At 40.8% G+C, this 288,358-nt stretch overlaps 4 protein-coding genes across 21 annotated transcripts; 3 read left to right on the forward strand and 1 right to left on the reverse strand.

The window, feature by feature from the left end:
- The first annotated feature begins 618 nt into the window (after positions 1-618).
- Positions 619-22,381, forward strand: PTGR1 (prostaglandin reductase 1). 5 transcript variants are annotated; one of them, XM_026002758.2, is made up of 11 exons: positions 619-876; positions 3,443-3,523; positions 4,794-4,909; positions 6,445-6,490; positions 7,518-7,574; positions 8,147-8,314; positions 10,984-11,101; positions 11,814-11,969; positions 14,238-14,346; positions 17,814-17,932; positions 22,172-22,381. In XM_026002758.2, exons 3-11 carry the CDS (start codon positions 4,804-4,806, stop codon positions 22,280-22,282), a joined length of 990 nt encoding a protein of 329 aa, XP_025858543.2. In that variant the 5' UTR covers positions 619-876; positions 3,443-3,523; positions 4,794-4,803; the 3' UTR covers positions 22,283-22,381. The 5 variants fall into 5 exon arrangements, with proteins under 5 accessions (XP_025858543.2, XP_025858545.2, XP_025858547.2 ...); XM_026002759.2 differs by lacking the exon at positions 619-876 and adding an exon at positions 916-1,004; XM_026002760.2 differs by lacking the exon at positions 3,443-3,523 and having other exon boundaries at positions 625-876.
- Positions 22,382-33,762: 11,381 nt separating this feature from the next.
- ZNF483 (zinc finger protein 483) lies at positions 33,763-48,190 on the reverse strand. Its single transcript, XM_026002757.2, has 6 exons — positions 48,072-48,190; positions 45,906-46,450; positions 44,120-44,208; positions 42,891-43,017; positions 42,424-42,519; positions 33,763-39,017 (listed from the first exon to the last, which is right to left on the reverse strand). Exons 2-6 carry the CDS (start codon positions 46,291-46,293, stop codon positions 37,465-37,467), a joined length of 2,253 nt encoding a protein of 750 aa, XP_025858542.1. The 5' UTR covers positions 46,294-46,450; positions 48,072-48,190; the 3' UTR covers positions 33,763-37,464.
- A 15,839-nt stretch (positions 48,191-64,029) lies between these two features.
- On the forward strand, positions 64,030-165,225 carry ECPAS (Ecm29 proteasome adaptor and scaffold). Of its 14 annotated transcripts, none has more exons than XM_072727679.1 (50): positions 64,123-64,227; positions 72,560-72,663; positions 89,110-89,240; positions 94,854-94,970; positions 96,429-96,547; positions 98,206-98,355; positions 102,003-102,171; positions 104,815-104,954; positions 108,080-108,161; positions 110,558-110,677; positions 113,423-113,508; positions 113,758-113,836; positions 115,843-115,892; positions 116,862-116,928; positions 117,023-117,145; positions 119,321-119,424; positions 119,837-119,960; positions 121,422-121,502; positions 122,978-123,203; positions 123,637-123,728; positions 125,551-125,685; positions 126,842-127,004; positions 127,453-127,625; positions 128,978-129,079; positions 132,828-132,951; positions 133,608-133,753; positions 134,173-134,227; positions 135,291-135,405; positions 136,322-136,390; positions 138,847-138,964; positions 139,457-139,624; positions 142,057-142,136; positions 142,746-142,851; positions 143,806-143,853; positions 144,711-144,832; positions 148,021-148,171; positions 149,875-149,940; positions 151,818-151,907; positions 152,980-153,046; positions 153,626-153,717; positions 153,799-153,865; positions 154,521-154,712; positions 155,271-155,479; positions 156,315-156,358; positions 156,453-156,645; positions 158,104-158,242; positions 160,652-160,757; positions 160,982-161,070; positions 163,314-163,385; positions 164,942-165,225. In XM_072727679.1, the coding sequence occupies exons 2-50, from the start codon at positions 72,642-72,644 to the stop codon at positions 165,079-165,081; spliced, it is 5,523 nt and encodes a 1,840-aa protein (XP_072583780.1). In that variant the 5' UTR covers positions 64,123-64,227; positions 72,560-72,641; the 3' UTR covers positions 165,082-165,225. The 14 variants fall into 14 exon arrangements, with proteins under 14 accessions (XP_072583794.1, XP_072583780.1, XP_072583789.1 ...); XM_072727688.1 differs by having other exon boundaries at positions 64,157-64,227; positions 98,271-98,355; XM_072727682.1 differs by lacking the exon at positions 64,123-64,227 and adding an exon at positions 64,315-64,382.
- An 18,643-nt stretch (positions 165,226-183,868) lies between these two features.
- Positions 183,869-184,819, forward strand: OR2K2 (olfactory receptor family 2 subfamily K member 2). Its single transcript, XM_026002706.2, has one exon. The coding sequence runs from the start codon at positions 183,869-183,871 to the stop codon at positions 184,817-184,819; it is 951 nt and encodes a 316-aa protein (XP_025858491.2).
- Positions 184,820-288,358: the final 103,539 nt, after the last annotated feature.

Here is a 288,358-nt window from a genome sequence, read left to right on the forward strand (position 1 = left end):
TCTGTAACTTGCAAAACAACAACAACAAATTTTCTAAATAATACAGGTAGGTGCAAGGGTACAAATATGAATAAAGTCGGATCTCATCCCTTGGGGGGGGGGCATACATTCATTTGCACTGATCGGAGGAGCAAAAAGTGAATACGACAATGACAAGTTCTGGTGTTGGCTTTAGGTAACAGAAACGCACAGAGATTAATGGCAGGAATGTAAATTGCTGCTATATTTTTGGAAAACAATGTGGTAATATCCTAGGCTTATTAGCCCCAGGCTCGAATGGAGCTCAGCGCAAAGTCTGCTTGAGGTTCTTTCTCTCCCTCCCCTGCCCTTCATCTCTCTCTCTCTCTCTCTCTCTCTAACAAATTAATAAAAAGTGGAAAGCTCCGCACTGTGACCCTGTGTCTCCTCCCCGCCTGAGCAGGGAAGTCTTGGCTGGTTCTCCCGCACAGCAGCTTTGCCCCGGGGTCCCAGTTAGGAGGCTGGTGCAGGTACAGCTCCACCGGGTGGGGCTCCGGTGGAGGCCTGTGCTCTGGGGCGCACCCCCTCCACACACACACACACACACACACACACACACACACACACACCCGCGATCTACCCGCGGGGAGGAGCAGCACCGCCCCCGGGAAGCCCCACCCCCGGGGCCGCCACAAGTCCAGGGGGTGGGCGCCGGGCTGCAGAGCCCCGACCTCCTGCGGGTCTCGGGACGCGGAGCTGCGGACTCCGGGGTGCACGGCCCCGCCCCGCTATTCTTCTCGCTGAGTTTCCAGAGCTGCGGACCGTTCGCGCGTCGCTCCCCCGCTGCTCCCGCCTAGTAACTGGCGAGTCCTGCGCTGCGAGCAGAGTGGGAGCGAGGCCCTGCGTGCTCCCCGAGAGGTGAGACGCGCCCGCACGGACGGACGGACGGACGGACGGACGGACCGACGGGGCCTGCCTGCGAGCCGGGGGCGGCGGCGGCCCGGAACCTCGGCGCCTGCGGAGCGGGGACGCGAGGAAGGAGGAGGGTGGGGTCGGAATTCGGTTAGCGGGCGCGATGGGGGCAGGGCGGGGGGAGGGCACGGGGGGTGCGGGGCGGGGGGAGGGCACGGGTGGGTGCAAGGCAGGGGGCCCGGGGGGCATGGACGGGTGCGGGGTGGGGGGTCCCGGGGGACAGGCACGGACGGGGGCGGGGTGGGGGGTCCCGGGGGACGGGCACGGATGGGTGCGGGGCGGGGGGGTCCCAGGGGGTGGGCACGGACGGGTGCGGGCGGGGGGGAGGGCACGGGTGGGTGCAAGGCAGGGGGCCCGGGGGGGCATGGACGCGTGCGGGGTGGGGGGCCCCGGGGGACGGGCACGGATGGGTGCGGGGCGGGGGGTCCCGGGGGGTGGGCACGGACGGGTGCGGGGCGGGGGGGAGGGCACGGGTGGGTGCAAGGCAGGGGGCCCGGGGGGGCATGGACGGGTGCGGGGTGGGGGGTCCCGGGGGACAGGCACGGACGGGGGCGGGGTGGGGGGTCCCGGGGGACGGGCACGGATGGGTGCGGGGCGGGGGGGTCCCAGGGGGTGGGCACGGACGGGTGCGGGCGGGGGGGAGGGCACGGGTGGGTGCAAGGCAGGGGGCCCGGGGGGGCATGGACGCGTGCGGGGTGGGGGGCCCCGGGGGACGGGCACGGATGGGTGCGGGGCGGGGGGTCCCGGGGGGTGGGCACGGACGGGTGCGGGGCGGGGGGGAGGGCACGGGTGGGTGCAAGGCAGGGGGCCCGGGGGGGCATGGACGGGTGCGGGGTGGGGGGGTCCCGGGAGTGGGCACGGACGGGTGCGGGGCGGGGGGGAGGGCACGGGTGGGTGTAAGGCAGGGGCCCGGGGGGGCATGGACGCGTGCAGGGTGGGGGGTCCCGGGGGACGGGCACGGATGGGTGCGGGGCGGGGGCGTCCCGGGGGGTGGGCACGGATGGGTGCGGGGCGGGGGGGAGGGCACGGGTGGGTGCAAGGCAGGGGGCCCGGGGGGGCATGGACGGGTGCGGGGTGGGGGGGTCCCGGGAGTGGGCACGGACGGGTGCGGGGCGGGGGGGAGGGCACGGGTGGGTGTAAGGCAGGGGCCCGGGGGGGCATGGACGCGTGCAGGGTGGGGGGTCCCGGGGGACGGGCACGGATGGGTGCGGGGCGGGGGCGTCCCGGGGGGTGGGCACGGATGGGTGCGGGGTGGGGGGGGCCCGGGGGACGGGCACGGAGGGGGGCGGGGTGGGGGGGGGCCCGGGGGGCGGGCACGGACGGGTGCGGGGGTGGTCCCGGGGGCCCTGCGCCCCGACCCCTTGGGCTGGCGGGTGGGACTCTCCCCGAACTTCGTCCGCCCCGGGGGCTCCCGGACCCGCCGCGAGGCCACCCGTCCCCAGGGGCTGCCTCTGCGGGAAAGGAGGCAAGTGGAAGAGCCGGGCTGCGGCTCCCCCCCCCGCGACCGCCCCGGCCCCCACGGGGGTCGCGCCTCGGTGCGTGTCGGGCCCAAAGACACAACCAAGCCAACGAATAGGAAAAGGAAGGGTTTCACTTGCAAGAGCAAAGGAGCACAGCAGGGCTACTTCGCCAAGTCGTGTCACCCCGAAAAACAAAGTAGGGGAGGTTCTAAGCCAAGGGTGCCTGCGTATTCATGCGGGGACTGGGCGAAAAAGAAAGTTCCGGGGACGCCCAGGGAGCTCAGGTGGCCTAGGGCGTGACCCCGGGGTCTCGGGATCGAGTCCCGCGTCGGGCTCCCTGCAGGGGCCCTGCTTCTCCCTCGGCCTGTGTCTCTGCCTCTTGCTCTCTCTGTTTCTCATGAATAAATAAATAAAATCTTAGAGGAAAAAAAGAAAGAAAGAAAGAAAGAAAGAAAGAAAGAAAGAAAGAAAGAAAGAAAGAAAGAAAGGGAAGGAAGGAAAGAAAGAAAGAAAAGGAAGGAAAGAAAGAAAGAAAAGGAAGGAAGGAAAGAAAGAAAGAGAAGGAAGGAAAGAAAGAAAGAAAAGGAAGGAAAGAAAGAAAGAAAGAAAGAAAAGGAAGGAAGGAAAGAAAGAAAGAAAAGGAAGGAAGGAAAGAAAGAAAGAAAGAAAGAAAGAAAAGGAAGGAAGGAAGGAAAGAAAGAAAAAGAAAGAAAGAAAGAAAGAAAGAAAAGAAAAGGAAAGAAAAGAAAAGAAAAGAAAAGAAAAGAAAAGAAAAGAAAAGAAAAGAAAAGAAGAAAGAAAAGAAAAGAAAGTTCCGTGTGGGGCGGGGGCGAAGGCGCCCGAGGTGGGCGGAGCCCGGGTCCTGGTTGCTGGAGGCCTCGGGCGGCCCGGGGTCACCCTCCGACTCCGCGAGCGGCGGCGATCAGCCTTCGCTTTGACACAGCGAGGTTGGGGAGCAAAGGGGTCTGATCACCGATTCGTGGCCTCTGATTTGCTTGGGCTGTGCCCAGGCCAGGTAAAGGCGTGAGTTCTTGCATTCCCTTTCTTTCCAGAAAATCCTGAACGACGGAGGTTTCTTGCATTCCTTGGTAAATCTAACTCCTCCTAGGAAGCTCTTGCGGCGGAGGGCGAGGGTACGTAGAGTCAGCAGGGCAAGGTGCCAAGAATAGCCGAAGGCCTAGAATGAACTTCTCTCCTGTGGCGGGAAAGCTGTGTCGGGTTCCCTTTTCCGGGGACCCCCCCTCCCTCTTTGCAGCTTACACTGCCAGCGAGCGCAGGCCTGGGGGGTGGGGGGCGCAGGTGCTGCGGGGCAGGTGGGTCCCAGCAAAGTGTCCTGCTCGCCCAGCTCAGGGCGGCCTGAATCATCTCTTTTGGTTTCCTGCGGAGGCAAGTTTAAACCCTGGATTTCCCTTTTGGTGCCAAAGTAAACTCGCCCCCGAGCGGAGCAGCAGCGCCCCGCGGTGGTGTTCGGGAGGATCAGACTGTCTGCGGGCCTTAGAAACTTGCTCCATCCATCTCACCGGGGAGCATGGACCTCTCTTAGGTTCTTTGTGTTTGAGTCTCAGGATTCGTTTTATGTGAAGTGAGGAACAGAACATTCGCACACCAGGTAGTTGTCCAGGGCCCTCGTGAAACCCAATAGGTGACTGGAAAGAATTTCTTTTTCTTTCTTTCTTTCTTTCTTTCTTTCTTTCTTTCTTTCTTTCTTTCTTTCATTTATTCATGAGAGACACACAAAGAGAGAGAGAGAGGCAGAGACACAGGCAGATGGAGAAGCAGGCTCCCTGTGGAGAGCCTGATGTGGGTGGGACCTGACCCCAGGACCCTGGGATCCCACCTGAGCCAAAGACAGAGGCTCAACCACTGAGCCATCAGGCATCCCGGCTGGGAAGAATTTCTGTGTTGGTTAACATTTTTCCTTGGAAATTTCTGGGGAAGCCTCGGTTTCCTCATTTGTACCCTGGCAATGATAAGAATGCCTATCTTAAAGGGAGTTTATGAAGATAAAATGAGATGATGAGTGTGAAGTGCTTAGCACAGGAATAGAAATGCAACAAATACTTAATAAATGTGGTTGGTGTTAAGTGATAATGAAGAGAAGTAGATGATGAGTAGACCCTGCCATCTGGCTTCAAGGCGGTGGCTAGGAAGTCCTAATAATCCAGTCACATCAGGCAGCCCAAGTGACTCAGCGGTTTAGCACCGCCTTCTGCCCGGGACATGATCCTGGAGACCCGGGATCGAGTCCCACGTCGGGCTCCTTGCATGGAGACTGCATCTCCCTTTGCCTCTCTCTCTCTCTCTCTCTCTCTCTCCCCTCTGTGTCTCTCATGAATAAATAAAATCTTTTAAAAAAAATGCAGTCACATCATGGCAGTTGACTACATGCTTACTGTGTTCCAGGAACTTCAAGATGGTTCATGCTAAGAGCTGGACTCTGAAGAAGCACTTTGAAGGCAGCCCTACTCATAGTAACTTTGAGTTAAAGACGGTTGAACTCCCGTCCTTAAAAAATGGAGGTAAGTCATAAGATTTGAGCTGGAAAAGACTTTCAGTTAGCCTTTGCTGCATAACAAACTACCTCAAAATTTAGTGACATCAGGATATCTAATCTCAGGATGGACCTCACTTCTCTGTCTGGTGGTTGGCAAGCTTTATGCAGAGGTGTGGGCCTCAGTCCTGCTGGTTTCTAGTAGGCTGTGAGCTCTTTGTCTTCACAGTGTTGGCAAGTACCTTTCAAGCCTCTCCTTATACCATGTTCACTAATACGCGAAGTACGTTGCACAGCCAAGTCCCGATTCAAGGAGTGACACATAGACTTCTTGATGGGAGGAGTGGCGAGGAGGCCCCACACACCGATTGGAGCAATTTTGCACTCTATCACAGAGACTTTTCAAGGTTTTCTGGGTGAAGCCTTGAGGTCATGTGGGAGGATCCCTCTGATTTCCTTCATCATTGAAAAGGTACATTGTTCATGACTTTGAGCAGACCTTGGGGAGGATTTCCTCTTGGTCCTGGCAAGCCTGATGATTGGGTGAGCGAGTGGGGTAAGCAGGGCCTAGCAGCCATGTGCAGAGCTCAGACTTACCCTGTGCACAGACAGGAGAGAAAAACTCTCCTCCTTCATTGAGGAGTCTCCCATCCCATTGGGGGAAGTGGAAGGACAAGGCAAAGGGGAGAGAAACAGTAGCACACTCTGTAACGAGTTTGGAGATTAGCCTTGTAGAGAGACAGCAAGGGGTGTTTGCAGGCAGGTAGGCAGGCTTTGAGGAAGGCACACACAATCAAATAGCACGCCAAAGTTCAGTCCTATCTAAGTTGGGATAGATGGGCAGGACTCAGATTCAGAATTCCAGAGAATGTGCATGAGGGTCACTCCAGCAAAATATATATTCTTTAATCCTAATGGGGGCTGTCAGTGAAACCTCATAGGAGCGCTGCAACCTAGTGCAAATGATAATGCAGAGAAGTTCATGGTGACTAGACCCTGCCGTCTGGCTTCAAGGCCGAGGCTAGGAAGTCATAATAATCCAGTCACGTCATGGCAGTTGACTACATGCTTACTGTGTAAGCATGCAGGTTCCTTAACCTAAGCCTGAATAAAACAAAACTATAATAGCTGGGAATCTCCTGGAAAATAACCCATGTAAAGCATGGAGTGAGTGCTAAGTAAATAATAGGATGATGATAATGATCTGGGCTGGCACCCTCTCGTCTCTTCAACAGCAAGCACAGATGGAAGAAGGGCAACCCTGCAGCGGAAGGATGATCTGTGTTTATTTAGAATGTCAAAGTCAAGGAAGGCATCAAGCCTTGAGTCTCTCTCTCTTTTTTTTTTAAGATTTTATGTATTTATTCATGAGAGACACACACACAGAGAGGCAGAGACACAGGCAGAGGGAGAAGCAGGCTCCCCACAAGGAGCCTCATGTGGGACTTGATCCCAGGACCCCAGGATCACGACCCGAACCAAAGGCAGACGCTCAACCACTGAGCCACCCAGGTGCCCTGAGCCTTGAGTTGCTAATTGCCTGTGGAATGCTTTATTTTACAGAGGTCCTGCTGGAAGCTTTGTTCCTTACCGTGGATCCTTACATGAGGTATGATTTTCCTTCTAAAAATTCATGTGTTGTGTTTTGGACCCTGTTTTGAAATAGTCCATCTTTTAAAATATCCAACTGATTGTCATTTCCCCTTGTTGTCCCAGTATGATTCAACGATAAGATTCATGGATGCTCATCTTTGCCAGCAAAAAGATGTCTTTTTGGGATTTTATGGAGGCTCATCACATAGGCTTGGTTGGTTAAATCATTGACCATTGGCAACTGAGTAAGCCTCCAGCCCTTCCCTACTTCCCAGAGGTCTGGGGAGGGGGCAGTGAGAATTACAGCCCCTCTAATCCGGAGTTCGAGTTGGCTTCTGGCAACCAGCCCCCCTCCTTAGGTGCTTCGCAAAAGTCACCTCGTTAACATAAAAAAAGATAACTTTCTCAACCTCATCACTTAGGAAATCCCAGGAGTTTTAGGAGCTTTCTGCCAAAAATAGGATATAGACAGACTATATTAATTCTTACTCTAAATCACAGTATCTCCAGGATCACGCCCTGGGCTGAAGGCGACGCTAAACTGCTGAGCCACCCAGGCTGCCCTGGGTTATGTTTTAAAAGTTATTGGTAGAAACTCATCCATAGTGGAGCATGATGGTAAGATTCTCATGTTCCTTTCACTGGAAAATGCTCAAAATGCCTCTTTGGGGTCACAGAGCAGAACTACCACTAACAGCTCTCCTCCTGCATTTCACCAGGTTTTATTGCCTTCACGTCTCAGCACACACTTTCTTGTTGATTTTTCATGTGGCCTGAATTCAAGATGGTTTTGTCCAGATGCTCTTTTATTTTTTTAAAGAGAGAGAGAATACACGCACGAGTGGGGGATGGGGAGGGGGCAGAGGGAGAAGGAGAGAATCCAAAGCAGGCTCCACGGTCAGCATGGAGCCCCAGGCCATGCTCGATCTCACGACCCCCAGATCCTGACCCCAGCCAGAATCAAGTGGGACACGCAACCGTCTAAACCACCCAGCCGCCCCTCCCCAGATGCTCTTATGTATTAAGAACTTTTTTTTTTTCAGAGTGGCGGCCAAAAGATTGAAGGAGGGTGATATGATGATGGGGCAACAAGTGGCCAGGTATTTGTGTGTCTCCGTGCTTGAAAAATATGTCTGTCCTCTATCTTGCTGGGGTCTCTGTCTATGACTCCTACAGTTTCTTTCTTTCTTTTTTTCTTTTTTAAAGATTTTATTTGGACAGCCCAGGTGGCTCAGTGGTTGAGCGTCTGCCTTCGGCCCAGGGCATGATCCTGGAGACCCGGGATGGAGTCCTGCGTCGGGCTCCCTGCTTGGAGCCTGCTTCTCCCTCTGCCTGTATCTCTGCCTCTCTCTCTGTGTCTCTCATGAATAAATAAATAAAATCTTTAAAAATTTTTATTTATTTATTTATTCATGAGAGACACAGAGAGACACAGGCAGAGGGAGAAGCAAGATTCCCATGGGGAGTCCGATACAGGACTCGATCCCAGGACTCTGGGATCACGCCCTGAACTGAAGGCAGATGCTCAACCACTGAGCCACCCAGGCGTCCCAGACCCCTATAGTTTCTTCAGCCCATGGGGTTCACTTCAGTCCCTTTTAGGAACACCAGCCATGTAGCATCACATCCCTTGAAAGAGGTTTCCCATGTCTTAATGTGCTTTATCTTTCAGAGTCGTGGAAAGTAAAAACTCAGCCTTCCCAGCAGGAACTGTGGTAGTGGCTTTTTCAGGCTGGACATCGCACTCTATTTCTGATGGGAAAGATCTGGAAAAGCTGCCTGCAGAGTGGCCAGACACGGTACCAGTGTCTTTGGCTTTGGGAACAATTGGCATGACAGGGTGAGTTTCATGGGTGTATATTTCATTTGTTTAAATACCTGACATTCTGGTTTTCCAAAATAGCTTGTCCAGAATATGGTCAACAGGAAGAGACTTGAGTCATTCTAGGCTCAGGGACTGGTTAGAGTAGATGATAGGACCAAGAAGGGAAGAGGATGGGCTAGAGTTAGCCTTGGACTGAAGGAAAGAGAAGGAAAATGAGGCTAGAGACCCCCTAGTCCAGAGAGCAGCAGTGAGGAGCAGCATGGGGCATGATCCTTCTCTAGCAGCTGGCAAATGGTAACACAGTGGAACCAACAACTCCTGTCCCTGGAAGCATCTTGGCTTCATTCTTCACTCATCTCTGCCTCCATTTCAGAGTTTAAAGAGGGGAAAGGAACTCATTCTAGCTTGGCTTTTCTATACTGTCTCATTCCCCACCTTTCCTTACGCACATCTGAATTTCCTGAGGTATAAAGGGATCCGAAGTTTAAATGACAGAAATGAATCATAAATATGGTTTTGAACAGTCACTTAGCTTGACACAGACTTGAACTACTCAGGAGTTCCTTAGCCTTATCCCTCAAGAAGACTCCTGATCAGTTCATCCTGTCGCAGCTGCACTTAGGACCTCAAGTTTCCTCTTATGGCCTGGAGAAGCAAGGTCAATTGAATTCTTTTTGTTGGAGTTTCCCCCCCAAAAAAACTTTTTTAGCCTGGAATTCATGAATTTCTTTCTTTAAGTTGTATGATCTTTTCCTTCCTTCTTCCCTCTCTCACTGTTTCCCTCATTCCCTCCCTCCCTCCCTTCTTTTTCAACCTTCAGAGGACTTCTAAAGAATGAAATGGAAGTTCATACCCCAAACGATCAGCCTCTAGCCAAACCAGTCCCTGACACCCCAAATTCATATTGCACTCGGAATATGATTTCCTCAGAACTGCTGTGGCCAAGAGACAATATTGTGAGATTGGAGGATGCTCAATAGCTTCTTACTTTAATAAGAGGGTCTTCAACAGAATTATAGTGGTTCTGGGTCCTGCCTGCCTGCCTTGTACCCTCCACTAGTGAGCTCTTCCTCCCACCGTATTATCCCACCCGTCTTTCTCTCTAAAATGAGCCAGGTGGAGGAATGCAGGGGTGAAGGGAGACATGAGGAAACCTTGAAGCCAGTCTCCCATGACTTCGTTGGGGAGAGAGTAATCTGTAAAGTAGTAGGAGGTTTGAATCCTAAAACAGAGCATAATTTATTCGTTTGCGTGTGCGTCTCATTCACCTGTTCCAAGCCCCTGAGGACTGCACTTTTACTCCAAACAATCACCTTTATTCCGGCGGTTCTCACTGATGGGGGAGGAGGAGTTATGCCTTGTTTCTCACCTCCTATGACACACCGCCCATTTCTTGAGCATGCCTGCCACTGTGGACGACTTACCAGTGGGATGGGTCAACGCCTCAAGAACACTGGAACTTCTGCTGTAGACTATAAAAGAAATTGAACTCTGAAACCTAGGGTGTCTTATAGCTGTCGGGGTTCCAGAGATTTAACATTCCCCCCGAAGGTTACATTATTTCCTTCATTGGACCCCTGTTTTCTCCGTGAAGCTGGAGGGGTTCATGTGTTTTGCTCTCCAACAAAGCAATTTTGTTATTTAAATCTCCCTCAGGGATCCCTGGATGGCTCAGCAGTTAAGCGCCTGCCTTTGGTCCAGGGTGTGATCCTGAGTCCCGGTTCGAATCCCACGTCGGGCTTCCGGCAGGGAGCCTGCTCCTCCCTCTGCTTGTGTCTCTGCCTCTCTCTCTCTCTGTCTCTCATGAATAAATAAATAAAATCTAAAAATAATAATAATAATAAGTCGTCTCCCTCAGACCAAAGTGTGCCTTTACTTTTTCCTCTAAGATTTCTTTACTGTTGACTTTTCCACCTTACCTCCTTTCCATTTTTAGAAGGATGTGATGTTTCGGAAAGGCCTTGTGTATCCTAGGTCAGTGTGTCTAATTAAAAGCTGGTTTTAGAATGTTCTAGGACAGAGATTGGGGTTGGGAGGGTGGTCATGGGTGGAATGTCACAATCAGAAATGCACCTTCTCCTTTTCGTCTGAGGTTATGCAAACTTGCCAGGCACCGTCTGGCTTCAGCATTCATTAAGCCGATGGTTCTCAGTTGCTTACATTCATAAGAATCACCTCGTCATATAACGTTCAGGTCTTCATGTCCCAGTATTTCTGAATCAGTGGGTCTGAGGTGGGGCCTGGGAATTTAAATTTTAATAAAACTCCAAGTGATTCTGAGGCAGGTGGTGCTCCACCCAACTTTCAAAAAACACTGTGGGAATATTAGCTTTGGGGTCCTCAGAAGAAGTGCACATTTCTGTGCCTTTCACTGCCTCACCTTCAATGTTCAACTCTAATGGGTCCCCAGACATACTCAAAAGCAGATATATAGTTTCTGTCTCATATAGAAATAATTTTACATGAACTTGTCTGAAATTTTGCAAGTGGCTTGGCAATCGCCATAGTGGATATAGATTTCACTGGCTCAGACTCGGGGTGCTAAGACATAACTTAACATTTTTCTACTACTCATCCTATCTCAAGGCTGCACCTTGGCTTGTGTAGTAAAACAGAGCCTCAGTTAATGAGTTATAGGGGAAAGCAACAAATCTATCCACGTATCTTTAATTCTCTTCCCTCAGACTAACAGCCTACTTTGGCCTCCTTGACATCTGTGGTGTGAAGGGTGGAGAAACAGTGATGGTTAATGCAGCAGCAGGGGCAGTGGGCTCTGTGGTGGGGCAGATTGCTAAGCTCAAGGTAAGTGTCTTCTTCTGGTACCAAACATTGACTCAATACCCAGGGTGTGCACTGAGAATACAACAGTGAGCACAGCAGACCTTCCCTAGTGTCAGGGAGTTTAGTTTGGTGGGTCTTGTTTAGAAGTCAGAGATACATTGACAATATAAGAGAGATTTCTGAAGAGTCACTCTCATTGTACCAATACAGTCTCTAGACTCATCCTGAAAGTGATTTTCGGAATGCTCTCTAGTTCCTCTGATTAGACAGGATCAAGTCCAGTACTTTAGCCCAAATCGAATAATAAGGGGACAGTCACTGGGAGAGCTGACAAGAGGGCTGAGATTCCCAGAGCTGGAGCCAAATTATAGTCTAAAGGACCACTGTCCCTAAAGATAGCATGGAAGTCACTGCAAGAGAAGCCCCAAAATAAACAAGAGAGTCAAATAAATAGATTGTCAAGCCAACAAGTTAAAACGAACAGCAAAGCACATAACCGTAGCCTGGGATCTATTGGTTGGTCAGAGGCGAGCTGAAGCTACAGTTGGGTATAAGCTGATTCAGGGACTAATTTCACCTAAGAGCCTATTGGCCCATTAGGATATCTTCATAGATGTGGCTCAGCTCATAGAAGGGTGTTCCTGGGGAAGCTGACCATACTAGACTGGGAAGGGGGGAGGTTGGTCCATGCTTTTGGCTTATAAATGGTTTCCATTTTTTTCTCCCCATTTAGGGCTGCAAAGTTGTTGGAGCAGCAGGGTCTGACGAAAAGGTTGCCTACCTTAAAAAGCTTGGATATGATGTTGCCTTTAACTACAAAACCATAAAGTCTTTGGAAGAAACTTTGAAAAAAGCCTCTCCTGATGGTTATGATTGTTACTTTGATAATGTGAGTGCAAATTGGGCTTAATATCTTATTTACTAATAAAGTACTATACAACAGAATATACTTCTAGAGTTTCCACCTAAAATATATGAAGAAAGTATGGGTGTCTTTAAAAAAAAAAAACAGCTTTATTGAGATATAACTCGCCCATTTTTAAAGTGTTGAATTTAGTGGTTTTTTTAGTATATTCATAGAATTATACAACCATCACCTTAATTTTAGGATATTTTCATTATCCCCCCCCAAAAAATCCTGTACTCATTATAGTGACTCCTCATTTCCCCCAAAGAGTGGTCTTTTGTGACTGGCTTCTTACAGTATACTGTAGCATGTTTTCAGGTTCATCCGTGTGGTAATGTGTATCAGTGCTTCATTCCTTTTTGTGGCCAAGATATATTCCATTGTATGGATATATTACGTTTTATTTATCCATCCATGAATTGATGAGCATCTGAGTAATTTTCACTTTTTGGCTATTATACATAATGTTGCTATGAGCATGCACGATCAAGTTTTTGTGTGATTTCATTTTTCTTGGGTATAAACCTATAAGTGGAATTGTTGGGTCACGTGGTAACTCCATATTTAACATTTTGAGGAACTGACAAAAATTTTTGCAAAATGGCTGCACTATTTTACATTCTCACCAGCAATATATGATGGTTCCAATGTCCCTACATCCTCACCAACACTTACTATCTCTCATTTTTATTGTGGCTATCCTCGTAGGTTTGAGGTAGTATTTCACTGTGGTTTTGATCTTTATTTCCCTAATTGTTCATGATATTGGACATCTTTTTGTGTGCTTATGGCCATTTGTATATTTTTTGAGAAATGTCTTCAAATCTTTTGCCCATTTTTTCAATTGGCTTATTGAGTTTTAAGAGTTTTTCGTAAAGATTCTGAGAAGTCCCTTATCACATATACTCAATTCTCAATATTCCTGGTAGTTTTTTTTTTTTTTATCAAGTCACCACAAACCCAGAGCCATTGCTTCTAGGGGAAGTATGTACATATACATACATGTTTCACCTTGATTACAATCTTAAATCCTAAAAACAACTCTTCCTACAGCTTCTATTTTCTTCATTTTTCAAAAGAGAAAGGAGTTCAGAAGTGGAAAGAAGCTTGCCTGAGGCTTACCCAGAAACCCATTCTTCCGGAGTTGGGATTCACACCCCATCCAACCAGCCCCAGAGCTGGAGCTTTTTGAACTACTCTGCACTGCCCCCTATTGCCTTCCCTCCCTGGTAATCCCTCGGGAGAGCTGAAAAAAGAAAACAGAGCCTTGGCCTTTCTTTGACCTTAGCTGGGAACTTTGTGTCTCTTTCACTGCCTCTAGGCATGTCTCCAAATGGACAGGCAAGCTTGTGTTGATTTTGGGGTTATAAATAAATGTTAGCAAGTAAGTAGTCCCATTCTCAAATATGGAATACACTAATAAGGAGGATTGACTCTATATGGTTTGCAATTCTTCTGTTCTGTGAGTTGCCTTTCACTTTTTTTCTTTTCTTTCATTTTCTAGATAGTGAAAGAAAAGTATCCTTTGAAGCACAAAAGCTTTAAATTTTAATGAAGCCCAATTTTTTTCTCCTGTTGTTGCCTAGGCTTTTGGTGTCCTGTCTAAGAAGGCCTTGCCTTATCCAAGGTCACAAAGATTTACTCCTATGTTTTCTTCTAAGAGTTGTATGGTTTTAACTCTTAAACGTAGGCCCATGATGCATTTTAAGTTAATTTTTGTGTATTGTGTAAGAAGGGGTCCAATTTCATTCTTTTCCATATCCAGTTATTCTGCACCATTTGTTGAAAGACTATTTTTTCCTCTTATTGCATTGTTTTGGCACTCTTGTCAAAAATCAATTGACCATAAAGTAACAGTTTATTTCTGGACTCTCAACTCAGTTCTACGGATCTATATTTCTGTTCCCACACTTTCTTAATACAGCTTTGTAGTAAGTTTTGAAATTGGAAAATGTGAGTCTTCCAACTTTGTTCTTGATGTGGCTTTTGAGTATTTATTCCATGCTTTTAGGTAGGAGCAATGAGATTATTGAATTGATCAGAGTATGTTCCACCGTCAAAGAGAAATCCCAGCCTCTCCTATCTTTTTCCAACTGCAATTTTCTGCACTGCTGTGCTAATTCAATTAGGTGTTTTTTTACTTCTAAAATAAATTTGTGAAATGATGGTTGTGACTTACTGATACTTCTGAATCTTCTAGTGCTTAGATTACTTAAAGTCAGTGATTTTTTTTTCTTCCTCTCTGTTTAGGTAGGTGGAGAGTTTTCAAACATTGTTATTCCCCAGATGAAGAAATTTGGAAGAATTGCTATTTGTGGGGCCATCTCGACATATAATAGTACTCGCCCACTTCCCCCAGGTAATGAGCTCATGCACATGATCACAGATGTAGAAAGACTAGACAAGGAGAAGATTTATAGACATGGCATAGGCCAGTGACTTCCTGATAATTCTTGATGAAATCGTCTTTTTTTTTTTTTAATATATATATTTTTTTATTTTTATTTATTTATGATAGTCACAGAGAGAGAGAGAGAGAGAGAGAGGCAGAGACACAGGCAGAGGGAGAGGCAGGCTCCGTGCACCGGGAGCCCGACGTGGGATTCGATCCCGGATCTCCGGGATCGCGCCCTGGGCCAAAGGCAGGCGCTAAACCGCTGCGCCACCCAGGGATCCCGAAATCGTCTTTATTAAACTAAAAATATGTAGTTTCATATATTTGTACTAAATAGCTTATATTACATTTTTTGATATATAAAAATAACAATCTGAAAACAGACAAATGTTGATAATTTTAAAAGTTTTCGTTTTTTACCTGTTGTTTTGGGTAAAGTTGTAAAAAGACAGTCATGATCTGATGTAGAAACAGAACACCTTGGTCTGGCTGGTGCAATATTAGGGTTCTTTAAGATATTGGAGACAGGGCAGCCCAGGTGGCTCAGCGGTTTAGCGCTGCCTTTAGACTGCCCTCTCCTCTCACCCATCTCCACAGAGGTCCAAAAGCAGTGTCAGCTAAAGAGCTATATTCCTTGAGTCCTAATTCTCTGAGAGATGTTGTACAGGCCTCTTATTATATGGATGGGAGATGAATGGCCAAGAGGACCAGGGGCTCTTTAAGTCCTATTCACCAGAGTCTCAAAGTCAGGTCTTCTAAACTCTTCATACTGAGTCCTTCTCTATTACTACAATTTTTTAAAAGATTTTTATTTTATTTTATTTGAGAGAGAGAGAGGGAGGGAGGGAGGGAGGGAGGGAGCTGGTGTGGGAAGGGGGAGGGCAGTGGCCAGGCTAGAGAATCTCCAGCAGACTCCATGCCAAGTGCATGGGGCCCAATCCCACGACCCTGAGATCAAGACCTGAGTGGAAACCAAGAGTGGGTCATTCAATCCACTGAGGCACCCAGGCACCCCTCCACAATTCTGTGCTGTTGGTGAGATTACAGATTTACCTGTGGTCCAAAAAAAGGAGGAAAACAGAGCAAAAAGGAATTTTGGAGCGTGTCATCGGGATCTGGGATGATAACCATAAATAAATTGGGTATTCGTTCTGTGATAGGCTTCACTCATGCGAATGAAACCCTACAGCCCTGCTAGTTAACGACCCACAACTGCATTCAGACAAGTGAGCAAGAGTGGAAGGAGCTGGGAAAGGACAGCTTGTAGATTCCCTCTTGGTTGTGAAAAATCAAAGACACTACCTTCTCTAAGAAGAAGACTCCAGGTGCAGTTGGCAGTCTTATTGTTAGGGACTTTTTTTTCCCCTATATTTTTCTAACTGATGCTAAGCTAGAATCATGGGAAATCTGCTGCCTGCCCACTTGAGCAAAGCTCCAGGATGCATTTTCTTGACCATAGTCCAATTAGGTACAGCCAAATATTTTGGGTCCAGTAACTTGATCTAGTCTTTTTAGCAATTAGAGTTTGGAAGTTCAGCTGCTCAGATAGGTCTTTGGGGCATCAGCTGGCCTTGTCCATCCGTTTTAGATGAGATCCTGCGCTGCCTCTGATCTCCAGAAATTCTAACATATTACATTGTTAGGATAGCCCAGGGGGTAATTAATTATTTCCCTGGCTTTAATGCCACATTAAAAGGCCACATTCTTTTTTTCTCTTTGATTGATGGGTTTTAGCTTTTTTTAAGATTTAAATTCAGTTAATTAGCATATAGTGTATTATTAGTTTCAGAGGTGGAGTTCAGTGATTCATCGTCTTATATAACACCCAGGGCTCATTCCATCATGTGCCCTCCTTAAAGCTCATCACCCAGCCCATCCACCCAGCCCCCTCCTCCCCAGCACCCCTCAATGTGTTTCCTATGATTAAGAGTCTCTCGTGGTTTGTCTCTCTCTCTCTCTCTGATTTTGTCTTGTTTTACTTTTTCCCTCCCTTCCTCTCTGCTAAAATGTCACATTCTCCTTGCTCCTTGCTCCTTGCTTCCAATAAAGAAACTATATTCCCATCAGGATGGGTAAGCCCAGAAATAGTATTTCATCCTCTTCCAAGATGAGGAATTGAGGCTTCCAGTCCTTAACCCCAGAAAAAGTACAGTTGGCGTGGATCTTCTGAAGAAGCACTCCTTCTGCAAGAGCAACCTAGCATTTGGACATGCCGCTCTCTTGTGTCACCCTCACGTCTCACTCACAGGGTAGCCTGGTGCTTCTTCCAGGCTGGTGGTTCCCAAAGTGTGCGCCCAGGACCAGCAACGTCACCATCTCCTGAAAACTTGTTAGAAATACAGATTCTTGGGATCTACTCCATATCCACAATCAGAAATTTCGGGGGAGGGCTAGAGACCTCTTTCCAGAAGCCCTCTGTGTGATTCCCACGCACACTACGTTGTGAGCCTCCTTTTGCTCTACTCTTGGTATCTCAGAACGGCAAGGGCACGGGTGGTTAGAAATACTGAGCCCCTTCACCTCTTCTTTCTTGGCTCTTAGGCCATGGTGGACACTAGATTTTTTTTTATATCTGCTTTGAGAAGAGAACAGGAGATAGGTCTATGCCACAGGACAACAGTAAGCCACTGAGCATCGGGAATATCAGGGTATTTAGGCTTGAGTCACACATTTTCACAGGTTCTCCTTTGGGGCCTCCTTCTGTCCTGCAGAACTGTTTGGGAAGTTTTCGGTGGGCCTTGCTCCTGGCATGTGAAGGCTGGACGTTCCCCGGCCACCTTCCCTGTGTAAGGACTCTGAGGGTGTGTCAGTCACGAATTAGCTCAGCTTTACGGGCTCTACAACAACACAGATTTATTGTCATATAGTTCTGGAGATCAAAAGTCTAAAATGGTCAGCAGGGCTGAATTCTTTCTGAGGGCTCAGGAGGAGAAGCTGTTTCCTTGCCTTTTCCAGCTTCCAGAGGTTGCCTTTATTTCCTGGGTCATGGTCCCTTCCTCCATCTTCAAAGCCAGCAACACAGAATCTTCCAGTGTCTCTCTCTCTCTCTTTCACTCTGATCTGTGTTTCCATCATCCGTATTTTTTCCTACTTCTGACTTTTCTGCATCCCTTACAAGGACCCTTGTGATTATATTGGGCTCCTCTGGATAATACAAAATCGTCTCTTCATCTACAGGCTCTTGACTTGATCATACCTGCAAAGTCCCTTTTGCCATGTAAGGAAAGGCATTCACAGGTTCTGGGAGCGAAGATACGGCCGTCCTTGGGGACCATTACTTTGCCTACCACAGAGGCCCCTGTGTCTGATCCACGGGGATCAGAAAAGAGTGGAGAAATCTAGGAGAACAGTGACGTGATTTGTACTGCTTGTGTTTTCACCAGGGCCACCTTCCTGGACCCTGTCATCTAAATGTGTCCTCCTGTTCACAGGCCCACCCCCGGAGAATATTATCTATCAGCAGCTCCGCATGGAAGGGTTCCTCGTTACTCGCTGGCAAGGAGATGTCCGCCAGAAGGCTCTGAAAGACTTGCTGACATGGGTCATAGAGGTAACGGGCTCCAGAGACACTGTCTTGGTTGTACACTAGATCTCATTCCCTTTCTTTCTTTTTTTTTCTCTCTCTCTCATTCCCTTTCTACACGATAGGTTCCATCTCCACCGCAGACACAAGTCTCTCGGTTTCCCCCTTTATTTTTTTTCTAAGATTATTTTTTTTAAAGATTTTATTTATTTATTCATGAGAGACACGCTCAGAGAGAGAGAGGCAGAGACACAGGCAGAGGGAGAAGCAGGCTCCATGCAGGGAGCCCGACGTGGGACTCAATCCCGGGACCCTAGGATCAGGCCCTGGGCTGAAGGCAGCGCTAAACCACTGAGCCACCCGAGCTTCCTGGTTTCCCCCTTTAGAACAAAATCCCAGAGTGTTGTTCACACTCACTGTCTGCAGTTCCTCTCTTTCCATTCTTTCTTAAACCCACATAATCAGGCTTTTACACTCTTGCCATTCAACCAAAATTGCTTTTGTCAACATTGACAGTGTCCTCACACTGTGAACTGCAGCGGTCAGTTCTTAGCATCACTTGGCTGTGGGGAGTGCTTGACAGAGGTGATCCTGCTCTCCTTGGGCACTTTTCTTCCCCTGGCTCTTGGTTTTCCTCACAGATTCGTCCTCCCCAGAGGACCTCCTCCTCTGTTAGCTTCTTTTTTTCTCTCCATATTAATAGTAGAGTGTCCCAAGGGCTGGGACTGGGCTTCTTTTCTTCTCCACCCACAGTCTGCCCATCCCTTACTTAGCTCAGCCAGGCTCTTGGCTTTAAATATCATCAGTGTGCTGACAGCTTCTAAATGTCTGTCTCCAGCCTGGATCTCTCCCCTGGGCTCTCAGCCGCTCAACAGCTGCACTTGAATGTGTAAGACACATCTTCCACTTAATACGTCAAAAACTAAATATGTCTTGATCTTTCCTGCCAGAGCCATTCCATATACAGACCTCACCATCTCAGTTACGGCAATTCTATCCTCCTAGTTGCTCAATCCAAAAACCTTGAAATCATCTTTGATTCTTTTCTTTCTCTCATGCCCACATCTCATCTGTTGGGAAATTCTGGGTGGCTCAACCTTCAAGCTACCCGCAGGATCTGACCAGCTCTCCCACGTCCCCTGCTGCCGCCCTGGCCCAGGCCACCATCTGCTCTGGCCTGGATGTTACAAGAGCCTCTGTCCGACCTCCCGATTCTGCCCCAGCAGCTGCCAGGGTGATCTTTTAAAGCATAAATCAAGCCCTGTCATTCTTAGGCTCCAAACCCTGCAAAGTGCTCCATTTCACTTAGAATCAAACCTACAGGGCTGTACAGGATGTGACCTCCGTTACCTCTCTGATTTCATTTCTTAGTGTTCACCCCCTCGCTTGCTCTGCCCAACCCCTCCCCACTGCCCTCTGTCCCTCTAACTGCTTCCCTAATTTGATCATTTCCCTCAGGTCATTGCTAAAAACTACCTTCTTAATGAGGCAACTTTTAAAATGGTCCGATTTTATTTTATTTATTTTTTTTAAAGATTTTACCTATTTATTCATGAGAGACACAGAGAGAGAGAGAGAGGCAGAGACACAGGCAGAGGGAGAAGCAGGCTCCATGCAGAGAGCCTGACGTGGGACTCAATCCTGGGTCCGCAGGATCAGGCCCTGGGCTGAAGGCAGGCACTAAGCACTGAGCCACCCGGGCTGAAAAATGGCCCTATTTTATTTATTTATTTATTTATTTATTTATTTATTTATTTATTTATTTATCTACCTATCTATTTGTTTGTTTATTTATGGCCCTATTTTAAATTGAAATCCTCTCTCATTTTTTTTTTTAAGATTTAAAGTTTTATTTTTTTGAGAGCACGCGCACATGAGTGTGTGTGCGTTTGAGTGTGCGTGCATGCGAGCCGGGGTGGGGGGTGGGGAGAGGCAGAGGGGGAGGGACAAGCAGACTCCCGCTCAGGCAAGAGCCAGCCCATTGAGGGGCAGGATCCCAGGATCCTAAGATCACAACCCCAAGATCATGACCTGAGTGGAAACCAAGAGTCAGATGCTTAACCAGCTGCCCCCCCCTCCCCAGGCATCCCTGCAATCTCCCTTCATTCTTGATCCTCCTTAGCTTACTTTTACCCTTAGCCATTATCATCTTTTAGCATGACGCATACTATAATTCACTTACATTTATTGCCCATCTCCCTCTTGTGAGAATGTAACCTCCACGAAAGCAGTAACATTCGTGCATTTTGTTTTCTTTCTTTCTTTCTTTCTTTCTTTTTTTTTTTTTTTTAAGATTTTATTCATTTACTCACGAGAGACACAGAGAGAGAGAGGCAGAGACACAGGCAGAGGGAGAAGCAGGCTCCACGCAGGGAGCCTGAAGTGGGACTCGATCCCAGGACTCCAGGATCACACCCTGGGCCAAAGGCAGGTGCTAAACCGCTGAGCCACCCAGGGAATCTCCCTCGTGCATTTTGTTTTCTGACGTACTGCAGCATCCAGAATAGTGTCTGGTTCAGTGTCAACACTAGACGAATATTGTTGAATAAATGTTGGAGGGGCATATCTTTGTGCCGCAGCTCGTCCAGGTCCAAGATCGGTGTCTTCTTGTAGCCATGGCTTCAGAGCCACAGGAAGAGGCCCATCCCCTTGTCCTGTGCTGTGATATACTCTCCCAGAACTCTGAATAACCAAGGGGCATTATTCTAGTTTTAGAGGGGAAAGGTGGTATTACACCTCTAAACTCCTGGCTGTGTCATCGTTTCCCAATTCACAGAAATAGATTGCTCCCCGGGGAAGCCGCTGGAGATTGGTGTTTTTCCCAGGCTAACGCTTGGAGTGCTGAGCTGGGCTCTTTCCAGGAAGCTGAGAAGAGCTGAATGATTTTTAAGTCCCCAGTGTGGAGCCTCTTTGTCCCTCTTGGTGAAATCTGATCTAGCCCTCCCATGATCACAGCTGACACAAGAAGCCACCACGCTGGTGTTCCTAATGCCTCCTTCTAACAGAGTGGGCCAACGGTAGTTTTGTTTTCAGTAACTAGTGACTTGGCCTAATTTCTCTCCCATCTACTTATTTTTTTTTCTCATCTCTTCCCCTTCTGAAAAATATACTTTTCTTTTAGAACAGTTTTAAGGAAAAAAATCACAAAATTAGTACAAAGACTTTCCATATGCCCTGTGTTCTGTACCTTAATCTACTGTATTATTAACGCTCTACTTTTAACTTTTAAACTTTCGGTTATAGCTTTTAACTCCTTTCAGGTTCTTTGCCTCCTTTATTTTACTTTTTTAAAGATTTTATTTATTTATATATTCATGAGAGACACAGAGAGAGGCAGAGACACACAGGCAGAGGGAGAAGCAGGCTCCATGCAGGGAGCCCCATGCGGGACTCCGTCCTGGGACCCAAGGATCATGACCTGAAGCAAAGGCAGATGCTCAACCACTGAGCCACCCAAGTGCCCCTCTTTGCCCCTTTAGAACAGGAACGAACTGGCGCTTTCTAGTCAAGAGTTCAAATCCCTGCCCTCCATACGTATTAATTAGTGGAGTAACCCCAGGCCAATAGCGCCTCCATAAATCCATCACGAGGGGTAGGCCATCACTGGAATACATTAGGAAAGTAAATGATATCGGCTAACTCCAGTCTCCACATAAGATCCCTTAGAAACAAAACAAAAACCCTTGAAAACATAAATTAGTCCCACTTAGTAGACTGTCTTGTAGTAGAAAGGAAAATGAAAAACCGTCACTAAATGAACCCTTCCCTCCCACACTCCAAAGTGAATGTTCAACATATATTGAAAGAATCTGGGCTTGACGGGAGGACAGATTATTAGACTGCCATGGTATTTACATTTGCTGAACAGGCTCTTCCTCTTCAGGGGTCAAAGAGGTAAGGATGCTACGTCCTGAAGCTATTGGAAGAATTAAAGCAGATAATCCCCTGGAATGGGGCCCCTTTCTCCATCTTCCACATCTTCTGAGATCACTGCATTACTAAGTTTTTCCATATAATTTACTTAGAAATTGCTTAATCATTTCCTGGGACATTCTTATTATACTGTGACCTAACGCCTATTATTAAATTGTTCGGTGTACTCTGTGGATCACGCCCCCAGACTGACTCTAAGGTCACGGAGGACAGGGCCTCCATCTGAGATTTCCAACCTGCCTGTGGTGTAACCCAGTAAGTGTGTTGCTATGATGGGAAGAGTGTATCAGAATATGAAATAAATCTGTGATATTTGTTGTTGTTTTGATACAGGGTAAAGTCCAGTACCACGAATACGTCATTGAAGGATTTGAAAACATGCCGGCTGCATTTATGGGAATGCTGAAAGGAGATAATTTGGGAAAAACAATAGTGAAAGCATGAAAAAAATGACACATGGAATCTAGAAATCATTTGGATGATGACTTAATTTCTTTCTAACCATTTAATAAAAAATGTATACTACCTTCATTATCTAAGAAATAGTCATTGTAATGAGTTTGATCTACCTTATGAAACACATTTAAGTGGAATGTAATTAGAACAGGTGAAAATTACGTAGTGAGCAACAACCAGTCACCTCACCCCCTGCTACGCTCCTTCTGGGTTATGGTACAAAATAATGGTTTAGAGTCAAAAGTTAACTGCTTCTGTGACTTTAGAGTTCTGATTTTTTTTTCTCTGATCTGTAAAGTGAGGATAGTAACATCTGCTCTATATACGTATTATAATTTACTCCAAATACCAGCATGGGTGTGCCTGGGGGGCTGCCATTAAGTGTCCAACTCTTGACTCCCACTCAGGTCATGATCTCAGGGTTGTAGGATGAAGCCCCATGTCAGGATCCATGCTCAGCAGGGAGTCTGCTTGAGGATTCTCTCTCCCTCTGCCCTTTCCACCTCACTGCACAAGCTCTCAAAGAAAATAATAATAAAATAAAATAAATGGGCAGCCCTGGTGGCCCAGTGGTTTGGTGCCGCCTTTAGCCCGGGGTGTGATCCTGGAGACCTGGGATCGAGTCCCACGTTGGGCTCCCTGCATGGGGCCTGCTTCTCCCTCTGCCTCTCTATCTTTCTCTCTCTCTCTGTCATGAATAAATAAATAAAATTAAAAAATAGGTTTTAAAAAATAAAAAATAAAATAAATAATAATTCCTCAAGACAAAACAAAACACCAGCATAATGCCTGGCCTGTATTAGGTACACAGTATTAGCCACCTCCCTGCAGAAATCACTGAATTTGAAGCCATCAGGTTACCACCCTATTGCTTATTACATGAGAAGAAATAAACATTGTTAATGTGTGGGGGTCTCAGGGCAGCCCACACTGCTCCTCCGCAGTGGAGTCTAACATGACAGACCAAGGAAGGGACACAAAAGCTACAAAAAGGTAGCACATGGGATTATAAGCCTATAAAAATGTGTGAGACTTATTATTTATTCATGAGAGAGGCAGAGACACAGGTAGAGAAGCAGGCTCCCTTGGGGAGCCCAATGTGGGACTTGATCCCAGGACCCCGGATCATGCCCTGAGCCTAAGGCAGAAGCTCAACCACTGAGCCACTCAGGAGCCTCTCCCACAAACACTAAAACATTACTGAGGAACACAAAAGACTTGGCACATTTGGGAGGGTACCATGCTTTTGGACAGGAAGATTCAGAATTTTAGCTGTCAATTCCATTGATCATTTCTGCCTCCAAATAGAGCAGGGGTTAAGTCAGACTACAGTGAAAAAATGGGAGAAGTATGTGAGTATGTGAGTGTGTGTGTGTGTGTGTGTGTGTGTGTGTGTGTGAGAGAGAGAGAGAGAGAGAGAGAGAACCCTCTGGAAGGATGTAATAAACTACTGATAATACGATTTGTCTCCAGGGTAAAGAACTGGGAAGTGCCTGAAGGGCAAGGATAAGAAAGACACTTTATACTATATGACTTTTTGTACCTTTTGAATTCTAAACATTACAAATTATTTATCTGCTATTAAAAAATACAATTAAAAAAATAAAAGCTCCTGCCCTCCTGAATCCCCATTCCATATGGGGAAAGTAAAACATGTGTGAGATAAAACTCAGGCAAGTGTGAGGGTGCCCCCACCCAAGATGTGTGCCTCTGGTGTTTTTGTTTGTTTTTATTTATTTATTCATGAGAGACACAGAGAGAGAGAGGCAGAGAGACAGGCTCCCTGCAGCAAACCTGATGTGGGACTCGATCCCAGGACCCTGGGATCACAGCCTGAGCCAAAGGTAGATGCTCAACCACTGAGCCACCCAGGTGCCCCTGTATGATTCTATTTATGTGCAATGTCCAGAACAAACAGGCAAATTTAGACATAGTAGATTAGTGGTTGGATGGATGGGGCAGGGAGGAGTAGGAAGTGAGGGCTACAAGGTATGGAATTTATTTTGGGGGAGAGAAAAATATTCTTGAAATATAGTGGTGATAGTTGCACATCTTTGTGACTATGCAAAAACCACTAAATTGTACAATTGAAATAAATGAAATTTTGCAGCATTATTCATGATAGCCAAGGTATGAAAACAACCTAAGCGTCCATCAGTGGATGAACAGATAAAGAAAACACACACAAATATCTTTCAGCCTTAGGAAAGGAAATTGCCATTTGCACATTGGATGAAACAAGAACATTATGCTAAGTGAAATAAGTCAGTTAGAAAAAGACAAATACTGTGTGGTGTGGTATCATTTATATGTGGAATCTAAAAAGAAAGAAAAAAGTCAAATTCATAGAAACAGAGTAGAAAACTAGTTGCCAGGGATTGGGGGTGGGGAAAATAGGGAGAGGTTGATAAAAGGATACAAACTCAGTTATAAGATAAGTAAGTTGAGGGGGACGCCTGGGTGGCTCAGTGGTTGAGCATCTGCCTTTGGCTCAGGTGGTGATCCCAGGGTCCTGGGATCGAGTCCCGCATCATTAGGCCCTCCACAGGGAGCCTGCTTCTCCCTCTGCCTATGTCTCTGCCTCACTCTGTGTCTCTCATGAATAAATAAATAAAATCCTTAAAAAAAAAGGTTCTGAGGACCCAGTGTATAACATGATGAATATAGTTGATAACACCGTATTGTATAATTAAAGTTTGCTAGTAGAACTTAAATGTTCCCATCAAAAAAAGGTAAGTATGTAAAGTTTAGGATGTGTGAGTTAACTCTATGGAGGGGGGAATCATTTCACAATGTATGTCGAATCATCACTTTGTATGCTTTATTTTTTATTTTTTTTTAATTTATGATAGTCACACACAGAGAGAGAGGCAGAGACACAGGCAGAGGGAGAAGCAGGCTCCATGCACCGGGAGCCCAATGTGGGATTCGATCCCGAGTCTCCGGGATCTCCGGGATCACGCCCTGCGCCAAAGGCAGGCGCTAAACCACTGCGCCACCCAGGGATCCCACTATGTATGCTTTAAATGTCTTACAATGTTGTCGATTTTACCTCTATAAAGCTGAAAAAAAAGAGGTGAAATTTTGTGATGTGAATTATATCTCAGTAAATCTGTTATAAAAAATTAAGAAATACATGTAACCCCAAAGAACATTGTATGAAGGCACCTATCATTTAAAGGAACTTTTATTGACAGCACAGGGGGAAAAAGGCACAACTGCTTTCCTTCAAAGGGTACCGAGGACACCTACAAAGATTTGGGAGGTGGAGGCATCAGATACTCTGCAAGTGGGGAAAAAATTGCGGAGCTAAAAAGACAGCGCTTGAAAATATGTGTAAAGAGCAGTTTGGCCCACAATGGCACTCCTACCCTTCCCTCCATTACCCCCCACAGAAAACTGAAATAGTCTTTCACCAAGTGGAACCTGAGAGGTTAACTTGGGTCCCCTTGCCCTGGAGGAAGGCGGAAATGAGGGGTCAGGCTGAAAACAGGTTAAGTGGAAGTCTGTATAAGGTGGGGTGAACTCCAACTCCCATCGTGCCATGACGCTTTCTTCCACCTCGTCCACGACAGCCACATGTATAGCCCCTGGCAGATGAGCTCCCTCTCTGAAAAACTACAGATCCTTCTGGAGAAATTACACTGCTCCAAGGATAAATGACACTGACTCTGGGGTCCTCAAAATGAAAACTCAGTGAACACCCAATCATCCTGTGAAGCCCACAAGTTAACCTGCTGCTCCCATGTTCTCAGGCTTCTAACCCAGAGACCCTGGACTTCCAGGTGGAAACACTGATCAACAGACTTTGGATTGTCTCCCTTAGGAATAGAAGGTACGTGGGGTGGAGGGGAGGGGGTGGTGGAAGGAAAGGACAGAGTGATTACAAGTTGTGGCTGGAGCAATCCATGCTCACAATGAGGGGGAACTCAATTCTGGCCAGTGGAAGAAGAGAGAAGGGATTTCTAAGCCACATTCCCAGTTTCTTGGTTAGAGCATTCTTAGCACCATAATCATCTTTTCACAGTGCCTCTAGGCACAGTTAGCTAAGAAATACCTAATTGTCCCATTTGCTAAATAGGCCCAAACGATAGGAGTTGGGGCTTTGCCCATTAGCAATAGCTGTGTTTTCCTAAATTTAAAATGTCCTAGGAAAACTCTCACGAGTTCTCTACAGTAACCTGGGACACGTTGGCACCCAGTGGGGACCCACGGTTCTAAGCTGTTTCCAGGTTAGTGTTTAAGTAAAATTTACATTGTAAAATGCTTTCGTTTCTTCTTTCTTTGCCTCTGAGGCCTCCAGATGGCATACCTACAAAAATGTTGGAATGCAACAAAATGCAGGAATGCAACAAAATGCAGGAAGCCAGTCTGGGAAATTAACTGTTACTCAGTTAAGCCCCCTTTGATCTGCTGGGCTCCCTGGCTAGCAGCACTGCTTACTCTGACTCTGTGTTGTCCAATGTGGCAGCTACATAAGGCTGCTGAGAACCGCAGGCATGAAGGGTGCCACATTTTGAGATTTAAAAAACAGAAGCAGAGTCAACATTTTCCCATTCAACACAACTTTATTGTTTTCATAGAACTACAATTCACTTTAAACTGTTGCATCGCATAGGATGTTGCTGTACTGTAATGCTTGTACAGGAACGTGCATTAGTTCTAGTATTACAGATAAACACTTCACCAATCTAGGCAGTATCAACAGATTGATTTGGTTCAGATGATTTTCTTCTATGCACTGAGATAACATCACGATGTGTTTACTTGGATATTTTATGTGGTTAGCACAAGTTCAAGTATACCAAGGTAGACAGCACAAGTTACAGTGATACCTATGCAAATCATAATCATCAACTGAGATGCTATTTTAATTATAATTATTTTCTAGATTAAAAAAATACGGGAAAATATCTAAATTTTAAACGAAGGCATATTACTGAGGCAGAATTCAGTTCACTACAGAAGCCAGTACTACAACTAGTACAATCAAGAGAAAAGGGGGCGGGGGTAGAGTGCACATTCGATGATGAATGGCGATTGCAACTTACTGCAGGCACAGCAAAATGAAAAAGCTGTTTGTTGTATACAAAAGTGTTCAATACTGTAGACAATATTTAAGACAACAGCTAGTATTTGTCATTTTCAGCAACAATCTAGTTAGTTCGATAAGTATTCTAACAGTCAAAAAAACCCAACAAAACGGTCACATGAAATGAGCAATTTCCATCAAAAAAAAAATTTAACAGCATTGTTGAGCTTGTAAATTTGGCCAACTCTACAATACTTGAATTCTTGAACACACACATAACAAAGAATCTTAGGCGGAGAGATGATGAAATTATCATTTTAGTTATGGTAATTTCGTTAGAAAATTATAAGACTTGAAGACATTTACAAAAATCGAACTTTTCAATTAACCCTCTAAACAATGTTGTTCATAGAATACAAGAAGTTTCTAATACTAATAAAGATTAATTGACTCACAAATTGAAAAGTTGCAAGTATTTACTTTTAGATGAGTCACATAATATAAGACAGCTCCCATTGAAAATTTTGGTACATTCTGTTTCAAAGAACATCCAAATTTACGAAGAAATGTCAATTCATTGCCTAAAAACTCAAACTCATGACAGGTGTTTTTGACATTTTCTCATCTGTTGGAAGAATTTCAGCTAGACATAGAAAAATTAGTTTCTATGATGAGACTCCAACTATGTTGTCAAAAGACCAAAAGTACTGGAATTTTAAAGCAAGAGAATGATGTTTCCCTCATTCTTTTGTTCCACTGTCTGGTAACTATTGAAAATATTTGTGTTCGGTTTTCTAAAGCAGACTCTAGAAAGAGTCATGAATACAGATGTTAAAATTCTTCAGTATGTATGTGCAAATGCTATAAAATATTCATTGCCAGGTTAGGGAACTGGTGAAGATAATATTTTTTAGTGATCTTGTGTTTTTATTAATGTTCCTTGGTTGAGTTATAAAAGAATTTTTACAAATATTCCCTGTACTAGAAATTCCAATTCAAAAAAAGAAAGAAAGAAAGAAAGAAATTCCAATTCAAGGTTTTCTTAAAATAAAGGAATGCCTGCCATATATTCAAAAACCAAAGACAAAAAGTGGCAGAGCAAGAATTCTCCTTAACATACACTGCATATGAATATGCTAATTTTGAAGCTCCTTAGAACAGGAAAAACTTGTACCTACTTAGGTGAAATACTTTAGTTAAAACTGAAATATTTCATGATACAAATAAAAAATGACAATTGTACACACTTTTCTAACATTGGGTCAATATACAAATTTTAAATGTAATCAGCAGCATCTTACATAAGTTAGCTGCAAAAAACAAAACAAGACAAATGAAAGGACTGGTTTGTTGATATGGATAAATTTAGTTTTGTTTCCATTTTATGCACTACTTTATGCCAAATTTGCTGTTAATAATACTGAGGTGACATAGGAGTTAGTGAATTTACTTGAACAAACAGTTTTCAAAATGATATGCTTTTGCTTCAAAATCAATTCTTCTAATAAGAAAGATGAACTGTTTTGTCAATGTGGATGCAAGTATCGGAGTAAAGTAATTCCTTTGATATTTGGTCCAGTTACTGGAAAACTTTAAGCATATTTAGAATAACAAGATATGTTTGGAAGAACCATGTGAACCTACTTTTAAACACTAAGTTTTATAAATCTAACTATGGATCAAGTAATTCAGTGTATGAACTGCTACAACTTTTATAAAATACACACTGGGTTTTGAAGACAATGCAAAATGTAACATAAAATGCCTCACCAATAATTCTTACACTGGTTAAAATATGTTGAAATAATATTTTGTCTCTCTTGGGTAAAACAAAATGTATTGTTAACTTCATCTGCTTTGCTTTTTAAAAGTAGCTGCTAGAAAATCTGAAATTACGTATGTGGCTCACAGTATGCTCCTTGGATAGTGCTGCAGTAATGAAAACACCTTCCAGTCAGCTTTTTAGAGCCGTGTTCTTAAAAGTGAAGAAAGATTGCCAGAAATTTGAGGAAAGCCTCCAATGTGAAAGAGAGAAAACAGGTGAAAAACAACTCAAAGGAAAGACAGATAATGCAGGGAGCAGAAAAACACAGAAAGACACTGTTTTAGCATCCTCAGAGTGGGGAAAAAAATCACCCATGAAATAAAAGAGATTATAAAAAGAGAACAGAGAATCAGAAAATACACTTAGAATTACTGTGACAACAACAATAAAAACATTTAGTAGTAGAGTCAGGGGATAAAACTGAAAAAATTTTCCAGAAAGCAAGATAAATTCCAAAGACGTGGAGGAAGTGATGTCAGGGAAGATGGGGGAGTAAGTAGCGCCAGGATCCATCTCTCCAGCTAGACAACAGCTGTACTGGAAGCAGGTGTCTATCTAGAGATTACTCTGGAGTCAGAGTTCTAGATCCCAGCGAAGACCCTGACTGATCGGCGGTAGACGTCAGCCTCCAGGCCGCCAGGAGCCACCCAGCCTCTACTGGCGCCCAGATGGAGCCCACGGCCCTAGTCTACTTGCTGGAGCATAGAGTAGGAATTAAAGCCTTTGCCTCGGGATCCCCGGGTGGCTCAGTGGTTTAGCGCCACCTTCAGCCCAGGGCTTGATCCTGGAGACCCGGGATCGAGTCCCACGTCGGGGTCCCTGCGGGGAGCCTGCTTCTCCCTCTGCCTGGGTCTCTGCCTCTCTCTGTGTGTCTTTCATGAATGAAATCTTTAAAAATAAATAAAATAAAATAAAACCTTTGCCTCTAAGCGCTGGAGTTCTGGGTTCTGACTGGCTGCTTCGGATCTTGAAGGAAGAGCAGACACAGAAGGCAGCCGCCACTCTTCCCACCCCCACCGGCTGAAGTAGCTTCCAGAGGATTTAAGGGACAGCACCTGGTTTTTCTGGACATTGAAAAAATAATAATAAAAATTCACGTATGGGAGAATTTAGAAAACCACGGCCTCTGCCCAGGGAAATCGAGCTGGAAAAATCTAAGCATTCGCCACAGACTGCTCCCCAGCAGAGACACCCTAAAAATCAACAAGACCATAAACTCTGAGTAGAGGGAAAGCCTCATCTCCAGAGCTACCAAACTAGAAGATTCAAATGTCAAGTTTTCAATGAAAAAAAAATCACAAGGCGTAGGAAGAAACAGAAAAGTTAAGGCCCAGCCAGAGGAATAAAACCAACCAAGCGAGAACGCAGCTTGGGAAGCCCAGGGGGTCGCACCTGCCCAACAAAACCTTCAAACCGAGGGTCTTGAAGAGGCTTCGAGAGCGAAAGGAAGCTTCTGGTGAGGCGGGCGGATCAAGCGAGAAAACGAAGATACTTGGAAGCAGGGAAAACCAGGGACCACGCGCCCGGTAATCGCCGCTGCAGAGCGGCTGCTCTTGCTGGCGCCGCCCCACAGACACTACGGCGCGTCTCGAGCCCCGACGACCACCGGCCCCAGGAGAGCCCGACGGGTGCGCGCGGAGGCACCGGAGCTCTCCAGCCGGGAACCACGACCTTAGAACCCGAGCGGGTGCGGCGGGCAGATCCCACGCATGTTCTCAGCCTGGAAAATACTTCGCTTAGGGACTTGCGACTTCCTGCGCGGCAGACGGACTGGAGGGGGGGGCGCCCCGCGAGGGCCCGGGTTTGGGGGAGGCTTCCTTGGGGCAGGCCTTTGGGGACGTCCACGCCGCCCCCTGAAGGAGACCCCTCGGCGCGCCGCACGGCGGACTACAGGTTTCTGACGGCGAATTTTCAAGACCTTCGAATGTTTCATCAAGCGGCTCCTCCACGTCAGAGGAACAACTCGGAGGAAGACACGGAACAAAAACAACGGAAGCAGAGGTCTCTCAGGTAGCGCCCCTCTCAGGTAGCGGGGGCACACACGCACCCACGCATGCGCGCTCACAGGTAGTGTCTCAGCGAGCGCCCCTCTCAGGTAGCGCGTACACACATGCTCGCACACGCGCTCACAGGTAGCGTCTCTCTCAGGCAGCACATGCACACACGCACACGCGCTCACAGGTAGCGTCTCTCTCAGGCAGCACATGCACACACGCACGCGTGCTCACAGGTAGCGCGTGCTCACACGCACGCACATGCGCTCACAGGTGGCGTCCCTCTCAGGTAGCGCCCCTCTCAGGTAGCGGGTGCACACACGCACCCACGCATGCGCGCTCACAGGTCGTGTCTCAGCGTCCCTCTCCGGTAGCGCGTACACATGCTCGCACACGCGCTCACAGGTAGCGTCCCTCTCAGCAGCACATGCACACACGCACACGCGCTCACAGGTAGCGTCCCTCTCACGTAGCGCGTGCACACACGCACGCGTGCTCGCAGGTAGCTCGTGCACACACAACCGCCCGCGGCTCTCCGCCGCCCGGGGGACCTGACCTGCGGCGGGAAGGCGGGCAGCGGACCCCTACCCCCAGGCTTCAGGCCGTGCCTGGGCGCTCCACGAGGTTTCCCCTCCCGGCAGCACCGACCAGGCCCGGGGCGGGGGACTAGCTGCCATCCCCCCGGGACTCGCACCGCCCGCCCTGCCTGCGCTTCTACAGCGTGGCCCGCCGTCCCGGTCTCTGGGGCACGCACCACTAAGCGTTAACGTGGCGGGGGGTGGGGGGGGGCATTTGCAAAAATGGAGCGAGGCAGATCTGCTGTCCTTGTGCTTCACAGATACTGTGCGTGTGGTGTTTTTTTTTTTTTTTTCCAAACGCACAAGTTGAAGGTTTGTGGCAACCTTGTGTTGGGCAAGTCCGCTGGCATCATTTTCCCCAACAGCATCTGCTCCCTTTGTGGGTCACGTTCTGGGAATTCTCACAGGATTTCAAGCTTTTCAGCCTCCACTCCACCTGCTACGGTGTCCTGTGATCCGGGAGCCCTGACGCTACGACTAGCGCTTTGGGGCACCACCAAGCACACTGCGGAAGACAGCGAGCCTAACCGATAAATGGGCACGTCCTGACTCTCCACCGACACCCCCAGCCCGCCTCCAGGGTCGCTCTGGATCCTCGGGCGTCCTTATTCCCTGAGAAACAACAATACTGAAACGAGGCCAGTTCCTAACCCGACAATGGCCCCCCCAGTGTTCAAGTGAAAGGAAGAGTCACACGCCTCACTTAAATCCAAAACCCAAATCGACCCGTCTTAGGAAGGCAGGTCAAAAGCTGACGGGCCAGAGGCTAGGAGTCAGCCAAGTCGTGAACGCAGAACGAAACGTTTCCGAAGGAAATTAAAAGTGCTGCTCCAATGAACACACGAATGCTAGGAAAGCAAGACACCCCTGCTGGTGACAGGGAGAGAGTCTGGAGAGAAGATCAAACCGATCATTAAAGTCCCTTTAAGCCAAAGCCTAATCCAGAGTGAGGCCCTAACTCTCCTGAATTCTGTGAAGGCGGAGAGACGTGAGGAAGCTGTGAAGAAAAATTCGAAGATCGCAGGGGTTGGTTCGTTGAAATTGAAGGAAAGAAGGCGCCTTCCTAACATAAAACACTAAAGCAACCAGTGCTGATGTAGAAGCTGCAAGTTACCCACCCAGCGGATCTAGTTACTTAACGAAGGTGGCTGCACCAAACAACAGATTTTCAGTGTAGACAGAAGAGCCTTCTAAGAAAACGTCATCTAGGACTTTCCTCACCAGAGAGACGCCAGCGCCTGGCCTCAAAGGAAAGGCTGTCTTGCTGGGGACTAATGCGCTTGGTGACTTTAAATTGCAACCAAAGCTAACTTACCACTCTGAAAACCCCCGGGCCCTCAAGGCTTGTGCCAAATCTCTGCTCGTGCTCTACACACGGAGCAAAACCTGGATGACAACACATCTGTTTACAACATGGTTTTTACTAAATTTCGTGAGCCTGCTATGGAGACCTACTGCTCCAAAAAAAAAAAAAAAAAAAATTCCTTTCAAAATATTACTGCTCACAGTAATTTACCTGGTCACCCAAGGGCTCTGATGAAGATGAACAAGACTGGTTTTCGTCACTGGTATCCACTCTGCAGCCCCTGCATCAAGGACTGATTTCAACTTCTACGTCTTCTAAGAAATACATTTCGTAAGACTATTGCTGCCATATTGTTGTCTACGGGATCTTGGGAAAGTAAGCGGAAAACCTTCTGGAAAACCCTCCATTCTAGATGCCAGTAACATCTGTGAAGAAGTGAAAACAGGGACTCTTGCTGTTTTACACCACTAAGAGTAGCTGAGATGGTGGAAATAACCCAAATGTCTGCTGATGGATGAACGAACGAATCATGGTGTACGCATACAATGGATACTACTCAGCCTTAAAAAAGGAATGAAATCCTGACTTTTGCTACAACATGAACCTTAAAAACATTCTGCTAAGTGAAAGAAGCCAGACGCAAAAAGGACAAATATATTCAATGATTCCATTCATATGAGGTACCTAGAATATTCAAGTTCAGAGAAAGAGAAAGAATAGTCGTCTCCAGGGGTGGGGGGCAGGACAGCATGAGGGCTTAGTGTTTAATGAGTTTTAGTTTGGGATGACAGAAAGTTCTGGAGATACACAGTAGGGATGATCACACAACATGAATATACTTCAGGCCACAGAGCTGGAATCCCAAAAGAGTTAAAATGTACATTTTTTGTATGTTTTACCACATTAAAAATGAATTCATAAATAAGTAAAATAAAAGTAGATTCACTGACAGGAGAAGCTTTATCTTGTCCTGTGACCTGAAAGAAGTTTCTTCAGTAGAAACTCATTAAGAAGAAACATTTTTAAAAGCAAAGTCTTCATTTTAAAGTAGAATGTGCTAGAGGGCTGACTTTAACACCTGTCAATGTACATACACGGCATTAAGTCAAATACTGGTTAATACAAACAATTCTGTAAGGGATCAAAAGAAGTTTAGAATCTCTTGATGATCTGATAGGATATAAAAAATGAATTTAAGTATTAGGTGATGGCCCACATCAAATATCCTTTTGGCAAGCATACATAAGCAGTTATTGAGCTTTTGATAAATATCGTGAAGCCGGGTTTGAGGATGCTCTCCTGTGGCTAGTACTTAGAGTTTACTGGAGAAAGGACTTTTACATAGAATAAAAAAAATACGACACGAAAAGATTCTCCACATTATTAGCCATCAGGGAAATGCAAATTAAAACCAGAAAGAGATACCATTTCAACCCTTGGGACACTAACAAGAAAGACAATATAACAAGGGCTGGTAAGGATGCAGAGAAACTGGACTCAGGGCTTTAGTACCCTTTTCATTTAGAAATCATTTAGACTCTGCCAATGAAATTCTCAAGAAATAATCCTCTAATGTCTGCACACTGTATTCCTCTGAGGTCTAATTTCACAAAGAAAACTGAACTGAAAAGTCACTCTGTAGGATTTTTTAATGTTCTTTTCCTGAATTTTACTTATTATCAATGGAGTCTCTTTAGATTTCAAGATATGTATTTCCCAGATTGTAGGGGATCATACAGCGCTGTTCAGAATGAAAAACGATGTACTCACTTGGAAAACAATTTGGCAATTTCTTAAAAAGTTAAACAAAAACTTACCATAAGAGCCAGGCACTCAGGCGTCTACCTAAGAAAAATGAAGATGTGTCTACAGAAAGACATACACGTCAATGTTCAAAGCAGCATTATTTTTAACAGCCAAAAACTGTAAACAACCCAAATGTCCTTCAACTGGTGAACGGACAAAATATGGTGTACCCCTAAAATAGGGTATCATTTAATAATAAAAATAAAGGACTGATTTGCTACAACACGCATTTAGAAAATACATAAATGAAAAACAAAAGACCACATATGATCCCATTTGTATAAAACGTCCAGAAACGGCAACTCTACAGAAACAAGAGTGTAAACTGGTGAGTGGTTGCCTGAGACTAGGTGTGGGAATGGGGATCTTACTGAGGTGGTAAAATGTTCCGAAAATGGATTATGATGATGACTGTATAACTCAGTGGATCTGCCAACACTCACTGAATTGTACACTTGAAATGACTTTTATAGGTAATTTACACCCAGATAAACTTGTTAAGGAAAACCCCTATGTTCCAGATACCCAACTGATACTGATATAAAACATCCTCTTATGAATGCTGGAGGACGTAATCAGTAAACATCATGGAACATGCCTCAAGAATTTTACACATTTCTCTCTATAAATTGTATCTTTTTGGAAAAAAAAAACCCACCAGGGTTTATATCTCCTCAGAAAAAAACACAGACCAGGATGAATGATTCTCATAAGCCACATTCCTTTCATGGCTAGAATGTCTCTGGTTGGTCCGTTTAGCAGTAACTACGCAGATCTGTTTACCACACAGCAGTGTCTGAACCACAAGCTTTTGGATGGGGGGTGAGGGTTAGGGAGTTGGGGTATTGGGAAGAAACCAAAAGCATTATCATCGCAAAAATATACCCATTAAATCACAGCAAATATTGCTGAGTCTCCGATCAGCATTAAGGATCTCTTCCCTTCCATAAGCCCCAAGTTCTCTGTTTTCCTTCTCATTTATCTAGGAGCTCCCTCAAGTTTCAACTTTGGGAACTTTTTGGTACCATATTGTATGGTGCCTCCAGAACCCAAAGACTTGAGACCTAAACCTGACTCAGGGTTTTCATTCCTTTTTTCAGTCAGAGTAAGTATTCACACCCCACCAATGGGATTCAGAAGAAATAATCCACAAATATCTGCTCACTCTCCTTTTCAGGTCTACTTTCACAACAAAACATTTAACTGACAAAGTAATTTTGTAGGATTTGTACAGTCTTCTGATTTTTATTATCAATGGAGTCTCCTTAGACCTTAGACTGCGTACTCTCCAGATGGCAGGGGATCATAGTATCAGGTTTCCGAAATGGGGCAAGTCAGGTCCTATAAATTAGAGAACTAGGCCAGTAGAAGAGTAGATTAGATTCCCTGTGTAAAGGTAGCAGCTGCTAACCCAAACCAGCTGACTACTCCACTAAAAATATGGGCCAGGGGTGTCAGCCCTTACAATTTTTCAAGGCAAGCCTTTTTTTTTATTTGGTATGAAATCTCCTAATTTTTAAATAGTGACAACTAGTTACACACACACACACACACACACACACACACACACACACACACACACCCCTTACCATGCAGACCAACCAACACATATCCAACTGCCCAGTCTTAACTTGTGAGCTTTGTCACCATACACGTTTCCACTCTGATTACGGGGGAGCTGTGCTTGGGATACGCAAACTCTTAAAAAAATAGAATTCTATTTTGTAAAAGATAATCCATCCAGAATAGCTCTGCTTTCAGCACCCGTTTCCTCCCCCACAACCCCCCTCCCCAGCCCCCAACCTACTTTCCCAGGACTGGTACCCTCATGGCTGAGATGGCCCTAATGTGTGTCCTCTAGATTCCTAATCCCCTCAGTCACAGCCCAGAGGGAAAAATAGGTTGGGGGACTTTGTCCAGTGAGAACATTCCCTGAAGACACACTCGTGTGAGCTCCTCCGACTCCTTCCTGTTGATATTCTGGGATTCCAGCATCAGGCATTCAGAGTATACTGCATTCTCACTAAGCTAGAAGTCCAGAATCTTAAATGAGTACTTTCCTACTAGAGAAACTTGAAACTTCCAATGAACCAAACGTGTTTAGCTTATTCCCACAGCTTCAGAGGGGATCAGAGGTAAACTTAGAAATCGTGAGCCCCACCCCCTTCATTCCACAAGTAAAGAAACTCAAATTTAGAAACATCAAATGATGTGCCCAAGGTTATATAGTGAGTTGGCTGGCAGACTGGGGACAGAACCCAGAACCCAGGTTATGACTCGAGCCCAGTTCTTGCTAGAAGCAAGGATTATATGAAGGCCGCTTCTCCGGAAGTAGAGGTTCTTGGGTGGGTCCCGTGAGCCTCCTCTTGCTTTTTAAATTTGCATTTGGCCTTTCAGAATCATTGCACATCTCATCCTGCTTTCTTCACTTTCCACATGACTTTACCAACCTTAATTATGATCTGCTGAAGAGTGGTGAATGGCAGAAAGTGTTTTTCGCCAGCTGCCAACCCATCAAAGTTGTAGCTACTAATCGACGCTGTGGTAGTTTCCACCCCAGGGTTTTAATAAGGGACCATTTGATGAGATTCCACCCCACCCCACCCCCCACCTTCCTGTATTTCAAGAATTACTCTCCAGAGTGAAATCCCCGATGTCTGATGAGGCCTGAGTTACTCTTAAATGTCTTTTCACATTCATTACATTCATACTCTCTCCTCCCAGTATGGATTTTGAGGTGTTCTACAAGGATCGAGCTCCGGCTGAAGCTTGCTCCACAGTAGCTACATTCATAGGGCTTCTCTCCGGTGTGAATACGGTGGTGCTCATTAAGCGATGAACTCTGACTGAAAGATTTCCCGCATTCTTTACATTTGTAAGGTTTTACGCCAGTATGAATTCTCTGATGCCGACTGAGGAGTGAGTGGGTAGGGAAGGCTTTCTCACACTGGTTACACTTGTAGGGCTTTTCTCCCGAATGAAGTCTCTGGTGATAAATGACGGATGTAAAATGGCTAAAGGTCATCCCGCAGTCGTTACACAAGTAGGGTTTTTCTCCAGTGTGGATCCTCTGATGTCGAGTAAGGCAAGAATTCTGTCTGAAGGCTTTTCCACACTCCCCACATTTATAGGGTTTCTCTCCAGTATGAATCCTCTGGTGTTTGGAAAGGGACGAGCTGTGACTGAAGGATTTCCCACAGTTGTTACATGTGTAGGGTTTTTCTCCAGTATGAATTCGCTGATGTTGGATAAGAGATGAACTGTCACTGAAGGGTCTCCCACATTCTTTACATTTATAGGGTTTTTCTCCAGTATGAACTCTCTGGTGTTTGATGAGGTGGGCACTCAGGGTGAAAGCTTTTCCACAGTCATCACATTTGTAGGGTTTCTCTCCACTATGAGTTCTGTGATGTGGCGTGAGGGATGAACTGTCACTGAAAGCTTTTCCACACTCATTGCACATGTAGGGTTTCTCCCCTGTGTGAATTCTCCGGTGTTTGGTCAGTGAGGCACTATAGCCGAAGGCTTTTCCGCATTTACTGCATTTATGGGTTTTCTCTCCTATCTCAGCTCCCTCATCTTTATCTGAGGTTGTTTCTCGATTTAAAATTTTCCAACATTTTTCACACATAGAGGACTTTTTTTTCTTAAAGGATGAGCTGTGTGTAAAGGCTATCCCACAGTTAGTGCACTTCCGGGCCTTCCCCGCAAAATGTACTTTCTGATGTTTCTGATGTTTCTGATGTTCAGTGAGGGATGAAGAGTGACCTAAGACTTTCCTGCCTTCATTACATTTCCGTGGCTTTTCTCCAGTGTGTTCTTTCCGGTTCAGAATAAGGTCTGAGTGAAAACTAAAGGGCTTCTTGCCTTCATTATACCTCCGAGATTTCTTCTTTAAGTAGACTCTCAGATGTTTAATTATGTCCGAGGTTTGCCTGAAATTACTTCCAAAGGGGCTCTTTTCTGGGTCAAATTCCTCACCCTTACTGCCTCTCCCATGAGATTTCTTTTGTGTGACTGCGAGTTGTGAATATTCCTTACTACCACGCTTCCGGGACTCTCCCATTGAGCCATAATTACCACTCATTAGGCATCTTTCTATTATTTTATCTAAAGTTGATTCATCCAGAAGAACATCTTGATTTCGAAAGGATTCCTTCAATTCACCTGTAGGTTCACACTCTAAAAGAAACAACAAATAGAATGTGTTCTGTTTGCAATAAAGGAAGCTGTCCTATTTGGGACTCAGACAGGAAGAGAGATAGCAAGGACTATGAATTATATGAATATGGCTTGGGTGGTTTTCAGAATCTTATGAAACAGAGAAAGAAAAAGTAACAGAGAGAAACGAGGTATAGTGGTTAAGAAAAATATTGGGGAGAGGCGCCTGGGTGGCTCAGTGGTTGAGTGTCTGCCTTTGGCTCAGGTTGTAATCCTGGGGTCAAATCCCACATTAGGCTTCTTGTGGGAAGCCTGCTTCTCTCTCTCTGCCTATGTCTCTGCCTCTGTGTCTCTTATTAATAATAATCTTTAAAAAAAAGAAAAATATGGGGGAAAACGAAAAGTTAATGCCTTACAGTTAGATTAAAATGCAAGTTCTGGGGATCCCTGGGTGGCTCAGCGGTTTCGCACCTGCCTTTGGCCCAGAGCGCGATCCTGGAGTCCCGGGATCGAGTCCCACGTCAGGCTCCTGGCATGGAGCCTGCTTCTCCCTCTGCCTGTGTCTCTGCCTCTCTCTCTCTCTCTCTATGTCTATCATAAATAAATAAAAATAAATCTTAAAAAAAAAAAGTTTAAAAAAAAAAATAAAAAAAAATAAAATGCAAGTTCTCACCTTCCTTTCAAATTTCTGCAATAGGTTCATTATTGCTCTCTCTAGATCCAATCTATTCTCTTTCCAAATAAAAATGACAGTGCAAATGTTTACTGAATCCAGGCCCCATATCAAGCACTGTATTTGTATTTTCCCTTAATCTTCCTAACAACCCTATAAAGTAGGTCCTGATATCATCCCTGTTTTGTGGATGTGACAACTAGGCACACAGAGTGTAAATAGCTTGTCCAAAGTCACATGTATTGTAAGCGACAGAGCCAGATTTTAATCTAGTCTGACAACAAAGCCCCTACTTTTGATCGCTATACCACACTGCTTTTCAAAGCAGCCGAACAGCACCAAGTTTACAGAAGATGTTCATCACCTTACAGACCTACAGCATTGCATACACTAGACTTTCAAAGGTTACCACCGTCTGGCCCTATCAACCTTATGGATACACTCTATTCAAGCATCCGTTCACTGTCCCTACCACACTACAGTGTTTTTAATCCTATTCTTTCAGTGTCTGCTCTACCTCAAATGCAATCCCATAGCACCTTCACAAACACAAATACCTAGGGCCTCGGGTTCAAATCCTAGCCTTCTCTACTACCATACTCTATTTACACTCTTCTCAGAACTCTGAACTCACTTAACAACCACGTCGTTCATCTTGGCTCTTCATCATGAGATCACACCATCACTGTCACAAAACTATTTTTTAAAGAGTTAACTATGAAACCCAAAATTCAATTCCCCAGAAATTAACCATTATTAAAAATTCGGTGCATTTTTAAAATATTTATTTGAGAAAGAACACGCGCATGCAGGTGTGAGCAGAGGGGAGGGGCAGACGGAGAAGGTGAGAGAACCTCAAGCAGACTTCAAGATGAGTGTGGAGCCCAATGAAGGGCTCAATCTCCTGACCTCGAGATCATGACCTCAGTACAGCTGCTTTAAGTGTGTATTTCATTGTTGACCAGTGACTTAGAACTTTTATTTCAAGATTACAGCAATTTTAGTTTTGTCAGTTATTTTTGTCAGCTATCTGCTCAAGGTCTTCACCCATTTTTTTAATAGACTGCGCTCCTTACCGTTTGCTTAAGTATTTTATAAATTATAGCTACCGATTCTGCTTTGTCTGTCAAGAGCTTCTTCTCCAGTCTGCTGTAAATAATTCTGTATTTATTTATTTATTTTAAAGATTTACTTATTTTTTAAGATTTTATTTATGTATTCATGAGAGACACGAAGAGAGAGGCAGAGACACAGGCAGAAGGAGAAGTAGGCTCCTTGTAGGGAGCCCGATGTGGGACTTGATACCAGGACCCTGGGTCACAACCTGAGCCTAACGAAGGCAGGTGCTCAACTGCTGAGCCACCCAGACGTCCCTGTGAATAACTTTTTAAACAAGTTGTACATCTACATGATGCTTCAAGGAAAGAGGGGCACATATTTATACTGAAAACAGCCAACAGGTTGACTTTGGTTAAGATGGAATAAATATATATATATATTTTTTTTTAAATTTTTATTTATTATTTATGATAGTCACACAGAGAGAGAGAGAGAGGCAGAGACACAGGCAGAGGGAGAAGCAGGCTCCATGCACCGGGAGCCCGACGTGGGATTCGATCCTGGGTCTCCAGGATCGCGCCCTGGGCCAAAGGCAGGCGCCAAACCGCTGCGCCACCCAGGGATCCCGGTTAAGATGGAATAAAGTGAAGTGAAATTAGGGATTTTTTTTTTCTTTAAAATTAAAAAAATAGTAAGGTATTGATATATAAGCAATAATTTATTTTTTAAACAAATTTTAATATGCTTATTGTTAAATTTTAAGATAAAAGATGAAGAAAAAATATAATCCTTCAAAGATAACCAGGGTTAACATGAATGTTCTTGAGACATTAAAAAAACAATCTCTATGTATATTGAGATATATACATGTATATATAAGTTGTTTTCCTTTTAACAAAAATTAGATCACACTCTCCATGCTGTCTGCTGGACGAATTCCCACTTATCCTTCAAGATTCAACTTACGTGTTAATTAAGCCATCACTCCTGCATTTCCCACTGCCCCTCATACAGGTGTTAGTATAGCACACATCCCATAACACCTTGTGTTTTGGTATCTGTATGCTGGCGTCCACAGAAACGCGCTTCTCTGATCTCCAGCTCTGGGGTGCTCATGTAACGGCCCCAGGGGCTGCTCTCTGATGCCCACCCCAGCATTCACGCCAAGGCCACTTTCCCACAGGCTGCTCCCAGTCAATGGCAAGTAGAGTAGGAACCCTTGGGCAGGCCCATTTCTGTGAGACACAGGACTCGTGATGGGCCACTCCTCATGGGCCACTCCGGCTGGGGAACTTTTCTTTGGCCTTGCCAAAATTTTCTTAAACTGCGCATCAGTCTAAGATGCTTCCTCCCCAACCTTCCTTCCTTCCCTATCTCATTCACAGGTGTGTTATACCCACATTATGCTCTGAGAGCCCTCCCCATTTTCATTCATGGCAAGTCTCCCCCAGAAGTCCCTGGCAGAGCTAATCATGCCTTGGCATCTACTTCTCAGAGGAGAAAACTAGTAGAGTAGTAAACTAGTAGAGGAGTAAACTAATGGTCTCTCCACTAAAATGAATATTCCAGGAAGCAAGGGGGTATATCCTAATCACCTTCCTGTTTTAGCATCTAGCCCACGCGGCATTTCAAAAGCTTCTCATAAACAATTTGGTGAAGCAACTATTTTAATTTGTCTGCTTTTCACCAACTCACCTGATCTGGAGCCTTTTGAAACTTCTTTTTCCAGCAGCCACGGCAGTTCAACCCACTTAAACTGGGAAATCAAATCTAATTTGGAAACTGGAAAGCCTGCTCAGAGAAAAGAATAAAAAATAACTGTTTCTGCATAGGGCAAAGGTGGTCCAGCATTCACACACAGCCTCCGGCTCCCCAAGAGAAGATGCTATCAAATATTGACATCAATCCTGGTATATGAGGAGGAACTGGGGAAGGTGTGCCCTGGATGACAGCACAGTGATACTCAACACTTCCAGCTCAATGAAGCAGAAACTCTTTTTTGGAAAAAACACTGCAGAAAAGTACATTTTCAGAACCCACTTTTAGGATTAGTCGTATTATCCCTGCATGCCTGGTCAATACAGTTAATAGCACTCATCTTTCAGTAATAGTGGATGAAAAGATACACAGTTTATAATTAGATCATTAAGAGACAGCTTTACCCAGAAACTCTAGGTTCTTCAAGTTCTCCAGGAGCACTTCCTTATAGAGCTCCTTCTGAAAAGGCTCCAGCCTCCTCCACTCTCCTCTGGAAAAGTTCACTGCCACATCCTTGAATGTCACAGATTCCTAACAGACACAAGAAATACAGTCTTTCAGCACTGGATTAACATCCACAGGTTCCAGGGATTAGGAACTGGACATATTTTGGGAAGCTAGTATCAGTCTACTAAAGAGGTATGAATTACTATCGTGAACAAGATTTTCTTTTTCGGGGCACCTAGGTGGCTCAGTCCGTTAAAAGCGTCTGTTTTTGGCTCAGGTCATGATCCCAGGGTTCTGGAACTGAGCCCTGGGTTGGGCTCCCTGCTCAGTGGGGTGCCTGCTTATCCTTCCCCTTTGCCCCCTATGCATGCATATGCACACTAATAAATAAAATCTTTAAAAAAAAGAATTTTGGGGGACTCCTGGGTGGCTCAGTGGTTGAGCACTTGCCTTCGGCCTGGGGAGTGATCCCAGGGTCCCTGGAGAGAGTCCCACATGGGGCTCCCTGTGGGGAGCCTGTTTCTCCCTCTGCCTGTGTCTCTGCTTCTGTGTATCTCATGAATAAATAAATAAAATCTTTAAAAAAAAATAAAAATTTTTTTTCTGATTTGTAATTCATCGATTACAAATTATTCTTTGATTTGTAACCAGCCCCTTTTCTCAACTACTGTGAGTTTTAGTAGTTGTTCAGTTGATTCTCAGAGGTTTTCCAAACAGACCATTTATCTGCAAATAACACACATCTGTCTCTTACATACCAATACTTACCTCATTTCCTTCTTATCTTACTGCATTGGCTAGAATATTCAAAAGCTCATCAACTGCAGCATGATTAGACATCTTTATCTTTACAGGCATTGTGAGAGCTGCTTTTTATTTTTCCAATACCGTTCAGCTAGGGATTTTTTTATTATATTAAGGAAATATAATTCTATTCTCACTTGACTAATTTTATCAAGAATAACTGTAGAATTTTAATAAATTTTTTGTTTTTCTTAGAATCAGACGTATGACAAATTCTGGTAAGTGAAGTAAAACACCATCTGAAGAATGAGCTCAAAGAATGTGAAGAATGTGAAGGAAACTGTCTTCATTATTCTGGTATCTTTATACCACTCCGTAGGAGCTCAGTAGGAGCTCAGTTAAGTATTCGCTTAAGAATGAAAACCAGTGAAAGGAAGCTTACCGGGGACTCAGTTCTCGGAAGGACAGAAACTATTTTATTTTCTTCAGGGTTCTCCTCTTGGGAAATAACAGACTCTTGAGAGACTGGATCTGGGAAGGGGAAAAGAACACTCTAGTCTTTCAGATGCATTCCTCAGACTAGAAATTCTTATACATGTCTCTCTGGAGAAAAAGTACAGAAGAAACAAAAATTTTTTCCCACTCTTTCTAAAACTGAGATAGATTAAAATAAATAAATAAAATAAATAAATAAAACTGAGATAAAAGCCACAGATACACTTTTTTAAAAATCCAAGCTTCTCCCCTGCTCCATAAAATACCCTTTCAATTCCTAAGCTCACCATAAGTGATTTCATTCAATCCACACACCTACAGTTTTAATGTGTTTAATTTACAGGATGGTTTTTAAAATATTCAAAGGATGTACTAAGGTAAAACAGCATATTTGCTTTATGAATTCATTTGTTTTCTTCATAGGCCTAGCATAATGCCTTGCAGAGAACTGCTTATTGAATGGAAGCACCAAGCTGGTCTCAGGAATAGACTTCTCTTCTGAGGTCACCAGCAATTGCCTAAAGACAGAAATGAGGAATCTGAACATACCAAAAAAATGACATACCCTGAGATGTCAACAGCTCTTCTTCCAATAATAATAAAGTGCTTTTTAAATCATCCTTTACTGTCTTATGAAAAGAATTCTAGGCAAGCTTCTTGATTAGACAACCAACAGAAATTAAGAAGCAAAATTATGTAATCAGAGAGAAAGAAGGGACGCTTTTAAGGAAACTGTTCTTACCGAATGCTAAAGCAATCAATTCATGAACTTCTTTATTGCAAAGCCTTCCACAGAGAGGCTCTAATTTTGGAGAAGCACCATGTTGCAAGGACAGACAAGTCAGAGAAGTCAGGAAACCCAAATGTTGAACATACCGATTAGCTTTGTGACCACAATTTAACTCTGCGGAGGTAAATGCATTTCCCCACCTTGGAACTTCTTGCAGAATACAAACTGTCCCACATATGTATTGAGAACTTTATGGTAACTCACACGCTACACACATTTGGAACATCTATAGCATATTAGAGGGAGTTTAACAAAGTTGACCACATGCCCCTAAAGGGCTATCAACCCTACAAATCTTTTTATCAATATTTTTCAATGATATGTTACAACTCAGTTTATATCCTATACATTTGTATATGTATAATAATGTAATTTAAAAAATACAAGTGAAAAAAATTCAAGTGAACTATTCCTCCTCTAATGCTGTGGAACTGCACTATTCAATAGGGTAGCCGATCACCACATATGGCTATTTAAGATTCAATTTCTTATTTGCCCTAGTCACAAAGTGCAAAATAGTGCAGAACCATTTCCATCATCACAAATATGGGCACCCCAACCTAGAAACTTGCTCCTGCCCACTGGAGGCAGAAGTTGAGGCCTGGAGTGGTTGATATGCTTGCGACTCCAAATAATTTCAGATGATCTCCTTCTATGTTCTAAGAATCCCTCTTACTCAAGGCAGAAAGGAAAGAAATTAGGATTATACCTTATCATGTTTAACCCTCACAAGAAACTAAGCAGATTGGAACCCCATTTCACCAGGTTAAAAAAAAAAAAAAAAGGTTCTGAGATTACACAGTAAGAGGCAGGGCTGATCCTATGCCATTCCCAACCCCAAACTCAGACTCATTTTCAGCAATCAACTGCTTTCTTTGGGGGAGTTTCCTTTCACACCTTGAGGCGATCTCTCCCTCTTAGTCCTGCCATCTATAAATCTCACCTTCCTTCTCTTCAAGCATTTGGGTCAAATCCTCTATTAGGGTCACCACCTCCTCACTATTCTCAGGATGTTGGGACTTTACCCAAATCCTGATCTCCCCAGGCAAAATGGTCAGGAACTGCTCAAACACCAAAAGCTCTAGAATCTGTTCTTTCGTGTGGATGTCTGGTCTCAGCCACTGAATGCAGAGATCCCAGAGCTGATTTAGGGCTTTTCTGGGTCCAGCCACTTCTGAGTAACAGAACCACCTGAATCTCTGTCTGAAAGTCTCTGGGTCAGTACTGTCTCCTCTCGGGATAGCTTCTTGATCCCCAGGAGTTTCCATCCCTAGGACCTTATTTGGTTCACTTGAGACCAGAGTCTGAGGATCTGGAGAGATGGTGGTCATCTTATTCAAGGGTACTACAGCTTGCAGTGTGTATCAGCAGCAGGAATCCAATCCCTGTAGACTCTAGTTGAATACCAGGACAGTCCACCAATAGGCACTAGAGACAGCAAAATATCAAAGGCTCCAAGCATTCATTCAGCTTCTGGTTTTGCAGAAACTGTCAAAAAAAAAAAATAGGAGATGTTAGGTAAATAAAACAAATTATTACTCCTAAAAACATTGTTGTTGTTTGGTTCAGATATGTATCAACATACCCAGAGGCCTAGAACAACCCTGCCCAACCTCTACATTAAAAGGAATAATTTTCTTTTGTAGGTGAAAAGCTGAGGAGTTATTTATGAGTAACTAAAGATACCCTCCAAGAAAAATTTCTCCAGACTAAATACTCCTCATAAGCAAAAGGCATGAGAAAAGGGTCACTGCTCCAAGAGAATCCAGTCCCAAATTTATTCAACTGCTCCTGACATACCACAGTGAAGAGCCACACATTTCCCACCCAGGTGCCCAACTCAGAAGCCTGATTTCATATTTGCCCCCTCAAATTTCTCACATAATCAATAACCAAGTTCTGGCAGTTTTATTTCCTAAGAACCTGTCCATTCACTTCATCCACCTAAGCACAGGTTTCTTCGATCCAGTCTCACACTGCAGCCTAAGGATTCTTTCTAATATGCAAAACTGGGTCCTATCACTCCCCATCAGTCCCAAGGTAAAATTCAAATGCAAAGGCCATGCTGGATGATCTAGAGACCCTGCTCAGAGGAACCTCACCCCTTGAGCTCTAGCTGCCTCTGAGGGATGCCACAGTCATAAAGAAGTCTCTCTCCAATCCCACACACCCTCCACCCCCTTCCATCCTCTGCACTGAGCGGTTCCCTCTCCTTGGAACCTGAGATCTTCCCCTCTCCTACCAAACTCTCCCTCATCTTTCAAAACTTGACTCCTTTCAACCGTCACCTCTTGTACAAAGCTTCCTCTGATCCCCCAGTGCTCTTCTGCACAGAGCCTATGCTGTGTTACACGCGTTCTTCCACTCTGCAAATAACTGAACATCAGGACACTGTGGGCACACGCGGGGGCCGATGAGGCAGGGTCCCCACCCGCAGACGGCACGCAGGAAGGGACCGTACAACCTGAGATGTGCTACAATGCGGCAGGTGAAAGCACACTCTCCACCTCCTGCAACTATTATACCCGTAACTGCCCACCTCCCAGCAGCACACAGCCCGGCACACATGCATGCATGACGTCACTTATTCCTTCGCCAAATGTTAGGCGCCCACCACGTACCTGGCGCCGCGCTGAGCACCTGGGGCTGCGCGGGGACCGAGACCTGCTCTCGGTCTCCAGGGAGCCTACCAGGGAGGCTCCGCGGAAAATGTGACGCAGGTGGAGATGCTCAAGGGAGGGGGGCGCCGAAGACGTTTTGGTTATCACGCCCGGAGAGGAGGGGGCGACTGTACCTACCCAGTGGGGGCAGCCGGGGATGCTGCTCAACACCCTGCACTCACCGCGGGGCTCCCCCCACCTGCACCCACATCAAGGCATTTTCCCGCCCAAAACGTCCGCGGACCCAACTCGCCGGACCGTAGGCGCAGGGAGGGGATGGAGAAAAGCTCCGTCATCCAGGACCCTGCCCACCTCCCCGCCGAGGCTGCGGCCCCGGGTGCACGGTGAGCTCGCCCGGCTCCCTGCGCGCCCGCCCGCCCCCCGGGTGCGCCCCGGGGCCGCGCGACCTGGCCGAGGCCCCCACACCAGGGGCCCGGGACGACCGCTACCTGCATCCGCACCCGCAGTCAGGACCAACGCCACCGCAATGAGCTTCTAGAAACTGGTCCTGCAGGAGCTGCGCGCGCAAGCCGGCGGGGGGGGGGGGGCGGGGAGGGGGCACTGCGCCTGCGCAAGGGCGCGGAACTACGACTCCCGGAATGCGCTCGTCCCGCTCGGCGAGAGTCCTGTGTTCTCCATAGGCTCCCACCTGGCGGGCTGCGCATGGTCAGTGGGGAAGGGCGGTGGGCTCGGCCGCAGAATTCTTGCTGCGCCAGAGGCCTAGAGGCCCGGAGCCGGCTCAGGTTCTCAGATGTGCGATGCTGGGTTTCCTTGGTAACCTCAAACCATCCCCCTCCCCCCTCTCCCTGCCCTTCCCTGAAATCCAGCCTGGAAAACCCCACTGCAGAAGACCAGGGATGCGTTCTATGCGAGCCATAACGAACGCCGCCGCTTTGAATTTGAACACAGACTAAATTTGTGACTTTTACACCTGCCACCATGGTCCAAGACCCCATCCTGCCTCCCCTGGATGCAATATTGCAATAGCCTATTGAATGCACTTTTTTCTTTTATTTTTTTACACTGCCAACTGGAGAGACGGTTAAAAACGTAAAGACAAATTATGTCCGTCTTTTGCTTAAAACCCTGCAAAGGCTTCCCATTCCCCTCAGAGAAAAACCCGAATTTAAACAGTGGCAAAGCTTGATAGAATCTGGTCATCCGCAACCTGCCTCGCATCTTCCTGGACCTAACTGATCCAGTCACAATGGTCTGTTTGCTCTCCTTCTCCTTCCAACCTCCCGGCATTTCTGGCTACATGCTCCTCCCCGGGTAGCCATATGGCTCACTCTCCCTGCCTTCCGGATCTTCTCCATGAAGCTCTCCCACCACACTGCTTAAATTGGAACTGCACCCCTCTCTACTCCTGTTTCCCTTTCTAACACAATTTTCTTGTTTACTACTTACTGTCTTATCTTGTTTTTTTTTTTTTTTTTTTTTTTTTTTTTGTCTGTCTTGATCACTAGAATACTGATTCCATAAGAGTAAGGATCTTTATCTGGTTTGTTCCATGACAAACAATCTCCAGGCCTTAGAACAGTACCTGGTGCATAGTAGAGCTCAGTAGATTTGTTGAATTTATGAATGGACGCTTGCCTGGATTCCTGGGGGCATAGCAAAAAGGGCTGAAAAACTCCAGAAGGATTGTTTGGAGGGTACTAATAACTAGATGACTTTTGGAGAGTTGGTGTTGGGAGAGAAAAACATTCTAGGAGCACCTGGGTGGCTAAGTGGTGAAGTGTCTGCCTTTGGCTCAGGTCGTGATCCTGGGGTCCTGGGACTGAATCCCGCATCAGGTTCCCCGCACAGAGCCTGCTTCTCCCTCTGCCTCTGTCTCTCTCTATGTCTCTCATGAATAAATAAATAAAATCTTAAAAAGAAAAAAGAAAAACATTCTAGATGGAAAGACCACAGTGAGTCAAGGCTCTGAGACTTAAAAAAAATTTTTTTTCAAAGATTTTATTTATTTTTTCATGAGAGACACAGAAAGAGAGGCAGAGACACAGGTAGAGGGAGAAGCAGACTCCGTGCAGGGAGCCTGATGTGGGACTCAATCCCAGGAATCTAGGATCACACCCTGAGCCAAAGGCAGACAGACGCTCAACTGCTGAGCCACCCAGGCATCCCAAGGCCCTGAGACTTTAAAAGGACAGAGCAAGCTCAACCAGATGAACCACTGGGTTCATTTCACAGGCAGGAGGTAGGCTGAAGAAACTGCCCACAGTCAAGAAGAAGCCATCCCAGTCCCAGGTCTGAGTACATATGCTTCTCCTCTACCCACCTCTCCTTGTCAGGCTGAAAATTAGACATCAAGGAGAAGCTGGATAAAACAGAGAGACATGAAATAAAATTGACTCATAGCTTTAACAGGGCAAGTCAGAGAAACTTTAAGTAGTGACTCTCAAACTGTATGTGCCTTGGAATCACATGGCATTCTTCATTTGAATACGAATGTGGGACTTTCCCCTCCAAAGCCCATGGTGGGTGATCCTTGGACTACACTTTGAGAAACATTAACACTAGTTGACTCCTAACTCTGGGAAACGAACTAGGGGTGGTGGAAGGGGAGGAGGAGAGGGGTGGGGGTGAATGGGTGACGGGCACTGAGGGGGGCACTCAACGGAATGAGCACTGGGTGTTACTCTATATGTTGGCAAGTTGAACACCAATAAAAAATAAATTTATTATTAAAAAAAAACACTAGTTGAAATATTCCGTGAGCGGTATGCTATATACGAATAAATCTCCAGAGGAAAAAATGACTCCTTCTTGTAACTGGTAACCAAACTGTAACTTTTGATTAAATGCAACCATCATGGTAAAAAGAGTGGTGCGTTATTATACAGCAGTAAAGAAAAACCACAAATTAGTTTCACTTGTAAGCAATCTGGTGGGATTTCTAGTCAAGATAAGCATGCTAAGGAATACTTAATCAAATAAGTGGGCTTTTTGTTTGTTTTTTAGCTGTTTTGGCTTCAGGATGGAGAAGAGATTAGAAAGGTAAGGTAGGAGGCAAAAAGACTAGTCTTGATAGGAAGTTGTGCAATAATCCAGGTGGGATGATGAAGGTGGTCTAAATGATGATGAGCTAAAAAAGATTCAAGACATAGTAGTAGTAGGATTTGGTGACTTACTGTAAATATTGGTGGGTGAGAACAAAGAAATGATCAAAATTATGCACTCTATGGCAGATTATATTTTGTAAAGATGGCTGTACTGGTATATGTCCCATCTAGATATATATTATTGATATCCTTCCAATGAAAGGAGATAACTGTTTCTTTCCCTTCAGTCCTGAGTACTGAAACAGCTGACAAGATAACTGCCTTCCCATTGTCTGTTCTTTCACATTTATTCACTTTTATTAAACATCTGAGGATACAAATGAATTGAATATGGTATGGGAATTTAATGCAATTGGACACTAACAATCAAGACAAAAAGTGACTCACAATGGATTACTTAATGCCTATTGTCTCATAAAAGACAGCATAGAAGTTTCCGTGAGATTCAAACATTTTCCTAGTACCAAATTTCTAGGAAAAGCTATTCCTTGGATACAGGAAACTGGAAAACATAGTAACTTCTTCAAATCGAGTTTATTTTTTAGAAATGTAAAAAAAAAAAGTTATTAATGACATAAGATAGCTCAGTGAGCCTGAGTAAAATCTTAAGGCAGAGCTCTACCTCTGCAGGCTAGTGGAGCTAACAGCTAAAGCAAACAAGGCATTGGGGAGGGTAGAAGAAACTGACCGTACCTTCAAAATTCTGAGGAGTCCTTATTTCCAACCTAGAATTCTATCCCAGGCATCCTGGGTATTTCAGGTGGAGATTGGAGACATTTTGAGACATACAAGTCCCCAACATTCATCTCTCAGGAAGCTCCTAGATGAGAGATCAGCAGACCATGGTCCTTAGTCCAAATCAGCCCACTGTTTTTGTAAATAAAGTTTTATTGGAACATGATCATGCTCCTTTGTTTCTGTAGTATTCATGACTGCTCTCGTGATACAATGGCAGAGTTGAGTAGTTGTGACAGAAACTGTGTGGCCCACAAAGCCTAAACTGTATACTAGCTAGCCCTTATAGAAAAGGTTTGCTGACGAGGTACATAATGGAGTAGGGAGGGGAGATGATAATGCAATCAGGGGTACTTTAGAAAGGTAGAAGAGGGTGCCTGGGTGCCTAACAGTTAAGTGAGCATCTGACTGGGTCCGGGGTTATGATCGGGGGGGGGGGGGGTGTCCACGCTCAGGCTCTTTCTTGAGCTCCACGCTGGGCAGAGGGTCTGTCCTTCCTCTGCCCTTCCCTCTGCCCTTCCCCTTCATGCTCATGTGTACTCTCTCAAATAAATAAACTCTTAAAAAAAAAAAAAAGGTAGAAGAAAAATGAGGCAAGGGTGACAAGAGAGGATGGAGTTGCAAGAAATGTTTGATGTTTGAGAGATGTCAGGGAGCCTAAGCTGTCTTGAAAAACCACTAAATATAATATAATATGGGGGTGTGCAAAATGAGTGAAGATGGGGAAAAGGTACAAACTTCCAGTGACAAGATAATAATGTCCTAGGGAAATAATGTACAGCACGGTGACTCTAGTTAACAAAATCTTACGGTTTAGAAGTTGCTAAGAGAGATGATTTTTAAAAATCTCATCACAAGAAAACTCTTAAACTATGTGTGGTGATGGATATTAATTACATTTATTGTAGTGATCATTTAATAATACATACATATGGTAAATTGTGTTGTACACCTAGAAGGAATACAATGTCATATGTCAATTGTAGTTAATTTTTAAATTTTAAAAATACATTTGTATGTTTTAAGTTCTATAAATTACATTTTTTGTTTATAATAAAATATACAAGATATAAAAATATATGCGTAAAGCATATATGTATATATTTTTAAAATTACATTAAAACATAGAGAAATCGGGATCTCTGGGTGGCTCAGCGGTTTAGTGCCACCTTCAGCCCAGGGCGTGATCCTGGAGTCCCGGGATCGAGTCCCACAACAGGCTCCCTGCATGAAGCCTGCTTCTCCTTCTGCCTGTGTCTCTGCCTCTCTCTCTCTCTCTCTCTCTCTCTCTCTCTCTGACTCTCATGAATAAATAAGAAAAATCTTTAAAAAAAATAGAGAAATCATGATACACTTTCAGAGTAACAGTGATGATCTTTATCAAGGTAAAGTGAAGAAGCTAGAAGCTAGAATACAAAGGATTAAAGATCGAGTACTTCTTTTTTACCAAAAGATGGCTTAAAGAAAGTAGATTGGGGCACCTAGGTGGCTCAGTGGTTGAGCATTTGCCTTTGGCTCAAGGTGTGATCCTGGGGTCCTGGGATCAAGTCCTGCATCAGGCTCCCTGGGGGGAGCCTGCTTCTCCCTCCAGCTACGTCTCTGCCTCTTTTCTGTGTCTCTCATGAATAAATAAATAATAAAATCTTTAAAAAAGAAACAAAAGAAAGAAGATTTTTAAAAAAGATTTTATTTATTCATGAGAGACACAGAGAGAGGCACAGGCACAGGCAGAGGGAGAAGCAGGCTCCATGCGAGGAGCCTGAATGCAGGACTCGAACTGGGAGCTCCAGGATCATGCCCTGGGCCGAAGGCAGGTGCTAAACCAGTGAGTCACCTGGGCATCCCAAGAAAGTGGATTAAGCCAAGGTATAGAGAGGAAGTGGCAGAGTGGAGCCATTTTAAGGAAAATGAATATTTGCTATTTAGACTAGTGGGAAGTGCTTGCTCTTGTTTGTCTAACTATTCAAGGTTCCCATTCCCCTTCTATTAATAGTCCCAAATCCCCACCAACGTGGACAAGTGATCCAAACCAGATCAATCAACTTTCCCATCCCAGGATTTTAAACTTGACACTGTTGGAGAAATCAGACTTCGTTTGTATTTGGATCAGTTATTTGAGAGGTGACTTTAATTCTTATAGGTCTGGGAGAAAGTCATTGAAAATACTCCTGATTTGGGATCCCTGGGTGGCGCAGCGGTTTGGCGCCTGCCTTTGACCCACGGCCCGATCATGGAGACCCGGGATTGAATCCCACGTCGGGCTCCCGGTGCATGGAGCCTGCTTCTCCCTCTGCCTGTGCTCTGCCTCTCTCTCTCTCTGTGTGTGACTATCATAAATAAAATAAAAAATAAAAAAAAAGTAATAAAAACCAAAATACTCCTGATTTGACAGAAGGACCCACGCAGTGTGTGTAGTACACCTAAGACCAGTGAATTCACTTATAGCATGAATGAGATAATTCAATTACATAAGCATAGTGTCGTGTTCCTTATTAAACATTAAAGAAGCTATAACCATAATAACAAGATATAAAACACATTTAAATTTGAATTTTTAAAAAAATCTTATTTTTAAGTAATCTCTACACCCCACATGGGGCTCAAACCTACAACCCCGATATCAAAAGTCTCATGTTCTACCAACTGAGAATAGCCAGGCTCCCCTAGATTTGAATTTTTTTATAAAGATTTTATTTTATTTTATTTTATTTTATTTTATTTTATTTTATTTTATTTTTATAAAGATTTTATTTATTTATTCTTGAGAGACAGAGTGAGAGAGAGAGGCAGAGACACAGGCAGAGGGAGAAGCAGGCTCCATGCAGGGAGCCTGACATGGGACTTGATCCCGGATCTCCAGGATCCCACTCTGGGCTGAAGGCAGTGCCAAACCGCTGAGCCACTGGGGCTGCCCTAGATTTGAAATTTAAACGTGATCTTTGCCATTTATGAGTTGGTCTCTTATTTATTGTGCTCCTTTTGTCATCAGAATGTAAATTTTTAAAAATCAACTCTTTTTCTTGTTGAGAAATGTTAGACCAACAGAATACTTTGGGTTCCCGAAGAATTAGAGTCAAGGGTTGTCCACCTTTCATCTATTAGCATTTGCACCTATGGTTTCTTTTATTTTTAATCAAGTTCACTTAAAGGGGGCAGCCCAGGTAGCTCAACGGTTTAGCGCCGCCTTCAGCCCAGGGCCTGATCCTGGAGACCCAGGATCGAGTCCCACATCGGGCTGCCTGCATGGAGCCTGCTTCTCCCTCTACCTGTGTCTCTGCTTCTGTGTGTGTGTGTGTGTGTGTGTGTGTGTGTGTGTGTGTGTCTCATGAATAAATAAATAAAATCTTAAAAAAAAAAAGTTCAGGGGATCCCTGGGTGGCACAGCGGTTTGGTGCCTGCCTTTGGCCCAGGGTGCGATCCTGGAGACCCGGGATCGAATCCCACGTCAGGCTCCCGGTGCATGGAGCCTGCTTCTCCCTCCTCCTGTGTCTCTGCCTCTCTCTCTCTCTCTCTCTCTCTCTCTCTCTGTGACTATCATAAATTTAAAATAATAATAATAATAAATAAAAACCTTAAAAAAAAAGTTCACTTAACGGTTTGGGGTTTATAATTCTTATTCCACAACATCCAGAAATGAAAGGCTGTGTTGTTGCTGGATCATCTGGGTGTAATTCCCTGAGGGACGATCCTCCAGTTCCTGTGGCAGAGATCCTAGTTGTACCTACTTCTTACCCTTTTGAAGTCTAGTTCTTTCATTTTTCTTTGTTTCTGTGAACTACTTCAGTCCTCCTCTTCAAATATTGTTGTATTTAGACGAGTGGTTTCTCTGCTGGGAACCAGAAAACCCGTAACTGATACTCAGTGACAATCTGCAGATAGTGAGTAAAACTGAGAATGGTGGGCTACCATTCTCTGTTTTGGTCAACTGGATGCTGGTTCCACACACTCTGAGGGGTATGGGAGGTAGTTTGAGAGCGAAAATACATTCAGTTGGAGGTGTATCAACTATGAAGCACATGTAGGACATTTAGGTGGAAATGTCCAAGAGAACTTAACCAGAGAGAGAAATTAGTTATTTAGTAATTGAAGATGAATGAGTGGGGAATGCAAAGAAAGAGCACGTAGAGTGACAAGTGGTCTGGGACTAAAAGCCAATGAAGCGCTGACTTCAAAGGGTTGGCAGAGAATGAGAAGACAGTAAAGGTAACTGATAAGTAGAAAAGAATCAGGAGAAAATTGTGTAGGGAAGACCTGGTAGAGGAGTTTTGAAAGGGAGAATGGAGTCCGTAGTTCAAATGAGATCAAGAGGAAAGCATCCATCAGAGTGTGCTGTTGATTGATCTTCATGTGATTGGTTTCAGGGGAGTCCAGTGGGTTGAGGAAAGAGTAAAGGTGTGGCTTGAATATGAGAATGGAAAGAGAAGGATAGGGTAGGTTTTATATATATATAATATATAATATATTATATTATTATATATTATATATTATATATTATATATAATAATATAGTATAATATAATAATAATATATAATAATATAATAATAAAATAAATAATAATATAATATAATAATATAATAATAAATAATATAATAATATTATATTATATTATATATAATATAATATAATAATATATAATAAAAATATATTTTAAGAGAGACTAGGGATAGAATAGGATAAGAACAAAACACTCAAGATGCCCTATCCTGAAGCTAGGGACCTCTGGGAGTAGTGAAGGATTTCTTAGGATACAAAGAAACTAAAGAACTCTTAGGTAGTGTTAAGAGAACCAATCCCTAGGTCACATACATTCTTCCTTTATTTTATTTACTTATTTATTTATTTTTGAGAGAGAGAATTTTTTTTTTTTTGAGAGAAAGAATCTTAAGGAGGTTGCATGCTCAGCACAAAGCCTGACAATGTGGGGCTTGATCTTAAGACCCTGAGATCACAACCTCAGTCAAATTCAAGAGTCTATTTTTTTTTTTTAAAGATTTTATTTATTTACTCATGAGAGACACACACAGAGGCAGAGATATAGGCAAAGGGAGAAGCAGGCTCCCTGCAGGGGGCCTGATATGGGACTAAATTCCAGGACCCTGGGATCATGACCTGAGCTGAAGGCAGACACTCAACCAGTGAGCTGCCCAGGTGTCCCAAGAGTCCAAGCTTAATGGACTAAGCCACCCAGGTGCCCCCATTCTTCCTTTAAATTGCTTTGCCTAAGAACACTCTAGGTTCAAGGTGTCCATGGGACGCCTGGCTGGCTCAGTCAGTAGAGCGTGCGACTCTTGATCTCCGGGTTGTGAGTTTGAGCCTCACGTTGGGTGTAGAGGTTACTTAAAAATAAAACCTTAAAAAAAGAAATAAAGTCAAGGTGTCCTATCTCACAATGGCCCTTCTCTCACCTTACATAAGCAAGCCACACCTCTTAGCCACCTCAAGTCTAACTATGGTTGATTACCCTCAGGGGAGAACTTCAAGTGACTTTGAAGGGACAATGTGATATACCAAATTAGATAACAAGGAAGTGAATAACAACACCTGGATCTCTCTCTCTCTCTCTCTTTTTTTTTCCCATAAAGCCCCTGTCTCTTTCATTAAGAGATATATTTATTTCAACTCTCTCAAAAGTTGTAACAAAAATATGCTAATAACTAATAATTGAAACCTTTAAAAAAGTTGTAATATACTTATGTTGTTCTGATAAGTTGGCACTACTGCTAATTATGATTCATCATAATAATTTTTTAAAAGCCCACAGAAAACATTTAAATATTTTAATTTACATATATATTTTTGTTGAAGAAAAGATTGATAAAATGAACAATAAGGCTTTCAAGTTTAAAACTATATTGCAAAAAATAAAAAATAAAAAAATAAAACCATATTGTATTATTTTATTTTTTATTTATTTATTTTTTTTCATATTGTATTATTTTAAATTATTGAGGGGGAAGTAAAACCGACATACAAATTCGAGGAGAAAATGCAATTATATGAAATTTTTGATTTTTAAAGAAATTGTTCATGTATTTATATATATTTTTAAAGATTTATTTATTCATGAAAGACACAGAGAGAGAGAGGCAGAGACACAGGCAGAGGGAGAAGCAGGCTCTATACAGGGAGCCTGACGTGGGACTTGATCCCGGGTCTCCAGGATCAGGCCCTGGGCTGAAGGCAGTGCTAAACCGCTGAGTCACCTAGGCTGCCTCTATTTTTTTTTTTTTAATTTTTATTTATTTATGATAGTCACAGAGAGATAGAGAGAGAGGCAGAGACACAGGCAGAGGGAGAAGCAGGCTCCATGCACCGGGAGCCCGACGTGGGATTCGATCCCGGGTCTCCAGGATCGCGCCCTGGGCCAAAGGCAGGCGCCAAACCGCTGCGCCACCCAGGGATCCCTGCCTCTATTTTTAAATAGATGATAGTAGGCATCAAATCAATATCTCATTTAAAAAATCTTACTTAGGGGGCAGCCCCGGTGGCTCAGCAGTGCAGCGCCGCCTTCAGCCCAGAGTGTGATCCTGGAGACCCAGGATCGAGTCCCACATCGGGCTCCCTGCATGGAGCCTGCTTTTCCCTCTGCCTGTGTCTCTGCCTCTCTCTCTTTCTGTATCTCTCATGAATAAATAAATAAAATATTTAAAAGAAATTTTACTTATATATGCATGTTTTTAAAATTTTTACTTAAATTCTTTTTTTTTTTTTTAAAGATTTTGTTTATTCATGGAACACACAGAATGAGACAGAGACATAAGCAGAGGGAGAAGCAGTCTCCCCACAGGCAACCCGATGTGGGACTTTATCCCTGGACTCAGGGATCAGGACCTGAGTCAAAGGCAGACCCCAACCACTGAGTCACCCAAGTGTCCCAAATTTTTTACTTAAATTCAATTTCGTTAACATATACTGTATTATTAGTTTCAGGGATAGAATTTAGTGCCATATATATAAAGAAGTAACAGAAGGGTTTTCATTTTATTTTATTGTTATTATATATTTTTTTACAAATTTATTTATTTATTTTAGAGAGAGAGAGAGCATGAGCTGGAGGGGTGGGTGGAGGGGGAGGGACAGAGAATCTTAGGCCGACTCCACGCTGAGCAGGGAGCCTGACTTGGTGGCTTGATCTCATGACCCTGAAAACACAATCTGAGCAAAACCAAGAGTTGGATCCTTAACTGACTGTGCCACCAGGTTTCTCAGTTTTTATTTTATTTTTTAATTTTTATTTATTTATGATAGTCACAGACAGAGAGAGAGAGGCAGAGACATAGGCAGAGGGAGAAGCAGGCTCCATGCACCGGAAGCCTGACATGGGATTCGATCCCAGGTCTCCAGGATCACGCCCTGGGCCAAAGGCAGGCGCCAAACCGCTGTGCCACCCAGGAATCCCTCAGTTTTTATTTTAAAATGCTAATGTTTATGATAGAATTTATTGTCAAAATTTCCCTCTTTCAATTATTTATTTATTTATTTATTTATTTATTTATTTATTTATTTATTTATTTAAAGGATTTTATTTATTTACTTATTCATGAGAGACTCAGAGAGAAAGAGGCAGAGACATAGAGGGAGAAGCAGGCTCCTCGCAAGGAGCCTGTTGTGGGACTCGATCGCTGGACTGGGATCACACCCTGAGCTGAAGGGAGATGCTCAAACGCTGAGCCACCCAGGGGTCCCCCTCTTTCAATTATTTATAAGGGAAAATTTTAGATGCCAATCTAAAAATGTGTGAATGGATTACATTGGTTTTCAAAAATTTGGGTGGTGGTGGTGGGAAGAATGTAAACCAAAAACTCTGAAGCCGCTGTCTAAAGGAAATCAGAGGAGATATCTCTTCTGGTATAGAGGTAGATTTCATCCAGAGAGGAAATCCTGCCTTATCCTCTAAGGTGCAGGCCAGTGTATTGTATTGGACCAGGTCAGCTTTCTGCCTTTTCCCAATGATATTTGGGAGGGAAAAATAAAGTGACTGATAGGTTTTGCCAAAAGTTGGGAATTGATTGGCACTGTCTTTAAGACAGAAACCGAGGAAGGAAAGGCTTGATTTCATTGCCATCTTTGGGGTTCAGGCTAAGAACAGAGCACGTGGTACTTAGAGGAAACACAGACCAGAAGGCAGTGGACATGTTCCAGGGGATGAGGACAATCCAAATGTACTCTAAGTCTACAGGAATTAGGGAGTAAAAGAGTGGAAGGATTGTATATGGTGGTTAGAGACTGATATTTCCGGGTTTGATTTTTAGAAGTGGAATATTTTGAGTCATGACACGGTTTTATGTGTAGTGAAACATGTTTTTAATTAATAACTTAGTGAAAAGAGCAGAGATGAAGACCATGAGTGCTGTGGACTCTGTTGGCACCCGGGATCCAGTTCCTGACTTCTTCAGCAACCACAATGAGTACTGTATGAGACTTATTTCTGTAGAATTTGGCTTGTCTGTAGCTCCTTGGGAATGGATAATTGAATCATTTGGGATAGTTGGATTTTCTAGATAGTTTAGAATTAGTCCTTTTAGGCATCTAACATTGCCTATTAGAGGGATGCCGGGGTGGCTCAGTCAGTTAAGAGCCGGATTCTTGATTTTGGCTCAGGTTGTGATCTCAGAGTTCTGGTCCCAGTGTTGTGGGGTCTAGCCCCCTGACGGGTTCCATGCTGGACGTGGAGCCAGCTTAAGATTTGTTTTCTCTCCCTCTGACCCTCCCCTGCTGCTCTCTCTCTCTAAAAATAAAATAAAATAAATAAAATAGTTATCATTTTGAGTTAAAAGCTTGATAAAATATTTTGTATTTCCTTGATTTTTGATGCTGATATAGTAAACATAATCATACTGTGTTTTCTTTTTCTCTTAAAAGATTTAAAAAATCTATTTATTTGAAAGACAAAGAGCACTAACAGGGGGAAGAACAGAGGGAGGGGGAGAAGTGGACTCCCCTCTAGGTAGGGAGCCCAATGTGGGGCTCGATCTCAGGACCCCCAGGATCATGACCTGAGCCAAAGGCAAATGCTTAACTGACTGAGCCACCCAGGCGTCCTTGTGCTATTTCTTGATGTCAGGATTATCACCATGGACATCAGTCATTCAAATGAAATGACTTCAGGGACTCTGGGGTGGGTAGTGCTTTTTGTACTTTATAAATAACCCTAGAATGTTTTGCTGTTTGAGTTCTTACAGCTTCTTTTCCTAGTGTTTCTACTTCTTCCTTCGTTTTTAGGGTGTCCATTAGCTCTTCTGTCATCCAAGCACCTGCCCAGGAGAGTGCTCTCTAATATTTGCTTCTAATTTGCTTTTACTGTGGAAACAAGACTACTTTGTTAGAACTGTACATACATTTAGTGTGATTAGGGCCTATGAGATGGGAAAGGGGACTTTGAAAGAGTAAAAGATGTAAGTTTTTAGTTCTTAGATTTTGTGATACATTATTTTGGCTTCTCGGTGGCCTCTTTTTTGTCCCCTGTTCATCCCTGCCCACGATTTCTTCTTGTCTGTTTTCGGAAATTGAAGTAAATTCTAGATAGAAAGTATCTCCAGGGGCAGCCCCAGTGGCTCAGGAGTTTAGCGCCACCGGCCTTCAGCCTGGGGTGGGATCCTGGAGACCCGGGATCAAGTCCCGCATCAGGTTCCCTGCATGGAGCCTGCTTCTCCCTCTGCGTGTGTCTCTGCCTCTCGCTCTCTCCATGTCTCTCATAAATAAATAAATAAAATATTAAAAAAAGAAGAAAGTATCTCCAGGCCACTATTAAAAACCAAATTGTCTAGTAAGACTATAAAGCTATTTAGTGGGAAAATAAACTACAAGTAGTTTGAAGGAAGAAGCAAGTATAAAAAAACATTAGAGCTTTAAACCTTAGTGATTAGAGGCAGCACTGGAAACTGCTATAAGCTGCTGTATATGGTGAGATGTGAAAGACATCTTTAAAAAAAAAAAAAGCCTTTATTGGGACATCTGGGTGGCTCAGCGGTTGAGCATCTGCCTTTGACTCAGAGTGTGATCCTGGAGTCCTGGGATCGAGTCCCGCATAGGGCTTTCTGCATGGAGCCTGCTTCTTCCTCTGCCTATATCTCTGTGTCTCTCATGAATAAATAAAATCTTAAAAAATTATTTATTTATTTGAGAGAGACAGCATACGCAGGAGGGGCAGAGGGAGAGAGAGAGAACCTCAAGCAGACTCCGTGCTGAGTGCAGAGCCTCAGCAAGCTCACGATGTGGGGCTTGATCCCAGGACCCTGAAATCAGGAACTGAGCCGAAACCAAGATTGGGCCCTTAACTGACTGCACCACCCAGGTACCCCTAAAGGCTTCTTTTTTTTTAACCTAACAATACCACCTCTACCTATTTCTCTCTGTATATGCAGTATGTAACTCGGTTGATATGAGTTTACAGTAGCATTTACTTCTGCTAGTAGAAAAAATTGTTGATAACCTAAATGTTCATTAGTAGGGAAATGATTAAATAAACTTCGTCATGTGCTTACCATGCAGCCATTTGAAAGAATGAGGTAGTTTTGTACATATAGATCATAGTGGTGAAGAATGATCCACACTGTTTTGGTTTAAATCCCCGCTCCACTGCTTTCTAGTTTGTGGCATTTTAGATTTTTTTCCCTCCATGCTCTGGTGTCATAGAAATCCCTACTTTGGGGAGCCTGGGTGGCTCAGTGATTGAGCATCTGCCTTTGGCTCAGGTCAATGTGTCGGGGTCCTGGCATAGAGTCATGGATTGGGCTCCCTGTGGGGAGCCTGTTTCTTTCTCTGCCGATGTCTCTGCCTTTCCGTGTCTCTCATGAATAAATAAATAAAATCTTTTAAAAAAAGGAAATCCCTGCTTTATAAGATTGTTGTGAGGACTAAATGAATTCCTCCATATAGGACACTTTAAACGCGGCCTGGCACAATTAGTATTAGCTGTTATTATCATTACTGGTACGGAAAAACACCTCTGATATATTGTTTGGTGAAAAGATAGTTACATAATAATATGTGTAGTAGGATTCCATTTTTGTTAAAGCAAACACAAATCTGTGCATACCCATATATCCATGATTTGCATATGTATGGACTCTGAAATTTCTAGTAGGATGAATTTAAGAGATGCTAACTAGTCTTGTCTGGAAGTTAATATTGCCTAACAAACTTTTTTTTTTTTTAATAAACTTATATTCTCTCTGCATTTTTTTTTGGTAGCTTTAGAAGGATCTATTTGAGGTTGTGGGAAGTCAAGGCTTCCTCAAACCAATCCTTGGTGCAGCTACCTTATAAATTCACAGTCAGGAAAGGGTGGATGCACCAAATTGTTAACAGGATTATTTCCAGGGAGTAAGATGAGGGGATGGTGGTCAGGGAGGAGGGGGACAACCTTTACTTTTATACACTTCTGTACTGTAGTCTTTGCAAATAGTTTGTCATGCACTGACTTTATGTCAATATCAAACTAGAGTCAAAATATCCTCAAAATAGGAATTGGTTGACCTAATGTGGTACGAGGTCATTAATAAAAAGACTGGCGGTGTAGACCTTTTTGAATTAATGGGGGAGAACGTTTGTAGGGGAAAACAAGGATACAGAACTTTATTGTAGGAGCCTCTCTCCATCCTAGTCACTTCTGGGGGAGGGTGGGTGGGTGTAGATATGTGTGCGGACAAGGCCTCAGAGAATACACACTCAGCAGGACCTGTCCACCACATTTGTCTCTGGGGAGTGGGGTGGTGAGAGTGGAAGGCCTTTCGCTTTTAATTCTGCGGTATCCTGAATCATTCGAAAAATTTCCCAAAAATCACGTATAACTTCCATATTAAAGCAATAAAGGAAAATGCAAGTGCCTCGCCCGTCAAGTTACATCTGGAATAACAATATATTCATTTTGTGAGACATTAACCGGGGCTTTACCGAGCTCTTTTAGGAATAAATGCAATTTCAATCCATGTAGGGCCTTGATTTCTTGCTCTTATACCAAAAAACAAAAACAAAAAAAACAAAAAACAACAGAAAAAACGAAAAAGGCATCTGATCTATCTAATTTGTTGTGACGGTGCCATCCCTTAAAAGTACAGCATGATGCAACCCCTTAATTTGAATCCCATTTTGCAAGGGCTTCTCAGGGACGCGACCTCATGGACACACTTAAGGCGTAAAGTTAAATCGGTACCTTGAAAACGAATCGGTCGGGGTGACCGGAAAGAGCGTGGGCACTACGATAAAAATAATGATAATAATAAAAAAGCCCATAGAAGCATACATACATGCGTATATATATCCAAACATATTGAAATTCGAGGGCATATACATAAATGTGCATATATACTCGAATTTGGACTTTAGGTCTCTGGGTTCCCGCGACTTTCCGGGAGGGCTTCGGGGCTCTCCGCGCCCGGCAGGCCCGCTCGGGCGAGCGCGGGGACCAGGCTGGGCCGCGGCCGCCAGCGAGGCCGGGAGCCGGGCCGCCGGGTCGCGGCGTCGGGCGCGCGGGGCCGAGAAGTTCGCGGGAGGCGCAGGGCGGGGCTTCCTCCCGCCGCCCGCGAGCGCGGCTCGACTTCTCCGAGTCCACGTCTCTTCCTCCGGACAGGCGTGTTCCCTCAGGTCGGCGGCGGCCGACGTGACACGGGCCTCGGGCCCCGCCTGGACACCGCGCCCGGCTCGGGGCAGCGCGCGCCGGCCGGCCGGGCCCTCCGGGGCGATCGCCCGGCCCCGCCCGCCCCCGCCCCCCCCGGGCCGCCCGCCGCCCGCCGCCTCGCCTCCCGCGCCCACCTCGCGGCGCCGCGCGCAGCATCCCCGGCATGGAGACCGGCTCGGACTCAGGTCAGAGGCCCGCGCGTCCCTGTGGCCGCACGGCCGCCGCAGGCTGCTCCGGCGCGGCGCGGCGCGGCGGGGCGGGGAGGCCAGGCCGGGCCGCCCGCGCAGGCCGCCGCGTGCCGGGTCCGCGCGGGGAGCGCTCGCGGGGCGGGCGGCGGCAGGTGGGCAGGACGAGCCGCGAGCGAGCGAGCGCGGGCGGGCGGGCGCGCGAGGGGCCCGGCGGGGGGGCCGCTGGGAGGATGGCTCAGCTCTTTCTAAATATAAAAGCGGCGTGAGTTGGGCGAGCGCGGCGCGGAGCCGCAGAGCCGCCGCGCGGGCCGGGCGCCCCGGGACTCGGCCGACAGACGGCGGCGGCGGCCCCGCAGAGGCGCGCGGCGGTGGGAGCGCCCGGGCCGCGGGCTCGCGGGGGACCGCGGGAGCGCCGCGCGCGGCGAGGGGGACGCAGGCGGCGGCGGCGGCGGCGGCGGGCGGGCCTCGTGGGCGCCGCGCGACCGGAGGCGGCTCCCGGCCCCTGCCGCACCGCGAGCGGCGAGCCCCCCGCGCCGCCCGTCCGCGCCCTCCCGCTCGGCCCCTCCCTCCCTCCCTGGCGCAACATGGCTGCGGCCGCCGCCTCCGCCTCCCAGGACGAGCTGAGTAAGTGCCACCGGCAGCCGCGGCCGCGAGTCGGAGCCGGCGCCGCGCAGGGGCCCGGGGCGGCGGCCGGGGCCGGGCGGGCGGGCGGCGGCGGCGGCGGCGGGCGGGGGGCTGAGGCGCTCGGGCCTGGCGGGCGGGGCGCCGGCGCCTGTAGGCCTCAGGTTTGCACCGTCACGTTGCGAAATTGAAACCGGAGCCCCGGGCGGAGCCACCTCTGGCCGCGATCCGCCCCGGGCCGGCGGCGGGGGCCCCGTGGCGCTCGGGTGGCGGCCGGGCCGGGGGCCTCCCCCCTCCCCCCCGAGGGTGACGGGCTGCGCCGGCCCGTCCCGCCGACCCCGCGGTGGCCCCGGGTCCCGACCGTGTGAGGGGCGGGCGGGGGGGGGCAGTTCTGGAAACGGAGCTCTGGGGGCAGGGGAGAAGGTGACCCCCCGGAACCGAGCGGAAAGGTCAAGCCCAGGCGGTGACCCTCAGGTGGAGGAGGAAGGGCGGGAGGGCCGGGCGCGGGTCGCCGAGCCAGGCGGGGCGGGGGGGGGGCTGACAGCGCCCGCGCACCCTCGCCCGTCCGCGCCGCAGCCTTTCGGGGGACAGCGGTGGGCGCCCCGAGTGCCCGGCCGCCGCGCCCGCCGCCCCGGTTCACCTCGATGCTTTGTGGGAAGTGTAGTTCCGGGGCGCCGCAGGCCCGCGCTGGGGTCCTGGAGAAATGGGATTTTTGTGTAGGACGTGTGGGATGACTTCTGATCGCGTCTGGGTGGTTAGACGCCCATGCTCAGCTTAAAGCTTTTGTTTGCTTGTTTCCTCAGGGGCTGCCCTTCGGTTCTCCACAAAACACCTCCCTCAAAAAAAAAAACAAAACAAAACAAAAAAACAACAAAAAAAACGGTGTTAGAGACGATGGGAGTTTGTAAGTGGAACGAAGCAGGGGTGAGGTGTCGCAAGCCTTGTGAAGTTGTTGTTGGTGTAATCCCTCCCGAATTTCCATACGAAAGTAGTTTTAAACGTAGTAAAATTTCTGCTTTACTTTGGTGTTTGGCAGTTTGAAGCTGCTTTTATGTATCTGTGATCTCACTCTTGCGCCCTCGTAACCTTGTAAGGCAGGTAGGTAGGTAGGAATTATCCTTGTTTTAAAGAGGAGGCGGGTTTAGAGAGGTGAAGCTCCTCGCTGCTTCGACATAAAACTGGTGTGGCAAGAGTAGTGTTTGCTCATTTTGGAGCTGAAATAAACAGTGTGACCCTGGGCGGGATGGAGAGTCTGAGTGGACGCCGGGCCCATGGTGTGTTGAGAGAGAGAGACCTGGTGTGAGGGCCCCAGAGTTGATTGCTTCTCTGTCAGGCCCAAGCTGGAGCACCCTACCAGGCCTTCTGGGGAGATCCGTTCCCTCATTTGTTGCATTTTTTTTGGTTACTGTAAAATACACATAACATGACTTACTCTCATAGCCATTTTTAAGTGTATATGGTTCAGTGGTGGTAAGTACCTGTTGTGCAACCACCACCACCACCACCACCACCACCACCCATTTCCAGAACTCTTCATCTTGCACAAGTGGAACTCTATACCCATTAAACCTGAACTCCCTCTCCCAGCCCCCTCCCCCTCCAGCACTTGGCAACCACCATCCTGCTCTATGATTTTGACTGTTCTAGGTATCTCATAGAAGTGGAATCATACCTGGTTTGTCTTTCTGTGACTGCCTTATTTTACTTGGCCTAATGCTTTCAGAGTTCATCCGTGTTGTAGCATGCGACAGTATTTTCTTTGTTTTTAAGGCTGAATGATATTCCATTGTGTGTCTATATCGCATTTTCTCATCCATTTGTCTGTTGATGGACACTTGGGTTGTTTGCACATCTTACCTGTTGTGAGTAATGCTGCTATGAACATGGGTGTACAAGTATCTCTTGCTTCCAGTCCTTTTGGGTATATATGCAGAAGTGGGATTGTGTAGTCATATGGTAATTCTGTTTTTAATTTTTTGGGAGACCACCATACTGTTTTCCACAGTGGCTATATGGTTTTGTGTTCCTGCCAACAGTACACAAGGGTTCCAGTTTTTCCACGTTCTCACCAACACTGGTTCTTTTCTGTATTTTTGAAAGTAGCCATCGCAATGGGTTTGAGGTGGTCTGTTTAAATTGTTGTACTGTATGATACCTGAATTCTTGTAGTGCCACTAAGCACTTTAAAGTCTGAATTACCAGTTGGAATGGTGAAAAAAACTAGAGGAAAATTGGATATCATTAATCATTTTTTTAAAAGATTTTATTATGTATTTATTAGAGCATGAGCACAGGGAGGGGCTGAGGGAGAAGCAGACTCCCCGCTGAGCATGGCGCCAGGCTAACAGGGGCTCCATCCTAGCACCCCAGGATCATGACCTGAGCCCAAGACAGATGATTAACTGAGCCACCCAGGCATCCCAAATTGGGTATCGTTCTAAAGTGGCTGACGTATTTGTGTATATGCAGCCTGTACATCAGGTACCTGGTAAAGTGCTGGTAGTACTTATGGTAATACTTTATTTTTATTTTTTTATTTTTTAAGATTTATTTATTTATTCATGAGAGAGAGACAGAGAGAGAGAGGCAGAGACACAGGCAGAGGGAGAAGCAGGCTCCATGCAGGGAGCCTGACGCGGGACTCGATCCCGGGACTCCAGGATCGCGCCCTGGGCCAAAGGCAGGTGCTAAACCACTGAGCCACCCAGGGATCCCTGGTAATACTTCAGTAGTACTTCTGGAACATACGGCTTCAGCAGCTACTGAAAAAGTTAGGAACAAGTAATTCCAATCCTTGCTTTTCCATTGTTTTGGTTGGTCAAGTCATCAATCATCGACCACAAATATCTCTTGACTTGGTTTCTGTGTTTCTTCAGAAGAGATTAAATGCTTGGCAGCTGATACCTTAGAGTAATTTAACTTGAAATCACCTACATAAGTACTGGCTAAGAAGTTTCAAAGAAGCCACTTTTAGTTTTAGAATGGCTATAATAAAAGGAGAGATGGCTGATAAAAAAATGCTTTATAAAAAAATTTTTTTTTGCTTTATAAAAATTTTTAAAAAAGAAGCCAAGAATCTGAATATTTGCTGGCTATTGCTTTTCACAAGTAGTGGTAATAAAAACAAACTACTGGATGCCAGCATTGTTTTTTTCCCTAATATGTATATATTTTAAAATATTTTATTTATTTATTCATGAGAGAGACACAGAGGCAGAGACATAGGCAGAGGGAGAAGCAGGCTCCATGTGGGGAGCCCGATGCGGGACTCGATCCCAGGAACTGGGGATCATGCCCTGAGCCAAACGCAGACGCACAACTGCTGAGCCACCCAGGGGTCCCATTCCCTAATATTTTTTTGTAAAAATCTTCAAAAATACAGAAAAGTTGAAAGTGATTATTCATATGCCCATTACTTAGATCCTGCATTTGATATTTTACCAGCTTTATCACATATCTGTCCATCTTTCAACCCATCTTTTACAATTTTATTTTATTTTTTAATTAAAAAAAAACTAGTAAAATATACATATTGAAACTCCTCGTCTTAATGATTTTTTAATCATGGTTCAGTGGCACTAAGTACTCAAAACCCATCCTTTTTTGATGCATTTCAAAGTAAATTGGAGACTTCTGTAAATGTTCCCCTCGCTATTTCAGGACTAGCATTAAGTGTTTTGCATATATTTTATTTGTCAAAGTAATCCTAAGAGGTAGGTAAAATTATGTTTGCCGTTTTATGGAATGGAAAAGACTTTTTTGGTGGCCAAGGTCCTGCAGCAAGTGAGTGGTGGAGTCAGATCCCAGGTGTCTCAGACTCTGGCGTGCACTCAGCCAGGCTTTGGGCTGTTACCTCTGAGTACCAAAGTCAAGGGGTTCGTGCTCATGGAAAGATCTAGTCAGAGAGGCTGCTGACTTCTTAACTAGATGTTACCTTAGTCCAGCTATTTGATTGCTGTCTAACATGCTGTGAGGTGCAAAAGAAACACCATAGTCCAGCAACAGAATTGTAATACTGCTGAGAGGAAAGAGGAAGCATATGTGTAAACAAATATGTAGGACCAAAGTGTGTGATTATGTAACAGAGGTAATGCTAAAATAATATTATCTGTGGTTCCCACATTTGCTGTTTAGGGATGTATAGCTGGTAACACTGGGTTTCTGTCGATTTCAGATCTTTGTATTTGAGGGGATACACATGCCATACATTTAAGTTAAATCTGCAGTTGCTGTCACTGGTGTGTGCCACCCCGCCTTGTGGGAGCCCCGAGGGGCAGAGCCGTTAGGTTTCTCTTGTATTTCATTTTTTATTGGTTGACTGATTGATTAGTATCGTCGACACAGGGAAGTTGCCAGAAGGTAAGCAGGAAAGTCTTGGGGTGGGATTTTTTAGAATTTGTTATCCTTTCACAAATCTCATGTAATTGTCGCTTTGGGTCAGGTGATTTATAAAGCTAATGTTTCTTGAAAGCTGTCTGTGTGTTCTAGTCACTCAGGACGTGTTACTGACCAAATCCTTACAACGCCCCAGTGAGTGTGGTACTCTCACTGTCTCGGCGGTGGAACTTTCTTGATGTTACGGAGTTAGGGCTTGAATTCAGATTCTCTGATTCCACGGTCGATGTTAATATTAATGCTGTTGTATTACTATCTCTGAAAGAGAAAATGTACAGTTTATAACAAGAGCAGCATGTCCCCCCCCCCCCATGTCTTACTGGCCTCCAGAAGAAATCTCCTGTAGTGTACAGAAAGTGGCAGTATTCTGCTATTCATCGAATAGAAGTAGAATTAGATTTTTGGGTGAGATGCCACATTAGAGACCAGTTAGTTCCGTCAAAGATAATTCTGAAATCTGGGTTTGTAAGTTGCTTAAGCTCATAAGTCTGTAGTTTTCTTCCTTTATATTTAGGGTGCTATAACTGTTTGGAATGGAATGGAATTCAGTGCAGGGCATGTGGGCTAGTTTTTCTTCTAATATTATCCTCTGCCAGTTCATGGAAAAGTTGACATTGTGGTTATGTTTCAGCAGTGGACAGGGAGATTTCTGACAGAGGGAAGGAAGCATTTGAGACTTTTCACCTGGTCAGCTGTTCAGTGGTTTCATATTCTGGGCTTTATAATTATAAGGCATCCTTAGCATCTGATCTTTATTGGGATAGAGACAAGCCAGGAAGGAGTACGGCCTGTAATCTTCAAGCACATTGACACTGTTCAGTTTGACATAACCATGGGGAACTTCACTTGTAAAAGTTGGCCAGAACATCAACATGTCAAATACCTTCTGAGAGACTCTCTGCCAGTGCCAGGAAGCCGAGCGGCTCCTCTGGAGGGTGAGATGTGGGAAGCGGTGTAGGTGAACGTGATTCTGCGGCCTACTGAAATAGCCCCAGAGACAGCTACCCGTGCAGCTGAGCCGATCTTTGTAGGAAGGCTAAATCAAGCATGTACCGTTCAAATTTTGGTTACTTAGTCAAAACGGAAAGTTAAAATGGGAAATAATATTTCTGCTTTTTATCAACTTCTAATTCTTCACTTTTACCCCATTCTGTTTTGAATTATGCTTTCAATAAACTGAAATATTTAATAAAGGCCAGTGTCAGTGAGAATAGTTGGCACTGGGGCACTCGACCTTGTTCGGAAGATAGATGTTAAAATTACTGGCACCGCCAGTGTACTCAGATGGTCTGATCCACGTTTCTGGTCTCTGGTTTCAGGCCTGGCCAGTCTCTGCCTTGATGCTTGCTGTCTTATATGGCTTATTTCCCTACACACTTTCCAAAAGTTGAGTGACTAACTTTTGATCCCATCCTCACAGGGCTTATAATTCACAGTAGATACAGGTTTCTACACAAATAGGAAGAACTAATATGAAACATAATAATGAAAAATGCCTCCCACTGTTCTTTGGACATTTCAAGTGAGAATAGCTTGAGCTAAGATATAGAGGTTGGAAAGTATCCTGCATTTTAAGGGTAAATTTCAGTCTGATATGCTGGAATAAGGGTGCTATGGCTGTGAGAAATATTGGGAAAGGAGATAAAATTTGGAGTTTGATACTTGACCCTTTCTGCCTTTTATGTTCTATTTATAATTTGGGATCTTTAGCAAATTATTTTACATTTCTAGGTCTTGGTTTCTTTCTCATAAAATTAGGATAATACAAAATATTCAGTGTTGTTATGATTAGTGTATGTGAAAAAGCACTGTATAAACAATTAAGCTCTATGTAAGTTATTATTATTATGTAGTTGGGGGGTGCAGTAGGAGATGAAGCTGGGAAGATAGGTTGGGACCAACTTGTGTGGGAATGCCAACACAACCAGTTTGGACTTTGTTCTGTAGACAGAAGAGGACCATCAAAGGCTTTTAAGCTGGAGTGTAACATGAGTAGATCTGTTTTATGAGGATAACAGGTGGCAGTGGTGTAACACTGATTGTGTGGATCCAGAGACCAAGAGCAGCAATACTAATTGGGAGGCCAAGTGAAAGAAACCTAGGGTCTGAAGTGGGACAGTGGAAGTGGATTTGTCAAGGAGGTGATGATATAACTTAGAGTCCCTAAAATAGGCAGAAATTATTGGCCAAGTAGATGAGTGTTGTTCAAGAGAGGGAGGAGTTAAGAGATGATCCCAGGAATCTCACTGAGAGGTTAGTCGGGGGGTAGGAGGGTGGTGGTGGTGGTGGTGGTGGTGGTGGTAGTAGTGGTAGTAGTGGTGGTGGTGGTAGAGAGTGTAGTCTCTAGACAGATTTAGGGAGGTGGAAGTAGAGTGAAAACAGGTTTATGTTCAACAAATAAATTGTTGAGTGAGTGAGTTGAATTATTGAGGCACCCAAGTTGTGTTGTTTAGGGAGACTGGAATAGTAGCTGCAATGTCCTGTGGAGTCAGAAATGGTTTTGAATCCTGGTCCTGCTGCTTTTTGGTTAATATCCTTGAATGAGGGACCTAACTTCTGGGCTTTGGTTTTCTCTTCTGTTAAGTGGGATAATAACCAAACCTATTTCACAGAGTTGTTATAAGAGTGGGAAGAGATAATGCATATTAAAAACTTGGCATAATGCTAGATGTGTGGCTTTCTGGGTGTGGGAACTTGTTCTGAAACTTGGGAGAGCGTGGGGGTGATGGTAGAGTCAGGGGAATGGGCAGATCGTTCAGGGGACAGCTGTCTGGGGGCTGTGCATATGTGGGGTGAGAAGAAGACCAAGAAGAATCAGGGAAGGTCAGGAGTGTTGAGAGAGGACACAGGTTCCCAGGGTTATGAATGTTAACCATTTGCGTTCTCAGTTGTAATGTACGATAACATGTACCCACCTACTAATACTCTTATTAAAACTGTTATGTAATTATGCTTCCTCCTAATTTTCATGTAAGGCTTTGTATGTTTATGATTTATATGTATATGTACACATATACATATATGATAAAATCTATGTTGTATTGGTATTTCAGTTTTTTAGTCCTTGGTGAATAATTTTAAAGTATTAGCCTGTTACTTCTATATAGTAAATTTTATTTGTGGGCATACTCCTTACTCTTTCTCCAATATGATAATCACTCTAATTTTTTCCTCCTCATTCTGAATTTGCAAAAAGCAGGGCATCAAATTAGAGCTTAGCATAGAAATGAAAAGTGCTTTTTTTGATTTCTTAATGGTAGCAATGAGTATAAATCTTTTAATTGTTTTTTTTTCCTGGTGTTCTAAATAATAGATTCTTTATACAATTGCATATGTACGAGTGGATGAACCTACCATTGGTGATCCAGAGGATTTTTGTCAAGACTGGATAAACCATGTATCACATTGATTGTAGAGGTTAGTAGTTCCTTAGTTCCTTAGGATGTGTGCATTTTTTTTGTAGTAGCATTTAAAAATGCATAGGTTATCAAGTAGCAAGTGATTTTCAACCAAGATCTTCATGGGTTTTTCTCCTTTTCTAGCTATCCCAAGAGAGTTAGTGAAGTGCATGTTAGTGTATATATTCCTGAAGCCTCTATTCTCTGTCTTTGCATAAACATAATTCTAAAAAATTAGCAAGAGAGAGAAAAAGATAAAACTTGAAGACATTACTTACCAGTGTGCACAAGGAAAAGACTGCGAGTGTTAGTTTACAAGTAGTATTATTGTTTGCTACAACCACAAAAAAAGATTTTACATGCTCCAGGAATGTCATCTTGGAGTTGTTTTATTTGTAAAAATTAAAAAAAAAAAGCATTGAAAGAGGCATCATCATAGTAATTGGGTATTCCTCATTTTGCCTTTTTGACATGTACTATGATAGAAAAGCCACTAAATTCTACTTCATTCTGGGGCTGAATAAGACTGGTGTTAGTGTCATTCTTGGGTGATATTGGATGGTCCTTTGATTGAAACTCTGTAAATTCAGATCGCAATTCTCTGATACCATGAACTCAATATCCAGTGAGTACCTGGGATGTTGTGGCTTCAATCCAAAGGTGCATCTGTTGCTTTCTTCTAATTTAATTATTGCTTTCCCCTTCCCCCAGTGCATTCTGTTTTTCAGTGCGTATATTGCTGATGATGGTGTGATTGCTTAACTCAGGTGGAATTTTGAGGGATAGAATGAATGGAATATTTTATAAATCAAAGCTCAACTTTAGCATAAACTTTGGTTTATTTTTACTATCTCGCATATCTTCATTCCATTATAGAGAAATGGAAAACTGGGAGGTTGGAGGAATTGTTTAGAAGAGAAATGAGAACATTGTTTATTTGCTCCTAGATTCTTTCTCAGTGCTTTTGGGCCTGTGACAGATGTGTTAATGAAATTTTGATATACTGATGGCAAGCAGGTCAAACCACAAATGCTGGAATTTAAATAGTGAGTTAAATAAAGAATTTTCTAGAGGTTACACATTGAAATGAGCATTGTCCTAAGTAATTAGCTGCTTTGAGCGCATCTTAACTATCACACGTTTGACTTTTATGCAGTGTGAACTCTTGCATAGTATGTATTGTCTCCTCTAAGCTGGCTTTCATAAGCTGAACTAATCTTTCTGCTCATCAGTTTATTAACACTGATTTCTAACTGGCACCTGCCAGCTGCTGTCTCTGGGGGAAAGGGCTTCCTTGGGAGGTGGGAGTGTTTGTGGCACTCAGTGCATCTGGAGTCTGGCACTTATTCATTATATCTAGGGTACAGATGAGGCCTTTCTGTCTCACCACTTTGCCCAGCCCTGCCAAGCTAACCCTATGACTTCTCCCTTTCCTCCCTGCTTGTGCGTGCGTGTGTGTGTGTGTGTGTGTGTGTGTGTGTGGAAGGGGGCAGTGGGGTGTGTGTGTGAGCAGGAGAGAGAGGGTAGTCTTGCTTGGGGCTAGGCTGGGTTGGGAGAGGGCTTAAAGTAGCCTGACCTCATATCCAGGTGGCTAGGACTTTGGAAGTGGCAGGAGAAGAAACACTCCTTTCCTCCTCCCTGCTCAGAGTCAAGAGCGCATCCTGGTGCAGAGGTTTCCATATTGGAGTATCTGCCTGGGTCCTGGGGGTAAGATGGTGAGCTAGAGGACAGGAAGTTGGTCTGTCTGGTTGCCTTAATTTTGGGAGTAAGGGGTACCAGCAGCGACTGTGTCAGCAAGAGCCTCCTGCTCCAAATCTCATTTCTTGCAGAGGTTCTTATCTGTCTCCCCTCTGGGCAGCCCTGGCTGGGGGGAGGCAGCTCCTGCAGAGCCATGATGGAATGGATCCTCTCCTCACCCCTGGCCTATGTTGATGTTTACTACTGGACTTGCTGACTTTATTTATTTATTTATTTATTTATTTATGATTTTATTTATTTATTTGAGAGAGAGAGCGAGGGAGCACCAGAGCACAAGCTGTGGGAGGGGCAGAAGGAAAGGGACAAGCAGACTCCCCACTGAGGGAGCTGGTGCTGCTTGATCCTATGATCCTGCAGCCATGACCTGAGCTGAAGGCAGACACTTAACAGAGTCACCCAGGTACTCCTTGATGTTCTCTTTTTGAGTATGTTTGTACTTAATACTTTATTTTTTTAAGGTGGGGAGTGGGAGCAAACATCTGTTTAAAAACCTGGGAATAGAGATCAAAATTGAAAGCATCAATTCCTGAAGAAGTATCTTGCTGGCCTCATTTGGATTTTTGTTAGGTATTAGACTGGCATTTAATGAATCTAAATGGCATATAGAACTCAAAAGATAATGTGGACTTTACTTTAACATTGGTTAGTATCTGGTTAGATTGATAGTTCACAGGATTGATCTACCAGGAAGGATTATTATGTATAAAATCTAGATGGTGGGCAGTCCAGGTCGCTCAGTGGTTTAGCGCTGCCTTTGGCCCAGGGTGTGATCCTAGGGACTTGGGATTGAGTCCCATGTCGGGCTCCCTGTGTGGAGCCTGCTTCTCCCTCTGCCTGTGTCTCTGCCTCTCTCTCTCTCTCTCTCTCTCTCTCTCTCTCTGTGTCTCTCATGAATAAATAAATAAAATCTTAAAAAAAAAGTCTAGATGGCAGCGAGGCCTTCCTTACTCTTTGTAGTTTCAGCCTCACACTCCTAATCACAGAGATAGTCAAAGTCCAGAGGTGGTCATCTCTCCATCACTCTCCCTCCCCCATCACATCTTGTTTTTGTGAATTTCCTAGAATTTAGTTTATGCTTTTCTTAGGTGTTAGGTTCCCATTTCTGAAAATGATATTTTGGTGCCACTCATGTCAGTTTGGACATGAAAACCCACTTGTTTCACTGGTTTAAATACGTACACACTCCACTTTCAAGCGTTTCAGTAATTTAGTTAACTCTGGAAGATGTGAGTCATGAGGAAGGGCTTGGTATAGAGTGTTTGACTTTCTATTCTTTCACTGGTCTATCCTCTTTCTCCATCTTTTTGTTTTCTCCTCTGCACTTTGTAGTAACCACTGTATCCCTTCTGATTTGAAGCAGACTGGTTCTGCCACACAATCAGACCTTCTAGAATTCCTCCCACTTTTTTTTTTTTAACCCTAAGTATTTGTCACAGTAATAAAATACATGTTGTAGACCCTTTTCCAAGAGATTCTGATGTCAGGTATTATAAATTGTTGCCAGGCCCCTCCTTTCCCTTGCTATAGATGTTAAGTGTATAAACTTCTAAGTAACTTTTCTAATACAGGAAATTAATATTTCATATATTCAACAGGTACTTGAGCAACTACTCTCTGCATGGGACTGAATTAAGTGCTGGGATACCAAGAGACTTAAGTCACAGTTTCTCAACCAAGAGGTCTTTTAGAAGGATGGAGTGTACAAGTGGGTAGTTAGGTGGAATCAGATTGAGATCACACCTCAGAGAATTGCTTTGGTCTAGGAAGAGAAGATCGGGCAGTTACATAATGTGTAGCAAAACACAGTGAGTGCCAGGAGAGATGCAGAAGAGGTCTATGGGAGTTTGTAAGGCCCAGATGGGATGTGTAAGTGTGCCGCAGGTAATATCTGAGCTGGATCTTGGGTGGGAGGACTTGGCTGTGTGGAGATGGAGAGGTAGGAGAGCTTGGGAGAGTATTCCCTGTTGGGATACTTGGCTGACTAAATAATTGAGCAGGGAAAACATGGCATGCTTAAGTGATTACAGTTTGGATCACTGTTGCCGGAGTAATGGGGGGCCTTGGTTGAGAAGATTCCTTTGGGGCTAGATTGGTCCATACTTAGGAAGGACTCTTTCTCTGATCTCATAATTCACCCTAGGCATGTGCTAGCTGCTTATGTTTTTTTTTAATGTACTTTTATAGAGGTCCTTCTTTTTTTATCCCCTTTGGCCAAGACCGTCTGTTTGTATTTGGACCCACTTGTAAGCCGGCTTAAGCAAAAACAGGGCACTTATTTTGGGGAGTTTTATGGAAGCAGGAGGGGCCTTAAAGAACTAGAAATCATCCAGTTTTTCTAGCTGTTCTCTTTGCTTTTGTGCCCATTCTTTCTTCAGGCCAGCTTCTTCTGATTTTGTGTTCCCTAGAGTAGGCTAAAGATGACCATGTCCTATCCACTGGCTTTATTCTTCTGGGTCCGGGCACTCAGGGGGGCTTGACTTTCTGGTCCCACTTCTGAATTGCTGAGGAAGGTATGAATTGAGTCAGGACCCATCCTGACCCATTGACTGTGGCCAGGGTACAGAGTCATGTTGTATGTTGTTGTCCAGCAAGCCTTCATATCATTGCCACTCCCTTTCTCTGCTTCCACAGTACTGCAATTTAGCATGCTGGAAGGAGAGCATTGGGTTTGGGGTTGAACTGGCCTGGAGTTTGAACCCTAGCCCTGACACTTTCTACCTTGTAGTCTTGATCAACATTCTTGTTTGTTTGTTTGTTTGTTTTTCATTCTTAATTCTAGGTCTGTTTCTTCATCTGTAAGTTGGAGCTAATATTACCCGACTTCCATAAATACTATTTTTGAAGGAGGTACTGCATTCTAATGTGTTCTTGGCTCAACTTAAAATTAGTCTTACTAGCTTGGTGACCTTTGGCAAATCAGATCTCTGGCCTGTTTTTCATCTATAAATGCAGACAGTTAGTTGCCCCCTTGATGTGTTTTGAGGCTCAAAAGACCATATGAAACTGCTTTATGACTATAGTGTGTATGTATGTATGAATCAGAAGAAAGTAAATACCATGAGGGAGAGTATTTCCTTGTGATGTTATTCCATTCTAGTTTAGTGTATTTCTATGGTAACTTGACAGATCTTTCTCAAAATATCTTGCAGCTTTAGATTATTAATTGATTTATGATGCAGTGGGTCGGTCTAGGTATTTTCAGCTTTCCATTTCAGTCTCAGCTTCCACTTAAGCTCTAACCTGATTTGCAATTTACAATTTATAATTTAAAATATTCAGAAAAAATAATGTTCTTTGTAGAAAACTTAAGCAGCCTTAAAAACTTTCCTAAACCTGTTACCCTGAAATAACTGTTTTCTCTCTCTCTCTTTTTTTAAAAGAATTGTTTATTTATTTATGATAGACAGAGTGAGAGAGAGAGAGAGAGAGAGAGGCAGGCAGAGTGTGTCACAGGCAGAGGGAGAAGCAGGCTCCATGCAGGGAGACCGATGTGGGACTCGATCCTGGGACTCCAGGATTGTGCTCTGGGCCAAAGGCAGGTGCTAAACCGCTGAGCCACCCAGGGATCCCCTATTTTCTCTTTTTAATTAAAACAAGTAATTCATGCTCATGAAGCAAATTAGTAATGACCTAAAATTAAACAAGCCAAAAAATAATCCTCTGAAAATCTACCACACGGAGATAACCAGTACCTTAAATTTAGTGACTTTTCCTTTTTTTTTTTTTTTTTTGATGGTATATCTTTGCATTGCATGCTTTGTAAGGAATGTTTTTTTTTTCTTTTTTGTAAGGAATGTTTTTATGTTCAAGTTGTTATGAAAAGATGATACATCTGATGAAATGGATATATTGCTTTTTTTCTTTCTTTCTTTCTTTCTTTCTTTCTTTCTTTCTTTCTTTCTTTCTTTCTTTCTTTCTTTCTTTCTAACTTTTCTGTAGAAGTGATGATGTGAGTGAAAAACCAGAGTTTGCTTTTTCTAATACTGTGAAAAAATAGCCTTTCCTCCGTAATTACCTCAGAAGTCAAAGTTGTATTTTCTTGGAGTGATCTGAAGGATGAGTGATTTATGTGGACAGTTTTATTTGTCAGGAATAGTTACATGTTTTCAGAAATATCAGTGGTTAATGGATAACGCTGAAGTGAGTGAAGTCCTTGAACCTTTACTGGTTATTTCTTCCTTGTGAGGGGTAGAGGAAAGGAAGGTCCCTTCTTTGTCTTTACATAGAGAAATTAAAGACAGGTGAATAATATGAATTATAGAAATACTTAATGGAAGTAAATGAATATATTTATTTTTAGTAGGATTTTTTTCCTATGTAAATATAATAGTTGACATAGTTAAACGGGAAATTTCTTTTTGTTTTGGGGATTGAAGAATTTCAGTGTTTTGATATATTTTTTTGAGACCTAAGTTTTGTTTTTTTTTAAGATTTATTTATTTTAGAGAGTGCGTGCACACAGGAGTGGGGAGGGTACAGAAGGAGAGGGGGAGAGAGAGAATCTTAAGCAGACTCCATGCCCAGTGCAGAGCCCAATGCAGGGCTCATCTCATGATTCTGAGATCATGATCTGAGCTGAAATCAAGAGTTGGATGTTCAACAAACTGAGCCACCAGGTGCCCCTGAGACTAAGGTTTTTTTTTTTTTTTTTTTAAGACTTTGCTTTTTTTTTTTTTTTAATATTTATTTATTTATGAGAGAGAGAGAGAGAGAGAAAGAGGCAGAGACACAGGAGGAGGGAGAAGCAGGCTCCATGCTCTGAGCCCAACATGGGACTCGATCCCAGGACTCCAGGATCACGTCCTGGGCCAAAGGCAGGCCTAAACCGCTGAGCCACCCAGTGATCCCCAGACTATCTTTTTTAAGAGCGGTTTTAGATTTACAACAAAATTGAGACGGCACAGAGATTTCCCATGTAATCCTCTGCTTCACTCCCGCAACTCCCTACCACTGCACGGAATCCCCCATCTAACATCACTCACCAGCATGGAACCTTTTTTAACTGAGGATAAAATACACTGACATATAATCACCTGAAGTCCATAGGTTTTTTTTTTTTTTTTTTTTTTAAGATTTTATTTATTTTATCATGAGAGACACAGAGAGGCAGAGACAGAGACAGAGGGAGAAGCAGGCTCCCTGCGGGAAGCCCAATGCAGGACTTGATCCCAGGACCCCGGGATCACGCCCTGAGCTGCCGAAGGTGGATGCTCAACTGCTGAGCCAACAGTAGTCCCTGAAATCCATAGTTTATATTACAATTCACTCTTGGTGTTCTATATTGTATGGGTTTGGACTTATACCCATCTTTATAATATACAGAGTATTTTCACTGGCCTGGAAATCCTGTGTTCTCCTCTTTGTTCATCCCTCCTTCCCCATTCCTTTCTGGCAACCACTGATCTTTTTACTGTCTCCACAGTTACGCCTTCTCTAGAATATTACACATTTGGAATCAGACGGTATGTAGCCTTTTCAGATTGGCCTCTCTCACTTTTGCCTTTAAGGTTCCTTCATGTCTTTCTATGACTTGAAAGCTCATTTCTATTTGGCACTGAAAAATATTCTGTTGTTTGTATGTGCCAGTTTATTTATCCGCTCACCTACTGAAGGGTATCTTGGTTGCTTCCAAGAATTGGCAATTATGAATAAAGTTGCTCTAAACATCCCTGTCCAGGTCCTGGTGTGGACATAAGTTTTCAGCTCCTTTGGGTAAATACCAAGAAGTGCAATTGCTGGATCATATGGTGAAACTTTTTAGTTTTGTAAGGGACCTCCAAACTGTCTTCCAAAGACTATGCCATTTTGCATCCCCACCAGTAATATTCTTATTTTTGTTCTTCCATATTCTTTAAGGCTCCTCTTCAGCTATAAAATTCTGTGATTTAAATTTATTTCTTTATCCTTGAAACATAACTTCTTTCAAAATTTTTTTTGTAAAAAAAAGAAATGTATTTTTACTGAAGAATATTTGAAAAGTACAAGAAAGTATAAAGAAGAAAAATTACTGCTATATTTTCTTCCTCCTTTTATATAGTTGTATCATAAAACAAAATTAGTATGGTGTATATATTCTTTTTTAAAATAATGAAATCTTTCAAGTATGAAGAAAATATAGAGATTAATCTTAGAAACACTTCTGTATGTCCCACCCATCTTTGTAAAATCTTTATTTTTTTTGCTCTTAGCAAAAAACTTTTTTCTTAAAAGAAATATATATTAGAGATATATATACCGTTCAAGCCCCCTGTGCTACCCCTTACAAATGTTTTTTTCATTCTCTTTTTTTTTCTTCTCTCCCCTTTTACTTCTTCCTTCCTTCCTTCTAGCTCAGAGGTTGTCATTTCTGTGTTGTATGTATATTCTATACGACATATTTACATTGCATTTAAAAACTTCACATAGGGAATCCCTGGGTGGCTCAGCAGTTTAGCACCTGCCTTTGGCCCAGGGCGCGATCCTGGAGACCCGGGATCGAATCCCACATCGGGCTCCCCGTGCGTGGAGCCTGCTTCTCCCTCTGCCTGTGTCTCTGCCTCTCTCTCTGTCTCTCATGAATGAATAAATAAAATCTTAAAAAAAAAAAATAAAAGAGTTTGTTATTTATTTTTTGATGAGAGACACAGAAAGAGAGGCAGAGACCCAGGCAGAGGGAGAAGCAGGCTCCCTGCAGGGACTCGACCCCAGGACCCCAGGATCACGCCCTGAGCCTCAGGCAGACGCTCAGCCACTGAGCCACCTAGGTGTCCCGTTGACTGACATTTAGGTTGTTTCCATGATTTTGCTTTTTGCTATGATCAGTTTCTTACAGGTGTTCTTGTGCTGCTTGTCATTCCCTAGGAGAGTTTTTCTCCAGGACAAGGTTACATGAAACGTGGTCTGAGGACGGGAGAATTATTTTTTGCAAATTGGGGGAACTGTGAAAGAATCATTGTTAATTTAACTTTTCTTACCCTAGTAAGACTTTTTCAACGAAGGAAGAGTGTTCCTTATCTTTTTCTGACTGGTGCTAGTTTGCAGCTGGGTTACTTTGAACAGCACTGCTTTTAGGGTATGTTACCCTGGAGTAGCATTGCTTCAGATTTGTTTTCAGAGATTGTATGGGTTTGCACTCCATCAGCAGTGAACTCAGGTAATCTCTTGGTTTGTTTCCAGTCTTTGCCAACAATTGGTAGTTAGATTTGCAAAGTTTTTCTGATGTGAAAGGTGCAATATTGTAGCTTATCGTGTTAATTTTGCATACTCTTGACCAGTGTGATTGAGCATCTTTTTATGTGTTATTTACTATATGAGTCTCATCTTTGAATTGCTTGCTTCTGGCCTTTTTAATTAAAATTTTGGATTAATTAATCAAGAAAAACTTGATTTGCAGAAATGTTTAAAGTATCCTGTGTTCAAGTCTTTCAATAAAAGCATTATTGCTATTTATAACTTTTTATTTTATGGTGTGTTTTATGATATTTTTAACTCTTAACCCATTAGTCTTTTATGTTTTGTGCTTGAGTTTTAATTTTCCTTTCTCAGTTTTATTTTAAAATCTTTAAAATTCTGCTTTTTACATATGTCATTAACCTACTTGCAAGGGATTTTTAGGTATTTCTTTTCTATGTGGGGTAATAAATTTTTTTTCCAGTTTTGACTAGTTCGTTTTTTCTTTCCCTAGTTCTTCTGACCTCATACTCAGTTTTTCTTCCTATTTTTTGTACACTATCATTTCCTTTTTTGAATTCTTCTTCCTTTATCCTTAAATGCTGTTGTCTTGAGCAGTCTGTCTCTGGCCTTCTGTTACTTTCTTTCAGCATACGACTAGCATATACAAGTGCTGCAAACCTGTGCCACATCCTTGCCTCTTCCTTCTTCACTCTGTAATCTGTGACCACCAAGCTCTGACACAGTGAGGTTTCAGTAAATACCTGAATGAGTACATGAGTGACCCAGCTAGGGAAGTTACTGCTTCACAGTGGAAGTAGGAGGGTACCTGGCCTTGCAGGAGGAGAGAATTTAGATGAACAGGGAGGAGGTGGAAGGATGAGTTGCAACTTGACACATTTGGTGTTAGCTCTGGATTTGTCTTAGCTGTCCCTTGAATGAGACAAAGTCACGTGATCTTTTGGTGATGCTCTCAAACAGGGCTCCTGTGTGTGATGTTGTATGGGTAGCATAGTGCCCTATGATTGTTGCGGACAGTTGCGTAGGGTAGGCAAGGTTTCTTAGACTGAAGGTCAGAAGGCTCCGTTCTAGTTCTTGCACTGCTGCTAATTACCTCTTTGAACTTAGGCGGGTCCCTGAAATGCACTGTTTTTTATGTTGAACAGTCTTTCAGTCCTTTCCAGCTGTGAGTTCAGTAGAAGTCTTTGTAGTACAGGTTTCAAAAATTATTTTCTTGGGTAGTAGGTTCATGGGTGTTTATAATAATTCATGAAACTGCACACTTATATTTTGTGCACTTTTGGAAATGTTTTATTTCAGAATGAAAAAGACTTATTTTATTTTATTTTATTTTTTTGAAAAAGATTTTTAAAACCCACAAGACTGGGTTTCTTACATCTACATGGCACACCCCCTTCCATTCCCTGAAATTCCAACTAGATTAAAGACTTGAATGCAGAAAGCAAAATCATAAGAGCAAGAAGAAAGAGAAATCTATAGATCAGTAGATAATGACAGGGATCTCCAGGGCCCACCCCCAGGTTCAGTGATTTGTTAGGAGAATTTACAGGACTCAACATATATTTGTACTCATGTCCAAGATTTATTATCACGAAAGGATAAAGAGCAAAATCAGCAAAGGGAAAAGGCACATGGAGCAAAGTCCAGAGGAAACCAGGTACAAGCTTCCAAAAGTCTTCTCCCAGTGGAGTCACACAGAGCATGCTTAATTCCTCTAGCAATGAGCTCTGACAACATGTGTGACATCTTGTCTACCAGAGATGCTCATTAGAGACTCTGCTGAGGGCTTTCAATCAGTGCCGGTCATGTTGGCATCTTCTGTATAACATGCGCCAAAATTCCAGGTTCTGAGAAGGAAAGCAGGTGTTCAGCATAAACCATATTATTGGACGAAGGGCTCAGGCACAGTGCCACTATTACCAGTTCTGAGAGTGGGGGGGATCTCTCCTGAAATCCATCTCCATATGCCAGCCAACGGCCAGCCTGACAGGCAGACATTTCTAAGGATAGCAGTCTCAGGCCTGCTATGTTAATAACTCTTTTCTGTAGAATATACTGTTTTTTTGTTTTGTTTTGTTTTTTGTTTTGTTTTTGTAATCTTAGAGTAAGAAAGGCATTTTTAAGCATGACTAGAAGCTCTGAAGCCATAAAAGGAAGGAAGGGTAAATTTATATTTTAAAAACTTAATATGAAAAGAAAGTGCTGTAGTCACAAGGCATACTAGGAAAAAAGTATTTATGATGTGTGGGAGAAGAGAGGCAGATATTTTTCCCCAATATTTAAAAACTCTTACAAGTCAGCAATTCAAAAGAATAATGAGTAATTTGCTGAAGAAGATATTTCAAAGAACCAATAAATATTTGAGAAAGTACTTTACCTCAGTGATAGGTATAAAGTAAGACAACAGTGTGATCCCTTTTCATCTATCATATTCAGCTAAGATTGATTGCTTACAATCTTTATAAAATTGATTACTCAGAGTAGGAGTGGGTATGGGGAAATTGCTACTTACATACACTGCTGGTGGTATGAATTAGCACAGACTTTTCTTTTTTAATTAAGTTTTTAATTTTAACTCCAGTATAGTTAACATACGGTATTATACTGATTTCAGGTATACAGTATAGTGATTCAGCACTCTGTACATTATTCAGTAGCAGAGACTTTTTGAGGTATTTTTCCAAAATCTGTTAAACTTGATGACACAACTACCCTTTGACTCAGCAGTTCCATTTCTAGGGTTTTAACTTACAGAAACCCATGTAAGTGCACGGGTGCATGGATAAGAATGTTCTTTGAAGCATTGTTTGTGGTACTATAAAACTAGTAATAACAGGAATAGAGGATTAGGATAGACAAAGTTTCCAGGTAGCCATTAACGATTGGATTTTTATTTAGTACTATGGGAATATATTTAAGATTTTATATGTACCCAGACATTTTAGTGTTCTTTATTTGGTATTTAAAACCTGACCTGAATGGATATGTGGTTCTTTATAATCTTTGATTGTCCCACTTAGTGTGAGTGTCCATATGTTTTATTACAGAAATAGGAATGTATTTGATTACAGGTACTACTCTAGAACCAATTGGATGGATAGGGTTATTTGAAATACACAGTATATACACCATGTTATCATTCTAAAATTTAAAACATTCTGAGACATATATTGCTCCAAAGGTTTCCGATAAAGGATTTGTGTTCAAAGGAAAAAAGAAAGGCAAACTGTAAAATACTCTATGTCATATTCCAGTTTTTAGGTTAAAATAATGTTAGTTTTATGAACAGGAAATCATAGCTCAGAATATATTCTCCACATATAACAGTAATTGTCTGAGGTTATTGCAATGTCTTTTTTCGTAAGTGAAAATAACTTGATAAGAGTTTATATACGATAAAGGTCAGAATTGTAGAGAGGATGAAACTTGCTTCTGACTCTGAAGTAGTGTTTGTCATCACAACAGTATCTGGAGGATCTCACTTCCTACAACTAAAAACGGAGTCTGTGTGAAAGATGAATTTGAGTGTTGGATTTTTTTTTTGAATTTTCAGAACTTTTGGATACAGTCCTTTTTCTGACTATACACTTTTGGGGTCCTAGGCCTAAGTTGCCTTGTCACTTTGATGAGGTTGTTTCCTGGGTTGGGTAAGGGCATAGAGTTCAGATTTAGATTATTTTTTAAAAAGATTTTATTTATTTATTCATGAGAGACACACACAGAGAGAGGCAGAGACACACAGGCAGAGGGAGAAGTAGGTTTCCTGCAGGGAGCCCAACACGGGCCCCGACCCCAGGATCCCAAGATCATGTGCTGAGCTAAAGGCAGACACTCAACTGCTGAGCCGCCCAGGCGTCCCAGATTCTTTTTTTTAAGATTTTATTTATTATTTCGAGAGAGAGCAAGAGCTTAAGTGGGGGTGGGGTGGGGGAGGCAGAGGGAGAAACAGACTCCCCACTGAGGAGGGAGGCAGTTTAGGGCTCAATCCCAGAACCCATGAGCTCATGACCTGAGTTGAAGGCAGCCACTTAACTGACTGAGCCACCCAGGCGCCCCAGAGTTGAGATTCTTTCTGTGCCTCTAAAAAACAAGATTCAGGGACTATACTTGGCTAAATCTTTACTTTTTATTTTGTTAGCTTTGACAGGTTGATAAATTTAGCACTTGATTATATCAGCACTTATTTACATTTCTTTTCATAAAGCTTGAACATGATTAATTACCTTTTATTTAAAATATGATGTGTATCTTAAGATGGCATTAGAGTGTTACACTGATCCTCAAAAAGTGTAGCAAGCTTGAACTCTTCCTCAGGTACAATTGATTTGTTTTGGAGGGACCCCACCTGATGTTTGGTGCCCTTTTGGCATTCCCATATTCCCATCATAAATAATTTTATTGGATTTAGAATGCTACATTTTCTTTTCTAGAGAGTGAGAAAGTTTAGCACTATACTGGGGATACATGGGAAGAAACCGAATGGTTGTATGAAAAATGAAAGAGACATGCTTCACTTGGTTTTTTAAGCCTTTAGTACAAACTCTAGGTCAGTTTGTTATGAAGAATTTAACTTTCTGCTGTCTTCCACAGAACAATTCTTCCGTAGTTTCTTTTCTTTCCCCTAAAGATTTTATTATTTTTTATTTGAGAGAGAATGAGCAGTGGGGAGGGGTAGAGGGAGAGAGAAAGAGAGAGGGAGAGAGAAGTGGACTCCCACTGAGCAGGAAGCCCAATGCAGAGTTCAATCCCAGGACCCAGAGATCAGGACCTGAGCCCAAGGCCAGTGCTTAACCAACTGAGCCACCCAGGCGCTCCCTTCCATAGTGTCTGTAGCTAAAATCCTTGGGCAGTTTTTACTGCCGAAGATCTGTGAGGCACTAGGGCAGAGCCTCCTGTAACTGGCACAGATATTGTGGATTGATTTCTTAGCGACCACGTAGAATCATCTGGTCTGCTAATCTCACAGCCATCTTGCCTGCCTTTCCTCTTCCTCCTTCTTTTCTTCATTATTGATTTTAAAAGCTAAACTTTATTTGGATTTCACCACTTTTTCCCATTAACGTCCTCTTTTTGTTCCAGAATCCAACCCAGGGCACCATGCTACGGTTAGTTGTCCGGTTTCCCCCATCTCTTCTGGTCTGTGACAGTTTCTTAGCCTTTCCTTGTTTTTAATGATCTTGAAAGTCTTTTTATTTTTATTTTTTTAAAAATTTATTTATGATAGTCACAGAGAGAGAGAGAGAGGCAGAGACACAGGCGGAGGGAGAAGCAGGCTCCATGCACCGGGAGCCTGATGTGGGATTCGATCCCGGGTCTCCAGGATCGCGCCCTGGGCCAAAGGCAGGCGCCAAACCGCTGCGCCACCCAGGGATCCCCTGATCTTGAAAGTCTTGAACGGTACTGGCCGAGTATCCTGTAGAAGGTCTTCCAATTTGGATTTTTCTAGTTGTTTTACTGATAATTAGATAGGGGGTGTGGGGCTTTATGAAAAAACACCATAGAGGTGCAGTGCCCTTCTTGTCACATCCTATCAGGGATCGTGATATCCATGTGACATCAGTCATGGTGTTAGCTTTGATCACCTGGTTAAGAAATAGTATTTATCAAATGTCTCCAATGTAGGGTTAACATTTTCCTCTTTTTATCTTTGGAGGCAAGTCACTAAATCTAGTCTACTTTCTCTAAGAGGGTGGAGGTAGAAATGAAGCTGTACCTCCAGGAGGGGGAGGTATCTACATATATTATTTGAAATTCTTTTATAAGAGAATGTTTTTCCCCAGGGAATTTAATCATTTAATCACTTATTTACATCAGCATGGATTCATGTAGATATATTGTATACTTTGGGTTATAATTCAATTCTGCGTTATTTATTTTCTCCTTCAGATTATTCTGGTCTTGTCCATGTTGGGACTCTTTCAGGTGGCTCCTGTAGACCTTTGACATGTTCCAGGCCCCATTTTCTTTTAGCATTACCAGATCCTTCAGATTCATCTTGCTTATTTTCACTGCCCCAGCTCCAGAATCAGTCATTTTTTTCAAGTCAGTACCATTGGAAAGTGGTATTTCAAAACCAAGATTTGGGTGCAGGGTGTGCTTGTTGCTACCAGAATGTCTTGCCTCTATGTTCTTGCAGTGTGTGTGTGTTTGTGTGTGTGTGTGTTTGTGTGTGTGTGTGTGTGTATGTGCGCGTGTGCCTGTGTGTGTCTTTAAAAAATTATGGAAAATTTCAAGTATATACAGAAGTATAAATTCTTTGTATCTAACATGCAGCTTGAATATTTATCCATTGGTGGCCAATCTTAGTTTCATTTATACGGCCTCTTCCCATTCCTCACCCTTCTGCACCTGATTATTATTTTTTATGAGGACCGACATGAGTCTCCTTATTTACTTATATTAAAAAAATAAAAATTGTACATATTTAAGGTGTACAGTGTGATGATTTGATGTACATGTACATGTGGGATTATTACTGTAGTCAAGCTAATTAACATATCTTCTCACATAGTTACCTTTTGTATATGTGGTGAGAACATCCAAAATTTACTCTCTTAGCTAATTTCTAGTACACTTTTGGTTATTTCAAGTAAATCCCAGGAACCGAATTATTTCACCTTTAGATATTTCAGTCTTGATCTCTGAAAAATAAAGACTCTCTTAAATAAAATTTTAAATTGAGGTATAACTGGATAGAAAGTATGAAAGTGTAGAGCTTGATGAATTTTTATCAAGATATATATCTCTGTAACCATCACCCAGAACAAGATACAGGTCTTATCTAGCCCCCTAGAAGTCTTCTTAATCACCTGTGATAATCACCTTTAAAAACAAACATAAACCACAATACCATTATTATACCTAAAAAATTAACAGTAATTCCTTAAAAGAAAAGGCCCAGTTGTTTGCAATTGGTAGGTTCCCCTGTCACTACCCCTCCCGTCCCTCATAATGTCCTGGTTACTTGTTTTGTACTTTGTCACAGTCTGGGTTTTACAGAGAACATCATGGTGGTGGTGGTGAACGTGTTTCTCTCATAGTGGCTTTCTTGGTTGAGACTGGTCTCTCACATTTTGCTTAGGTAATCCCAGTATGGTTAGTGGGCAGTGGTTCTGTCTTTGGAGAAACTTCTTCAGTAGGATGGCCTCACCAAGTATATATTGTCCCTGGTGTCTGATTAAAGTTCTCCTTCCTCTGCTATCTAGATCTAGATTTCTTCCAAAACTTTGTATTCTTTTCAGTATACAAATCCTTTGGAAGAAAGAAATAACTATATGTAGGAGAGAATTTTGATATTTTTGGCTTTCTTTTCCTCTCTTCTAGGGGCTAATTGACCAGGACAGTTGTAAGAAAGTATAGTTAGCTAGTAAACCTTTTTAGTGTTATTACCTAGTGTGTCAGAGTCATCTGCCTACAGGGCTAGTTGTGGTTAATCATGACAGATCTGCAGTACAGAAAAAGGATTATGCTATAAAAATACTTAGTTTTGGTTGTGTTTGATTTGTTAAGTTCTTCTTTTTTTCTTCTTATATTATAGATCAGCTTGAACGGGTCTTTTTACGACTTGGCCATGCTGAAACAGATGAACAGTTACAGAATATTATATCTAAATTCCTTCCTCCTGTTTTGCTCAAGCTGTCCAGCACCCAAGAAGGAGTACGCAAAAAGGTAAGCATGTTGGGACAGTTGAGGGAATTAAATGGTGAGAGTAAATGGATATATATTATGAAGTGAGTTTTCTCTTCTCATTATTGAAATCTAGGTTTATGATCTCATTATGGCCTTTCAAAATGGAGAGTAAGTCTGGGACCAGCTTACATGATTTAAAAGTAGCTTTTGTATGCTTATCACAGCTGCATTTAGTACCAACTGTACACTTGGCATCAGTGCCAGATGATATAATTGAGGTAATTATTCTGAATATGTGGAGGCTTGATCAAAAATCCATGCCCTTGATTCCAGTGTGAAAGTCAGGTGGTAATGGGGCAAAATTATTCTTTAGCATTAGATGACTGTGAATACAACCTTCATTAAAATTAAGCAAAATATATATATTTTTAAAGCAAGATATTGTACAGCTCTTGTCTTAGGATTCTGTAAAGTACTGTCACCAAAAGTTAGATAACTGTCACATCAAGATCGATCCTCCTTTTTCCTTTTTCCTTTTTCCTTTTTCCTTTTTCCTTTTTCCTTTCCTTTCCTTTCCTTTCCTTTCCTTTCCTTTCCTTTCCTTTCCTTTCCTTTCCTTCTTTTCCTTTCCTCCTTTCCTTTCCTTTCCTTTCCTTTCCTTTCCTTTCCTTTCCTTTCCTTTCCTTTCCTTTCCTTTCCTTTCCTTTTTCCTTTCCTTTCCTTTCCTTTCCTTTCCTTTCCTTTCCTTTCCTTTCCTTTCCTTTCCTTTCCTTTTTCCTTTCCTTTCCTTTTTCCTTTCCTTTCCCTTTTCCCTTTCCCTTTCCCTTTCCCTTTCCCTTTCCCTTTCCCCTCCCCTTCCCCCCCTTCCCCTTCCCCTCCCCTTTCCCTCCCCTTTCCCTCCCCTTTCCCTCCCCTTTCCTTCCCCTTTCCTTCCCCTTCCCCTTCCCTTTCCCTTCCCTTCCCCTTCCCTTTCCCTTCCCTTCCCCTTCCCTTTCTTTTTTGTGTATTTGAGAGAGAGAGAGCACCAAGTAGAGAGGAAGGACAGAGAGAGAGAGGGACAAGCAGACTCCCTGCTGAGCAGGGAGGGTTCTATCCCAGGACTCTGGGATCCCGAAGGCACATGCTTAACTGACTGAGCCACTCAGGCGCCCCAGGATCTTTCCTCTCCCTTTCCTTTTCTTTGGATTTTATTTTTAAGTAATTTTTACAACCACTCTGGGGCTCGAACTTAGAATCCTGACAAGAGTTGTGTGCTTTGCCAACTGAGCCAGCTAGGCACTCCTCAAGATTTTCTTTTTAATCTAAATGTTCTACAGGGAACATTTGTCCCCTTCATTTTTAAAATCGTTCATTAGTCTTCTGGTGTATTTATACTAGACCTTCAGGTCTTAGAGCTGTCATCATGTTTCATCCCTTGGGCCACCCTGATTGGTTGACAATGGCTCCTTGGAGGTCTGCCCTGAGAGGGATTCTGAAGCCCAATTTGGGTTCATTGGACAAAAAACATCCTTAAGAATGTCTGTTATGTTTGCAGGAAGAGACAGGACATTCTTGTCCGGTATTTGACATGCCGGGTTGTTAACACTGCCTTGCTGAATACATATGTATTTGATCTTGTCACTGTCCTATTTAAAACTCTTCTGTGGCCTTCCATTACCCTCAGGAGAGCAAGGTATAATAAAGAGCCATGTTGGTTTCTGGTTACTTATTTAGCTTCTTCAGTCTCATCACTCGTTTGGCAAATACTAAATGCTTTCTACTGTATTCCAGGTGTTAGGGACAGTGCTTTCTACTGTATTCCAGGTGTTAGGGACAGTGTTTTCTACTGTATTTGCCAGGTGTTAGGGATATGCTGGTGAATGAAAGAAACATCTAGTTGGGAAGACTGGTATTAAAGAAATCAGGCAAATAGTATCCAGATATAAATTGTAATAAATGCCAAGATAGAAAACAATTCTATGAAAGAATATATTTGAGGACTTGCTTTAAACTGAATGTGGGGCATAAGGAAGGCCTCTGTGGTGTGTAGGAAGTAGCCAGACAGAGACATGCAGAGACCATAGAAGACACAGAAGGCCCCATGCAGATGTTTTGAGTTGGAACAGCTGGTGACGCCTTCACGGAGCTGAAGGGCAGACGTGCACTCAGTGATAGGAGTGATAGGTCAGACATTGGGCAGAAGAAATAGGGATTCCAGTGGGCAGCTATTTGAAAACTCACATGTAAATAATTTCAAGATGTGAAATTTTGTGAGTGATGAAAATTTGCATTGATTTTCAGTTGTGTAATGTTGGGTTCCTAACTATTAATGTCATGATGTTCATTAGACTTAACCAAGATATCCCTCAAGGTAGCTGGTGATTTGTGGATAAATTGAGTGAAAGAAATAAAAGTTTCAGATTTCTCATGACATATCATTAGAGTACATTTGCTGTTTCAAGGAAAATGAGGTTTGTTATGTATAATTCTACCTTATAGCCAACTTTAAATTTAGGCTGTCATTAGAATAGCTAAAAATTAAAGACTGACCATACCAAGTACTAACAAGGTTGGACTGGAACTCTCACAGACTGCTGGTTAGGAGTGTAAATTAGCATAACCACTTTGGAAAACTTCTTGGAAATACTCTAAAGTGTATCATATGCATACTCCATGACGAAGCACATCCAGTCCTGAGTTTATATAAAACAAATACTGTATATGTGTGCACTAAAAGCCTACCTAAGAATGTTCATAGCAGCATTATTGGTAATAGCCCAAACTGGAAATAATCTCATGTCTATCAGTAGGAGAGTGGATAAATTGTGGTATTTTCTTACTAGAGCAGTGAAAGTGAACTGCCAGCTATGAGCAACAACATGGATGAATCTCAGTTATGTTGAGGAAAATGTTCAGATATAAGTTACAAAAATTTAAACATGGTGTTCGAAGTCAGGATAGTAGTTACTTTGGCAAAGAAATATAGTGAGTTGGGGGGGGGCATGAGGTGCAGGGCTTTTGTGGTTCTAGTGTATTTACTTTATGAAAATTTATTGAGCCATACACTGAATTGTGCACTTTAGCTATGTGTTATACTTTCAATTCAAAAAGCGTATTAATGAATAAATGAATATAAATGCATGAGTATTAAGAACTGATATGGACAAGATACTATATACCCAAGGCTAGTGATTCTGTAGTTTACTGATAGGTTAATAGTTTCCTAGTTGTCCATGGAGGAGGTTGGTTCAGTTGAAAAAAAATTTTTTTTATTTATTTTATTTATTTATGAGAGACATAGAGATAGAGGCAGAGACACAGGCAGAGGGAGAAGCAGGCTCCATGCAGGGAGCCTGACATGGCACTTGATCCTAGGACACTCCAGGATCATGCACTGGGCTGAAGGGAGGCGTTCAACTGCTGAACCACCCAGGCATCCCAAGTTGAAAAAATTTTTTTATATTTATGGGTTTATAGAGGGTTTCAGAAGGTGGATAACCAAACTTAGGAAATTAATATTTAATATAATATTGTTCGAAGAAAACTAAGTTACTCATTTATTTAAAGTAAAAAAAAAGATTAAAAAAAGTGTATGACTATGAGCATGATTGTCTTATTAATAATGATTTCCCATTGAGTCCTTCTAGGACTCAGCCTCGATTAGATAGATTATCAGAAGAGGACTGTTTCCTTGAGCCTCGTTCTTCCTCATTCTTTCCCTGTCAGTCAGCTGGATCTTAGGTCTGGACAGTGAGGAAGTTGAGATGAAAATATGTGTGTAAGTTTTAATGCAAGTTTCTAGGTCTCTGTAAGGTATCAGTGGTTCCGAGAACGTCTAATGGTGACAGACAGACACTTCAGATGAATTGAACTCAACTATCAGTGTTGGAAAGGTTTAAAGGATGGGCTCTGATGTCAGATCTTGGCTATGCTACCTAGTGGCTCAGTGTCCTCGGACAGGTTACTTCAGTTCTCTGGGCCTCTGTTTCCTTACCTATGAAATGGGAATGCTGTTCTACCTCTCTGGTTGTTGTGAGAATCAGATAGGAAATACAGAATGCTATGCAGAAGTGTGTTCTGCACAGAAACTGTTGATAAATGTCAGCAATTTCATTATGATTCATTAAACAGACAGATTATAGATTTGTTATTCTTAAAATTCACATTTCATTATTGTTCTAGGTTCATTTGAACTTCTGTTGTCAGAAATTGTCTTACAACTTACTATCTTTATTTTTTAAAGATTTATTTATTTATTTATTTATTTTAGAGAGACCGAGAGACCTTGAGCATACATGTGAGTGGGGAGGAGGGGCAAAGGGAATGGGATGAGAGGAGTCCTGGCTGAGGGCAGAGCCCCACATGGGGCTTAATCCCATGGCCCTGAGATCATGACCTGAGCAGAAATCAAGAGTTGGACGCTTAACCAGCTGAGCCACCTGGGCGCCCCACTACAACTCTCTTTAGTACTTCCTTTGAGGGTAGAGTGTACATTTCGGAAATGATGGAAAATAGTGTAGACCTGGCCCTCCAGAGCAGATACCTCAAATCTGAGACTTTCTCAGGTGAGGCTTTCTACAAATGTTATTTTTCAGTGCTCCATTTCTTCTCTTTGAGCAAGATAATCTCACTCTTAGAGTAAGAGCGGGGCCATCTGACATAAGCCTCTGGATTTTGCTTTCCACCCACAGGAATTACTGACTTGCAGATCTCTCTTTCTGTTCTCTCTTCCCACTTGAAAGACAGGAAGCTTGTTATTACTTAAAGCTCTTTAGTAGAATCAGATGATCTTCAGCATAAAGTAAAACTTCTCTAGCATTTTACCTGCGTCCTTTTGTAACCTGGGCGCTGCTGTTATCTCTTATCACTCTGCGTGTCAGTCACATGCAGTGTGTCACATTAGAACTCATTCCTTCTTGTAACCGATTCTCTGCTTGGAAATTCATCTGGTTGTCAGGATTTAGTGTTCCTGTCACTTCCTAAGTCCTCCTTGATCTGGCAGTCTTTCTGTTCTGGAAACCCACAGAGTCTTGTATGTTTCCCTTTTTGTTGCGTTCACAGTGTACCTTAGCCTGTTTGGGCTGCTGTAACAGAAGGCCACAGACTGGGTGACTTAAACAGCACTTGATTTCTCGTAGTTTCGGAGGCTGGGAGTCCAAGGTCAGGGTGCCAGCACGTTGCATTCCTAGTGGGGGGACCTTCCTGGTTGCTAGAGGGGGGCCTTCTTGCTGCTTTCTCACAAGAGGAAGAGAGACAGGACTCTGATCCTGTCATCCCCTTACTAGGACATCAATCTCATCATGGGGGGTCTACTCCCATGATGTTAGCCAAAGCTAAGTACCTCCTAAAGCCATCAAACTGGAGGTTAGGGCTTCAACAGATGAGTTTTGGGGAGACACAAACATTCCACCTGTGGCCCCGGTGTGCTGCAGTTGTTTATTCACAGGGGCTCTGGGGGCTGTGCCTCAGTATAAGCTCATACAGGATCCTGGCTTTGGGGAACACAGCATTTTGGAGTAAGACCCTGATTTTTTAAATTCCCTTTCTGGGATGTCACATTTATGTCCTTGAAAAGCACAAAGTAGCCGCTTCTTATCACATTAAGTCACAGTTGAGAAATGAATTTGTTTTAAAGGTATCAATAATTTCAGTGCATATCTTTTTGTATCTTAGGTAATGGAACTGCTGGTCCATCTGAATAAGCGTATAAAAAGCCGCCCTAAGATACAGCTCCCGGTAGAGACACTACTGGTTCAATACCAGGACCCTGCTGCAGTTTCCTTTGTCACAGTGAGTGTTCTTTTGGACTACTTTCTGACTTACAGTGAATTTTCTCTCCTAACATTTATTAGATGTCATCAATACATGGGCAAGTTTAGGATTTCACTTTAGACTAATTCTAAATGAAACATGAGAGGTTTTTCTTCAAATGACACACTGTTTTTCCACTGAAGTGGTAGGAGCAGGATATAAGGCATGGACGTTTCTGCTGGCCAAAGGAAGGTTGGTGAAATGACTTGTCAGGTATGGAGATATACAAAGGAGTGATTTGATTCTTAGTCAAAGGTTGTATGAGGAGAGAGAAGAAAGGGTTGTGCAGCTTAGGCATGGATAAGCAATAATAGAAGAAGGAAAAGAAAGGGTAAGTGGCAAGGATAGGAAGCTGAATTTTAAAATCTGTTAAAATTTCTATCTGTTTCTCATATATTTAGAAAGATATCCTTTTTAAAAGTGAAGTAGACTGAGGCTGGTAAATGTTCCCATTGAATTGTCGTGTTCATGAAAAGTAAATGTATAAAGATGTTGATGCCGTGTGAAGTCAGATGATCTTTTTGTGGCCCTAGCATTGAGGCTGAATCTATCGAGTTCTATCTGACATCTGGATTCCAAACCTTTGGAGCCACCTACTGGTCCAGACATCTCTCTTTGCCTACTCTGGACATAAAGCTTCATTACAGATGTTCCTTTCTTCAAGCAAATAGAAACATTGTGTGTCAGTAAAACTGCCAAATAGAATGTCTTCCAAAGAATAACCTTATGAAGGCTGTTCTAAAGTGAAGAGCCCTTCAGAAAAGCAAATCTTTATCGTATGCATAGATCCAGATATACATTTATGAGTTTGCTTAAAATGCAGTGTTCATATGGATTCTAGGGATACAAACATACCTACAGCACTCAGTTTCCCTTGGTTCATCATCCATTGTTCAGTTATCAGTGAGGAACCAGAGTGCTGCCTTGTACCAAGGTGGCTGTAGTGACTGACCAGTTGGGAAACAGCGGCCAAGGCTTTCACAGGGGGTCTCCCCTTTGCTTGGAAGGATTAATGCAACATGCCGGGAGCTCTGGTGCTAACATGTGGTATATAGGTGCAGATAGGCCAAATGCTTACTTTTTCTTCTCAGTGAAAATTGCGTATTTGCATGCTTTATCCTCCCCCCAACTTTGAGGCATAATTGACAAAATTGTATGTATTTAAAATGAAAAAACATGATGCTTGATACATGTGTGAGTGGTTTAGATTAGGTCGTGCTCCCTTACATGAGCACATCTTAAAGCAAGCGTTTTTAGTAAGTAGGGCTAGCATTCTTCCTGAGATGTAATAGTTGATCAAGCTGTAATAAACATGTGATAAGCATACGGAGAGAGGTGATTTCTTTGCTATAACTCCCTGAGTTATCAACCTTGTGTTTTCATTGAAATCCTAGAGCATTTCCTTCACACTCACTTGCTTTTCTCTCATTGCATTAGAATTTTACGATAATTTATGTTAAGATGGGCTATCCTCGCCTACCAGTGGAAAAACAATGTGAACTGGCCCCTACGCTTCTTACTGCCATGGAAGGGAAGCCTCAGCCACAGCAGGATAGGTATGGTTTCCTCAGTTATCTTATCTCCCACCTGCATGAGTCAACAGCTACCTTTCATAGAGTCACACATTTGGTTTTACTTGGGCCAGTGTGAAGGCTTGAGCTCTTTCAGCTGACAAATGATTGAATTTTTTTTTTTTTTAAAGATTTTATTTATCTATTCATGAGAGAGAGAGAGAGAGAGAGAGGCAGAGACACAGGCAGAGGGAGAAGCAGGCTCCATGCAGGGAGCCTGACGTGGGACTGGATCCCGGGTCTCCAGGATCACACCCTGGGCTGAAGGTGGCGCTAAACCACTGAGCCACCCAGGCTGCCCTGATTGAATTTTTTGTGTTACCTCAACATTACTGTTTTGGTAATTATCAAATTTATTGATGTGAGCATATTGAAAAGTATGCGGAACTAACAACATGTTTCTCAGTCTAGATGCATTTATTTTGCCAATTATTTTGAAGAAGCTAATTTCATGTGATTGCACAAATTAGTTATAAAGTGCTTTTCATCAAAACATTTCTATCTTGGAGTATATGAAGTTTTAGAGCAGTTTTCTTAAAGGAACAGATCACTTGTTTCTATTAATATGGGAATTGGAGGGGTGAAAAGATTTGCATAACACTCTTAGTTTCAGATTTGGCTCTAAGTACTGTAGTGTAGCTTGGTCAGCATCATCAGGAAGAGCACAGAAACTGGAGGCAAAGTGGAGTTAAATGATGGTTTACTTTGCCTTTTAGAGCACATGTATTTTTAAAAGAGAGACTGTAATACGGATATTTACAAATAAAATTAATAAACAGTACAAGCACTCTTTGAAGTTTTCATGTGTAATGAAAGAAAGAATTTCTGTTATATAAGTTCACACGTTGGAAATTTTCATATTCTAAATTTTTTTTTTTTTTTAAATTTTTTATTTATTTATGATAGTCACAGAGAGAGAGAGAGAGGCAGAGACACAGGCAGAGGGAGAAGCAGGCTCCATGCACCGGGAGCCTGATGTGGGATTCGATCCCGGGTCTCCAGGATCGCGCCCTGGGCCAAAGGCAGGCGCCAAACCGCTGCGCCACCCAGGGATCCCCCATATTCAAAATAGTACCATGATCGGTTTTTAATTTCTTTAGATTTAGAATAACTTTTTTTTTTTTAATTTTTATTTATTTATGATAGTCACACACAGAGAGAGAGAGAGGCAGAGGGAGAAGCAGGCTCCGTGCACCAGGAGCCCGACGTGGGACTCGATCCCGGGTCCAGGATCACGCCCTGGGCCAAAGGCTGGTGCCAAACCGCTGCGCCACCCAGGGATCCCTAGAATAACTTTTTAAATTAACTGTAGAAAAGAAAAAATTTATTGAAGGAACATATTATAAGTTGAACTATACCTAAAGTTTAATAGAAAATCTCTTTTGGTAACTTTAGATACTAACACTGAGGGCATATTATAAACATTTTTTCCCAGTGTTTTTGGTGATGACCCAGATTGGTAAAATGGCAAAGAAACAAAGCTAGGCCAGCTCCTAAATTAGGACTTTGTAAGTTGGTGGTTTTGAAAGTGCAGGGCCCTTACACTTGCCACTTTTTGTTAGTGATTTTTGTTTTGTCTGTTATGTGCATGTATAAAAGACTTATTTTTAAAGTAGTTGCAATAAATGTAATTGTTTTTTCAGCTTAATGCATCTTTTAATACCAACCCTTTTTCACATGAAATACCCTGTTGAATCATCAAAATCAGCTTCTCCGTTTAATCTTGCTGAGAAACCAAAGACTGTGCAGCTGCTTTTGGACTTCATGCTAGATGTCCTTCTGATGCCTTATGGGTAGGTTAAAAAAGAAAAACATAGCAACCTTGTTATTGACTGCTTTCACTGTGTAGGGTTAAGTACTATTTTAAATGGTTCAGCTTTCACTTGAAAATGTCTGTGTCTCAGGTTTTCATTTTTTTTTAAATTTTATTTATTTATTTATTTATTCATGATAGTCACACAGAGAGAGGGGGGCAGAGACATGGGCAGAGGGAGAAGCAGGCTTCATATAGGGAGCCTGACGTGGGATTTGATCCCGGGTCTCCAGGATCGTGCCCTGGGCCAAAGGCAGGCGCCAAACTGCTGCGCCACCCAGGGATCCCAGGTTTTCATTTTTGCTGTAGCCCTCACCTCTTCTAAACCCCAGCCTCACCACTTGTTGACCTTATAGGTGTGGAGCTGCTTTAGGATTTCAGACTCAACCTGTCCCAGCTAAATCAGTGTTTCCCCTTAAAAAAAGTTCCTTTTCTTTAATTGCTGTCAGTGCTGCGATGGTTCTCTTAGCCTCGTTGGTGTGCAGTTAAAAAACGCCTCCAGCCCTCCTTTTTCTTGTTGCTAATACCAGCCCCCTGATACCCCCTCCCTGCTAACTGACTCGTCCCAGAACCACTCTCATCACTGCCCATTGCGGGCTAGCTTCATTTCTGCTCAGCTCTCTTCATGACTTTCTCACCAGCTGCTTTTCTCTAAAACTCTATTCCTGCCAAAGGGATCCCTGACTTTATTTTTTATTTTTGTAAAGATGATTTATTTGAGAGAGAGAGAGCCTACTCATGCTTGAGTGGGAGAGAGGGGTAGAGGGAGAGGGACAGACTCCTCTAGGGGGTGGGGCTCTATCTCATGACCCTGAGATTAGGACTTGAGCAGAAATTGCTAGGGATCCCTGATTTTTAAAACACACATCTTACCAGATCATACCTTTAAAATCCTTGGGGTATTATTTTCCAGTCGTTATATACATGCATGCAGTTCATGTATTCTCCTGTGTCCTTGCCTTTCATGTTTTTTTTTTTTTCTTTTTTTTTTTTTTAAATTTTTATTCATTTATGAGAGTCACACAGAGAGAGAGAGAGAGAGAGAGAGAGGCAGAGACACAGGCAGAGGGAGAAGCAGGCTCCATGCACCGGGAGCCTGACGTGGGATTCGATCCCGGGTCTCCAGGATCGCGCCCTGGGCCAAAGGCAGGCGCCAAACCGCTGCGCCACCCCGGGATCCCCCTTTCATGTTTTAAGAGAATACAGTTCTCTGCTTAGAATGCCCATCAGAAAAGAAGGGAAGAAAGAAAGAAAACAACAGCCAGAACAACCACTTTGTAAAAGCATCTCAGACTAGCTTAGAGGTGTCAGGTGTGTGTGTCTCTGTCATAAATTTCCTGTCCTGGGCAGAGGATGCTATATTCCGGGTCCTTTTTACACTAACCATACATCTGTATTGCCATGTTTTTTTGTTTTTTTTTGTTTTTTTAAGATTTTACTTATTTATGAGAGACAGAGAGGGAGAGAGAGAGAGAGAGAGAGAGAGAGAGAAAGGGGGAGAAAGGGAGAGAGGCAGAGACACAGGCAAAGGGAAAAGCAGGCTCCATGCAGAAGCTGGACGTGGGACTCGATCCTGGGACTCTAAGATCACACCCCGGGCTGAAGGCAGGTGCTAAACCACTGAGCCACCCAGGAATCCCCTCGTGTTGTGTTTGTATCGTATTGCTGACAAGTCCATCTTCCCTAATATACTTGGGGACTCCTTGAAGTCAGAGCTCTGGTCCCTTCAGTGGCCCAGGTTGTGATCTGCTTCTAGGCTACTGATTTTCTAGGTTGTTTTGCTTGAAGAGATATTTATCTAAAATGCTGCTTTCATTATGTTTCTTCCCTAGTCATAAGTGTACTATGTACTATAAGCTTAGCGTGTGGAGCCTCATATCCTCTGTACCCCCATCCAGACACAGGAGGGCTCATGCTGTATAATTTCTTTCCTTTCTGGTTTGCTCCCCTTATACCTCTAGTGTGGTGGCTTTATTTTCCAGACCTTAAAACACTTCCACTACCTCTACCTGTTCACTTTTAGTACGTGTCATATCATTTCTTATTTCTTGGTAATTTGTTTGTCATGTGATAACATGTGAAAGCTGTCATATGTATTGCTATTATCCCAACCTGCTCCAGATGGCAGAGATTCAATCTTACCCTTCCTGGTATTCTTCTGTCTCGTGCTTAGAATGGTATTTTGCATAATGTTAGCTGTTCAGTAATTACTGATTCATTTACTTACTGCCACCAGTCTTGGTTTAACTGAGAAATAAATGAAAACCTCCTTTTTATAGTTGTTAAATCAGGAGGCAGCCAGAATTGGCAGGTGATGATGGCTTTGGTAAATAAACTTTGAAATCCAAATTTAACTTAGGCACACAATGTCCTCAATCCAGTTTTTCTTAACAAATCCAAATTTAACTTAGGCATATAATGTATTCAATCCAGTTTTTCTTACAGTGGGAATTTGCCTTGTTTTTATAAAAATATTAAAATGATTCCTTAACACGTTTTTTTAAAAATAGACTTAGGATTGAATGGATATAGCATATAAGTAATGTGGAATAATTTACTATACTATCAGGATCTAATAAGTGTTTTAATTTTTATTATAGCAGATACTTCATTTTAACATCCAGTCTGATAATTCATCAGCATAGAAATTTATTAGGGTTTGAAGGGACTTGAATTAAAATTTTTTTCAAAGTTTTCCTTTTGTAGATGAGAAATACCAGTTTAACTGAATCAAAACAAATTTACCAGAAATCTTATTTTTAATCCATAGAAGCCAAAAATGAAAATAGAATGGTAAATTAATAAACAAGTGGCTGCAAAGGGCTTTGAGCATACAGTGGGAAAATCTAATTGTTATGGCTTTTCCTCTTCTAGTACTTTTGAATTTTTTTTCCTTTTGGGGGCATTTTGTGCTTGTGTAGTAAGTGGTTTGGAGGTTTCAGTGGATTTTCTAATGCAGGGATAGAAGGAGAACTAAAGGTGAATTGCAACTTAACAGAAATGGGAATGACTAAAAATGTTCTGTGCTTCAGGTACAGAATAATGCTTGTTTTTTTTTTTTTTTAAATCCTTCTTATCATCAACTAACCTTTCTCTGTATCTGTCAACCCAAAACTCAAAATGCAGTAGGTCCATAGTAGCTCTTGAAAAGTTGTTTATAAATTGAAAGCAAAATATATTTTTTTAAAAGATTGTATTTATTTATTCATGAGGGACACACACAGAGAAGCAGAGACACAGGCAGAGGGAGAAGCAGGCTCCATGCAGGGAGCCCGATGTGGGACTCAATCCTGGGTCTCCAGGATCACACCCTGGGCCGAAGGCAGGTGCTAAACTGCTGAGCCACCCAGGGATTCCCGAAAGCAAAATATTTATATTCATTGTTGGTAACTGTAATAGTTCATTTGTAACCAAGTTGAACAGATGGACTGTTATGGTTAATTTGCCAAAGGTGTAAATACCTTTTTTTAGATACCTTCAGAATTTTTCTTTATGGTGAAATTTTAATTTCAGGTATTCTAGAAAAATTCTCTGGGGGAAAAGTATACGATTGAATATATTAAATGTGCATGTACATGTTTATGTAGGTGTTTTAATAAGGAGATTAAATGTCTCTTTCCTTTTCAGATATGTGTTAAATGAATCCCAGAGTCGCCAAAATTCATCTTCAGGACAGGGTTCTTCTTCAAATAGTGGGGGAGGTTCTGGAATACCACAACCTCCCCCAGGAATGAGTTTTTATGCAGCTAAGCGAGTTATTGGTGATAACCCGTGGACACCTGAACAATTGGAACAGGTATCACTTCTTGTTCATAATGGAACTTCACCCCACATGCTCGCCCCTAGGAGGTCCATGGAAGCATGTGTAACATAATTCCCATGCCTTCAGTCTCTCTAAAGAAACATCTTGGCAAGGACTGATGACCTAATGTGCTCTCTTCATTGTGTCAGTTATTTGGTACAGCCCCAGAGAAAGGGAGGAGTGGGAAGTGCTCTTTAGTTTATCCACCATTACGTACATAGTTCAAGGGTGAAATACAGCTCACTTAGAAACTGAGTATGTTTAACTTCTTTCATTTTAGCTTTTAATTATGGGTTTAATAGTCACCCGGGCTATTTTGGTACAGTTAAAATGCAGTTTATCTTAGATGGTTCAGCTTTTTAGGACTGTGTATTTTATGTAAAGTGAAGAACTCCTATACTCACATGTGACAATATGGGAGAAAAGCATGATTCCCTTTTCTCTTTCTTCCTGGGAATTGAAAAATTGGCATTAAGCATTGTATTCTGAATTTAAACAGGACACAGATGTTCTCTGAGCAGCTTTTATAAAAGACTGGTGCTCTCCAGAGAAGTTGCCTCAGTGTGTCTGTGTCACCAGGCACCTCAGGGAAGAACAGATGAGCTCAGTATGTAATTATTTTGGAATTCAAGCAACGTGGGTCAGTCTTCCAGTCCTCCCTTTCTCTCTCCGTGGCAGTCTAAATGATTGGATATTTTTTCTTTTTGGGAATGTAAGTGACTGCTGATCAAAAAAAGTGTTCCCCAGGAGAGGGAAAAGGCAGGTGGGGCATTGCAGCCACTCACAGATTTACAGAATGATTTGTTCAGTGAGGGTTATGCTTGATTAGATTTATATTTTATAGATTTTTTTTTTCTCCCTCCTCAAACCATGATATAAGTAAGAAAGGTAAATGGTAGTAGCAGCTTCTCTTTATTAGGTTTGAGCTATGTGACCGGTACTATGCTGAGCACGTGGAATACAATTGTCTTGTTTAATCCTTAAAACAACCTAAACCCAGCTGAGATAAGAGAAATCGTTTCATTTTGTAAAAGGAACTGAGGTTTTGAGATGTATCACCATCTCACTTCAAGTGCTAGGCTTTGAATTTAGGTCTCCTGAGGACTAAAGCTCTACGTGCTAGAGAATAATTGTTAATACGAAATTATAGTCTTGTGTTGGTAATTATTTGCTAATTTTCAAGGGCCTATCCGTGTTTTTTGTCAGTTTCATAATCTAGTGTGGAAATGAACTATTTAGTTTCAAGGATGGAATAAAATAGTTTTTATTTAAATAAAATGGTTTTTATTTTTTTCTCATGACAAAATGATAATATAAAGATTCAAGTAGTACAGAACACCACAAAGAGAATGAAAAATGACCTGGAATCCTGCCACCCTAGTGTGTCATTCTACAGCCTACTGTGTGTGTGTGTCTGTGTGTGTGTGTGTGTGTGTATATATATATATGCAAGTACAGTTTTACATGATACATTTTAATGCATTTTTATGTATTGTACACTTTATATATTGTACATTGTACACTTACATACATTTACATATAATACAGTATTTGTGGTTTACTTTTTTCATTTAACAATATATAAGGTTTTTTAAAAAAATCATCTTTTTAAATGTTTTATATAAAATTATGTGTAAACCACATAAGATTTTAACTTGTCTCTTGATGGACATTAGCATCAGAAAACAGTTTTCTGTTTTCTTTGCACTTTTTTTTTGTTTATATCTTTATGTAGTTAATGTCCATAACTGTATTTCTGTGGCTTCAGTAAGTGTTTGTCTTTTCTATTGTAGCTCTTGCGACAAGTAAGTTGTGTTGACAAGGGGAGGATAGACAAGCATTTTATGATCTGTTTATATACCTTTTTAAATTGCATCCGTTGTCATTTAATAATTATAAATTCAATCTTGACTCATATACATAAGAACTATTATGTAATTGATTTTTAAAGATAAAGGTAGTTTTAAGATCTATTTGCCCTAGAGTTCTTTGTTGTGAATTCATAGTGCCTTCACATCCCGTGAAGTTCTAATTAGAATCCCTCTTCAGTCTGTGTTTCATTTCAGTTGGATTGAATACTGTTTGGTTAAAGTTTCACTTGCCTTGACTGGAGTGTGTCTAACATCCTGTTGTTTTCAGTCTATAAGAATGTTGAGGACAGAATGAACATGTTAACAATAGGGTGAACCTCTGTGGAATGTGGTTTAGTTTTTTTTGAACTGTCTGAACAGTCCACGAACTACTCTGTTCATAATGTACCACACTCCTACCTTTAGGCTCCAAATTTGGACTTCATTTCAAGGCTTTATCATTCCAGAGAGACTGTAACCTAAGTAGGAAGGCTGGGTGTCATAATGGTCTTTGAGTTGGAGAGACTTGGCTTTGAATCTTGTTTTCATCACTTACTATGTGTCTGAGTCTCTTAAGCCTTGCCTCAGTTTCCTTGTAAGAAGAATGAGTATAATCTTACTTATGTCATAGACTGTGAGGGTTAAATGAAATCATGAATGTACATTACATACAGTTCCTGGCACATTTAAGCCTAAACAGGAGCTGCTCCTGTTGCTACTGTTAATGTTTGGTTGGTGGTATTTGTTTCTTTGATTACAGTTTTTCCCTCCCTTCGTTTATCTGCAGTGCAAACTGGGGATAGTGAAATTCATAGAAGCTGAACAGGTGCCTGAACTCGAAGCTGTTCTCCACCTGGTGATTGCTTCTAGTGACACACGCCACAGTGTAGCGACAGCAGCGGACCTAGAATTGAAAAGCAAGCAAAGGTAAACTACATCCCTTTTCACCTTTAAAAAATAAAAAGAGGCTATATTTCTAGATGCTCACTTGACACATATTTATCCTTTCAGGATTTTCTGTAATGAGACATTCAATTTCTGAGATTATGAAATGTACCTAATTTGTAATAAAGACAGTTTGCTTATTAGGAGCAGGATTCTGTGTTAGACAAAGAAGAAAAGCTGTTTGGAGAAGCAGTTTTAAACTTGAATGGATTAGAACTATTACCATAAGAAGTGAGACCTTTGTCAGCGAGGTAAATGGACTTAAAGAACTAATGTTAAGAAGAATGCCCAAACCCAGAGATGGTTCATTTTTTATTCTCCCTCTTAGTTAAAACGTTTAAGATTGTTTTTAATAAAGGATATGTAGGTTTCAAGACTAATATGGTAAAAATCAGGTCCCATGAAAAGAGGTGCTGAATAATCTTATGTCACACAGGAGGAAAATACAAATTCTAATAGGCTCAGAGAAAATATTTTGTGCGAGCAATAAAATCAATACAAAATAAAACACTGGTGTACCAATTTGTACCTATTGGTAAATAAAATTGTGTAACAGTTGAAACTCCATTTAAGTTTCTATTGAAACTGCTATTTTTGTAGTCTGTTGATTGGCATTATAAACCGAAATAATTTTTGGAAGGCACTTTGCAGTATGTAATGAATCACAAAAATATTTATAATCTTTTATGTAAATCTTCTGGGAATTTATCCTAAGACAGTCGTTCAAAAGAAGAAAAAGGTTTTATATAGAAACATGTTATAGATTTACTCATTATACCATTTCCTGTAATTTTAAGAAAAATGGAAAAAAATTCAAATTTCCACTATTATATGGAAATGGTAGTAAATTAACTATGTGTCTCTATATGGGATATTATATATCTGCCAAAATAATTATGAAAGTTATAAAGCAACATGTAAATTATCCCCAAGTAATGGCAAATGAACACATCAGAATATAAAATAATATGTGTATTGATTTAAAACATGAGATGTGTGAAGCCTGAGAAACAGCATGAGAAGTTGAAGTTACCTGGTTGAAAAAAATCCCAATTATGGAATAGTTATGTTCTTCATTTGTTTTAATGCTTAATATAGTAACATGCTGAGAGGCAGTGGAGTGCATATATTGCATTTTTCCTCTTCAAAGAAACCAATAAAGGGGGTGGAACAAAGTAAGGAAGTTAAGTTCGTTGTGTCTTTGGTTGTGTGGTTACATGTCAGTAAGCAGACAGCACATGTGGTGGCAGCTGGGAGTGGTGTACCCCTGTAGGTCAGGTGAGGCAGCCTAGAGGAAGACTGCGTTGTTTTGGAATTAATTCTGGTCATGCCCCTCGCTGGTGGAGTTTGGAAGACTCTTGTAATCTGCCAGGGCTTACACTCTGTGGAATAAGGACTAGAATGTACTTTAACATTTCCCTCAGGTCTAAAATTCCTTCATGCTGCTTATCACTGCATCCTCCTGGTATCCCTTTCAAAGAATTTATGTGGATTTGGAGTATCAAAAAAACTTTCTTTAAAACTTCTCATTGTGTTTGAGCTGGCCCCACTCTTTACACCATGTAGTGCATTGGTTTGTTGGAAATGTAAATATGGTGCAGCAGTATTCCAAATCGTTTTGATTTTGTCTGTTAAAACAAGTGTACATTTTTTTCATATATAAAGAGTGTAACATTGTTAAGAGGTAAAGAGTAAGTTGAGAACAACATGTAGATATTTTCCGCTTTTGTTAAAAGAAAAATCCTGAAGTCTCTTTTCAAGTGATGCTTCTCTTTATTGATCTACTTACCTGCTATACCATCCACCTATTTTACATGCATAAGAAAGAAGACTAGGAAAAGATACACCAAAGTTTGTGGTTACTGAAAAGGAATAGAGAAGGGGGTATGGTACAGATTATAAATTTCTATACATTTCTGAATTTACACAACAAACATGTAATCAAAAAAACTAGAAAGCTAGCAAGAGGAAAAGTAGAAGACAGTGAAAATTATCCTTATTAGTTTTTAGTTGTTTTTACTATTAAGTTTTCCTTTGTTTTACTGAAATGTGTATATGTTGTCAATAATCTCTACACCCGGCATATTTATAGAAGAGAAACAAAGATAGAGCTTGAGGATTAGTTAGTAGCAGTCATCTGAGAAAAGTGAGTAATAACTAAAATAGAATCATGGAATGAACATCTTTGAGAATAGTGGAATTGTGGATATCTGAGGAAGAGGCAGATTGTTAAACTATGAAAGGAAGATGGATTAGAAACACTGTCAAAGCAGCATCATAAATTGTGTTTGCACAGATAGAGCATAGCTTGAAGCAGAACCAATGTCAAAAGGCAGAAGATAGGATGGTGAAATCTCACTGATTGAGTGAAATGCAGGATTGCTGTGTTGCTAGGTTTATAAAATGACTGGGAGGGGCCGCTGGAGAGAGAGGCTGGGTGCCAGTCATCAGTCAGTGCTGTATTCTGATTTACCTGACAGTGGGGCCCAAGTAGGAGCAAGTCTCAGTGACTAATGGCATCATGCCTGCTGTGTAGAATTAGGTGATAAAGCTGCAAATCTGTGTTGGCAGATAAGGAAGAGAGGGAGGCTGGGGATCATAGTGACACAATGTAAGAGAAATGGGATGTGCTACCAGCTTCTTAGGGCTGTGACTTTAATGGATAAATTTTTTTTTTTTTTTTGGTCACTTTCTTTATCACTGTTGAATTTCCAACTAGTTAAACAGAAGAATGATGCTTGCCTCAGTTCTCTCTGAACAAGTGTACTGTAGCTCTGCCCTGTCAGAGCTGCTCCAAGGCATTGGCGTTGAGAGTGAATTATAATCCAGGTTTTTTGTGTGGTGGCAAGTTAGGGCATAGATGTAATGATCTATTGAATCAGGGTGGGATAAGTGACTTCCTGTATTTCTGTTTAAAAACTAACTTTGATCTAACTTATAACTTAATGCCTTTCCTTCTCTTCTACAATGTCAGTTGCCCAGTTCATTTGTGTATTTCTTCTAACATTTTCCTTTGGTAACAAATATTGGGGCTGTGTATTTATTTGAAATCATTGAAGTGAGACAGAAAAAATAATTTTAACAAGCTGTGTTGAAACCTTCTGTAGCTTGATTGACTGGAATAATCCTGCCATCATTAATAAGATGTACAAAGTATACCTTGGAGATATACCACTGAAGACAAAAGAGGTAGGTTGTTTTGGTTTATTCTCACATCATCATAAAAAGCATTTGGTTGACATGAGCTCCATATATTTGAACTTTTTCTCCTAGTTATTTTGGCTTAAACTGAACCTATCCTGTAGGAAATACTAATTTTAAGCCATGTAAGTCTGGGTGGATTAAAATTTCTTGGTAACTTAGTTAATTTGAGCTAATGGTTTTAATTTCTGTGCTTAAAAAATGATGGTACGCTGTCTAGATTAGGGATCCACATACTTTATCTGTCGGTTTTTGAGGCTTTGCTGCCCCTGTGGTTCTGAGGCAGCAACTATTCAACTCTGTTCTCACATGAAAGCAGCCATAGGCAACAGCAGCACATGAAGGTGCATGGCTGTATGCCAGTATGACTTCATGATTACTGAAATTTGAATTTCATGTGATATTCACATATAATGAAATATTATTTTTTTGATTTAAAAAAAATCATTTGAAAACATAAACACTATTCTTAACTCATAGGCTTTATCAAGACAGATGGTGGGCTAGATTTGGCCCATTGGCTCCAGTCTGTTGACCTCTGGTCTAAAATCTAGGACAGTAGATGGGTTCTTCTGAAGCCTCCAAGTAAGGTGTTTGCTTAATAAGCTAAGTTCTGTTTAGTTCACTGTATTTGAAAGTGTTCTCAAGTCCAAATGCAGACATACAAGGACTAATTAGTTTGCTTGCTTGCTTTTTAAACTATAAATAGTTGTTTTAAAAATCATAATTCCCCCTCCCCCATCATACTGTTTTCCAATTAGATTGAATGTGATGTGGTAGAAAGAACAATGAATTGGGAATTGGGAGCCTCCCTCTGGATCCTAGTCCTGAATGGCTGCACATAAATGTACTGGGGAGGAGAGAGTTGGTTAATCACAGAGCTTTTCTTGGCCTCATATTCTTCATGGAGAAAACCAAAGGGTTTTGATTAGATCAGTGGTTCCTAGAATGTAGTCTATGCACCCTTGTTGGGTCATAGGGAGATTTTTTTTTTTAACTGTATTGATATTTGCATTGATGTGCACAAACAGTGATGGGTGTAACTGCTGGGGTCCTAGCACAAACCAAAACTGTGTCACTAAATAGTACTAGTAGTTATTGTGTTTTTTAAACTGTCAGCACTCATGTAAAAAATTAAAAGAGAGAGATGAAAGCTCAGCTTAAGAATATCTTTGATGAGGCACTTGAGTGGCTGACTCTTGGTTTCTGCTCAGGGTCATGAGATCGAGCCCCCATCAGGCTGTGTGCTCAGCATGGAGTCTGCTTCAGATTCTCTTTCCCTTTCCTGCTTGTGCTTGTTCTCTGTCTCACTCTTCTCTCTCTGAAGTAAATCTTAAAAGAGAATATATCTTTGATGAAGCACTAAAATTATCTTACCTGTAGACAGGGAAACTGTAGATATTGAGATGGTATTTGGCAGACATGTTCTCTAAAATGAAGAAATGAGGTTCCAAGAAAAACAATTCACGTGGTTTATTGGCAATGGTAAAAGTTGGACTTTCAAGCAAAAATTAGAATTTAGGGAAACTTGTATCCATCAAAATGAGCCTGACATTTTGTCAGTACCTACAATTTTTCTGATGAGATTGGTGGTAATAATAACATGGGATTTTAACAAATGTTTTGTAATGAAATGCTTAACTCAATGAGCCAGTATTTTCCAAATGACCAGTGATGTTACAGAAGCATTACAAGGGTAAGGGGACTATTCAGTGGGCAGGATAGATCATTGGAATTTAGTATAACACAGTATGCAAAAGTTCTGTGATAGTTTCAAATCCAAATTGTAACTAACCATAAAGAAACTATCATTTATTAAGTTTTGGTGTAGGATCAAAGAATATCTACAATTACCTGAAAAGTTAAAATCATCCCCACTTTTCCAACTACCTGTCTTTATGAAACTGGGTTTTATTTTTTTTGGCTCCCACTCAGTGCTAGTTTTTTTAAATGTAATTTAACCAAACAACGTGCCACAACAGAATGAATGCAAAAGAAGATAAAAGATTCCAACTCTCTTGTATTAAGGGAGACAATTAAGATATTTATAGAAAATATGAAATAGTGCCACTCAGTACAGTTTTTTGTTTCGGAAATTGTAGTTAATTTTCTTAAGAATATGTTATTTACAAAATTATATAATGGATTTATTAATATAATCTTAAGTGAATATTTAAAAAATTTCTCAGCTGTAATTTCTAATATAGCAAATATTGATAGGTGTTCTAGTATAAGCAAAAAGCTCTTTGGAGTATTTCTTAGTTTTTAAGAAGGAATCTTGAAACAAAAGTTTGAAAGACCACTGATTTAGATGACCTCTCAAGAATGTTTCAGTGCACAGTAATTTTGAACTGCTAAGTTATAATTAAACATATTTTTAACAGGGAGCAGTTCTGAAACCAGAGCTGAAGAGGGACCCCGTCAGTACAAGGGTTAAGTTAAAGATTGTCCCCCATCTCCTTCGTTCTAGACAAGCTGCAGAAACGTTCCCAGCTAACATTCAGGTAATTCATTCTTTCCAAAGAGACATGGCCTGTTTACAACTTTTGTGTCTGTTTAATTACAGAAAGAACTGCATTAATGGATATTCAGGAGGTATGTTGATGTATGTAGCAAGATTAATGAGATTCCAGATTTTTTTTCTATCTCCAGTTTAGCTGCAGATGTGGTTAAAGATTTTTTTATTATAGAATATATACTATATATAGTTAACATTTGACTTAAATGTGATGACTGTCCTTTCAAACTAGTGCTTTGCTGGGTGGCTTTTCTCCAGAAATGTTTTTCTTAAGCAACCAAGTTTCTGGGTGGGTCCGTTAAGTGGAAAATGTGTCCGCCTTAACTGAACCTCTATGCGATGGCAGTGGCCAGATTCTCTTGATTCTGCTTTAATGTCTTCACCTCCCTATATCTCTCATGCTGTTGATACATGAGACTGTCACTTCTCATTTGGGTTATGATAGTACTCTTCTATCTTGTTTCCCTTCCTCTGGCCTTAAAGACAGTATTTTCTCTATTGCCAGCAGAGGTGTTTTGTTGTTGTTGTTGTTTTTATAGTTGGAAATCCTTGTAGTCTCTGTTGGTGTGGGATATGAGTCCCTCTGCAAAAGCTCCTGCCTTTTATCTGAGTGGTGACCAGCTCAGCTGAGGTGGCAGATAGATTTGAGTTAAATTTTGTCAGTTACTTGCTGTTGATCTTAAATAAGCTTCTGCGTGTTTAAAAAAATTTTTTTTTTTTTAAATCTGTGAAACGGGTATAATAATAGCAGCTACCTCATTGTAATGTAAAGACTGAATGGATTAATAGAAAGGGTAGATCACAGTGGTTAGGCCTCACTCTGTTATTAAGTTCCTGGTAATTGCTGAAAAGTTAGCAGTTACTTATCTTTGGTCTCCTGTCTCACCACCCCCTTACCCTGTGCTTATGCTCCAACAGAAGATTGTTCGTCTTTTAAATACACTGTTTTCATGGCTCTGTGTCTCCACTCATGATGCTCCCTTTGCTTGGCAGAGCTCCCCTTCCCCCTTTAGCCTGGTAAACATCTACTCATGTTTCAGGATTCACTCCAGTGTGCCACCTCCCATCTGAAATGTTCCCATTTCCTGCCACTCTTCTTTTTCAGTCCTAAAGTGAGGACACTCTCCATTGTGTTTGCTGTATGGTGGACATAGATTCCTGTCTTAACACCTCTCTCTCTTAAGGCTTATGTTGTTGAAGTGATTGCTTCTTTCTCCTAGATGATAAAACTTTTATTCCCCATATCTGGCACTCTAGTACTTGACTACCTTAAAGTATTCTCTTCTGTGTCTCCATAAATATAAAATTATTGTAGAGCTTCTTTCCTTTCTTTTTCGTGATTGGTGTTTTGTAATTGGTGTTTGCCAGCACTGTTTCCCAGGTAATGTCTTGATAATTTTGGGTCATAAAATTTGGTGATAGTAACACTACATTACATACTAAGCAGCTAGAATTTGATGACAAGATATTCATAGACATCCTATAGGTGTGTGCTTTATTTGTAGTTATTTATATGTTTTCAAAATAAATCTGGCTAAAACTTGGTATATTGAAAGACAAACTCAACAAAGACAAATTCACTGTCCTTCACACATATTCTTGGTTATTTTCCTGTCTTTAATTATTGTATTACTATTTTCCTACCTAATTGGCCCTACTCCCTATATTTTCCCCCTGTTAATAGTAGAAATCCTTCAAGGTATCATTCAGATGAGCCTTTTTTTTCCTGATACCAATGACTTTAACTAGGGATGTGTTACCTCACCTTGATTTTGAACATATGAAAGCACCCAGCATAAGTCTTTGTATGTAATATGTGCACCATGAATTCTATTTTTTCTAATAAATCTTTAGTGTTCTGATTAATCTTTTTGCTTCTTTTATCTTACCATTTTATTCTGTATAATATAGCATGGTCGGATAAATTTTCCAGAAGTCTTTTCCAGAATAAGGTAGCATGTGATTTATATTGTCCTGTACCATTTTTAATGTATGTAGATTTTGATCCCTCAGCCAGATCAAGTGCCTTGGAAGCAATACTTGTCTCTTTGTATCTCGCAGTACCCGGCATTGTGTCGGTTACCTAGCAGAGGCTCAGTCCTGTTCAGTCACACATCATTGTTAAGTGAGATCAGAATATTGCTAGTAGTTTTAGGAGCCAGTGTGAGGAGATTTTTTTTCCCTAAGTGTAAGACTATCTTAAAAAGTAGGAATTTGAGGAGTTTAGATTTCTTTGTCATTGCTATACAGGACTCACCTATGTGATCTTTTGCCACCTAGACCTGGCTAAACAATACAGGGAATGCCTGTATCCTGACTGTACGCTTGTAGACTGCTTGAATCTTGACATTTTCTGTGAAGCTTTTATTATAATTTGTTTGGAGTGGCTAACTTCGTATGTACTGAAGGAACCTAATATTCCCAAAGTGGCTTTATCTGCTAAAGTCCCCTGTGTGATACAGAGTGGCAGACCAAAGGGCTTTCTGCTGGTAGACCCACAAGTTTTATGGACTTTAAGATCAACCATTGTGTTTGTTATGCCTCAGACTACTGATTGGAGCTACAGATGGGCTTCCTAAGTTGGTCAGCTAAAATGATTATCTGTATTAAAAAGAACTGCATTAATTTTAAATAATGAGAGGTAGTGCCCAAGATTGGCTGTTGAATCATATTTGAGAATAGCAAACTGCTATTATTAACTGGTGTTCTTGACATTGTCCGTTTCTCATAGGTGGTGTATGATGGACTTTTTGGTACAAATACAAATTCAAAATTGAGAACATTATCCCTGCAGTTTGTGCATCACATTTGTATAACGTAAGTTTTTAAAATTATTTGACTGTAAAATTTCAAGCTGTTGGGAGTGACCAAATAATTCAAGTATTTCTTTCTTACCCAGAAAGAAACCATGTTTACTCATCTTAAAATAATTTTAGGTTTTAATAGATTATTTTAACTTATTTCAGTTGTGTCTCTAATTATTTTAAATCATCATCTGAAAAGATACATTAGTAATGAGATTCTTATCTTGCTTTGTATATGTGTGCTATTTTTTTTTTTTTAAAGTTGTCCAGAAATCAAGATTAAGCCATTAGGTCCAATGCTTTTGAATGGCCTCACCAAGCTAATCAATGAATATAAAGAAGTAAGTGACTTGTTTTTTAAACACTGTTAACATTTTATATTTTAAAATATTTTCTGTTATTTATCTTTCTGGTCTACATGTTTGTTTAGTTAGTTACAGTTTGCTAATTGTTCCATCATTTCTTAACATTTTTACTTGAAGTGGTGTGAATTTTAGAAATTATTGCCAACTTTTGCTGTTTTGTTTTTGGAAAGAAGTTAAAAATGTGATACAAATTTTGAAGGGTCTTATCGCTTCTTTAAATAACATCTTTTAAAGCAATTGCATTTTATTCTGCTTTTAGGCACTGTGCAAAAATGGAATGGAAAAAATTACATTTTATTTTATGATTTGTTTCCATATGGATCTTTATTTGGATTTGCTTATATTTAGAAATAGTGTTAGTTCTTAAGGGCTGAGTTTTTACCAATTCAGAATTCTATAAAAACATGCATTCAGTAAGTTTTTGATTCCTTAAGCTAAGTGGGATGAGGAATCTCTGGAATGTAGGTTTTTGAATCCTGTTTGTCCTTGCTGTGTCACTCTTACCATCTTCATTAGTTCAGGTGAATTTGCTAAAGGAAGTAATGTTTCAAGAACTGTAGTTAGCATTATTTTCCTAAATCTTAACTAAACATGAATGCATGTTTGTAGTAGTATAGTAATTAACATTCTGCCATTTGGAGTTAGAATTGAGTTTGAATCCTGGTTTTGTTCTTTGATGAGTTAAGTTCTTTGGAGCTCTGTTCTTTATTAGATAAATGAAAGTATCTCTTCGTTGGGATTAGTGTGAAGATTAAATGAGATAATACACAAAAGTTATTCAGTGCACCGAATGCACTCTAGTAGATATTTTTTTTTTTTTAATTTTTATTTATTTATGATAGTCACAGAGAGAGAGAGAGAGAGGCACAGAGACACAGGCAGAGGGAGAAGCAGGCTCCATGCACTGGGAGCCTGATGTGGGATTCGATCCCGGGTCTCCAGGATCGCGCCCTGGGCCAAAGGCAGGCGCCAAACCGCTGCGCCACCCAGGGATCCCTCTAGTAGATATTTTTAGTGAAAAGCTGTTCATTCATGTGCAGTTGTGCTTTGGGGGTATCGTTAGGCCTGGCTCTCCTGTCTTCTTGAATAGTGCCTGCATGGTTTTTGAGGCCTGTGGAACCTTTCAGATTATTTTTATGGCATAGATAGATGCTTGGGATGGTTGGTAGAAATAAAAGTGCTTTTGGGCTTTTAGGGGAGAATCTGTATATTTAAAATAAATTAGAGAGGCCAGATAACCTGTAGGGCCCTAATCTGTGTACCTCCTGGAGGTACCTGCATGTTTCCCCAACAGATGAATCCTTAAGAGTGCCCATCCGGGTGTGGAAGAGTGAGTCTTAATGTTAATTGTATGAAATTCAACTCACAGAGCTGTTAGGTTGTTTTGAGTAATCAGACTATTGGTTTTCATAAAGCAGTGTAAAATTCTGTCTATTTGAGGAGGGAACCTCACTCACTTGATGACTATGATCCTTTAGTTTTTCATAATGGAAGATATGAGTGGAAGCTTTATTATCATGTAGATTTTTAGGTAATTGTTCCCCAGCTTTTTGCAATTTTGGGGGGAGAGAGATGGAGGATCCTAGTCTGTGTGAGCAGTGGTGGATTTTCTAAGTTAAACTTTCCCCAGTGTGTTGAAGATGAATTTTGGTGTTTGCAGGTTATAGTGTTGAAGATATCCTGAATTTAGCACCAGCTAAGAGAATTCTTTCATATATAACCTCTGCATTTTTCCTTTTGAAGTGAGCTGGAGAAGCAGGTTTTTTTTGTTTTTCCTTTTAGTAGTGTGGTGATTCTGGGTTTGGACTTTTGTTTGTTTGTCTTGTTCACATGCCAATATCATGTAGTTAGGCAGAGTGAGACCAGGTTTAATAAGGAGTAAAATAATGCATGTAATTGCAGCAAAAAGGTTTTGCCGTTTACTGTATTTTTTGTTTTGTCTGTTTTTTGTTCTTTTTTTTTTTTTTCTTCCTAATTTCAAGGACCCTAAGCTACTGTCAATGGCATATTCAGCTGTTGGAAAACTCTCCAGGTGAGTAAACTCTTCTTCAGTGAGAGATATCCTGCGGGTAAACTAAGAAAAATTACATGGTATTTAATAATGAATGGAGAATAAATTTGTTGTGATTTTGAAAGGAAATGTATTTAACGGCCATAGGTTGTTTAGGAATGTTTTCCTTATAGAGGAAAAATGATGTGAGACACTACATTTGAAGATATGTTTCTATATTAAATGGTAGTCTTGAAATGAGATTTTGAACTGGATTGTGTCTTAATGGGTTACTTTTTCTTATACCCTGGAGACATTTGATTGACCTTAAGTTTTCTTGTTGCTGTTTACTACTAGTCTTTATCACAATCATCAAGGTTTATCTCTTGACTCTCTTTTCTGATAGTGCTATATTATGATTCTGGGTGGTCCTGTAGAGGTGAATTTTTTTTCTTCTGCTTATAGTATGATTTCCTCCTTCCCACTTCCTCCTGGTTTCCTCTTCCTTCAGTAGATTTCAAAGCAAGGAGATAGAGGTACAGCGCCCTCAGTGGCACTATATAGTACTTCCAGCCATGACACAGGTCCTGGATTGGCCTGTAGACTAGCTCTTGCTCTTCTTCTGTCTGTGCAGGGAACAGATGTTTGGGGCTCAGAAAAAAGCCACCCTAGATCACCTGATACAGCACTTACATGACAGCCTTTAGTTTAAATAGTGGTTTGGCCTTGTCTATTTTTCTTATATTAAAATCAGAAATGTTAACTGAATGCATGGAATATTCTAAAGGGAATATCTGGATAGTGTGTATTTTAATCATGAGTTACTTATGTTAGACAGTTGAAGAATTAATATTTACTTTTAAAAATATTTGGCTCTTTGGGGAGGTAATCTAATGATGTTGACATGTTTAGAGATGAAAATGCAATTCAAGAAAATTTGTGTTGAGTTACATTTTCTTCTAGCCTCTTGAAAATTTATGATTGTAGCAGTGGTCTTATATTCTCTTACAGTCGAATGCCCCATTTATTCACTAAGGATATAGCTCTTGTGCAGCAGCTTTTTGAAGCCCTATGTAAGGTAGGGAAACACCCAGCTAGTTTATGCTTTCCATTTGGATCCTGACCTGGAAACCTGACAGGGAGGGAAACACTATTTTTTATCATATTTATAGGAAGAGCCTGAGACTCGGCTTGCTATTCAAGAAGCATTATCTATGATGGTTGGAGCTTATAGTACTTTGGAGGGAGCACAGCGAACTCTCATGGAGGCACTTGTGGCTTCGTACTTAATAAAGGTAGGTCCATTTGTGTGAACTGTGATGGTTGGTGATAGAGATATTGTACATTTTTAAGAACAAAATTTGAATTACTTTTCTTCTTAACTATCTTGACAAGAGGAATATTTGCTTTCACTTGGACTGTGATTTATGATTGATTTTTAATTCTTAATGATGAGAATCTGGCTTAGGGATAGAAGAGAGATGATATTCTTTTTTTTTTTTAATTTTACTTAAATTCAGTTAACATGTAATGTATTATTGGTTTCAGAGGTAGAGGTCAATCAATGATTCATCAGTCTTATATAATACCCAGCGCTCATTACAAGGAGTGGTGATATTCTGAGGTTTTATGTCTAAAGCCTTTCATGTTGGGAAGTGTTCTTGATGTTGTGTCCTTCAAGTTGGAAGTCTTTTGTCTTAACCTGGTAGCTGAACACCACAGTCCATTAGGGTGGTGTTCTCCAGCCAACACCAGGGGAAAAGCAAAAGGAAAAAAAAGACAAATTTTATACCTTAAAATGGAGTCCGTAGGAAGTAAGCCAGCACTATCATATGTAGTCTTCTTCCTTCTAGATCTTTTTATTGCCTATCATGGGAGTTTGTAGAAAATTTTGAGTATCTATATATACATCTGTATATATAGTATGTAATGTACAGTATAAAGTAATATGTATTTGCTATAGTCAGTTCTTTGTCTTCCATTTCTAGGAGTAGGAAGAGAGAGATTAGAAGAAGGAATGATGTCGAAAAGTATTGGTACAATTAATATTTAGTTGTCCTACTGAAATTTGGCTGATGTATTTATTACACTGATATCAAGGGAATTACTAAAGGTTCAAAAGGGTATCTGGTTTCTATTGAAATATGACAGGATTACTGTGTACACTCAGGAAAATTGTTAAATAGATGAGTTCCATTGTCAGAAGTTCCTGTATGTGGTTCATAGTCATATAGCATCCAGTGCACATGGTTCATTGTCCTATACCATGGGCAAAGAAGTGTAGGGTTATTTGGAAGCTCATTAGAATAGAATACCTAATTTTTTTCCCTAGGTACAAGGAGATGTGATGCTTGTATATTGCATGTGGGTGCTGGTTATACATATGCAGATCTAATCATGTAGCAATATTATTAAACCAAAGCTAATTTGTCTTTTCTCAGACTACATTTTTTTTAAAAAGATTTATTTATTTATTCATGAGAGACACACAAAGAGAGAGAGAGAGAGAGAACGGCAGAGACAGGCAGAGGGAGAAGCAGGCTCCATGCAGGGAGCCCAATGTGGGACTCAGTCCCAGATCCCGGGATCATGACCTGAGCCAAAGGCAGGCGCCCAACTGTTGAGCCACCCAGGCATCCCTTTTCTCAGACTACATTTAAAGCAACTAGACTCTAGGCTAAATCACATTAACTAGTCCTTAGTATCATTGCTCTTTATTACAACTCAAGGAATGCTTAAAGAGCAGGAATACCTCAGTGAATAGCACAGTATCTATTATTTAATATCCCTCTCCTCTCACTGTGTTAGGTTTGTGACTAGGGGAATGACTCGAGGGGAAGGTGCATGAGAAAAAGGCTTTTCAGAATAAAGATTCTTCAGCTGCTTCTTTGGTTGAACTTTGTATTCATAGATTAGTTTATTAATCTGTTTAGGTGAACTGAATATACTCATGTAGTTGAAACTCCTTTGGAGTCAGTTTAAACTAGAGCTAATTTGAAAAGCGTGGAGATAGGTTGCTTCCAATGTGTAGAGATTCCAAGTAACCTGTTTGTGTTCCCTGCCTCATATCTTCATTTCATTCACATGACTGACGGTTTGAGAGTTGGGGAACCAGATGCTGTTCACAATGACCATGGCCCCAAAGCTGGGCTGAGGATGTGCGCGTATAGAGACTCTCTGGCTGTGGCCTTTGTGGGTCTTCCTGCTTTACTCAGAAGGGCCTTTTAGCTCAGAAAAGTACTTTTTAAAAGTCACTGTCCCAGAGACTTTTAAACAACTTGAGTAAAGATTTCCAAGTGATTTGTCTTGATTTTATTTACTTCAATATACTTCTTAAAAATAACGGCTTCAGTTTTGATTGTTTACAACTAAGATGGCATACTTGACTGGAATGAACTGTTAGTAATTGGATTCTTCTCCTTTTTTTAACATCTGTATGTGTTTGTGTGTGTTGTTTATGTGTCAAATAGCCTGAGGTTCAAGTTCGACAGGTGGCTGTGAAGTTTGCTAGTACGGTGTTTCCCTCAGATCACATACCTTCCAGATACTTGCTCTTACTAGCTGCAGGGGATCCGTAAGTTTCAAAAGCTCTTTGTTTGAACTTGGGCTCATTTTAAATTATTTGAAAATTACTAAAATTTGTATTGCTTTCATTATCACTCTATGGAATTTAGAAGCAGTTTGTTCAAGAGTCAAAAAAATATGACCCTTGACATGGCACAGAGCTGTAGTTATACCCTATCTTGTTTATTTCTGTGGGTAAATTTTAAAGATGCAAGCCACGTCACTTCCAATCTCAAGACATTTCCAAAAAGAAGTTGTCTCTTATAATATATTTTATGACTCTCTGCTTCGATAGCCAAGAATATGATTAAGACATTTTCTCAGATTCCAAGCTGTCAAATAAAATGACTGTTCTTAATCATCAAACAATCTTTCTGCCGTTATTGTGATTTATTTTTTATTCTGATTTGTCTTTCTGTAAGACGGGAAGAAGTTCATGGAGAAGCACAGCGAGTATTAAGGTGTCTTCCTGGTAGAAACAAAAAAGAAAGTGCTTCTAAGCAGATGCCTTCTTTCCCAGAAATGGTGTATTATATCCAAGAAAAGGTATGGCATTCAACCTCAGGTAATTAGTTTGGGTCATATAACGAATGATGAAAATAAACATGAATGTTTTTAGGTGACACCTTTAAAATGTTATCACAATGTTGAGTTGTAGTAAGGTTTCTAACCACGGTAGTATTTATACTAAGTGAGAGGAAGAAAATACAAAACGAAGAGAAAAATGTAATTCTCAAAATCGATCTGTTTTGCCCCAAGCTGAATTACTTAAATTCCCTTTATGCTCCTCAACATTTTGGTTGGGTTTAAAATGGGTTTAAAGATTTTCTCCATGGTATGGCATGCTGAAAAATGCCTGCTTTTTTAAAAAACACATATTTTTAAGGATATTGTTTAGAACCTATAAGTTTAAGGATGCTTGAGGGAACAGTTTAGATTTTTTCCATTGTGATCACAAGAAACATCGCATCTGCTATTTTGAAGCATCCTGTGTCTGTGCAGTTCTCTCTGCTGGTAGGTCAGACAGACTGCCCTGACCCCCCAGTCCTGATCCTGTCCCACTTTTTTTTTTTTTCTGTCCCACTTTTTATGTCAGTGTTTTTTTTTTAGTATGCTGGTGGTCCTAGCTTTTCATTTAGATAGGCATCTTGAGGGATTTGGAGGTCAGGACTAAGTAGCTGTGCTTTTTTTCTCTGAGGCATAGTCATGTTTGTGGTCAGAAGATGCTTCTGTGCTCCTGTTTTCCTTTTGCCTCTGTTGTAATGAAAATAACTGGCATGCAGTGGCCTGAGGTGACTGTGTTAGTAGTAGATGCCTAGAGCAGGCTTATTTATTTTTAAGATTTATTTATTTATTGGAGAGAGAGAGAGAGAGAGTGCAAAGGTGTATGTGTGCCCAGGGCGAGGGGGCAGTGGGAGAGGGAGAGAGAGAATCTCAAGTGGACTTCCTCTGAGCGTAGAATGTGACTCAGGGCTCAGTCTCATGTCCATGAGATCATGACCTGAGTTGAAACCAAGAGTCGGATTCTTGGTTCAACTGACTCTCAACCCCCTGAGCCAATCAGGTTTATTCTTTTTTTTTTTTTTTTTTAAGATTTTATTTATTTGAGAAATAGTGACAGAAATAGCAAGAGAGACCATGAACGGGGAGGGGAGGGAGAAACAGGTTCCCCAGTGAGTAGGGAGCCCAGTGCAGGGCTCCATCCTAGGACTCTGGGATCATGACCTGAGCTGAAAGTAGATGCCAAACCAACTGAGCCACTCAGATGTCCCTTATTTTTTTTAAACAAGCCAGTAAAAACAGGAAGGGGAAAAAGCACCATACCTGTCATTTAGGGTTTGAGGGACATATGCAATCAGTATGATTGGTGGAAAAATATTTTGATTAGAAAAAAAAAAACAGTAGCAAACAGTAATATCGTTAGAAATGCAGTTATTTTTGAATTGAGGAAGGGCACACATGCTCTTTCTTTTAGTAATGTGTTTGTTTTCGGCTTATTTTTATTAGGCTTCCCATCGAATGAAAACTCCAGCTAAGTACATGACTGGGACCACTGTCCTTCCATTTAACCCAGCAGCCTTTGGAGAGGTAGGACTTGGACCTATTCCTGTTTTGCTCTCTAAACATTGTAAAAGATAATGTTACATCCAAAGAGATGTCTGAATTTTTTTTGTGTTCTCAGTAAACCCATATTGTGATGTCATTGTCCTTCACCAGATTGTTTATTAGAAAAACAGTTGTTGGTAATTGCTATTATTTTAATTTGTAGTGAAGTCTGTAAATGTATTTGTCTCAGTGAGATTCTCTTTGTGGAAGAACTGGGTGTTCCGCATTGATTACTATTGTGATTTTATAGCAAATTAGATTTGAATTTTTTTTTTTAAGATTTTATTTATTTATTCATGAGAGACAGAGAGAGAGATAGGCAGAGACACAGGCAGAGGGAGAAGCAGGCTCCATGCAGGGAGCCTGATGCAGGACTCAATCCTGAGACTCCAGGATCACACCCTGGGTCAAAGGCAGGCACCAAACTGCTGAGCCACCCAGGGATCCGTCCCCCCCCCCTTTAAAGATTGATTGATTGATTGATTTTTAAAGATTTTATTTATTCACGAGAGACACAGAGAGAGAGCAAGAGAGGCAGAGACACAGGCAGAGGGAGAAGCAGGCTCCATGCAGGGAGCCTGACACGGAGCTCGATCCCGGGACTCCAGGATCATGCTGAAGGCAGGCGCTAAACCTGCTGAGCTGAAGGCAGGCGCTAAACCCGCTGAGCCACCCAGAGGTCCCCCTTTTTTTAGATTTAAAGCCAATGCTATGTTGAAGTTGTTTGGATTATCTGTTGTTTAGGTGGTTGACTTGTACTACTCAAATGACAAGAGGTAATCTTGTTCAGAGTGAGTAAGAGTACCTGCAATGGAATTACTACCTATTTTAACTGTCAAGAAGGAGCTTCAAGAGGACTGCTTGGTAGCCAGTTTATATCAGAGGTTTTTATGGTGTTGTCTTGACTCTTCTTTAGATGATTTGAATCCATTTTCTCAAATCCTTATGTTGGTGGATATTAAATATGACTGGAATTTCACAGGAACAGATGATTGGCTCCAGGATTCTGTGTGTGTGCGTGTATGTGAGTGCAGGGGTGGGGGGCAGAGGGAGAGAGTCTTCAGCAGACTACCTCCCTGAACATGTAGCCCGACGCCTGGCTCCATCTCATGGCCCTGAGATCACGACTTGATCTGAAATGAGTTGGAGGCTGAATAGGCTGAGCCACTCAGGCGTCCCTGTAATTGTTTAGACTTTAAAAGTTGAGTTTGCATTTTAACTCCATTAAACTCCACTAAAAACACTCTGGATTTATAAAAGCTTGTTATGTAAATCGTGCTCCATTATGGTAATTTCAGTTAACATCCTGAGTCATATTTTCCAGCTTTTGTGAGAATTTGTTGAATAGCTTTATGAGGGAGGACGGGGGAATGAAAATGGGAGACCGTCACGTTAAAGAGCACCCTCCCACACTGATTTCTTTAGGAGCTTGTCTGGTATCTTCCTTCTGCTTTCAGATAGTCCTGTACTTGCGCATGTGCCTAGCGCACAGTGCAGGAGTGGTGCCCACCTCCCAGAGTTTGGCTGACATGCAAGACCACGCCCCAGCCATTGGTCGCTACATACGGACTTTGATGTCAGGCAGCCAGGTGACATCCTCATCATCCTCTTCCAAGAGTGGAGAAACCAACCCTGTTCAGATCTACATTGGCCTGCTTCAGCAGCTGCTGGCAGGTGTTGGAGGTAGGAGGTCCTGCTGCTGAGGACAGATGTTAAAGCACTTAAGCAAAAATCTAATTTTAAACTCAGCTAAGAGTTTATAGCAAAATTATTGTCTACCTTCACTACTGTAACTGAACGTTATTAGTCTTTGTTTCTTTTCTAAACTTATTTGCTTCATTCTTGATAGACTCTATTACTCTTCTTGGAAAGAAATGCTAACAATAGAGAATGTTTTACTTTGGAAATGGGTGGGAAGAACAGGGCATCTTTTTATAGATACTGAGTCCGTAAATTTGCTGTATTGGATCACATACTACATTTAAGTTGATTTTTGTTTTGTGGAACTGGGGAATGCCTCATAAAGCAGTATTCTTATACTTTAAAGGAATTTAGTGAGCTCTGTGTTTATCACTTGTCTTGAAGCAAAAATGGTTGTGAATTCTTTCTTACTTAGGTTTGCCAGTCATGTACTGTCTATTGGAAGCTGTCTCTGTGTATCCAGAAAAACTGGCTGCGAAATTTGTAGACAAAACAGAATGGATAAAGGTACATCCTATGCATGTATATTTCTCTTTGATTCTGTGTATTTTACTTTAGCCTTATAATTTGTTTCTCTACTAGTGTTGCTATGACCTTTCCTGCCTTTAGGTCATCTTGAAAACTCTTCTCAAATACTTCCTGGAAACATGTAGGTCAGTGTATCTCAGTGATCCATCTACATGACAGGGAGAGATGCACTGAGAATCACATAAGGGAAAAAAAATATATATTCTGTTAGAGTTATAAAAATAGGTTTGTGTAAAAAAAATATGTAAACTGTCACCCACCTATCCAAATCTCCCAACTTCCTACCCCTTCCTCTCTCACTTGACAAACATGTAAGTCATCACTTATTTATAGATGGTGTACTTTGTAGAGTTTATTTATGCATATACACACAAACTAAAATAAGCATTTTAAAATTTTTCTTCCTTCTTTTACATGAAAGTGCATAGTTTTCAGTTTTATTTATTTTTTCAAGTTTTATTGTTTCAAGTTTTTTTTAAAATTCTAGTTGGTTAAAAAAATTCTAGTTGGTTAACATATAGTTGTAATTTTATTATTTTAATGTTTCATGTTTTAATTTAGCTTCTCACACTGTTTTGTACTTTCACTTAATATGAGAATGTGGAGGTATTTTATAGAACTATAGAAAGAACATCCTCTTTTACAACTTCATTTTTTTCCATTGTATTAATATGCCATAATTTATTCTAGAACCTTAGTGATGGTCATTTAGGGTGCCTTCACTCTGCTGCAATGAACAATCTATCATTTTGAATATAAGGAGGTATATTTTTTAGATGGATTCCCCAGAAGTGGAATTGAGGACATAGACTTTTGCAATTTTGATAGATAGTACACATCCTCCAGTACCAATTTACACTCCCACCAGCCACATAGGAGAGTGTTCTTGTCTCGTGGTCACACCAAAAGCATTGCCAGGTTTAGCAAATAAAAATACAAGGTTCTCAGTTAAATTTGAATTTCACATAAACAATGAAAAATTTTTTTAGTACCAACATGGCTCATACAGTTTCATATACCTCTTGGGCTGTATAAAGCAGTTCTTTTTGGAAAATGGAACTTGAATTATGGTAAAATGTACAGATTATCTCTTAGTGTGAAAGCATAAATGTAATATATCCAGAGGTGTGAGTTTTGTGCTTTTCTGGAATATCTAGTCTCATGCAATTGCTTCTGGTTTCAAAAGGATTTTTTATTCCTTATGAGTATTTGCTGAGTGTAAAATGATCTGAGAATTTTTGACTTTTGATCATGTAGATCAGGGGTCATCAAACTATGGTCCCTGTACTGAATTTGCTTTGCCTCCTGTTTTTGTAGGGCCTGCAAGCTAAGAATGGTTTTCACGTTTTTTAAATGGTTGAAAAAAAAATCAAAAGATGAATAACATTATCTGACAAAAGAATGATAGTTCCAAATTGGAACACAGATAACTCCCTTTATTTCTGGATTGTCTGTGGCTGCTTTTGCACTACAGTGGCAGAATGGAGTTGTTGCAGCAGAGACTGTGTGGCCTACAAAGCCTGGTTAGCCGTTTACAGAAAACATTTATTAACCTCTGTTTTAGTCATCTGTATTAATTCTGTCCTGTGTTTTGTGTTTTTGATGAAAATGCATAGAAGCTTTTGGCGTATAATTCAGCTTTTATTTTATTTTGAAATCACTTATTGTGCTCCTTTTTCACAGATATCAATAGATTGAACAATACAGTGTATCATTTATTCTTTTAATTTTAAATGTCAGATGTTGTCAGTAGGAAGATGATTGTAGATCACGTGTATATTTATTTCTCTACACCACTCAGAGTCTGATGAATAGCAGTAAAGAAGAGATGCGTGAACTGGCAGCCTTGTTTTATTCTGTGGTGGTATCTACGGTGTCGGGAAATGAGCTGAAGTCAATGATAGAACAGCTTATAAAGACCACAAAAGACAATCATGTATGTTATCAGTTTTGTCTTCATTCTTTTTTATGGGAGATGGTAGAGCTTTCCCAAAAAGCATCTGATACGTGTTCTCATTTCTAAAAGGAGCTTCTATGATTGTGAAGAATATTTTTTTTTAATTTTTTTTTTAATTTTTTATTTATTTATGATAGTCACAGAGAGAGAGAGAGAGAGGCAGAGACACAGGCGGAGGGAGAAGCAGGCTCCATGCACCGGGAGCCTGATGTGGGATTCGATCCCGGGTCTCCAGGATCGCGCCCTGGGCCAAAGGCAGGCGCCAAACCGCTGCGCCACCCAGGGATCCCGATTGTGAAGAATAAGTGAGATTGATAATACATGGATTCGTTCAGTCCAGTAAACAAATTTGAGTGCCTTGTATCTGACAGGCACTGTGGCGGGTGCTAGGAGTACAGCAGGGAGCACATACCCAGTACTCCCAGGTGCTGAAATCCTAGTTCCTTCCTCCTTCCCCATTTCCTTCCACCTATCATCGTGCCTGTTCTGTCAGGAAACCCGTGCTTTCAAGTATTCAAACTTCCTCTTTGTGTTTTGAGGTTTTAACAATTAGAAATCGTATCTGGGGATCCCTGGGTGGCGCAGCGGTTTGGCGCCTGCCTTTGGCCCAGGGCGCGATCCTGGAGACCCGGGATCGAATCCCACATCAGGCTCCCGGTGCATGGAGCCTGCTTCTCCCTCCGCCTGTGTCTCTGCCTCTCTCTCTCTCTCTGTGACTATCATAAATAAATAAAAAATTAAAAAAAAAAATTTAAAAGAAATCGTATCTGCTCATTGTATTTCACTGGCAGTGGGGAGAAATTATGCTTGAAAATTATGGTAGTGTAGTTACATAAGTGCTCCAAGCTAGAAGAAAGCATGGGGTGCTACAGGGAGCACGCAGAAGAGTCACTTCACCCAGACGTGCAGTGGGTGTCGGGTTAGGGGATGACTGGAAGCGAATCAAGACTCTACTTGCCTTCTCGGAATTCTTGAGTGTTAGAAACTCCAGGTTTGTTAACATTCAGTAGAACCTCAAATGATCGTTTTGTTCTCTGGCCTTACGTTTTATTGGCGAGATGGCTGTAATAAACAGTTATTTCAGTGCATTCTTGCATATGTGAGAGAGTGACAGCTATCTTGTGGTTAAATTCAGAGCCCAGAGATACAGCACGGATCCTTGCTTGCATTGGGATTCACGGTAGGAAGATACTTGGCCAAAAAGAAAATGAGAATGGCAGAGCAACAAGACCTGGAGACAGATGCCGATTTCCTGCCGGAACAAGAGGCGCTCATTCAGAATGCCACGGAAACGATAGGTATGTCATGTGTCACGTGCTCATGCTGACTTGGATGCCATAGTTTCTGAGTTAGGTTAAAATTTATTACAGCGTTTCAGTTTCTTTTGACAGCATTACACTTTAAAGGCACAAGTCTTTGCAGAAAACCTTGCTTGATGGTGGATGTGTGTTTTTAATAACAGTGGAAGTACTCTAGTTTTTCTGTACGTTTTTTTCCTGTGGGTTCTGGTACAGCAGATGATCGCATTATGGGAAAAAACATAAACGTTTACAAGCGGACAGTGCTGTATGCCTTGTTTCCATGTTTTATTACTGAGTGGAATGTTAACAAATTATCAACTAGAAGGAAATGTAGACTTTGATTTCATTTTACCACCTTGAAAACAGTCTGGAGTTCCTTGCCCTTAGCCCTGGGCCCCAAGAACAATAGTGTATTCCTCTCAGTTTTGTCTCACTGTGCTCACAGGCTCGTTTTTGGACAGTACGTCGCCCCTCCTGGCAATTGCTGCCTGTACAGCCCTGGGTGAAATCGGCAGAAACGGCCCCCTCCCGATCCCCAGTGAGGGATCTGGCTTCACCAAATTGCATCTTGTAGAAAGTTTACTGAATAGAATACCTTCCAGTAAAGAGACAAATAAGGTAGGTCTCTCTTCTTTCCCCTTTCTTTCTGAAATTCTTGTGCTTCATAGATACATAAATGAACAAATACACAGTCGTAATGAGGACACATGACAGTGCAGCTGGAAGAAGGGCTTAATGTAAAAAAAAGACTGAGAGAGTCTAGGCGACTATTTAGTTTTGAGTTAGGGGTGATTTTTTTTTTTTAGATTTATTTATTTATTCACGAGAGACACAGAGAGAGGGAGGCCGAGACACAGGCAGAGGGAGAAGCAGGCTCTTCGCCGGGAGCCCGATATGGGACTCAATCCCAGATTCCGGAATCACACCCAGACCCAAAGGCAGATGTTCAACTGCTGAGCCACCCAGGTGTCCCGATTTAGGGGTGATTTGTACGACTTCTGCACATGCAGCATTTGGGCCAGTGGCTCCAGTTTAGGCCCACAGCGTTAGGATTTGGTAAGGAACTAGCTGCATGAGGTAATTAATTCTTCTTTCATGCGAAAAATGGATAGTAAAGTGTTAAATAGTTTTTACCACTTTTGTAATTTTAGACCAAATCTAAATCTTAACCTCTGATAGTGAATTTGGTTTTAAGAAGTCTGGGTGTTAGTAAGCTGTGTGAGTAATACCTGAGAAGGACATTTATCAGTTTTTAGTTTCCAGTAAACATTTTTGTAAACTAAGACATATTTGTGATCAGAGTACCTCAGTGTTGAATTATAACATGATTTAATGAGCAGATAAGTCAGTTTACTGTAAGGTTAATAAACACATAATCTTATTTTTGATCTAGCAAATATTTTAAATTTCTAAGGAATATCACACTGTAGTTTTTGTTAGCTATTATTAATTAATTAGTGATTACCAACCATTGTTGAGCACTTGTAATGTGTCAGGTGTATGCTAGATGCTTCCCATACATTTATTGAATTCTCCAGGACTAGTGAAGTAGGTACAGTTGTCATCTCTGTTTTCCTGGAGGAGGAAACACAGTCACAGAGAGGTGGAGAAAATTGCCTAAGGTCATATACCTTTAAAGGCTGCTAACATGGTTAAGGTCTGATTTGATCTTAGGTCCTGTCCTCTGGCCCAGAATCTACATTTATAAATAGTTTGAAGGGTAATAAACCTGGTTAAAGGCTTTCTTCTTTCTTCTTTTGCAACCACGGATCTTTAGTGAACTCAGTTTTATGTCTTTTTACCTCTAATGTCTTAGAGATGTAATTCTGTAAAATTAGATCCTTTAAAAAAAAACTTACATGCATAAGTGCTTTAGACAGACTGCCCTCCCTGTCATCTCATTTTGGAAACACTGTTCTGGGATAAAACTGTTACATACTTTGTTTAAAAAAAAATTACTGGTTTTCTAGATGAAAGAACGAGCAATCCAAACATTGGGATATTTTCCAGTTGGGGATGGAGATTTTCCTCACCAGAAACTCCTCTTGCAAGGTCTGATGGATTCTGTGGAGGTATTTATATTGCTATCTGATTGTTAGTTATTCAAATAAAAGATATTTTTTAGCTGGAGTTTTGGATGCTGTGAGATTTTATTTTATATTTTATTTTTAAAAGATATTTTCATCTATTTGAGGGAAGAAGAGAGCAGGAGTGGGGGTGGGCAGGAGAAAGAGAGGGAGAAGCAGACTCGTCACTGAGCAGGGAGCCTGATGGAGAACTTGATCCCAGGACCCTGAGATCACAACCTGAGCCAAAGGCAGACGCTTAACTGCTTAACCAACCCAGGCGCCCCTTCATGCTGTGAGATTTTAAATTAAGCCTTTATGCATTTATTCACCATGTACTTACTGAGTACCAGCCTTGGGCTTATACTACTTTGGTAGGCAGAGCATTGACTAAATCATGTATGTGGGAAAGTCCTTGCCTTTTAGTTTTTGAGTAAAACCCAGTGCAATATGGGTAGAAGTGGAGACTCACCTCGTCAGCTAAGTGTGGGAAGTGGGTGCTGGTATTCCAGTTGTTCTTGAGTCAGGTGGCCAAGCTTCTGTCATCTGGAAAATTTTTATAGTAGTTGGGAAGACCTACAAGCAGGCAATTGCTAGCTTTGTGTCATAAGTCTTAACATGACCTGATGTAGCCCCTCATCTAGGCTTGATTCTCATTACTTGCTCACATTTTTGTACACCAGCCTCTTTGTCCTTCTTTGCTTTGAGATTTTGAAAGATGAATACTTCATTTTTGGGGTTGCTATTGATCCCTTTGAACTAGAGTAGACTCTTTAGATATTGAACTCTCATGATTCTCCATACTTTTTCTTCACAGCATTTGTCACAGTTTCTAATTGCCCACTAGACTGAAGGCAAAGTCTGTTTTGATCTTCACTATGAAGCAAGTGCCTTGCAGTGTGATTGGTAGTAGGAAGACCTTAGTAAATGTGGGAAGAATAACTGAAGGAAAAGACATTTACATGTAAGGGAGTAGGCTCACAGAGGAGGGTGTGAGTGCTGCTGTCTGGGAGGCTTGGTATACAGGTTTTTGGAGGCAAGGTTGCTACTGGGCCTGCAAGGATGGGCAGGAGGCAGGAAGCAGGTTGGGCTTGAGAACTAAGGCCTCTGAGTGACAGAGCCAATGTTAGGATCCAGGTCTTAAGGATCCTAATCTAGTATTTTTAATGTGAATTAAAATTTTTTATTATTATTATTTTTTTAATGTGAATTTTTAAAAGAATAAACTATACCCACATAAGGTTCTCCCCAGTGTCATTGGCATCGTAACCACTTGGGGAAAAGCTTAAGGTGTCTGCTTTCTTTTCTTTTCTTTTCTTTCTTTCTTTCTTTCTTTCTTTCTTTCTTTCTTTCTTTCTTTCTTTCTTTCTTCCTTTTTTAATTTTTATTTATTTATGATAGTCACACACACACACATAGAGAGAGAGAGAGAGGCAGAGACACAGGCAGAGGGAGAAGCAGGCTCCATGCACCGGGAGCCCAACATGGGATTCGATCCCGGGTCTCCAGGATCGCGCCCTGGGCCAAAGGCAGGTGCCAAACCTCTGCGTCACCCAGGGATCCCTCTTTCTTTCTTTCTTAGAAAGAGAATGCATGTGTGTGCACGCAATGAGGGAGAAAGAGAATATTAAGCAGGCTCCATGCTCAGCAGTCTCTCTCTCTCTAAAAAAATGAATGAATGAATGAATGAATGAGTAGTTTGTATTGTTAAGTTGCTGTTGAAGCTGTTTTTTAAGAGTTTGGAAGTACAGAGATCCATGAAGACCTAGAAACATGATGGAGAGATTAAAGGATAAAAATGGGAAAAAGGAATCAGAAGCAAAATGTATTCACAGTAATCTAGGACAAATTATCATGGAAAATTTCAAATATTCACAAAAGTAGACATAATAGTAATATAATCCCTCAGTTACCTGTTTTTATTTCATCTGTTGATCCTTTATTTTTGGAATATTTGAAGCAAAGTCTAGGTATCATGTCATTCAGAAATGGAGTTTTGTTTTTGTTTATAATGCCAGTTATGTTATTAGTAACAATGGGAAACTTTTGAAAATAGGCACGTTGATTGATTCCTTAGTATAGGATCCTCTATGTAGACACACCTTTTCTCTGCTTAGAGTTGCCAAAGAAGCTTTTGACCAGGGAAACTGTAGTACTGAAGAAGCCCTGAAATTCTATTTCCTCAGAGTAGGAAGCATCTGGTATCAGCATGTGACACCTCATCGAGATGAGAACATTTGGTTGATTGAGCTTAGGAATGGCTGGCTACACCATGGTCGGTGCTTGGTAGATTCTCCCAGAGGTCACTCTTCCCATGCTCCTCGTGGGGACTCTCTGATCTTCAGTCTCTTCTTACTCCCCATATTCTTGGTTGTTTTCCAGTTTATAGTAAACAGAGAACGAGGCCAAAGGGAACTAAAACCGGTCCAATTCCACGTTGAGTCAGTGATTCATGCTTTTGAAATGTGTTAAAATTTTTCTTTTCTTTTCTTTTTTCTTTCTTTCTTTCTTTCTTTCTTTCTTTCTTTCTTTCTTTCTTTTTTCTCTTTTCTCTTTTCTTTTCTCTTTTTTTCTCTTTTCTCTTTTCTTTTCTTTTTAGAAGATTTTATGTATTTGAGAGAGCTCATGAATTGGGTGGGAGCAGCAGATTCCTCGCTGAGCAGGGAGCCCAACCTGGGGCTGCATCCCAGGACCCTGGGTCATGACCTGAGCTGAAGGCAGATGTTTGACTGAGCCACCCAGGCACCCCAATGTGTCAAAATTTCTAAACCAAATTAAAAAAATTGAGGGGCGCCTGGATGGCACCAACTCTTGATTTTGGCTCAGGTCATGATCTCAGGGTCGTGAGATTGAGGTCCCGTGTCAGGCTCTGTGCTGGGTGTGGAGCCTGCTTAAGATTCTCTTTCTCCTTCTGCCTCTCTCCTCCCCAGCTTGCTCGCTTTCTCTCTCTCTTTAAAAAAAATTATTAAAAATTTGATAATATAGTATATAGTATATATACTATATTCTGTACTATATAGAATTTTCTTAATGTTTGATTTTTGAAACAGTTTCAAACTTACAGTGCAGTTGTGAGAATAATCCGAGCTCCTGTTCTTGTTTGGATTATTAACTTGTATTGAAGCTATCTAGCTCTCCATTTATCTCTGTACTTCTACACTCTTTAATCCAGAGATGCCAGATTTTACCATTTTACCATATTCTCTCTCTTTTTGAAACCAGTGTAGAGTAACTTGCAGACACTGTGTAATTTCACAGTGCACAGAGGAGGTGGTAATAAGTCATAGTGCCTGCTGTTTACTGTACTGTGACTGCACACCTCATGTCCGCTAGAAGCTTTATGTAGAAGCTTTACCTCATTTCCTTCTTATGGCCTGACGAGGTGGGCTGTGGTGTCATGCTTACCTTACAGAGTTGAGGCTATTTAATAAAGTGTATGTAGCTGGTGACAGATTAGAATTTGCCCTGAGATCTGTGTGGCTTCCCAGTCCATGACTTTTTCCTCCAGAGATTAAAAATCCCTGCTCCGTGGTTCTCTGCTGAGGGTGAAGAGGGCAACGTGGGGTGGGAAGAAGATTCTTATTTCCACCCCTCGCCTGCCCTCTGAGCCACCACCTTAGGGGAAAACAATCTAGACAAGAGTCAAAAAACACAGCATGTTGACAGACAGGATCTTAAACAGCTTTTTTTGTGGAAATGGCTGTTTTTGGGAAATGTTCTCTTCAATTCATGGCTTCTGTTTCCGTTGTTGCAGGCCAAGCAGATAGAACTGCAGTTCACTATTGGCGAAGCCATTACCAGCGCTGCAATAGGAACCAGCTCCGTGGCTGCCCGGGATGCCTGGCTGGTGACTGAAGAAGAATATACGCCCCCTGCTGGTACCACATGCTCAGCTAATCCTTTCATAATCCTCAAGTAGCCCTTTCAGATCTTGGTACCACATTTGAAGCAAAAAACAAAATTTATGTGTTCCATTTTAACTCTTTTTCGAATATTTGTACATGCCTTATCAGTTTGGTTCAGCCAAGCGAAATAGTTGGTTTAAGGAGAGTGAACATAGAATAATGAATGAGAACTTTTTTTTTTTAGTTCTTCGGAAGCAAAGAGGGAGTTCTAGGTATTATCTTCAAACTTGTACTCTTTTCTGGAGGACTGGTATATTTAGCCAGTTTCGGAAGTCAAGGCAGAGTTACATTTCCACGTTATGTGTCCCTCAGTCCTTTATCACATAGTGAAACCTTGGGATGTTTTGCTCGTGCTCCTTATACCTCTGCACTGCAGGTGCACTGGTTCTTAGCGACCCAACGGGTGAGGGAGTGTGTGGCTTCAGGCCCCTTGTTAGAGATCCTGGGATTTCACAGGTCTTGTGGTTTTGAAATGGATGATTATCTGTCCTTCAGCAACATAAACACTGTAGTCATTTAGATTTGAATATGATCTCCATTGTTGTATTGAGTAAATATAGAGGAAAATTTAATATTTCAGGATATTTTAGTCATTTAATTGTTGCTTATCATTCCTTTCTTCCCCCCAGGAGCCAAAGTGAATGATGTGGTCCCCTGGGTGTTGGATGTGATTTTAAATAAACATATCATCAGCCCGAACCCACATGTGAGGCAAGCGGCCTGCATCTGGCTCCTTTCCCTTGTGAGGAAGCTAAGTACCCATAAAGAAGTGAAGGTAAGCCATGCTAGAAATGTGCTCAGCACTGCTGGAAATCAGTTTTGAAATATTATAATGAAAAGGTGGTAGGAAGGAAAGTGTTTGAAGGTGAGGGCCAGTGCTGGTAGTGAAGGCCATTAACCAGTAACAGATATTTTGGAAGAAGCTGTGCATAAAGGAAGGCAGCCTGATGTATATTGACTGGAAGATGATTTGAATCTTGAAGGCATAAAGTCAGGTGGTCAGGATGGGAGGCTGAGAGTGTGCATTAGACTATCTCTAAACTTACAGCCTTGAGGTAGTTTGGCTGCCTTCAGAGACAGCACAAGAGGGTTTGTGGCTGCCTCAGGTCTGAAGAATCTAATGAGGTGTGTGTGCCCTCCCTTATCTTCTAGGAGGTAGAGTTTGTGTTCTAAATGCCTATTTTCTTCTTTCAGTCTCACCTGAAAGAAATTCAGAGTGCATTTGTTTCCATTTTGTCGGAAAATGATGGTAAGTTATTGGTAAATATTTGATTTCCAAACTTCATTAAGCTTGTATTTTTAAGTTTTGAAAAATCTAGATTAAGGAACAAAAAAGAAGGGCACAGGAAAGTAGATTCTTTTTGATTGATTTGATTAATTAGATCATGTTCTTCAATTTTACATTTGTTAAAGCCAAGGCTGCCTTTAACATCAGTACTTCTAAGTAATAGCCTTTTTCTATCTCTGGTTTCTTTTCTCTATGTGACCTAAGCCCGGAGAGAGCAAATGTGTTAGACATTTAAAGGGTAGCTTTGTTTTATAAATTGTTTTAAACATACGGTTTTGTATTGACTTTTTATTTTTAAAAAAATGGGATGTGGTTATTTTGGAATCCCATGAGGCTGCTATACTTTTCATGTGTGTGATTGGCAGTGTATGGATCCTCTGTCACTTGCACTGCACACTGAGGCCCAGCAGTGTTCACTTGGTTTATGGGTTGGATCTTTTGTGCATGTAGTTTTCTTTTACGGGGACCTTTGGTACTGTCACCCGAGACGATTTAATGTTTTAACAAAATAGGCAGATTATGTTTTTTTTTTTTTTTAAGATTTTATTTATTCATGAGAGACACAGAGAGAGAGGCAGAGACACAGGCAGGGGGAGAAGCAGGCTCCATGCAGGGAACCTGATGCAGGACTTGATCCTGGGACTCCAGGATCATGCCCTGTGCTGAAGGCAGGTGGTAAACTGCTGAGCCACCCAGGTATCCCAGATTATGTTTTTTTGTCTTTACTTTGAAATCACTTTGGATTTCTTTTTTTAAAACATTTTTTTAAAAAAGATTTATTAATTTATTCATGAGAGACACAGAAAGAGAGAGGCAGAGACATAGGCAGAGGAAGAAGCAGGCCCTATGTGGGACCTGATCCTGGATCCTGGGATCACGCCCAGAGCCAAAGGCAGACACTCCACTGCTGAGCCACCCAAGTGTCCCCATTTTGGTTTTCTGTTACAGCTTTTAAAAAAATTTGACGATGTCCAGAAGACAGATTTTCCTTAAAGTAATACTGTTTTGTCTGACTTTTGTGCAGAACTTAGCCAAGATGTTGCCTCAAAAGGCCTTGGGTTGGTATACGAACTGGGCAATGAACAAGATCAACAGGAATTGGTTTCTACACTTGTAGAGACACTTATGACTGGCAAAAGGTACAGTTGGAGTTGTACATTTCAGATTTAAACATGTACAGCAAGCTTTGCACATACTGAGCATATGCACTAGAAGAGGGAAAACATCCAGGTGATGTTCCTGTTTGTTAAGTCTTTAAATTAGAAGTCAGTGATTGTTATGCGGTGGATAGCAGTTTAATTATTCAGTGGATACTGTTTAGACAGTAAAGTAAACTAAACTACTGTTCAGAAACATGCCAGTAGGTCAAGCTTTGAAGGTTGAATGATCTTATGATAGTCAAAGCATTGGATTACAAAAATACCGTAATTGCCATTAGCTAAATGAAAATGAAGACGCAGAGGGGAAGCTCACATGTCTTTCATAGTCTGATCTGTGAAGAGTATGAGAAGGGCAACATTATAATTGGTTACTGCTTTATGTCACCAACCTTCCTTCCAGCAACCTTCCTTGCAGGGAGGATAGTTTTTAATGGGTGACCACATGTAATGCAGTTTATTTATTTTTTTGTTTGTTTTTTTTTTGTTTTTTTATGATAGTCACACAGAGAGAGAGAGAGAGAGAGAGGCAGAGACATAGGCAGAGGGAGAAGCAGGCTCCATGCACCGGGAGCCCGATGTGGGATTCGATCCCGGGTCTCCAGGATCGCGCCCTGGGCCAAAGGCAGGCGCCAAACCGCTGCGCCACCCAGGGATCCCCTGTAATGCAGTTTAATTTCATGTGGAAGGTCTTTTATATCTCTTTGTTCACCCTAAAGTTAGTTCTACAGAATTCTCAGGCTGATGGGAAAGGATTTAGTTGACTTTTACATCTTACACATGGTAGATCTTGCTATGGAATTTTATTTTTATCAGTTTATCAAAGAAATGAATCAATTAGTTGAATACTGGTCTGAAAATTTTGAGGCTAATTTAAAGTCTTATTGTTTTGCTTTAGAGCTAAACATGAAGTTTCTGGAGAGACAGTGGTATTTCAAGGGGGAAGCCTTGGCAAAACACCCGATGGGTAAGTGTGCCAAATCCATTGATCAGTCATCATACATACCTTTAGTCTGGTGAATAGAACTCTCACGACACTGATTTCCACCCTCCTGGAAAATGTTATGTTTTAGGGAAGAAGGAAACTTCTGGGGAGAAGGCTCAGATTGGGGTTCTTGGGAAATAGACTCTGAGGTGGAGGTTTGTCAGCTGGAAGCCAGCTGATGAGTGCCCCAGGCTTATCACCTGGAGGAGTGAGGAGGCAGGAGAGAGGGCCTGTGGCCCAATGAGGAACTGACCTGCCGCCAGCACTTAAGAAGACCCTGACCTCTGGAACTGGGCTGGGTTGGCCCTTCAGAGTTGTCCTGCTTTGAGGGGCCAGAACTTTATGTCCCCTCATTTGCCTTTACATCTCCTTAATGACTAGCTGTTGGTGATGGGCTGCCCTGGGGAAGGACCTGACCTTGAACTGAGGGCAGTTCTGGTAGCTTCCAGCCAGCTGAGTCCTGTGGGACAATCTGGCAGCACACCTGGGCATCCACTACACCTTGTTTTTTTTGGGGGGGGGACTCTGGTATTTTGGGGTCCACCAATTTACCATTTCAAATTAATTCCTGGAGCCTATCTCCCTCCTTTAATCAGTATTCCATTGTGGTTTTATGCTAATGCTTTTCCTCTAAAAACCCTCAGGTCCAGTAGGAAAAAGACAGTCTCTTCAACAAATGGTGTTAGGAAAACTGGAAAGCTACATGTAAAAGAAAGAAACTGGGCCACTTTCCTAAACCATACACAGAAATAAAGTTAAAATGGAGTAAAGACCTAAATGTGAGACCTGAAACCATAAAAATCCTGGAAGAGAGCATAGGTAGTAAGCTCCTTGACATTGGCCAAAGCAACTTCTTTCTAGATTTGTCTCCTAAGGCAAGGGAAACAAAACCAAAAATAAACTATTGGTACTACATCAAAATAAAATGTTATTGCACAGTAAAGGAAACAGCAAAACTAAAAGGCACCTGACAGAGTGGGAGAAGATATTTGCAAATAACATATCTGATAAAGGGTTAGTATCTAACATATATAAAGAATTTATCAAACTCAACACCCAAAGAACAAATAATCCAGTCAAGAGATGGGCAGAAGACATGAACAGACATTTCTCCAAAGAAGACATATAGATGGCCAACAGACATAGACATCTGAAAAGATGCTCAACATCATTCACCATCAGGGAAATGCAAATCAGAACTATAATGAGATATCATCTCACACCCATCAGAATGGCTAAAATCAACAACACAAACAACAGATGCTGGCAAGGATGTGGAGAAAAAGAACCCCTCTTATACTATCAGTGGGAATGCAATCTGGTGCAATCACTGTGAAAAACAGAATAGGGGTTCCTAAAAAAGTTAAAAATAGAACTACCCTATGATCCAGTAATCACACTATGGGTATTAACCCAAGGAATACAAAAATACTAATTCAAAGGGATACATGCACCTTTTTGTTTATAGTAGCCTTAGTTTCTATAGTCAAGATATGAAAGCAGCCCAAATGTCCATTGAGATAAGATGAATGGATAAAGAAGTAGTGATACACACACTCTCTCTCTCTCTCTCTCTCTCTCTCTCTCTCAATGGAGTATTACTCAGCCATCATAAAAGTGAAATTTTGCCATTTCCAATGAATGGAGGTAGAGCATAATGCTAAGTGAAATAAGTCAGAGACAAATTCTGTATAATTTCACTAATGTGGAATTTAAGTAACAAAACAAATGATCATGGGGGAAAATAGAGAAGAAAACCAAGAAACAGACCCTTAACTCTAGAGAACAGATTGATGGTTACCAGAGAGGAGGCCGAGGGGGAGAATGGGTGAAATAGGTGATGGGGATCAAGGAGGGCACTTGTGATGTGCAGAGTGTGATTTATGGAAGTGTTGAATCATGGTATTGTACACCTGAAGCTAATATAACACTGTGTTAACTAACTGGAATTAAAATAAAAACTTAAAAAACAATCAGGGTGCTGTCGCTTAGAAAAGACTTAGAATTTTCTTTAAGGGAGCAACCCTGTCGGGACCCCTCTCATATCCGAGAGCTTTCTCTGTATCTTTACTAAATAAACTTCTATCCCTTTACTTAAAAGAAAAAAAAGAAAGAGAAAGAAAATAAAAGAATTTTCTTTAAGGGATCTCCTAATTCTGAGAGAAATTAGTGTACAATGTAATGAGTTACTGAGCTGCTTCCCAGATGGTGAGGGTTCCATCTTCATGGGAATCACAGAGGCCTCTGGATCATTTACTTGGCATTATCCATAATTGAACTAGGTGACTTTTTATATTCCTCTCAACCTCATTCTTTTCCTGTGTGGTGATAAGATTGCAAACATAATTTTAAAATGTTCTGGTAATATTGATGGTGTAACTTTCACTAGGCTGGGGGCAAAGAAATAATAATTGTATGCTTTTTTGTTTGTTTCCAAGCCAGGGCCTCTCTACTTACAAGGAGCTCTGTTCTCTGGCAAGTGATCTTAGTCAGCCAGATCTGGTATATAAATTTATGAATTTAGCCAACCATCATGCAATGTGGAACTCTAGGAAGGTAAGTTGCTATCACTGGATGGTTTTTATTTTATTATTTTTATTTTTAATTTTTTTTAAAAGATTTTATTTATTTATTCATGAGAGACTCAGAAAGAGAGGCAGAGACACAGGCAGAGGGAGAAGCAGGCTCCATGCAGGGAGCCTGATGTGGGACTCGATCCCTGGTCTCCAGGATCATGCCCTGGGCCAAAGGCAGGCCCTAAACCGCTGAGCCACCCAGGGATCCCGGTTTTTATTTTTTACTTCTGAAATCAAGCCTGATGCTTTGGCAGAGAGTGGCAACTAACTGATAACGCAGTGTGTTTTCAGAAGCCTGGGATTAGAGAGAGCCAGACTACCACATGTCTGGTAAAGCTGGGACACCTAATATATCAGATTCTATTCAGGGACAAGTTTGGGAGAGAGAACTTTGTGATCTTTATATATTTAATATGTTAACATTTTAACACAGTAGATGTATCTGAGTCACTTTATCTTCTTACCTTTTTAGGGTGCTGCTTTTGGTTTTAATGTGATTGCCACCAGAGCCGGAGAACAGCTGGCTCCTTTTCTGCCTCAGCTAGTTCCTCGTCTTTATCGTTATCAGTTTGATCCTAACCTGGGGATTAGACAGGCCATGACAAGTATTTGGAATGCATTGGTCACTGACAAATCAACTGTGAGTATCTGTGAACCCTTGTCCAAAATTACACATGGGATTTAAACCCAGTGCGCATCGTCCTTTCTACTTTGTATACTTACTTGTTTAAACAAACAAGCTTGCTTTCATTCTTTGCTTTCTCCCTTCTTTTAAGATGTCAAAGATGCTTGTGGCAACATTTATTAAAATCTCAAAAATAGAAATAATCTAAATGTCCATGGGATGGCTGGCTAAGGAAGTGGCAGTGTATTCACACAATTAGAACACTGAGTCGATAGGTTACTATCGAGACCGTGGAGACCAGGTCATATTTCTGCCTTCAAGGAGATCACTTTGTTGAGACAGACAAGGAAACAGGCAATTACCATATGTGGTTTTCTCTTATCTGGCTGCTTCTCATACTTGATTCCACTTTGAGGTATTGGGATTTCTCAGGGCTTGCCTCTGAGTACCTTTTACTGTCTCAGTGTTATCTTTTGAGCTCATCCATTCCAGTGAATATAAATGTCATGTTAATTGTGATGTTTCCATTCTTATGCTTTTGGCTCAGACATGACTTTTGTTCCTAACTTGCACACCTACTTGCCTGCTTGATATCTTCACTTGGGTGTTGTTTCACAATACCTTAGACTTAACATGTCCAGGACAGGACTTAAAAAAAACAGCCTTTCCCTTCTCTTCTCAGCATTCGTCCATTTACCCATGCCAGGAAACTTGGTGTCATCTTGAATTTTGTTTGTTGTGTCCCTACTTTCCATTGAATCTAGTAGCAAATTCTGTTGATTCTGTTTCCAGAATATCTCTTGAACCTACTCTCTTCTTTCTGTAATTCTTACCTGGTGAACAGTGTGTCATCTTTCTCTTCTCTTTGCCTTACTTCATTTAATCAGTAGTAAGAGTGATTAAAAAAAAAAATTGGATTGTGCCATTTTGGGTTAAAATCCTTTAGTGGCTTCATAGTTCACTTTAGGTAAATTGATCCTTACCTTATCTTTGCAGTCTCTCCATAATGTGGCCTTTTCCACTTCTTCAGTTTGGTGTCAGGTTGAGTGTGCTCCTGTTCTGGTGATAGGCATTTGAGAATTGAGCTTTGAAGGCTCTAGGAGGAGAGTATTTGGTACCACTGGGTCAGTCAAGATCTAATAGGCCAGTTGGCTTTACAGATTGAGTCCAGTGCACAGGCCGACGCTCTCGAGATGTATCATCTCCTTATGAGTGAAAGGTGATAGATGAGATCAGTCTGTCTCACTGGAGAGATGAGATGGTATGGATGAGATCACTATTGTTAAATCTTAGGTGGGTTATTTACTTTCCTGTCTTGGTTTTCTTCCATATAAGTGAAGATCAGAAAACTTTTCCTACTTACAAGAGTAAAAGTGGAAAAGCCTTAAGTTTGGTTTTTTTGTTTGTTTGTTTGTTTTAAAGATTTTATTTATTTATAAGAGAGAGAGTGAGAAGTCACAAGCAGGCATAGTAAGGGGTAAGGAGAGGGAGGGAAGCAGACTCCCTGTTGAGTGCAGAGCCCGATGAGGCTCGATCCCAAGACCCTGAGATCATCTGACCAAAGTCAGATGCTTAACCAACTTAATCACCCAGGCGCCCCAAGATCAGTGTAAAAACTGAGCCTACCATAAGGTATTTGTTGTTACCAAACTGTTAAGTGTGTATTCAAATGAAACAGGCTAAAAGATTCAATCCTCTTTCATTCTGAACAGTCGTAATACTTCTTGATGTGCCAGACTGCATGTTACCAGGGATTTGAAGATAAGTGAAATGCTATCCCTGTCCTTGGTTGAGGTCTCAGTGTGATGGAGCAGAGTGGTTATGTACATTCTGATATGACATGCTTAAGAAGGTGCTGTGGGAACACAGGGGAGAGTAGGCCAGTCTTCTCTGCAGAGGTGATGGCTGATTTGAATCTTGAAGGACAAGTAGGAATTAGCCAGGCAAGCAAGAGATGGAAGGGGATTATAGGGAGAGGTAGTATATATGAAGGCATAAAGGCAAGAGCGTACATAATAACTTTGCAGCTAGATCAATCACAGCGGGTTTTTTTTTTATCTATGTTGGGTGGTTGGATTTTATTCTCATGTACTGAGGAAGACAAGAGAATCCAGTTTGCATTTTAGAATGATCTTTCTGGCAGCTGTCAGCAAGCAGAGTGTGAAGAGACTTGTGGGCTAAGATGTCTAGAGATGCTTAGTCTGTTACCTACAGAGACATGGTCAGTAAAGTTGAGAGATTAATAACTTGACTGCTGATACATTTTTAAAAATTTTTATTTATTTGAGAGAGCAAAAGAGCACACAAGTGAGGGGAGTGGCAAAGGGAGAAGCAGGCTCCCTGTGGTCCTGAGGTTATGACCTGAGCTGAAGACAGATACCTAACCAACTGAGCCACCAGGCACCCCCAAATTTCACATTTTAAATGTTATCCTTTTCTTTCATTAGGTGGATAAATATTTGAAGGAAATTCTTCAAGATTTGGTTAAGAACCTTACCAGCAATATGTGGCGAGTTCGAGAATCCAGGTACTGTTTTTGGAAATACAAGACTAGTCAAATGCAACTGGTTTTTTTTTTCTTCAAGTTTCCAAGCTTTATACTTTATGCAAAAGAAATAAATTAGCGTTACTAAAAAACATATTTTTAGTTGGGTTAGACAGTTATCTTTAAGGTTCTAAAAAAAAAAAAAAAAACCAACCCGAGGCAGTGGTTAATGTAAATTGTCTTAATTTATATGACATAAAAGATCACTTGTTAAGTTAGTAGACGTCAAGATAGATACTGTCATGACTTTGTAGGGTATCATTTTTTTCTATATTTATATGTAATTTTTTCATTGCCTGTTACATACTTGTCAGTGTGCTATGTGGGGGTACACCAGTAAATAAAAAATGATGGTTTCTCTAAGAGGCTGTGTTAGAGTTGTGGGTCACAGACATTTGATGAGTGTAAATGCTATATACCTGTGGTGCATTTAAGGCACCAAGGAGAGAATGGGCGTTGCTCTCCAGGAGTGAGGTGCCAAGAACTGGAAATGTAGGTAGAATCCATATTCTTATTTGGTGTGAATATTTCATAGTAGAAGATTGAGCTTTCTTGATCATAAACTTGAAAATCAAATTGTTTATTTTTCAGCTGTTTAGCGCTGAATGATTTATTGAGAGGAAGACCCCTAGATGACATCATTGATAAACTTCCAGAAATTTGGGAAACTCTTTTTCGGGTGCAAGATGATATCAAGGTATTATAGACATAAGTCTGCCTTCATTCATAGAATAACTTTAACTGGGATTGTTGAAATATGTATGTGAGGTGTTTCAAAATTCACTCTCTAGACAATTTTAAGAGACTACAGTTTTCTCCTAAAGTTTCAGTCTTGATGTGTTCGTGAGGTTGGGTATCCTTAGATCTAAACTGAATTGACTTTTTCTTAAAGGTCGCTACAGCCTTTCTTTCACTAGCTATTTCATGATGCTATTGATTAGGACAGATAACAGTTTGGAAATAATTCAGACAACTTCTATCTGATGAGTTTTATGAATTGGGTCAGTTATTTCCAAATAATGGGACCAAGTCTTTTGATTTTTTTTTTCCTGGGCAATCTAAATTTTAGATATTTTGATATCTCACCATCAGAATTAGGCACTTTAATTTTACTTTTTTTTTTCTTTATTAGAAATTTTTAAAAGTCTTTTGGAATCCTCACAGAGATATTTATATATTTGCATTTATAATACATTTCGTTTCTAAACTGTATTGCTTTTTTTTTTTTAAGATTTAGTTTTTTAGAGAAAAGGAAAAGGAGGGGCAGAGGGGGAGGGAGCAAGGGTCCCAAGCATACTGTGCTGAGCTCAGAGCCCCAAGTGGGGCTCGATCTCAGAACTGTGAGATCATGACTTGAACCAAAACTAAGAGTTGGACACTTAACCAACTATTCCACCCACTCTAAGCTATTATACTTGATAGCTATATTTTCGTAAGGTCAAAATAGGTCATACTGAAAAAAATATTTGCCATTATAAAATGTTCCTTAATGGGCAGGGAACCTAATAAAACACTATTTTTTTTACCTGGTATGGAAAGTAGGATTTTTTTTTTCACTAAACTGTGTAGAGTCAGAGGCATTTAAATGTACATTGAGGGGTGGATGGGAATAAAAGTAATCGGTATCATGCCATACTTTCCTCATTTTTAGGAATCTGTACGGAAAGCTGCAGAACTAGCTCTGAAAACTCTGAGCAAGGTGAAAACTCTTATCTTATATTGGGAGTGAAGTGGGGCAGGGCTTTGTCCTGTGATCAGGACAGCAATGACTTATTTTTTTCTCATATAAATAGACATTGAGTTGCAGCAACATGAAGTAATGGGTTTCATGTTATGGTTCAGTGTTCTTACAGTGAATGGGGAACTGGGTGCCATTATGCTAGAATACTAGTATTTTTAGCATAGTGCGTGTCTGGTCTCTTTATATGGTCAGCTTCTTTGGGCCTTTGCATAAAGTATGACTTTCACTTGACCCTGAAGAACACATTACTCATTTAGTTCAAGCCACATCTACCTCACCTCTTACTGTTGCTGTGGTTTCATATTCATCTGCCTTGCAGATGGGGTTGGCAAGCTTTTTACAACTAGTTTTTTACTTGAACTTGATTTTGTGGTATTTCAGGGACTTCTACATTCTAACTATATAACTTGCCATAGATCACATCATTAGTAAGTAGTAAAAACAGATTTTAAATCCAAGTGTTTCTTATTCTTGATATGTGTTCCTAATCACTGTGTTATGCTGCCACCCAAAGTTAATGATGGTGATAATACCTTAATGCTTCTGCAGAGTCCAGAAGTGCATTTTCTCACTTTATTTTCAACCATTCCATGTCTTACAAATGAGAAGACCGAACTGTAGATAGTAGAAGGCATTATCCAATTCCCTGTTATTGGCAGAGAACTCTTTTTCTGTTTTTCCCTGAAGTGTCATAGAAAGTTGATTTACTTATTCTTTTCTATGGCTGTGGGAAGTAGAAAGTATTGTGTTTGATGAATGCTTTATTGGATAAGAAGAGGTCAGTTTTACTAATTTCCATGCTCTGTGTATGTCAGGTTTGTGTGAAAATGTGTGACCCTGCCAAAGGAGCAGCTGGCCAGAGAACCATTGCTGTCCTTCTACCTTGCCTTCTGGACAAAGGAATGATGAGTCCTGTGACAGAAGTTCGAGCTCTCAGGTTTGAATCAGCTGATAAAATGAATGGATTTCCTTAGTTCGTAGCCATTCAGCAGAAATGGTGTTTCTCTGAGTGTTAGATTCTTGGAAATATGGAAAGAATGAGTTGAGGGGAATCCATTGAAGTGACTCAGGAGCATTTGGTGAAAAGCTCTGAGGCAGAACATTTTCACAGAAACATTATCATGGGGACGTTGCTTTGGACCGCATCCTGCTGTTCGGCCTTGACTTTGTGTAAGGTGTGTTGTTGTGGTGCCATCAGCCTCTGCCCCCAGCAAGCACATCTTTCTGTTATGCCACAGGTCTTTGGGAGGTTTATTATTGGTTTTATCATTTAGTAATATTTCACCAGTTACTAAGTTAAAAATAAACTGTACCACCTGCAACAATGGAATATTAAAAAATACACTTACATGTTTAGGCATATATGGCTATTTTGTAAAATTCAACAGTGAGGGATTCTAGTTTATATTTTTTGTTTGTTTGTTTTTAAACTAGAGTCCTAGCTAGGAATTTTATCCATCATTTTATTTCACTCTTAAAATTAGGTCAGTTAGTAGTACCACCAGTATTTCATACTAATAGTAACTATTTCATACTACTAATAGTTGATGAGGAAAGGTGTTTTGTTTAAATTAATTAATTTTAGGGAGAGAGCTTACAAGCAGGGAGAGGGGCAGAGGAAAAGAGAATCCTAAAACAGACTCCCCACTCAGTGCAGAGTCCAGGGCTGGATCGCAGGACCCTGAGATCATGACTGAGCTGAAACCAAGAGCTGGCTACTCAATTGACTGAGTCACCCAGGTGCCCCAAAGGTTGTTTTTGTTTTGTATTTTCTTATTTTTTATTTTTAAATTTATTTTTATTTTTTTTAAGGATTTTATTTATTTATTCATGAGACACACACACACACACACACACACACACACACACACACACACAGAGGCAGAGACACAGGCAGAGGGAGAAGCAGGCTCCATGTAGGGAGCCCAATGTGGGACTCAATCCCGAGTCTCCAGGATCAGGCCCTGAGATGAAGGCAGCGCTAAACCACTGAGCCACCTGGGCTACCTTGTTTTTTTTTTTTAATTTTTTATTTTTTAAGAATTCACATAACAAAGGCAAAGGAATAATAAAAAGGATATTACTGATTTGCTGTTCTCCATAAAATAATATTAAGTAAAGATCATTAGTGGCTTCTAAATCCACTGCTCAGAGGTTGTTGGGAAACTTTAAATGGATGGTCAAGCCAACCAAACTTGAATTCACTAATCATTCTTAATAGCACAAAAACGAATAAGCAAACATTACATGCATCCTAATGTGATGATATACACCACCACCTAGAAAAAATTCATGTTAAAAAAAAAAATTGAACCTGAATCTGATTTAGCCTGAAGTTCTGTATAAGAGATAGAGGAACATGTTAAATGACACCATTGGAATAGTTATTGAGGACAAATAAATTATGAGAAAAAAGAGGAGGGATGACATTGTTAAAAAGGATTTAAGAAACACAGTAAATTGCAATGTGCGATATGTAGGTGGACTCTGGATCCGATTCTAACAAACCAACGTATTATTATTTTTTCATTTCTTATTTTTTTTTTGAGGGGGGAGCAGATGGAGAGGGAGAGAGAGAATCTTAAGTGAGCTTCAAGCCCAGTGAGGAGCCTGATGCAGGGCTCAATTTCACAACCCCGAGAGATCATGACCGGAGCCAAAATTAAGAGTTGGACACTTAACTGACTGAGCCACCCAGGCACCCCCCAACAAATCAACTCTTTATTTATTTATTTATTTTTTATTTTTTGTTTTTTTAATAAATTAATTTTTTATTGGTGTTCAATTTACCAACATACAGAATAACACCCAGTGCTCATCCCGTCAAGTGTCCCCCTCAGTGCCTGTCACCCATTCACCCCCACCCCCCACCCTCCTCCCCTTCTACCACCCCTAGTTCATTTCCCAGAGTTAGGAGTCTTTATGTTCTGTCTCCCTTTCTGATGTTTCCCACACATTTCTTCTCCCTTCACTTATATTCCCTTTCACTATTATTTATATTCCCCAAATGAATGAGAACATACACTGTTTGTCCTTCTTCGATTGACTTACTTCACTCAGCATAATACCCTCCAATTCCATCCACGTTGAAGCAAATGGTGGGTATTTGTCATTTCTAATGGCTGAGTAATATTCCATTGTATACATAAACCACATCTTTATCCATTCATCTTTCGATGGACACCGAGGCTCCTTCCACAGTTTGGCTATTGTGGACATTGCTGCTAGAAACATCGGGGTGCAGGTGTCTCGGTGTTTCATTGCCTCTGAATCTTTGGGGTAAATCCCCAACAGTGCAATTGCTGGGTCATAGGGCAGGTCTATTTTTAACTCTTTGAGGAACCTCCACACAGTTTTCCAGAGTGGCTGCACCAGTTCCCATTCCCACCAACAGTGTAAGAGGTTCCCTTTTCTCCACATCCTCTCCAACATTTGTTGTTTCCTGCCTTGTTAATTTTCCCCATTCTCACTGGTGTGAGGTGGTGTCTCATTGTGGTTTTGATTTGTATTTCCCTGATGGCAAGTGATGCAGAGCATTTTCTCATGTGCGTGTTGGCCATGTCTATGTCTTCCTCTGTGAGATTTCTCTTCATGTCTTTTGCCCATTTCATGATTGGATTGTTTGTTTCTTGGGTGTTGAGTTTAAAACAAATCAACTCTTGAAGACATTTGTGAAACAAGGAATTTTGAATATCAGATTATATGAAAAAAATTAGTATTTTCTAGGCATAAAAATGGTATTTTGATTATAGTAAATAATTCTCACCTCTTAGTGGCATATACTGAAGTTTAGTTAGGGGGTACTTCAAGATAATGTGATATGTAGGGGGGAAGTGTCCTTGTATGTATGGAGGAGATAAAATGAAACAAAATTGGTCAAAAGTTGCAAATAGCTGAACTGAGTAGAGAATATATAGAATTTAATTTGTGATTTTCTCTTCTTTCACATATGCTCAAAAATTTCTATAATACAAAGTAAAGAAAAAAATAGCGCTAAGACCAGATATTGCATCCATGTGAATGTATTCCTAATACAATAAACTACAAAAGGTCCTCATGATTAGATTTGTAGAGCTTCTAGCTTTTGTCAAAAGGACTTAGGAGTTGTGTTCTCTGTGTCTGTAGCATTAACACCCTTGTGAAGATTAGCAAAAGTGCAGGAGCCATGCTGAAACCACATGCACCGAAACTCATCCCAGCTCTGTTGGAATCCCTAAGTGTACTGGAACCCCAAGTTCTCAATTATTTGAGCCTTCGGGCTACAGACCAAGAAAAGGTGAGTTGGTAGCACAGACATCTTGGTGAGTATCAAGGAGGAAAAGCCTTGCTAAGGTACTGAGTTCCATTGGAACAAGCTTTCCAGTGTCCTCAGACAAACGCCGTGACTCGAATGATAGTTTCACCATGCTTGAAATAACTCGGCTCCCATGACTACATGAAATGTATTTTTCTAGGGGTAGGAGAGAGCACGAGGAAGGTTTGCATCCTGTTTTGTGAATTGGATAAAAATTAACACTTCCATTCCAAAAATGCATTTCCAGTTTTTTGTACATATTTGTTTATTTTTTTAGGGGTTGGTTTTACGCTTTCAAAGTAGACCACTCCTGCTCTACAAGTAAAGAGGATTTGTATCTAGACTTTAGCAGCGTCCAGAATTATTCCGCTTTTCATATATACTGTAGTTGCCTCAACTGATCAAAGTTCTTTTAAAAAATTGTAGATGAAACATTTACTGTGAAAAAATAATGCAGAAGGATAGAAAGTAATCCCCCAGGAGTCCCCTCTCCGCTACTGGTGTGGTATCATTTCTGGAAGGTACCCACCATCATCAGTCTTCGAGATCTGTTTTGAAACTCCTGTGTAGTCCTAGGCTACAAACCCAAACACACACACTGGTTTAAAAATAGACTATGAATGTTCTGCAATTTGCTTTTTGTTATTAACAGTATATCATATCTGTAGGTAGAGCTGTTCCATTCCTTTTAATAGTATTCTACAGTGAGGTCGTTTAAGATTTTTGTTAGATTATGCACCATCAAGGGTTGTTCCTCTTCTGTTTCCTCCACCCCTTTGCCAGCATTGAATAGCATCAGTCTGATAAGCAGGAATCTCATTGTTCTGATTTGCACCTTCCTGGTACTAGTGCTGCCCATCGTCTTACCGTACTGTGTTAGTCACTTACATTGTGTGAATGGTTTGTTTTACTCCATGCCTCTTTTGGTACTTGTTGATGTTTTTACGTAGGTCTCTGTTTATTAGGACCGTCACACCTCTGTCATGTACATTGCCAATGCTTTCTCTCAGTTTGCTGTTTGGTTTTTACTTTGGCTAAACTGGCTCTTTCCCTTTGCCTCTCATGTTGCTGTTTCTTCTTATTCATCATTCTTTCCTTTTCAACAGTGGACTTGTCCTTCCTAGGTTCCCACAAGTGTTAACCTGTGCTCAGAATTAGGAAACAAGGTCTAGCCCAAACTTGCAGCCTTCAGCTAGTCACTTCTCTAGGCCAGCCTTTGCTCATTACTATGTATGGTTAGTTTGCCTCTCTTGCTAGCGCCATTGTTAGACTGACATACCTTTGTAGATATGAAGACTCTTTACAAAGTTAAAGCAATAAATGTATTTTTTTATTGCTTAGATACAATTTTTCAAAACCTTAGATGGAAATTTATTTAGCCTGTTCCTAATTTAGTGGATGGAGAACATGAGGTTCAGGAAGGCCGATGACAGCGCCATACTGTGTTAATTTCTAACTGCAGTTAATTTCTAACTATTGTCTGAACTTCTCACCTGCAGTGAGGTGCTGCCTCTATAGGTAATTGTTGAATGCAGTTCAAAAGAAGTTAGACTTGGACTTATATTTGACCTTGCTTTATTATATATATTATTAAAAAATTTTTCTTCTAGAAGTAAAGCCCCATTTTGGGTGTGTGTGGGGGTTCTTCTTAATTGATGCTGAGTGACGTGAATTTGTGTCCTCAGGCTGCGATGGATAGTGCTCGACTCAGTGCTGCCAAGTCCTCTCCCATGATGGAAACAATCAACATGGTCAGTGCCTAATGTAATAAGAAAGTTTGTTTATTTTCTTATCTTAGGGTACAGTTTTTCTCTCTTCACAGCCAGTTACGTGAAATAGAGATTTACGGGATGAGTCAAGCTGCTACGGACTCCACTTTTTTCTTAGTGTAATTCTTTTTTTCTTCTAGATTACTAAATGGAATAAATCATTTTTCAAATACTAGAATCTATTAGTCCAGATTTGTGTTACATAGAAGAACAGTGTATTAAAAGATTTCTCTGTAAATCTATTTATATGCCTTTGGCCTACCTGTTTAGAAAGGTTCACATAGTTGTCTCTGCCTGAGCATGTCTTTGGGAGGACTTAGGAAGGTGTAAGCTGGAGATATTCAGTGAGGGTAGGCAGCATAAAAAATAGGGAAAGAGAGCTGAGCAATGTTGAAATGTTGAGGTAGTAAGAAGTAGTAAGAAGGGATTTGTAGAAAAGAGCTGCTTGGCACTAAGGTTCTAAATTCTAAACATCCTGGAGTCTGGGACTAGGGGTCTCTAAAGTCTAGAGCCAGCTCTGCTGTGCATACCCTGGAGTATAACTGACAACTCATGAGTTAATTGGAAATTGTTTTCTTAAGCAGATCGTAAGGCTGGACAAGAGATTTTTTTTTTAAAGATTTTATTTATTTATTCATGAAAGACACACACACACACACACACAGAGAGAGAGAGAGAGAGAGAGAGAGAGAAAGAGGCAGAGACACAGGCAGAGGGAGGAGCAGGCTCCATGCAGGGAGCTCTACATGGGACTCGATCCCGGGTCTCCAGGATCATACCCTGGGCTGAAGGCTGCGCTAACCTGCTGAGCCACCCCAAGAAGATATTTTTTAGTGCCTTGATTGTCACCAAAATTTGGTCTAAGGATTATTGAGGGGAAAAGAAATCTTAAATAGGAATGATTAGCAAACACCTTACAGATATGCTCATTAATAATAGAATAGATGTCATTGCATTTTTTAAAAACATAGTATAGCAAATTCAACTAAGAAGTTGACTTTACTAAGATGGTTTGGTAGAGCAGGCCCGTGGAAGGTCAGTTTTAATCTCTGTTTTTTTTTTTTTTTTTTTTAATTTTTTTTAAATTTTTATTTATTTATGATAGTCACAGAGAGAGAGAGAGAGAGAGGCAGAGACACAGGCGGAGGGAGAAGCAGGCTCCATGCACCGGGAGCCTGATGTGGGATTCGATCCCCGGTCTCCAGGATCGCGCCCTGGGCCAAAGGCAGGCGCCAAACCGCTGCGCCACCCAGGGATCCCTAATCTCTGTTTTTTACACCAATCTCTGGTAGTGATTAGTCTCTGGTAGACTAATCTTCTTTAGTCTGGTTTAAAAAACAGAGATTAGTAAAGGGGAAGAATAGGCCCAGAGAAATCCTTTCTTCTTAGGGAGTCATAATGTATTTTCTTCTTTAGTAAGTCAGTGTTTTCATGATTTTTTTTAAAAAAGATTTTTATTTTTTTGAGAGCATGTGAGCTGGGGGAGGTACAGAGGGGACGGAGAAGGGACATGCAGACTTCATGTAGAGCACAGAGCCAGCCAGACTCAGGGCTCGGTCTCACGACCCTGAGATCATAACCTGAGCAAGAATTAAGTTGGGCGCTTCCCAACTGAGCCACCCCGGTGCCCCAATTTTTGTTTTGTTTTTAATGTTGAACTACTGACGAATGGTTTTTCTCTTTGTAGTAAAATGATGTTTTTTATGTTGAAATCAGTGCAAAATGAAACCAGCAGTTTTTCATGTCAAATCCAGTGTGTACATACTTGACATGGCAGCTTTTAATTGATGATGTAGTAGTTGACTTCATCATTTTCTAAGGTTTCTAAGGTTAACCTTATGTTTATTCTTTTCCCAAAGTGCCTGCAATATCTTGACGTGTCGGTGCTGGGTGAGCTCGTTCCTAGATTATGTGAATTGATCAGAAGTGGTGTGGGTCTTGGAACTAAGGTAAGTAAGTGTATTTTTCACAAGAGGAATTTGCATCTCCTTTAGTTGGGGCCATAAAAATATAACTGCCATCATGTTTGAAATTCATATTTCTCTCTAAAATTAATAATATTTTACATTAACCATTTTGTTTCTCTGGTTGCACTAATAACTTAAAATATGTAACTCACTCAGAATAGAAAACCTGTGACTTATTCAATAAATAGTGTCTGACTTTTTTACTGGGTTCATTTCTGTCCCCTGGTTGCCACGTACATGCCCTTTGGGTCCTCGCCACAATCAGTTATTAACGGAAATGCTCATGTAGGTATTAGGAACCGGTGGTTTTAGGTGGTGATTAGCATTTTCACAGAGGCCAACAGGTATTTGGCTAGAAAAATGTCTTCCTCTCCAAGATCTTTCAAGGGTCAAACTCTGTCTCCACACTTTAAAAGCCAACTCTTAGTTTTTCTCCTGACAAAATTAATACTTGTATTTAAAAATTTAGCATTTATAGATCAGGAAAAAGTTAAAGATTGTCCATTAAGTTTAGCACCCAGATGTAATTGCTGTTTCTATTCCACAGTGTTTTCTTCCAGTCTCTTTTCTGTGCACGTATGTGTCTGCTACACCATCCTTTTTAATGGCTATCGGGTACTCTGTCGTGTGGCTGTAGCATCATTTATTTTAGTCCATCAAGGAACATCTGATTGGTTTTCAGCTGTTTCGATATTAAAGCATTGTGCTGAATGTCTTTGGACACATCTGAAGCTATTTCCTTTGATTAAATTTTTAGAATTGGAAATGTTAGAACAAGGATGGCTAAGATGGCCTATGTGACCATCCCAAAAGATTCAGTTTTCTTTCTTACCTGTAGCATGTCTGAGAGCACACATCTTTCTGCTGGAAGCCTTGAAAGAAAATCTTTGCATTGCTAATTTAAAATAAGGACCTTCCTCTTTCGAGATTGAATCCTGCAGGGACTGTTAGGCTTCTTATATTTCTCATCTTTAAATCATTGACACATAAGACAAAGGGTTTGAGAGACCATTGTAACCATCAAATTTAGACCTTTGCCTTTGTAACCCTGTAGGGAGGCTGTGCCAGTGTCATTGTGTCATTAACTACTCAGTGTCCTCAGGACCTAACACCTTACTCAGGTGAGTTTGTCAAAATCATGTGTGGTGATACTTTGGTATGGCCATGTCTTGTGTGACAAGGTTTTTAAAAAAATTAAATATCATTCAGACACACTTGTGATCTTCCGTATGGTTTTTCTCCCTTTAAACTCCCCCTTCTACCTTTGTTTCTTTGTCACATGCAGGAGGTGCAGGGATGATCAAGTTTAGCAAGTGTTCCTATTTTAAAAATATTGGATTAATTCTTACTGGTTATAGGGAGGTGAATGTATCTGCCATTTTGTAGGATTTGTTTACCATTTATACCTAACTTTATGTCAGTATTTTTCTCTTTTTGGATTGACTCCCATATAAGGCTAATGAACTTTATATACTTACCTCTTAATTTTTACAACTTAGCCCAGAATATTCTAGACACAGATTAGTGTTTAATTTTATATCGGGTGAAAGGAATAAGTGAATATTACACATGTGACATACAAGGGTTCTAAACTAGCGTGGAATAAGTTAAGTTGCAGAGTTAAGTTTGTTTGGATCCTGGAACTAGAGAAGAACATTTGGTCAACCAAGTATCGGGTTTTTCTTCATTATTTCTGATAGGTAAACTTATGAGTGCTTTGCTTAGTGGCTTGACAGATCGGAACAGTGTAATTCAGAAATCTTGTGCGTTTGCCATGGGCCATTTAGTTCGGGTGAGTTGAATTTCATATTTAATAAAGTAATTATACTTTGATAACTATAAAGAAATAAATAGGGATTGTTTTTGTTTTCAGACCTCGCGGGATAGCAGCACTGAGAAACTCCTGCAGAAGCTCAATGGCTGGTACATGGAGAAAGAAGGTACCCTTTTATTTTCTATTATTTTTTTAAAAGATTTTATTTATTTTATTTGAGAGAGAGAGTTAGCGAGAGAGAGCATGAGTGGGGAGAAGAGGGAGAAGCAGACTCCGCTCTGAGCAGGGAGCCCAATGCAGGGCTTGATCCCAGGACTCTGGGATCACAGCCCAAGCCACAGGCAGATGCTTCACTGATCTCTTCTCTTCTCTTCTCTTCTCTTCTCTTCTCTTCTCTTCTCTTCTCTTCTCTTCTCTCTTTTTAAGATTTATTTGTTTTAGAGAGAGAGCATGCTCGAGAGAGTGTGTGAGTGGGAGGAAGCATAGGGGAGAGGGAGAGAAGCATACTCCATGCTGAGTGAGGAGCCGGATGCAGGGTGGGGCTCCATCTCATGACCCTGAGATCATGACCTGAACTGAAATCAAGAATTGGACTGAGCCACCCAGGCGCCCTTTTATTATTTTTAATTTAGTTGTTAACAATATAGTAAAACGATACAAATCAGCTCTTGCCTTCTGTGATATTATGTGCTTTTTCTAGGAGAATTTGATTGATTTTACTGATTTGTTTTACTGTGGTGCAAGCTGAGCAATCTGTTTAGATCAGTTATCCTAACAACAGTAAGTATCATAAAGATTATTGTATTTCTGCTCCTTTTTAGAACCTGTCTATAAGACCTCTTGTGCTTTGACCGTCCATGCTATTGGACGGTACAGCCCTGATGTACTGAAGAACCATGCCAAAGAAGTGCTGCCTTTGGCATTTCTGGGCATGCATGAAATCGCTGATGAGGAGAAGTCAGAGAAAGAAGAGTGTGACTTATGGACTGAAGTGTGGCAGGAAAACGTACCTGGTTAGTAAACAGCGCCTGTGAATTCAACCACAGCTGGAGTTTCTACTCCTATTTTTCATTTATAAAACTCCGATAGTTACTTTCCCAGGACCTTAACAGCATGTGTCTTGTCTGGTTTTAAGCCTATCCAAATTGCTGCATTCTCAAGGTTGATACTCGGCTCTTCTCTCTCCTCCCTCATTGCTGCCCATGTGACAGAGCAGAACCTCTGCCCAAGCAAAGAAGAGCTTTACTGACTTGAGTTGGGAATGAATGAGTGGTGATTTTATGTTGTCTTAGGGTATTATTTTAGAGTGATGCTTCTTCATTCCATACTTTACCTTCACATGTATAAACAGATGACGACCATGACACCCTTCTGTGACATATTCAAGTTTGTAAAGTTCTGCTGCTGTAAAGATGTATCACAGCACTACCCTCTTTCAGAGAGTGGTGTGATCTAACCATTGGGAATTACCGCTGATGGTCACTGACTTTTTTTTCAGATTTGGAAAAGAAAAGCTGATTAATTTTTTTTGTCACTTAAAAGTTGCTTTAATTTTGCTTTCCATAACCTAGGTTCCTTTGGTGGCATTCGGTTATACCTGCAGGAGTTGATTACCATTACCCAGAAGGCTTTGCAGTCTCAGTCCTGGAAAATGAAAGCCCAGGGTGCAATTGCCATGGCATCAATTGCAAAACAAACCAGCTCCCTAGTACCTCCATATCTGGGAATGATACTGACCGCATTACTGCAAGGCCTAGCTGGAAGAACATGGGCAGGAAAGGTAAAGGAACCATTCATGCCCAGTTAAATTTAAGGTATCCTTTAAAGGATTATGATTTCATCTTTCATTTTCTTTAAAAAGTAGAATCTGGTTTTGTGGGATGTCAGATGGATTGTTTTTGTGAACCAGATTTCCTAGCCAGTGGGAAGCTTTGGGTAAACTTTGCCTGCTTACATATGCTATGTCATCAGAGTGTAACCCGTGTGTTTTTGAATACACGGGGATTGTAATAGTAATGCTGGGGATTGATTTTTATGTATCATGTTCAGCTTTCTAAGAGAAGTCTTAATCACTTGGTCGCCATTTTGTCCCTGTTGACCTTATAAACAGATCAGGGTTGGACACATGTGAAATTGAGTAGCAAGGCTAGCTAGCTGTGTCTAAATTTGGAGCTGAGGGTGCCCATTTCTGAAGCCTATGAATTAGTCACATTATACACAGAGGTGGCGGTGGGATAACTATAAGTGAACACTCAGTGGGAAGGTGAGATTGTGGTAGTATATCATGATCTGCTTGATGTCACAGTCAGTAGTGGCCAGCACAGTGCTGTAGAGGAAGTGTTGGACTGGGAATCAGAATTCCGTGAATGAAACGTCCACCTGTTGACGTTGGGCAAGTCAGGTCTCTAGGCTTTATGAAATGGAGATGAAGACACTTGTCCTGCTTTTGTGGTTTGGAGTAAAACTCTGTGGACGTGCTCGTTAAATAGTAAAATGACTGGTTAATTTTTGTCATCATGGTTATTAAGTATTCCTGTGGTAATGTAGTCAGAGTGCATAGAATGTAAATGACACACGTGTTCTTAACAGCATTCCCTCATCTTTCAACCCTGTAGGAAGAGCTGTTGAAAGCCGTTGCCTGTGTGGTGACAGCGTGCAGGTAAATGTTCTTTCAGTGAAGATGGCATTTCTTAAACTGAACCTGAAAGCTGAAGTCTTTATTAACTGTCCTGATGTTTTTGTGGATCCTGTAGTGCAGAGCTGGAAAAGCCTGTGCCCAATCAACCCAGCACAAATGAAATTCTCCAGGCTGTTCTGAAGGAGTGTTGCAAAGAGAATCTTAAGTACAAGATCGTAGCAATCAGCTGTGCGGCAGATGTCTTGAAGGCCACCAAAGAAGACAGATTCCAGGAGTTTTCTGACATTGTCATACCTCTCATCAAGAAGGTAATGATCACCTGCCCGTATCCTCTCAGGTCTCCTTTATACTTAAGAACTAAAATTTAAAAAGGAAAGAAAAGGTAGGAAGGTTTTCCTGGTATTCTGTTTACAAATTTTACTAGGATTAGTGTGGCTGCAAATAGCAGAAAATCCCAAAATATCGTGGCCTCAAACAAGATATACGTTTGTCTGCCAGGTAATAGTTTAGGGGTTCTGGCTCTTCACAGCTGCTAGTCCCTGCAGTGTGGGCAACAGGCCACTGTCGCGGTGGTCCGTGGTGTAACTGTCTTCCAAGCAGTGATGGCAGAGGCGTGAAGAAAGGATGAATGGTCCAAGTAGGCACGTCTGTTCTCTCTCGGGGAGAATTCTTAGACATTCTTGGAGCTGCGTGGCACTCTCCCTTCTGTTCCGTTGGCCAGTCCCCAGCCAGGTAGCCGCACCCTGCTGTGTGGGAGGCTAGGGAAGGCGTCCTCTAGGCTTCCATTTGCCCTCTGTGGCAGGAGGACAGAGTGAGTGGTTTTTGTAAACAGAGCCGAAAGAGGAGTTTATTGCACGGGTTTCAACCTGCATGCCGGGAAGCTCGAGGCTGTGGGGGCTGTGAGTGAGCTCCAGGAGTGAATGCTGGAGCGAATGAACAGTCTCTGATGTAGTGATGATGTGCTTTGCCTTTTAAGCGTGTGCAGAAGGCACCCCAGGCATCCTAGAGTGAGTACACAGGGCTCGGTGTGTCACTGCTAATTGTCTCTGTCATATATTGAGGGACTTTGATCAAAAATACTTTGGTTTCAAAAAAAAAAAATACTTTGGTTTCATTTGGAAAATGAAATCCTCATTTTTAAAGGTTAGGCACTTGGTCAGGGAAAGAAGGTTGTGGTTTATCATTTATTTTTTTGTGAAACATGAAATACTTTATAACTTTTATTTCTTGTATTGCTGCTAATCTGCAGTTTTGTTTCACTAAAAAGGCTGTTTAAATTATTTCTGTTACATAATGATTGTATGTGGATTTGGGAGACTTGTGTTTTAAATTGATGATATCACCAGCTAGTTGGATGAGTCACTTCTCAGCTCATTTTCCTTTCTTATTAAGAAAGAGTTTGGATTTAGATGATTACCAAATTCTTGGATCTTTAATCCCATGATTCTAATGCAAGACTTTTTATGTTCTACCTAAATGTTATACTTTTTATGTTATACTTAAAATAAGTGTACTTATGGTATTTTTTTTGGGGGGGGGGTCACCTTTCCTAACAGATTCCTTTAAAGGATTTTCCAAATTCATTAGAGAGGTATAGTATTTCTGTAACAAATTCCTTTTACAAACAGGAAAACCCATGCTAGAGAATTTCGCATTTAATTCTTGGTTAACATCTCCTCCTCTGGCACCGTGATTGTTTTGTAGTATACCTGTAATTTTGAGGGAAAATAAATTTTGCTTTCCTTTGCTTTAATAATACGTCCTAGAATTCACCTGAAAGCACTGGTGTTCGGACAACCAAAAATGAAGATGAGAATGAGAAGGAAAAGGAGCTGCAGCTGGAGTGTCTGCTGGGAGCCTTTGAGAGCCTGGGCAAAGCCTGGCCCCGAAATGTGGAGACCCAACGTAAGCACAGAAACTACATTTGAAGAAGTGCTGTAACCATAGGTTACTGAGTGGGAGAGGATGTTCTTTGCGACAGATTATAATTACTATTTCTTATAGAGCTTGACTGATGAGTAGTACGAATCCAGTGTAAATTGCACTCCTATCTTAGCAGGTGATCTCTGACTACTGTGTCTGGTTGGTGAGGGCTGTTCCTATAACAGAGCACCACTGACTGGGTGGCTTCAGCAACAAAAATGATTTTTTTCATGGTTCTGGAGGCTGGGAGCCTGAGATTAAGGTGTTGGCAGTGTTGGCTTCTTCCTGAAACCTCTCTCTCTGGCTTGTAAATGGCTGTCAGTGTCTGTGACCTAATCCCTTCTTAGAAGGACACCAGTCAGACTGGATTAGGGCCCACCCTGATGACCTCTTTAAAGACCCCATGCCGGGGATCCCTGGGTGGCGCAGCGGTTTGGCGCCTGCCTTTGGCCCAGGGCGCGATCCTGGAGACTCGGGATCGAATCCCACGTCAGGCTCCCGGTGCATGGAGCCTGTTTCTCCCTCTGCCTGTGTCTCTGCCTCTCTCTCTCTCTCACTGTGTGCCTATCATAAATAAATAAAATAAAATTTAAAAATAAAATAAAATAAAATAAAGACCCCATGCCTGGCTTTCGGTACAGTCACATTCTGATGTACGCTGGCATTGAGACTTCGACCTGTGAATTTGGGGGACACAGTTCAACCTATAACAATCATGGTAAATTTTATGTAGTTTGGCCACTAAAAGAATTCTGTTGCTCTAAATGCTCTGTTGTGAGGAATCTGTATGAGTGGGTTCTTTTTATCTTGAAATTAAAGACCTTTGTTTCCAGATCTTCAGTAAACAAGTGAAATCTGTATTTCACGAAGAAACTTTCTGAGAGATTTTTATTTTATTTTTTTTATTTTTTTATTTTTTTATTTTTTTTTTTAATTTTTATTTATTATTTATGATAGTCACACAGAGAGAGAGAGAGAGGCAGAGACACAGGCAGAGGGAGAAGCAGGCTCCATGCACCGGGAGCCCGACGTGGGATTTGATCCCCGGTCTCCAGGATCGCGCCCTGGGCCAAAGGCAGGCGCCAAACCGCTGCGCCACCCAGGGATCCCATCTGAGAGATTTTTAAATTGAATGTATATTTCCAAAGGATTAAGTAAATAACTACTAAACCTTGGTTATTGATTTAGGTTGTAGTTAGTTCTGAGGGCCTTAGACTCGGGACGATGCAGCTCCTAAGTTCACCTCGGGCTGGCTGTGTACCCTGCTGAACATCTGTATTCTCAAACATTATCCAGAGCATTGCTGGTCCTTCGGGATTGGATATGTCTAAACTCAGATTTAAGGCTGTCTCTGAGCCTTGCTGGTTTTTGTGTGAGCGTTATCCAGTATTTGCTCTGTATTGGAAGGACTTTCTGAAAGACGGAGATTTGTTAAATGGTCTTATTTCTTGGTATCATGTTGAGGACTACAGCTGAAGCCCACTTTATTTGATACCATTAGGACTCCTGACTTTTCTTGATAGGTAGAAAGATTAAATAAAGTAGGGACTTCTATGGAAACGCCAGCAGACATACACACACAAAGTGGTTTATTTTCATATAAGGTGTAGGAATGCCCACTCATATGCATTGAGGGGCGGGCCATGGCCTTTGAGAGGTTAACTGTTCCGTATTGGCTTCTTGTGTATATCTTACTTGTAACATGGCATCTATAATTTCTGGGTTCTGTTTCTTTAGAGCAGAAAAAGAACTTACAGTCTCTTAGGAAATAAGTGCAAAGCTCTTGACTTTTACCACCATGCAATTTTACATTTGTGAACCTTACTAAATTTTGCAGCATTTAAGGAATGAGTGCTTTGTTGAGTTTTATACTCCTTTTCATCAGTTAGCATAATATTAATTATATAATTATAACAAGTACAGTTGGTATAACATGTTTGGAATAAAGTGTTTTGCCTCATGATAAGCCTGCCCTGTGCAGAAGCTTGTGAGTGTCCAGAGTTGTGTTCTCTGCCTCCAGAGTTCTGCTTTCTTTGGCGATCACTTGGGGTACCTGACAGGTAGTGTCATTAAGATTCTGTGTTAGTTCCTTGGAGAAGGAACATTTATGAACTGTTATGTAGGACCCTTTAAGGGGGTGGTGGGGGATGATCCTCATCAGGGAAACTTGGGAATTGGGTGCAAAGTCATGCTCAAGTTTTTTTGAGGTTTCATGGCTTTAATTAAAGGCATTTGTAATTTTATTTTTTTCCCGCTCTCCTTTCTCTGTCCCTATTTCCTTTTCTGCTCCAATTTCTCTCTGTCCTCCCTTCCTGTGTCCCTCACCTGCTCTGTCCCTTGTTCCTGCACACTTGCTGTCCCGCTCTGGACCATTCTGTCTGTTTTCCCCAGGGTGTTACCGTCGGGAGCTGTGCAAGCTGATGTGTGAACGGCTAAAACTGAGCACGTGGCAAGTGCAGCTCGGAGTCCTGCAGTCAATGAATGCCTTTTTTCAGGGGTAATTTTCTTCATAGTTCAGTCCTCTGTTTGGCCCTCCCTCCCTCCCTCCCTCCCCCCCTAGCATTTTATGGCTGATCAGTGGAATTCTTTTAAATCTTAGAACTGAAAAACTGAAGTGACATTATAAAGTGATGCATGCAGATAGAAATTGTTTGTGCCAGACAGGTTTTGGAGTGTTTCTGAGTAGCTTCCAATTTGTATCTTGCTTTTTGATTTCTATAGATTAATGCTTTTGGAAGAAGAACATGCAGATCCTGAGGCTTTGGCTGAAATTCTCCTTGAAACTTGTAAATCAATCACATATTCTTTAGGTGAGTGTGGTGAACTGAGATTGTTAAGAACTTGTCCTAATTTTAAACCTCAAGAAGTGAAGCTTCAGATACTCCCTCCCTTCTGCTAGGAGCTAGATTTATGGAACAGCTGATGAACTACTTCATATACTTGACATGTGTCCCCAGACTGTGGTGTATGTATATGTGTGTGTGTGTGTGTGTGTGTGTGTGTATGTATATATATATATATATATATATATATATTCTTTTTTTAATCCTTTTTTTTTTTTGAAAAGATTTTCTTTATTTAATCATGAGAGGCAGAGACACAGGCAGAGGGAGAAGCAGGCTCCATGCAGGGAGCCCAGCGTGGGACTCCGGTCTCTACAATTACACACTGGGCTGAAGGTGGCGCTAAACTGCTGAGCCACCTGGGCGGCCGACACTGTGGTATATTAATCTAGAACTGTAATTTAGGATTTTTAACCCCTAGATTAGGAATATATTTGTGATAAGAATTTTTTTGACTTTTATTTGGAAATAATTTCAAACTTACAGAGAAGTTGCAGTAATAGTACATATAATACCTGTATATCTTTTACCCGAAATCACCTGTTAATATTTTGTCCCATTTACTTCATCATTTGTACCTCTGTATACATATCTTTTTTACTTGAACCATTTGACAGTATATTGCTGATGTCACACCCTTTACTCCTGGGTTCTTCAGTGTGCCCTCCTGTTACAACCACAGTACAGGTAACAGCTGTAGGTAGGATAACACTGATGCAGTGAGTTTAATCAGATTTTTACCATTCATATTTCAGGTTTCCGTTTGATTCAACAATGATCTTTTGTAGACTTTCCCCTCTCCCCTTCAGCAAGGCATCCAAGATCATTTATTGAATTTAGCTGTCCTGTCTTTTTCAAGTTTCCTTGAATCTAGAACACTTCCTCAGCCTTCCTTTATCTCCCATGACATGGACAATTTTGAAGAAAAGCCCTTCCTCCTGTTTTTAACTAGAATGTTTCTCATTTGGTGTTTGTTTGATGTTTCCTCATGATTAGATCCAGGTTAGGAGTTCCCAGCTGGGATACTCTGAAAGTGATGCTGTGTCCTCTCTCCTCAAGAGGCACATAGTGTTCATCTGCCCTGCTTGGCGATGTTAATTTTGATTACCTGGTTAAGGTACTACTCAGTTTTCTTTATTATATAGTTACTATTTTTCTCCCTTGTGTCTGATTAGCTGTCTGTGGGAAGACTCTTTAAGACCAGATGCTCCACTCCTCTTCTAAACTGTGTCTAACCAGCAGAGAGAGCAGTTACCCGAAGACCATGCAGATACACTGCTTCTCTTCAAAATACCCTCTTTAGACTTAGCATGCATCGATGGTTTTTCCCTGAACCAATTTTTACTAGTGTGATTTTCCAACTCTGGCAGTTTCTTCACTATCTGCCACTTGGCAGTTGGCATCCTCTTGTAAAAAGATCCCACCTCTACTTACCTCTTTATAATCTGTTAGCAGTACTGATTTGTGCCCCCTCCCCTGGTTTATAATTAACTTTGCTCAGATTGTTCCAGATTTGGCTCCTTTAAACTGACTCCTATGTCTTATTGGCAGGTCACTGTCATCCCTTTAGGCACCTCTGTACTTAGTAGCATAAAAAGGATGTTATAAGCTCATATTGTGCTTTCCTTGCCTCAGGTATGGTTGTGTATTAATTTTTTTGGTAGACAGTTTCACTCTGAACTAGATGCTGTGACTAGAATAGACACCAGGGAAGCCTGTTTCAGTTGCACCTCTTGGAAGTAGCATTCTTTTGAATAAAAAACCGGCAGCTAAGACACTAGTCTTTGTCGTGTCCCTGATTGCCCTTAACCGTCCGGGGTTGTGTGATGTTCTCTGATAAAATGCGCAAGTCATGGAAACCTAAAGACCTTTCTTAGGCATCATGTGAAGACAACTCTGTGTTTGAGGTAGTGTCCTCAAAGGTAGTGTCCTTTGATTTCTCTCTTCTAAAATGGGTTCTTTAATATTGCCATTTGTTGTGATGATTGGTATATTTGTGTGACAGTTTTTTTAAAGAAGAAATATGGACATATAACACATTTTAAGTATTTGATGGTAATGAGCAAAGTGAAGCTTACTTAAGAACAGATGTTATCTCTCCCTGAATTTGTAATTTCTAAATATCTTTCTTGCAGCAACACTAGCTTAATCTTGGAGGTTCAGTTTGTAAGGCATATAAAATAATGTGAGCTATTTGATTTTCTTCTTAGAAAATAAGACCTACTCATCTGTGAGAACAGAAGCTTTATCTGTGATAGAATTACTGCTTAAAAAACTTGAAGGTGAGTTCTTGATTCTTCTTATTGGAGGATCAGAAAGCCAGAATCCTTTATGGCAAATGTTCTAGGAATGTTTTTCTGTTTTTATTTTTAATAAGCATATATTCTGAAATACACATTAGTATATGTACCTTTGAGGAAATATACAAAGCTAGAACCTTTACATTTTATTAAGTGTTTAAATTTGATACTCTTTTTTTTTTATATGCCTGTAATGTATTATGAAGCTATAGTTATCTTAAAATAATCAAGTTTTGTTTCTACCATGACTCCTGATTTAATCTGGGTTACTTACGGTGTGTAGTTGACAGTGGCCAAGTGGAGCTAACTGTACACATGTGAGCAAAGAGTGACAGTGAAGAGTGCAGTTGGGAAAACATTTTTAATGCTTATCTATACAGGTCATCAAATTTGACAGCAGTTTTCTTAATCTTAGGTTTTGTTTTGTTTTTCCTGTTTTCCTTTTTTTTTTTTTTAATCTTTTATCAATAAGCAGATTTCTTCTAGTGGTAAAAGAAAACTGCTCTCATTTTCTCCAGCAGTGTATTCCAAAGGAGGCCGCTTTTCTCTCTCTCTCTTGTTTTTTAATTATTCTAAGCCCATAGATCTGGCTTTACTCCTGAAGAGATAGACTAGGAGAAGATGGAACAGTTTTTTCTAGAGTCTTGTATGTTTGCTATTTCTACTGCTCTCTTTGCTTAGCAATTAAAAGACCTCTTGTAAGCTTCCATGAAGCAGGCCTTTTAGACTCAGTAATGCTACACATCTTATTATCTCCTTTTCCTTGTTGAAATAAAAGCTAGGCACCGAGTCACATCACTGAATTTTCACAGCCAGATATGTATGAATGTATTGTAGATGAGGAAAATGAGGCCAAGCAGCAAGACAACTTGCTTGAAACCATATCAGTAGAAAGTAGCAGAACCTCATAGACAAGATTTAGGATCTGGTATACTTTCTGAGTTTCTAAAATTTTCAGTATGTGTATAGATCTCTGGTGCTTTAAAGAGCATCGTAATAAAGTCATCTGTTCAGACTGACTTTGCAATTGGGAAATTAAAAAAAATTTTTTATTTATTCATTCATGAGAGACACAGAGAGAGAGAGAGGCAGAGACACAGGCAAAGGGAGAAGCAGGTTCCCTGTGGGGAGCCCAATGTGGGACTCGATCCTGGGACCCCGGGATCCCTGAGCCAAAGGCAGGTGCTCAACCACTGAGCCAACCAGGTGCCCCAATCGGGAAATCTATTGAAGATTATTTTTTACTGAGCATATTTTATAAAGAGTTTTTTTTGTGTTGTTAATGGCTTTTTAGTTACTGTGTGCTCCAGCATCCCTAGATTGTCTTTGCCCACCAGTAACCCCTGACGTGCTCTCAGATTATTGTCAATAATTAGGTTTTGAGACAACCACCGAACTGATTATCACATACAGGACTTTTATCATTTATTGCATTTATTTGGGGGATAGGTTGTATGAAGGAAAAGCAGAAAGAATAGCTTTAGTTTTTGTGTTTGCTCATTCTGTAAGGATTCTGCTTTTCTTCTTTTTCTATTCAGAATCTAAACAGTGGGAAAGTTTGACATCTGAGTGCAGAGTGCTCCTGATCGAGTCATTAGCTACTATGGAGACAGACAGCAGACCCGAGCTGCAGGAGAAAGCATCGTTACTGAAGAAAACACTTGAAAATCTGGAATAAATTAGAAGGGGAAGAAAGAAACAAGTGCCATGTTCATTGGGGGTTGAAATGGTGGTATTCTTTGAAAAACCAAGTGGGGAAAAGTAAAGTTTAATCTGTAGCATGCATCATTCCTTGGCTGAAATAAAAAAAAAAATGCCTTAAGTTTTGTTCCTTATTAGCTTTATTTTTCTTGATTTTTTAAAAAGTGTCTTGGCCAAGTGAGCTTAATGGGACCTCGGATGTTTGAGAGTTGGTTATTGGTGAAACTGACAGAAATAGGAAAAGAATTAAAGCTGTTATTAAAGCAGTAGAGTTGCAGAGCAAGCTGGATTAAAGTCTTAGAAGTACATCCAAGTTAAATAAAGTTCTTTCAGGAGGGGACTCTGTAACTCAGTCCCTTGCTTTACGCCTGTAGAAATAGACTAGGAGATGACCTGGCTTCCCATCTGAGGCCTGTGCAGAGGCTGGGAGCCAGGTATAGATGCCCTGCCCAGTGCACTTTGTTTATAAGCTGCTGTCAATCAGCGTTGCCCTTGGGCTGCCCGGGTACCTCCCAAGATGAGGTGCACACAGTCCTTGAGCTGCAGTCGGACTGACCCATGTCTAAGTACCACTGGGTTCTCGCAATTGAGAAGCTGAACACTGTCATTTGTTTAGATGATCAGTTTTTAGAAAGTGATTGTTTAGCATCTTCGCAGGTTGAGAGAGACTTTGGCCTCCATGTGATAATTCTGATCGTCCTTTCACAGGCAGGTGAAAGCAGATTAGGACAAGATTGCTTGTTTGTCTGGATCTATGTGTGGTTGCATATTTTGCCAAAGCCAGATCGACAACAGAATCATGACTGCTTTGGTTTAGACCATTTATAATCTCAAAGCTGTAAAGACCATTTAAAATTTTCCACCCATTTTTGTGCTGACAGTATGACTATAGAGGAGGAAGGCAAGCATCTTAATTAACCATTTGGGAATAACATATCACTCAAAGTAAACAATTGCAGCTAGGGTTTCTTTATTTTTTTATTTTTTTGCACTGCTCATTCCCCTGCCTAAGGGCGTAGGGTCAGGGGACAAACTAAATCTAAGACAAGTACTTATGGTAAATAGAACTCTAGCTCACCTTGGATTCCAAGCACAAAATTGGTTTTACAGTCAAGACTGACCCCTTACTGACATTAATACCAGGATGGAAAAGTCCATGGTTATTATTTTTGGTGATCTCTACAGACATTATATTGACTGTGACTGTAATAAAAATGACTTCTTACATCCTAACCCAGAATAATTGTGTGTGTGTGTGTGTGTGTGTGTGTGTGTGAATATAAAATCTTTAACTGAAATAAATGTTATGTGAAACAATACACAGCTCTTAACTATGTGTAATATATTTTGATCCCTCCTCCCCAACACCATTTTAAATGTTCTTCAGACCCTCTACATTCATATCCTGACTTTGAAATTGGTTGCAGTGCACAGTTTGAAAAACCCTGCCATAAATAGGACTTAGGCTTTGGCTGGGTGTACTGTGTTCTGGGTTCACTTCTGATTTGGGAAGGGGGTTTACGAATGAAAATCCAGGTGTTTATTATCAAAACATCCTCCTAGCGGGTACGAAATATGATTGTGGGTTTGAGTAGGCTTATGAATTGAAAGGAGCTTCTCATGGACTTCCACCAAGAATGGCTTTTGCTTGGGGGCAGGGAGGAATCAACTTTGGGTGTTTTTCAGAAAGCGTGTGGCTTCATAGAATTTTGGGGTTTTCCAGATCAGTATTTCCCGCTCTGCTGAGTGCCCTCTGACTTTGATTTACAGGACCTGGGACACGCCTCCGAGGTGAGAAGGCCACGCCGGCCGGCTGTTGTCAGAAAGTTAAGAAGATCAGGGCAAGAATTGTGCTCTAGGCCCATACGGACTGTTACACCTCATCGAGTTTTAGGCTTTTCAAACTTTTTGTTATTTACTGCTGGGAATTTCCCATGGTGCTCAGAGTGGTGCTGACACCGGAACCGTTGGGCGCAGTGCTGTTTTAGTTCATTTATTGTCACCTTCCATAAGCACAAGTCTGATTTACACTCTTAATGCCATCATCTTGACCAGCCGAGTCATTTGCACAACTAGTAGTGCGAAATCATGGTCTCCCAATGCAGCTTGTGTCGGGTGTACACGTATTTATTAAAAGGATTCATCACCGGGAATTTGTGGGATGTTCATACTGGCAGATGTGTGGCCAAAGGACCCATGTGTGTTTAGATCTGGCTCTCGTTTCCCACAGCTATCTGGAACTGATACCTGTTACTTCTTCCTAGAACATTCAGTGCTACTTGTCCTACAGGCCTCGGATTCAGAGAGCCGAATTACTGAATGCCTTATTCCTGGAATTCAGGGTACCAGCTAGAGTGTCACAGGTGTATCGGTGTGTGAGGAGGGACCCGAAGTTTGGCAACTGGGAGCCAGAACAATGAAAGTATAAAACTGTGTTTTTGGTGATAAAGAGCAGCAGTTTCTTTAATGAACGTTTGTGTCCAGTTTACAAGTGCCGCTGGGTCTGCCTGTGACAGTCTACCTGCCAGTGAAACGGACTGCCACCAAATCCCCCCTGCGCTCCCCTTCTGTCTTGTGTGTGCACCCACAAGAGAAAAAAGATGTGACCTTGTTGATCTATGTTGTAGTAGCGACTACACTGAACGCTGGCCTATGAGGGGTGTTTCTGCGGCTGCTGCCACAATACATTCACGCTGCTTGTGAAGTGCAGGGAGTCATTTGGACGTTGGAACTCATTGTCATGTACAAACCGTTGTTAACTGGATGTATATGTAACAGATTTTTGTATTTTATATGTAAGATCTTCATAGAATCCTTTGCAATATGTGCTGAGAGAGTGATGCATGGGATTATGTTATTTGAAAGGAGAATCCTTCTCGTGCCTGAGAAGATACTAAGTGGTAAATAAAGGCTGCATGATCAGTGCTTTGGAAGTAGCACATTAATTTTTACTGGTTCTCTAGGAAAAGAGTTCAACTTCAGGGAATTGACTAGTTACACTTCAAAAACCGAAAGGGGCCCTATTGCCTGTCGTATCCTGAGCTCTCTCGACTGAGCAGACATTGTTGGTTTAACTGGAAGTTCCAAGGTCAAAGCAGAAACAAAGGCAGGACGCTTGAAATGTCAAATACTTGGAGAAAAGTAATCACTGGAAGTCTTCTTTGTGTGGGTTTTTGTTTTTTCAGGAAAGTAATCCAGATCAACACACAGACAATAGACAGTTCTACTTTTGACCAAGATATACATGGTCATGGCTATGAACATAAAATGTCAGAGGTACAGGCACGTCCTGTACTATACACTGCCAGGCAAACCTTGACCCTGTGGAACATAGGCTTAAAAGGTGCAAGTTACCTTGCTTTACCTGTAGTAGCAGCTAACAAGCCTACGTCATTCCCTTCTGCTTTCTTTTTCCCTAAAAGGTTCCAGATTGATTGCTTGGGTTAACAACTGGTTTTTAAAAAGTGGAAAATAATCTACAAAAATTGGAAATAATCAGCCTTTTCAACAATGCTTACTTAAAAATGTAAGTTTATCTTAAGAAATGACACATTACTTTTACATTTATGGACCATTGATAAAGTTGCCTTTAAAAAGTACAGGGAGAAAACAGATGGTGGTTGAAGGACACTTAATTTTTGTTTGGGCATTCCTGAAAAGAGTATTTTAAAACCAGTTTTGGGTATTAGCAGTTAGATACATAATTCTATTATGTAATTTTTGATTCTAGACCTATCTTCAAATACAAAATCTCTCCTAAACGTCAGATGAAGCAAATACTTTTTTTAAGGGTTTGTTTTATTTCAACACTATAAAGATTTTTACTGTTTTTAGTGACAGGTTTATGTTTATTTTTTTTTTATTTTTTAAATATTTTCTTAGGTGCTGAAAATATTTAACACCCATTTCTGTAATATATAGAATGGTAGAACTTTAACATCTCATAGATGATTGAACAAATTGAAGGGAACAAAATATTTTCATTAAAATCAAGATTATATTAAGAATATTTACATTATTAAAACTTTTTCTGGTCTAGGCAGTCTGTAAGGCATAAAATGAAATACAGTAACAAATTATAATTATTTTCTAATGATATGATTATATACCTCAAAAGCTCAAAAGAGTTACTTTAAAAATGTCACCATTCCAGTATAGAGTTGTATAGTGGCTCCCCAAAACTTATGTACATAGAACCTGTGAATGTGATCTTTTTTTTTTCATCACAATGTTACCCCATTTGTCCATCCCCCCTCCAGCGACCCTCAGTTTGTTTTCTATGATTAAGAGTCTCTTATGGTTTGTCTCCCTTTCTGACTTTCTTTTGTTTTATTTTTTCCTCTTCTATAATTCTGTTTTGTTTCTTAAATTCCACATATGAGTGAGATCATTGTCTTTCTCTAATTGACTTATTTCACTTAGTGTAGTATCCTCTAGTTCTATCCACATCGTTGCAAATGGCAAGATTGCACTTTGTGATGGCTGAGTAGTATTCCATTGTATACATACCACATCTTTATTTTTGTATATTTTTTTAATTGGAGTTTGATTTGCCAACATATAGCATATCACCCAGTGCTCATCCCGTCAAGTCCCCCCCTCAGCGCCTGTCACGCAGTCACCACATCCCCCTGCCCACCTCCCTTCCCACTACCCCTTATTGGTTTCCCAGAGTTAGGAGTCTCTCATGTTTTGTCACCCTCACTGATATTTCCCACTCATTTTCTCTCCTTTCCCCTTTAATCCCTTTCACTATTTTTTGTATTCCCCATATGAGTGAAACCATATAATGTTTGTCCTCCGATTGACTTCCTTCACTCAGCATAATGCCCTCCAGTTCCATCCACATCGAAGCAAACGGTGGGTATTTGTCGTTTCTAATGGGTGAGGAATATTCCATTGTATACATAGACCACAGCTTCTTTATCCACTCATCTTTTGATGGACACCGAGGCTCCTTCCACAGTTTGGCTATTGTGGACATTGCTGCTAGAAACACTGGGGTGCAGGTGTCCCGGCTGCACCAGTTCACATTCCCATCAACAGTGCAAGAAGGTTCCCCTTTCTCCATATCCTCTCCAACATTTGTTTTTTCCTGTCTTGTTAATTTTCACCATTCTCATTGGTGTGAGGTGGCATCTCATTGTGTGCACCACATCTTTATTCAACAGCTAATACACATCTGGGCTCTTTCCATAGTTTGGCTTTTGTGGACATTGTTGCTAGAAACATTGGGGTGCAGGTGCCCCTTTGAATCATTCCATCTGTATCTTTGGGGTAAATACCTAGTAGTGCAATCACTGGGTCATAGGGAAGCTCTATGTTCAACTTTTTGAAGAACCTTCATACTGTTTTCCAGAGTGGCTGCACCAGCTTGCATTTCCACCAACCGTGTACAAAGGTTTCCCTCTCTCCACATCCTCTCCAACATCTGTCATTTCCTGACTTGTTAATTTTAGCTATTCTCACTGGTGTGAAGTGGTATCTCATTGTGGTTTTGATTTGTATTTCCCTGATGGCAAGTGATGTGGAGCACTTTTTCATGTGTCTATTGGCCATGTGTATGTCCTCTTTGGAGACATGTCTGTTCATATCTTCTGCCCATTTCTTGATTGGATTATTTTTTCTTTGGGTGTTGGCTTTGATGAGTTCTTTATAGATTTTGGATACCAGCCCTTTATCTGATACATATCTTCTCCCATTCTGTTGATTGTGTTTTAGTTTTGTCAACTGTTTCCTTTGCTGTGCAAAAGCTTTTTATCTTGATAAAGTACCAATAGTTCACTTTTGTCTTTGTTTCCCTTGCTTTTGGAGATGTGTCTAGGAAGGAATTGCTGTGGCTGAGGTTACAAAGGTTGCTGCCTGTGTTCTCTAGGATTTTGATGGATTCTTGTCTCATATTTCAGTCTTTCATCCATTTTGAGTCTATTTTTGTGTATGGTGTGAGGAAATGGCCCAGTTTCATTCTTCTGCATATAGCTATCCAGTTTTCCCAACACTGTGAAGAGACTGCCTTTTTTCCATTGGATATTTTTTCCTTCTTGGTTGAAGATGAGCTGATCATAGAGTTGAGGGTCTATTTCTGGGTTCTCTATTCCATTGATCTATGTGTCTGTTTTTGTGCCAGTACCATACTGTCTTGATGATTACAGCTTTGTAATACAGCTTGAAGTCTGGAATTGTGATGCCACTAGTTTTGCTTTTCTTTTTCGAAATTCCTCTGGCTATTTGGGATCTTTTCTGGTTCCACACAAATTTTAGGATTATTTATTCCAACTCTGAAAAACATGGTATTTTGATAGGGATTGCGTTGAATGTATAGATTGCTCCCGGTAGCATAGGCATTTTAATGATATTTGTTCTTCCAATCCATGAACATGGAACGTTTTTCCATTTCTTTGTGTCTTCCTGTATTTTTTTCAGGAGTACAAATTCCTTGCTTCTCTGGTTAGGTTTATTCCTAGGTATCTTATGGTTTTGGGTGCAACTGTAAATGATATTGACTCCTTAATTTCTCTTTCTTCCATCTCATTGTTAGTATATAGAAATGCAACTGATTTCTTTTTTTCTTTTTCTTTTTCTTTTCTTTTCTTTCTTTTTTTTTTTTTCAACTGATTTCTATGCATTGATTTTATATCCAGCCACTTTGGTGAATTCCCATATGAGTTCTAGCAATTTCGTGGTAGAGTCTTTTGGGTTTTCCATATAGAATATCATGTCATCTGCAAAGAGTGACAGTGTGACTTCTTTGCTGATTCAGATGCCTTTTATTTCTTTTTGTTGTCTGATTGCTGAGGCTAGGACTTCTAGTACTATGTTGAACATCAGTGGTAATAATAGTGAACATTTCTGCTATGTTCCTGGCCTTAGGGGAAAAGCTCTCAGTTTTTCCCCATTGGGAATGATATTCACTATGGACTTTTTGTAGATGGGTTTTATGACTTATGTTCCCTCTACCTCAATCAAGAAAGGATGCTGTACTTTGTCAAATGAGATTTTCACTGTTTTTAGCCTCCATGATTTCCAGTGTGATAACTGGTCATTCAAATTGTTGTTTCCCTGGATGTGTCCTTTTTTCCTGGCTTCTTCCAAGATTTTATTTTTGGATTTCAGCACTTTAACTATGATATGCCAAGGTGTACTTTTCTTTGTATTTATTCTATTTGAGGTTTGCTTAGGTTTTTAAATTTCTAAATTTTTGTGCTTCACCAAATTTGGGATATTTGGGGCCATTATTTACTCAAAAGTTTTGTTTGTTTTTTTTTCTGTGCCATTTGCTCCCTCCTCTCTTCTTGGGACTCCAACTAAAGCTATGTTAAGTCATTTGATACTGTTCTAGGGGCATCTGGGTGGCTCAGTTGAGCGGCTATCTCTTGATTTTTGACTCAGGTCATAATCTCAGGGTCCTGGGATCAAGCCCTGCATCAGGCTCTGCGCTCAGTGGAGAGTCCACTTGAGGATTCTCTTCCTTCTCCTTCTGATCCTCCCCCTGCTTGTGCTCTTTCTCTAAAAAAATAAAATAAAATAAATCTTTAGAGAAAACATTTGATACTGCTCTAAAGATCTCTGAGGCATTTTAAAAAATATCTGTCTTTAAATTCACTGACATTTTGTTTGCTATGTCCATTCTGGTATTAAATACCATCCTGTGAATTTTTATTTCAGCAATTGTTTTCAGTTTTAAAATTTCCACTTGGTTCTTTTTTATTTTTATTTTTTTAAAGATTTTTATTTATTTATTTGAGACAGAGAGAGACATGGGAGAAAGCATGAGTAGGAGTGTGAGGGGGAGAGAGAGAGAAGCAGGCTCTCTGCTGAGCAGGGAGCCCGGATGCAAGGCTCAATCCCAGGACCCTGAGATCATGACCTGAGCCACACAGGCACCCCGGATTCTTTTTTATATTCTTTTCCTAATATTTCCAATCTTTTCATTCATTACAAACTTAAAGTTCACAAAACATACTTATTTTTTTTTAAATTCCCAGGGTATTTTATTTTTTTAAATTTTTATTTATTTATGATAGGCACACAGTGAGAGAGGCAGAGACACAGGCAGAGGGAAAAGCATGCACAGGGAGCCCAATGTGGGATTCGATCCTGAGTCTCCAGGATTGCGCCCTGGGCCAAAGGCAGGCCGCTAAACCGCTGTGTCACCCAGGGATCCCACAAAACATACTTATAATATTAATAACAGGTTTTAAGTTCTTGTCTGATTGTGACAAATCTGGGTCATCTTGGATTTGGTCTCTATTGGTCGCCACTCCTCCTCCCCCCACTGCCCCACCTTTTCCTGACTCTCCATATGTCCAGTGTTCTGAGGTTATATCCTGGACGTTGTGAATGTCATGTTATAGAGAATCTGGACTCTATTAAACATATTCCTCCAATGAGTTGCTTTTCTTTTAGCAGGAAATTAACAGGCTTAGACTCAAACTGCAAACTATCTTACCTTTGGTGGGTGGCAGTTCAGATGTCAGTTCTTTTTTTTCCCCCCCCTCAGAGCTGTTTTCAATCTCCTCTGCAACATGTGTGGTTTTAGAGGTCAGCCAGAGACTGGGGCAGAGTTGACACATAAAATGTGGAACTCCCCTCTCTTTATTCTTTCCTGAGTTTTCCCTTCACTTCCCTTCTTGGGCTCTGCCTCCCTCAGGCCAGAAAGAAGTGGTTTTCAATGAGAATGTCAGCAACTCTTGGCCCCATTTTGGCTGTTTCGCTTCAGACAAAGCCCCCAAATCCAGGAAGCTCACCGTGTGTTGATCCCTTTCATATTTTAGCTCTTTTCCAAAATCTACCTTTGTTGACTCTGTGGAGTCCTAAGAGAATTAGTTTCTGTAGTCTGTCTAGAGATTATAGGTGTTATGTAAGAGGGTCAGTCTTCTGGGAAGTTTATAAATTACATTAAAAATAATTATACTCCTACCATATGATCCAGCAGTCATACTCCTTGGTATTTACCCATGTGAATTGTAAACTTGTGTCCGCATAAAAACCTGGATGTTTATAGCAGCTTTATCCATAATTTCCAACACTTGAAAGCAACCAAGATATCCTTCAGTAGGTAATGGATATGTTAACTGGAATATCCAATGGAATAGTATCCAGCACTAAAAATAAACGAGCTATCAAGCCTAAAAGAGACATGGAGGAACTTAAATGCATATTACTGAGTCAAAGAGATCTGAAAGACTAAAATACTCTATGATTCCAACTATATGATGTTCTGGAAAAGGCAAAACTATGCAGATAGCAAAAAAGATCAGTGGTGACCAGGGAGGAGTGAAGAGGGAGGATGAATAAGGCAGAGAAGTTTTAGGTGGTGAAACTTCTTTATAATACTACAACGATGGTGTGTGATGCCATAGTAAATCCTACTGTTAAACTATGGACTTTGGGTGATAATGATGCATCCTTTTAGGTTCACTGAATGTAACAAATATATGACAAATGTTGATAGTGGGGGAATTTGTTCATGTTTGGGGGCAGATAAGATATGGCAAATCTCTGTACTTTCTGCTCAACTTTGCTCTGAAGCTAACACTGCTCTAAAAAATAAAAAATAAATTACACTTTAGATAAATCTAAGGACAAGATTTTACAGGTTTATTTTGGATTACAAAGGTAATGCTTTTTGCACACATAAAACTTTTTAAAGATGAAAAAGAAAGATCACAGGGTACCTGGGTGGCTCAGTGGTTGAGCATCTGCCTTTGGCTCAGGGCGTGATCCTGGGATTGAGTCCCACATCGGGCTCCCCGTTAGGAGCCTGATTCTCCCTCTGCCTGTGTCTCTGCCTCTCTTTCTCTGTGTCTCTCATGAATAAATAAAATCTTAAAAAAAAGAAAGATCACCTATATGCAACTATCCAAAGATTACTATCTTTTGTTTATAATTATTATTATTTTTTTAAATTTTAGAGAGGGAGAGGGAGGGACAGAAGAAAGGAGAGAATCTTAAGCAGGCTCCATGGAGCCTGGCAAGGGGCTTGATCTCACAACCTTGAGATCATGACCTGAGCCAAAATCAAGAGTTGGACTCTTAACTGACTGAGCCACCCAGGCACCCAGTATCTGTTAATAATTTAATGACTACCATTCTAGGAATATTAATAATGACATAATTATTAATAAATTAATGAAATGTTACTAATGTTTAATTAAATCTATTTAGTGTTAAGCTACTATTGACTTTCTGATGCTACATTAGGAGGAGGATCTTCTGCTTCTGGACCTCAGTTGCCTGTGGGTAACTGAAACAGCAGAGAGGGAAACATGGTTAGGGGAGGACATAGCTTGTCACAAACATTACCCTTAAGTAGTCTGAATTCCTGACCCAGACAACCATGAGATAAAAGAAAATGGCTATTGTTCAAAGGCACTAAGTTTTGGTTACTTTGTTATGCATGTGCCTGATGTTGGGTGGGGTGTTCTGGAAACGGTGTTCAGTCTACTTGGTTTAGTGTTCCAGTCTTCTCTATCCTTGAGAGGTGTCTAGTTATGAGAGCTGAGTATGTTAAAAGTCTTCAACTATTACTGTTGAATTGTCTACTTCTCCCTCTAATTCTGTCAGTTTGTTTCAAGTCTTTCGAAGCTCTGTTTTTTTTTTTTTTTTTTTTAAGATTTTATTTATTTATTTGACAGAGCAAGAGAGCATGAGCAGGGGGAGGAGCAGAGAGAGAGGGACAAGCAGACTCCGGGTGGGGAACCTGATACAAGCCGCAATCCTGCAACCCTGAGATTGAGATCCGAGCCAAAAATCAAGAGTTGGACGCTCAAACGATTGAGCCACCCAGGTGCCCGGGGGGCTCTGTTTTTTAAGTATATATATATATATATATATATATATATATATATATATTTTTTTTTTACAATTGTTATGTCTTCTTGATAGATCAACCCTAACATCATTACTAAACACAGGCATACATTTTCCTGTTTCCTTGTCTTATTTTTTTGTTGAGGATCAGACATTTAAATAATGTTATGTGGCAACTCAGGAAATCGATTCCCCTCATTCAAGAGTTGTTGTTATTGCTGTTTTCTTTTTTAGTGATTTCCTGAACTAATTCTGTAAGGTCTCCGTTCTTTATTGTATGTGATCACTGAAGGCTCTGCTCAGTTAGCTTCGTGGTTGGCTAGTGATTACACGCCTAAGTTCTCCATTCGGGTAGCTACTCTTATTTTTCCATTACCCAAAGCTCTGTCACCCAAGACTGTTGTGTTTTTATGACTTTAGTGGAAATTTTGGGAGTAATAGAGGAAGTAGAAAATAGCTAAGACCAGCCAACAATCTAAAATTCAATATGACATATCAGTATTTAAATATATCCTTAGCCTTCCCTGCAACTAGACATTTCTCATTGGCTAGTTTCTCTTGATTCCTGTAAGTCTCCAAGGTTTCTAGGCTCTCTTCCTAAGACTCTCTCCAGTCTCCTCTCGTCCAGTGTTTCAAATCCCTTCTGAAGAAGCCAGGATTGAATTTTACAATCCTATAACTTCGTTTTTAAATAGAATAATTTAATTACCTTTATCATAGTCTTTTCCATTTGCATGAGCCGGGGTCCTGCTTTCACAATCAAACAGCCCCCAGAGGTATTTTTCTAAATAAAAGAACCACACAACCAGGAGATGACATAATGACGCTACTCTTCGGAAAGCTGAATTAGCTAGAGTCAGTTTTACTATTAAATAGTAGTTTTTCCTTTAAGTTCTTTTGTTTGGTTTGTGGGAAATGGTTCTGTAAGTCTCTTTCACCTGTACCATCTTGTTTAGAAACTTCTGCTTCAATTTTGAAGGTATGATTTTAATATAGTAATTTTGTGTTTTTACTAGAAAAGAACTATTTATTTTTTTGAGGGAGGAGTGGGGAGGGGTGCAGGGAGAAGGATAATCTTAAGCAGGCTCCATACCCAGTGCTGACCCCAACACAGGGCTTGATCTCATGATCCTGAGATCATGACCTGAGTCAGAATCAAGGGTCAGACACTTAACCAACTGAGCCATCCAGGCGCCCCTCAGAAAAGAATTATCTTTATTTATTGATCAAAATAACACAGGTGGACTCTAGATTTTGCATCAGAATTCATTTAGTTTACTGCTTATGTCACTACTGTTATTAAAAATGTTATTTTTCCCTTCATGTAACTTCTGCACTGTTCCTGTTGGAGTCATTCTAAGATTCCTCACAATTTTAATATAATTGATAATAGCAATTTTTTCTGGTCTCTAAGTTTTCCAACTTGGCCACAGGCAAATTACTGATTTTTATTTATTTCTGTTATTAGTTTAATAAACGATTGCTAGGGAACAGTTTTAGTTGGATCTCTTCTTTTTAGACATACAATCATACAGTTTGCAAGTGATAATTTTATCTCCTTTTCTCCAATATCAATGCCTGTTATTTCCACTTAATATCCCATTGTCAATCTTCTAGAGAAATTATTGTTGCGCTGTTGCCTGGTGATAGATTTACTGCGAGCACTGATGTTTAGGAAAGTAGAATTTCGAGATCCATCTTATTAACACTGTGAAGTCATTAACTCCGTGTTGTTTCCTGTTTTCTACAGTCAGACAAGCCAATGGGGTGTATGTAGCAGGTTTAACCATTTCAAGCTTATCATGAATAGGCACTCAAGTCCATTATCCCCAAAATGTCATTCTTCAAACTAATTATTTCTATTTTTAATTCTTTTTTTAAAAAAGATTTTATTTATCTATCCATGAGAGACACAGAGAGAGAGAGAGGCAGAGACACAGAGAGAGAGAGATGCGGGGAGCCCGACGTGGGACTCGATCCTCCGACCCCGGGATCACGACCTGAGCCAAAGGCAGATGCTCAACCACTGAGCCACCCAGGTGCCCTCTATTTTTAATTCTCACATTATTCCATCTATTTCTTACTTCTTTTCCTAAGAAGGAAAACATCTGCTTATTCATGTGGTATGACCAAGTTCCCCTGCTCATTCTTTATCTGGAGTGTCCATTCACCCTTGGCGATCCGGAGCGTGGGGACCGTCACAGGGACACAGGATGGATGGGGAACTGCGTACCTCGCCGAAGGAATGTGGTAATGAACGTACCTGCTCTTCACCCACGACTGCAGTAAACTCTCCCCCCCGCAACAGGCTCGGGGTCACTGCGCCCTGGGAAGGCCAGGCCGGTCCAGCCCAGGGGTGGGAGGCGCAGGGGGCAGCAGGGATGCAGCCCCGGGATGCGCTGAGCCTCGCAGCCCAGGGTGACGAGCCCCGGCGGGGACGGGGACCGGGCCGCGGGGACCCCCAGGGGGACCCCCAGGGGTCACACGAGATACGACACCAGCCACGTGCCGCACGGGACGGTGTGCCCAGAGCCGCGGGCCAGAGGGACCCCAGGTCGGCGGGACGCGGGCGCTACGGTGGCGCCTGCAGCCGGCAGGGACACGGGGCTGCAGGAGCAGACGCACCCGAAGGGCCCGGGTCGGCGAGGAGAGGGGCGCTGGGCGGGTCACCAGCGGGGAGCTCGGGACCACGGCCTCCGGGGCCGCGCTCACCCGACCGGGCGGCGGGGCGGACGCGGGCGCCCGTCGGGAGCAGCGGCGCGGGGGGAGCGCGAGGAAGAACCGCCGGAGGGGCCGGTGTCCCTGCCCTGGCAGGGGGGCCGCGAGGCCCTCGTTTCCCCGCACAGTCTCCCCACCGAGGCTCCCCTGCACTCCGCGGTGGGCGCGGCAGGTTGGCAGGTCGCGGGGCGCTGGGCCTCGGTGGTCGGGGTGGGGCGCGGCCCCCCTGCGCGCCTGGGTCCTCGCGCCCCGCACGTGCTAGCCGAGGGCGCCGGCGGAGGGGGCGGGGGCGGGGCCAGGGGCGGGGCCGGGCATGAATCGCGGCTGGCGGGGGCGGGGCCTGGGCAGGGCCGTGGGGGAGCGGGCCTGGGGTGGGGGCGGGGCCTGGGCGGGGCCGGGCATGAATCGCGGCTGGCGGGGGCGGGGCCTGGGCGGGGCCGTGGGGGAGCGGGCCTGGGGTGGGGGCGGGGCCTGGGCGGGGCGGGGGCGGAGCCGGGCACGAACTGCAGGCGGTGGGGGCGGGGCCACGGGCGGAGCCTGGTGGGGCGGGGCCTGGGGCGGGGAGAGGGCGGGGCCTGGGGCGGGGAGAGGGCGGGGCCGGGGATGGGCCAAGGGCGGTGGGGGCGGGGCCCGGGGCAGGGGCGGGGCCGGGGGCGGGGCCGGGGCCGGGCAGGAACTGCCGGCGGTGGGGCGGGGCGAGGGCGGGGCCTGGGGCGGGGGCGGGGCGAGGGCGGGGCGGGGCGGGGCCGGGCATGCACCGCAGGCGGTGGGGGCCGGGCCGGGGGGGCGGTGGGGGTCCCAGAGGCCGCAGGACAGGCCCCACGCCCCGGCTTTGCCCCCCTGCCGCCTGCCCGCCTGCCTGCCCTCCGGGGGCGACCGCGTCGTCGCCCCCTGGGCCGCGGGGACCGCCCGGGGCCTGTGACCCCACCGCCCACCGCCGCCCCCCAGGACTTTGCTCCGGGAGCCCAGGCCCCACGTGCAGGGCCAGCCCCTCGGGAGCCCACTTTTGACGCGCGTGTTTCCTGTGGACTCTGACAGTAAGTCGGAGACGTTTTGCCCCCGGAACCCCAGCTAGGGAAGTGTTCTAGAACAAGGATGTTCTCCTGCCTCCCACGCGCTGTAGTTAGGGAGATCAGGCAGTTGCACTATGATACAAGCTGCGATCTACTCTACAGCCCATATTCCAGGTTCGCCCCTTGCCCTGTTAATACGCTTTAGAGCCAGCCCCCCCCCCCCCCCCCCCCGCTCTGATACTGAGTGCTGGCGGGGTCATGCATTGCATTTGGTTGTCCACTTTCTCTAATCTCCTGGAACATTTCTTAGGCTTCTTCTTTGTTTCCTGACCTTGACAGTGTTGATGAGTATAGGCTGCTCATTTTTAAATGTCCCTTAATTTAATTTTGTCTGGTTTTCCCTCGTACTCAGATTCGGGTCGTGTATTTTTTTAAAAATTTTATTTATTTATTCGTGAGAGACACAGAGAGACACAGGCAGAGGGAGAAGCAGGCTCCATGCAGGAAGCCCGACGTGGGACTCGATCCCGGGTCTCCAGGATCAGGCCCTGGGCTGAAGGCGGCGCTAAACCCCTGAGCCACCCGGGCTGCCCCGGGTCGTGTATTTTTGGTGGGAATACGGTAGACGTGATACTATGCCCATCGTGTCAGAAGGCACATGGAGTCAGTTTGTCCCGTGGTTGGTGATGCGAAGGTGCTTGTCCTCCAGAGCTCCTCGCTGTAAAGCTGTTAGTGTCTTATTTTTGAAATTAATTCGTAGTTTGTGCAGTGATACTCCGACACCCTGTAAAATACCCTGTTTCTCATCCAACTTTGACTTTGGACAACTATGAAGCTTACATTTCCCTCCTATAACATTTTACCCGTTCTAATCTATTACTACAACAACCCGTAATGATTTTCTAATGACATCATTCTTTCATATTTATTTTTTGGCATCCTCCTGTAAGGAAGAACTTTCCTTACTTTCAGAAGAACTCATGCTTTCTTATTTTATTCTCTGGATTATAATCTATTTTAACCATTTTTTATTTTGATGCTCAAAATGATTTGTCTCAGATTTGGCCAATGGGAGCCTCATCGGACGGGTTCGTACCGCCTTTTGAAATATTCCTGTCATTCTTGGCATACTTTCTGGTATTCCAGTGCAGTAAGCTACTCTCGTAGCTTGTCTTGTCCTTTTCCTGCTCCAGCCTTAAAACTACATCTCTTTTTAGGTGAGAATTGTATTTAGAACCAAGATCTGGGTGCTAGGTCTGTCTTTAGCTCCTGAGGGTTCATTGTTTTAAGGGCCTCTTCAATATATGTGCATTGAGTAAAATTTCTGATCACTTATTTAGCACAAGTGCCTTAAAGAGTAAATTTTGATTCCTTAAGCCCTGAAAACTAGGAAGTAGTCCCACAAATGAAAAAAATATATATCTTAGAATTCTAGGGATTTTTTTTTGTAGACTCTCTCTCTCTGTTAAATACAGAGACTGTTAAATACTGTTCAATATACACTGTAGTCATTCAAGAAAAAAAATATTGATAAAGCAAGGATGGACTGGGAGGAATAGAAGACTTTATTTTTATGAGTTCCTTGAAATTATTTTGGAGAACTATGGCTCACTCTGTCTCAATTTTTAAAAGTTTGATATAATTGGATCATTGGGACATCATCCCTCAAGGATCTGCAGTTTCAAACCTGTGCATATTATAGCTGCTGAAATTTAAATTGCTCAGGGACAACAGGTATTCCCCCCACACAACAGATGATTTAAATTTATGTAGTATGTCAGTTGCTGTCCTTTGGCACTTTTAGTTATGGAGGTGACAGTAAATACTTCTGAAAGAAATGAATTGCAATGTTGATTTTTACATAATATGTTTAGCATTTTTAACATGGATACATTCATTCTTTCTTGCACGTAGCTAACTTTATGAAGTTCATCCTAAAACAATATTTTATTTGGAGTTGGCAACAGGGAATTCAGATGGGACGACAAATTTTTCCTGGTTACTATTTTTTTTATTAAAGATTAAAAAAAAATTTTTTTTAAAGTAATGTCTGCACCCAGTGTGGGGCTCAAGCTCACAACCCTGAAATCAAGGGTCTTAATGCTCTACTGACTCAGCCAGCCAGGCAGGCACCCTTTTGAAACAGTAGGAAAATATCATGTCTCAGGCAACTGGGCTGATTTTTCATTCTTAAAAAAAAAAAAATTGTGTCTTTTTGGCTAGTCTTAAGAGTAACACACACATGCACATACACACACATGCTCAGTTTCTTTAAAATAATCTCTATGATAATATAATACAATTTTTTGTACAGAATTTGTTAAATATAAAATCTGGCAGAGAAATCCCTATGAAAGGACCTGTTATCTAAGAAATGAATGAGAATTATCTACTGTGATGTAGGAAAAATGGAACTCGTAGAAGGAGAAGTACAAACTCCACTCGAGTACCGCAGAGGAAAGGCAAACTGATAGGCATTCCCTAGAAAACCAACAGCCTACTGGGCTGGAGCAGATAATGTTTGGACTTAGTCCCCATGCAAGCTGCTTGGGGACTGATGACTAAGACAGGAAACAACGGAAGGGCTTGCTAATAGGCTAGGAATGAGATACGGTGGAGCAGAAGTCACAGAGAATAACATCCTATGATGGAAACTATTGGGGAAAATCCTATGCTCCTGCTCTAGGGACATGATACAAGATATCACCCCCAGGACGAGATTGTTTCCACCATCACCCCACTTACCCACTTTTGAAATATGGGGAATGGGGAGATGAAGGGTAACACTGCAGAAAGGGAGAAACCACGAAGGAACCCCGGCGATGAGAAAGTGAGGAGCAAAACACCGTAAGGTGAACCATGTCACGGAGGACTTTGCCTATGAGAGAAAGAGCAAAGGTAGGATGGCAGTGTGCACAGGGAACACGGCCAGCCGGGATGGTGCAGAGCCAGGATATCTGAAAACAGGAAGGAAAGGACTAGTAGGGAAAGGGAAACGATCAAGGGTGATAAAGAGCGGTATCAGTGCAGAGGCAAGGTACTTTTTTGTCTTTTCTTTTTATTAATGTGAAGTGTCATGTAAAACCCAGATAGAATGGACTGGAATGTAAAAAAAACCCAAACATTCAGCGTCTTGTTTATACCTAGATGATCTATAATCTTTTCCAAGAGACTTTAAGAGAGCTTAAAAAGGGAGCTTAATTTCTGCATCTTCCAGATCTTCATGGGCTTTAATATATGAGAAGAGTTTCGCCTGGGAATAATATTTAGCAACATTTACGTACTCACGAAGGTAGGGGTCTCAATGAGGAGTGAGACTGTGCTGTGCATGCTGTGCAGGTGTTTAAATAAGGTGGCTCATTTTGTGTGACTTGTAAACTGGTACTTAAATATAATCAGAATGGGTACTTCCAATGCTTTCAACAGTGTCATCATTTTTTTGAGACAAGTGTATGGACCTCCATGCTATTCGCTGGAAAGGAAGGAGTTTATTTAGACCCAGAACAAAGTCATTTATTTGCTTCTTTCAATATCCCTCCTCTTCTTACACTGAAGATCATTACTGGTTTTTATTGTACAAGCATGTTTTCTTTCTTTCTTTTTTTTTTTAAGATTACTTATTTATTCATGGGGGGTGGGGAGAGAGAAAGAGAGAAAGAGAGGCAGAGACACAGGCAGAGAGAGAAGCAGGCTCCATGCAGGGAGCCCGATGTGGGACTCGATCCCGGGACCCTGGGATCACGCCAGGCTGAAGGCGACGCTAAACTGCTGAGCCACCAGGGCTGCCCTAGACATGTTTTCTTTGCTTCACTTATCTGGTTTACTTTTTAATCTATGCCCCATTTAGTCAGTGTTCACTCATATTTTTCGTTGCGCAGTACTTTCAAATCTGTACTGAAAAACTTCTATGCCAAGCATAGGAGAACGAACTGAAATTCAGGTATGAAATACGTTTATCTTGTTTTCAATTTCACTCTTTTCTAAATTTCGTTGTGGAATAATCACCTTTTTATGTAGATCAAGCCTGTTCCCCCTCCCTTTAGAACCATAGATAAGGCTTGTGATCACTTGTAGCAAAATTGTGTTTATAATAGTGAAAATAAGTTTGAAAGTCTTTTCCTAACTGAACACGATGCTCGATCCATTTCTTTATGTCCTCAGATGAATTGAACACAATTATAATATTAGAATAACTACAGGTGCAAAAAAAAGAAAAGGGAAATGAAAGGAGGAAACCTCACCGTTTGGAGCTTTTTTTTCCTGGAGGGTTTTTCTAGATACCCGAAGTTAGAGATTGTTCTCTTCGTCTTCAGCCTTGTGATGTATCTGATAACTCTCTTGGGCAACAGCACTCTGATCTTGATCACTGTCCTAGATTCACGCCTCCAAACCCCCATGTACTTTTTCCTTGGAAATCTGTCTTTCATGGATATCTGTTACACATCTGCATCGATTCCCACTTTGCTGGTGAACTTGCTCTCATCCCAGAAAACCATTGTCTTTTCTGGGTGCATGGTACAGATGTATTTGTCCCTCGCCATGGGCTCCACAGAGTGCGTGCTCCTGGCTGTGATGGCATATGACCGTTACGTGGCCATTTGCCACCCACTGAGATACCCCATCATCATGAACAGGCAGGTCTGTGTGCAGATGGCCACTGTCTCCTGGGTGACGGGGTGTGTGACCGCCCTGCTGGAAACCAGTTTCGCCCTGCGGGTGCCCCTCTGTAGGAATCTCATCGATCACTTCACGTGTGAAATCCTGGCCGTGCTGAAGTTAGCTTGCACAAGTTCACTGCTCATGGACATGATCATGCTGGTGGTCAGCGTGCTCCTCCTGCCTATTCCGATGCTCTTGATTTGCATCTCTTATGTCTTCATCCTTTCCACTATTCTGAGAATCAGCTCAGCAGAGGGAAGAAACAAAGCTTTTTCCACCTGTGGTGCCCACCTGACTGTGGTGATCTTGTATTTTGGGGCCGCCCTGTCTATGTACCTAAAGCCTTCTTCATCAAGTTCACAAGAAGTAGATAAGATCATCTCGCTGCTTTATGGAGTGCTGACCCCAATGTTGAACCCCATAATTTACAGTTTAAGAAACAAAGAAGTCAAAGGTGCCGTGAGAAAAGTACTGGGCCAGACACCATTGTATCAAACACATGAAAATCTCTGACCAGATGCCAGCAGTTTTGTCAGAGGTGTGCTCCTGACCCAATTCACCACAGAAAGTCTACACAGTGTCCCCATCCTTCGCACACTGGTTTCACCCTTAGCCGTATAATTTTACAATTGTGAGATATGTGAACACCGAAGTGATTGCCCATGGACAATAGTAGGTTCCAGTTTGCATTTGGTGATATTTCCTGTCTTTTGCGTTCCATGGTTGGAGAAGTTTTGGGCTGTAGCATCCTCACCCACTTGGCCCTGAAGGAAACTTGGCTGAACTTAGTCAGTGAATGTTGGCTCCAGAGGAAATTTGTGTATGTTCCCTGCCTTTGGTCGTTTCTAGAATGAGGTGGGAGCATAAGGAACAAAGGAACACATAATAAAGATTGGCCTTGATTATGCATAATAGAGAACATTCAAGAAAAATGAAAAGACTCGCTGACCCATCACACAGTTGCAGAACTGGAACCGCAACTCTCACCCTTGTGTCTTTGTGGGACTTGCCTCACTGTGGTGGTTCCCTGATTATCCTTCCTCATTCAAAACTCCTGAGTCAAGCTCCTGGCTTTCTGGACTGAAGCATCTAGTACCTATTTGAGTTGCTCACCTGCCAACCTTGTTTTTCTAAGCACATAGGTACTTGCATAAATTGTATCTGTTTCTTTGCCTGTATACCACCCATATGCCAAGTCTCTGTTTTCCTTATTAGATGATTGACTTTACAAGGGCAAGGAAACCCGTTATATCATATCTTTCATGCTTCCAGCAGCCATCTGATAAACTAACAACATTTACCAGCCTTAAACTAAGGCTGAGAAGTAAGTACCACCTGTGACAACAATGAAGGAACAACAGAGGGCAATGAGGTGTCTATCCAATGGCTACAGAAGATGAGATTTATATTCATTGCTTTAAGACTTTTATTCGTATAAAAATATTGCTTGTTAAAAATGTAGACCCTCGGCCTCTACTCTCTGATATTCTGATTTAGTAGCTCTGGGGGTAGGGCCCTGATAGTCTGCATTTAAAATAGATCCGGAGAAATTCTGGTAGAGATTTTGAGATGACCATCCTTGGGGAAATGTTGTTTCCAGCAAAAATCTACCATTCCAAAATAAAAGTAGGATTAGTTCTCCTTTCTCCCCTTTTGCCTTTTAATTTTGTTTTTCCTTCCATCGTTCGTGCCTCCCTGTGTACCTTCTCATTTGCCTACTTCTACTTCTAGGGTAGGGAGGAGGAGAGGGTTTTGAGTGGGGGAAGGGTAACTCACTTGACATATTTTGACATATGAAAGACCTAAAAATTTTTAGTATTGGATGTTGAGTTCTGGATTATTTCACTCGTGGACCATTTCCTTGGATCCAGGGCTTCTGTTACATGTTCAGGAGTGTGTAACCCACACAACAAGAGATGTGAAGTAATCACACAGCAAAACTCTGGCAATGCTGGGGCACCTGGGCAGCTCAGTCGGTGAAGTATCTGACTCTTGATTTCAGCTCAGGTCATGATCTCAGAGTCATAGGATCAAGCCCCGAGTCAGGGGCTGTGCTGGGTGTGGAGCCTGCTTCAGATTCTTTCTCTTCCTCTCCCTCTGCCCTTCCCTCCCTCTAAAAAAATTCTGGTGATGCAGCAAGGGGACAAAATTGATGCCCAAGAGATATTTGATAGTGGAGGATATTGATGCCAAGAGATGTTTAATAGTGGAGGATGAAAACAAAGACTTGAGTAAACGGCTTTGGGGTAGCAGAGGAGAGCTGACCAGGAAGCTTTCATCTCAGAAGTAATTATTTTTCTGCCAAGATACCTCAACCTTCACAACTAGATACCACATTCATTTCCTGGTCATTTCAGAGTCATCGTCAAGTGGCATTCTGTGGTAGAGTTTTGTTACGGTAGAGCTGGATTTATGTTGGAGTAGAACGGATTATCTGCCTCCCGCAATTAGTTGTAGTATCTGTGGTACCAAATATAAACAGGAATAACCAGAGTTATAGAGATAGCTGAAAATTTTACTTTGAAGAGTGAATTATGAAAACTGAAAGACACAACAACTTAGCAACCTCTGTAATTAGTAACCAACTTTGACACAAGGGACGGAGCAAATTGTCATGGAAACAAGAATTTCAGAATGGGATACGGACCCAAGTGGGACCAAAACAGATTAGAAGTGACCCAGATGTCAGAAGAGGACTCACGATGGGACCCGGGCAGATCTCTCTGTAGCAATTGTTGCCCAAGATATTAGGAGTTACAGTAGTGACAGCCATATGGTACGTAAAGTTGCTATGAAAAACAAGTGAAAAATAAAGAAAAGCAAAGTGAATATAAATATGCTTTATATATTATAGGCGATACTAAAGTTAGTTATTGGTAAATGATGCATTCCTTCATTTGGATTAGATTCCATCTCAACCAGTGCTAATTGCAGTCATAACTTTTGGAGTCTCAGGTAAGGGATCCTTTTCAGATATTGTTAAAAAGAGGAATATATTTGACAGAGAAGGTAAAATGACATTTGAGAGAGAACCAGTTCCTGAATGATTACATAACCAGATATACGCTGTAGAACAATCTGACCATGTTACTTCCCTGCTTAAATCCCTTAGTGGCTTTTATTGCCTTAAAAGTTGAAGTCCTTACGATGACATTTAAGGACATTCTTAATCTAATTATCCGCCACTTACATCCTTTGCTCTAGGAACACACAACTCCTTTTAGTTTCATGAAAGTTTTGTGTTATATCTTGCTGCTGCTTTTATTAGGAACAGTTATCATAATTTGTAACTTGATAATAATTTATGGGTTTGCTTGTTTAATACCGGTTGCACTAGTGTGCAGTATCAATTTCATTAACTTTGTATACCTAGGAATTAGCACAAGGTCAGGCACAGAGAAGGCATTTATTTAGTGTGTACTTTTTGTGAAGGACCAATTGCCCAGTAAACGTCTGAAGAATAAAAATATGCATGTAATAAACTTTTGATGGCTATTCAATGAGGTACTCGATCATTCCTGAAAGTGTCAAAGGTGACTTCTAGGTGTCAAATAAAGCTGGTGGTGGGTTGAAGGGTAAATCATGAATTGCGTTTTAGACATGTTGAATTTGCCATGATTTTGAGATATATAAGTAGAAATATCAAGCAGTCAGTTGTAATTGATGAGAAAGATCAGCCTGGAGATACAAACTCGTGACATATTTGCACATTTGTAGCTACGTGATGAACGTGGTTGGCATGAACTGAGGGAGAGAGTATAGAGTGAGCAAATTGCCTAAGAAGAAACTAGAGAAACACTCCTATTTAAAGCCCATCAAATAGGAAAAACCAACAAAGGGGCATTGAAAGGGAGCGAACTCTAAGTAGGAAGAGGGCAAAAGCCAGGACTCAGCTTCCAGTATTGATCAAGATGAAGTAAGCGCACCCATCCTGTTCCTCCCGCTGAGTGCAGTTAAAGACTCTAAGCACCCAAGTGTCCATCGACTGATGAATGGACAAAGAAGATGTGGTGTATATATGCAATATATACAATAGAATATTATTCAGCCGTAAGAAAGAATGAAGTCTTGGCATTTGCAGTGACATGGGTGGAGCTAGAGAGTATCATGCTAAATGAAATAAGTCAGAGAAAGAGAAATACTATGTGATTTCACTTGGGTGATATTTAAGAAACAAAACACATAAGCAAAGGGAGAGAGAGAGAGAGAGAGAAATCACGAAACAATTCCTTAACAATAGAGAACACACTGATGGTCACCAGAGGGGAGGTGGGTGGGATGATGGATGAAACAGCTGATGAGGATTAAGGAGGGCAGTTGTCACGATGTGCCCTGGGTGATTTCTGGAGGTGTTGAATCACGATATTGTACACCTGAAACTAATGTTCCACTGTATGTTAACTACACTGGGATTAAAAGAAAATAAACATAAATCCATCCATCCATCCATCCATCCATCCATCCATCCATCCATCCTCTAGATGGAATGTGTGGAGCAGCTACCTGAGGACTCTGAAAAGTAAGATAGCAAGCTGACCCAGGAAGGAAACTACCTTGCAAGCTACCAATGAACCCATGGCGACTTTCTGTCTTGTCTCCTCTTCTCCCCCAGTATCTCTTGGCCTTGACTGAAGGGAAGGCTGAAACCCAAACCCATACACTGAGTTCAGACAGAAAGACAGAGAGCTCTCCTGGAGACATTCTCTTTTCCTTTTTGGTCTGGAAAGAGAGAAATGGGGCTCCTGTACATCAGAAAGAGTGAAGTACATTCCCTGATTTTTTTTTATGCCTCTTGCCCAAATCCCCAGTACCATGGTGACAGTGGCAGCACCAGCAGTGGTGGCTGGGTAGGCAGCTGGAATCCTTAGGAAAGAACACTTCTTCCTGACCGGAGGGACGGTGGCTCCCAAGAGCATGGGAGGAGTCCTTATTGCCTCTCTTCTCTCTCTGTCCTCTCACCGTTTGGTGCCTGAAGCTGAGACTTCCAGCTTCTAGAACTGTACAAAAGTAAATTTCTTTACTTTGCTTATGTCACCCGGTCTTTGGTAGTCGTAGTGGTAGCCTCAGTAGATACCGCATGGCCCCTTCCTCCATCTCCAAAGCCAGCAAATGAGTTAAGTCTTTCTCATATTGCATCGCTCTGACCCTGCTTGGGTCATCATGTCTTTTTCGAACTTCTCTCTCTTTCCACTTCCAAGGACCCTTGTGATGACACTGGGCCAGGGCAGGTAACCTCTCTTTGTAAGGTCAGCTGATTAGCAACCTTAATTCCATCTGCAACCTTGATCTCCTTTGCCATGTATGTAGATGACACATTCTCTTTATCCACCGTCCATCGATGGACATTTGGGCTGCTTCCACCTCCTGGCTATTGTGAATAATGCTGCAGTGAACATGGGTGTGCAGATATGTCTTTGAGACTCTGTTTTCAGTTCTTTTGGATATGTAACTGCAAGTGAGATTGCTGGATCATGAGACAATTCTATTTTCAATTTTTTTGAGGAACTTCCATATTATTTTCCATAGTGGCTGCACTACTTTACATTCCCACCAACAGTGCACAAGGTTTCCAGTTCGCCCACGTCCTCATCAACACTTGTGACTTTCTGTTTTTTTCTTTTCTTTTCTTTTTTTTTTAATACATTAACCATTCTAATTGATGTAAGGTATGGACTTTCATTTTTCTAATGATTAGATGCTGAGCATCTTTTCATATACATTTTGGACATTTGTATATCTATAGAAATGTTTATTAAAGTTTTTTGCCGATTTCATTTTATTTTATGGTCTCTATTATGTCCTTGATTAAATGGTAAGTTCTTTAACATGGTACCTTGGCTCTCTTAAAATTCTTTTTTCATTAGGCCTTATTTTCTAGAGTAGTTTTAGGTTCACAGCAGAACTGAGAGGAAGGTACAGAGATTTCCCATATACTCCCTGCTTCTGTCCCCACAACTTCCACCATTATCAATACCCCACAGTGGAGGGGTACATTTGTTATTCAGTTGATGAAACTACATTGACATATCACAATCACCCACCATCCATAGTTTACATTATAGTTTACTCATGATGTTGTATATTCTGTGAGTGTGTACAAATATATAGTGACCTATAGCCATCACTATGGCATCATTCAGAGTATGAGACTTCATGGTATTTGCAATGTATAAAATAGAGGAAATTTCTTAAGCTTGAGAGTGATATTATCTTTGGATCCTTTTATGAGTACTTTGAATCACCTCCACCTTTCAATATTTCACTGTTACTCATAAGTAGAGATTATTTCACTTTTTTTTTTTAGATTATTTCACTTTGAAGGCACTTCAGACTTCCCTTAGGAGAAACTTCTGAGAAGAAAGGGTCTCTTATTAATAAGTCTTAGTTGGATTTTTCCAACTTTGCTCCTAACCTACTGCCTAACCCATGGGGCTGAGTCCCACAGCGTCTTATTTAACTGCGTGCACTTCCAGGGCATGAACACCCCTCGGGTTCTAAACTGTAATGAATCTTGGTTAAAACACAGTTCCCTCTAGGGCAGTGAGAACTAGTTTGTGACTTGTACGTGTGTAGTGGGAATAGTGTCATAATGAAGAACTGAGATGGCGCAGAGAAAGAAAAGCATTACGACTGTCTTGGTTAGGTAGGTTTTGTCAACAAAGGCATGCTCTTGCACTACTTGAAGAGTTAAGTAGCTGCTTCTCCCAAAGGCCCATGGGAAGATCTCAGAGGGGTGGTGGAGAATATGGAATAAGAAAAGTAGAGTGGTGTGCATGCATTTTACTGCCCCTTGAGCAAAGAAGTATCTTCCCAGTGTAGCTCTTTTCTTTTTTTCTTTTTTTTTTTACCTCCAGATTAACCAATACAACTTTCCCTACTTTTTAAAAATTTAAATTTTCCCTATGTTTCCCTCTTTTTTTAAAAAAAAATAATAAATAAGTCCTAGAGATTTAATGCACAGTATAGTGAATATGCAAACCAATAGTGCATTATAATCAAGCTTGCTAAGAGGCTAGAACTTAATTATTCCAACCACATTATGTGATGTGATAGAGGTGCTAATTATCACTACGCTAGAATCAGTACCATACAGAAATCTATCAGATTAACATGTTGTACACTGTAAATTTACACAACATTGTAAGTCAAAGATATTTTAATAGGAAGAAGGAAAAGCAGTCTTTAGGAAATAAACCTAAACATATTAAAAAAAACCCAGAGAAACAAAGTCTAGAGTCAAATGCCTTTGCCTTCCACAAATGGGTCCACTACTTGCTTGTGATGTGTTTAATGTTTCTCCAAGTCAAGTCACTGAAAACAACTTTATAGAGTAACCCAGGAAGCAGAGCCATGATGTCATCCATTAAAAAGTTATTAAATCTTAAGTTGCATTATATAATAATAAGAGCATATCTTAAAGAATAGCTAATCCATTGGCAATGAAGACAAACTGTCATTTATTTGACTTCTATGTTAGAACTGAATTCAATTTACTATTTCTAATATTGTAAGAGCTTATTAGAACATAAGACTTTCATGGCAGAGACTGAATGGATAAAGAAGCTGTGGTCTCTGTATACAATGGAATATTACTCAGCCGTTAGAAACGACAAATACCCACCATTTGCTTCAATGGGGATGGAACTGGAGGGTATTATGCTGAGTGAAGTAAGTCAATTGGAGAAGGACAAACATTATATGGTCTCATTCATTTGGGGAATATAAAAAATAGTGAAAGGGAATAAAAGGGAAAGGAGAAAAAATGAGTGGGAAATATCAGAGAGGGAGACAGAACATGAGAGACTCCTAACTCTGGGAAACGAACAAGGGATGGTGGAAAGGGAGGTGGGCGGGGGGTGGAGGTGACTGGGTGACGGGCACTGAGGGGGGGCACTTGATGGGATGAGCACTGGGTGTTATGCTATATGTTGGCAAATTGAACTCCAATAAAAACAAAACAAAACAAAACACACACACACACAAAAACAAATCTTTTTTTCCACCATAGTTAACAAGTCAAACGTGAATTCTCTTTCATACTATCTGTAAAATTCCTAATGCTTTTAGTCTTAAAAAAAAAGAAAAAAAAAGCCACAAACTAGAGTATGAAATTCATAAGTTCCACTGTAATTATTAGTCTCAGCCTCCCACATCAACATTTACCCCACTTGTATCTATTTTTCGTTCTTTTCTCCATTCACCCATACCTTTCAAATTCTCCCCAAAGTTCAAAAAATACAGTCTTCTCTCTAATTAACAGCTCATAAAACTCTCCCAAATTGCCTACTTTCCCCCCAACACTTTTATTTTATTCATTTGGGTATGCTTATGTATTATATTGTGAGACATTTTATTTTTTAAAGATTTTATTATTTATTCATGAGACACACACACACACACACACACACAGAGAGAGAGAGAGAGGCAGAGACACAGGCAGAGGGAGAAGCAGGCTCCATGTAGGGAGCCCAACGTGGGACTCCATCCCGGGTCTCCAGGATCACACCCCAGGCTGAAGGTGGCACTAAACCACTGGGCCACCGGGGCTGCCTATTGTGAGACATTTTTTTTTTTTTTGGTGAGACATTTTAAATGAGCTTTTTCATTGGTATTTTGTCAACTAACTGAGGAGAAATTCAAGGCTGGATGCCTTCCGTATGTATGATCAGAGCACTAAAAATATAACACAGAATTCTAATAGTTCATATTAGACATGGCTTTTTCAGTGAAGTAGGGCAACTGCACTCATCCACAGTGAAACAAGTGGCCAGTGGTGAAGTGTAGAGTCAAGTGAGTCAAGAATCCAAAATAATCACATTCCAAATAATCAATGAGATACAGATGTGAGCCTTCCAAATGCCTATATTTTATGAAAGGCAGCGTGTTACTGACAAAGCAGAGCTAAAACAAATATTGTTTCAATATTCAAACAAATATTGAAGAACAAAGCTACTAATTCTAGACCAGGGATACACCTCCTGGGCTGTGTATGTACGTTCTCATCTACTGCTCCTCATCCATCTCCCTGCGGGATCAGAGGGGCAGCAGTGGGAGGGGTCAACAAGTCTGCCATTTTTATTTTATTTTATTTTATTTTATTTTATTTTATTTTATTTTATTTTATTTTATTTTATTTTTTTTTTTTAAGTCTGCCATTTTTAATCAGAGCAGCTGCTACTCCAAAGCTCATGCTTTTTGCACATTCTTTATAGTCTCCTTGTACCCGAAATCCTCGTTGAGACAGCCCTTCTGCCTTCTAGAAGAATGCAATCTGACCAGTTTCTATAAGGTTGAGAAGTAAATATATCACAAGGGCATAGTTCCGTTTCCACAAGAGGGTACAGGTCAGAAATCCTGGCATTTCTCCTTCCTGTTTTCCCCTGTGAGCTGTTACCACAGCCTTGGGGTTGCTTCACAATTCGTGGTGCAGGGTGTAAACTTGGACCAAGCTGTGAAGGTGCAGCCATCTCCGCGTGGGACCGTGCATTCTTGCACAAGTGGGGGTGTGCCATTTGTCTGCTTGAGGCGTCCCATCATTTCTGCTGACCGGTTATCACCAGAGATGCAGGCGACCAACATCCTGGGAGTCAGAGGTCCTACATCAGTTTCAAGAGCTAAAATCAAGATGTCAGCAGGGCTGGTTCTCTCTGGAGGCCAGGGAGGATCAAGTACCTCACCCTTTCCAGCTTCTAGGGGCCGCCTGTATCCATCACTGCTAGGTTCTGGCCCCAGCTTCCAAGCCCACAGTGTAGTATCAGCACACCACCTCCTCTCTGTCCCTCTGCTCCCTTCCTGTTTTTCCTCATGACCCATCATACAGGAAGACCACTTCCTTGACTTTGTGTGAATGGTGCCCAGAACCAATTAAGGCTGGTCTCGTTCTACTCCATCTGGGTCAGAGAGCTTTGCCTGCGATGTTTGTTAGTTTTAAAGGAAATGTACCACCTACTCGAATATTCTGAGCAGTCCTGGGAGGCTCCTTCCACTATCACATTGCCCGCCAGCTGTGCTTCAAGGGGAAGAGTTTTAGTAGCTCATCAAAATTCTTTTTAATTTCCTTTCTAGCATTTGCTGTCTTGCAGCCACAGGCAGAAGTTAGCACGATGGAATTTACATCTGGAGAACAGCATTTCCAATTTAAGAGAGACATTGATAAACAGGGGCTATGTCCTATTTTATGCACATCTTTTCCCAAGTACATTTTCCTTGAAAAATTACTTTATCTTCTATTATATTTTTAAGTTGCAGAGTCAACGAATAAATACATCCTTGTAAAAACCATTAAAGCAAAATGCTTTAGCAGACTTCTCCCTTGAATATATCCACTTTCCATCCCAGTACCACCCTCAGAGTTAATTCCTCTAATCAGACCTTTCTTAGGCAATACTCTAGGAGATCTCAAACTTTGCTGTGTCTAAAAAAAAGACACTTGCTTTTTTTTTACCTGAAAAGCAAGTGGTAAGCAAATGGCCTGATTCCTCAGCCCTACTTTAGAAATTCTGGTTCAGTAGGTTTGGGTGGGAAATGAGAATATGTTTTTCTAATTAGATCTTAAATTATGCTGATGTTGCTGGCCCACAGACCACATTTTACTTTTGGCATATGGTATGGAAGTGGTGTAGAAATATTTAGTGTAACTTTATGTATATGGTGTTATGCAAATGTTGTACTGTTTGTAATTTGCTTTTAAAAATTAATAATGTGTCTTGGAAACAGCATCATGGCAGTACATATGGGTCTATCATCTTCTTTTAAGCTCCTACAGAATATCATGTATATTCTTCTAATTTATTGGGTGCTTACTATAATTTATTAGGATTTTTTTTCTTGCATAACTATTTGTGTTGATACTTGTTGGTTTAATGTTTAGTTCTTAATGTTCTTTTTATTAACTCAAACCCAAGCATCAGCCAGAGAGTATATGTCTTTTGTTAATATATTCACCCACATTAATTATTATATTAGTTTCATCTTTTGAACAAATCTTTCCTCAGAAACTTCTCCAGAGACCTCTAACTTACTATAGTCTTTACTGGCCACTCTCTAGACTTGGTATAGAACTATGGTCTTTATCATTGGCTTGGGGATTGCTTTTCCCTCTGACTCAAGTTGTTTTTTCCAGTTCCTGATTTGTTATCTTCTTCCTTCCTTCTTTGTTATTTTTAAGCCTGTCTCTTAAATAGAATAGAATTTAATTTTAACCTCCCCCAATCTGTGAGTCTGTCTTCTAAAATCAATATTACTTACTCATATTTATTGTTATTTTATAGTTAGGCCTGTTTGTAACCCTTATTTGCCCATTCTTTCTATTCTTTTTTTTTTTTTTTTACTTCTCTCCCCATCCCCACGCTATAGTTTATTGAATTGATTATTTCTTTATTTTCTCCTGCTGATATATTAGAAGTAATGCCATACACATATTTAAGCTTATGTTTTCTAACGTCTATCAATTAATACCTACATCTGTATAAGTTAGTTAATGCTATTATGATGTTGTGTAATAGGCTATCCCCCAAAGAAACCCAAATAATAGCAGTCTTTTTCACCATTCATGTATTTGTGCAGTGGCTGAGGTTCAGTTGATCTAGGTTGGGCTTGGCAACATAGCTCTGCTACTCATTGTAGCTCTGTCGGTTGATTGGAATGACTTTGTTTCAGACTCTAGAGGCTGGGTGGCTGTGCTCCATGTGTCTCTCATCCTCTCCTTGGAACACCAGGCTGGGTTATGTTTTAATAGCAATGGTGTAGGCACAAGAGGGTAAGCTTAACTGTGAAGCCCATTTTAAGACTCTGGTTGATTCGTAGCTGCTAACAAGTCACATGTCCTAGCACAGAATAAAAGGATAAGGAATATACTCGAAGACAACATGAGAACATTGCAAAATTACATGACAAAGAGTGTGGTGTATGATCCTATTACTAAGGAAAGAGAACAGTTAGAATAATGATCCAGTTTACCAGGATGTTCTTCCCTTTAACAAGATGAACTTTAAAAAAAAATTCATACAATCCCTCCTTTTTTCCTCTCTCTCATCTCGTATGTTGATATTTGAGATTTTTGTTATTTGATAGTCATTATTTTTAATTAAAAAGATGTATACTTTTTGAGATAAGAACATCCAGGGGGCTGCATGGATCTGAGTTTCTGCAGGCAGTGCTGTGATGCGCTGATCAGAATCCCCATGAGGAGTGAAGGACTCTCAGCTGTGGAGGTGCTGCCCGCCAACCATTCGCAACTCTCAGATGCCATCCGGGATGGCCTTGACTCAAGTCAGCTGCCTTGCCAAGGCCATGCCCTCTTCCCAGGTGGTCTCCTCCAATGACTGTTCGTATGAGGGTGTCAAAGTCCAGTCCTTTTGGATGGATAGTTCTCAAGTGTAATCCAAGTTTTGGAACTCTTCAGCAGATCAGCTAAGACTTCTGTTGATAGGGTATCACTGCTCAGTTTCTGCTTAATCTTACTCCCTCATCCTCCCTTTCCTTCCCCATGTGTTGATTCTCAGAGCACTCCCAATTAAACTTTCAAAGATAACTTGCCAGAGAACCTATCCATGGGAGTTGATGTGGGTGGTCCAAAAAAAAAATCCCAAACCAGACCCAAACAAAAAACACATGCTGGGCTTAAGATCCTGGAGCAGAATCACGCATTACCTGACTGGCAAAGAGGACTATTAATCGTATAGGTGAGCCTCTGACAAATATAAGCAGTATAAGCAGTGGAAAACATCCATTGTTGGGTAATTGGGACAATGGATCAGTGGAAAGTAATGCATTAGCAGGTACGAAGTGTGAAGCAGGTGATAAAAATGAGAGAAAAAGCAGCCATAAGGGTAATAAAATTGAATGTTTATTGCTAAACTCAATCGACCCTTGGAAAAAGATAATGAAAAGTTAAGAAAGAATAATTGAAATTACAAGCTAATGTGAAGCCAGAGGGCCTATTTGGTATCATAGGCAAATGTTCTCATAGCCTATAGCTAGAAGGCAGAGAAAACAAAGGACCAGGGTCACAGATTAATTGTGAATAGTTGAGTTCTAAACCAAAGCAGGTCTTTAATACTAGGGTTGGGAAAGAATAGAACCCCAACATCTTGGATGGGGACAGTGATATTGACGCCTCCTAAAAATTGTGAATTGTCAGACGTTTCTGAGTCTTTGAGCCTGCAGAAGTGACCTGCTTTACTTATAAAGGCTAGAATTCCTTCCTTGCTTGAGGATGATGCAAGGATGACTCTCCCTTACCTCCATCAGGGTGTACCCCCATTTCCCTTCACTACCCAAAGCCAATAATTAGGATTAAGTTACAACATTACCCACAGGGGATGTACTGGAGACAGAAAAGCAACATAATCTCAAAGGACCTGTAGTATTTAGCTAGCATGTTCCAGCAAAAGCTAGGAGAACATGGGGTTGGGTTTTGAGTGTCCCTGATCAAGAGGAGAGGATCCAGATTTAAGGTAGAGGAAAGGAAAGTTCATCAATTTGAGAGCATTCTCTCAGGAATAGGATATATGTAAATAATATATAAATGTTTCTTACTTCCTTAAAACATGCAGACTCTTTCAATGAGAATTTTGAGTTGGTGTGAAAATGGTACAGATTCACTATTGTGCCTTGTGGTTTTTTACAATACAGAGAATATGCACAGCAGTAAGAATTAATTCTGTTAAGACAGATGGGGCTGCTCACCTTTCCTCCCTGCATTTTGGAAAATGGAATGTTGAATAGAATAGTCAAGTGTGACTGGCTCCATCAAAATATATTTCCAAATCATTACATGGAGGGAGCCTTTACTTTGAACCTTTTGAAAATGGCAAAATGGGAAAAGAAATGCACATAATCTCTTCAATGGTCAACTTAAGGAGAATTATATACTACAAACATATCCATATTTACAGCTGACGTGTAATTATGAGTGCTTTCTTTATTCTATTGGGCTTAGATTTCTCTTCCCAAGTAATTTAGGTTCTGTTGATGCTTTTCTATATAGTGGTCATGAAGAAGTTTAATTTGCATGACGTTTTTGAAGACATTGAGATAAAGTACCAGTGAAGGAAGATTTCTTCAAAACAGTGAATGGAATGTGAAGGACAATAGAATCCAAACAAAGAAGGGATCAGAACTCCACATAAACTTTTGGTGAAACAAGGAGAGAATGAAGATATGAGAGTAGAAATGTTGGATGGACCTGGGGACATCAGTTGGGTCCAGCAAGGGGAAATTCTTTTGAGCATGGCATTCTAGGGTTGTTAACCAAGTGCCCCTTGGTCATCCGGATAATTTCTTGTTGGGTTTCATGGCATTATTTGTTTTCATGATCCCCAGATGACCCACAGATATCAGAAGCTTCTGGAAAAAGCTATGATCATTTAAATAGAAAAAAACGACCTTCCCACTTCAGGGGCTGTGGTGGGAAAAAAAGCACCAGTAATTGCATAGCGGTGTGAAGAGCTCTGGTGCCCAGAGGTTACCGATGCTAACAGATGTGCAAGAAGAACATTGAGAATAGGAGTTCTCTTAAGAGGAAAAAGCTGGGTATTGGCTCAGAGCAAAATGCCATGTTATCATAATCCAAGTTCTTGGTATTTCTTCTAGTTGGTTTGCTCTGGGGAGCAGTAGGAATCTCTTTCCATCTCCTCCTCCTCCTCCTTCCCCTTCTTTCTCTCTCTTTCTTTCAAAACACGTATTTATATTTTGCATTATCTCTTTCCACATGCCCTCATGCCAGTTCCTCCTGCCTGAATATGGATCTTTCTTAACACCCTCTTTTTAGTTGAAAGTAATTTTCGTATCTTGTTAACATAAATAAGTTCATCCCCGAAGACCAATTCCTGGATTATTTAAAAGGATAAATTCATTAATGCCTTCTAATTTACTTTTTTTCCCCCCAGCCGGATGTATTTTGCATCTTAGGCTCCTGCTAATTTTTATAGGTGCGCTAGGAGGCACTGTTGAGTCTTAAATATCCCAGTAAAGTTTGCCTGGTGTGTATTAATGCTGAACTTGCAACTCCTTTCATTTATGTCAGTATTTCGCCTTCTGTGCTAGCAGTAGGATATGAAAAAGACGTGTAGATTTGCTTCCAGCGCAGAAAAAAAAAATAATGATGATTTAAAACAGTGCTTGTTGAAAGTTAGAGAAAGAAAAATGCATACTTGTGAAGGAGTACTGATTTTTTTTCTTTTGGAGTTTTGGGGTTATAAATTCACATTAGCGATACAGCCAATATACAAACCACAGTTGTAGCAACCAGAGAAGGAAACAGGATATGGCCCCTTTTGTAAGATGCTCATAATATTCCCAAGGAGGCAGGAGAGAACTCCATTCATCTGCAGTTTATTCAGAATGTTCTTTTCTTTCGCTTGTCATTTTGGAATGGATTTAACTGCTGGATTTAATGGATTTAACTGTTACTAAAAAGTTATAGGAACAACAGCCTCGTAGCTAGAAATCATCTGTTTCTTCACAAAACAAGTTTGCCCAGATCAGCCATGTGACCTGCCCCAGCAGTGCCCAGCCCTCTGACCTGAGTCCTGTTGGAACAGCGTCTCTTTGGGACTGAGAAAGAATTCATGTTCTCAGTCCTTCCTGCTATTTCTCTCGTTTGGTGCCTGCTGTAACGTTGAGTCCTTTTTCCTTTTCAACCAGACGCTGCAAAGTAAACCTAAAAACCCAAATCCTTTCGACTGAGACTTCAATGGGCAGATTTGGGATAAAATAAGCCACAAATATTTGACCAGTATCATGATATACCATTACACAATAAAAAAAAAAACAACAACTGATTAGGGGCAATTTGAGTTTTCTCATTGGTAAAGCTAAGCTAGTTGTGTGAGCATTTAAACTGTTTTCAGTATTATCCCAGTTGAACCTCAGACGATTCTTAAATTTATGTTTGATTTTTTTTGTGTATGTTAACAGAATCAGATCTGTCTGTTTTTTTCCTATGTGCAGTTAATACATTTTTACCAGTTCACAAATATTTTAGGAATGATGAGCTCTCATTAATTTGCATTGTAAAGCATTTATTAAAAATACACCTTTGTTTATGTAGTTACCAAGTGCAGCTAGTTATTTATGATTCTTGTTCCCCTGTTGTCTACACTCTACTGAGGCACCCAATATATCTAAATTTGCTTCCCACCCCAGTGGGTTGCTAGTCCTCTGGCTCTCTCGGGCCACTTGTTTGATTCTCTGAATCTCAGACTGATGAGGATAAAAATACTTTCATCAGATGATAATGGCTTTGTAGAGATTAAATAATGCGCTAATGTCAAGTGGTCAAGGTAGCAAAGTATTCAGTGGAATCCAGCATGCTGCCTTTTTCATCGTCTTAAGTAGATGACATACAACAATACGTTCCCATATCACCCCGGAGAAATCTCACAAGGGTGAAGAAAATAATACAAAACAGTATGCACATTTCTTGCACTACAGTGTCAAAGAAAAAGTATAACTACTATCCCAGACCTAGGATAAATTTGAGCTATTTATAATACATGCTGCACTCTAGAGTATTTTAATCAGTCTTGTGAATGACTTTGAATCAAAGAAATAAACCAAATAGCCAACAGAACTAGAGCCTCTATTTCGTTAGTGCCTCATATTCATGCTTACAACATGGCATTTTTGAAAATTTCTGTTAAAATTTTTTTTTTGAAAAGATAATAGGGCTCAAAGCCCGAGAAGTAAGTGCAAATGAATATAAGTAGATATAAAGCACTCTACTACTCACAGCCCTTCCTAAAGTCAGCTTCTGCTACATTCTTGAGTACCTTTCTATTGAGAGTGGATAGATAGATAAATGGATGTGGATATGGACATAGCTATAGATGTAGATATAATCTTTTCACTCATTGGGATATAGATTTAGGATAAATTACTAGAAAAGGAATTGCCACATGAAAGGCGATGTGCATTTATAATTTTTATACCAACAAACTGCCCTCTGTAGAGGATATTTATATCCTCCCCCCATATAAATATATATATATTTTTATCATTAATGCCTATATTCTTTTTTTGTTTAATTTTTGTTCTTAACTGAGGAAAAATTGGTATATAACATTGTATTAGTTTCAATGTACAACATAGTAATTTGATCTTTGTACATACTACGGATTGGTGACAGCAGTAAGTCTAGTTACCATACAGTTGGCCCACTTCATGCTTTTCGCACACCCTCCAGCCCCCTTCCCCACTGTTAACCACTGATATATTCTCTGTATCTTTGAGTTTTGTTTTGTTTCTAAAATTCCACATATAAGTGAAATCATACAGTTTCTGACTTACTTCACTTACCATAATAGCCTCAACAATGCCTATATTCTTTAGCAGTACTATTTATTACATTTTGGATAATAATTTGATAGGTAAAAATGATATTTCAGCGCAGTTTCAATGAAGCACTTTTATTATGAGTGATATTAGTTATGTTTTAGGATTCATTTTTGTTTTTTTTTTCCTGTGAACAGTCTTTTCATATCCTTTACATACATGAAATTGGACTCGTAGTCTTGTTTTAGGATATTTAAAAATAGGGGCACCTGGGTGGCTCAGTGGTTGAGCATCTGCCTTTGGCTCAGGTCATGATCCCGGGGTCTTGGAATTGAGTCCCACATCGGGCTTCTCGCATGGAGCCTGCTTCTCCCTCTGCCTATGTCTCTGCCTCTCTCTGTGTCTCTCACGAATAAAGAAATAAAATCTTAAAAACATTTTTAAAAAATATATTAAGAAAACAAGACCTTTGTAATTTGAGTTGTGAAATTTTTTCCAGCTTTATGTTTATCTTTTGGCTTTTCTTACGTGAATTTTCATATGCAGGCACTTTACATTTTTCTGTAACCAAATCACTTCAAGATTATAAAAACATAGAATTTGTCATATATTGGATTCCCATTTTTATTTGCTGTATTTAGAAAATTGCATTTTAAGATAAGATTTTCTTTCTTTTTCCTGGATTTCCTTTTTCTTTTTCTTTTTTTCTTTCTTTTTCTCTTTTATGCTAAAGAAATACAATGAAAATATCCTAAAAATGTTGGAGGCAACCAGTAGGGGTTATAGAAATGGATTGTATTAAAGATCACAGAGTATTGAAGACTAGTGTAAGGCATCAGAGCTCATTTGATATCTTTGGAGGCCTTGCCTGGTGAATAGAGATGAATGATTTTAATTGGCACATTAGTTTTTGCCTGTAAATGAATGCTTCTAAAAGCCTAAAACTAGTTTTTCTCTTAATTGGTTCCTTTAGGACAACTTTAGTTTGGTGAGAACCTCTGTGAGGTACTCTGGCACTGGCTTTAGACATATCCTGTTTGCATGGACAATTACTTTTTAGCATTCCTGGGCATGTCTGTCATAGATGATGGGCATATCTTGTCTTTTCCAACAGTACAAAGTTACACTCTTTTATTTAATTGTTATTATTATTATTTTATTTAAATTCAAGTGAGTTAGCATATAGTGTAGTATTGGTTTTAGGAGTAGAACTTAGTGACTCATCACTTACATACAACACCCGAGGTCATCCCAACAATTGCCCTCCTTAATGCCCATCCCCATCTAGCCCATCCTCCCACCACTTTCCTCTCCAGCAACCCTCAGCTTGTTCTCTATAGTTAAGAGACTCTTATGGTTTGCCTTCCTCTTTGTTTTTATCTTATTTTTCCTTTACATCCCCTCTGTTCATCTGTTTTGTTTCTTAAATTCCACATAGGAGTGAAATAATATACTAGTCTTTCTCTGACTGACTTATTTCACTTAGCATAACACCCTCTAGTTCATTCATGTTGTTGCAAATGGCAAGATTTCATTGTTTTTGATGGCTGAGTAATATTCCAGTGTATGTACATACCACATTTTCTTTATCCATTCGCTATCAGTTGATGGACATTTAGGCTCTTTCCATAATTTGGCTAAAGTGCTATAAACATTGGGGTAAAAAAAAAACTAAAAAAAAAACATTGGGGTACATATGCCCCTTCGAATGTTACCTGAGTTGTTAATTTTGGCCATTCTGACAGGTGTGAGGTGGTAATCTCATTGTGGTTTTGATTTGTATTTCCCTGATGATGAGTGATGTTGAGCATCTTTTCATGTATCTGTTAGCCATTTGTATGTCTTCTTTGGAAAAGTGTCTATTTATATCCTCTGCCCATTTCTTAACTGGATTATTTATTTTTCAGGTGTTGACTTTGATGAGTTTTTTTTTTTTTAAAGATTTTCCTTTATTTGAGAAAAAGAGCATGAGTGGAGGAGGGGAGAAGGGAAGGGGTAAGGGAGAGGGAGAAACAGACTCCTAGTTGAGCAGGGAGCCTGATGCAGGGCTTGATCCCAGGACCCTGGGATCCCAACCTGAGCTGAAGGCAGACACTTAACTGACTGAGCCACCCAGGTACCCTGATAAGTTCTTTATAGATTTTGGATACCAATCCTTTATCCAATATGTTATTTGCAAGCATCTTCTCCCATTCCATGAGTTGCCTTTTAGTTTTGTTGATTTTTTTCCTTTGCTGTGCAGAAGCTTTTTTTTTTTTTTTTCCAGAATCTTTTTATCTTGATGAGGTCCCAGTAGTTCATTTTTGCATTTGTTTCTCTTGCCTCCAGAGATGTGTCTGATAAGATGTTGCTGTGGCTGAGGTCAAAGAGATGTGGCTTATTATTCCTTCTAGGATTTTGATGGGTTCCTGTCTTACATTTAGGCCTTTGTCCCATTTTGAATTTATTTTTGTGTATGGCGTAAGAAAGTGGTCCAGTTTCATTTTTTTGCATGTTGCTGTCTAGTTTTCTCAATACTGTTGAAGAGACTCTTCCTTCCATTGGAAATTCTTTTCTTTTTTCAGAGAGGGAGAGAGTAGGGGGGAGAGGCAGAAGGAGAGAGAGAGAGACTCTTAAGTAGGCTCCATGCCCAGTGTGGAGCCTAACCGGGGGCTCGATCCCACAACCCTGAGATCATGACCTGAGCCCAAATCGAGAGCTGGACATTTAGCTGACTGAGCCACCCATGAGCACCTCCATTTGATATTTTATCCTGCTCTGTTGAAGACTGACCACATAGTTGCGGATCCATTTCTGAGTAGTCTGTTTTGTTCCATTGATCTATGTGTCTCTTTTCATGCCAGTACCATACCGTCTTGATGACCACAGCTTTGAAACACAGCTTAAAGTCTGGGATTGTGATGCCTCCCACTTTGCTTTTCTATTTCAACATTACCTTGGCTATTTGCAGTCTTTTCTGATTACATGCAAATTTTGGGTTTGTTTTTTTCTAGCTGTGTGAAAAATGCTGGTGTTATTTTAATAGGGATTGCATTGAATGTGTAGATTGCTTTGGGTAGTATAGACATTTTAATATTTGTTCTTCCAATCCAAGAGCATGGAATGTTTTTCCATTTCTTTGTGTCTTCTTCAGTTTCTTTCATAGGTGTTCTGTAGTTTTTAGCTAGTATCTTGTCGAGAGTTTTTGTATCCACGTTCATCCAGGATATTGGTCTATAATTCTCCTTTTAAGTGGGGTCTTTGGGTTTGGAATCAGGGTAATGCTGTTTTCATAGAATGAGTTTGGAAGTTTCCCCCCGCCCCATTTCTATTTTTTGGTACAGCTTCAGAAGAATAGATATTAATTCATCTTTAAATGTTTGGTAGAATGCCCCCGGGAAGCCATCCAGCCCTGGACTCTTGTTCGTTGGGAGATTTTTGATTACTGATGCGATTTCTTTGCTGGTAATGGGTCTGTTCAAATTTTGTATTTCTTCCTATTTCAGTTTTGGTAGTTTATATGTTTCTAGGAATTTATTCATTTTTTCCTGATTGCCCAATTTGTTAGCATATAATTGCTAATAATATCCTCTTATAATCGTTTGTATTTCTTTGGTGTTGGTTGTGATTTCTCCTCTTTCATTTGTGATTTTATTTATTTGTGTCCTTTCTCTCTCTCTCTCTCCCTCCCTCCCCCCCCCTTTTTTTTGATAAGGCTGGCTAGGGGTTTATCAGTTTTGTTAATTCTTTCAAAGAACCTTTCCTAGTTTTGTTGATCTTTTCTACTGTTTTTTGTTTGTTTCTGTAACTTTTATTTCTGCTCTGATCTTAATTATTTCCCTTCTATTGCTGATTTTTGGCTTTATTTATTTATTTATTTATTTTCCCCAGCTCCTTTAGGTGTAAGGTTAAGTTGTGGATTTGAAACTTTCTTGCTTCTTGATGGAGGCCTGTATTGCTGTATACTTCCTTCTTTTTTTTAATTTTAAGATTTTATTTATTTATTCACGAGAGACCCAGAGAGGAAGGCAGAGACATAGGCAGAAGGAGAAGCAAGCTTCCTGTGGGGAGCCCCATGTGGAACTCAATCCCAGGACCCTGGGATCATGACCTGAGCCAAAGGCAGATACTCAACCACTGAGCCACCCAGGTGCTCCCAAAACTACAAATCTTAAAGGACCTGGCAAGGTGTGGACCCACTCCCAGGAGGAGAGCCACGTTTAAAGCAATCCCTATGTCCTCCAGGAAGGAGAATGTTTTCTCCCAGGGGATCTCTACACCCTACACCAAGACGCCTTGTGCCAACCTTACCTTACACATTGCTCTCTCTCCTGCTCTTTCCTGCTCTCTCTGACTTACCTCCATGAAAAGGGCTCCTCACCTTCTGCAGCACCGTGGTGCTTTCCCTTAGTTCACGTCTCTGAACCTTGCATCTGCCATGTTCTCTCTTTCCAATTGTACAGATTGTTTTCTTAATCCTCAGATTGATTTCCTAGTTCAAAATGATTTGGTGTTAATCTTGCTGTGTTAGAGGGAGGAAGCAAGCCCAAGGACCCCCTACCACTCTGCCATCTAAACTCCTCCCTCCCAAATATGTATTTTTTAAAAAGATTTTATTTATTGATTTGAGAGAAAGAGAACACATGAGCAGGGAGAGGGAGAAGCAGACTTGCTGTTGAACAAGGAGGGCAACATGGGGCTCGATCCCAGGACCCTGGGATCATGACCTGAGCTGAAGGCAGATGCTTAACTGACTGAGCCACCCAGGTACCCCCCAAAGTTACACTCTTAATATAAGGTTATTATATCATATATAACCTTAATATAAGTTTAGGTTATTATATAATATAACCTTAATGCAAGGTTATATATAGTAAAATGTTTTTTAATGACCTTGTTTCATTATTGATATATGTATGTATGTATGTCCCTTAAAGGATAATAATGAACCTCAGCAGATAATCTCCAAAATATTTCTTATAAGCCACTAGAACCTAACCTGATGAAGTTTTTCTACATTATTTGTGGAACTTCAGACAGTCATGTGCTTATATTTGTAAATATTTAAATAGTGTCATTGGGAGAAATTTTGGTTTGTAAAAAGTTCCTGTAGAAATGTACTTGAAAATAATTTACATAATTGCAAAAAAAAATTCTCAGTGATTAAAAATGGCTAGAGAAAGGTGAGGAGTAGGTTCTATTTACTGGTTTCTTCTCAACCCCCCTTAGAGGGCTCTGTCTTGTGTTACTAAACGGCTACCTATGGCTTTACCCAACAGTTGTAACTTAAGGCCGCCAGGGCTGATTTGAGTGAAGCTTGCTGGATTGCTCTTTGCCCAATAAATATAGAGTCTGATTTATTTCATGTTAAGCAGACAAAGATTCCCTTTGAAACATGTAGTCTGAGCGCCAAACACTAGACTCATTGTCTCTGAAACAATAAGCACCACATTCAGTCTTTAGGAATGGTGAGTGATTTGCTTGTATTCAAGAACCAAAGAAGTTTTACACATCCAGAAAAGTGATGCACAGCTGAGTTTTCAATAATGCTAATACTGTGTGCATGAGTGCAAGTTAACACTGTGGTGTGTACAGTGTTGTACCCTGGCTGGTAGTTGCCACTCATGGATCAGCCTTGCACTGATCAGTCACAATGTATTATTTACAGTGTGTATTAACAGAAACCAATCACTTGAAATGGAAGTAGAAAGGATTCCTATTTGTGTTCCATTTTGCACACGTGTATATAAAATTAGATTGTATTTCTTATATGTATCCCAGATGTAACGTGGCATACAAAGTTAGGGATTGCCTTGTGTCAGGTTCTGCAGATGCCAACCCTGAATCGAGTATTTATGTGCCAGTGACTTATTAGGGAATTGCTCTCAGGGGAAACTGGTAAGGGAGTAGGAGAAACGGATCAGTGACAAGAAGGAATCCAAGCAAGGGTACGATTTCTGGCACAGTTCTAGCCTCAGCTGGATTGTACCGAAAGCTTTGGAGAGCAAATTATAGCTCAGATTTTGTCCCAACTTGAAAGATCTGGGCTTTCAGAAGTCATTCAATGGCCCAGAGCCACCCAAACAAAGCTAAGGGGTACCCTGTCTCTTAAATGCTTTTGGCCTTTTGCACAAGCAGGCAGTCAAAATGGTGTCTGTGGCTGAGGGCAATCTTCTGAAGATAGTCACAGATGGGTTCCATAGAGGCAAAAGCAGAAGGAAGCTGGGGCTGGGAGTGGGTACAGAGAAATGGCCCAAGGCTTTCAATGGGATCTGGGTCCAATATCAATAGCTATAGAGATCACTTATTAATTCTGACTAAATGATTCTCAGTCATTAAACAGTTCATTTAATGATTCTGATATATTCCTTTTTAAAAGAATTGTCAATAGGTACATGATCCTGATCTTGGTATTGGCTTAGCCAAGGGCTACAGTATAGGGAGTCTTTCTCCTTATTATTTCTCAAACACACCAAATTGTACTTTGTCTCGCAGACTTTGTACTTCCTTGATTCTTCTGCCTTCCCACGGATTGATTTTTGGTAAAAAAAGTGAGAAAAAAAATGACTTCGTGATAGAGGGATTTTGATGTTTCACTCTGATCCAGTCTTGCCATCAGTGATGAGATGTTGTGTACCTCTTAATGTGATGTAATATGAGGCATACAACATCCTTGTGAAGTATTCTTGCCTGAAACGATTCAAACAGAATCTGATCAAAACTTTCCCTAATTTCTGGTGCACAATATAAATATTATTGTTTTATACAGTCAGTGTTCCTTGGGAACATTGGGTTTGCCCACCCTTTTCCCACTTGTTTTGCTCATCCTCTCTTCTTGCATCTCTACCATTTCACCAGGAATAATTTTCCTTCTATCTTTTAGCGCTGCGCTGACCAATATGGTAAACCACCAGTCTTGTGGATATTGAGCACCTGAAATATAATAACTAGTCTGAATTGAGATTTGCTGTTAGTATAAGGAGTATACTAGATTTCAAACACCAAGTACAAAAAAGGGTAAAATATCTCATTAATGATTGAAATTATTCTTGGTCTATTAGATTAAATAGATTGTTATTTTTATTTTTTTATTTTTATTTTTTTAAATAGATTGTTATTAAGATTAATTTTACCTTTTTTTGCATTTAAAAATGTGGCTCTATACTAGAGCATTTAGATTTACATATTGCTCATTATATTTCTAATGGTCAACTTAGCTTTAGAATTTTCATTAATGATGCTCTAATGGTGGCAAATTCTTAAATTTTGTCTGAAAATTTATTTTACACTTGCTCTTGAAATCTCTTTTTTACTGGATATATTTTGCTAAATTTTTTCTCATCACATTGAATATACTGTTTCACTGCTTCTGATTTCCATTTTTGCTGATAGGTCATTAGTTAACATTGTCACTTCTTTGACACTGATTTGTCTTTCCCATCTGGTTGCTATTTGAAAAATCTTCTTCTGCTTTTAAATAATCTAATATTTCATTATGATGAAATCTAAGTATGGATTTCTTTTTATTTATCCTCTTTGGAATTTGCTGGATTTCCTGAAACTGTGTATGGTTTCTTCTGAGAAATTACTAGTTATTATCTCTTTAGATATTACCTCATCTCCATTCTATTTCTCCCTTTCTTCTGAAACTCCAATTAGACCTATGTTAGACATTTACTTTATCTTCTTTTTTTTCACCTACCTATTATGTTTTCCATATTTTTGTCTCTGTAAGGTGCATACTGAATTAATTCTTCATAACTACCTAACATTTTGCTAATACTATTATTTGTGCATAATCTTCTGGTTCAACTCTTCCATGGAATTTGTTAGTTTCAATGACTTTACTATTAATTTTTTTTTTTTACTAGGAATACAATTTATTCTTTTCAGATCTGCTTATTTTTGTCTTAGTCTCTTCAGGCTGCCATAATAAAAATACCATAGATTGAGTGGTTTAAATAACAGACATTTATTTCTCACAGCTCTGGAGGCTGGGAAGTCTAAGATCAAGGTGCTGGAAGGTTTGCATTGGTGAGAGCCTGCTTCCTGGTTCATAGACAGCCATCTTCTCACTATGTCCTCACATGGCAGAAGGGGTGAAGGAGTCCTCTGGAGTCTCTTTTTTAAGGTCACTAATCCATTCATAAGGGCTCAATCCTCATGATCTAACTAATTCCCAAAGACTCCAACTTCTAATACCGTCACATTGGGGTCAGGTTTCAACATATGAATTTTGAAGGGACACAAGCATTCAGTCTAGTGTTTTGAAATCTCTTTTTTACTGGATATATTTTGCCTGAAATTGAAATTTCCATATTTTATTATTACTTATTATTATTTTATCATATTTTACTGTTATTTATTATTTTAATCATATTTTATTTAATCATATTTTATTCTTTAATCATATTTTATTTTTATTTTATTAATCATATTTTATTATTTATTTTAATCATATTTTATTATTATTTATTATTATTTATCTAATAGTAAATTAAACAGTTGACAATTTTATTTCCACATTCCATACAAATGAAAATTGCTTTTTTTGGGGGGGTCCCATTAGTCACTTGCCAAAACTATTTTCTCTTTGATAGGAAGGGGGAGCAAGTCTTCCCTGTTATGCTGTTAGAAAACACTCAGAGTCACAGCACCATGATCTCCTGGTGAAGTAGAACAAGTAATTAAATTGGATATGGAGGTTCCCCTCTCTCCTTATCTCTTTGGTGGATTCATTCTGACTGAAAAGGCACCATCGTGGGAAGGGTAGGAGGTCTCATCATTGGGATCCCAGGCATCTTTGGCATGTAGCCTCCCATAGGTGGCCTCATTCCAGGAGCACGTCTCACTGGTGTCATCCAAGAGGAGGAGGGGGCCCATCATTGGCATCATGGAAAGGCTCCCCACGTGGAGTACTGACATCATACTTGGGAGACTAGAAAGAGGTGGGATCATTGTCCCTGCAGGAGGAAGAGCAGAGAATGGAATAGGAGGTATCTTTCCTTGTTGATATGCAGCTCTGAGCCTACTCTTTCATCCACTTCTGATAGTAGTCTTGCACATTCTCTTTGTGTTTTCTTTTTTTTTTTAAAGATTTTATTTATTTCTTCATGAGACACACGCACACACACAGAGAGAGAGAGAGAGAGAGAGAGAGAGGTAGAGACACAGGCAGAGGGAGAAGCAGGCTCCATGCAAGAAGCCTGATGTGGGACTTGATCCCGGGGCCCCAGGATCATGCCCTGGGCCGAAGGCAGGCGCTAAACTGCTGAGCCACCCAGGGATCCCCTCTCTTTGTGTTTTCTACCACTGCAGTGTGTCTTCGTCACAGAGGGAGAGTCATGGGTGAGGTGTGTGTCATAGGAGTCACAATAAAACTTAGGCATGTTGTTCTGTAGGCCATTTGCCAATATGCCCCCTCTTTTTTTTTTTTCTATAAGATTTATTTATTTATTTGAGAGAAAGAGAGAGAGTGAGCACAAGTGAGTACAAGTGGAAGGAGGGGCAGAGGGAAAGAATCTTAAGCAGACTGTGTGCTGAGCATGGAACCCCATGCAGGGCTCCATCCTACGACCCTGAGATAGTGACCTGAGCCGAAAACCAAGAATTGGATGCTTAACCAATTGAGCCACCCAGGAGTCTCTCCACTTCCTCTTTAATCATATTTTAAACACTTCTTTAGGGGATCCCTGGGTGGCTCAGTGGTTTGGCACCTGCCTTTGGCCCAGGGCTTGATCCTGGAGTCCCGGGATTGAGTCCCACGTCGGGCTCCCAGCATGGAGCTTGCTTCTCCCTCTGCCTGTGTCTCTGCCTCTCTCTCTCTGTGTCTCTCTCTCTCTCTCTATGTGTCTATCATAAATAAATAAATATTTAAAAAGCCACTTCCTTATTTCTTTAAATATCTTAATCCAGTGTACATTTCCATATTCTATGTCTAATAATTATAATATCTGAACTCTTTGAAAGTCTGCTTTTGCTCTCTATTATTACTGTAGACTGTCTCTTATGGCACCTTGTATATTTTGTGATTTCTGCCTGTATGCTGTTCATCATCCTTGGAATATACTTGGGGGGGAGGTAAAATTCTTTGAGGCCTGTGTTGAGGGTTGGTTCATTCCAAAAGGATATCTGTTTCCTTCTCTGAGGAGCCTGGGGGCACTAATAATTCAGTGGGACAACTTTAAAATTTCAGTTTCGGGTTGTCAGACAATTCATTTCCTCAAAATTTCAGATTCCTGTAGGGGTCCACTTGTAGAATGAGTTTTCTTTTGACTTTATTAGAATATCATAAATGGGAGTCTTATGGTTCCTTAAAGATAAAAATCAAGTTCAAAAGTTACTTTCCAGCTCCTTTTGATTCATGGTGAGAAATTTTACTTAGCTTTGGCATCCCCTGTCCTTTCTGTGATTTATTATGGAGTTCTTTCTAGGCAGCATTTTATTTATTTATTTATTTATTTATTTATTTATTTATTATTAAAAATTTCTTATTTTTTCAATTTAAATTTGAGTTAGTTAACATTGTGTAGTATTGATTTCAGAAGTAGAACTTAGTGACTCATCACTTACATGCAACATCCAATGCTTATCCCAACAAGTGCCCTCCTTAATGCCCATCACCCATCTAGCCCATCCCCCATGCCTTCCCCTCCAGCAACCCTCAGTTTGTTCTCTGTAGTTAAGAGACTCTTATGGTTTGCCTCCCTCTCTGGTTTTTATCTTATTTTCCCCTCCTTTTCCCTATGTTTATCTGTTTTGTTTCTTAACTTTCACATAGGAGTGAAATCATATATTTGTCTTTCTCTGACTGACTTATTTCACTTAGCATAATATACTCAAGTTCCAACCATGTTGTTGCAAATGACAAGATTTCATTGTTTTTTATGGCTGAGTAATATTCCATTGTGTGTATATACCACATCTTCTTTACCTGTTCATTGTCAGTTGATGGGCATTTGGGCTTTTTCCATAATTTGGTTGTTGTTGATAGTATTGCTATAAACATTGGGGTGCATGTGCCCCTTCAAATGAGCACTTTTATATCTTTAGATAAATACCTAGTAGTGCAATTGCTGGGTTGTAGCATAGTTCTATTTTTAACTTTTTGAGGAAGCTCTGTACTCCTTTTCCAGAGTGGCTGCACCAGTTTGCATTCCAACCAACAGTAAAAAAGAGTTCCCCTTTCTCTGCATCCTCACCAACATCTGTTATTTCCTGAGTTGTTCATTTTAGCCATTCTGACCAGTGTGAGGTGGTATCTCACTGTGGTTTTGATTTGTATTTCCCTGATGATGAGTGATGTTGAGAATCTTTTCATGTGTCTGTTAGCCATCTGGATGCCTTCCTTAGAAAAGTGTCTGTTCATGGCTTTTGCCCATTTCTTTTTTTTTTTAAGATTTTATTTATTTATTCATGAGAGACACACAGAGAGAGGCAGAGATACAGGCAGAAGGAGAAACAGGCTCTCTGCAAGGAGCCCGATGTGGGACTTGATCCTGGATTGCAGGATCATGCTCTGAGCCAAAGGCAGACACCCAACCACTGAGCCACCCAGGCATCCCTTTTTGCCCATTTCTTAACTGGATTATTTGTGTTTTGGATGTTGAGTGTGGTAAGTTCTTTGTAGATTTCAGATATTAGCCTTTTATGTGATATGTCATTTGTAAATATCTTCACCCATTCTGTCAGTTGCCTTTTAGTTTTGTTGATTGTTTCCTTTGGTGTGCAGAAGCTTTTATTTTGATGAGGTCCCAATAGTTGGTTTTTCCTTTTGTTTCTCCTGCCACATACTAGAGATGTGTCTAGTATGAAGTTGCTGTGGCCAAGGTCAAAGAAATTACTGCCTATTTTTCCTTCTAGGATTTTGATGATTTCCTGTCTTATATTTAGGTCTTCCATCCATTTTGAATTTATTTTCCTGTATGATTTAAGAAAGTGGTCCAGTTTTATTTTATTGTATGTTGCTGTCCAGTTTTCCTAATAACATTTGTTGAAGAGACTTTTTTCCTTTGGATATTCTGTCCTGCTTTGTCAAAGATTACTTGGCCATACAACTGTGGTCCATTTCTGAATTCTCTATTCTGTTCCATTGATCTATGTGTCTGTTTCTATGCCAACACCATACTGTCTTGATGATTACAGCTTTGTAATACAGCTTGAAGCTTGAAATTGTGATCCCACCAGCTTTGTTTTTCTTCTTCAACATTACTTTGGCTATTTGAGGTCTTTTGTGGTTCCATATACATTTTAGACTTGTTTTTTTCTAGCTCTGTCAAAAATTCTGATGTTATTTTTATAGGGACTGCATTGAATGTGTAGATTGCTTTGGGTAGCATAGACATTTAAACAGTGTTCTTCCAATCCAAGAGCATGGAATGTTTTTCCATTTCTTTGTGTCTTCAATTTCTTTTGTAAGCATTCTACAGTTTACAGCATATAGATATTTTACCTCTTTGGATTGATTTATTCCTAAGTATCTTATGGTTTTTGGTGCAATTGTAAATGGGATTAATTTCTTGATTTCTCTTTCTGCTGCTTCATTAATAGTGTGTAGAAATGCAACAGATTTTTGTATGTTGATTTTATATCCCATGACTCTGCTGAATTCCTCTATCAGTTATAGCAATTTTTTGGTGGAGTCTTTCAGGTTTTCTACATAAAGTATCATGTTATCTGCAAAGAGTGAGAGTTTGACTTCTTCCTTGGTGATTTGGATGCCTTTTATTTCTTTTTGTTGCCTGATTTCTGAGGCTAGGACTTCTAGTACTATGCTGAACCATGTGGTGAGAGCAGACACTGTTGTACCCCTGCTCTCAGTATTTCTCCATTGAGGATGATATTAGTTAAACAGCATTTTATTTTAACCAGTGAAAGTTTCCTTGCAAGTTTTTTTTTTTAGCTTTGAATGAAATTTTGAAATTATATTTGCAATAAGCTTTGTAGTTATTTTCCACATTAAATGGTTTTCTATATGTTCCAACAGCAGTGCCTTTATAGTTTGACTTTTGACTTCTCAAAGGCTCTTTCAACTTTGTCAGCTGTAGAATGTTCTGGACATTTCTATGAAGGGTACATTTGTGGTATTTGTGCTGAATCCTCGCATGAGAAGTTCTCTCTGTTGGTTTTGTTTGTGAAGGAGAAGTTGACTAAGTTTGGGATTTTGGCTCACTAGGATTTTCCCCCTCAACGTTTTGCAGACACACCTCCATTTTCTTGTGGAATTTAAACATGTGATGAAGACTGAGGCAAACTTGAATTTTTTCCTTTCTAGGTAAGCTTTTCTTCTTAAATCTTATAGTACTTTTCTTTATCCACATAACTAAAATAGTTTTTCCTTTTGTGTCTAGGAAAGGTTTCTATTTCAATAACTGTTCCTGGAACACGATGAACCTTGTTTTTTTTTAAAATAGATTCAGCCTTACCCCCCTTTTAAGATCCAGAAAATTTTTCTTCTTTTTCTTCTTTCTATCTTTTTTTGTTTGTTTGTTTTAGGGTCCTACTGTTTCTGACTTCTTTGTTCAAAACACTATCAGTCTTAGGTTGGATTTTATTCCTTATTCTTGTGTAGATATCTATTAAGTTCATCTGGTCTAATGTGTTGTTTAAGGCTGGTGATTCTTTAGTGATTTTCTTTAGTGATCTAGCCAATTCCATGTTCTTAAAAATTACTTTTTTTCTTGTCACTATCAAAATTTTTGTTCTCATTTCCTCTCTGTGCAGTAATATCTTCTCAACTTTATCTTTAATATTATTGTTCCAGGTACATTCAGTATCACTTTTTCTTTTGACTTTTTGACCTCCTTCAATGAATTTTTAATTTTCTTATGATATATTGGATTTTCCTGCCCTTCTAGTTTCTTCAGTATCTTTCCTCACTCAATTATTTTCTTCATTATAGCTTGCTATTTCTGTTTTACAAAGGTCATATCTTCTGTATCTTTGGAAACACTAGTTGCCAGAATTTTTTCTGGTTCTTATAGAAATGATTTTGTTATTTTTAATAGCACTTCTTTACTGGGGTTTCATGCCATATGTTTGGCTCCCTTCTTTGTTGCAGTATATTTTCTTTGATTCTATATTGACTTATTTGCTATTCATATGCTTTTTAATATTGAAATCTATCCAAGCAGGATATGGTCTCCAAATCAGGGTAAAAGTTGTCAATATTTATAAGGTATTTAAAGAATTCAGATTCCTTTAGCACAAGTGTTTTCAAGATGTGGTCTACAGATTCACATTTCTGGAAAGGTTCTTCTGGGAAGCCTCAGAGGTCAAGAATGAGCCCAAGCCCACCTATCTGGGTTCTCCCCTGAAAACAGAGCCACTTACACATCAAATTTCTGCATTAGAAATCATCTGAGGAAAGGAGCTACCTGTTTAAGATATTTCTTAAAAAACTGCTGTTTTGATGTATGAGTAACATCTTAGGCTAAGTCACTTTTAGAAGCTTTACTGTTTAGGATATTAGGATACCAAAAATTATGAAAATTATGAAAGCTGAAGGAAATGTGTCTCAAGAGAAAACAATGGATTAATAACTGCCTGACGGACTGATAGGTGGGGCACATGACCTAATAAGAGGAAATGGATGTAAATTACTTTTTACAAAAACTAGTCAGCTACCATGAATAAGTGCTTCACTAAAATGAAATATGACTTGCAGGTGAACTCTGAGATCATGAGTAGGTCAGCCTAGGGGATGATAAAATGGCAGCTCCTTTGTTTCCACTCCTTTGTGACAGTCTCTAAAATGTCATTGTTCCTCCACTGAATGCACAAGCATGTTGATAATTTCTGTTAAGGGTACACAAGGGCATTAATTGGCTGCAAGGAGGGCAGATGACTGGAGAATGTCTACGGTAGGGACATGACTGGACTTTAGTGAGATTGAAGTCTCAAGATGGGAGATTATGCTTAAGGGATATCCGGACCACTAAGAACAGAGGTTTTCATACCAGTGTGCTTATTATGTGATGGTGATTGAATGGAGTAAAAATACAAGAATAGAATTTGAGGAAGGGCCTAGAATTAGTATAGGGTTTGGAAACATGGTAGAAGATGTAGACAGGAGTGTAGTTTTGGGAGCTTGATCATTTCCTGCTTAGATCTTGTAATTAGCTTCTGCTGGGATCAGTTTGATATGTGGGAGTAAATAGCACATATTGCATCTCCTCCCCCGTCTTCTCTGTGTTTTCCCATCATCTCATGTTTTATCTTCTAGATACGATCATATACCTTTAAAATGTTTTTGTTTTAAAAGCCTTGAGCACTGGGTGTTTTTCTGTATGTTGGTAAATTGAACACCAATAAAAATTAATTAAAAAAAAATAAATAAAAAAAAATAAATGTAAAAAAAAAAAAAAAGCCTTTTCCTTTCTATGCAAAGGACGATTTTTTTTAAAGGAAAGAATAATTTAACATAAGACTTTTAAACCTCTATGTATGTACCTATGTGTGTATGTATGTAAGTACCTGTCAGTGTGCTGGGACACTATTTATCTGTAGAGAGATTATGGATTTTAAGGTGTGTGGAGGCTAAGAGGTGAGAAATGATTTAGCTAGCTGCAGGAGATTACTTTTGAGGCAGGGAAAACCTTTTCCAAGAAGATCCTGGTTGATGTGTTGATGCATTCCAGTGCTCCCAGCATGAAGTAGTTGAGGCAGAGGCTGGGGCAGGGGGAGGATCAGCAAAATACCTGGGATTGTGAGCTTTCCTCTTTGAGAGGTCTGACTTCTCTCCTGAAAGAATGCTATGAAGGCTGTGAAGGCTCTAAAGCCCGCCAAGGCCTCTGTCCCTCAGGCTGCATCATTAGGAGGAAAGTGAGGCTGTCCCATCTTAAGAACCTCTCTCTCTCAGCAGAGAATACTGCCACTGTCTCCAAAGGTAGCCCAAACTGCCCAGGAGGACCTTTGCAGCTGGAGTCATTTACACCCTGCAGTAAAACCTCCCCACAGTGCATGATGGCATTTAGTAGCCTTTTCTGATTTGGTACCACATAGAACATGGTGCCTAAACTGTGTCTGTGCAGCAAGATCTAGGAGTGTAAGTTTAAGTATTATGGTGATTTGCTATAGAGAGACCAGTGCTCTTGTAAAAGATACAGTTTAGAACCACTGATTTAGTGCAAGACAACTGTGATATTGCATCTGCAGAAAGGACAGGCCTAGAAATTTATGAACTAAGTAGCTCTACGCATTCTTGAGACATGAACTTCCCTGGGGCACCCCCATAGAATCTGCGTAGTATTAGTAAGTCACTGTAATCCTTTACCCAGAATGTCCACATAGGTAGCAATAATGAGTTTTGGGCCACCTCATCCCTTTTCCCTGTACCTCTGTGTAAGAGATAGTGGGTTGCCGTTTGAGTACTATTCTTCTCTGGCTTCCTTGCCAACAGACCTGATTTTATTGGGGTTAGTGATGTGCCCACCTGAAACAATGCAAATCGCCACTTTCCTCTATCATGGGATAGCCCTTGACATAATTCTACCCAGTGAGATAGAAGCAGAAATTGTCAGATGGGGCTTACTGAAAAGTTTCTTAAAAGAGCAGACATCTGCTAGGCTAGGGTGTCAGTAGCCACGTGAAAAGCATGAATATGAGGATATTACCTGAGGGATTATGGCATAATAAAGGGTCTCTGGAGTGGTGCTACGTGAAGTCTTTGGGCTTCATGGAACTGCCAAAATAGCTTTGGTTTCCTTACCTTAGGATGTCAGTTATGTAGCAGAAAAAATAAACTTATAATATGATTAACCCATTGTTTTCAGTTTTCTACTCATAATCACTAAACTAATTCCTAACTTTAATGGTTAAACAGTTAAAATTTCATAATATCTACATTATATCAATATTTACCTAATTTCTGGGGGAGCTTCAGGACATTCTAAAGAATCTCTAAGACATGCATGTCCCATTAATTTGTGCTCCAAACCGAAGGGCCACCACCTGTCAGACCAATAGAGATCACCAAGCCCACGGCCTTTCAGCTCCGATCGCAGCTTCTAGCTCTCCATTCATACCCAGTGCGCCTCTCTACTTTTAAGCTTGAACACCCAGCCCTGATGCCTTATGATGGGAAACCCCAGGTGCTGTGGGAAATCTGAGAACCTGGGGCCCTGGCTAAAAAGAGTGACACTCATGGATGGAACTCTATCCCACCTCAAGGATGTCCCTCTATATTTAAAAGCTTCTGACTAGGTAAACCCAAGGAAACCTTGACTTTAATCGGTGAGGGAAGGGTGGGTTTCAGCACATTTTTATTATTTATTTATTTATTTATTTAAAATAAGTTTATTTTTTATTGGTGTTCAATTTGTCAACATACAGAATAACACCCAGTGCTCATCCCATCAAGTGCCCCCCTCAGTGCCTGCCACTCAGTCACCCCCACCCCCTGCCCACCTCCCCTAGTTTGTTTCCCAGAGTTAGGAGTCTTTCATGTTCTGTCTCCCGTTCTGATATTTCCCACATATTTTTTTCTCCTTTCCCCTTTATTCCCTTTCACTATTTTTTATATTCCCCAAATGAATGAGACCATATAATGTTTGTCCTTCTCTTATTTCACTCAGCTTAATACCCTCCAGTTCCATCCATGTCGAAGCAAATGGTGGGTATTTGTCGTTTCTAATGGCTGAGGAATATTCCATTGTATACGTAGACCACATCTTCTTGATCCATTCATCTTTCGATGGATACCGAGGCTCCTTCCACAGTTTGGCTATTGTGGACATTGCTGCTATCAACATCGGGGTGCAGGTGTCCTGCCGTTTCACTGCATCTGTATCTTTGGGGTAAATCCCCAGCAGTGCAATTGCTGGGTCGTAGGGCAGGTCTATTTTTAACTCTTTGAGGAACCTCCACACAGTTTTCCAGAGTGGCTGCACCAGTTCACATTCCCACCAACAGTGCAGGAGGATTCCCTTTTCTCCGCATCCTCTCCAACATTTGTTGTTTCCTGCCTTGTTAATTTTCCCTATTCTCACTGGTGTGAGGTGGTGTCTCATTGTGGTTTTGATTTGTATTTCCCTGATGGCCAGTGATGCGGAGCATTTTCTCATGTCAGCACATTTTTAGATTTATGACTGTAGGCACCTTTCTGATGTAGCATGCTGCAGTGAGCTTGTAAAACACAGGCATAGACAATAGTGCCTGTGTCAGGTGTTCACCTATTACTGTTCATTGCTTCACCCTTTCCTTCTGTACCCATTTCTCTGATTTTCATCCTTTAGCTTCAGATACTGGCTTCTGACCACCCCTTGTTTTGATCCATTCAAGCTCCCCTTCTCTGGTCTCCTGCTGTCTCTGTGTCTGGATGCTTGAGTATAGTTCTTGGTAGAGGACATGCTCAGCCAGCTTTTGCCCCTTAGCATCTCTGCTGCCCAACCTCCCTATAAGCAAATCGTATTTAGGCATTGAAACGACTTAGGTAGGTAATGTATCCTCCATATTCCTGGTTTTAATGAGATTTTTTCCTACATGCTCCTCTTAGATTCTTTCCTTAGACCCTTCTCACACAGTCATGGGTGGAGTAAATTACCTGATTTAAGTTTTTTTTTTTTTTTAAAGATTTTATTTATTTATTTGACAGAGATAGAGAGAGACAGAAAGAACAAGCAGAAGGAGCGGCAGGCAGAGGGAGAGTGAGAAGCAGGCTCATGTGGAACTCAATCCCAGGACTTTTGGGTCATGACTTGAGATGAAGGTAGGTGCTTAACCGACTGAGCCATCCAGGCACCCCTGATTTAAAATTTTGAGAAAGAAGTGGGGCATGCACAACTCAGCCTCTTATTTCCTTCCCTTTCTTAGGAACAGCCTATCTGAGGGAGCCCAAGTCCTGACTGGCTCCTCTGTGGTGCGCTCTACAAGTACAGGCCCCTAATGAGGAAAGGGCTGACATTGTCCAGTTGGTCTGGAGTGGGGAGACAAGCTGCCTGATTCTGGGGTTACATATTATATTAGAAAGTCCACTTGGTATATAGACCAAAAGCCATGTCCTTCCCTCCAGCCTTTATCCAAAATAAAGGAGCTATTTTGGCACTCCTCTGCTCACTTTTTCTGTCTCTTTCAGTAGGTTCAGAATTCAGGCAGAAAGAGTCATGCCATATAATTGGGTTCCCTCAATCTTTCTCAATTCTCTAATATATGAAGGCAGCTTTTCTAATAGCTTAAAGTAATTTAAAATCCTAATGCCTTATGCAGTTGGAGTGCAAATCCACATCTTCCTCTATACACTTAATGAGCTTTTTCTAATGCAAAAGAATATGAGCTAAATGTGAGGCATAAACTGGGTATATATTTGTACTTTGTGGTACGCACAACTCACTCTGTGAAGGAATTGTTACAATAGAGGGAAAAGACCACGTTGGGAGTGGGATTATGGTATAGTGAGATAGCACCCGAGACTAATCAGAGAAACCTAAGTGTAAATAGCACTTTATCATTTAATAGTTGAGTTGCCCTGGGCATTTTACCTAAGCTTTACTTTACTTATTTCTTCTGAAAATGGGAATAATAATACCTAGCTCTTAAGCTTGTAGTGATAAGTAGTACACTTGAAGGACTTGCCATGTCGAAGGAACCCAGAAAGTCTAAGTTTCTGCTTTCTGTGTGGATCCAAAGAAATAGATCTCCGGAGTTTCACTGTAACTACATCGTTTATGCTAAATTTGAATGCTTTCTAAATATTCAGCCATTTCTAGTAAGAAATTTGAGATACTCTGTTTTACTCCCATTAGCCTATGAAAATTATTCCTTTGAATGTGCTTTTTTTTTAAAATGGTTTCCCAAGGTGAAAGAGTAAAAGACTCTCAACTGCCAAACAAATTAGCTAAATACTTATTGTTGTCTTTTGTGCATGGCCAATTTTAAGAGTAGCTTTGGAAGATAGATTGAAGCTGTGAAGTACAAAAAAGTCCCTGTAAGTTGATCTGAAATTAAGTTGGACTTCACTGTGCTTCTTCTTATGTCAGTAGTTTATAAACTTCTTGAGTTTGCTATGTCATTTTCCCCACCTTAGTTGTATTTTAGGTATCTGTTGAAAAGATGCATATGCCTTATCAATTTGTAGACTCCTTGCAGACAGTTTGCAGCCCTCCAGTTTCAGATCTCTCAGATCGGGAAATACTGCCCTTTGAGAGACATTTTTAGCATTGAAAGAGTCTTATTTAGATCAGGAACTCAAATCTTTCCATTGGCTTTATGCTGATTTATTTTTTCAGGACACTGTGTTTCCCTAAAGTCCAGACGAATCCTCAACATTTGGATAATGGGCACCAGTTTTACCACCCTGAAAGTTCAGCATTAAGTTGGAGTCAGATGGAAGGGCAATTTCACATCCTCCTATTTTATCTGTAATCTTCTATGGCCCAACTTCTCCCAGGTGCATCAGATAGTTAATGGGCTCATAGTTTGCTATTTCCTTCAGTAAAAAGGTAAATAGAGGTTTACATATTGTCAGGTCAAAATAATGACTAACAACACCTTCTTTTTGTGTGAGTGTGAGGGAGAGGGAGAGAGAGAGGTTGAGAGAGAGATTGGGAGAGAGAGAGGTGGGGGAACTTCTTGTTTGTCTAATTTTGCTCAGTGAGACTGATGATATGTAAAACTGTTCTTCCTTTTATTTTTTATTATAACTCAAATGTTAGGACCCATCTGAGAAATTCATACATCTAAAAAATCAGAAGAAAACACATCTCTAACTCAAAAAACATTAAAAGATGAGGTTGATTTTTGCTGTTGTTTTTTTGTGCATAAGGAAGATGAAGTTTCAATGCACGCCTTAGAAAAAACTTTTGAAAAGTTCTCAAGTTTCATTCCATATGGTGGCTCCTATATTTCTCCCTTTTCTCTTATTCTTCCTCACTGTTTGCTTTTAAGCAAAAAGCTCTTCATCTCCTTTTTCATCCCTCATAGAACTCTACCAGCATATATCATTCAGGCACCCATCAAGAAAAGGGCCACCTGAAGGCAGTGAGCCAAATGAAAACCCAATCCTGATCATCCTTGTCCCCACGCATGTCTACTGGAAGCCTCCATTCATCTTCGTATATCATGGAATAGCACAGTGGAATGGAGCAAGCACTAAATTAGGACTCAGAAGACTTCTGTCACCAGCAAGTGGTGTGGATTCAATAAACTTTTTAAATTGTTTTTTTTTCTTTTCATTAAAAAAATTTCTTTAGAGAGAGTATGCGAGTGGGAGCAGGGGAGAGGCAGAGGAAGAGGGGGAGAAAGAATCCCAAGCAGGCTGTATGCCCAGTGCAGTGCTCGACACAGGGCTGGATCCCACAACCCTGAGATCACAACCTGAGCTGAAATCAAGAGTCTCCTGGTTAACTGACTGAGCCACCCAGGTGGCCCTTCAATAAACTGTTTAAAATGCTGAGCCCCATCTCCCTCATTCCAAAATGGGACTAGTAGCACTCACCTTACCTATCTCAAGGGGCTGTATGAAGGCCAAATTCACGATGAATTTACTGAAAGTGAGTTTAAGAATTAGAAACCAGTCTGATGTTACTATGAGTTCTAGAATGAGAGTGTGACTGTTGGAGGGAGTCTTACAGTTATCAAGTCTTACCCTTCACTTTAACAGTGGGGAAATTACAACCCAGAAAGTGTCATGACTCACTGAAGGCCATAAAGGCAGGTAGAAGCAGAATCAGCTTAGAGACAGTATTCCCGATGTTAGGGACTAGAGTTAGAATGAGTTTTCAACTGTTCAGTGGTGAATCAAGCACAAGTTGATCAATTGGCCATCTGTGGTGGACATGATGCCAGGAGCTCAAGGATAGGATGGAAGAGTAGAATCAGAGACATTGCTGATAGTGGACAATAAGAGAAAACAACATGAACTAGGGTGTAGGAAAGAGTGATGCTTTGTCACAAGAGGTTGGCTGGGGACTTGAAGGAGTCAGTAGCATTTGTTATGCTAGCTATTCTAAAATGTCACACGAAGATATGTTTTGTTGGGAGTATCTATTTGTTTTTGAATGATTGATGATAGATTATCTACACAAATTGAATTGTCTAATTCCCAGTCTTAATTACGGCTATCTAGCAGCTGTGGATATGTGTCAGAAATTCATTTACTGGAATGAGAAAATTTCCCTTCCCCATGAGTCATGGGAGTCTTCTTTCCACTGGAGTTTTATTTTGATGAAGCCAGGGATTAAGCAATTGGTAAGTTATTTGGTTCATGATGTCCAGATTCTCATAATCTGCCTACATGTGTTCCTTATCTTTTAGACTTGGGTTCTCTACCACTTGTGTGAATAAACCTCAGAGGAAGCAGATGGCCAGAACATTCTCTTCCTTGTAACTGGCAATATCATGAGAGGTACAATGACAAGATAGTTGCTGGGTAAGAAGCTGGCACTCTCGAGCCATCAGATTGATACATGTTAGGAATGAAGTTAGCTGGTTTACTCTTATTTCTTTTCTTTTTTTTTTCCATTTAAATGTCATATGGTGTGTGTTCATAAAGCTAATTCTATTGTCAAGTGTTACCATTTTTTTTAAGCAATTTCTTTAAGGGAAGTTTCATTACCTCTTTCTTTGAAATGATATTCTCCATCTGTTTTTGTTGGCAATGCAAGGAACAGTTTCCAGTACCCAATTAGAGTTATGCAGGCTGACTTTCATTAATATGTCACCAAACATTTCTAACTGTTGTGCATTATTTACTTAGAGAATAAAAAATCAAGGTCCCTTGATAATCACTTTCTGAACTTTCTAGAGTTTGTGTGTACTCTGAGACCCTTCTTTAGAGGTACTAATGCTTTTTTTCTTGTTATGGAGAAAGCAGTGTTTAATGTTAGAGACAGTTCCTTGGAGAGCTCTGTGTTTAATAGGTGATTTAATATGTTCATTCAGGTTCTTAACATAAGCAGACAGCTATGCCCAAAGTGCGTTATTTTATTTTTTTAAAAAGGTTTTATTTATTTATTTATGAGAGAGAGAGAGAGAGAGAGAGAGAGAGAGAGAAGTAGGGTCCATGCGGGGAGCCTGACATGGGACTTGATCCTGGGACTCCAGGATCATACCCGGGGCCGAAGGCAGGCACTAAACTGCTGAGCCACCCAGGGATCCCCAAGTGTGTTATTTTAATACACATTCATAGGTTAGACTATCTTCTTGTAAGGTTTAGAAATTCTTGTGCCCCAAAGCATATTTCATTCATCACATCCCAAACTCTTGAACCTATTCCATGGATGGACTTATGTACAATATGAATTTATTTGCTCATTGCTAGATTTGCAACTCGACACAATTTCTTTGCAAACAAAAAAGACTCTGAAAGAGACTTTTTCAATTATAACATGATTGGATTTTTCCTGAAAAAGCAAAAACAAAAACAAAACCCCCTGGAGATAGAAAAGGAGGACAGATCTTGAGAATGAGAAGATACAAAGTATTCTGCTCTCAGGCGGTAGGGATTTTAGGGACAGACAGAATGGGAAAGAGGAGGACAGGGGAAGAGAGAGAGGTGGAGAGAGGGAGCAGAGAGGAAAGGAGAGGGAGAAAGAGAGAAAGAAGTAGAGAGACTATAATAATTCTTCAGATGCTGAGATCTGAAATCTTGGATCTCGTCATTTGGTCCTGAGTATGTCCTTGGAGAAGATGGCTGCTTGGACATATGGATAAGCCTGAAATAACTAAGAGGCTGAATTGAATTTGAACAGTGTGTTGAGAGGTCCAGAAGCCCATGAGCCCAAGTGACATGAACCCAGACAGTATAGCATGTGGGCTGTGTTTACCGCCCCCTCCTTTATTTTGCTCCTGGAGTTTTATTTTAATGAAAGCAATGATTGAACAAGTGGTCATTTATTTGGTTCATGATGTCCAAATTCTCAGTCTCCCTACATGGGTTGCTTATCTTTCAGTCTTTTGTACTCTACAAGCTAATTGAATAAACTTCAGTCAGATAAGTCTGATTCCCATTGGTAGGAAAGCCTGAGCTGAGGGAACTATCCCTGGCAGTGGTTGAAAGATTTTTGGTGGAAGTATGTGCCATTTTACCATAAATCTGGATCATGCCTAAGTGGTAGCACCATTTGGGCTTCAACAGGGACACCATGTAGCAATGTCAGGCCCAGTGGTGGTAGAGAACAGAATTGTCTGGCAGATGAAATTTTGTCTCTAAAAGGGACTTATAACCAGTACTGAGGTCTTGAACTGAGGAGTCAATTCCTGGTGTTGGTTGGCTTATCTTGGATGTGGCAGTGGTATGTGGAGAGAGATAAAGTATTAAAAAAATGTGACTTTGTTTTCTGTCCTAAGCTGCTAAAACAGGAAAGTATCCATTGCACAATACTAATTCTATGGGATTTTCCTTAAAACTGGAAAGTCAGGAAATCAGCTTCCAATATTAGAGAATGCTCATGTTTTTATTATTACATTTGATCTAGAAATTATTGCATAATATATTATGCAACAACTGGTGACTCCTAGGAGACTTTGGGCAGATCTTTTCTCTCCTTGGGACAGAGAGAGCTCATCCTAACAATTTCTGGTCAGTCAGTGTTCTTTATCTGAAAAAGGAATTTTGACTTGTTTTGGATTAAGAAATATATCTGGGATGTACTTTGGTAGGTATAAACAATAGTTACAATTCCAGGGTCTTAGTATTTGCATTGTGTTTGTCTAATTAGAATCTTATTTAATTGCACGCATTCCCAAACTAACACACAGTTTTTAAAAAGGCATTAAATTATGACTGTTTGACTAGAGAGGACATAGGAGCTTTATGACCTTTTAACTCATATGACTTAATTTGCTACCCAATGGTAAGAAGAGCATCATATGAAAAGACCATGAAATCATGCCAATCAAGATTTTTTTTTAATTTTTTAAATTTTTATTTATTTATGATAGTCACACACACACACACACACACAGAGAGAGAGAGAGAGAGAGAGAGAGAGAGAATGGCAGAGGGAGAAGCAGGCTCCATGCACCGGGAGCCCGACGTGGGATTCGATCCTGGGTCTCCAGGATCGCGCCCTGGGCCAAAGGCAGGCGCTAAACCGCTGCGCCACCCAGGGATCCCCAAGATTTTAATTGTTTTTTAATGTAACCTTGAGCCTCAGTTTCCTTATGCATAAAATCCACTTTGTTATAAGCCTGTTATTTTATTATTTTCAAAGATTTATTTATTTATTCATGAGAGACACAGACTGAGAGAGACGCAGAGACACAGGTAGAGGGAGAAGCAGGCTCCTCGCAGAGACCCCAATGTGGGACTTGATCCCGGATCCTGGGATCACGACCCGAGCCAAGGCAGGAGCCCAACTGCTGAGCCACCCAGGCGTCCTTGTTATAAGTCTTTTTTTTTTTTTTATACACAAAGCGCTTGACATACGCGTTTTTATTTATTTTTTATTTATTTATGATAGTCACAGAGATAGAGAGAGAGGCAGAGACACAGGCAGAGGGAGAAGCAGGCTCTGCGCAAAGAGCCTGATGTGGGACTCGATCCCAGGTCTCCGGGATCACGCCCTGGGCCAAAGGCAGGCGCCAAACCGCTGCGCCACCCAGGGATCCCTGTTATAAGTCTTTTAAATAAAATTCTAGGCACCTAGCAGTGTTCACTTAATGCTATTATTAATATGCATGTTTTTTGTTCATGAATTGTACTTTTATTACATACTTTTGGGTTCTTACATAATTTTAAAACAGATTCTTGCATCTTTTGCCATCTTTTTCAGAAATGGCATGCATTATATTAGCCTTGGCAATTTATTTTGTCAATAACAAAAACATCTTATACAATTAAAGAGTATAAGATTATAAATCTGTAACTTACAAATTATTTATGTAGATACCATTTTATATTAATTTATAACCTGCATCTATGATTCTTTTTCTACTTGGGCATAAGGTCTAAATATTGGATTAAGAGTCATCTAAAACCTATCAAAAATTATTGGAGGGACTCCTGGGTGGCTCAGTGGTTGAACATCTGCCTTTGGCTCAGGTTGTGATCCTGGGGTCCTGGGATCAAGTCCCACATCGGGCTCCCTGCAGGGAGACTGCTTCTCCCTCTGCCTATGTCTCTGGCTCTCTCTCTGTGTCTCTCATGAATAAATAAATAAAATAAAAAAAAATTACCGGAGAGGGCAGTGAAATAGAATTTTAATGGACAAAGGAAAAGAAAAAATAATTTAGAAAGATAATGAAGTTAAATAATTGTGGCAAAAAAATCTCTGTTTGAAATGAAAGGAAAGGAGCTAATAGATACCACCTCACATTTAGTGAAATAACAAAGGAAAGAAGGAAAATTGTCACCTAGAACTTGAATGCTTTTAAATGGCAACATCCCAAATTTGAAGTGGGAGTAATGAAAATGATAATATATATTTTTTATTTTTTAAAAAAGATTTTATTTATTTATTCATGAGAGACACAGAGAGAGAAGCAGAGGAAGAAGCAGGATTCCTGTGGGGAGCTCAATATGGGACTCAATCCCAGGACCCTGGGATTACACCCTGAGCCAAAGGCAGGCACTCAACCACTGAGCCACTCAGGTGCCCCTGTTTTTGTTTTTGATGAGTACATTTTGCAGAGAAAAAAAAAAGTCAAATTGAAACACTATCTATCAAGACTCAAAATTGATTCATCACTTTGATTTACTAACCAACCCCTTCTGAGAATTTAGAATGCCTTGAGTCAGGAAAAGCCTGAACATTTTCTTCACAATATTGGAAACAGCTTAAATGTTTAAATCCTGGGGATAGTTCCACAAATTTTATGGTGAAGAAATATTCAACAAATGTAAGGAAGCCAGCGAAAAATCAAGACCGTGAAGTACTTGAAAAATTGGTAATGATAAACTTTTAGGGAGAAAGGAAAAACGTAAAAGAAGAATGCATGCTATGATAGCAAGTGGCAAGATTTGAGAATGTCCCTTCTGTCTCCTATGGAGGTGGCTCATTTCTCCCGTTGTTACATCCTCAGATCTTGTGGCCAATGGCCTCCCTTGAGTCCCCATTCCTCCTCCTAAAGTCTGCTTGCTGCTTACAGAAAATACCGTTTGCCATCTCTCCCATTCCTTTGGACCACACGTCATTCCGCCTTGATTAATTCTTTAGGAAGCAAGTTTGCCTAGTGTCTCAGTGACCTAAGAGATTTCTAGACTCAGCCCTTTTCTGTTTTACCATTCACTGTCCATAGAGCCTCAACACAGAGCCTTAGGGGAGAGGGATGGTGCTGGGACAAATCTGAGTAGCACACACGACACTGTCTGGGAGGTGGCACTGACTTCTGGTCCCAAACGTGTATGCTCCTTGTTCCCTGTTCTTACAATGGGTTTTAACAAAGAAGCTTCTCACTTTTTAAGAGTAGACAGCGCTGGATGGGCCCCTCCACCAAACATCTAGTCACGCCCCAACCCATCTCAGTTTAGATTGAGCACATTCTAAATGCTGTTATACCGATACCACTTGCACTCCCTCATCCCTCACACAAACTTTTGGGAGGTATTGGTGTAGCATATGGTGAACTTTGAATAGACGATATGATTATGTAAAATCTTGACACTTTTTTTTCTTCCCATGAATTAGTTTGGTAGCTTACAGGATGGTTTTCCCTGGATACATTTATCGTTTCTTATATGATCTAGGTCTAGTTCTGCTACTGAATAGTATAAACTTGGGAAAACTGAGTTTTCACTTTGAGTTCTGAATTGGTGAAAAGAGCAGGTGGGCATTGATATTTTTTTTAAGACTCACATCAGAAAACTCTGGGTGTTCAAGGTAAGCTTCCCAGGAGTCTTTAATCTTCCTTTCAGGTCCCAGGGCACTCAGCTGTATTCCAAATGTCTCTGTTGTGCTTATAGAACTCTCAGATTTTTTTTTTTTGGCATAAACTTCAGTATTTTCAGATCCTTTAAAAAATTATTTATTCATGAGAGGCAGAGACATAGCAGAGGGAGAAGCAGGCTCCCTGCGGCAAGCCCAATGCGGGACTCGATCCCAGGACCCCGGGATCATGACCTGAACCAAAGGCAGAGGCTCAGTCACTGAACCACCCAGGTGCCCTATTATTTTCAGGTCCTATTTTTTGTGTGTGTGCTGAAAGGAGGCAATTTTGTCTTTACGGCTTTGAGTTTTACTGTTGTAAGAAGACAGGGTATAGCTCAAGTAACACTCCAGAAAGTTAAAAAGTCATAGTTCTGTTCCTGATCTACATTTCCCAAGTTTCCTTTTAACGAAACAGCTGGAAATGTCTTTAAGATGGCGCTGAAAGTTACTTTTAGATGACCCAGTTTCAGGGCAAGCTACTGAGCTACTACTATTGCCAGATCTGATGGAATTTTCAATCTGTGTTCTAATCTTAAATGTATTATTTTCATTTATTGTATAGATCTATCTGTCCATATTCCATCCATTCATCCATTTATGTTATTTTATTTTTTACTAGATTCCTTTTTTTCAGCTTTATTGAGAAGTAATTGACAAATAAAATTGTGATATATTTAAAGTATACAATGTGATGATTTGATAATAGGTATATATAGTGAAAGCATTCACCATTGAGTAAATTAACACATTCACCACCTCAGTATTTACCTTTTCAAGTTTTTTTTGGTGAAATACTTAAGTTCTGCTGTATTTGTAAATTTTAGTTATGCAATACAGCATTATAGATTATAGTCACCATGTCATATATAGATCCTCAGTCTTGATTCATTCTATAACTAAAAGTTTGTATTCTTTACCAGCCTCTTCCTGTTTTCTCCACCATTCTATTCTCTGGCAACCACCTTTCTCTACTCTCTGTTTCTGTGAGTTCAACTTTTTTTTTTTTAAGACTCACATATAAGTGATACCATACAGTATTTGTGTTTCTCTCTCTCTGGCTTATTTTACTTAGCATAATACCCTCCAGGCAAATGGTAACATTTCCTTCTTTTTAAAGGCTGAATAGTATTCCATCATATTATATATCTGTGTGTGTTTATATATCTAATATCACATTTTCTTTATCCATCTGTCACCTTCGGTTGTTTCCATGCCTTGCTATTGTAGATCATGCTACAGTGAACATCCAAAAATTCATTGCTAAGATCAATGCCAAGGAACTTACCCTCTACATTTTCTTCTAGGAGATTTACAATTTCAGGTCTTATATTCAAATCAATAATCCGCTTTGAGTTGATTTTATATATGGTGTAAGAGAGGGGTCCAATTTAATATTCTTGCATGTGGATATTGGTGTTTTCCCAACACCATTTATTGAAGAGAACTTTCCTCTCCCCATCATACATTCTTGGCTCCTTTGGCATAATTAATTGACCATATATGCATGGGCTTGTTCTGGGCTCTCCATTTTGTTCCATTGATCTATGCATCTATTTTCATGCCAGTACCATACTACTTTAATTACTATAGCTTTGTAATATAGTTTGAAATCATGAAGCATGATACCTCCAGTTTTGATGTTCTCTCTCAGGATTACTTCAGCTATTTGGGATCTTTTGTGGTTCTGTATAAACTTAGGATTGTTTTTCCACTTCTGTGAAAATGCCATTGGAATTTTGATAGAGATTGTATTGAATCTGTAGATCACTTTGGGTAGTATGGACATTTTAACAAATTTAATCTGAACATGGAATATTTTTCTATTTATTTGTGTCTTCAATTTCTTTCATCAATATTTTATAGTTTTCAGTGTGTAGATCTTTTACTTCCTGGGTTAAATTTATTCCTAAGTATTTTATTCTTTTGATGTTATTGCAAAAGACATTGCTTTCTTAATTTCTCATTCTGATAGTCCATTGTTAGTGTATAGACATACTACTGATTTTTCCTCATGACCTTTTTCTGGAAAATATTTTATTTATTTATTTATTCATGAGACACACACACACACACACACACACACACACACACACACACAGAGAGAGGCAGAGACACATGCAGGGAGCCTGACGTGGGACTCGATCCCTGGTCTCCAGGATCAGGCCCTGGACTGAAGGTGGCGCTAAACTGCTGAGCCACCCGGGCTGCCCTCCTGATTTTTCTATATTGAATTTGTATCCTGCAACTTTACTGAACTTATTAGTTCTAACAGTTTTTTGGTGGAGTCTTTAGGTTTTCTATATATATTATCACATCATCTGCAAATAGAAGGAGTCTTACTTATTCCTTTCTGATTTGGATGCCTTTTCTTCCTTTTTCTTGCCTCAATACTCTAGGTAGGACTTCTAGTACTATGTTGAAAAAAAGTGGCAAGAGTAGGTATTCTTGCCTACTCTTTGGTTTTGTTTCTAGAACTGTAAGAGTTGGGGCACTAAAAGTATGGTCCAAAGCCTTCATTTCTCAGGGAGAAGCTGGGAGTTAGGGATTCCCTCCCAACTTCAGTGTGCTAGCAGGGTAGCTTATGGAGAGATTGTGTCTTAGTCTTTCCTACTCATTTCTGTGTGGATTTTTTTCTCATTTGCTGGATGTGTAGGGGTCACTCAGCTAGCTTCTGGATTTCTTTCAGAGAAATTAATTGAATTGCTCCATATGAATTGCTCCATATGAGCCTCGGTGTCCATCGAAAGATGAATGGATAAAGAAGATGTGGTCTATGTATACAATGGAATATTCCTCAGCCATTAGAAATGACAAATACCCACCATTTGCTTCAACATGGATGGAACTGGAGGGTAATATGCTGAGTGAAGTAAGTCAATCGGAGAAGGACAAACAGTGTATGTTCTCACTCATTTGGGGAATATAAATAATAGTGAAAGGGAATATAAGGGAAGGGAGAAGAAATGTGTGGGAAATATCAGAAAGGGAGACAGAACATAAAGACTCCTAACTCTGGGAAATGAACTAGCGGTGGTGAAAGGGGAGGAGGGCGGGGGGTGGGGGTGAATGGGTGACGGGCACTGAGGGGGGCACTTGACGGGATGAGCACTGGGTGTTATTCTGTATGTTGATAAATTGAACACCAATAAAAAATTAATTTATTAAAAAAAATGAATTGCTCCATATGTAGCTGTGGGTATGTCTATGGGAGGAGGGAATTGGGGAGCCCCATATGTCACCGTCTTGGTCTAGAGTCTCTCATAGTTTATTGTTTAATGTGATAAACATAACAAAATCATGTACAAAATGAAGGGCAGCATATTAGAGAGATTGGCTAATTACAGGAAAAACTTTGGAGAGAATAGTAGGTGAGCTAAGTTTTAAAGATATAAAATAATATATTTTTCCCTCAGGAAGACAAGGGAACACAGAGAAATTCTAGGCAGAGGAAATAGTATATGCAAAAGCACAGAGGTATAAAAGAATGTGGGGTGTTAGAGTCATAAGGGGAGGTCAGTTGGGGGAACAGGAATTGTATCATAAAGAGCTTTGGGTGTCTTGCTAAAGAGCTTGGATTTGACATTTCTGAGAATGGGGAGCAATCGAAAGGTGTCAAGCAGAGGGTGATATGATCTTTTTTTTTTTTGTTCCTTAGGAGGCTGTATTGACAGTAGGCAAGGCATGAGGTATGGAGAGCAGCTATGAAGATGTCCAAGCCATAGAAGATGGATATAGGCATTATCAGTTGGGATGGAGAGCTGAGACAGATTTAAAAAAATATTTAGGAGGTAAATCTGACATAAATGGATATTTTTGGTATTGGAAGTGAGAAAGTGAAGGGAATAGTCAAGGGTTACTTCTTGCCTCTGGCTTGGGAAGCTCAGTGACTTTTGTGGCCATACACCCAGAGAGAGGCAGTAAAGAAGTAAAGACTTTGCAATAGGATTCTAGATTAGGCTCCTTTGATAGAGACGTCAAAACACAGTGGCTTAAAAAAAAGATAAAGTTTATTTTTCTCTCCTGTAAATGTCAGGACAGGTGGTCTAGTGAACTCAAAACTTTTGGAGACCTAGTCTCCTTCTCTCTTGTTGCTGTCATTCTCTCTCTCTCTCTCTCTCTCTCTCTTTTTTTGTTGCTGTCATTCTCAACATGTGGTTTCCATGTCAAGATCTAAGACGGCTGGGCCATCTTTGCCATTGTGGATACATATTGTTCACACACCTTTCCTTCAAAGGCATGATTCAGAAGATGAACTTGTCATTTTTGCTTACATCCATTCTGCTCACATCCATTGACCAATCTGAATCACAGGACTATAGTTAGATGTGAAGGAGGCTGGGCAAAGTCTTAGTTTGGGTGGCTCTGTGGCCGTTATGTTCTATTATGTTTTTTAAAGTTTGTGTATGTATGTATGTATGTATGTATGTATGTAATCTCTACACTCAACATGGGCTTTCAACTCACAACCCTGAGATCAGGAGATCTGGAGTCGTGTGCTCTTCTGACTAGGCCAGGCATCCTGATCGTCTTCTATTATTAAAGGAATAAGGGGAGAATGGATAGTGGAGAACAACCAGCAGTACTTGACATATGTATGTTGATTTTCAAATGGAAACGTCCAGTATATATTTGAAATTTATAGGCCTAGATCAGAAACGAGGTCTGAACTGAAGGTAAGGAATTTGTATTTAGGGAACATTAACTCTTTTCATTCTTCTGTGGTGGCAGAGACTGCTAATTCTCCCCAAGTAGTCATTCTTTTCATCTTCCTATTAGTAATAGGAATTTTGGAAAGCCAAGTGGCTGCTTAGCTGGAAATTACTTATCAGTTTCTCTTGCAGATAAATGTCATGTGATGAAGGAATGGACTATTTTTAAAATCTTTTTTTTTTTTTTTTTTTTTTTAAAGAGAGAGAGTGTGAGTAGGGAGGGGCAGAGGGAGGGAGAGAGAGAGAGAGAGAGAGAGAGAATCTTAAGTCGACTCTGCATGGAGCATGGGCTTGATCTCATGACCCTAAGATCATGATCGGGGCCGAAATCAAGAGTCAGATGCTCAATGAATTGAGCTTCCCAGGTGCCCCTGGACTTTTTAATGAAAAAAAAATTTTTTTTTTTTTTTTTAGTTTCCTGGGACCCTAAATGGAACAAGAAGAGAGAGCCTGAGTCAACATGCTGGAGCCGTAGGGGAGGAGAGAATATTGACAAATCAAGGCCTTGCACAGTTTGGTCTGATGCCTCTAACTTTCACATTTAAATTACATTTCTTCAACTGTCTTAGTTCGTTTCCAACCACCAGATTGAAAAGAGTCTTAAATTCATGGAATTACATAATTCCCATTTAACCAAGGGCAATGTCGTTTTGTATAAAACAATTTTTAAATGTTAACTGTTATTTACATTTAATTATTTTAGGGAAATAATTCCAGCCTTCTTTTCCTTCTGCTTTATACTACAGTTATACATGAAATTGTGACAGCTTCTATCATTAAACTTTGAGTCTTTGGCCCATATCTACTTCATTCATTTTTATACCTTTATGTCTGTCATGCCACAGGTTCTTTTCTTTCTTTTTTTTTTTTCAAATTTAAATTCAATTTGCCAACATACGGTATAACATCCAGTGCTCATCCCATCAAGTGCCCTCCTTACTGCCCATCATCCAGTTACCCCATCCCTCCATCCACCTCCTCTTCTGCAACCTTTTGTTTGTTTTCCAGAGTTAGGAGTCTCTCATGGTTTGTTTTCCTCTTTCATTTTTCCCTACTCAGTTTCCCTCCTTTCTCTTACACCCCTTCACTATTTCTTATATTCCACATATGAGTGAAACCATATGATGATTGTCTTTCTCCGATTGACTTACAGGCTGTAGGTTCCGTACAGATGTATCTTGAGGTGATTAGACTATTGCTGACCCAACTGGCGGGTCAGAGCAGCAGCTTTCCTATGTCATCTTTCCCCTCTCTCCATCTCCATTGCTATAATACGTTTATTTGTGGGAAAAGGCAAAATGGAGATATTTAAAAGACCAAGAAAGCCAAAAGCTGCTTTAGAAATTGTTTTAAGTCCACAGGAGGGAAGCATAACAGGAGGTGAGATAATGGGTTTTATACACTGCATAGTAAGTGTAATAAACTCCAAGCTGGGAGGACAGCAAGGGTGCTCTGTGTGGATTAATTGGTGCCCTGCCTACACTCAAGAGGAAAATAAGTTTTCAACCACATCAAAGTCTCCTCCAGAAGAAAAAGAGCTCATTAAAAATTGCCACTTCCAGGAACCCTGGCAGCCAGACAATTAGAAGGCTGAAAAATCACCTCTATTTGGCCTGCTACTCCCTCAAAACTTGAACTATTTGCCTTGAGAAGAATAAAGAAAGAATGTAGGTAACATATTTAAATTCAGCTTCTTAGAAAGTGGAATGATTTAGCTAGAGTTGGCTTCAATCAGTTAGAGCTCTCCCAAAGCCTCAGAATTTACTAGGAATGTAAAAATTCGCCCTTGGATACACATACACCTTCATCCCATTCTCGTGAAATGCTTAGAGCACAGGGCACGGGTGCATGCAAAATCATACCACTCATGATGAGGAAAAATGCTGGGGAAGCAGATTGGTTTCTGTACGTAATCCTGAAAGAAGATTCTGTGGTTCATAGATTATTTGACTATCTCCCTCTTTTATACTGAGGCTGTGGGTCATCTCTGAAGGCAGAGGCCGTATTTTATTACCTTTAAAAACTTTCTATTTTGGAAAAAAAAAACTTTCTATTTTGGGATAGTTTTAGATATGTGGAAAAGTTGCAAAGATATTATAGAGAATTCCTGTATATCCTTTACACAGTTTCCCCTGATGTTAAAACTATGGTGCATTTTTTTCTTGGTTTTCATTTTTGAGAGAGAGAGAGAGAGAGAGAGAGAGAGAGACCTAAGCAGGCTCCACACTGGGCTCAATCTTATAGTCCTGAGACCATGACCTGACCTGAAATCAAGAATTGGATGCTTAACCGCCCGAGCTGTCCAGGAGGTCCCTATGGTACATTTTTTTTTTTTAAGACTAAGAAAGTAACATTAGCACAATCCTATTAACTAAACTACAGACTTGCTTGAGATTTTATCAGTTTTTCCACTGCTGTCCTTTCACTATTTCATAATTCAATTCAGGATACTGATTGCTTTTAGGTCTTACTTTTATTTCCTGGCACTCTGGGTCATGCCTGATACGTGCTTAGTTTGTGTTTGCTGAGAGACCAAACCAGAGAAAACAACTAGAATTTTGCAGTCAGATACCTGGGAGGGGATCCAGAGTGGGACCCATGGAAGTATCTGCTGTGTGGAACTGGAGGATGGTTAAACGTGGGCCCTGGGATGGCAGTTGGCAGGTCACTGCAGACATTTGTCGCCAGTGTCAGTGGAGTGGTGGGGGCAGCAGACTGCATCCGTGGGCTGAGGAGTCAGTGGGAAGGAGCGCTCGTGAGTGTAGAGAGAGCTTTGTAAGCAGTTTGTCAGTGAAGGCAAAGGCAAAGGCAAAGGCAAAAAAAAAAAAAAAAAAAAAAAAGCTTGGTGATGGCAAGAGAGAAAAAGCTCAGTGATGGCAAGAGAGAAGGGTCATGAAGAAGTGTTAGGAAGGGGAATGGCGAGCTGGATTATATTCAGAGGAAGGAGGGAAGATGATTTCTGAAATAACACCCAGGAAAAAGCAGAGGGAACTACGATTGGGAGTCTGGGTGGAAAAGCTAGGCCTTGGAAAGGAGAAGAAAAACTTCTTTCCATGGAACCAGAAAGAAAGGCGGGGGGAATATGTGGCTGAATGTCATGGATGTTCCTGCCCAGTTTCCCCTCTCTTCTTTCTTATTTGGTTTAATGCCTTCTAGTTTTAAAAGAGAAATGGAAAGGCCAACCCTGGAGAGGGAGGGAGGCAGGAATGGATTGTAATAGAGGCTCCCAGAGACGGACAAATACTGTTGGAGTAGCCGGTATGGGGTAAGGAAAATGAAATCAACTGAGAATGGATGCAAAGAATGATAGAGCATCACCGAGGGCCCAGAGATCGTCAGGCTATTACATTTTGGGTCTGGAGCTCATGATAGATTGGTGCCACTCTTAGGCTGCCAGACTCCCCCGAGGACATGCTAGCTTTTTAAAATTCACTTTTCCATTTCCTTTCATATCCTTACATCATTGGTCAAATGATTTACTTTGTTCTGAAATTCAGTAACAGGCTTCGTTGAATCAATCACGAATAACTTCTGTGTAGTGGTGTCACGGGGTAAGCTGTCCTAGTCACGAAGAAGTTTTCTACTTGTTTATAGTAAATAACTCTAGCAGTATTTATTCCAAGAAAAGCAAGGACTAAACCAGAATTTCTGGAGAACTATTACGTTATAGCGCTGTAACAGACACTTTACATGTGTCTACAAGGCCGCTCAGTTTCAAATGTGGGAACTGAGTCTTGGAGAGATTCGCTGTTCTGGCAAATATTTACTAAGTGCTCTTTTTTTTTTAAAATTTTTTTTATTTATTTATGATAGTCACAGAGGGAGAGAGAGAGGCAGAGACATAGGCAGAGGGAGAAGCAGGCTCCATGCACCGGGAGCCCAACGTGGGATTCGATCCCGGGTCTCCAGGATCGCGCCCTGGGCCAAAGGCAGGCGCTAAACCACTGCACCACCCAGGGATCCCCTTACTAAGTGCTCTTTATGTGTCAGGTTTCATTTGAGGAAATTGGGATACATCAATGAATAAACCAGGACAAAGACCCCTGACCTGTGAAGTCACATTTTAGCAGAAAGTAAAAGTGGGTGAGTATCTCAGTTAGTTTGAGCTGCTATAACAGTGTACCAGAGCCTGGGTTGTTTATAAACAACAGAAATTGGATTCTCACAGTTTTGGAGGCGGGAAGTCCAAGATCAAGGCGCTAGCAGATCTGACATCTGGTGAGGGCCTGCTCCCTGATTCATAGACAGCTGTCTTTCCCCTGGGTCCTCAGATGGCAGGAGGGGTGAGGGGCTTTCCCTTTGAGTGGACACTGTGGGGCTTTTATAAGGGCACTAATCTCATCCATAAAAGCCCCCCCCCCCCCCATGACCTAATCACCTCCCGAAGGCCCCACCTCCAGATATCATCACATCGAGCGTTGGGTTTCAGTATATGAATTTTTCGGGGGGACACACACACTCAGTCCATAGCAGTAGGTGATTTGCTTATATTCACATAGATGATAAGTTGCAGTGACTTTTACTAATTTTTGACTACATTGTGTCCACTTTACCTTCTGTTGGTAATCTTTTGGGGAAAATTTGCTACTTTCCCGATTTGATATTGTTTTGTAGTACGGTTAGTCAGGGTGTCCTGTTATCAAGCCTAGTCATGTGCCTCACCTTGAGTAGGCTGATTGACTAGGCCAGTTGAGTGCTTTTTTTTCATGAAATCCAAATTCCTGTATAAAGAAAACAAAGCACTGAGAATCACTGAAACTTGTCCATCCCGAGAGATGGGAATTCCTGAGAGATTGTTCCAGGGAATTTTATTTTTTTAACCACACATATTCTGATTTGATTTTTTTTTTTCTGAATCTAGACAGAGTAAGACATTGAACCATCTGTGTCTCTTGATATGGAGCATGACTTAGAAAGGATGGACCGTGTTTCATTTCTTCTGGGAATATGTAGCAGGCTGGATGGAATACCAAATTAACTTTTGCTCAATTGGCTCTCCTATCATCGAGAAGCACTCTGAGGATTTACAGTTGTCTTGTGACAATTACATGTGCTTAGTGTGACATTATTCTAGCCCCACGAGCCCAGTCAATAGCTCCTACCACCTCTGGAGCCTCATATTGCTGGTCCTGGCTCTTAGTATTTAGCAGACATTATGAGTAAAGGAGGAATAACTGGTGTTGCTGGCACTTGCAGGGATCATCTATATTTGTGGAAACATGGAAATGCTATTCCTAGCTCCATGCAGGGCTGCAGCATTGTACAAACACCAGGGTACCCCTCACATAGTGAGCATCACAAATGGCTCTCCCGGGGGCAAACAATGAAGTGTCTCTGACTCCTGGGGTGGACTTGGCTTCCTGCCTGTTTCTTCCTGCTTGGTGTATACTCCTGGACGCTGGCCCAGACTTCTTTCTTAGAACTCTTAGGACTCATAGACGTTTCCTTATGCCTTCTCTAGGAGTTTCAGATTCAGAACTTAGCTCTACAGACCTCTGGATTTATTTTTCTCAGATGTTTAGCACAGAGAATTAATTCCTGCATATGCTCTGTGTGTGTGCAAGTGCTCTCAGTACTCTTCACCCCTTGCTTGCCTGACTCCTGATCCTGCCTCTTCTAGCTTTCTCTATTGAGTGCCACCAAAGAACCACTTAACAGTTCTTTGTAGTATAAGAGCAGGCCCATTGCCTCAAATTGCCAAGCTTATAGTGCAAAGATGCAAATGAGTGCCCACATAGTATGATGACTAATATTTATAACTTATATTTTAAGCTAACACATCATTACATAAAATATCTTCTGTCCACCTACCTTAACTTAGATATCTTCATGATGAGTTGGAAGGTCAAGTTTCTTAGACTTTTAAGAGTTCCACTCCTGAACATGGCAACATGAGGGAACCTGCACCCCCAGTGCATACTTTGACTCTCTCTTCTCTTCTTTCTCTTCTCTTCTCTTCTCTTCTCTTCTCTTCTCTTCTCTTCTCTTCTCTTCTCTTCTCTTCTCACTCTTGCTCTGTGGATCATGTGCATGTGTGTGGAGACCCCAGCCTATAGGTATAAGTGCCATCCACATTCACAAACAGGCCTCTCTTGGCCACCCTTTGGGCTTAGAAATATTTTCTTCATTGATGTAGTCTGCACTCAGGAGATGGGGCTGAGGGAAGAGGCCAGCTCTGGCCTGAAAGTAGGCTCAGGGCCATTTTGGCAAGGCATTCAGGGTTCCAGGTATGAAAAGCATGGTCTTGAGGGAGAAATGCAGGCTGTTTAGGACCATGTACCCCTGGCTCCAGGAAAGCCTTGCTCTGTGAGAAAGAACATGGTCACAAAAGGCCAGGGATTCTCAAGTTTAAGGGTTTATTTTTTTTTAATTTAATTTTATTTTTTAAAAAAGATTTTATTTATTTATTCATAGAGACACACGGGGTGGGGGGGAGGGGAGAGAGGCGGAGGGAGAAGCAGGCCCTATGCAGGGAGCCCAACGTGGGACTCGATCCTGGGTCTCCAGGATCACACCCCAGGCTGCAGGTGGCGGTAAACCGCTGCGCCACCGGGGCTGCCCAAGTTTAAGGGTTTAATGGTGAAGGATTGAGCCAATCTTCTTCTGTGGGAATGCTGGCACTATATGCCAGTTTATCCAGGCTCTTCATCTTCATAGGGACCATTCGGGCAGTAGGGAGATAATGGTTCTCTATATGTTCAAGACGGTGAAAAGATGTCAAATATGATGTTTCTGACCTACTTCTTAGAAGGCAATGAACATTGAGGGAATCTCATCATCTCTGGTTCTTTAGGTACATACATGATATGACAAGTTGTTTCTAAAGAGTGCCAGGGACTAAAATGGCAAGCACAGATGAGAATTCAAATATCACATATGTGATATTTGAATTCTCATGGAAGAAGGCTTCACACAACCCCAAACACCAGTGAATATTTCACTCAGAATTCCATGCAAGACTTAATGATAAGTTACCTTCCAGCCACTCTGTCCTTATTCCATTCAGCAAATGGAGCATCCTTTATGTTTTGACTTCTGACTGGAAGAAGACTAGGAGAGGAAGGAGGTAAAATCTGAGCCACACCTGGAGGGATAAGTAGGTTATTACTGGGTGAGTAGATTGGGAGTTCTCATTCAGGGGCAAGTTTCCTTACCCGAAGTGTGGAGATAATAAGAGTGGTTATCTTACAGGGATTTTATGAAGGCTAAAAGAGTAACAAAGGACAGATACATAGGTCATAGCTCACACTCAATAAACATAAGTTATCCCTGTTACTTATTTTCTGGGGAGAACAAAACAAAGATAACTTGTTTGACGGACTAGGAGCTGGTTTTCGCACACGAAGAGTTTACACCAGAGGAGTGTCTGCAGACTAATTTGGAGAGCTGACTGAAACTATATTGAATTACCTGAAGGAGTTTAAATATTGTTTGATAGGTAAAGGGACTTACCCATGAGATCAAGGGGAATCTTGAGAGGACTGACAAGGTGAGACTAGCCATTTTAGAAAATCCACTCTTATTCGGGCTCCCTGCATGGGGTCTGCTTCTCCCTCTGCCTATGTCTGACTCTTTCTCTCTGTCTCTCATGAATAAGTCCATAAATCTTAAAAAAAAAAAAAAGAAAATCCACTCTTAGGGTGTCATAAAAGATGCTTTGGAAGTGACTAGAGACAGATGATTTGCAGTAATTCAGATAATAAATGAGAAGGATTCGTACTAGGTTCAGGTTGTGGGATGGCTAAAAAAGGGCAAAAGTGGCAGTGAAGTTAGTGGTGGTGGGTAAGAAGGGCTAGGAAAGTGAAGTGACAAAGCTACTTGAAAGTTTCAGGCTACTGTGGTATTATGGATGGGGAGACTGTTGAGATAGGGAGTGACAGAGTAGAGAAAGGTTTTTGTGGGGGACCTAGGGTCTGAGACATATGAGACCTCTAGTTGACCATTGGGAACAGAGAGACCATGGGAATTGCAAATTTGGAGTCTCCTTCACTTGTATGCTAGCTGAGGTCGTGGGCAATGATGAGATAGGCCAGAGTGAGAGAAAAGGGGCCTAAAAAGATTCAGGAGAGGGGATATGTGAAGTCAGAGGAGCAACAAAGGAAGAAGGGAAGGAATATGAGAATGGTACAGAAAGAGTGTTAAAGGAGCTGCAAGAAGGTGGGGTTGAGGTTGGCAAGTGCCAAGGATAAGATGCTAAAATGTGACAAAGATTGAAAAGTGGCCATTGGATTTGCCAGTTGGGAGGTCATTAGCGATCTTACTGAGATTGAGAATTGAATAGGTGGCAACAAGAGGAAAGAGTCAGTCAGATCGTGTTATTGTGAATTTAGGGCGCATTGTGTGTGTGTGTGTGTGTGTGTGTGTGTGCATGTGCGCGTGCCAGATTTGTGTATATTTTTTGACTTTTAAAGATTTTTAACATTATTTAAAATTATTAAAATTATTAAATTATTTAAATTTAATTAAATTTAAAACCTCTTTTATTTTTACTTTTTAAAGATTTATTTACTTATTTTATGATAGACATAGTGAGAGGGAGAGAGAGAGGCAGAAACACAGGAGGAGGGAGAAGCAGGTTCCATGCGGGGAGCCCGACGCGGGACTCAATCCTGGGACTCCAGGGTCGCGCCCTAGGCCAAAGGCAGGCACCAAACCACTGAGCTACCCAGGGATCCCCTAAAATTATCTTTTTAAAAAGACTTTATTTTGAGGGAGAGCATGTGACTAGGGGAGGGGCCTAGGCAGAGGGAGAGAAAGAATCTCAAGCAGACTGCGTGCTGAGCATGGAGCCTGATGCTGGGCTTGATCTCATGACCCTGAGATCATGACCTCAGCCAAAATCAAAAGTTGGATGCTTAACCAGCTCTACACAGGTGCCCCCAGATTTGAGTATATTTAATACTCCTTTTATAAAAACAAAAATAAAACTATATATATTTGTGGATGAATATATTTATATATTCATTTCTCATAGAGATTATGGAAAAATAATGCTTTGTGGTTGTGTTTGCCTTAAGATAGTGAGAATGAAAGTAGAGAGATGTTAATAATATTTTCTTAAACTTTGTATGGATTCAGGGGGTCCCTGGGTGGCTCAGTGGTTTAGCGCCTGCCTTTGGCCCAGGGTGCGATCCTGGAGTCACGGGATCAAGTCCCACATCAGGCTCCCTGCATGAAGTCTGCTTCTCCCTCTGTCTCTCCCACTCTGTGTCTCTCATGAATAAATAAATAAAATCTTAAAAAAAACCACTTTGTATGGATTCAGTGTTTATGAGTATTTTGTAATAAAAATATTTAAAATATAGCATTTACTAATAGTTGGCAACTTGAAAAATTAGATTCATGACTACCAAAAGTAAGGTGAACATTAGTAATAATAATAAGAAATAAAACACTGAGCATAAATAAACCACACAAGAAAGTAGGGTGAACATGTCTCCAAGCTCTAAAGTGTAGATGATCTCTAAGCTCAGAAAAAAATAAAGGAGAAAGTCCATTATCTTTATTATGCAGAGTCAGGAAGATGTAAGCTGTTGTCAGATGGGTCAGAGCTTCCAGCAAGTTCTGGTACAATATTCTGGCAACCTTTCTGCTTTCTCTCTCTCCTCTGAAAGCTGATCAGGCAGGAGAGTGTGAGAAGTAACCCCTAGTATGCTTCCTGTTTAGCAGATTTTAGTACAAGAGAGTAATTGTCTTTTCGTATTGGTCTCACTCTCCTTCAGAACCCAGAGATGTTTTATTTTGTTTTGTTTTGTTGTTTGTCTTGCAGAGTGCCAGGTTGGATCTTGCTTCCTCCCTGAACCTCAAAGCATTTAAAAATAAAATGATCGTATTTAGAATCTTCCCAACTTTCCAAATCAACTTGACTGGACAATGTTAAAACAAAAGGCTCATTTCACCAGAGTGCCTCAATCCACCTTTGAGGAGTTCCTGACAAAGAGGTTATGCTGTCCTTTGACTTAGGATGAGCTTTTCCAGTTTTCAGATCAAACCTGTAATTTATCCTGGCTTCTGCTAAAGATGAAGTTCCAAAATATTTTTAAAAAGCAGAGAAACCAGACTTGATGATTTTCAAGGGTCAAAATCTTGAGCGTTTGTGGAGGGCGCAAGACTCAAAGGACCTCCCAAGATACCTTCTCTGTGTGTAATTTAGGGGAGGGACATAGGAAGGATAAGGTGTTGGTAAAATAGGCTTCTTACCTGGTTTATCCACTTGAGCGCCAACTCTTGGTTCTAAGAGTCAAGCAGTGTCCAAGTGCTTTACAATTGGTCATAATTTTTACGGGACCTTTTGAGGATGATGGCATAATTTGTCAAGAATTCACATGCTGAAGTAAGAACTATGTGCCCTAAATCGGGAAAATCCACATATAACTACATGGAAACGTTATTAAATGGGATTCCTATATCAGTTCAAGTTTTCTTTGCTTAGTATGTGGAGATATCCCGTAGAAGCTGAATGATTTGGTTCTGATCCAGCCTGGCATCCGAACTTGTGTTTCTTCATATCTGTTTTAGGATGTTCCTTGCCTGTTTCAGGTGTCACATCAGGATTTGCACACAGTTCTTAAGTTTTGCATCTACGAATGTTCAGAGTTCCCTTTCTGAACAGAGTTTTGATCCTCTACGATTTGTGCAGTAAAATGCTCACCATATGTTTGATGTTAACTTTGGGGGTAGATATTAGTCTGTTTGCTGGGTCTAAAGGTCTGAACCTCTGGTGCTCCGTCCTGTTTTTAATTCTCTCTGCTGGGTTTTCGCTATCCGACAATCTGTAACAGTGTTTCTGAACCCTGGATGCCCACTGGACTCACTTGGGGGGATCTTTTAAAACTAATCGTACTCTGTAGGGATGAGACTTGAACATCAGTATATTTTCCAAAGTGACTCTAAAGTGCACAGCCTAGTTTGAGAAATATTACTCTAGAGTTAAAGGGGGAACTTTTTAGGCTATTTCTTTTGGTAGGAATTCGCGTCTTTGTTGGATGCCAAAAGTAATTACTCGTCTGATTCTATAGTGCAGGGATACTTCCTGTGTAGCTCTACTCAACATTTCTCCAGCAGCAGTAGCTCATGAATATGGCTCTTTCAGCCCTTCACCTTCAATATTATGCAGACTAGCAGCTAGCAGTATTAGTACAGCAGAGTCTTTTCTAAGAATTGGGCCTCTGATTACAGTTACTTATAAGTTGACTTTTATGGGGTGTCTGGGTATCTATTCTCAATATTAAATTGGAGAAGGACTGATAGACTTTTCTTTTTATTCTAGGGCTGGAATTTCTATGATAGGTTTAAATCTACACAGTATCTCAGAGATGCCAAGTCCTCTTCTGTTTCTGATCCCCACAGGCAGGGATTTAAAGGTGTCATATCACCTACTATCTTCGGACAGAGTGATAGGTTGAGGATTTCTGGAATAATGCCTGATTCACATTGCCCTGTAGTGGAGGCTAGCTTGGGTCATAGTATCTCCTTCTCCTAGCTGTTGTGTATAGGGCCAGAATTCTGAGGGACAATGCCCCGTTTGAGACTGAGAAGCATGGCTAAGACTGGCAATAAGAGCAAGAAGCTGGCATGAGGCTAGATTTAGAAGCCTCCATACAGTTCAACTTGGATCCCAACTTTGTGACCACCCAGAGTTAGTGAGCTAGGAAAAATGACAGGTGCATAGATCTGAATGAGTGAATGTGAAGTAGTTCTGGAGAATTCTGGAGGTAGTGATAAGTGATTCTAACTCTGTTTTCATATTATCGGGCTAGATGTCTCTATGGAAAATACTATTTACTGGCGGCTGAGATGATGGACACTAAAAGAGACATTCTCAGGGCTACTTTGAATGGCTTGACACACTCCAAAAGTACTGATATTGCTTGTGTGAACATCAATCTTGTCTCTGCCTCAGTTGTTGCGGATTTCAAATTAATATAGTGAAAATGATGCTTCAGTGAAGTTTTACTAAGGCACACAGTTTGCAGCCCCTGTGAATTTAAGCCCACTGATTCCTTCATTTCTTCATCCAGCAAACACTTATTGGTGCCTGTCATATGCTAGGCCTAGGATATAAAATTCGTAGAATTCATTTTTGCCACTTAAAAAATATCTTTACCAAGATATAATTCATACACCATAAAATTCACCCATGTAAAGTTTACAGTTTATATGATTTACTTATTCTGGAAATTTGCCTATAGATTTGCCTATTCTGGATATTTAATATAAATGGAATCACAAGAAATGGTCTTTCATGTCTGGTTTCTTTCTCCTAGCATAATGTTTGCAAGGTTCCCTCATGTCATATAGCATGTGTCAATACTTCATTACTTTTTATTGCCAATTTCCATTCCATTTTATAGATATATTGCATTTCATTTTATCTACCCATTTGTTGGTGAACAGGTGGATTGTTCCTTTTCGGCTGTTATAAATGCTGCTGTGAACATTCACGCACAAGTTTCTTCTGGGTAGATAGCAAGGAGTAGAATTGCTTTGTCATATGTAAACTCTAAGTTTAGCTTCATGTTGAGAAGCTACCAAACCTTTTTCCAAAGTGGCTGTATTACTTTATATTCCCAGCAGCAATGAACAAGGGTTCTAATTCCTCTAATCTTTGCTAACGCTTGTTATCTTTTTGATTGTAGACACCCTAAATGTTGCTACTTTGAATGACCTCAGTGTATGGCGTTTACAACCCTTTGGGTTCCCACAATTCGCTTTACAGATGACAGTATGGAAAGTCGCTTACTTTGAAATTGTGTTGTTTCAGTGGACAATTTTATCTTGTGCTGTTTTAGTCTTTATGAAGTAAAATGCAGTATGAGAACCCTTGCAGCCGAACAAAGGTAGACTGTGTGGGATCTATCAACTTCAAATGAACCCCACGAGTGAAAATTAATTCATACGAGAACAAGAGACCTCTGGCACAGCAAGCTCCCAGCATTCTGAGAACCAAGGCTGTTCAGTGAAGCATGAGCCAGATCCTTGCGGTTGTTTGTCTGGTCCCCATGGGTGAATACAGGAGGTCAACACAGCCTCTCAAAAGGCTTCCTCTTGAAAAATGAAAAATGTGATTGGCAGGAATGAGGAAAAGCACCAGGATTGAGAGCAGGTCTGGCTCCTGATTCCAAAACTGAATAATGACCTCTGGCTTAGGACATGAGAACAAGAGAGCTCTGTATTGCTAGCGTTGGATTTAAGAGGCACGCTCTGTCCCGGGTGGACCATCTTGTACTGCAGGTACCAACCGGCGGCAGGAACGGGTGACGAACCTGCCGACCTCGGAGGCTGCTTATTGTCCGCCTGCCCAGAGTCATCATTGACAGGAGAGGTCTAATCCTGCCAGGCCTCGCATTCTTACCAGCCTCGGCCACCTCTCAAAATACAGACCCTTCTGGTCCCTTACTCATTCCTTTAGGTGCTCGAATTCTGATAACATTGTAGGGTTCTCTTGCTTGATCCACGTTCACACGACTCCTTTCCCCTTCCCACCCCTTTCCCGTGTGCCTTCTGGAACTTCATCCCTTACTAATCAAACTTTGCTTATCTTCACTCTCTTTTTTAAGGGTCCTCCCCCCCCCATTCCTCTTCCAGGTCCATTGGAAATTTTCCCTCTAGTGAAGTTCATACCATCCAGCTAAGCCACCCTCCAGCTCCAGATGGCTCATGTCATCCGTGACTGCTGCTCTCCTGTCCATGGAGGTGGGCCTCGGCTCAGTCCTTGCATTATCTGAGAAACTACAGTGTCCGTGTGGACAGTGGCCCAGGACCCTATCTTCATAGTTCTTTGACATTTTAAAGTCTAATGTGTCTCAGACACTTGCTTCCAGGACTACACCTTAGCTCCACCCCCACACCCAGTGTGTGCATCCCTTACATCTTCTATTCCCACAGCTCACTGTTTGCCATACTCTCCTACTCAGCCTTCTCCCTCTCTTATGTGTTCTATGCCTGTTCTTTCATCTTGCTGTGGACCTACTTTGTCTCAGCCAGAGGTCTACAATAGTGGGCAAGGTGAGGCTTTGGTTATGTTTTGCTGGTTTTAAGCCTACATTTATTGTTCATTAGCTGTCTTAATTTTTCTCATCTCTGTTATTTACAATGCTTTTTTTTTGAGTTATTTTCAGGAGGCATCAGTCTGGGGCCCTCATATAATACCTGATTTCTTTTTATTGTGTCCTCACCCGCCCAAAACTCAGAAAAACGTTGCTGCATAGCACTTATTGTTGCGGAGCAGTATCTGGGGCCAGACTGAGTTTTCTCTTACCGTATCTAGTAGACTGTGGTAGTTAATGTTTCCTTTGGGAAAATCCACATGGTTCTGAGTCTATTAATAATGATGTGATTCAGGTCCCACCCCACACCTCATATACAGGCTAATCAGCAGAGTGCTACGATCACTGGAGATGGTAATTGCTTCTAGATGGGATCCTGACTCAATCAGGACCAATTGGAACTCCAATATAGTTGTTGGGAGAAATAACTGTTTCTGCTAGGTTTGGTAAGTAAGCAATATGAGTCTGGAGTTACTGGGGTTACTGGTACCTTGTTCTATCTATTTGTTTATCACTTACCTACCTAGCTATTATCCATCCATCTACCTGCCTATTTACCTATCTACAGATATAATTACATATTTATCTGTCAATATATAATATCTCTATATTAGATATAATAAGTACATCTAGATAAGATGATAAGAAAGGTAGATAGTTACCAGTAACCCCCATAGCCCCAGACTCATTGCTTACTTACCAGATCAAGCAGAAACAATGATTGCTCCTAACTTCTTATACAGATATATCTAGACTCATAGGTAGATCGATACAGACACTGACAGATATAGAAAGAGGTAGAGAGAGAAATTGAGAGAATGAATATGGGTATGAAGGTAGGCAGATAGATGCATGCAGAACTGCAAAATGGAAAGAGAGTGAGAGCCTTGAAGGTGTCATTTGGAACTGAGTTCTGAAACCAAATTCATCCTACACTTCCCAGAACTTCCCAGAATACATAACCCAAACAGCACTTTTGTTGTTGTTGTGTGTGTTTTGTTTTGCTTCCGCTAATTTCTTGTTCTTAAGCTAATTTGAGTTTTTTTCGCCTATACTCAAGGGGCTTTTAACCAGTAGTAATGAATCCACTTTGTCTCCTTTGAGTATTTGTAAGATTTTTTTTCTCATCCATGAAGTTCAAAAATGCCTGCAGAATATGGTTAAGTTGATGTATCTCTTTCATAGGTTTGCCTGAATCTGTAAAAAAGAGCTTGTTTCTTTTATATCTCTTAATACCACTTTTGTTCTGTTTTCCCCCCTATGTTGAATATATATTTAAGACCAATGATCTGTATTTTTCATTTCTTGAAATTTCAGCATGTTGATCTTTTTCTCTGTCGTCTGAGAAAACCTCCAGTGTTTGTCCCCTTTGTCCTTAATTTGATTTTTGACATTGTATATTCTGGTCCTTACCTCTTCTAATGACATTTTGCTTCCTATTATTATATTGTCTTCCCCCTCCATCAATGCTGTTACAAAATTCAGGTGTATTTTAAGAATTCTTCCTATTTCTTAGCCTCTGCCTGTAAGTCTGTAATCATGAGTCTATATTTTCTCAAATTTCTGGAAAGCAAATTTTTTCCTGTTACAAGTCTTTTTCAAATGCATATGCTTCCTCTGCAGAATTTGTTCATATTCATAAGCTCATATGTTTTATAGGCTCCTTTTTTCTGCTGTTTGCGTCTTCTTGAATAAAGAGAGGTCTATTTACCTTTGGTGTTTACCTGTTTCAACAGGGTGGTTGAATTATCTTTGGATCTTCTCCCTGCATATCTGATTACTATTAAAATAATAGAAATGGCTATAATAGTAATTATTTGTTTTAGATTTTAAGCTTGAAGACTGACTGGCATATATTTATATTACCAGCAGATTAAGTTATGTGGAGAAGGAGCAGGATCCTGGACTAACACCTGGGCAAGAGTTTAGTGTTTATCTTCTTCCTTTGTGCTGGCTGCAAACGATTTGTGTGGGGCTTTCCATGTGGCATGGCTTTGTCCTCCGTCCTTGCTCTGCTGGCCAACGCCTCAAAAAGAAGCCTTGCCTCGCTGGGGAGAAATGACACTGCTTCAGAGAAGTTTTGCCACAGTGCCAGCTTCCTGCTTGCTGGAATAACAACATGCTGCTGGGGATCTCCTTGAATAGCTTGGAGTGGTACCCACCCATGGCTACACATATAATTCTAGGCGGTGCTTCCCTTTTATCCACCGCTACCTTCCTCCCAGCCCTCGTTCCTGAACATTTGCTAGTGTTAGTAGGGTTTTGCCAGGAAGTTGTCTATTCACTTTTTTTCTCATTAGCAGATCATAAATGTTGTCTCTAGGTGTTGTCTTTCCATCTGGTTTTATTAGAACCATTCAGAAGTTGTACAAAACATCTGTCTCAATTTTTAGCACTGATGCAAGTTTTCTCCCAGTTTTATATTCCTTTTCCCATTTCCATGGGGCTCAGGGGGAAAAGAGGAAAGTTGAGCCCTGTTTTCCCAAGTATCTCTTAAGTCTATCCCTTTTATTCCGCCCTCACTGTTACTGCCTTATCTTGTATCCCATCGTGTTTAACTCTTTATTGCAGGGGTCCCCTGCTGGATCTTCCTGCCTCTATTTTCGGTACTGCTCTTACGGTGTTGACATCCAGTTGAATAGTGGCTTGGCTCCAGGAGATATTTTGTTGTATTAGAATTGTGTTCAATTTCAAATAGTCTAAAACATTCTATGGTAGCTTGAGCAGGAAACAAGAAGACAGAGGTGGTCAGTCTAGGACTTGTTGGGTGACTCAATGATGCCATCACGTGTGGGTTCTTTCTACCTTTCTGCCCTTCCATTTTTATGGAGTCTGCTGCACCTCCAGGCTGTGCATGGGTTCCAGGAGGGAGAAGGAAGGAGAGGAAGAGGCAACACCAAGAAACTTCTGCCTGCAGTTCTTTGGTTAGGAGTGTGTCTCATTGCCACTCCTAGCTCACTGGAGCAAGGTAGATTGAGTCTTTATCTTTTACAGACTCTGTTGGAGAGGCAGGCAAAGAAGAAAGGAATTAGAAAAGGAGGTAGGTCAGCTAAATTCTGGTATCTGCCACTTTCTTTGTTCCCAACATCTGTTGGTTAGAGAAAACTCTCCTAGCCCAGAATAGGAGAATTCGTGGCCTCAGAATACTGTTTTTATGCAGAGGAGAAAAATTTGCTTGGAGGGGGTGTGGCTCTAAGTGGGTTTTCTTTTCTGCATCTACTGCCTTCAAGCCTCTGTCCCTCTAAATTAGAGGATCTTAGCATTTACCCCCGAGTTTCTTCCGCATTATCATACCACACTGCACAGTTATTCAAGAACAGTGATAAGTGGATTCAATATTTGTTGACATTGGCATTATGAGGTTGGAACTTTTCTTTGGATTTTACATGGATTACATTTAATAATTATGCTTCCTTTTTTAAAAAAAATATAGTCCATTTTATGAACAGGAGATTTTAAAATATGTGTTTATGTTACCAGCTTCTGCAAAGGTGTCCTTGTCGTTCTATTTTTGTTTTTTGGGGGGTTTCTTTTTGGATGAAGATGATTTTGGGCCCCAGATCCTGAGGATTCCTGCCTCTTTTATTTCTAGTAGCCCAGAAGGGCCTACTTAGTTCTTTTCTTTCCTTTACCGGGTATGATTTAGTTGCTCCTTGGCATTTTGGATCACTCTAGACATTAAGTGGCTTTTTCCACTTCTTTTGTGTGTCTCAGTGGCCACAGCGGGTTCACAGTTGCAGCCCAACTGTGCAGAAGGTCAGAGAATGCTAATGGGACATTTAGCACCAAATGTTCCTTCTTGACTTTCTATGGAAAACAAAATTGAATTGACAGAGGAGGAAATGCAATTCTAATTTAACGTAGAAAACAAGGGAGGACTGCCTGTTATATTAGTCATTGATGGTTTTAATAAAAGATATTGCTTCACGAGAAATATGAGGGAGTGGGGGATCATTATGGTGTGTGTCACTAGACACATTCCCTATGGAGCACTTTTTTTTTGGGAAACATTTAAGATAAGTTTTAAGTGAGCCTAATAAATATTCAGTAATTTGTGTACATTAGAATTATGTTGAAAATTTGGGGCAGCCTGGGTGGCTCAGCGGTTTAGCGCTGCCTTCGGCCCAGGGCAGGATCCTGGAGACCCAGGATCGAGTCCCACGTCAGGCTCCCTGCATGGAGCCTGCTTCTCCCTCTGCCTGTGTCTCTGCCTCTCTCTCTCTCTCTCTCTCTCTGTGTCTCTCATGAATAAGTAAATAAAATCTTAAAAAAAGAAAGAAAATTTGAATTTTGAAAATAAATGTGTGATTTGGGATATATGCTACTACCATGATAATTCAAAAGACTCCTACATACCTATAGAAACATCACTCCGTATAAATACTATGCGGCATTCTTGCTCTCCCCGCTGAGGTAGCATGATAAAGTGAAAAACAAACAAACCAGGTGATGTAGAGTTAGAAGTTCTAAGCATAAGTTCTGGATCTCACATTTATTAATTATGTCAATTCAGAGAAATCACTTGGTTATATGACTCTGCTTTATCACCTATAGGATGGCGACAGCGGCATATTTCAGAGTTGTTGGATGTATCACATGGTGGGATGTAGGTTGTAAATAGCAAAGCATTGTATGTGTGTGTGAGTGTGTATGCTTTTGTAAACTGCTTTTTCATGTGACAAACTACAATACACTTCTTAATTGGATGCATGATATTCCATTTATAGGAATGACCTATAGAAGTAATTATACCATATAAATGGTTTAGGTTGTTTTCTGTATCTATGTATCCATCCATCCATCCATCCATCCATCCATCCATCTCTATATATACATATACTTTCTTAGAAACTTTTGAATATATAATACAATATTGCTAGCTGTAGTTGCCATGCTATATGTTATATCACCAGAATTTATTCTATAACTGGAAATTTTTATCTTTTGACCACCTTCATCCAATTCCCCAGCTATATAGCTTCCACCTCTGGCAACCATCAGTCTGTTCTTTGTAACTATGGATATAGTTTTGTTGTTGTTGCTGCTGTTTGTTTTTAAATTCCACATATAGGTCGGCCACCTGATACTTTATGCATTGTTCCAATTCATTGTAATGATCACTTATTTGTGTGATTGTGAAAAACTTTTCTTGGGGTAAAGCCTCATTCCCAACTTCTGCAATGCAAAAAATACTGCAAATAAGATGGCAAAGGACCAACTGGCAATGTCTTTTTTACAGCATATATGGCAAATAGGTTAACTTTCTTAATATACAAAGAGCTTTTAAATAAATCAACAAAGAAGTTGAAAACCCTAATATAATTTAGGTGAAGAGCATGAGTCAGCAGCTTATGGAAAAAATACAAATGGCAAATATGAGAAAAGATGCTCATTTTGTTTAGTTAAATCAATGAAATTAAAATCTGAGTTTTTTTCACTTATCGGATTAGTAAAGAGGAAAAAATTTGAAAATATTAAACATATTTGAGGATGTAGGGAAACAAATTCTTTATAGGCGTATAAATTGGTGTGACTTTTTAGGATTCAATTTTGCAATATTTTAAAACATTTCAATGCAAATATGGCCCATCATTTTCACTTCTAGGATATTATCTTGTACAAATACTTGAATGTAAAAGGATAGCATGAGGTTGTTCCTTGTGACATTTGTATTTTTATGTATATGTATCTACAAAGCGAATAACCAAACTGTGAACTGTCTGCATGGCCTGTATATCTCTCACCATGGTATTGCTCAAATTATGTATATTCATAAAGTGAAATTTTATATAGAAACTAGAGAAAATGGACTGGTCTCTTTATATTTATTTGAAAAGAAGTTCCTGATATGCCAGTTATTGACAAAAGCAAGTTCGGACTTGCTGTTAGGCACTTATGTCATATGTATGCTATCAAGTAGAAAAAAATATGCTTCTTTATCCAGAGACAACTTCTGGAAGAATATATAAGAAAACGTTGAAGGGGTTCAACTGTATGGGGATGGATAGTAACTAGACTTGTAGTGGTAATCACTTTGTAGCATGTACAGATGTCAAATTATAAAGCTGTACCTCTGAAACATATCATTTAAAAAATTGCTGACAGTGACTATTTTCTGGGAATTAGATTGAAGAGAGCATAAGGAGAGGGGAGGAGTTTACTTTTCATTCTCTCACTTTCTGTACTTTCAGAATTCCTCCTCCCCAGTGTTATATTATGCAAAATTTTAAACATACAGAAAGTTTAAAGAACTGTTCAGTGAAAAGCAATAAATTCACTACCTAGATGCTGTAATGATTTGCTATATCACTTAAACAGCAAGGATGATGAATTATTTTTACAATTTAGTAAGAAATCCGAGTTTAGCAAGAAGAGTACATTAGAATAATGAAATAGTAATATCAAAAAAGTACATGAATCTGCTGAAAGAGAAAACTAAATAGGATAATGTGACAGATATAAGCAGCTGTTAGGAGTATAAAGCTCAATGTAACAATTCTATGCAAGAGCAAAGACATAGGGACACCTGGGTGGCTCAGTGGTTGAGCGTCTGCCTTCAGCTCAGGTCGTGATGCCAGGGTCCTGGGATCGAATCCTGCATCAGGATCTTGCAGGGAGCCTACTTCTCCCTCTGCCTGTGCTCTGCCTCTCTCTGTCTCTCATAAATAAATAAAAATTCAGAAAAAAAAAAAAGCAAGGACATAGAGGCTCTGAAACACAGGAAGGGTTTCCTGACCACAGTTCCAGGCCTGAGGTCCGGGGAGGATGGTCCCAGAGCAACCTCAGGGCAGGTGGCTTTTTGGCTCACATGAAAGGCTGGTGCCCTTTACATGTGCCATGTTAATGGTCTTCAGACCTCTGGGGCTCTTCTCACACTTTAGTGGGTGTTAACCACCAGGGAAACTTGCTGACACACATTTGACCCTCACAAACGGTATCTCTCTCTGTGTGTGGAAATGAAAGATCTCACAGAAGTGTCATAAAGCAGTTTAGATCTGAGTGAGGCGGAGACAGGAGAGATTTGTTTTGCTTTGTTCTAAACTCCCTAGATATTCAAAAGAGTTGCCCCCCAGCCCCCCAGATCTGAGCTCTTAACAAACACCCTGGGCGCTTTCACTGCAGGTAGGTGCTGCAAGATATCGTTCTTTTCTAAGGATGTGGTTTACTCAGCACTGCCCCCCGCAACCCCGGCAAAGAGCCAGCTGCTCCAGGAGTCTGCAGCCCTGCTTGACCAGGAATGCCTGTCTTCTCCAACAGCTCTTACTCATTTTCTAAATGATCTTAATTGCCAAGCTCTTAAGGGAATGATCCGCAAAGGGCTTTATCTCTTGGTACAGGTGAATGACCTCACCCCCGGTGCTCTAAACCAGCGTGGACCAGGGTGGGGTCTAGAGAGGGGAGATTATTATAGTTCTTAAAGTTCTGGCTGTCTGATTTCGCACCAGTGCTGTGCCCCTTGGCGTCAGCCTTCACTGGGGCATCCGAGGCCGCTCTGTGACCTCTGATTCCTGGCGGTCTACCAGATGCATGTGGTTTAGCCATTCACCTCTCCAAGGGAGAAAAGTCTCCAAGTCCCTTTCCCTGGTGTTTTCCTTCGGAGGCTTCTTCTTGCTGCTATCGGAGTATTTGAATTCTCATCAATTTTCTTGTGACTTTTGTGGAATGTGCTGGTAGTAGTGCAGCTGTTACATCTTCTACTTAGAACAGGTTTCCCTCCCCTGAAGGATTAAGAGGGAGGCAAACTATTTGCAGTTGTTCCTGCCCCACCTCTGACAGTTCTTTAACCCCATGAGAAAGAACAACCTCTGAGTTTCTCAGTCCTCCTCAGAGTGACATGTTTCTCTTCCTTGTCTGTTCTTACCTTCTCTTTCTCCATCTTGGCTGGTCCGTTCAAGCTGAAAGATTTGTTTCTGAGGTGGCCCAGCAGCTAAAAGAAAATATGCTGTCCCAAGTAATGAGTAACTTAATTTTAATCCTAATTGTTAAAAACTACAACGAGCATTCCTTGAGCAATTCCTGTGCACCAGGCATTGTGCTAAATGCTGGAGACGGAGACATGGCCAAAAAAAGCAGACAGTGCAGCCAAGTCTCACGAGAACCTTGACAAATCCAGGTTGAGAGCATCCCATATAATGAGGACCAGCATAAGGAAAGGCCTGGGGATGAATCTGTAGCATGGAGGATATCCAGGTATGGTTGGGATACAGGTTGCTTGGTGGGAAATTAAAGTTTCTTTGAAGACCTGGTGCTGCTGTCAAATATCTGAATATTATTCAATAGGATATTATCTTTTTAATCGTTAAACATCAGGATACAGAGAACGCATCATTCTAGTGTAAGAATGCAATAAGTAAAATAATGGTTCTGTTTTGTAATCAGCGAGGTGAGAAAAGTGTGGGAAGAGCTGATGAAGGTAGAGACAACGAAAGGAAAAAGGAGAAGAAATTCATGTTGACAGACGGTCTGAAAATCTCTTTCTCAGCAAAGAGAAAGCTCCCTAGAAAAAAGGGATGCATAGGTGGGCAGATGCATATCCAAAGGGCTTAGCATAGTGCCTGGTACATAGTAGGTGCTTATGACATAGTTCTCAAATTAATGAATGGCATGGGGAGAAAAAAATAAGAGGAAATAGGGAGATACCATACATAGAAAATATTGAGATATTACAAGGAAAATACTGAGAGACAAGGCAGACGGAAATATATATATTCAAAGGAAGCAGATTGGCAAGGGAGATAGGGAGAGAAAGGACCCAAGGGACTCAAGGAGGCTCATAAATTAGGCAAGTGCTATTGAGCGAATGATGCTTTGCATATGTGTCTTAGTGTGCTGGCTGTGGGCTGTCGATCTGGGGAAAGTCATTCAATGTTTTTGAGCATCATCTATTAGAAGAAAAAGCATTGAATGGAAATGGAATCAAATACAGTGTTGTAAAATGTTATGATCTGAGGAAGTTGGGTGGTGGGGATGTGGGATTTTTGTGCCATTCACCATGTTTAAGTATGTTTAAAAATTTTCATAACAAAAAGATCTTTTAAATAATAGGAGGGCTAATAACTGAACATGGGCCCAACTAGTTCCCTGCTTCATGAAGTCACTGGAGTTACAGTTGTCAAGACACAGCCAGAGACTGGATACAGGAGGCAGATGGCAGAAAATCACGTTCACTCTAATGGTTAGTGTCTTCGTGACGAAGGGGGTGACTGTGCCTAATGGAATGACAGGTTTGAGAGGGAAGCTAATAAAACCACTTATTGGTAACATTGGGGGAGCGCTCAAGGAAATGTCTGTAGATCAAAGGGAGTTCGTTCCTTATAGAGTTGAGGTTTCACAAGGCACCGTGGGGAGGCTTGCAGACAGCGAGGCATGGGGGTAGGAAGCAGGGGGGCAGTGGGCTGGAAGGGGTGAGGAAAGAGCCTGGGGGGCCTTGGCTTATGATTTTCATAAGTGAAGAAGGAGGAGGCTTGGGTGGAAGCCTCGACTGAGGGTGTGGTGAGGCTAACAGCTGAATCTGTTGAATTACCCAGCCCCAGTGTTCCCAGTGGAATGTTGACTTGTTGGCCTCTGCAGAGTGCTTAGCCTCCCAGGTGCTGGGCACAGTTGCTCAGAGCAGCTCCTACAGGGAAGGTCAAAGGGTCAGGAAGGAAGGAGGTCAAAGGGGGAGAGCTAGAGATATCAGCCTCTGCAAAATGCACTTATTTTTCTTGGCATCTGACAGGTGGACGAGATGAAATCTAGCTGGGAGCCCAGCCCAGCCAGTTCACAGATTCCCTTAACTCGCCATCCCCATAAGTTTCTCCCTTTTTAAGGCATCTCATCACATTTTTGTCCCTTTTGGTGGACATTCTACTTCAGTGTTTATTTGCTAACCGACAGTTTAAGGGAATAAGCATAATAACCTCTTCAACTGAAGTGGTTTTTTAAAAGTGACAAATCAGTTTACTTAAAATTTCATGTTGCTATGAATTTCAGAGATTTAATGCTTTTTTTTTTTCACTTGGAAGCCTAACTAATTCATTAACTGAATTATATATATATATATATATATATATATATATATATATATATAAAATTCACCTCAATCTCAGACATCAAATAATTTTGATGTCTGAGATTGAGGTGAATTTTTAATTTTGTCTACATGGAGGAAGCTTCCTAGTGCAATGAATGATTACTGATTGGTTTAGAAAATCATGAATCTACCTTGTAATATGTTCATGGCAAGAAACAAATACTGTCACCATGGATTCCAAATAAAATTAATATTCTGTCCCAAATAAGTACCAGCTGTTTAGAAGAGCATCGAGGGGGGATGGGAGAATTTAAGCTTAATTAATTATTTCCTTGGTTGGAAAACAAAATTTTCCAACAAAGAGAACATTATCTCTGTAAGACACTAGCATTTCTAAGATTCCACCCACAGTAAGGCCAGCAAACAATAAAGCCAAGCCTTTAGCTGGGTTTTGAATCCCTCACATAAATTTAGAGAATTATAACAAAGAGTAACTGCAAGATCGTGTTTAGATAGTTCGAGTCAAAAGACTGATCTCCCCCCCCCCAAAAAAAAAAAAAAAAAAGACTGATCTCCCTTTTCTGTTTCTTACTCTGTTGGAGCACACCTACCAGAGTTCCTGTCTTTTATTTCTCTGTATCAAGCTTGTCATCAAATCCTATTTTCTTCTTCTTCTTCTTCCTCTTCCTCTTCCTCTTCCTCTTCCTCTTCCTCTTCCTCTTCCTCTTCCTCCTCCTCTTCCTCTTCCTCTTCCTCCTCCTCTTCCTCTTCCTCTTCCTCTTCCTCTTCCTCTTCCTCCTCCTCCTCCTCTTCCTCTTCCTCTTCCTCTTCCTCTTCCTCTTCCTCTTCCTCTTCGTCTTCCTCCTCCTCCTCCTCCTTCTTCTCCTCCTCCCCCTCCTCCTCCCCCTCCTCCTCCCCCCTTTTCTTCTTCTTCTTTTAGAGCAGGGGTAGGAGCAGGGGGAGAGAGAGAGAGAGAGAGAGAAAGAAAGAAAGAGAGAGAGAGAGAATGAATCTTAAGCAGGTTCCCCACCCAGCACAGAACCCGACCCAGGGCTCGATCTCACAACCCTGAGATCATGACTTGAGCCAAAATCAAGGGTTGGATGCTTAACCGACTGAGCCACTCAGGTGCCCCTCAAATCCTATTTCTTATGATACTTCAATATCACTTGTACTCAAACTTGAAAACGAAATAGAGCGATGGGTTTAACCATAAGAGTTAAAGCTGTTGACTACCAGGCCCTGTCATGCGCACTGTGTCTCCTCCTTCTGGCAACCCTTTTTAGCCTTCTCAGCCGGGTTTCACAGATGGGGAAACCAGGCCTTCGAGAAGTGGTTGGTTCTCGGCTGGGGCTGCCCATTTGTGTGGGTGGGGGTGGGGGTGGGCTCTAAAAACGGTCAGTGCTTAGGCTACCATCCACCTGGACCAATTAAATCAGGACCTCTGAAGGTGGGACCTGGGCTTCTGTAATTTTTTAGAGCTCCCCAGGTGGTTACCAAGTGCACTGAAGGTTAGAAATACCGTTAGAGTGGTTAAGTAACCAGTGCAAGGGCCTGGGGCTGATGGAGTGATAGAGTAGGGGTTGGAATCCAGCGTTCTTAGATTTTAGAGTCTCATCTTAACGTCTCTAACTATATGGCCACTCAGAGTATTTCCCACTCCTGGGCATGTACCCGATAATTCTTGTACCAGGGGCACTTGTATAAGAATATTCATAGCAGCTCTTTTTGTGATGGGTGGAATCTAGAAACAGATAGAAGTGTTCAACCACAGCAGAATGGATAAATAAACTGTGGCGTGTTCTAAGATTGAATGTCTGTGTCCACCCTCCCCCCCCCCCCCGCCCCCCGCACTCCAAATTCGTGTGTTAGAGTCCTGATCCTCGATATGATGGTAGCAGGAGTAGTGATTAGGTCATGAAGGTGGAGCTCCCATGAATAAAATGAATGTTTTTATAAAAGAGGCCTGGGGGGATCCCAGGGTGGCTCAGCGGTTTAGCGCCTGCCTTCGGCCTGGGGTGTGATCTTGGAGTCCCGGGATTGAGTCCTGCATTGGGCTCCCTGCATAGAGCCTGCTTCTCCCTCTCCTGTGTCTTTGCCTCTCTCTCTCTCTCTCTCTCTCTCTTTCTCTCTGTGTGTGTGTGTGTCTCATGAATAAATAAATAAAATATTAAAAAAGAAAAGAGACCCAGGGGAGCTTTGTCCCCCCTGCTGCCATTGGAGGACATCCTTATCAGACCTCAGGTCTTCTGGCACCTTGATCTTGCACTACCCAAACTCCAGAACTGTGAGAAATAAACTGCTGCTGTTTGCAAGCCACCCACTGTGTGGTGTTGTGTTTCTGCAGCCTGGACGGAGATGGATACTGTGTTAACGAAATGGAATACAATACAGCAATAAAATAGAATTCCTTCTATTCACAAACGTGAGACCATATGATTTTATAGTTGGATACATAATCCTATTTGGGGAAATTTTCATAGGCAAGCAAGGCAAAGTTGATGAAGCAGAAGTTGAGGGAAGGTGGGGTCATGGGAGGAGCACACAAGAAAGCTTTAAATATAGCGTTCTATTTCTTAAACGGGGTGGTGGGTATACAGGTATTTAAAAAATTGTTTATATTCTCTGTATATTTTATAAACATTCTTTTTATATCTATAAATGTTTTAAATGATTATAGAATAGTTACTGTTTTTCTGAAATATATTTTATTCATGCAATTCTAGCAATATGAAGTACTAAGCAAAAAACTAAAGACAATAAAATAAAAGCCCCACCAAATATGTTACCACCCAGAAACACATATTAAGTGACAATCATTTCACAGTATCTTTTATGCATATAAACAGGACAGACACATCGACAAATACATTAGGATTGCCCCAATTATGTAGTATGTATAACAAACCATCTCTAAACTTTGTGACTATGGCAACAAAGTTCAGTTATTTACCCTTGATTCGGCAGTGGAGCAGCGCTTGGTAGGTTGCCTGTCTTCACTCCACATGTTGGCTGGAGTTGCTCATGTAGTTGCATTCAGCTGGGAACTTGGGTGAGGTTGGAACATCTAAGATCACTTCCATGTTAGGAACTTCTGCTAGGATGGCTCGGGTGGCTCAGAGCCTACTGGCTAGACTTCTCTTTTTCCATGGGTTCTTATTATTCTGTGGATCCCAAGAAGGAGAAAGCAGAGGCTACAAGTGTTTTAAAATCTGGGTGTGTAAGTCCCAGAACATCCCTTCCATGTATTCTCTTGTTCCAAGCAAGTCACAAGGCCAGCTAAGACTCAAGGGGAAAGGAAACTCTCCCTCTTAATGTGCAGAGAGATATGTGCCTACAGGGATGGAGGACTAGTTGGAGGCTCCTAGGAAATGGTCTGCCACTGTGTTTGTCGTAAGTCTGCTTTTCATAGTCTGTTGGTAGAAAGCTGGGGTTTTCATGGTTTCCTGAACAACTGCATTCAATAATTATTATTGAATATCTACTATGTGTCAGGGATGGTTTCTTTTTAAGACTTATTTATTTATTTGAGGGTGGAGGAGAGGGAGAGAGAAAGAGAGTCTCAAACAGACTCCATGTTGAGTGCAGAGCCCAGCACGAGGCTCAATCTCATGACCCTAAGGTCATGACCTGCGCCAAAACCATGAGTCTGATGCTTAACTAACCGTGCCACCCAGGCGCCCCGAGGGACTGTTTTAATCATTGTAACAGCAGTAAACCAAGAGTCAAAAAACTCTGCTGTCTTCATGGAGTCTACATTTGAATGATTTAGGCAACCATTCAGACCATATGCCATTTTATATTAGAAATCAATAAAATTTGGCTAAAGAGAAAAATTTTGGTTAATTGAAAGAATAAGACCAAGTGAAAGCTGCTGGCCTTGTTACTAGTAGTCTACTTGGGCTCAGAACTAGTAGAAAAAGAGTTTCCAGAAATATAAATCTCCTTGTGATTCCATCCAAATTAATTCAGCAGATACCTACTATATACAAAGATCTTTGCTGGCCTACTGGAATGGGAGATCATATTAGAAGCCTTTGATTTGGTTCAATGAGGAATGTTGGATATATGTGTGAAGTGCCAAAGGACATATAAAAGATGAAAAACCCAGGATTCCTGCCCTCATGGTGGTAATAATATCGAATACCCATACCTATATATCTAAGAGATAAGGTAAGTGCCACAAGTTGATATCAGTGTGGTGCTAGGGTCCAACAGAAGCCAGTATACCATTCATTTTTGGGAATCACCTAATCTTCATGAAGGAGAGAACATTTGAGCTGGTTCTTGAAGACTGACTACATTTTCATTTGGGTAGGTGCTACCCAGGTGCTAGCAGGCTTGTAGAAGGATAGGACAATTTTATGTGCCCTGTGACCATCAGCTCACATGGTGGGTGCATATTTCCTCTTTGTTTCTAGCTGAAGCAAGCCAGCGTGGGCACTAATGGTACTTCGATGATTTCCATTTTCTACCTGAATTCCTTGTTTAAATGACCTATTTACATTACTACTCCGGGTGACACCTATGCCTAGTGATGTCTGCTAGTTGAAAATGAACAAACAGCAACTAGAGGTTTCTTATCTCTAATGGATGTTCTGCAAATCCCTTAGCTTTTAGCATTTTATGTGCAATGAGTTTTTTTTTAATGAATAAAAGGAATAGAGAATGAAGGACACACACATCCAGGTGCTATGTGCAAACATGTTATTCTTACGTCAGGTGACTCTTAAGCGTAGGATATGCGGTTTGAATGTAGTTGAATGCAGTTGAACCGTGTGGCTTCTCACTTACGTGGTATCCTCTTTGTAAAAAATAGACTTGTACCTGAGGTTAAACTCGTTTAACTTCTGCTAAACTGATATTCGTAAAATACCATTTTCATCAGGACACTCCTTTATACAAAACGCTAAAATGAGTTTGAACTGCCCACTTTAGTAGCCATGTCCTCTCTTTTGGTGCTCTGTGTAATATTTAATACTGTATCACTAATATTTATACTGTATCACTAACATATTTCCCTCTCTCCCTCCTCCAGAAAATATTCATTCATTCAACAAATAAACATATATTAAAGCAACTGTTATATACCAGCCACTGGTATATGGCCTTGGAATACATTTATCAAAAAACACACACAAAATTCATACTCTATTACATCCTAGCAGGGAGAAACAGAAAATGAATAATAAACTCAGGAAACAAGGAAATTATATAGTATGTTAAAAGATGATAAGCACTATGAAAAAAATTAGAGTAGGGCATGGGACTAGGGATGAGTTGTGTGGGTACATCTGTACCTAGATTCTTCCAGGTGGTCCACATTTAGAAGTGTGTTAGCCACTGGTCATCTTGGTGGGAGAGTCTTCTGAGCAGAGATAGCCACCAGTCTCAGGTCCGAAGTTGGGACTTTGTCCAGAATGTCCTAAAAACAGCCCATAGGTTAGTGTGATTGGAGCATAGTGAGCAAGAGGGGAGAATAGTAGGAGAGGAAGTGAGAGAATTAACAGGGATAGATGGCATGGGGGCTTGTAGGACTTTGTTAAGACTTCAGCTTTAACTCTTGGTGAAATGGGGAGCCTCTGACGTTCTTCAGGAGATGTGACCCTCTCATTTTCCTTGTGATGTTACTGTCCTATATTTAAGCTCCACCATTGTTGTCATTCTTTGTGCTTTAAACATCAGTTGACTTTCTTGGGGGTGGGGGCAACTTTTGGATTCATGTTTATGTGATCCATTTTTTTTTCATGCTTTTACTTTCAACATATCTATGCAGTTATACTTGAAGTGAGTTTCTTATAGACCTCATATTGATAGATCATTTAAAAGAAATCTACCATGGCGATTTCAGCCTTTTAATTGGTATTTTTAGATAATGTACATTTTTTTTGATAATGTACATTTTTTAAAAAGATAGATTCTTTATTTATTTATTTATTTATTTATTTATTTATTTATTTATTTATTTATGATGGGGGCGGGGCAGAGACACAGGAGGAAGGAGAAGCAGGCTCCATGCAGGGAGCCGGATGCGGAACTCGATCCCGGGACTCCAGGATCACGCCCTGGGCCAAAGGGAGGCGCCAAACTGCTGAGCCACCCAGGGATCCCCAGATAATGTACGTTGAAGGTGATTTTTAAAATGAGAAATAATTGACTTTGGTTTCAGGTGTACAACATAATGTTTCAATATTTGTACATATTGTGAAATAATGACAATAAGCCTAGTTAACATACATCAGGAGGTCATAATTGATATATTAGGGCGTAAGTCTGTGTTTTGTTTGCTTCTGATTGTTTCCTCCATCTCTCTTTCTTCTATTTCTCTTTTTTCCCCTTCCTGTGGGTTACTTGAACATTTTCTGGAATTCCATCTTAATTTATTTATATCAAGTTTTTGTGTATAGATTTCTTTTTGTATAGATTTCTTCATGGTTGCTTGGGGGTAACTTTTTATTTTGATATAATTTCAAACTTAAAGGTAAGTTGACAAACAACTACCTTATCTCTTTACTGAGATCACCAATATTTTACATTACTGTCCTATCTGCTTTCCCATTCCCTCTGTGGAGCGTGTGGGTATGTGGGTGGGTAAACTTTTTGAGCCACTTGAGACTAAATGGAAGTAACCATGCTTTCTTACCTTCAAATACTTCAATGTATATTTCCCAAGAGTAGGAACATTCTTTTATACAGCAAATAACAACATCAGAAACATTGATATAATACTATTATCTAATCCACAGTTTATATTCAAATTTTAATTGTTCTAATTATGTCTTTTAAAAAATTTTAATTCCGGTACAGTTAGAATATGGTGTTATTTTAGTTTCAAGTGTACAGCATAGTGATTCGGCAATTCCATATGTTACTCAGGGCTCATCAACATAAGTGTACTCTCAATCCCCTTTACCTATTTCACATATTCCCTCCACCCCACCTCCCTCTGGTGACCATCTGTTTATTCTCTATAGTTAAGAGTCTCATTATTTTGGTTTTTCTTTTTGTTGTTGTTCATTAGTTTTGTTTCTAAAATTCCACCTATGAGTGAAATCAGTTATATGGTATCTGTTTTTCTCTGACTTATTTCACTGAGCATTATACTCTCTACATCCTTCCATGTTATTGCAAAGGGCAATATTTCATTCTTTTTTATGACTGAATAATATTCCATTATATATCTATCTCTATCTATATATATATCTCACATCTTCTTTATCCATTCATCTATTGACAGATACTTGGGCTGCTTCCATGAATTTGGCTATTATAAATAATGCTGCAGTAAATATAGGGACGCATATACTCTTCAACTTGGTGTTTTCATATTCGTTGGGTAAATACCCAGTAGTGTGATTACTGGATCATATGGTAACTATATTTTCAATTTTTTGAGGAACCTCTATACTGCCTTCCACAGTGGCCGCACCAGTTGCATACCTACCAATAGTAGAAGAAGGTTCCTTTTTCTCCACGTCCTCGCCAACACTGGTTTCTTGTGCTTTCAATTTTAGCCATTCAGGTGATGTTTCATTGTGGTTTTGATTTGCATTTCCCTGATGATTAGTGATATTGAACATCTTTTCATGTGTCACCTTTATGTGTCTGTTGTCCATCTGTATGTCGTCTTTGGAGAAATGTCTGTTCATGTCTTCTGCCCATTGTTTAATTGGATTATTTGATTTTTTGGTATTGAATTGTTTAAGTTCTTCATATATTTTGGATACTAATCTCTTATTGGATATGTCATTTGGAAATCTATTCTCCCATTCTGTGGGTTGTCTTGTAGTTTTGTTATTTCCTTTACCGTGCAGAAACTTTCTATTTTGATATAGTCCCAATAGTTTATTTTTGCTTTTGTTTCCCTTGCCTCAGGAGACATATCTAAAAAGACGTTGTTATGGCCAATGTCGGGGAAATTATTACCTGTGCTCTCTTCTAGGATTTTTATGGTTTTAGGTCAAGCATTTAGGTCCTAATCCATTTTTGAATTTATTTTTGTGTTTGGTGTAAGAAAGTGATCCAGTTTCATTTCTTTTGCATGTTACTGTCCAGTTTTCCCAGCAGCATTTGTTGAAGAAGAAACAGTCTTTTTCCCGTGGCATGTTCTTGCCTCCTTTCTCAATATTAATTGATCATGGGTTTATTTCTGGGCCTTCTATTCTGTTGATCTATGTGTCTGTTTTTGTGCAAGTACCATACTGTTTTGATTACTGTAGCTTTGTAATAGAACTTGAAATCTGGAATTGTGATACCTCTACTGTTGCTTTTCTTTTTCAAGATTTCTTTGGCTCCTGGGGGTCTTTTTTGATTCCATTCAAATTTTAAGATTGTTTTCATTCTGTGGAAAATGCTGATGGTGTTTTTATGCAAATTGCATTAAATCTGTAGATTGCTTTAGGTAGTATGGACGTTTTAACAATATTTGTTCTTCTGATCCATGAGCATGGAGTGTCTTTGCAGTCATTTGTGTCGTCTTCAATTTCTTTTATTGATGTTTTATAGTTTTCACAGGACAGGTCTTTCCCGTCCTTGGTTAAATTTATTCCTAGGCATTTTATTATTTTTGGTGCAATTTTATTTTATTTTATTTTATTTTTTTTTTGGTGCAATTTTAAATGAGATTTTTAAAAAATTTCTTTCTGCTGCTTCATTAGTGTATAGAAATGTAATGGATTTCCATACATTGATTTTGTGTCCTACAACTTTACTGAATTCCTTTATCAGTTCTAGTAGTTTTTTGGTGGAGTTTTTATTTATTTATTTTTTATTTATTTATTTATTTTTAAGAGTTTTTTTTTTTTTAAGATTTTATTTATTCATGAAAGACACACACAGAGAGGCAGAGACATAAGCAGAGGAAGAAGCAGGCTCCTTGTCGGGAGCCTGATGTGGGTCTCCATCCCAGGACCCTGGGATTACGATCCAGAGGCAGATCCTCAACCACTGAGCCACCCAGCACTCTAGTAGGGTCTTTCAGATTCTCTGTATATGGAAATAGTAAACTTTCACCTGCAAATAGTGAAAATTTTACTTCTTCCTTACCAATTTGGATACCTTTTATTCCTTTTCCTAGCTGTGGCTAAGATTTCTAATACTATGATGAATAAAAATGGTGAGAATAGAAATCCTTGTCTTATTCTTGACCTTAGGAGAAAAGCTCTGTTTTTCCTATTGAGTATGATGTTTGCTGTGCATTTTTCATATAAGGGCTTTATTGTGTTGAGCTATATTCTCTCTAAATCAACTTTGGTGAGGATTTTTACCATGAATGGAATTTGTACTTTGTTGAGTGCTTTTTCTGGATCTATTGAAATGATCATATGATTTTTATTCTTTCTTTTAGTGGCATGATGTATCACATTGATTGATTTGTGAATATTGAACCACCCTGGCATCCCTGGAATAAGTCTCACTTGATTATGGTAAATGATTTTTTAAATGTATTGTTGAGTTTGGTTTGCTAATATTTTATTGAAGTTTTTTTTCATCTATGTTCATCAGAGGTATTGGCCTGTACTTCTCTCTGTCTCTCTCTGTCTCTCTCTCTCTCTCTGTCTCTCGTACAATTATCTGGTTTTGGTATCTGAGTAACACTGGCTTCATAGAATGGATTTGGAAGTTTTCCTTCCTCCTTTATTTTATGGAAAAGTTTGAGAAGAATACATATTAATGGTTTTTAAATGTTTGATAGAATTTATCTGTGAAGCCATCTAGTCCTGGAGTGTTTTAGTTGGAGTTTTTAAATTACTGATTCAGTTTCATTGGTAACTGGTCTGTTCAAATTTTCTTACTGCTTCAGTTTTGGTAGGTTATTAGGTACTTATCCATTTCTTCTAGGTTGTCCAATTTGTTGACATCCAATTATGTCTTTTATAGCCATTTACCTCTTGTTCTCTTTCATCTCTTTATCTGGAGCAGTTCATTTTTTTTAATTTATTTTTATTTTTATTTATTTATGATAGTCACATACACACACACACACACACACACACACACACACACACACAGAGGCAGAGACACAGGCAGAGGGAGAAGCAGGCTCCATGCACCGGGAGCCCGACGTGGGATTCGATCCCGGGTCTCCAGGATCGTGCCCTGGGCCAAAGGCAGGCGCCAAACCACTGCGCCACCCAGGGATCCCCATTTTTTTATTTATGTTTCCTGACCTTGATTTTTTGGAGATTGAAGACAATTATTTTCTAGAATGTTCTTCCATTTAGATTTGTCTGATGTTTCTTAAGGAAACAGTCACATTACTTACTTATAATAGAGAAAATTTGGAAACAATCTAACTCTGGCATCTTAAGGGTTTGATTAAATAAGTTAACATAATATGAGATAGTATGTAGTCATCAAAATGATAATTACAGATACTTAAATATTGATATAAAAAGTTGTTCCACATATATTCAATGTAAAAGGCAATGCATGAAAGCAGTCTGTAAAGATGGTACCATTTTTGTAAGCAAATACATAGTTATTTACATGAAAAACTTGCAGGAAATATTCTGAAAGGAATTAGACCAAGTTATTAATTCTATGTGTTATTGCTGTCTCTAGGTGATAACTCAAAGATTTCTACCCCTTTTGCCTTTCAAAGTTTTTTTTTCTGTAATGATCTGTTGTTCATGTAATTTTAAAAAGGAGAAACTTTTTTTCCTTTAAATTCAACAAGTTTTTAATTTAAAAAACAGGAGTGCCTTGATTTTTCCAGAAAGAAAAAAAGAGTTAGATGAAGGGGCATTATGGCTAAATGGGAAATACACCGAACTTGAGATCAAGGCCAAATATTGCCATTTACTATTTATAAGATCTTGATCAGGAGCTTTATGATTTTTTGGTCCTTAGTTTCCTTATCTTAAAATGGTGACCATAGTATGAATTTCCTGTATACTTTGTGGAGTTGCTTTGAGGATCAAATGGAATAATATATGTTCCTGTTATTTGTAATTTTTAAAAACCAGTACCAATACCAATAAAAGGCATTCTTATTTTGTTTTTCGCAGAAAGTATTCCCAGATCATTGCATGCCAGAGGTGAATTTTTCCAAAAATTATTTACAGTAAGAAAATCTCTCAAACTACCAGGCATTTGAACATCATCCTTGAAAGTTTCCAGTTGTTATTAATCTTTTCATCTAGTGGAATAGAAAGAGCAGTAGAAGGAATTAGCAGATCAACCACTATAATGTTTATAGTTTATCCATGTCTTTAGCTCATATAATTTGTTTTTCCATTTCTGCTTCAATATTTAAGTCATTATGTGATGTTATTTCTTAGCCTTGAAAAAATGTGGAAAGTTCTCCTTTATTCTTTATGGATTTCTGATATGCCACATCCTAGGAAGTAGAAGTAAGAGAAAGCTCTTCATGAACATACAGTTATACCCAGATGCTTCTGGGGTCTCAGGGTTTTGGCAATAGTACAACCCATTTTGGGATGGGAATGCCTCATTCCCTTTTGCTCTTACAGCTGCTTAGGACTGCAGAGCAGCAGGAATGGCAGGGATGAGAGAGGAAGCAGCCATGGCTGAATGAGACAAGCTGTGAGGAAGTAACTTGGTCACAGCAGAGACTTCTGGAGCCATCAGGAATTTTTCTGGAAACTCCAAGAGCTGAGGAAGAGGAGGTGGGAGGAAGCAGGAATGAAGCTCTATCAGCTAGTCTTACAAGGTCACAGACATAGAACATTGATTTTGTTCTATCTAGATCCAGAGGATGGTCTTACCTTAGGCTGGTGGTCTGTCATGCCACACAATCATGCATGTTTTCATTGTGAACGTTAAAATCCATATTTAAGAAATAATGGGTGTTCACATAATGGAGTTTAGAGGCCAGAGTGACTTCTTATATCCCAAATGTGGATATTCATTATGTTGCACAGAGTTCATTGGAAAAATTTTCACAATGGTAATGCAAAAGAAACCATTTGTAAGCCCACAACACACAGGACCAGGGATCACTGAGTTACTGTAATGCAAGGTTCAGCTGCTTTTTTTTTTTTTTAATGAAGGCTTAAAATGTGTCCCCAAAGCAATCTAAATAGTTTAGACATTATCATAAACCACTTTGTGAAACAATATAGTATAAAAATGATTTTTTTCCCTTAAAGACAAAGACAAAGGCTGCTACAAATGAAATCTTCAAGGCTTCGATTCTTTTCTTTCTTTCTTTCTTTTTCTTTCTTTCTTTCTTTCTTTCTTTCTTTCTTTCTTTCTTTCTTTCTTTCTTCTTTCTTTCTTTTATTTATTTATTTACTTGAAAGAGAGAGTGTTGAATGAACATTATGGGGTGGGGAGGAGCAGAGGAAGAGAGAGAGAGAATAACTTAAGCATACTCTGCCCTGAGTGCAGAGCTTGATATGGGGCTCAATCTCACAACACTGAGATCACAACCTGAGATAAAACCTAAGAGTTGGGTGCTTAACTGACTGTGCCATCCAGGCACACCTTCAAGATTTCTTTTAAGGATCTTCATTTTTTTCTTGTAAAATTAATACTGAAGAAGGTAATGGATAATCCAATAAAGCAATTCAGCTTATTTATTAAAAATATGGAAGATGTACCTACAGCATAGTTCAAGATCTTTTTATGCTGATCTTTTAATCACTTATGCCATTGGTGACATTCTAATAATCTTGATGACTTCAGGGGTATATGGAGAGAGTCATACTCAGCATATAAATCTGAGAGATGAGTTAGGCTTAGTTCAAGGACATGTTTAGTTTTTTTTTCCACATCTGTTTTCCTTTGTGAGTAATTCTTCATAGTATTTTCATATCATGAGATACTTTTTTGATGGAATTAAGTGCAAACAGCTTCAGTTGGCATAGTAATTGTACCCTACCTAGTATTGTGTAGGAAGTGACTATATGGCAATATGAGTGGCATACTTACCTAGGAAAATGATGATTGGGGTTACAAAGGAAGCCTCATGACATCTTTCAAGCACATATTGAGGAACCAAACGGAGCATTTATATTCTTTTTTTCCATTTCCCCAAAGGATGATCATTGGGTTAGAAAGACAGAGTTGCCTATGAAAAAAGGCAGAATCAGTTCAGGATAGAGACACAGGGAGCTGCAGCATTGCATAGGCTTAATCTGCATTGTATGACAAATTTTGGAGGGAAGCAAATTCCCCCTTAAGCAGCAAATAAATTGCAAAGATAACCACTAAGAATCAGCAATACATTCCATGAAGTAAGAAGTAAATGTACCAGCATAAAACAAGTGGAGCATTGTTCAAAGTGAGATATACCAAGTCCCTCAGAAATTAAAATTTTTTCTGTTTTAAAAGAGATCTGATTTTTAGCTAAACCATTGTCACTTAAATTTCCAATAATGATTAAAATTCTTTTTAAATTGGAATTGCCAATGCCTTGACCTTTGAGAAGGGTTTCTTAGAAATGAGTCCTACATTTAAACTTTTTTTCTTTAAAACATAGTATTGGATGTTGACTTTTTACACAGTTCTAAGCACTGTTAACAATATCTGGAAAGCGTTTTTGAGAGATCAATGGACAGTAAACATTCTACATTTAACGTGAATACACTTCCTTTTGATTCAGAAAAAATAAAATCAGATTTTTGAAAGTGAAAAAAAAAAAAGGAAGAAAGGAACAGTTAAACTGACTAAAGACTAAAGACATACCAAGGAAGAAAGGAATGGATAGTCAAACAGGTTAAAGATTATTATCAACTTATTACTGAAGAAAATGTAGAGAATAAGAACCCCCCGTGAATAATGTATTGGCAAAAAAGAGAGCATGGATTAAAAATGTACATGTACCCTATGACCTAGCAATTCTACTTTAAGTATTTACCCAAGAGAAATGAAAAGCCATGTACATAAAAACTTTGACATGAACATTCATGTAAATTTAATTTGTCATATCCTGAAAAAGGGCTGGGAAAGAGCACAAAGGAACTTTCTGGGTTAATAGAGATTTTCTATATCTTGACTGGGGTAGTAGTTACACAGTTGCATACATGTATCAAATTCAGTGAAGTGTACACTGAATAGCTAAACATTTTATTATAACGTACACATCAGTACTTTAAAAAGAGAGAAGAAGGGAGCCTGAGTGGTGCAGTTGGTTGAGTGGCCAACTTTTGGTTTCGGCTCAGGTTGTGGGTTTGAGCCCCGGGTAGGGCTCTGTGCTCAGTGTGGAGCCTGCTTGAGGTTCTCTCTCTCTTTCCCTCCACCCCTCCCCTACTGCTCATGTGCCCACAATCTATCTCTCTCCAAAAGAAAAAAAAAAAAGAAAAAAAAAATAGAGAGAGATGGAAGAGAGTTTTTTTTTTTTTTTTTTTTTTTTGGCGGGGGCGGGCATTCCTTTAAAATCTTCCACAAAAGCAGTAGAAAAATTCTCTTGCCTCCCAAGTTAGTAAGTAGATCGGAAGAGGCTCTGTGTCTTTGGGTACATGACCTAAACTTCTTAGGTTTGTGTAGGTAAATAGTTTAATAGTTTGTGTATGTAAATATGTAGGTGTGTGTAGTAACTATGTACAAGTAGATATAATGCAGCTGGTAGAGTCTCAGACCACAACTGAACTGCATTTTCTTGTTTTTTTTTTTTTTTTTTTTTTTTTTTAAAAACAAAGTCATTAAAAAGTTGGAAGCACAGGAAAAACAGTCTCAATATTTAAGGAAAATTTGTCAACTTGATGCTTCATTACTGCCAAATACTTTAGTGGGTGAGATGGGCAGAATGATAGCCCTCAAGGTACCAGGTTCTCCTCTCTGGAACTTGTAGATGTTACATAGGGAGAAAGGACCTTTACATGAATAAGTTCAGGATTTTGACCTGGAGAGATTATTCTCTATTATCCAGCTAGGCTCCAAAAGTCCTTACAAGAGAGAGGCAAAGTGAGGTTAGACAGACACACAGACTGAAGTGGAGGAAGCAGTGTGACCACAGAGGCAGAGAGCATAGTGAAAGGGAGGAGGAGGAGGAAGAAGAGCTGTGCTTTACTTTTAATGACTTAAATAGATTTCTATTTCTAGTCCTATCATGTCTGGCAGATAGAAAATCTATTTTTAGCTTTTGTGGGTTCTGTGCCAATTCTCCTGGGGTTGTGTTGAAGTTCAAGAGGGCTTACACTGAACTAAGGTATGCGTGGGAGGCCTCTCTCCTCCTTGGTCATTGGGTCACTGAGGCCGGTACTGAAAGCCCTGTGTCTTCTGCAAAGCCTCTCCCAAACAGGAGACCCCTGCTTTATTGCCATACAGGGGGAGCCACATGGCTCTCTCTGCTACTCCTGGGCCCCACTTTGGAGATAAGTCCCATGCAGACCGCTTCCAATTCCTGCTTCCTGTGTTCTTCACTCTATCCAGGGGAACATGATTCTGATATTGGGTGGAGAGCAAGTGGAAGCCCCACACTCTTCTTTCTGCTATTCCCAAACATTGATTTATGAACTTAATCCTTTAAGGTCTCCCTTTAAATGCTTGGAATTTTGGAGGACAAAAGCCCAAGTGAACTACAGTTTATCTGCATGCCAAGAAGAACATTATTTTTAAGGTGAAATGTGACAAACTGAAATAAATTCTTCCCTCCTTCCTTTTTCCTACTTCAGTGAGTAATAATTCTAATTACTTAGCACAGTGCTTAGCAGGTGATATATGTTCAATAATTATGTACTGGATAAAATAAAGACCTCACTTTGCCAACCATGTGACTGAGCGAACTTGGATGTGTAGCCAAGCAAATCTTTGGGTGACTGCAGCCTCAGTTGACATCTGAATGCAATGGCATGAGAGACCCCAAAGAGAGACTTAGCAAAGACTTTCCCAAATTCCTGACTCTCAAAATTGTGAGCAAAATCAAATGATTGAAGTTTATACCACTAAACCATGGGATACATTTTATACAGCAAGAGTGACTGTAGCAATCATGTGGCTTCATACATTTTAAGGAAAAATAAAAGCAAAGGTTTCAAGTGTCATTCTGCTATGCAAATCCCAGAGCAGGCAATTCCTTCGCCAGAATCCACTCTTGCATCTCACACTTTGCTCCCTCTTCCATTCCCTCCCTTGGTCTCCCAGTAGAACCCTGCACCAACCCCAACTCTTAGCAAGCCAGTGTGGTTCAAAGTTTCCCTAGACTTGTTCATTATTGCAGTAGAGTCTCAAGCTCTATAAAATCTCCTGTGTGAGGAATTATTGTCCAGATCTAGCAGGAGGAAAGAATATGTGTTTTTCTCAAAGCCACTGATTGGATTTTGAATTATTTTGATTCTCTCTGACATTCCAAGAACGAGATGCTTGTTTTTCCAAGATTCTTTCCTGCTGAATAACAGACTACAAATCACAGTGGAACAGACTTTTGTTGTGAACTGGCCATGTGGGCCCAACATTCCTTCTCCCTTTTTGATTTTGCTTAGAGTTACCTTCCTTAGGTTACCATGGAGGCAAGAAGAACATTTAAGAATTGAGACTTTCCTTGGGAAACGTATAGACTTTTCACATCTTGCCATCATTACAGTGAATTATCCTGTGCTGGCCCAAATTTAAAGAAAATCTAATGCATGATTTAGGGAAAGTTTTATGGACCCATAATAGGGAACTTCCATGATTCAACAGCTATTCAAGAAGAGGCAGTCCATCCTTTCTTCCTTTCTTTTTGTTATTTTTTCTTTTCTTTTTTTTCTTTCTTGATACAAGAGAAAATTTATCATTTCTGGTATTTTTCTTTCTTTCCTTTAAAAAAGATTTTATTTATTTGAGAGACAGAGACAGAGATAGTGAGAGAGATAATGGGTGAGAGTGTGAGTGGGGAGAAGTAGGCTCCGCACCGAGCAGGGAGCTCAAGTCCCAAGACTCTGGGATCATGACCTGAGCCAAAGGCAGATGCTCAATGGACTGAACCACCCAGGTGTCCCTCTGGTATTTTTCTTGTTTGCCCTAGAAACAAGCCATTTTTATTTTTTCTGGTTCATTTATTCATTCAGCAAACATGTATGGAGCACCTACCATGTGCTTCCCATTCTTCTAACTATGAGAATACATGGGTAGGTAATATAAAAATCCGTGGCCTGATGGAGATTGCATAAGTTAGTTGGCAAAAGTACTACACAGAAGAATAAAATACAGTGAGAAGCATAGGTTTAGGGGTGGAACAGAAGCTCGTTCTGTTTTATTTAGGTGCAGCATAGTCTTTCTGATAAAGTAACATTTGAGGAAAGATCAGAAGGAAATTTTGTAGACAGAATAATGCCCCCCTCCAAAGATTTCTATGTCTGAATCTTTGAAACCTGTACATATGTTACCTTACAAGTGAAGGGAACTTGCAGATGTGATTAAGTTAATGATATTAAGATGGGAAGGTTAGGCCCAATGTAAGGGATTGTTACAAGGCCTGAGGGTCTTTATAAGAGGGTGGTGAGAGGGTCAACCAGAGAAGGAGATACAACATGGGGGAAGTAAAGTAAGGGAGATTTGAAGATGCTGTGCTCTTGGCTAGAAGATGGAGGAAGGGGCCATGTAGCGAAGAATGCAGGCAGCTCCTAGAAGTTGAAAATGTCATACAAACAGATTCTCCCTAGAGTGTCCAAAAGGGAATGCAGCCCTGCTGGCACCTGGATTTTAAGATTTCTGACCTCCAGAAGTGGAAGATAATAAATTTAGATTGTTTTTAAGCCACTAAACTTATGGTAATTTGTTACAGCAGCAATAGGAAAGAAGCAAAGGCTTATAGGTAAGTGGAGAAAAAGGAAGCCCAGAGGAAAGTGTAGCAAGGACTAAGGCATTGAGGTAGAAGCATGCGGGGTGAGTTGAAGGACAGGAAGGAGTTCATGTGGCTTTGAGTCAAGGGGGTTGGCAGGGGGGAAATGAGGCCATGGAACTGCTGGGTTATGTGGACTGGGACCTTCTCTCTGAGTGAGCTGGGAGTCCCCTAAAATATAAAGCATTCATTACAACTAAAACTCCATTGTTCAGTTTGTTATTTGCTCTTTGTTTTCCCTAATTGCCAAAGTTCTTAATTTTTATGTTATCCAATCTGTTAAATTTTTCCTTTAAAGATACCTCTGTTACTATATGCTTAGAGATTCCTTCCACACCTCAAGATCAATTAAATAACCGATTGTAAAATCTTCCATTTTTAAGGGTTTCCCATCTACATTACCTTCTTAAATCTCGCTTGTTAATTATTATATGTAGTATTAGGTGGGGCTTTCATCTTTATTATTCTTGAATTTTTTTTCTGGATGGAAGCCAAGGTTCTCCCACAATATTTGTTAGATAATTATGTTTCCACTGGTGTGTGACACTTTGTAACATATTATATATGTTATGTGTTACATTCTTATACATAAGAAAATCTGTTCTTGCTACATATTCTGATTTGTCTGTTTTGGACCAGGGCCTTTAGGTCTCTAGCAGAGTGCCTAGAAAACAGATTAGTAAATATTTTTTGAACAACTTGCCAGAGGTCTGGAGGTAAGAGAGAATTTGACTTATTTGGGAAGCTAAAATTGTTCATGCGGTTGGAACAGAGGGGAAAGGAGGAGAATAGGTAGTGGGAAGGGGCAGTGTCTGGAAATGAGGCTGGAGTCACAGGCAGGGTTTGTAAGTCAGGCTGTGTAATTTACACTTTATTGCAAGGGCAATGGAAAAGTATTTATTATAAGGTTTGTAGCAGAGAAGTGACAGGCTCAAATATAGCATATGCCAAAGCAATCATGTTCTAAATGAACTCAGTGGAGAGCTAGAGCTGAAAGCCAGGGGTAACATTGGAATTTAATTTCCCTAGAAATATGCAAAATCTTGGGAGAAGGCACTGGACTTTTGACCAAGTGGACATTTGGGGCACAGGGAATAGATTAGATAAATGGTGGCACACTCATAATTTATTATTTTTCATATTGGAATGAACCTTAACTTCTAATCCCAACATTATAAATGATGCTATGGGAAAATTTTAATGAGATGGGCAACAATTTGGGACATATTGCAATCTGAAACTAGAAGGTCATCTCTGGGTGGTAGACTTAGGGTGATTGCTGTCATACCTATTGCTAATTCAAATATTTTTTATAATGCATTTGTTATATACATTTTATAATCAGAAAGGAAAAGTTTATTCTACAAAATAAAGGCACTTGGATTCTATATTTTCTGTTTTTTTTTTTTTATATATCTGGAATGAGATTTTTTTCTTTCACAGAGGAGTAACAACTTACATGGAAATGATATTCTTACTTTAGGACTTTATCTCCAGAAAATCCTATAGACTTCTCTTTTGTTTTGATTTTTTTTAAATTGGAGAAAATCTTGAGGCCAGTAGTATAATATAGTATTATATTATATTATATTATTATAGTATAGTATAATTTTGGGTTTTTTTTTTTTTTTTGGTTGTTGCTGTTGTCTTTTAAATTTTCTTTGTGTCCATGAAAGCTTGAAAGGTGTGTGTGTGTGTGTGTGTGTGTGTGTGTGTGTGTGTAAACAGAGGAAGGAGCAAAAAGAGAGGGAGAGAGAGTATCTTAAGCAGGTTCCATGCCCTGCATGGAGCCAGCATGGGGCTCGATCTTACAGGATATTTTCTTTTTCCTTGTAATTCAGAAATTTCAGCATAGGTCACTTTTTGGTAATTTCACATAGAATGTGTTCATTACTATTGATATGATATTCTAGTCTTTGTGTTTTTAAGCTCAGAGAAGATATGTGACTTAAAATTGTTCTGGCTTAGAGATGTGACCATCATTGATTCCTTGGTTAGACTGTCCTATAAATCCTTAATATCTATAACTTCCCACATGATACTCAGTTCATTGTCCTTTACAACTATGTTTTCGAAATAACTCTTCAAGTTATTTTTCATGTTTGGTTTCTTTGCCACATCATTTCTTCTCTTTGCAGATCTTAATTCTGCTATTTCCGTACCAGTTTCCTTTTTGTTCTTCTCTCTCTCACTCCAAGCCCTGTTTATTTCTAATTACTATCCTGGTTTCTCAATTTGTTGCACTGTTTTACCAGTTCCTGTTCTCCCTCTTTCACATTTGCTCATTGTCCTGCATCCCTATTGAAGATGCCAAGTTGTATGAAATTATCCTTTGGTTCCCACCAAATACCATTTTCTTTTCTTTTTTTTTTTTAATTTATTATTTTATGATAGTCACACAGAGAGAGAGAGAGAGGCGCAGAGACATAGGCAGAGAGAGAAGCAGGCTCCATGCACCGGGAGCCCGATGTGGGATTCGATCCCGGGTCTCCAGGATCGCGCCCTGGGCCAAAGGCAAGCGCTAAACCGCTGCGCCACCCAGGGATCCCCAAATACCATTTTCAAAGATAGGAAAGTCTCTTTTAGATCATCAGATTGATAATATGTTTTCCTTGTGATGCATTATTTTTTCCACAGGGCCCATTTGCTTTTTTTTTTTTTTTTTCTGTTTTGGAAGAAATCTGAAGTTATAAATTTTGACAAAAATTTAAATAAAAAAATTTAAAATTAAGACCTTTTTATATTTTTAAAAGATTTTATTTATTTATTCATGAGAGGCACAGAGAGAGGCAGAGACATAGGCAGAGGGAGAAGCAGGCTCCCCACAGGGGACTGTGGGACTCAATCCCAGGACCCTGGGATCACACCTTTAGCTAAAGGCAGGTGCTCAACCACTGAGCCACCCAGGCATCCCAAAATTAAAACCATTTTAAATATCCAAATTAAAATACTTTATTTATTTTTAAAATGAAAATATTTTAAATTAAGAAATTGACATTAAACATCTTTTTTTAAAAAAAGATTTTATTTATTTGAGAGAGTAAGAGTATGAGCAGGGAGTGGCGGGGCAGAGGGAGAGGGAGAAGCAAACTCCCCATTGAGCAGGGAGCCTGATGCAGGGCTCCATTCCAGGACCCTGAGGTCATGACCTGAGCCAAAGGCAGACACTTAACTGACTGAGCCACCCACGTGCCCCTTCTTCTTTTTAATAAATGGAAAGACCTACTCAAACCTGATGTTTATCTCATCAGTCAAGGTGAGTGGATTCTCCTTGAACTTTGGGCACCATCTTATTAGGCGTCTTATAGCCAAAATGGCACCATGTTCCATACACTTACAGAATACATATTGCTGGGACAGGGCATGGTTTTCTCCCATTTCCACTCTGTAAACCAAAGGGCATGTGAAACATCACAGCCAGCATTGTACCCTCTTATCAAGGCTCTCTCCCTATTTTTGCCTTTGCGATACAGCTCTCCTTGTTTGGAGCTAGAGAAAGAGAGCAGAAGGATGAAGTGTCTGTACTGTCATTTTTCAACTAAGCAGAGCACTTTCTTTCACTTGATGAGGCTTAAGAAGCTCTGGATTATTTTTTCTCAATCCAGCTCCATTGACATTTTAGTCAGTGACAATTCCTTTCCTTCCGCACATTTCCACTATAGCATCTATTAATGTTATTGCTGCCCTCATCATTTTTGGAATCTTTACCACAGTGTCAGAATGTTTTCAGGAACAATTGCTACAGAAGTTGCTAAGTAGATGCCATTTTATACCAAAGTCTTATATTTCCTTCTACCTGGTGGAAATATGTAAGTCTTGTGTTCAACTGAAATATCTTTCCTTGAGGTGCCTGGGTGGCTCAGTTGGGTAAGTGTCCGACTCTTGAATTCAGCTCAGGTCTCCATCGCAGGATCTTAGGATTGTGAGTTCGAGCCCCATGTTGGACTCCATCCTAAGTGTGGAGCCTACTTAAAAAAAAGAAAGTTTTTCCTCAACATAGTTTTCTCCCATAATTACTTAGTCTACCATTTTCATACAATGTCTGTTAGTCTTTCCTTTCATTTCTTTTTAAGTCTCTTAAAATCCTCTTTGGAATTTGGAGGGGCAGCAATAATAAATGAATACATGAGATGAGGTTTTATTTTAACAGAAGTAGCCAAATCGCTAAGACTAAAATAATATAAAACTTCAAAAAGTAATAATACTCAGAATGTCCAAGCCAGGTTGCAAACACAGAATGCTTCTGTATGTTATTAGGCTAATGGTCCACTCAGCATCCTGGGTAAACACTATCATATTTATCCCTGGGCCAAGAATGAATGAACTGTGACCCGTAGAAGAATTAATAATTTGATGTTTACACTGCACTCTTTTTTTTGAAGCAGCTCGTGGCCATTTGCAGACTTTTCACCCATTCTGAAATAGTGTCCCTGAAGACAGGAGTGTTTCTATCTCTGTAGAGGAAGGGTGGTTGGGGGCTTACAGATGGACATACAGGCATTCTTTTTTTTTTTTTTTTAAGATTTTATTTATTTATTCATGAGAGAGAGAGAGAGAGGCAGAGACACAGGCAGAGGGAGAAGCAGACTCCATGCAGGGAGCCCGACTTGGGACTTGATCCTGGGTCTCCAGGATCACACCCTGGGCTGAAGGCAGCGCTAAACCCCTGAGCCACTGGGGCTGCCCCATACAGGCATTCTTAACTACATGTTTTTTAGCCCAGATCTGACTATCTCCAGATTCTGTTTTTTTCTCCATGTCATGCTGCCTCATTATCACCAAATAGTCCTGTTCTAATAACAAAGATGTTCTCTCCCACAATCAGTTGAATATTGCAGTATACTGTGCTCATTATACTCCACTACCAACATTTTGGGTGCTGCCATAGTTGCTGTGAAATCTTATTATGTCTAAATTCTCAATAGTATAATAGTTGTTTAGAAAGCATTTCAAGACTAAGGGAAATTTCCAGACACTTCTCTGTATAAAATAGTCTTTTCCCAGAATTCTTCGAGAATGTGAAAGGCTATAGATTATTTCTTAAAATGTATGTGCTCCACACACCATCAGGCACTCTCTATCCTAAAAAGAAAATAAGGCTGAAAATTTCTTCTACTTTTATAAATATTTAATCTGGCATCCCTAAATAACAGATGAGTGTGGTGAAAGTTGATGTGACTGTTACGAATCTCAGTGAAAATTTTTTGAGAAGTTAAGGTTTCAGGTTCGTGTATTGCTATGGTGTATGTAACAAATGGAGCATTTTTTTTTTTTTTGGAGCACATTTTTTCTGTCAAACATATTTTGGATTCTCTCATACTCAATAACTGTGTGCACAATGTTTAGCTTGGGTCTTCTTCATGTTCCTGGTCTCTGTCTTTTATAAAGAAGTTTGTTGGGCAGCCCTGGTGGCTCAGCGGTTTAGCACCGCCTTTGGCCTGGGGTGGGATCCTGGGGACCCCAGATCCTGGGGACCCAGGCTTCCCCTATGTTGGGCTCCCTGTGTGGAGCCTGCTTTTCCCTCTGCCTGTGTCTCTGCCTCTCTCTCTATGTCTCTCATGCATAAATAAATTAAAAAAAAAAAAAGTTTGTTAACAGCCAGAAAGCTTTGCCACAGAAAAAGGTGATTTACCGTTGGAATTTTACTCCAGCAAGACAAAATAGAATTTATGGTAGACATTAACTCCTTCCGAAGAGCTGAGTTATTGAGGAACAGGAAACATGCCATTGTAACTAAGGACCATCTATATTTTACTTTGAAATGATGCTGAGTGAAAGAGAGAGACACATACACACACACAGATTGTTGACACAAATACTACTTAGAGTAGGACAATTTTAGAGTGTGATTGATTTAAAGCATTAACATTTGTTACTAATGAGATTATCAAGTCATTAATTTTTTTCTTCTGTATTTTGATAACAAATAAACCATTTTCTTATCTAATGCCCTAGATTTCTCTCAATTTTCACTGCCGATGAATGTTGCCACATGCTCTTGCATTCTCTTTTGTTAGTGCATTGTCATACACATTAGACAAGATATGGTGAGGATTGTTCTTGTCCATGTCTTCGCTGTGCCCTGTGAGCGACAAGACACCCTAGAGGCCCAGTAGCTCAGAGAGCATTCAGATTAGATACAAGGTCACCAAAAATGCCAGCAAGAGAGTTTGAAGCAGTTGTTCACAGTACCCTAAAGATACCATCCATTCCTCTTGGTGCAGTAGATTTTACAGATTCCACATATCTAAATTGGGTAGTGAAGAGTCTGGAATCCGGCTGCCCAGCTCTACCATTTCTTAGCTGTAAGATCTTGGGCGGGTTGCTTAACTTTTCTCAGTGGTGATAGCAGTGTGCCAGACTGGTCCTCTGATGTGATCTTGGCTGGGGTCAAGTTGCTCAGCCTGCCCTCATTCTGCTAGGAAAAGACTTCCCAGCAATTTTAATAAACTTCTTATCACTTAATTCAGCCATAATTTATCCTTTTGCATGTAACTAATGGCTATAAATCTCCACAACCAACCAAAAGTAACATGACCGTGTCTCCATACATTTTAGGTCCATCCTACTACCAAACTTCCATTTTATTTATTACCCAAACATGGACACCTAACATTCCAGACCGAGCACAGTGGTGCTGTATACTAGCCACAGTTTACAGTGTCATCTGCTTTGTCTCTAAAATAACAGTCTGCAATTATTCGATATTTGCCCATTCTCCCAGAAAGTACTTATTGAATGTATACCTGTGCTAGATCTATGCTAGATATTCTAGTTGCTTTTGATTTATTTATTTATTTATTTATTTATTGTCAACTTATATATTCATGAGAGACAGAGAGGCATAGACACAGGCAGAGGGAGAAGCAGGCTCCATTCCATGCAGGGAGCCTGACGTGGGTACTTGATCCCAGGTCTCCAGGACCACACCCTGGGCTGAAGGCAGCGCTAAACCACTGAGCCACCCAGGCTGCCCCTATAATTGCATTTTAAATGAATTTTTTGTTGCACACATAGTAATATATTCTTTTCATTAAAAATCAGAACATTACAGATTTAAGGCATGTCTCCTCTGACCACCACCATTCCTGTGCCTCTCTGCACCTTCTTAAGTATAAAATTATTTCAAATTCGAAGTTACTTTCTAGATACGTTTCTCTGCATATGAAAGACAATAGAAACTATGTGGAAGATAGCCACTTTATGTGTTCAGGGCATAAGGATTTAATACAGCTAGTAGAGAGTTGTTGGGATGAAAGGCACACTCTGTCTAAATAGCTTTATCAGTCAGAGGGATTAGTTGTATGCAATAGAAATGTCTTTGGCTGATTAAAGCAGAAAAAGTCTTTATTAAAATTCCTTAGAATGTTGAAGTAATAGGAAAATCCTCTGGGTATCCTCTATTGAGCAAAGGACAGTTCAAAAATGTACACCAACCAACTCAGACCCCAGAAAATCCATCTCTTTGCCTCCAACACACTAGCTTCTCATGCTGGCCAATGGCTCCATGCTATCTGTGTCCCTAAGGAGTCATAGTGGGAGTTGCCAATCCCACAACCTTTGGGATCCAGGTGGTTTTCCCACACAAATCCACCCTATCTTTCCCTATTTCTCATTCATTTATCCCACCAAAGTCTCATTCTCCACTTAGCGTTCCTGTGACAGAGAATGGACCAAAGACATAGGGAAATCCTGGAATCATGACGATGCTCTGGGATGACTGTGGGGACTGACACAATAGTGCAGAGACCAATACTGTATAATGAATGTTATTTTTTAAAAAGATTTTATTTTTATTTATTTATGAGAGCCAGAGAGAGAGAGAGAGAGAGGCAGAAACATAGGCAGAGGGAGAAGCAGGCTCCATGCTGGGAGCCCGACGCGGGACTCGATCCTGGGACCCCAGGATCATGCCCTGGGCTGAAGGCAGGCGCCAAACCGCTGGGCCACCCAGCAAGCCCTGAATGTTATTTATGTAATTACAGAATAGTGAATAATGAAATAATGAAAAAGCATTACATAATCAATGGGCACTTGTGCACTATCAACCCCTAGGCAACTTTCTAGTTTCTCCCTCATGAATCCCACTGGACCGTGTGTGTGTGTGTGTGTGTGTGTGTGTGTGTACCACATTAAAGCATTGCTTCCATCTGTGAGTAGCACAGTATGTAATAGTGAAAACAGTGAAACAGAATCAGAGTAAGAATTCTTTTTTTTTTTTTTAATTTTTTTTTTTAATTTTATTCATTTATGACAGGCACACAGTGAGAGAGAGAGAAGCAGAGACACAGGCAGAGGGAGAAGCAGGCTCCATGCACTGGGAGCCCGACGTGGGATTCGATCCCGGGTCTCCAGGGTCGCGCCCCGGGCCAAAGGCAGGCGCCAAACCGCTGCGCCACCCAGGGATCCCCAGAGTAAGAATTCTTAATGCCATTGTTAGTACACAGTATTGTGAAGGAATTATTGCCATTGTGAGAATATGCAAGCAGTCTAGGAGCCCTTAAGGACTCTTCACCCTCCTATCTTCTTGACTGGCTCTAAAGGAACTATAAATAAGGCAACTATTTGTGTCAGTTTCCCTAGGAATGTCCTGTTTGCCATTGTCGTTGCAGTGCAATTATCAACAGTGTTCCAGGTTGAGTGATAAATTATGTATGTATAAAAGGTCCCCCCCCCACCCCGGGTGTCATTATCCCAGTAAATCTCTATGGAGTTTTAAATCCCTACCTAGTTTAACCCATGTTCCCTATTGTTTGGAGCAGATGGTTTTCTGATTTTTTTGTTTTGTTTTGTTTTCTACTCATGCCTTTTAAAATACTTCAGGTTTCCCATTGCCTTGCAGGCATGCCCTCACCTTTGCTGACTATGGTTGCCTTTTTCTATGAACCTATTAGCAGGCAGGCACTGTGTTCTTTGACTAGAATCCTTGATGGCCCATGCCCAAAATTACAAGCTTGGCACATTCTGGAAATTTGTAATGGCTAAGGGAAAATTCATGATGTAATATTAAGCAGAAGGATATACAACTCTTTCCATGTGTGGTACTAATTATGATTTTTTTAATAGCTATGACTGGAAATAGTAATTTGAACTGGTAACTTTTCTTATCACTTCATGGGAAGATTATGGATCAACTATTGTTATACCTTTTATTCATGGAAATGGTTTTCATCCCACAATTTACACAAAGTCATGTCATATTTTATAACCAGAAAAAGGATATAAAAATAATGCGAAAAATGCTAGTGGTCTCTTTTGCCTTAAGAAGTTCAATGTCCAGAAAGTTCTAGAGGTGCCCCATCAATCCTCTAGTTGGTGGATTTTATTTTTATTTATTAAAAAAATTTTTTTACTGTAGTTGATGTACAATGTTGCATCATTTTCAGGTGTGCAACAAAGTGATTTATCTTATTCTATGCTCACCATGAGCATAGCATAGTCTGTCACCATATAAGGCAACTGCAATGTCATTGATTATATTCCCTGCGCTGTGCTTTTTATTTTCCTGACTTATTCATCCCATACCTGGAAGCCTATATTTCCCACTCCCCTGTACCTGGGTGGCCCATTCTCCCACTCTCCCACCCCTCAGGCAACCAAGTAAATGGAGTTTAGATTCGTGACAGACCTCTCTACCTTTCCTTATTGACATATGAAACAAGACTATGAAAGACAGATTTTCAGGGCTTCTCTATAGCATCTTGTGTATTTCTTTCTGAGGAAGCTTAGTCAGTCTCCTTTGTTTTTCAGAAAACCTTAGACACTTTCAGGAACTCCTACATTTGTCAATTGTTCATATTCCTCAGTTCACAGTGAACCCAAGGAAGTTTGACTGGCGACTTCTGCATCACTGGAAGAGATGGCTGGTTCTAGGCCTAGCTATTGCCTCCTCATATTCTAAACCCAGGTTATATTATCTAATCCAGAGTAAAACAACCAGTTAAGCATTGTGGATGATCTCTGAGGAACTTGACCTTGTGAGAATTCTCATCTCTCCGGAGATAGCCAGTATGATATTTTGAAAAGAGTATGACTTTCCAAGTCAGGTTGGCCTTCCTTTGAATTTTTAATCCAGTGCTTACTAGCTTTGTGTCTTTGGACAACATTTTTTTTTAAACCCTTGTGACTTTGTTTCCTTAGAATAATCACAACTTGTCATTCATTGTGGGGAGCATTTTAGAAGTTTCTTCTGTGGTGTCTGATCTGAAAAAAGTACTAAGTACGTGTTAGGCGAATGGTCTGCTCTAGCAGCTGGGATACAAAGATTGGCAGGTGTCTTCATTTTCAATGAATTTTCCATGAATGCAGGGCCATACCCAGTCCAGAGGGTGTCAGTCTTTCAAATGCCAGAGGAAGAAGGGGGACTAGCCAGTTGAATGGTTTGTTGGACCATTGCTTTGGCTCCTGCAGTGTGTTGTTGCTATTATAAGGCTAGTCCTGCTCAGCCAGATAGATGCCTGTCTGCAGTTGAGGAAATGCTCTTAAAGGTCTGGATTCTTGCCAGTGCAGCAGTGGTTCCTGGCAGGGCTGCTGTGCCCTGTGCTTGGTCACTATTCTTCAAGAAGTTCAGCAGTATGCTAGAGTGGTCAAGTCTGCAGGGCTTATTGTCCTAGCCACCCACTGCTTTTCTCCCTAAAACCTAGGCTTGTCTGGAGGCTGCACCACCTACTCAAGAAAAAAACCTTTTTCGTTTTCTCTCAACAATTTCTCCTTTCATGTACTTGCACTTTCTTCCAGCATCTCTTGCTCATTGGCACCCTGGTTCATCCCTCATTTCCCTGACTTTGGAGTTTAAGGGGGACAGGGGCTGCAGTCTCTATCCTTTCTTCTTTGTAGACTCTGGGCTTCTTAAGCAAGTTGATGCACTTCCTACCTTGAGCTTTCAGGGAAGATGGACAGACTTTCTCCAGGTGAAAAAGAACTGCTGGCTTTATATTTGCATAATCAAGAGCAGCCGCAGAACAGACCAGCTCATGGGGAGCTTCTTTCTGGGTGTCTTCAATTAAGATGTCACCCTAGGAGGTGCCTGGGTGGTTCAGTCAGTTGAGCATTGAACTCTTGGTTTCCGCTTGGGTCATGATCTAGGAGTCAAGGGATTAAGCCCCGTGTAGGGCTCCATGCTCCATAGGGAGTCTGCTTGGAGTTCTCTCTCTCTCCTTTACCCTCTTCCCCTCTCCCTTGTTCTCTCTCAAATACATATATACACACATACAGAAATAAATAAATTAAAAAATATGTCACCTCAGAATAAAAGGAAAGCCAAGCAAAACAAAGCAAATAAAGCCCTTGTGCCTCATCAGTCACTGCATTAGAGTTACTATATTTTGTAAATTTTAAGACGGCATTAACGATGGGCGCAGCATTATTTTATATTTCACTAAGGAAAATAGAAAAGCAAGCAGGCAAGCAAATAACAACAACAACAAAAATCCTTTGCCAGTCAAACCACAAAGCATCATAGATTGTTAGATCCATCCTGATTGCAGAAGTGGTAAAATATGAAAACCAAACCAAACAAGGACAAAAACTAAACACAGTAAACCAAACCTGAATCTTTAGAGTTGATGAAGGACAATAGATGACTTTTCCATCAGTGGGAAAGAAGGAACCTCCTCCCTCACTTAGTGGTTAGAAGACTACCCAGGCCAGACAGCATCCTGCAAATTCAGCGTGAGGTTAACAGATTTGGGGTAAGGAGGCCAGGAAGAGGGAATAATGAGGTGGCTTTATTTGGTCCGTATTAAAAGCAAGCATGTTAAATTCATGAGTGAGAAACCCCATGTTTTAAGTCTTTGTTTCAAACTTGGAATATATGTATTTCTCCCTTCTTTCCATCTGGACTTTGTTGAAAACCTCAGGTCAGGCCAGCTTGAAAAAAAAATACAGTGGAGTTACCTTCTACAGTATGACATCATGTCTCCTCTGTTTCTCATTATAAAGTTGAGTTTCAGATGTTAAAATCATATCCTCCTCGCCCTTCTTGGCTTTCTTCTTCCCCTCCCCCATAACAATCCCATCTTGTTGGAGTTCTATTGTTTTTACAGTTGAACCACAGTGCCAGACACACAAAATTATTAACCTGACATTGGGAAAACATCTTCTGACTAACAATTCAGCCTTTATAATTTTTAACTCTACAGAGTTTTTAGCATATTTCTTCATCAGCTGCAGACCTACATCTCATTATTAACTTCCCAGTTTTGCCTTAATTACAAGAGGCTCTATTTTATAAAATGAAAAATTTTGGATTTGTTAGAAAATATTACACAATGTCTTCGGCAATATTTGAAATGATAATTTGTAAAATTAATAAAATAAATGCTGGTATAGTTTTTTAAAAATCTAAAATAGTGGAAACATGCCATAGTCATGGAATAATGTTTATTAACACTGGAAAATATAGAAAAGCTGTATAAAAATTTGGGCAACAAGGTACAGTAGTGTCTAAATTTTTAATTAAAAATACCCCAAATTATATTAGTTTAAAATGTTTTTT

Source organism: Vulpes vulpes, chromosome 12 (assembly GCF_048418805.1).
Source record: "Vulpes vulpes isolate BD-2025 chromosome 12, VulVul3, whole genome shotgun sequence".
Classification (NCBI taxonomy): Eukaryota; Metazoa; Chordata; class Mammalia; order Carnivora; family Canidae; genus Vulpes; species Vulpes vulpes.

Excerpts from the sequence above, each read along its gene's own strand:
- PTGR1 (XM_026002758.2), top strand. The coding sequence starts at position 4,804 with ATGGTTCATGCTAAGAGCTGGACTCTGAAGAAGCACTTTGAAGGCAGC. Across the intron at positions 4,910-6,444 it reads CCCGTCCTTAAAAAATGGAG|AGGTCCTGCTGGAAGCTTTG; the intron begins GTAAGTCATAAG and ends TTTATTTTACAG. Across the intron at positions 8,315-10,983 it reads GGAACAATTGGCATGACAGG|ACTAACAGCCTACTTTGGCC; the intron begins GTGAGTTTCATG and ends CTCTTCCCTCAG.
- ZNF483 (XM_026002757.2), bottom strand. The coding sequence starts at position 46,293 with ATGACCACCATCTCTCCAGATCCTCAGACTCTGGTCTCAAGTGAACCA. Across the intron at positions 42,520-42,890 it reads GAAGAACCTAGAGTTTCTGG|GCTTTCCAGTTTCCAAATTA; the intron begins GTAAAGCTGTCT and ends TTCTCTGAGCAG. Across the intron at positions 39,018-42,423 it reads TTCAAAAGGCTCCAGATCAG|AGTGTGAACCTACAGGTGAA; the intron begins GTGAGTTGGTGA and ends TGTTTCTTTTAG.
- ECPAS (XM_072727686.1), top strand. The coding sequence starts at position 64,815 with ATGGCTGCGGCCGCCGCCTCCGCCTCCCAGGACGAGCTGA. Across the intron at positions 153,047-153,625 it reads GGACCTAACACCTTACTCAG|GTAAACTTATGAGTGCTTTG; the intron begins GTGAGTTTGTCA and ends TATTTCTGATAG. Across the intron at positions 163,386-164,941 it reads ACTGCTTAAAAAACTTGAAG|AATCTAAACAGTGGGAAAGT; the intron begins GTGAGTTCTTGA and ends TTTTCTATTCAG.
- OR2K2 (XM_026002706.2), top strand. The coding sequence starts at position 183,869 with ATGAAAGGAGGAAACCTCACCGTTTGGAGCTTTTTTTTCCTGGAGGGT.